Genomic DNA, 285,056 nt, shown 5'->3' on the forward strand with positions numbered 1-285,056 from the left:
ACGTTTCAGCGAACTTAGTCTTATTTCAGCTCTACTAAGATATTTGCACTAGAAACTAGATTAAAAAAACAAAACAAACTTTCTTACATTTGCTTTGTGTTTTTGCAGTCTTCTCCTGGGCTGACTTTTCCCGTTTTCCCAGAGTTCATGTAAACAACAGGGAGGAGAAGCTGCTGATTGTTCAACGTACATCTTCTGAGTGGGGGTTGCCATAGTGATGTTTAGTGCAACGCTTTAAAATGACTCCCAACAACTTTGTGTTACAACTGCTGCTATTTACAAAAGAATATGTACAGCTAAGGCCACAATTATTCATCCCCCTGGTACACTTGGATTTAAAGGAGGCTTTTAATTTGAGCAAGATGTTTCTGCTGAACGTCAACGTTTTCGAGCAGCCAGATCCGAACAGACTGAGAGTCTCAAGGATAAACCATCAAAATAACAGAACTAAAAGAGTTTTCAGTTTTAACATGACATTTTAATATGTGAATAAAAACAATTCCGTTTTGTTTCAACATCTCAAAATAAATGTTCCCTTTGCTCTGTCCTGGTTTCAGAGCTGCCCCGTCTCATTCCCTGAAACAAGCATCTTTGTTGAGTGAGAGCAGTTTTAAATCTAAATCTGCCGGGGGTGTGAATAATTTAAGATTTAACGGTACATTTCGAAACAAACATCAGACGTTCTGACTAACACTTGAGATAGATTTGTTATGAAGTAAAAGAAAAAAAAAAGCCACATATGGATGAGAAGAAAACCAAACAGTTCCTGGTTTTGGGGGAAAATTGGACTTGTTTATCTGCACATCTTATGTAAATACTGTAAGTTTATTAGTTTAGAGAATAATCCTCATAGTGTAAAAACTGAACCTGTAGAGGTATACTGTGGCAGGTGAAGTCTGCAAAAATGTGGCCCATTCACTTTTATGCTGTTTTTTTCTGAAAAATAATTTATTTCAGAACCAGAAAAATAAAAGCAACATAAGCCGAACTGCAGACAGCAACAGAGTCAGAGGACAAAACCAAGCAAACGAACCTTTTTCATCTTTTCTGAACATAAAGTGGAGGCGTGTAGTAGCTGCACCGAAGACCAACAGAAGAGTAGAAGAAATAAAATGTGCTGACAACATATATATATATATATATATACATACATACATGCATATATATATATATATATATATATATATAGATATATATATATATATATATATATATATACATACATACATGCATATATATATATCTATCTATATATATATATATATATATATATATATATATATATATATATACATACATACATACATACATACATACATACATACATACATATATATATATATATATATATAGCAGCTTCACCTTGGCTCTTTGAACACAGCGAGATGAAGACCTTGACATTTTCCTACAGGAGTTGGGGGTTTGCACCGTTGTCCCCCTGTGTTGTTCTGAAACTCTGACATTCATAGAGAAGCGCCAGTCGGCTCCTATCAGCTGGGTTTGAAGGGAGGCACTGCAGTTTTCAGCTGTCCATCACTCCCTGACAGTCTTTTCTGAGGAGGTTCCGCTCAGTCCTGGGTCTGTTGGGCCGGTCTGTCCCCGTCTGAAGCCTCAATGCCCAGCAGGGCCTGCACCGCCTCCAGGGGAACCCCCTCTGGGGTCTGGATGTGCATGGTGGTTCCGTCCGGTCCGTTGACGATAACGATCCCGTCCGACCCCGGCTCGGCCAGCTGCACCGTCAGCCCCTCCGTCTGGATGTAGATCTCCTGGCCCGCCTGCAGCTCTTTGGGCTGGGAGGAGGAGTCACAGGGCTGGGGCTGAGCGGAGGCCTCTGGGTGGGCAGGGCTGGGGGCGGGGCCAGGGTTGGGGCTAGGCTCCGCCCTCTTTCTGTCTGTGGTGGTGGTGGCACTAGGACTGAGAGCAGAGTCTGGTTGGGTCATATGGACCGTGGCGTCGGCCCTGTTTACGTCCTGGACCGTGAAGTCGGCCCCGTTTACGTCTTGGACCGTGGCGTCGGCCCCGTTTACTTCCTGGACCGCGGCGTCAGCCCCGTTTACTTCCTGGACCGTGGCGTCGGCCATGTTTGCGTCCTGGACAGCGGCGTTGGCCATGTTTGCGTCCTGGACAGCGGCGTCGGCCACGTTTGGGTCCTGAACCGTGGCGTCAGCCATGTGTACGTCCTGTTCCTGGTCCGGTGGCCCCTGCTCCTGTGTGGGGCCAGCAGGAGGTGCAGCCAGGCTGGGTGTTGGGTCAGGAGAGGCGATGGTGGAGGAGCTGCAGGTCACAACAAACACATTCAGACCATCTGCTCCAGAAATCAGGATCAGCTGACAAACACCAATGAATGTTATTACTCTGCTGCGCTACCATGGCAACTAGGTTTATTTTATTGTTAAGAAACATATAAAAGCACCACCATCTGACTACGCTGTTCTCCATCACACAGTAAGGGACTCATCTCTGTTCTGGAGCTGAGAATCAGTGTTACACGTAGGTAGGCCTGTTGCAATAATCAGTGAATCAATGAATTGCATTATCATGCGCATTGGATCAATGAGCGCAATGATTTCCCTTTTCATTATTTATCATTTGTCTCTTTTCTCTCTTTCTACCTCCTTGTTTAGGCTGCTACCCCCACAACCCAACCCCAAATAAGCGGAAGAAGATGGATGGATAGATAAATAAATGCACACACATACATACACTCACATGCTTGGTACACATAGCATAATAGAATACAAACAGTAATGTTAGCTGGCTTGATTAGCTAGCTAGTTTCAAGAAACGTGCTCTTTCACACCCCCTCCCCATGCCCACAGACAAACACTCACACACACATAATTGATGTTGACATTGTCCATTATTGACATTTCATCATTGCTGTTGTAAAATTGCTGTTGCTGTCATTTTGTTTTAAAAATGTTCTACAAATTGTTCTAAAAACCATTTTGAAAAATGAAAATATTTCAAACATGAAATAATTCTTGTGTGAAATAAAACACAGTAGAAAGTGTCATACAAAACATTATTTTGAATCAAAATGACAAAAGTAGCATAAAAACACATTGATTGTAACACGGGTCCAAAAAGACCCAATCACAGAAGGTCAGTCACTCTACGCATCAGAGGGTTAAGCGTTAATGTTATGACTGCGGTCTGAACAGCCCACACACCCAGCGAGGTGGGCTCAGCTCACCTGGAGGTAGGTTCAGCAGAGGCGCTCAGCACTTTGGCTCCACCTGAAATCTCCAATGGAGACACAGACACGGAGCACGACTTGACAAGAGAGGCTGCCTGGGTGGCCGAGGCCACTGGAGCAGCAGCTGGGAAACAAAGTGACAGACATGACAGTCAACATGACCTCACATACTGACCCAAACAGCTACAATACTTAAATGCTGAATAGTCTATGTCTTATGGCAGTTTATCAAATTCAGATACAGCGCTTCTTGTGGGACAGAGCGGCTGAAACGCTGCTGAGGAACTTTTAATAGGATTTGTAGAAGCTGAGGTATCAACAAGTTGTATCAAAACAGGGAAGGAAACATGCTAACATCATGCTAGATGTTTTTATGCTAAAAAAAAAAAAAACAGCATAGAAACACTGTCAACAACTGGTAACACATGGTAAAGTTGTCCACTCTGTACTCACACTGATATTCATCCCTAATATGCTACTCAGGGTTTCCCTCAGTGTATCATAAGCCTGGCGGGCCTCCAGGTTTTACTTGCACCCCACCAGGCTAAACATTGTTTCTTAATTTATTCTAGGTTTTTTTTATACACCATTAACAGAGAGAGCAAAAATAGCTTAAAGATTCTCTTTGGTGAAATGGTTGGAAGCACAATGGCCACACAGCATGGTTACAGCATGGTCACAGCATGGTCACAGCATGGTCACAGCATGGTCACAGCATGGTCACAGTATGGTCACAGCATGGTCACAGCATGGTCACAGCATGGTCACAGCATGGTCACAGCATGGTCACAGCATGGTCACAGTATGGTCACAGCATGGTCACAGCATGGTCACAGCATGGTCACAGTATGGTCACAGTATGGTCACAGTATGGTCACAGCATGGTCACAGCATGGTCACAGTATGGTCACAGTATGGTCACAGCATGGTCACAGTATGGTCACAGTATGGTCACGGCATGGTTACGGTATGGTCACGGTATGGTCACAGTATGGTCACAGCATGGTCACAGCATGGTCACAGCATGGTCACAGTATGGTCACAGCATGGTCACAGCATGGTCACAGCATGGTCACAGTATGGTCACAGTATGGTCACAGCATGGTCACAGCATGGTCACAGTATGGTCACAGTATGGTCACAGCATGGTCACAGTATGGTCACAGTATGGTCACAGCATGGTTACGGTATGGTCACGGTATGGTCACAGTATGGTCACAGTATGGTCACAGCATGGTCACAGAGAGACTGAGGCTAGGTGTATTTTTTTTATACACCAAACCTCCATAACCACTTCCTGTCTCTACCGGTACGCATGCTAACAACTTTAGCAAATAATGTAAAAAGTTAATAATGTCCTCCATTAACACATAATTACCAAGTGATATTTTCAAATTTCCTGTCAACTTTTAAAAAAATGTAACTAAACAACATGGTGGGCTGTTAGATGACTGTCCTTTCACCCTTGCTACTGGGCTTAGAGAGTTTTCTAGGGGAAACCCTGACATACATGTTATAATATTCTCAGCAACAGCATAAATGGCTAATTCAAGCTGTTCATACAACTACCTGTTTTTGGCGCTTCTGTGCCGTTCTGGTGATCTGCAATACTGTTTTCCATCTTAAATCTTTTAGATGGTGGCAACATCTTGGAGTTCTGAAAAAAAGAATTGATTAATTTAAACTAAAACTACTGTTATTTTTCTGACACGGAGCAGAGTTAGCTGTAGTATTTTAAAGCAGGCTTGAAAAAACCTGTAAGTTTGACCTTTATTTTCTTCAGCACACACACACACACCCACACACACACACAGTTTTACTCAGATAATTTCTGGATGCATGCTTACCCCCATGTACCGGACGTTCTTATTGTTCCCACTAGAGACAGGCGATGCGCCAGGAAGCACTTTCATCTTGTTCACCTCGTCCAGGATCCCTAGAGACCTAGCCACCTGAAACAGGAGTCCAGGACGGGACAGAGAACCTGTCGCATCACCTGCTGCTCAATGGTTCCAGTCTTCAGGTGCATAGAGAGGCAACATATGGTCTCACCTCAATGTTCCTGACCTCCACAGGCATGGCTCCACCCTGAGGACTTACGATGTAGTCCTGTGCAGTCTGCCTGACTTGAGCATGCAGAGATTCAAACTCATGGTAAATGTCTGGGAAGCAGCTACAAGCCGACCCCTTGGAGTCCAGCTGAAAGAGACAGAGGGCGAACGTTAGAAATCATTTTTAAAGAACCTTCGAGGTGACCTGGCCTGCAAACCCTCTACTATCTTCAAATATTAATGCAGTCAACTACAAGTCACAAAGAGGAGCAGTGGTCCTTGCTAGGTTTGTGAGATAACAGAAATATGTAAGAAATGTATTATAGTCCTTTCACATCCCCAGTAGCTCCTTCTGAGTTTGGTTTTCTTTGAGGTTTCTTCTCATTAAATAAATGTTCCTTTTCAATGTATGTTGCAAAGCATACAGTCATAAAAAAATAGCAAAAGATATATGTATTAAATACAGTATGTGTCTGGAAAAAAGTAAACTCAGAGAGACACCAAGAATGAACATTGTTTTACTCATTAAACAAATAATATTGACGTAAATGTGAGATTCAGGACAGACGAGAACCACTGAAGCACAGAGCACAACTTCCTTCTTCACCAAATGGGAATGAGATGGAGTGGAGTCAGATTGCAGTGATTTCAGGATTTCTCTTTTGTCTTTGTCAAAAGACCATGAGCTATTTCTCCTGCTAGCAATAGAACCTCATGTTTGTTTTGGTTCTTTTACCCAGAATGCCCTTCGCTGTTGTACGTGTGAATGATTTTAGCCATCATTAAGCTAAAATATTCCTCAAAACAAATAGCAGTTTATTAAATTCAGGAAGGAATATTACATTCTTTTCTTTAGTGTGTGTCTTGTCCCTTTATATAACTTTAATGTCTGAGCGACTTGATGATGAATATTCACATGTCAGAATTGTATCAGTGAACAATTTTACAATGAACTTTGGGTGAAGTTTTCCAGACAAAAACAATGTCTCAGTATTAAAAAAAAAAGACTATAAATAATTACTTATATTGCACTCATTCCTTGATAAAAAGTTAATTAAAAACTAAAATAGACATAAAAATAGACACGGTCAAATTGACCACTTAGCAGCAGTCAGCATAGTGATGGCTGATGGGTTAAAACTAATACTAACAACATGCAAACAAAAACAAACAGGCCATTATTTCTAACAGAAATGTGTGTACATGTGTTTTTTTCACCTTCGCCAGCAGCAGCTCCCACAGACTTAACATTTTGGTCAAACGAGGAAGAACAGCATCCATCAGCTCTTCATCTTCACACTGCTCCACCAGCTGGAAGCAACACAGAGCGGTCACAGAAACAGGAGTTACACAGCGGGTACTTGTGGAGACAGGTCAGACCCGTCCTGGAATGGGGCAGCGCTCCGTCCTCTGACCTCCTGCAGCCGCTGCTGTCTCCTCTCTGCCTGCTGCCGCACCGTTACTGGAATGACCCCGAGCTTTGGGGGTCGCCCGCGACGACCAGGTCTGCCCACGAGACCAATGCTCACCTGAGAGAATCAACCAATCAGGTTAACGAAGAGCTACCAGGTTCTAAGAAGATGCACCGATCGGATGTCAATATTTGTATCGGTGCTGATATTGGAAAACATTCTAGACGGGGTATAGGTGACAATGTGTCCAATCTATAAAGGCAGATCTATTCAGTCTAGTTCTTTGCTTTGTGATCAGAATGACATCATGCTTTATTATTTATTTTACATTATATTTAGAATTCCTAATTGCTCTTTCTGAACCCTTTGAAAGGTGTTACAGCTCTTTTTTTTTTTACACGTTTGACCAAAATAGTCAACCTGTTGTTTTAGTCAGTTTCAATTTCATTATTTATTTTACATTGACTGTTCTACTCCTAACAGCACAAATAAAAGTTGTGTTCATATGTTTGACCAAGCTTGTGAAGCTAATGGTGTATTTCAGTGAGCTGTACTGGTGCAGAGTTAGCAGATTCATTTGTAATTCGGTATATTTATGTCTGTGTTTAGAAAATAAACTTTCTAAGTGAATTCAGCTGTTGTTCTGTATCGGATCGGTATCGGGCGATAGTAAACCTCAGATATCGGTATCTGAGGTTTAAAAAAAGTGAATCGGTGTCTCCTTAGTTTATAACAGAGATGTTTATGGAACAGGCTCCAGTTTCTGACCCAAACACATCAAAATACCAGTGCAGCTGCATGGACATAAGTCCTGTTCAGAATTTATGGAAGATTCTTTTAAGCAGAGTCTATGCCTGGAGACCAACTAACTGAAAGAAACTCCACCAGTTTTTAAAACAACTGGTGGAGTTGCTGCCTTCAGCAGGTGCCAGAAACCTGCTGAAGCCTGGACGTGTAATTAAAGAAAATTCACAATAAATTCAAACTTATGTACCTAGTTTTTATGTTTTTTGTTAATTCATTGAAGCTGCTATTGTGTCTTAATTCCACCCTGGGAAAAAACAGAAACTGAACTAATAAAAAGCCAAAAACATTCATGCTGATGATGAGTGCTGTCCTGACTAGTCATGTCACAAGAACACATTTTACTGAACGATAAAGTCTCCCAGAAGTTATTGCAATAAACAATAACGTTATTTTAAGATCATTTTCAAGTCATGGCTTAATAATGTGAGAAAACATTCTGAAAGATCAATAACCTTTAAATTATAATCAACATTTAACACTGGAACTGGATGACATTTCAAATATACAGCATAAAGAGAAAACTCTGCGGTAGAATGAACCTCGGCTTAAAGCAAACTGACCTTAGGAGGAGGTCCAAGTGATCGGCCTCGCCCCCTGCCTCTTCCTCTTCCTCTGCCCCTCCCTCGCCCTCTTCCTCTCCCTCGCCCTCTGGGGCGACCCGGGCCCCGGTAATGGAGGCCGGTGAGTCCTTCAGCTGCCAGGCCGTTGTCTCCCTGAAGACAAACAGAGTGAGGCTTTAGAGGCAGAGCACAGCAAAACTGATACATTCTGTAGATTCTTCATTTAACTAGTTAAGCTTATTTTATGCGATATTATAAAAGTCTAAAGAAATAAATAATCCAATTCCTATTTTAAATTTATTAAAAAAAGTAATTACATTTTACTGCCTAAAACGCAATAACGTCGGGTTACTTTTAGTTGTGCACCAACGGCAGTTTTCTGGCTGATCGCCGATTACCCATCTTTTGAAATTCTGACCTGCTGATTCCAATTTGGGATGATGCCAAATTTTTGATCTGAAATGTTGCTCAATATAACAAGAAAGTCGCTGCGTTGGAAACAGTGGTTGACTACTGTTGACTGTAAAGGTGCAGACATGACCTGGTGGGCCAGTCAGTTGGTTAAGCCTTTCTCCTGGGAGAGCAGAGGACAGTGGCTGATATTTAGACCTTTACTGAGGTAGATAAGATTGGCTTAACATTTAAAAATCAGCTAATTAACGATCTCCCAAAAATGAAGAAAATCGGCACTGATAAGTCAATGCACCCCTAGTTACTTCATTAGAGTAGCAAAGGATGCGTCTGATAGTAAAAAAAATACTTCTTACATCAACATGGGAAGAGCTCAGCTTTTTCTGCTGGACGTAAGATGAATCCAGCGCAGAGCTGATGGGTGATTATTGTTTGGGTTGACCAATTAACAGCAAAAGATGCTTAATAGGAGATTTTTTTCAGACAAAGTTTGTTTTTTTATCTTAAATGTAAAACGTATACATAATCTGTTGATTATTTTTTGTATTAATAATTTAGAACATATTTACTGACAAAGAATTTTTTTTAATCTTAAATGCAAAATGTTTATATTTTTTTGTATTTTTGGCTTAGCTTTTTTGTTCTAACTGTGTTGCTACTTCAGTAAATGGCCTTTGATGAGTCTGTATACTCAATAAATCGATCACTAAATTAGGTGATGATTATTTCTACAATTGATTAATCATTGGTATTTTGTATTTTGATGAATCGTTTCAACCCCTCCAATTATTTGCTGAGCGGTCTGAAGTCAAAACCTAAACTCAGAGCTGAAATCACGTAGATCTCAGCTCTGACAGGTAAAACGGTGTCTCACACTGTTTGTTGTCATGGCAGCAGGTTTCTCCTCCTCTTCCTCCTCTTGCTTTTCTTCCTCTTCTTCCTCCTCCTCGTCCTCCTCCTCCTCAGTGACGGCCTCCTCTACCTTCTGGTCTGCTCTGCTCTGGCCGGGTTCTGGTGCGCTGCTGGCTGTGACCCCGGTGAGGTCGGGCTCTCCGTGGGTGGGATTCAGCTTGTAGTGCCGGTTCAGGCCACCGGGGCCGATGTAGGCCTTATCGCAGGTCTGGCAGCGGTGGCAGCGCGACTTGAGGCTGTAGCTGAGAGACGAGGGGCTGCTGGAGCCTGGCCTGTCCCGCTTGGCGTTCTCCTCCTCCTCCACGCTCATGTCGGAGTAGTCGTCCGAGTCGGACTGGTGGCTCTCCGCCAGGTCCTCCGTCTTGATGAACTTGTAGTCTTTAGCTTTGTACTTGGGTGGCCTAGACACCCGACCCGATCGGGTTTGGACCTTCAGGGCTTTCCTCTCTCTTTTCTTTGCTTTCTTCTTCTCCTCTTTTTCTCTGTCCCTTTCCTTGACAACAGAGGCTGAGGTTGCCGTGGGAAGCCTGGAGGCGACGGCGGCGGGTTGCCGTGGAGCCGCGGGGATGACCGGGGTCGCTTTAACTGGGACTTTCCCAGCAGCAGCAGCGGCGGCGGTCGGTTCCGTCCCGTTGTGCTGAGTCTTAATCAGAGGAATGCTGATGGTTTTAGTGACGGGAACAGCAGGGGGCTTGCTGCTGGGAGGGGGATGGTCTTTAACCGGGGTGGCCGCTGCCACTCTGATGGTAGGCAGGGCAGCTTTCTGTCCCAGACTGGAGGAAGCAGTTGCTATGGTTGCCGGACCAGTCACCTTGTGGACCAAGGGGAGCAGAGAGCCCACCACAGGAGTGGCGTTCTGCAGCACCAACTGGATCTGGGGTTCTCCTGGGTTCTGCTGCAGCAGGATCTGCTGACCCTGCTGACCCACCACAGGCTGCAGGTGGATGATCTGCGCGTTGCCCAGGCCGGCGCTGGCAGACAGCTTCACCTGCGGGTGGCTGATAGCCACGGTCTTCTGCTGCAGACTCACACAAGAATTCAGGTCCTGTTTGGGAGGAACTTGGATCTGGATTCTCGTTGGTTCTGCCTGGAAAGACAAAAAAACAAGTTCTAATTCAGATCTTATTTCAAAAATTGTAAAACTCTCCAGATAATGGGGCAAAGGTGTGAGGATAAAAACCCAACTGAACAACTGCAGCATGTCTCCTTTAGTCATTTACTCACAGTGTGGACAGCCATCAAATCCCAAAATATAACATTATTATGGAGGAGTGTTGTCTCAACGGTCACTGAAAAATAAAAAGTTAATGTATAACAAAAACTCAAAATGGTCAGAGAGTTTAACTGATATATTTTCAATTGATCTTGTTCACAAAAATGTGAACAGGGTTAGATCACTGGGAAAAAAATGATTTAATCTCTGAACTTTATGAAGGCAAGAAAAAAAAGTCAGAATTTTGAGAAAAAAAATAATACTGTGATTACTGTCAAAATTTTATTTAAAAACAACTTTTGAGCACCAGCAAATTGGGCAAGAAAAAGTTAAGTAAACAAACCCTGAATTGTGAGAAAATCCAATTTTGGAGAAAAGTGAGAATTTAAAAGAAAATGTCAGCATTTCTAAGAAAAAATAATCTATTTTTTTCAGTGGCACTGAACCTGTTCTGTAAAAATGTTATATTTTGGCGCCCATCCACATTTTGCGTTAGTGGGCTACGATAAGGACAAACGGAGACGTGTTGTAGTGGCTTTTGATGCAAACCCCTCTGTGGAGAATGTTACAGTTTTTGTTCATATTCAGAGACAGACGGAGACAGATGCGTTTTCAGAAATTCACATTAGTACAAACATGTTATTAATAACACATTTCATCTTTCAGCATTTTATAAGAACACTAAAAAGTGTTTTGTCATCAAAATCAGAAACACTGTATGCTCTCTGCACAAGATCAGTGCATATCTATAGCATAGAGCGATCAGTTCTATTACAGATATTTGTAATACAGTAGATTTATAGAATGTTTGTTGTTGTTGTTTCTACATTCTGTATGTTCTGTACTTTGCTTTTGGGTTCCACTTCAGTCCCTGTTGTGTAGGAAAACATTCGATGATATTAGTGAATGGTGCAATAACAATATGATTTGCAATAAATGACCAACTCAGTAAACAGACCACAGACAACAGCAACATTGGATGGAAAAGTTGCTCTTTCTGCACTGAAACAACCTAATTGTAGTTTCTTGATAACTTTACTGCTCAGGCAACCCTCGCTGACGGAAAGGTGAAGAGAAAAGAAGACAAATGAACTGTCGGGTTAAACAATCCCGAGCCATTCAGTCAGCATTCAGGACAACTTACAGGACTTTGATGCATAACCTGGGATAATCTTGTGATACCTCTATTGTGTTGATAAACAAACTATTTCCTCTATCAAACAACCTGCAGTATATCTTTTTTCTTTTCTGTCATTGTCCTTGAAAAAAAATTCTACATTGTATAAAATCAGAATGAGCTTAGACTGAACAGAAATCAGTACCAGGCATGAAATCCAGATCAGTGCATCTCTACTGACTTCTATGCGATTCCTGGTTCAGATTACTGGTCAGGCTGCAGAATCTTAACCTAGATGAATGAACCCTCCATATCTAACTCACCTGGATTAAAGTGTTGGACTGCAGAGCGACCTGTTGAGCCACACTTTTCAGCTGAGTGGAAGCATTATTCTGAGGGCTGATCTTCAGGTTCTGTGGGGAAAGTTGGAGCTGCTTCTGCTGACCCTTCACATGCTGCAGATTCTCCTGAGGCACCTGGACCTGGTTCTGGGACTTGGTGACCTGATTAATGACCTGCTGCAGCTGACTCGGATCCAGAGCCGTCTTTTGGACCGGGGCAGGTTTGACCAACTGGCTGTGCTGGAGCAGCTGGATGGCCTCGGTGTCGGAGACCTGCACGATCTGCTGCTTGGTGAGCTGCTGCAGCACCGCTTGCTGCTCCTCCACCGTCAGCCCGGAGCCCTCCACCAGGCTGCCGTCCGGCTGCACGTAGATGATGGTGGTGTTGGCCAGGTCGGTAAACTCTGCGCCCACCACCATGCGCTGCTCCACCTGGCAGGTTTCCACTCCACTCGGGGGCTGACCGCCATCCGCACAGGACCCGTGCTCTGCACCCTCTGCAGGCTGATCGCACTGGGCGACGAGGAAAGTCGATCCTTTCTCCTCGGGCTGAAAGATCTGGACGGCAGGCGGGACTGATAAAGGCTCCACGGGCTGCGGGTCTGGCTGAACGGCGGGCTCAGACTCTGTCCCCGGTGGCTCCGCCACTGTTATTGTTCCAATAGCTCCACTGTCACCCTCGTTGTCCGCCATTTTAGCTTTGGGGGTTAACAGTTAGCTTTGACTAGGGGCCTTGATGCTGTTTACCGTATCTCCAGAAGATATCACTAAATAAAAAGTTATTTATAAAACCAGCGTGCGCTGGTAAATAAAACTCTCCGCGGGAATGAATGGCGACATTTAGGGCAGCGGTGAAATCGCTGGAAGGCAAGTATTAGCGGGAGGAGTTTTGAACTAGCCTAGCTTAACCCTCCGCGGCAGCGGTAGCGAATATAACCCGGACCGGAGCTGCTACCCACGGACCGGATTCACAAGGTTTTGTCTTAATTATGGCATGAAAAATAATTATTCATGCTATAATGATATGAATCATATAATTATGATTGTGACGATTATTACAATAAAAAATAACAATAGTAATAACAACAACAACAATTATTATTATTATTATTATTATTATTATTACTACATAAATCAGGACAAAAAATCCTTATTGGCAAGTTGAAATTCAGATATTGCTCCTGAAGTGTCTGCGCCTGACAGAACCCTGAGATTTTTACACTTGAAAATAAGTAAATATAAGTTATCTTTTCTAAATATTAAAATAAGAATGATTAAATGGTACAGAAACAAAGCCACATTAATTAAACAGTAAGAAGAAGAAAACCTGAATCTGGTGGTGGCTACCCATTTATTTCATTTGTTCTAACTCTGATTAAAAGCATGTTTGAACTATCAAACAGTTTGAGAGTTTTTCCATTTAAATTATTCCCAGTATTATTTTCCAGGGTCCAGTCGTGCTCCAGCTTTTAGTTTGCTTTATAGATGGTCTCATATTTTCCTTAACTTCCCTCTAACATGGTTGAGGGAAGTTATGGTTGCTTCCCTGGTGGTGAGCTAACCAGGTGTGACTGGAGTAAATCATCACCAAACCATGACACTTCCACCTCCATGCTTCACAGCTTATGTAAGTTTTTTTTTTTTTTACAGGATCCTGTAATTGGTTTATCCAACGTGTGTCTTCTGTTCTGGAGTCCAAATAATTCTGTGTTAGACGTCTAAAAAAAGCATTATTCCAGAAATCTGGGGTCTTTGTCTGAGTTCTCTCTGCCACATCTCAGTCTGACCTTCATGTTCCACTAAGAGAACATGAACGGTCTCCGTTTCCTCCTTGAACGCCTCCGATGGAAGTTAAACTTGCACAGTCTCTTTCTGATTGAAGTATTAGTAGCCATAATTGTCTGCCGTATGATCCATGGTGACAGTTTAGGGGTTTTGAAGTCTTCTTCTTGCATCTTGCAGCCTGCTTTCAGGATGAACATATTTTTGGATGGACAGAAATGCTGGCTGTTGTTTTGAATTTCCTCCACTTCTACACTATTTTCACATGCCTTGTTTTTCAGGAAATTACCCTAAATCTGATCAGTGCTGTCACTCTGATTCTGAACAGAAGTTTATTATTATTATTATTTATTGCTTAGGTAACATAGAGAAAAAAGTTACAAAGTCAAATTAAGATTAAAACACAGTACCAATAACTTTCACAAGAAAGTTTTTATATTCATTTATCTATTCATTCTGTTCTTAATTTTTTTTTGTAGTTGAAGAATGAAGAAGGCAGAATGAAGATAAATATGGCTGAGATGTTTGAGATGTTGGTGCAGGAGACAGTGGTGAGGAGCGACAGACAGGTTCAGTGTGGAACTGTGGGTAAAGAGTTTAAATGGAAGGATGAATCCAGTTTCCTGGTTTTCCGATTAGCCGTTCCGAACGACGTCATTCATTTTCTAAATTCTATGACAATGACGGAAAAAATAGCAATAAATAAATAAAAATACATAAGAAAGAGCAGACCCATTTCTTAGATAAGCTGTTTGACGATTTGAAAGATGGAATCTACAAAAATAAAACAGAGCGGAGGAGCGGATGTTTTCGCGTGTGGCCTGTAGGAGGCGTAGTTCGACTGTCTCGTTCAGATGGCTCCTGTAAATGCTGGGCGATGGCACCTGTCCGCACTTTGAAATAAAGTCGAAGCAGGATTACAAGGATCAACATCTGGGTCCATCCTTCGCCAGGCTGAGGTCCCAGTAGGTATCTTGCTCTTTCTCCTCCTGCTGTCATTATTCTGCTCTGTTTACTGGAGTTGCTGCTTCAAATGATGCTAGCTAGCCGTCGTTAGCAGCTTTATGAACAGCACCATGTTTGGTATTTTTTTTAATATTTGTTATTGCGTCACTTTCTTTTTTTTATTCACTGTGAATAGTCATATTGTCCTTCAGCGCTTAGAGCTCATATTACGCTGCCAGGGCGCCGCAAGGACAGTCCCACAGTTCACCCCATCACACATGTAAACACTTCAATATCTGGTCTGGAATACGTCTAATATACAACACACTGACGGGCTATTATCTCACAGGAAATGGGATTGTTTGGTTCGGGATGTGCCGGAGTGATCGTTGTTCATATTTAATTAAGCATGCACATTTCTGGGTTTTATTTTCGTCAGGCTGGTCGTTAACGCCCCCTGTGTTATGCTGCATTCCGTTTACCTCGGAAAACGGAACTCGGGTCTCTGTATACCTTGAGACGGGATGCCTTTGGTTCAGCTGAAAAGTCTGGAAAGTTTTGGGATTTATTCGTCACAACAAGCTGAAAGCTGTTTATTCCCAGGCTCACACCATTTCAGCCAACCGAGGCTGAGGAGTGACTGATTTAATGAGATTTAAAAATACAAACTACCAGAGTGCTGCAAATATTCTTACTGCTGTTATGGCTACCTTTAATGCGGCAGCCATGTTGGATCTTTTATGGTGAGGAACCCTCCACTTTCAGGGATTCTTCTTGTTGATTTTTCATACACAAATCTGGAAATGTCAACTCCAAGGTACAAATAACACCATTACAGTAACGAAATCTAGTGCTGAGAACAGAGATCCTAATTTCACATGAATTTTCACTGTCCATTCATATGAGATTGAAGTCTTCCAAAACAGACTTCAGGAAAATAGGTGCACTTTAAACCCAATTCCCTGATTTCTAGTACTTTTTTTTTTTTAGTACTGTAGAATTTTTAGTTTTCTGTCTGGAACGTAAAACATGTCATGTTCAGACATGACGTTGACCAGTACATTTATACATATTTAAAACGTTTCGGTTTGTCATAAGAGTCGAAATGATGACACGATAATCTGGGTCCAATTTTATTTTTGCTCAATTCTTTAACAGTATGGATACAATGCAAGTAAAAAAATAAGTAATCACCCCCTTAGATGTTTTATCCTTTTTATCGCTTTTACAAATTAATCATGATTTAGATTTTTTGGCAAACAATCAACCCCTCAACCCTTTAATCTCAAAGAAAAGGTTGATTTCTAAAAAAAACAACAACAATAATTAAATACAAATATGAAATGTAAAATGTGTGCATAGATATTTACCCCCGTTAAAGTGAGTATTTAGTAGTGATAAAAGAGATTTGGTACATCAATAAAAATTGATGCAATGAGCTGGATGCAGTAGGCATGAGGTGGTGGAGATGGAGAGAGGGCAATAGAGAGCGATGGCTGCCTTTAATGGACAGAAACCTCGAGGAGAGCTGGATCTGCCTTGGTGTGCTGGGAGTTAAGAGGTGTGGAGAGAGATGATGCAGACAAACACATTAAGTACTGGACCGCCACACTTCCTGTGGCAAAACCCCTGAATGACACAGAGGGTTGGTGCAGACAGATCCTCAAAATATCTTTTTAGTTTCATTGGTTAATTCCAGGGCCTTCAGATTTTATCTTAAAATTTGAATCAAGGAGTAAAATAATTTAGTGGATCATTCAGAAGTGTCATTGCATGGAACTCACCCAACAAACAGATCTGACCTGCATCAGTGTCGCTCTGAGAGACCCTTCAGGACACCCGGTGGCTGTCCTGGAGTGATCCAGGCAGAGACCCAACGTCTCTGATCAGTAGGCGGCTGGCCAATAACGTTCCCCAAACTGAGAGAGCTGACAGATTCTGCAGAGAGGCCTGCATGAAACGGCCCAAAGATGGCCGGGCATCGCAGTCAACAAGACTTGAGGCTGTAATTGCTGCCAAAGGTGGATCAATTGTTAAATAAAGGCTGTGATTTACACATCAGTTCTTTTTTTATTTTGTGATTATGCGGCATTGTGTTGTAGAGTTTTCTTAAAGGGGCAGTATTATGTGTTTTCCAGGCATATAGTGCCGTATTATAACACAATCAAATAACAATGTCACCCTCAGTTAAAGAAATCTATATCAAACTTAACTTAAAAGAAATTTGACTGCTGTCAGATGTCAGAATTTGGTTATTGGTTTGTATTTCACGCTTTGTAAAATCTCAACTGCTAACTTGGTCTCATGTTGCTCAGAGCCCCTCTGCTCCTTCTGAAGGGGCCAGTAAGAAATTTTACTGAAGAAAAACTTCTTAAGCAGACTTTATGTTTTGATGTGTAAGAACTGTGTACTGACTGACAGCATCAATAACCATCAGGTTTTTGTGATTAGGTCTGAAATGATTACCAGGTTCTGCTGAGTCATCCAGAGGGAGAACCATGACAACGCAGCCAGCTTCAGCTTCCATCCTGAGGGAGTTCTGTCCGCTGTACTACCTGCTGAATGCTATCCCTGCCAAGGTGCTGACCCAAAACTCACAGATGCTAAAGCAGAGCATCAGTATGATGGCTGACCGTCGGCTCCATTCCTCTACAATTTTACATGATGCCTTAAAATTTATTCACAACTCAACTCAAGTTTAAATTCAAATTGAAAAATACTTTATAATCTGGACTTTCCCAAATTTGATTGATTAAAAAAAAAGAGAAACATTTTAAAAAAGAAAAGTTTTTTTGTGTTAAAAATAATTTATTTAAAATTTGCAATAACAACTTTGGAGGGAGAGAAGAACACATAGGAAGATGGAGCAGCACACTTTACAGTAAACAGCAAACATTAGCAACACGTTTGAAATCATGAAACATTAAAAAAAAAATTACAGAGACAAGAGAAAAGGATAAAATAAATTTTTTTAGCAGGTTTCAGACAGCATCCTCTTTAAAATACCTTTAAAAGTTTCTGATGATACGAAGGTGCTCAGCTTTAATGCTTTTTGAAGTGCAAAGTTTTGAAGTCCAAATTCAAAGGTACTATTTTATTATTTTATTCAAAGGTAAAATTATTTTGTCTTAGTATGTAAACTGATAAAAGTTTGAAAGGTTCCTGAAAACATCACTCTCTCATTATTCTGTAAATCAACAAATTCAATTTCATCAGTTACAAAGGTGACTGATTGGGTGTAATCAGTGTGTTTTTGAAGAATGCTCCTGTGTGTGTGTGTGTGTGTGTGTAGGTGCAACGGGGCTTCAGGTCTGTGCTGGTCTACCTGACAGCTCTGGACAGCAGCTCTGACTTCCTGGCGGTGGGCAGCAGCATCGGCATGCTGTACCTGTACTGCCGTCGCGTTGCACATATGAACAAGTACAGCATGGAGGTGAGAGCGCCCTCTATGTTGTCTTCCATCAGTCCACGGTCATTCATCATCAAAAAGTCACAGACTGTGTTTGGAAACGTTTATGATCAAAAGCTCCCCCACGTTCCTCTGCAGGAGTATTCACAGCCACTGAAATTTTCCATGTTTTGCAACGTTACAACCACTAACCTCAAATTATTTCATTGGGATTTTATATAGCTCGAAAATATCATTTCAATTTTTTTCTTAAATAAAAGTGTATTTTAAAAATCTGCACCATGTAATCGTATTTAGTACCCTGGAGAAAATACTTATAGTTTTTTTTAACGTTTTTTTTAACTTCTAATATTCTGGGGAATTTCTCTATCTGCTTTTTAAATCTAGAGATTGACATTTTTGCTCGTTCTGTCTGCAAAATAGCTCGAGATCACTAAAAATGTCTGATGTCATGCCACAGATTTCAGTTCTGGACTTTGACTGGGCCATTCTAATACATGAATATGCAAAAGCCCAGAGCCCAGATTTTTGAGGGGTCCCCATAGATTTTTCTTTTTTGTTTTTTCTTTCTTTCATGAATGCATGTTTTGTAAACATTGTTCTTTATACACATTTTATTGGCCCAAATTATTTAAGTTTTATTAATGTCTAGGGACTTTTATGAATATAAACAATATTGCAGTTTTGGAAAGTTATGTAGTTATAATTGATTTCTCAGGGAACAACATGTTATTATTGTTTGGGGATGCATTAAACCTACCATGGATAAATTAAACTACCTACTAATTTACTATAATTTGCCTTAATAAAATAATTTCTCCTTACTGAATAGGGCAACAAATCAGGCTCCAGCCCAGGGGCCACATCCGTATAAATCCGGCCCTGGCTGCTGCAGGTCTACTGAGATTACTTCACAGCCAGCTGGACTCTGTTTACTGAAGGCAGCTGGTCATACTAGATTTTATTCAGGCAGAGCAGAATAAATGGAGCTCACCACACTTTTCAGATTTTTATTTGTAAAAGGATATTCATGCCAAGCATTGCTTTCCTCTCTCTTAAAGAGCAAGCTCCTCTTTATGTTGACCTATCGCATCAACTCCCAAATAAAAGCCGTTGTAGTCGGTTGTTGTAACTCGATAAAACCTGAAACGGGTCAACAGGTCTGAGTATTCTTGTGAGGCGCTGCAGCTCTCATGGTGTGTCTGCATCCAACAGGGAAAATGTGACGCGATCACCGCAGTGAAACTCCTCAGCTGTTTTGATGACCTGGTGGCTGCTGGAACAGCTTCCGGTCGGGTTGTGGTCTTCCAGCTGGTGTCCCCGCTTCCTGGGCGCAACAAACAGGTTGGCTCATGCACATCTGTCCTCTCTGCAGTCTGCCTGTCGTCATGCGACCGCAGCTCACTGGTCTGTTCTGGTCGCAGCTCAGGCGTTTCGATGTCGTCAGCCTCCATAAAGGCTCCGTCACCTCCTTGACCTGGAGCGCCAACGGGATGAAGCTGTTCTCCGGAGACGACAAAGGTCGGGTCGTGTTCTCCGCTCTGGACCTGGACCAGGTAGGACGCAGCGTGACGCGGAACTGTTTGCACCTCCTGTGAGACACGCTGTCTAACTGAGTGTGTGCAGGGGGTGTGTAAGCCGGTGCTGCTGCTAGAGGAGCCGTCAGGTGTGGTTCAGATGGAGTACAGACACCAGGTCCTGATGGTCTCGACGCAGCAGAGATCCGTGCTTTACTGTACGCAGAAGCAGGAAGTGTTGCAGCTGGGCACCAAACCCCGAAAGAGGTAAGCCACTCTCACTCGTTCTTTACAGTAACACAGAGCTCCCTCTAGAGGTGCACTGATTGCTGTTTTCTGGCCAATTACAGACTTTTAAAAGGGCAGTATTATGTATTTTCCAGCCACATGATGCCTCTTTATAGCATAAAAAAGTAACTGTTACATATCAAGCATAACTTAAAAGAATTTAACTTCACAACTTAAGACCTTGAAATTGATCCTCTGTCTGTCTTTTTAAGAAGCTCCTCCTCTTTCTGACACTCTACCATCAGCATGACATCGCAATAATTCTCCACCATTATGCCGTTTATAACCAACCAACTAGTTCCTAGTGATAAACTCAGCAGAGGCGCAGTTCCACCAGGTGTTTGCTAATAGCTGCTACCGCTAGTTTGGAGGAGCTGAGTGGGGAAGGCTGATCTGTGGGGCGGAGTCTCAGCTGCAGGCCGCAGCTCCAAGAAGGAGCTTTGGGTAAAGAGGTGGAGCTTTATTTTTTAAAATTTTTTTACACCTTATTTTTATTTGTTTTTAAACATACACGTACATACAATCAAACATGAGGGCTAGGGCAGGTAGCAGACAGTCAGACTGATGATCATTACAAACATTTCAGACATTTCCCTGTATGGAATAACAAAAAATAAATACAGAGGCAAACTCCCTGGTGTCTGTCTGAGTGACGTGGAACCACAGAAATGAACTGTTACACACCTTTGGCTATAAATGATCCCATTTTTCCCAAAGTCTCTAAGAGGTGGAGCTTTATGAGAGCAAGGATGAATGGTTGCCATGGGAGATTCAAGGATTCCTGGAACATTCATGGAAGAATCAAAGCAACACTCCAGGTGTATGTTTGATGAGTGAATAACGTTTATAAAGTCTGACCTGCCAACAGGGGTGCCGTATAGGGGGGGAAAGTTAGGACGATTCCAAGGGCCCCTGACTGACAGGGGGCCCTCCCACAACATTTTTTTTTTCCTTGTACAAATAGAAAAACAATTGGGGCCCTGTCAATTACAAAATTAACAATGCAGTGTTTTTAAAATTGTTTTAGCAGGAAAAATTAAATGTTACCACTCCCAGACCAACAAGCACAGATCCATATTTGCACTGAACACCTCGCACTTGACAATGATGGTGTTCAGCAGCAGTCAGTAGAAAACAAGAACGACTGTGGCAGTTACTATGCTGTTAAGAAAAATTATAAAGTCAGGTTTTCAAAAAGAGAGAGAGAGAGAGAGACAAGAGCGTCAATTTATTGCCCAGTTTTTTTCAAGAGAAGTGAGTAGACTGTGTGAGATTATCAACCATTTAGCACATTTAGCTTAGCTACAGACTACAAACAGTAAATTTAACTAGCATTTAATCAATGAAGGAAAGAATTTAACAACATATTCATATATTTAACTTGTACTTGTTCCTTTTACCGCACATAATAACACTAGTCAGGCAGCAGCAGCTATAGCCCCAACACTAGCATAGCCCCTCCTCCCTGTACCAGTGAAAAAGGTGAGCAACATTGTGTTCAGTCTATGTGGATTTTTCCTGTCTCTCTACTCTTTTTACAGCTACCCACCAAAACAATTTATTTATTACTCACAGAAATTCAAACAGTCTTAATAAAATCTTCCATTAGCACACTTAGCAGTGACTGAATGACGTTGTCCTCCTGGTTCTGATTGGTTGTTTTTGGCCCGAACGTTGCATTTCTTTAGACAGCAGTAGCAGCTCAGGGAGGAGGTGGAGGAGATTGATCTTTCACAGATTATCTGTTTCATAGCAAGCTGTCACAACATGGTGACAACTTTAACAAATGTGGAAAAAACATATATTTTTTATTAAAGTTATATTCTGCAGCTTGAACAAAATGCAACAATATAGCATTTTTTTAGAGGTCTGGTTTGCTTCATGTATATTTTGCACGCTGCCTGTGATTGTTGCTGGTGGGGAGAGACATTTTAATAAGCTAAAGCTAATAATAAAAAAAATTAAGCAACCTATTTGGGCTGCACAGTGGCGCAGTTGGTAGAACTGTTACCCTGCAGCAAGAAGGTCCTGGGGTCCAGAGTCTTTCTGCATGGAGTTTGCATGTTCTCCCTATGCATGGTGGGTTCTCTCTGGGTTCTCCGGCTTCCTCCCACAGCCCAAAAACATGACAGTCAGGTTAATTGGTCTCTCTAAATTCTCCCTAGGTGTGAGTGTGTGTGTGCATGGTTGTTTGTCCTGTCTGTCTCTGTGTTGCCCGGCGACAGACTGGCGACGTGTCCAGGGTGTACCCCGCCTCTCGCCCGAAACATTCGCTGGAGATAGACACCAGCAACTCCTGACCCCACTAGGGACAAGGGTGTTAGACAATGTATGCATGGATGGAAGCAACCTATTTGCATGCAGTATGTGGTCTGTTGCATGTAAAATTCACTAGCAGTGAATATTGTGCTAGTATCACAATATCTTTGGTATTGGACCAAAGAAAACAAGGAAGTTGCAGGCCTTTAAAATTGTGACGCTTTTGATGGATCAGATAGACTCAAGAAATTGTAACAGCAGCTGCGAAGGGGGGCCCAATTGAATTTTTTGTCATGGGACCCCAGATTCCTAGCGGCGCCCCTACCTGCCAATTCCGATTTTGGCTGAAACTAATTCTTTTTTTCTTTGTCTGACAAGTTGCTAAGTTTGAAACAGTGCACTGTTGGGGTGGCTATTGTTAGCCACACGACGTGATGGGCGTTTCTGTCGGTCAGTCTGTCTCACTGCAGGGCAAAAGAGGACAGTGGCAGATTTTCAGCTCTTTACAGAGGTAGATAACATCAGTTTCATCCAATTGCCGAACTCCCAAAATTAAGGAAATTGAGACATTTTTTTCTCTTTTCTTTTTTGGCTGGTCAATTTATTGGTGCACCCCTACCTATCATCCATTAAACAACCAGTTCAGGTAGCGGCACTGACGGTGTGTTTCTCTGCTGTCTCAGAACCGGCAGGTTTGGCGCTTGCTTTCTGCCGGCTCTTTGTAAGCAGAGCGACCTTCAGGTGTACGCCGCCCGACCCGGACTCAGGCTGTGGAGGTCTAACGTTAGAGGAGAGGTGGAGGAGACTCGACTACTCAAGTCCTTTTTTGACAAACAGGTACATACAGAACCTTCCTCTAAGGAAATACATTTGATACATTTGCAGGGACAGTTGGTTCAACAGAGTATTGACTCAGAGAGGCTGAATATTAATTCACACCACATATATTTGTCTGTAAAAATGTCTAAAACCATCATTGTGACCGATTTATGTTGGTCTGTCGCAAACAGTCTGAAATGCACTGCGGTTTGCGGTTGTAAATGTGACAAGTAGTCTACAGAATTCCTGTTCCTGTCTCCTCTCCTGTCCACCGCTCCGTTCCAGATCCCTCAGTTTGAGCTGTTTCCACGCCCCGGTCCAGTTGGAGCGTACCGTCCAGCAGACCGGCAGCTCGGCCTGCTCAGCTGTTTCTTCAGAGAGGGCTGGATTCTCAGCTGGAATGAATACAGCATCTACGTGTTTGACTGTCTCAATGAGGTAGTGTGTTCATCTACTGCATATTCTTTAGTTTCTATGTAATCCAAGTCCTGCCAATGATCAGAGCTCAGAATACGGCGACTCTGTAAGAACCCGGTAGATAGTAGAGATGCACTGGTCCATAACATCTGTATCAGTCTCAATATTGACAAACATTCTAAATCGTTTATCAGTGACAATGTGCCTGATCCATAAAGGCAGATCTAGTCAGTCTAATTCTATGCTTTGTGCTCTTAATTATTTTACATTATATTTCGAATTCCTAATTGCTCGTTCTGAAACATTTGAAATGTTTGTTTCTGTTTATTTTTACATCTTTTACCAAAATAGTCAACCTATTGTTTTTTTTTTGTCAGTTTCAGTTTCTTTATTATTTATTTTTCCATTGGCTGCTCTACTCCTAATTTCACTGCCTGAACAATTTAAAGCTGCTTTTTCATGTTTGACCAGCCTTGTGAGGCTTGGTCAAACAAGCTTGACCACAAGCTATCAGAGTTATCTGATAAATTTGTAATTCAGTACCTTTATGTCTGTGTTTAAAAACAAAAACATTTAAAATTAATTCAGATGATTTTCTATATCGGATTGGCATTACTCAATACTAACTCCGATATCTGTATCGATATCGGAAGTGAAAAAAACTGGATTGCCAGATCTGCGTTTTGTTAAAATATTTCTTTGCGTTCATGGTCAAAAAGATGATTGTTCATTTTATCAGTATTGAAAAATAATCAATTGAAACCTTTTCTGCTGGTCCCATAAGATCACAAACGAACAAAAATGTTGACTTTAATAACCATATTGCTTAAATCAGTGAAATCAGGGTGTCTGGATATCAGTTTATTCCAGATCTAGTACTTTAGTTAAAGTATTTGCTAATGCCAAGTAGTTAATAAGTTGGTAGTTATATTTCACACAATAAGTTTGAAAACACATTTACTTTATTCAGAACAGTGTGGCTCTTCTTTTTTGCAAGCCTACCGTCTCTGGACTGTATAAGCCAATCAAAAAGTACAGCATGACAAATGTTGTTGCATACATTTAAAATAAATAAAACATAATAAAATAAATAAATCTACCCCTTGAGTCAAAAACAAATACAACAGTGGTATCTGTTCAGAGTATCGAGTTGCTGTCGCAATAAGCAAGAAATCAGATGAGCACTTGACGCTACTTGTAAAATTGGGCGCATACTTGACGCTGGTATTGGCCCAAAGCCCGTATCAGGACACCACTAACAGAAACATAGATGAGCAGAAGAAGAAGTGTTACAGTGGTAATTTCACAGTTGCTGACAGTGGAAAAGTTGAAGATAGATCAATGAAGGATTGGAAATACTACAGAGAAGAAAGTAGCTCGATATAATTGACCGTCCAAAAGCTTTCTGTTCTAGTTACCATGGTGATGTTTTACCTTCATATTTTAAACAAACCCCCAGATAGATTGTCTGGAATTACTGCTGCATTTAGACTGTATTTGCAGTTTTGGAGCCTGAAGGCATCCCTCCTTACCCCAATGTGACATTTGACTTCCTGGTTTAAAATGTGAGCTCCAAACCTCTGGCTTTCTCCCAGAATTCTCCTCTCATTATCATGTCAGGTTGATATTTCTTGGGTTATTTTTCTTTTTTTGTCAAAACTCAGGGAAATATATTCTTGATGAGCGACTGTTAACGTCTTCATGTATTTCTGCAAACACCCCAAAGACACAATGCAACATGCTAATGTCCTCAGGATGAAAGCATGCTGCAGTTTTTCTGTTTCTTCCTTTGACAGGAATCCTTTAGTTCTGACAGCCAGTAGGCTCAGATAGAAAAAGCCCTCATGTGGTTCTTGATGTCAACGTATGAGTCAAGATGAGCTGGAGACGATTCTGGCCTATCACCTCATTTATGTTGTGGACAAACTCCCACAGTGACTGTAACTGAATAGGATCAAGTGATGACACAGATACATAAAGCTGTATGTCATCATCATAAGTATGGTAAGACACACTCGCAGCTAGGGAGAGCATAGTTACTAATTTAAAATGGGCCCAGATGGAAGCTAGGGAGAACATTGTATGGGACCCTGTTTGTATATATTCATAACTGTCGTATAAAACAAACTAGTACTGGTCTATCAGATAGGATTTCAACCAGTTCAGCAGAGCATCAACCCGTTGCAGAATAATTTCCTCTTTGTTCATCAGCATATCATAGCAGCATTGAGATGTACAAGAAGAAATGCGTCAAACTGGAATTAAAACAAAGTATTTTACCGTGACTATTATTGTATCCTAGAGAAGCGAAGTGACAATTCATCTTTGAAACGGAAAACGTCGTATTTAAACACAAGTTGTGCTTTTGTTTGGTGCTTAAAGGTTATAATCGGTTGTCTGGAAAGCAGCGGAGACATTGTGTCTGTGTCATCTTGTGAAAATGAAATCTTCGTGCTGAAAGGAGACAGAGAGATTATCCGCCTGTCCAGCAATCCAGAGGAAATCTCCTCAAACCGTGAGCTCTGCTAACTCTGCCACAGATTGCCTCTACCGTTGGCAGCCCAAACCAACAGCTACAAGTTCTCTGTTTCCCTATATTACCAGTGCTGTCGGGTTACCTGCCTTCACCACTGACCACACCCACGATTCTCCAACCTACCGGGTCAGTGGAAATAGTCCAGCCAATCAGAACAATGGCCATCATCACAGAAGATGGGGGCAAAGAAGAGGCAGGGGGGAGCGAGAGGCTCTCTGAGGAAGGACCAGATGAAGAGGAGGAAGAGGAAGGAGTGGAAGAAGTTGAAGAGGCGGTGGAGCAGGACAGCCCACTAAAGGTAACGTTATCATAGAGCAGATAGGAAAACAGAAAGGTATGCCTTTATATCTTACCATCTACAACATAGAGCCTTTAAAACCACAAAAAGAAAAAAAAAATAATAATCTGAATATTTTTCCATAAAAACCCTGGTGCTTTGAGCGTGAAGTTTAAGCAATGATACTTCCCAGATATTCATTATTTCTACCTACTTCTAGGCTCTCAGCCATCCAGAATATGGAAAAACCATAAAAGTTTAAAAATAAACCAACTTAGCAAGTTATAATTTAAATAACACATAACGTGTATTAAGAGTCACTTCAATAAATCAGTTCTTATGAGGAATCTTATCAAGTGGAGTTACTCATTAAAACTTGTTTTTATTTATTTTTGTAAAGATCACTGACACTGAACCAAACTTGTATCTGCACAACATTTGAATCTTAGTTTGGCTTCTGTGGGTCTCAACTGTTTGTTTACTGAAAAAGACAGAATTATCATGTTGTGCATTGTGTTATGTAATGTTATGTTTGATGTGAATCGCCACTTACTAGTCATTTTTGGTCTTTTTACATTACATTTCACTCCACCCCACAGAATAATGTGAAAATGAATCACAATATTAACTCTTTTGGATCTAGTCACTAGTTTCTGACTCAGGGTGGCTGAAACTATTGTTTTCCTTCTTCTTCACAAACGTCCACTGCTGCCGTGTGTTTTATGTGTCGCATAAAATCCCAATAAAATATATGTAGCAGGTACAAGAATATAGTTTTTGTTTATGAAGGCCATTATGTCTGCTCAGGTGATGGAGTCCAGCCAGCCCTCCACTTTGTTCAGCAGCTCTCGCTTCCGCAGCAGCTCTGTCACCATGTGGGACAGCCTGAGCTCAGCCACTCCGGTAAGCACTCCGCTTGAACTGAGCTCCAGGCGCTACAGCGCCCCTATTGACCAGGAGAGGATGCAGCAGGAGCTGGTGGTGAAACCCATCAGAGTGAAGAAGAAGAAAAGACATCAAGGTTAGTGAATTAGGTCAGATGTCAACGCTGCCCCCTGGTCAGTGATGGTTAGCTACAGTATAGACGGCCTGTGTTTTTTTTCCATATTTGGATATTAATAGGCAAGTTTAACATTACTGAGAAATGTAGGTGATTCAGTTACATTAATTTGTGACTCGAGTATGCAACTTTTATAAAAGATATTTTGTAACACATTTGTTAAAACTGTCACTGTGTCCTGGCAGTATAGTATGAGTCAGATAATATGTGAAGAAATTGAGCTTCTCCCAGTGCTAACTAGAAACAACCAATCAGAGTCAGGAGGAGGGTCTTAGAGCAGTCACTCACAATCTCGTGGCGCTGCTTACCCCTCCCTCCATTGCTCTATGCTATGCTGCAGCTCCTCCTGGATAGCAGATCCTTTTGTGAATGTTAGCAGCTCAGGGAGGAGGTGGAGCAGATCAATGTTCTCACAGATCATCTGTCTCATATTACACTGTGATAGCATGAAGATAGTTTGAACAAATATGGAAAAACATATTCTTGTAAAAGCTACATACTGCAGGTTTTCTATCACTTAATATAAGTGATATTACCTTAACAATAGCTGTAGCATGCTGTTTAGCATGTTAATGCAATATAGCTTTAACATGCTGACTGGCATGCTAACATTCTATTTAGCATAGAATGTTAGCACTGCTAAATAAAAGGCTAGTATTCTATTTAGCATGTCAGCATTCCATTTTGAAAAAATATGCTAACATTTAGCATGCTACTTAGAGATAGCATGCTAATTCAAGCAAGTTTATTCTGAAAGCAGTCTGCATAACGCTAACAGAAGTCTCCAGAAAGCCTAAGATGTCGTCACCTACAGCAGGTTCCTACCACTGTTCACTGCTTTTCCTGCTTTTCTTCTGCAGATTACCATTCTTACTAATGATCAAGATTGCCATGTTGTTGCTTGTTTAACTGAGTGAGCTAAAAGTATGCGCTGACAGGTAGGTATGACTCATTGTGATCTGTCTCCATCTGTCTTTAGACCTTTCCTTAGACCGTTGCTCTGGAAACCGTCTTGTAGAGAGCAGCTGCTCAGATTCAGTGTTTATAGTCCAGGACAGCAACTGTAGTGATGGAGAAAGTGGAACCCCGTCCAGTGACCAAGCCTTCTTCCTTGGTCTTGATGCTGAGAGCCAGGACACTCTACAGCAGAACCAAGACCAGGAGACACAACACACAGGTTCAGATAATGCTTTGGAAGTCAAGGAGGAAGTGGAGTCTTCCCTCAACCAGTCTGGGTTTGTATCTGGTGAATGGCAGCCTTCAGTAGATCCCATTACTGCTGATCCGACAGTCTTGTTCTTCTTTTCAGTTCCGTTCCCAGTGCAGGGTCGCTGCTCCTGTCGGGTCTGAACCCAGAAAAGGCTCAGAGCGACGGTTCCGAAGCAGACGGTATCCCTCCCACTCCAGATGTTGACCAGCTGCTGGAATCCACCTTCTCTTACATGAAGCCTGAGGATGATGGAGGGCTGGAGCCAGCATCCAGAGATGAGACGGTAGGTTTTCACTGTTTTTTTTAACATTTCTAATAGTTATGTAAATATCATCTCATACGAGCCTTCACTTTTACGTACACGTGTTAAGTATGATTGAACGATATATCAGAATGTATCGTATTGGCCAAAGTTAGTCCTTTTTTGACATATCGGTATCGATCCACTAAGTAAAACTGGGATGCTAATAACAACCGACGTTTATTTACATCCTGTTGCTGTTTGTGTTTTAGCAGAGGGAGGAAGGGGGTCATGTGGTAGTGGTAACTAGACCTGTCACCATCACACAATTTTCTGGACGATAAATTGTCCCAGAAGTTATTGCGATAAACGATAATGTTGTTGTTTTGAGGCCATTTTGTTTTTAGACCATTTTCAAGTAATATAATGAGACTGGCATAATAATTGCAAGAACACATCCTCAAAGAGCAATAAACCTTAAACTTTAATGAACATTTAACACTGGAACTGGAAGATATTTTAAATATACAAAATAAAAGAAAAAAACAACAAATAAAATCAATTATAAAGTCTCTGTAAAGGAAATTGTCCTTCAAAAAAGAGTCAATTGAGACCAAAGCACCAGACTGAAGACTTTTATCATCTAGATTTTGGCAGAAAGAGAGAAAAGAGAAAAACAATAAATCGTGCAAATGGAAATGATTGAGCTCGTATTAATTTATCATGGGAATAACTGATTTCTTGCTTATTGCAACAATAAATCGCTTGTTAATGAGCAGCATGCAGGTTGTTCAGACGGTTCTCTCTCTGTGTGAGCAGGAGGACCACCCGCTCCTCTCTCCTCAGCTGGCAGAGCAGGTGTTTCCCTGTGATGAGAGCGGTCAGGACAGGAAGCCCAGCATGTCCAGTGATGAGGAGGGAGACATCTACTGCCACTCTTCTCCTGCTGCTGCTGCTGGAGGAGGAGGAAACGATCACAGCGTTCCATCTGCAGAGACGGAGAGGACAGCAGAGAGAGACGCAGAGCAGGACAAGAACAGGCCTTACATGGTGAGAAATTAAAAGTATTCACTCCTTTAGTGGTTTAGCTGTTTTTTGTCACACTTAAGTGATCAAAGAAGTGATCAGATTGTAATATCAGACAAAGATAACCTGAGACGATAAAACAAAAGCAGTTTTCAAATGATTGAATTTCCAACTAACAATAAGAAAGAGACTTACTGTTAGCACAAGCTTCAGACAGAAGCTTGTGGACAGAAGCTCTGTCTGAAGCTCCGCCTTCAGGAAATCATCACAACATGGCTCCTCTGTTAACCTAGTGTTGTTCTGAGAAGTAGCTCCTACAATGAGCTCAGCAGATGCACAGTTCCAAAAGTTGCTTGCTAATTGCTTCTGGCTAGTCTGAGGAGCTGAGTGGGGCAGTGACAGGGGAGGACGGCTGCAGACAGCTGCTCTGTGAGGTGGAAACTTGTAAACTGCAGCTCTGAGGAGGAGCTGCGCTTCGAAGGCAGGCCTGGGTGTGGGGATGTGAAACTAATCCAAAGAATCGGGTTGATCACAGCTATTGTGGGTTAAATCTTGAAGGTTGACAATAAACCAAAATCAGAAGAAATCTGTAAGCTGGGTAATAATTTGTCACAACACTGTATGTGAGGTACTAACCCCCATGGTGCTGACTGTACACACTGCAAGTCAATGAATGTAATTCAATATATATATGTTTTTGCTTTGCAGTTGGCAGAAAGCTGGATGGGCTATTCTGGACCAGGATGTGGGATCCTGAGCCTGCAGGTGACAGACAGGTGAGTCCGATCAGCCTCCCTGCTGACCTGCTGCTGGCGCTCGCGTGGCTCACGGACAACCTGCGCTTCCAGGCATGTGTGGTGTTTGGATTTCAAAGGAGGGCTGTTCTGCAGCACGCTCCCTGAAACTGGACTCAGATGGCAGCGCTTCGAAGACAACGTCCACCAGGTGGCGCTATCCCCTTCAGGTGGGCTGATGTCTTACTTTGGATCAGCGCTGTGACTCATCCCAGAGAGTCATTCATAAATGGGTGTGTAGTATTATCCAGATGCTAAGCGCTGTTAACCCCTCAGGCAACCTGCTGTGGAAGGTGGAGCAGAAAACCATGACGGCGTTCGCTTGTGCCAAAGTGTCGGTTAAAGGAAAACGTCACTGGTATAAAGCTGCAGAGCAAGCGGCCTTCGTGGCGCTGAGTGACGACTCTGCTTGGATCATCAGGACCAATGGAGACCTCTACCTGCAAACAGGTGACCTCCCATCTGTCGCATTTAGTCAAGCTTACAAACTGTCACTAATATGCAAATCGTATCTTCAGGTTATCATGTTTAGGTTTTTTTTCTTTCTTTCAACTAAGAAGTTTGTTTCTGTAGGAATTATATGAAAATAATCTGTTTTTATTTATATTTTATTTAAAAGAAATGTAATATTAAAAATGATTTATTCTCTTCTGAATAGTCAGTGAGTAAAATCTTTTTTCATGTTTTGGTGATGAGCTCCTAGTCTTTGAGGTGGGGAGGCCCCCTCACCATCATCCTTTTCTTTAGCTCCCTCCACAGTCTCTGTCAGATTCATATCAGAACTCTTGGAAAATTAATATTACCTCTGGTCAGAACAAACATGTTGGTAAAATTAAAATTATTTTCAATCTAAATCTGCCAGGGGTGTAAGTAATTTTGCTTTTACTTGCACTTTACAGGGATTTACTGTGCTCTGTAAGAGATAAGAAAATGTTTTCTCTGGTTCATTATGTGTAGTGGTGTCTTACAGGAAGGTTGAACAGAAACCAGGGTGGAAGTTCTCCTTCCAGCAGGAAAACCACCTGGAATGTAAAATCAGAGCTTTAAGTGAGTGGACTTTGAATGGCCCAGTCAAAGTCCAGACTTAAGTCAGCCTGAGAATTTGTGACAGGCCTTTGCCTGAATTATGCTCAGAAACACTCCATGTAAATTGACAGAGCATGAGCTGTCTTTTTTTTTTCAAACTAGATTTTATTTTTCTCTCCACAAAAATTCTGAAAAGTGTGTCCTGTTTTTGTTTTCTCTCATCTTGTGCTACTCTGTGATGCTCTGTCTCACATCATAACGACGATACATGGACGTTTGTAAGTTTGTGCCAATCTTGTTACAGCTGTCCGGAGCAGGACCTGCTCGCCTTCTGTGATCCATTAGTACAGTCTGAAGTTGGGGAAAAATAAATTTTCTTAGACTGTTGACATGGAACAGTACAGCAGGATCTGAATCTATCTTTGATTCAAATGCGTTTAAGAAAAAGAGAGAATCCTTCTTATGAAACTTGCTCTTGTTTTTAGCTCATATATTATTAGCTTATTTATTTTAATGACATTTTTAAAATACTTTTGTTTTATCTAAACAGACCTCCCTTCTAAATGAAATATTGCATCTCAGTGAGACAATAAAAAATAGGAATAAAAAGTGAAAAAGATGAAGAGTTGTTTATTGTTCACACTTCATCATGGATTTAGAAGAAAAAGGTTGCTTTGAGTTTGGACTGGTGAATAAAAGTAACTTGAAGGACAAATGGTTACAAAACCAGACTTCAGGCTTTGTTAGTTATGTTTAAGTGACTTTTTATTCATGGAGACTTTCCAAAAAAACAAACTGTGAGACTGAAACGAAATGACTAAAGTTGCCGTTATATCAGCAATGTGATTATTTATCATAATTGGAACTTTTTGTTTTGGATATAAAATGGATTTCAGAGGCAGTCAGAAAAGTCCTCATTTATGCTGAGTCATGTTTATGGTTCAGTTATCCATCAAGTCCCTGATTCTACATTTAATCAGGACCATTTCCTCTGACACACCTGTTAGTGTGGCGTGTGACCAAAATATGTTTATGAGATGCTTTTAATCTGAAAGAACTGCTTTCCACACAGTCTTCACACATTTCGTTTCCAAAACTTAGACGAGATCCAAACTTTAACATGTGGACATAAACGTCTGCAGTGACTGCTGACTTTGATTCTGGACAGAAAGAAGGCAGAGCTGATGTCACAGGTGGAGCGTTGCTATGGGTTACTGCTGCTACATTTAAGGCTGTGTGTGTTTCAGGTCTGAGCGTGGAGCGTCCCTGCGCCCGCTCGGTCAAAGTGGAGTCTCCCTGTGTGTTCAGCCAGGTGTGTGTGAGAGGGGGCGTGGTCTGGGCTTTAAGTGAACACAAGGCTTTGTTCTACAGAGAAGGACTGAGCAGCTACTGCAGCGAGGGAGACGGCTGGAAGTACGACACTGTCAGGTACCGAGCCTCCTCTAACACATCTTCAACACGACCACAGTACAACAGCTCAGCTTGTTGTATTTAGGTCAAGTCCCAAATGAAACGTCAGTATAGTGACTATTTGATATGAAATGGAAAGGAAAGACTAAGAGATGAAAGAATTGACAGAGATTGATTATTTAAAGGGACAGTATAATGTAAAATCAACCTTTTTTGAGCTTTACACCATGTTATAAGGTTATTGCCTCATCAAAAACATACCTGTAGTGTTGCTTTGATTCTTCCATGCATGTTTGGAGAAATCTTTTAATCTCACTTGGCAAACAAAAACAGCTGATTGGACCTAGCTCCGCCTTTGAGGTCGCAGGTCCGCCTAAAAGAGCTGCAGTTTCCGAGCTTCCACCTCACAGAGCCGCCCTTCCACATTCGGCTCCTTCAGACTAGCCAGTAGCAATTAGCAAACACCTGGTAGAACTGCACATCTGCTGAGCTCATTTTAGGAGCTACTTCTCAGTGCAGTACTGGTAAAAATGTTGTTAAAGCTTAATAGAGGAGCCATGTTGTGATGATTTCCTGAAGGCAAAGTTTCAAAAAGAGCAGTTTTTAAAGAGACAGAGGCCCAATTTTAAGGCATTAAATTAGGAAGTAAAATTTCATTTTACTATTAGTATCTGGAAAATACATAATACCGGCCCTTTAACTCAGTGAAAAAGCGACTGCACCGCCTCTGCACTGCTTCTCTGCTGCAGTTAAACTCCCTGAAACCTTCACTGGATCACAATCACTGTCACATGACTAAACAAAGATCACATGACCAACCTGGTCCGCCTCCAGGTATTAATTCTGATATATTGTGCATCACTAAGCAAAAACCAGGGTTGCCATTTAGTTATTATTAGTACAAATGATTTTAAATAGGGATATATTAAGTTTAACTCTTTGTTTGCTGCAGTTTGGAAACCCTGACCAGTCAGAGCTGACTGTGTTGCATGCTGAGGATAATTTGTTCTGTTGCTTGACTTCTATATGCATGTAGATCAACTACTTGTTTATTTTGCCTGGTAACCAAGCAACTAGACACACAAGTAAAAGTGAACATGTCATTAGTTCTTATTTGTCTGTTTCTGCGTCAGTGAGGCTCAGGGCCTGGAGCTCATCTGCATAGCTCTAGGAGGAGGCGGAACCGCCTGGGCGCTTGATGCCAGCGGCAGCCTCTGGTTCCGAACCGGCGTCTGCCCGTCCAGACCCCAGGGCAACGATGACCACTGGTGGCAGGTACTCATGGTTAGAGGGGAGCGGATCCATTTTGGCTTCTGTTGGGTTCCGGGTTCTGCTCTTTCACCACTCCGCTTCTCCCCCAGATCAGCATTTCAGACTACGTGGTCTTCGATCAAGGCAGTTTTTTCCAGACCCTGCTGCAAGCTACGCAGAGCGTTGCCACAGTAACCAGGGGTCCAGTGGAGCGGGTGGTGGCCTTCCTGTCGCAGTACTCCCAGTGCCAGCCCAGCCTGGTCAGCGCTAACGCCACTGGAGTGTGGGTGGCGTCAGGACGGAACCAGCTGCACCTGGCGCGTGGAAACCTCGTGGGTCAGTGAGGTTCTGCACAGCAGCTCAGCAGCTTTCAGTTTTCTCCTGCTTATCACTTCCATTTGGGTTCTTTCAGGAACATTTTGGCAGAACGTGGTCCCAAGAGGAACTGTGTCAGCCACCAGGTGGACCTTCATCACTTCTTCATCTGTGCCTCATAAAGAAGGTAAGCCGTTTGGACGGAACACACATCTGGACCTCTAGCACTCGGCTGTGCAGATGTCAGCTGTCTGTGTTGACTGTGTATAGGAACGTTCCTGTGGTTGGCTCAGAGCAGGAAGGATCTGTTCTGTGTCTGGGACCGGGATGGAGAGCTTCGTCCTTCCTCCGTCCAGCTCCCACCAGAGGTAAGACCACCCAACTCGTCTCTACGTCTAAATCTGCCGCTTTTCAGGCACTTTGAATGGGCGCCGCCAGGGGTCCTCAACCTGCCGCTGTATCCTATTTACCTGATTTTTTTTAAAACAAATGTGGTGAAAATATGACGTTGAAAGATGAACCACACTTTTTTTCTCATGACGTGCAATAAATCATCACTGCTAATATTTGTGTTACTTTACAATCTGCTTCCTAAAGCTATATGTGTTGGTTGGACCATTTATTTAGCTAATCTCACCATCCCATAAAATATAATGTATTGACTCTTTTTTTTCTGCTAGATTTTTGTTTGATATTAAAAGTATTTTTAGCCAAAAAAATAAAATAAATACCACCTTGTTCTTGCCAAAAGATGATTTAGGTAAAGAAATCACTTTTGACAAAAAATGACTTACCATTATTTTAGGAAGGTGATGGTGTGATATCTTAAAATTTAAAAAGCTAAATAAATAAAACAGTGTTGTTTTTTTTAAATTACAAACTTTTGAAAGTAGACATTTCTCAAAAAGTGGAAGTTACCCTTTTCAAAAGGTCATGCAGCTAATAGTTGTGTCTGGTCTACACTCACTTCCCTCATGTTTTCCTCTCCTCTCTGTGCTCAGGTGGAGCTGACTCACTTATCCGCCTGTCGTGACGCTTTGTGGGGTTTGGACATTCATGGCCAAGTGAACATTCGAACCCTGTCTCCTTCTTGTCCCATCGGTTTGCATTGGACCCTCCTGGACCTCAGTCAACTTGGTGCGTTCCGTAGATACTCTGTTTTTAAAAAACTTATGCTGAGCTGCTCTTGTTTGGTTTATTCGTTTCTAGGTCAGATTATAACTTGATCACAATCATTTTAAGTCCCCCTCCCCCCCCCCAAACACACACACACACACACAATGATGCAGGGCTTTGTGTTGGACTGTCACATGAAATCCTGTTAAAATATAATGTTGTAATGAAAGAAAATGTGAAAAATCTGAAGATTTTGCAAGGCACAGCAGTATCAACGATTTCAATGGAGACCTGCACTTCCTGTGGTCCCAGCTGTGAGACTACCCCCTCCTGGTGGCTCAGAGGCATAACAGCTGAGGACCAGCTTTAATCTTCACCTCCATATTAGTTCTTAGATGGCACAAACTACGACATGAAACAACAAATCTAGATCATAGCTTCAAAAATGATTTCTTCTGTTCTGCCTAACATTTTAGCCAATTCAGACAAACACTTCTCACTGTTCTCCAGAATGTCCCCACCGCTCACGTAAACCCCGGATAGATGACACTGTGCACTCTGTCTTTATGCGCCGTGTTTTATTTTCTACAACCACGCTGTTCGGAGGACGTTTGGTGTAATTTGAGGCTCAATGTCTTTGGCACATGTCGGATAACGAAAATAAATCCCGGATCAGGGAATGATTTGGGAGACAGCCGCTGCACCGCCGATCACATCACGCATTGTTTCAGACATTGCAGAAACACATTGAAGCTGGAACATCCAGACTCAGCTGTGTGTGTTCGTCACATTGACAGTCTGAGGTTGTGTAACAAGTTTGTGTCAGAGCTCAGCAGGAATGTGTGTGTGTGTGTGATAGAGATAGAGTAACATGGCGGAAAGGTCAGATCTGTTTATAGTGCCTCTGCTCTTCTCATTATCAAAGATCACATGATTTCCTGACCTGTCTTCACCTGCTATATGTTGTGGACACCCAGCCTGAGACACAGACCTGATAGTCTGCTAGAATCAGTTCCATTTGTGACCAAAATTGCAACATTTGTTGCATTTTCAGCTGCTTCGGTTCTCTTTCACTCTCCCCTGTGTCAAATTAACCAAAACCTTTGAAGAACCTCTTTACCTCCTCGCCTGTGGGGGCGCTACACCAAGAACCACGGAGAGAAACGACACAGAAATAACAGAAAATCACTTCATTTTTCATAAAATGTAAATAAAAATACAGTGATATCAGATTTTATTGGTTGTAGGGTTTCTTTTTGGTCTTTGGTAAAAGACCACAACCCATTTCTCCTGCTATCACTTGACTAGTACGTTTGTTTTGGTTATATTTACCCATAATGACCTGCACTATATTGTGCTTCCGGAGCGGTCTCTGGTCCGCTCGGTATTCTCATGTGCATTCAAACTGAACCAGACTTTACATCAGCTGAACCAAAACCGAGGTTTGTAGTTTGACCAAAAAACAAACTGATCTGTCTACAAACCGCGCGGACTGGGCTTCCTGCCCCAAAAAGCAGGAAGCGGACTAATGCACAGGGCATTCTGGGTAAATATAACCAAAACAAATGCACTAGTTTTTGGGGCTAGCAGGAGAAATGGCTTGTGGTCTTCTACCAAAGACCACAAGCCGTAGAAATCCTCCTACTGCAGAAATTTACTCTACTCCATTTTTGTTTTCATTTTATGAAGATGGAAGTTGTATTCAGAAGTTTCCTTTTTGTTTCCTTCAATGGCTTTTGGTGCAGCGCCCCCACAGGCGAGGAGGTGAACAGGTTTTTCAAAGGTTTTGATTAGTTTAACGCAATGCAGTGTGAAAGAGAACCACAGCAGCTGAAAATGTAATAAATGTTGCAATTTTGGTCCCCAATGGAGTCTACTGGACTATCATGTCTGAGAACACCATAGTCTACATTTTTTTCTCTCTCCTGGTTCAGAATGATGGTTCATTAGCAGAACGTCTGCAGAACTTTGACATGCTGAACAGGTTGTTGGACCATATGAATGAGCAGAGACACGTCTAAAACTGGCAGGACATCGGCCCTGCCTGGAGGACTGGAACTGGACACCCAGGATCTACATCTTATGATTACAGTTTCATCATATTTATACACTGCTTGCTGTTTTCCACACATGTAGCACTTTTAGGCTATCATTCACTTCTGACAGCAGATACAGCAAGTTGCCCAATGACACTTTAGCTCATGAAAGACCTGCTGACCAACTTCTAATGTTCAGATTACACAACAGCCACTCTGTCACAGGAGCCACAGGCTGTTTGTTGACCCTGAGCTGCACAGAGCTGCAGGCAGTAATAAATATATCAGCCATGCTTAAACACTGTAAATAAATATAATAAAGTTTATTGTTAGGTTTTCTTTAAAATATGTTTATTTTCAATTAATAAAGTATATTATATGATACAGTGCTTTGCAAAAATATTTCTAAAGCTCGAACATTACAACCATTCATCTGTTATCTATTCCGCCTATCCTTACAGATTGCTGGGGGGCTGGAGCCTATCTCCAGCAGCCATTGGGTGAGGGGCAGGGCACACCCTGGACAGGTCACCAATCCATTGCAGGGCAAACAACTGCGCACAAACACACACACACACACACACACACACACACACACCAAAGGACAATTTGGAGAGACCGGTTAACAGGCATGTTCCATTCAGAAGGACCCCAGATGGAAATTCCAACCCAGTTGTCCCACATTACAACCACCAACCAAAATATGTCTTCATGGGATCTTATGATTTAGAGCAACACAAAGTTGCTTAATTGGCTTAATTTTTTCACAGCTCATTTGTTTCATGTGATACTGTCACAACATGGTGACAGTTTTAACAAATAAGTTAAAAAAAACAAAGAAAAACGTTTTTTTTTAAATATAAGTCATCTACAGCAGATTTAGGTTTTGCATACATCTGTTTGAAAGACTCCATAAGGAAGTGTTCCCTTTTTTCCTTCAGGAAGTGTTCGTCTGGTCAGTGTGAGCTGTGGCAGCCAGAATGTTTGGTCAGTGGACAGTCGAGGACTCGTCTACTTCAGAGTTGGAACTCAGCCTTTGAATGCCAGCATGATGATGCCGGCTTGGATCTACATCGAACCTCCCTCACAGGTAGCGGCTTCAATATGGTGTTTGTCCATCTGACAGTGGACCAAAATCAGCTTCATGTGAACAATATTGATGGTCCAGTGGAGCAGTTTTCTGTGTCTCCGGTGCTCTTCAATATTTTTCACTGGTTGATAAATACCCACAGGTATTTACACTGTAGGGGACGGGATAGACACCAGCTGCGTTTCTGTTCCAGATGTGTGCAAATCTTTGTATTTTGCTGATGTTGAAAAAAACAAACTTTCACTAGTGCTGTGTTTCCATTTGAATAGGAAATTAAATTAAAATTATGCGTGAATAAGCCTATTCACACAATAAGTCATTAAAAATCATGGCAGCCACAGTTACATGAGATATATTCATAAGTTACAGCTCATTATCTTTTAGCCAATCAGAGGAGACATCCTCGTCTTATTCAGGCGTCAGAGCAACAAGCCCCGCCTTAAAAACCAAACCATCCTCCTCCTACCACTGCCTGTCTTGTTCTTTGTGGTTCTCACCAGTCGTAACATCCAAATGTTCGTCATGTGACTCGTGTGATGCAAATAAAAGTGTTTCCATTGTAGTTTTGTGAACTAGATATATGTAGATATGGCTGAAAATCCATCTCATCCCAGCACAAAAACTGCTGTGTTTCCATTAAACACATTTATTTTCTTAACTTCAGTTTGGGCAATTTCATGGTTAATGGAAACGCAGCTCCATGGAGTCATTCTACAGACATCCATAATGCAACTATGACCTGTCACATCTTTACAGCCAATAGGAGTCCAGCTGGTCAGCATCCAGACGAGTCCTAACGATCGTCTCCTCTGGGCTCTGGACAACAGGGGGAGTGTGTTTGTCAGAACTGGACTAAGTGATGAGATGCCTGTTGGGACAGACTGGGAACTGGTACCAGGTACTTCTTTCTCTGACTGCTTCGTCGATGTACGTTACCTGTCCATTCTGTGTATTCCACTGGTTTACAGTTTGTGTGTGTGTGTGTGTGTGTGTGTGTGTGTGTGTGTGTGTGTGTGTGTGTGTGTGTGTGTGTGTGTGTGTGTGTGTGTGCGCGTGCGTGCGTGTGTGCGTGCAGGGCTGGCTGTCAGTCAGATGGTTGTCAGCTGTCAGACTGTTTGGGTTCGGTGTGTAAATGGAGAACTGGCTCGGCGTTATGGCATTTCTGATCGGAACCCTGCTGGAGATTACTGGAAGAAGATTCCTGGAAACACTAACTGGTTTACTGGTAAGACGGTTCACACCAGTTACAGTTGAATCTAATTCATCGTGACACACCTTGATAGGTTTGCATCTCGGCCTACAATAGGACATCGTCTTCGCTCCCATTCCTTTGAGTGGCCTAACCATTATCCCAAACAAAAGAAAAAATTAATTGTGTGTTTAATCTGATAATTATCAACTAGAGCTGCAGTCTTTAAAAACCGATAAACAAACAATGGGAAACTTTTAACTTCAGCAGATAAATACTCTGCTGTTCACGTTTTGCTAAAAACTCTACATTCACTTTCTTATTTTCTAGTGTAAAGTGACATTTTCTAAAGCTCCAATCTCTTATAAACTTTGGTTTGGCTAAGTCGCTTTTAAACAATCAAAGTGGCTCATTAAAACATGGACAAGTAGAAATAACACCAAACACAGGAACACCCTTCTAATACAGGCATATTTGACCTGTTATTATTCAGACAGGTTATATGTTATAAGGTAAGATTTTTTATATTTGATTTGAGACTAGATTGTCTCAGTAAATTGTAATGATAGCCCCTGTATTTTTTCGAGGTGCTAAAGCAGGTTTAAGCAAGTTCATCTCTGGTAAGGTGTTGGAAAAGTTTGGATTACAAGCAAAAAGCACAGATTCTATGAACAAAACGTTGTACAATCCAAGAAAAGACAGGCGCCGATTATGAAAAATTAGCTGTACAAATGATGTGGTGTGTTTAAAACATGGACAGGTAGAAATAACACCTGTTGGAATGCGAGTCGTAAAACAGACAGTCTTTGATCAGAAGCTGACATTGATCCTCGCTGGATGATAAAGAAAATCAAGCGCTGAAGCAGCCAATGTCTCCTCTTTGCTCAGTGACTCCAGAGGAAGAGCTGTGGGCGGTGACTCCCATTGGAGGACTGTGCCGACGGCTGACCAAGCTCCTCCCACACATGCCCAGCGCCCCCCCGCCTGCAGGCGCCGTGCTGGGAGGAGAGGATGTTGAGGACGAATGGGAGCTGATCTGACCGGCGACACCATCACTGCTGCTGGTCATCTGGATCCGGATTGGCTTGGAAGAACGTCGTGATGTCACCGACGTTGCTCTTCCCATCGTGTGACTTCACAGCTGGACCAAATCTGAGCAGGCCGATGACATCACATCCTGCAGCGTCTGCTGCACAGGTCACTCTGGGAAGACCAGGTGTGAAATGAAATGAAGGGAATTTATCTTATTTTTGTAACAGGAAGCACTTTAACCTTATTTAACTCTGCTAATATTTATTCCAGATCAGTTCAGCACTTCAAGCTGGTTTGAAATTAGCTTTACTATTCATCTTAAGTAAGTTTTAGACTAAAAGGAGACGTTAGACAGCTGAGTTTGGCTTAGTCCATTTGAAACGGTTTCTCTCCTTTCCTTGGCTGGACGCTCTCACATGGTGCTGCTTTCATGTCCCTGCCATTCACTTGACAGAAGGAAAACTTTTCTTTCTTTTTTTTTAAACAGAATATGCCATGCTCCTCGTCTGATGGCTTCCCATATAAATCAAAACAAAGTTCTGAGTTGCCTTTCTGTTTGTGAGGATTTGGGCGTCCAGCCTGTCGGTCACAGACTTTTACCTTTAGGGCTGTCGGTCTTCATGTGTTGCCACGCTGCTGAACGGGTTGAGGACTTCCTGTCAGTTTAACAGACTGAGACTGTTTGAGTTCAGAACTGGAATCCAGACCCTTCAGATGCTGTACAGAACAGCCTGATGGGGTTTCCTCTGTAATCCATGACCAACCCAGGACATTTAAGGAACATTTGAGTAAAATGTCATTCAGTTTGTTCCCTGCTCACTCTTACTGATTCCCTGTCATCACTTTTCTGCTGTGAATTAGTTCATTTTATTTTGTGAGTATTTTTGATTTCTTTTTATCCGTTATCTTTATGCACTGGTGGAATTTTAAGGGAGCACGTCAGTATGTCCCAGAAGATTTTTTTTCTTCTTCTTTTCTGAGTTTAATTCTCTAACTACTGTAACCAACCGCACAACCCTTACTACTTCAAAACATTTACTTTGTTCTTTCACACTAAATAATCAATGAGAACGACCTGGTAACACTAAGAAGAGCAAAAATAGTCAAGCATAAAGTGGATTCACTGTCACTGCTGTCCTGTGGACAGTTTTATCCCAGCAGCTGCAATCAGTTTTGTTGATAACTGAAGATTTGGGACCCCAAGAAAGTGAGCTGGAGGAATTGTTGAAACAAAGGTTTGTTGACTGTTTGTGGAAATGAAAACTTGTATGATCCCTGGTAAAACCCCATGTTCCCTGATTATCCCCGTTTCACTGATCTGGGTTTAAATCTAAAGGAATAAAGTTCTGCTCACTTTAATCTGTATTACACTCCCTTGCAAATGGTTCATTATCGTTGTTCAGTAGGTTTTTTTCACCGAAACGTGCAATATCCTGAGAGACGTTCTCTGCACAAACAGACACAAAGCTCTCCTGAGTAGCTCAACAACTAGAAAGTCAATATTGCTCTCTTGCAGTCCTCACTGATTGTTTCTGTTCTGTGTTGTTGCTCTGGAAGATCCCACAGTGTTGAGGTTTTCATTGACAGACTGTGATTGTCAGGTGAGCTAATCAATCACTCTGTAAAAGATGTTTTATTGCACAGACAGGCAAGACATTTCATCTTTTCCACTTTTTCCCTCCACATTTTCCCAAACTGTAAATAATAATATGCAACTTTGAAAAGAGGGTGTCAACGCTAACTTTGTGTGATTACTTCCACTGACGCACCTGAACACATCAGCTGTGATGTTCCTGGATTCAGTGGGTGTTTTGGGTGTTTCAACATCATACACCCTCTGCCAGGTGAATTTCCAGCTTTTTTTTTTTTCTCTCCACAGGTTTAGAGGCAGACTTCAACAGTGTTGACTGGTTCTTTCTAGGCTACTTTCTCTCCTCTACTCCTATCTCATTTCCTTTTGAACCCCTTCAACAATCTTTCTGCTTTTCTATTCTCGTTTCTTTTTTTTTTGTCTGTGTTCATTACATTTGAAATAAACCCAAAGAAGTTTCCACTAAAATTTCAGGAAATATTTCCAAAAGTGGTCGGCTAACACTGGGCTACCTTCGGTGGAAGAGATGGGTCCGGCCTGTCAGATGTTAGGCTGAGCTGTTATGTTTTAAGGCTTCGTTACTATTTTTTAATTGATTCTATATTATTGATCCCTGTTGATGTGAACACCTTACTGCATGCCTTTATGGCTATAAACCTAAGAATGACTGGCTGAGAATGATCACTGCCCGTTCTTTGTAGTGAGACTGAATCAATCAGCTGTAAACAAATTTATTGGACATTTCCATTAGCCAGACGGTTTAGAGCACAGCACTGGCTTTCACTGCTAATCAGCTGCTTCCTCCTTAATGTTGTTTCCAAGGATATTACACGGACAGTTTATGTTTGAAAGAACGGACGCAGCAATGTCTGTGTAAGGTTGATTTGTGGAGCATGTCTGAGCTAAAACAAGACTCCACACTTCAAACCGAGGGGTTCTGTCAGACCCTGGACGGTTCGTGTTTATTCACTCTCTTCTGTAATGTCCTGCCTACAACTTAACACAATATGCTGGCATTTTCCAACAAAGCAAACAAAAACCCAACTTTTGGGAGATGGTAATGAGAAATACTCTAATACTCCTACACTGCGAAAACAGTGAATCTTACCGTCTCTGGTCTAGTTTCTAGTGCAAACCTCTTAGTTCACTTTAAATAATCCTAAATTAACTTAGAAGTAACTTTTCAGCAAGATATAAGTGCTTGTTTTAAGTAAAGACTTATTTAATAGTAATAGAAAAAAGTCGTTTCACAGATTTAAAAAAAAAAGTTTTTTCAGTGTAGAACTCTTCACTTTCTGCAGGGTTTCAGGACTTTAACGATGACTTCTTATGCCTTTATGAAGGCATATTCATTTTCTTCTTGACACTCCTATGAGTGTTTGGAGAAGTGACAGTAGGGAACACATGCACAAACTATTGTCAAATATAGAAAAAGTCAACTAGAAATAATTTTTCCTTCATTGCGGTGCCCCCCCCCCCCCCACCCTCCCTCAATGCGTCACATTTAGTGGTGACCTTACAGCTGGACTCTGTTTACTATTAGGTGACTTCTGTAGGTTTATTTAAGAGAATCACAGTGAAGGGGGAGGGGCTGAATGCTTGGAATAGAATTTTCTTTTTTGTCATGTGAATTATCCAAAAGATCAAAATGTTTGTTTTTCAGCAAACATTTCGAGCAGTGCTGTCATCATTTGACTCCATGCTCAACCCAGAAACTTTGACAAGAAAAAGAAAAAAAAAATATCAGGCATTTATTCAGCACCATTCAACTGCCAGATTACAACTAAACCAGCACATAAATAAAGCTTATGATCCATTAATCCAGTATAGATTCCACGAGCCCGCTTATTTTCACTATAATATGTCTATTTAGGGAATATTTACATGTTATTTACAGTATATTCAAACTGTCCAGTCGCAGCAGTCCTTCGGGGTTGTCTTCCACAACAGATGTCGTCACTGTCAGCTGTGCGGCTGCAGGAAGTCCGGCAGCGAAGTGATGCGGTCTGATCCGGACTGGGCCAGACACCGGAGCGCCTGCAGCAGCAGGGGGGAGGGGGCCAGGCCGCAGAGCCAGCTGAACACCCTGTTCCCCAGCAGCCCCTGCCAGCGCTGCGGCTCGTCCCGCAGGCACGGCAGCGGCGGCGGCTTGGCCAGAAACAGCAGCAGGAAGTCGAGGCACCGCTGCGCCTGCTGCCGCTCCGGGACAACGCACGACACCAACCTCTGCAGCGCCACCTCGAGGCCGTCGGGCCGAGCGCCGTGGACCAGCAGCTGCAGCAGGCACTCGGGATGCGACAGCTCCACCGCCAGCTGCACCGCGGTCTTCCCCGCGTCCGCGGCGTGAAGGCAGCCGCCGCGGCCGTCCAGGTACTCCCTGCGCTGGGCCGGGCCGCCGCAGTCCTTCAGCGCCTCCATCACCATGCCGAGGACGGCCACGCGGTTGTAGCGCACCGCCACGCTCAGGTGCGGCGCGCCGCTGCCGGGGCAGCAGCAGAAGCTGCAGGCCGGGGCTCGGAGCGCGCCCACCGAGTACCTGTTGAGGAGGTAGCGCGCATAGTCCTGGTGGTCGTGCACTGTAGCGTACAGCAGGGCTTCAGACGGCAGGAAGGCTCTCGGGCTTCCGTTGTCCCAGCAGAACACCTCCATGCTGCGCATCTCCTCCAGCAGCCAGACCGGGAGCTGCTCCCGCACCGCGCAGTAGAAGGAGAACGCCGTCCGCTCACACTCCCGCTGACACGGCGAGCAGGAGAGGCACTGCTCGGAGGAGGAGGAGGGGGAGGAAGAGGAAGAGGACCGCAGCCACGGCATCACCGCGCACAGCAGAGTCTGCTTCCGGCGGAAGAAAACGGGTCGCGTCTCCCTGAGAAGACTGGAGGAACAGCTGGTGTGTTTCTAGAGTCCAAACTTCTCGCTCATTCCCGCACACTTTTATAGCCTGGAAACTATGCGGCGCTCCGCCCTCATGCAGCTCCATGTGCGCACTGCATGTTTGTAGTACAGTCTGGGACACAACAGGGGAGGAGGAGGTGGGGGGGGGGGGGGGATCAAGTGTCTCACATAGAGAACATAGTGGACTTGTAACTACTGCAGGTTCTAATGAGGGCGGCAGCTCAACATGTGTAAACATGTGTACTAGTGTTTTTATTGACAAGAAAGGATTTGGATTGTAAATATGTGATCCTGTCAGAGGTGTGTGTGAACTTATCTGGGACCAGTGACCTTGTTGGGTGCAGCAGTCCTTCCACACTGAGCAAACCTCACTATTATATAACACTTGGCTGATGGTTCACAATCAGATGTGAAGGACGGAGCTCTGAGGCCGACACAAACCTCCTGGTTAACCCAACGGCCTCCGTTGTTGTTGCATTCACAGATTATTGTCCATTTGTAATAACTCTTTGAAGAATTTTGAATCAATGTGAGTTGCATCAACATTTCCTTTGGGATCAAGAAAGTATTTATTGAATTCTGGCTGAGTCCAGATCTGGGCTCAGCACCTTTTTACATTTGAACTGATTCCACTGAATGTTTAAAGCTACAAAACCTTCTGGACATTTTGAAATAGAAAGTTTATTAGATTTTATACCTTAAATGGATACATGTGTTTTATGGGAGACGCAATGTTTGGTCATTTGGTGCCAGTAACATGTGAAATCAAATATTCACAATCATCAAGAACTTTAAGCATAAAGGTCAAGTTGCTGTGAGAAAACCAAACTCCCAGGCTATAGGAGACCTAACCAGTTCTTCAACAGGCTTGACCCCCAGGGCCCTGGCCCCACCCCCCCTGCTGTTAGCCACATCATCTTTAACGATTTTTCTTCTCTAAACGTCACACCTTTTCAGTTCTCAGCCGTCCTCCACCCACTTCGCTACAGAGGACTCCGTCAGCTCCTCCACCTCCATCTTGTCCCTCTCAACTCTTCAGGTGAGGAAGGGGCAGTGACAGACTGAGGTGTGAGACGGTGCAGGTCCAGATGGACGGCATCAGCTCCAGGCTTCAGAGGTTCAGTCCGAGCCTGATGAGGGGGGGAAGGTACCACAACGATGGAAGGCCTCCTGTTTGGTACCGGTACCAAAGATCAAACATCCGGAGGACGTGACGGCTGCAGGCCGGTCGCCATGACGTCACATCAGATGGAGACCTGGAGAGGCCAATCCTCAACCTGAGGGATCCGCTGCAGTTCTCCTACCAGCCTCCAGGTGGATGGCAGCGTTGTCTTCCTCCTGCGCTGACCTCTGACCCACCTTTAGACAGCTGAATTTTAAAGTTATGACATGTTTATTAATGGATGCCACAGAAACATCTGAAAAAAAGATTAAATAAAACTGAAGCAATAATATCTGTGACATAAAAAAAAAATACATCAGTCTTCAAACTGAACAAACCACTGCATGTTCAGTCCTCGATCGATTGTTTGTTTTTCTCTAAACCAGAACTGGGTTTTCATCAGAGTATGGAAATAAGAACTGCAGAAACAGAAGATGGAAAAAGCGGAACAGTAAACATGCAATAAAGTGAAGATATTAATCTATAATTCAGGCCAGTAGGAATGTTTTCTGACACAATGCAAATCTAATTTTACTGTTCAGTTCATTTACATAGAGCCTGTTTAATAAATGGACTCTTTACTGTGAAACTTCGGGTACAATTCATTCAAGTACAATTTCATATCCAGTCCTAAGCTAACTATGATACAACACAGTCTGATTTGATGATGGTGCATCCAGAAAGTTTTCACAGCGCTTCACTTTCCCCACAGTTTCTTTTTTTTTTATCTTAGTCTTATTCCAAATTGTATTAAATTAATCTCTTTTCTGGGATGTGCTGTGGTGGCGCAGGGGTTAAGCACAACCCACATAAGGAGGCCTTAGTCTTCGTTGCGGCTGTCGCAGGTTCGATTCCTGGCCTGGCGACCTTTGCCGCATGTCTTCCCCCTTCTCTCATTACCCACTTTCCTGTCAAGTAACTATCAAATAAAGGCCGCTAGAGCCAATAAAACCTTTAAAAAAAAATTAATCTCTTTTCTCAAAATTCTGCCTCTACCTGCTGCTGCAAAACGTCCTTACAGCTGAGCATATGCAGCTGTTTTTTTCCCCCTCAAACGTTTTCTATTTGATTTTATAAAAAGATCAACTATTTCTGAAGTTGAGCACATTCTTAATGGCTGTTACATGCAGCAGTTTGTTTCTATAGTCGTGTGTTTACTGTCCGTCTACATCCATTTATTAGTTTTCCCGTTTCTCATTACAAAGGATGGATTTCTAAAAAGCAACATGTCAGGATAAAACAGACATTTGTTTTTCAATAATATAACCAATGTCAGCGTTTTTTATTCATATTCAAGATTGCACGTAAACAAGGAAGTAAATGATATAGAACAAATGCTGCAAGAACAAATTTTTACCTCCGTCACTTCTATAGTCAATATGTTTATTGACAATTAACAACAACTTTGAAGATGAAAAGGTTTTTCATGACTGTGAACCTATTTCACCATGGCAACGTTACAATGTACAGCTGTAGATACAATGTGCCTTGTTTGGTTCTTCAGGAAAATAACCACAGCATTTCCCTCTCAAACAGAGAATATCAGAAAAGGAAAAAACCCTCTGCAGTGTTTGGCTTGATCTGTTCAGGTGTTTTGCATTTGTTCTTCTTTAACCAGCATAAAACCACAGTCTGACATCTGCAGCTGGATTAATACGTGTTCACATGACAGCTCAGTTATCTGTCTGCACGGCCAAGCGGTCAGAGGGAGCAGATCACAGAGCATCCCGTTTCCCAGAGAAACGCATTAACCAACACCTGAGTCCAGCGCCAAAGGAGAGGGCCGGAACCCAGGGGCCCGGGGTCTCTAGGACACGAGGTTCAGCTAAAAAGAATGCATGATAGGCAGAAATGAAGCAATTAATAATTCTAAGATAAGGCAACACAAAACAAAATGATTTACTGGACATCAAAGGAAAGACAGAAAGTCCCAGACATTTACTGGCCAAGACTCTGAGCACAAACAAGGAGCAGGCTGTGGTTTCAAGTCATCACTGCATGCAGACACAGTGTGAATATGTTCAACTATAGCAGAAATAAGATGAGGATGAAGGAGCCAAAATTTACATGTATTTGCAGCTAATTGTTCTTTTCTTTTCTATTAATAAGAAAGCGGAAAGGAAGGCAGGCTGGGACAGAGCGGCATGTTTCTGTTGTTCCCTGTGTTCACCAACAGCCTGGGGGAAGAAACTGTCTCTTTAGCAGCTGGTTTCTGTACTGCAGAGACGACCTGGAGGTAAAAGTCGAAACCGTTTGTGTCCAGGATGTGTGTGGTCTGCAGACATTGCTAGCTGCTCCTTTCCTGAACCAGGACCTGCGCTGGTCCTGGAAAGAGGGAAGGTCAGCCCCGTCTGTCCTCTTTTGCAGAACTGATTATTCATAAAAGCGTCGCATAACAGAAACAGATGTTAACGGAATAAAACAATCACATGTCTTTGCATGTCACCTTCCTAAAAATATTGGCCAAAGGCGATTTTGTCAACAACAAAAAAAAAAAAAATCATTTTTGGCAGAAGGTGATGTTAGCCTACTTCATGCTCTACATGTCAGACTGTAATCTGTGACCATCTACAATGACTCTATAATGACACTTTGACGTATTTGACTTAATAAGAGCTGCAACATTTAATTCCCCTTTGGGATTAAAGTACGTTTGAATTTGAAATAAATTTTTAAAAAGTTGAAATAAAATGAAAATGCGTCTGAATTTGTTGTAATTTAGGTTCTAAAAGTCAAACCCCAAACTGCTTGAGTAACATAATAGTGATATGATTTTTTTTTTAAAAAAGTATTTCATTAAAACTCAAATATTTCCAAGTTAAACCCCGGATAATTTCATGGCCTATCAGCTCCTCTGATTGAATGTTACGTTTATTTTTTTTTTCTTCTTGTTGCTTGGAGCTGTATTAATATGTGCATTTTGATTCTTTTCTGAACAAAGTGATGTAGTGTGAGAGCTGCAGGCTCTGTAGAGGCACTGTTGAGGACGACCTGTGATGGCAGCAGAGATCCCACTCAGATTCTCCTCTCAGATCGATCAGCCTCACATGCTCCGCTCTCCTGGATCACTTTCTGGAAGTGGCTCTCGGTAGTTGTTGCTGCTGGTGGTCTGGGCCGCTCTCCGCCTGTCCGCCTGCTTGTATGTGATCGTTCGTGGTCTCGGTTATCGGTTCCCGAACTTTTAGGACTCCCCCGACTTTCAGACAGCCCACTCGGCTGCTTTGGTTCAGGCAGGAAAGCTAACAGGCTAAGTGCTAGCCTGAGCCGGCTCAGTCCTCCTGATGCCGACGATGCTGGAGAGGAACTCGGAGGCTCCGGTGAAGAAGCGGGGCCGAGCCCCGGCCAGCAGCGGCAGCGGCTACCCCGGAGGAGCGGCGAACAACGGCAGGAAGAACTTGTCCGGTAATGAGACCAGCACCATCAGCTGCTGGGAAGAAGGAAGTTCAGGCTCCAGCAGCGACGAGGACCATGGTGGGTAGCCACGGTCACATTACAACTACTCTGTTCGGCTTCTCCTTCCAGCTGCCCAAGTTCTGATGAGTGTTTGTGCGCTCAGGTGGAGGAGGGATGCGCGTCGGACCGCAGTACCAGGCCGTGGTTCCGGACTTTGACCCGGGTAAGAATTAGAACGTAGCTTATAATAGACCAGAGGCGGCGTGGTAGCCTCGAACAATCGCTGAGCGAAACTGCATCCTCTGTTCCTGTCATACTGGTTCCAGATGAAGGTGCTCTGGTTCCGAACGAGTCGTTTCTGTCTGCAGCTGCTTAAAATGATTGTAGATGTTTTTGAAGACGGAGAACAGACGTCCAGGGGCGGTCCACGACTGTGTGAGGCCCTACACAGAATTTGATTTGGGAACTTTCCAGAGCTATTGTTGCTTACCGCAGCTTAGCTAACATCTAGTTTATGTTGTCTGTGGTTAAGTGTTTGTGTCGTATACATGTAATACTATAAAAAAAAGCATAAACAATCATTTTTTAAATAAAACTAGCAAATATAATCACTTAATTAACTGCACAATTGAATGTGTGTTGCTTAGAACCTCATACTGATACAAGGCTATTAGTAGAAGCCTTCTATTGATAGCTGTGATTCTATCTATTGATAGAATCACATTAACATGTTTCAGTGTTTAAAACTTAAGATACTTTTTGTTGTTTCTGAACAAACTCTCTCGTGACCTTTTATTGCTGTTATCATACAGAATGCACCTTTTTTGTAATAATTAGTATTTTTGCTATTCTTAAATTTGCACACGTAATGCGTAAGATCAGATCAGAACTTGGGGGGAAAAAAAACATTTCCTTGCTAAACTCCATCAAAGTGGAACACCCAACAGCAGGATCTGAAACTATCTACTGTCATTTCTTTGGGACAATTCAAATGTCTTTTGAGACAAAAAGCTAATATTGTGTTTCATCACCTATTTAACTAAGTCAAATTTGTTAATTACTGTGCTTTCATTTATCTATTTTTGGTTTCGTTTGATCAAAACAGGTCTCTCTGGTAAATGAGATCTCAGTGAGAGAACATGTACAAATATAGGTCAAATAAAAACAAGATGAAGTTCCAATTCATCCATCCATTTCTCAGTCGATCCCACTATCGCTTGGCAGCAAGATACTTGAACTCCTTTGCTTGAGGCGGAGACTGGACGAGGTCAAACCCAGTCCCAGTTCTCCCTGCTACATTGAAGAGGCGTCTCAACCACAACAGCTTCACACTCCTGGTCTTGAAAGCCTGGAGGTAATTCAGTTCGTCTCCCATTCAGTCACCTTCTGAGTTCTTAAACTGCTCCCACCACGGAGATATCGGTGACTGTATGAGAAGATCCTTGATCTGCTAATTCCAACGTCCAACCATTCAGTTCAGTTCGGGTCGGTTAATAAACCTGCAATACATACAGCACAGAGAAAGCCAAACAAGAATGCACAATATAAAGTTGTGTTAATCTACTTATTAGCTTAAGTAAAGGAGTAGATGGTTTAATCTGTTGAGGAAATAAAGTAAGTAGGGTGCAGAAGTTATTCAGACTGAAACAATCACACATCCCAGATGATTTTCACCTGATTCACCCTGCGGTTCCAACAAGCGACAAGATGGAGCTGGAAGACTTTAGACACAAAAGCTGAAAACGGGAGAAGGTACACTGCTTACTTAAATGATGGTCTGGAAACAAAAGCAGTACAATCATAATTATAATAATATGTCAGGTTTATGTCAGGCTCAGGCCTTTAATTAGAGGTAATTAGTCATGTTGGATCGGTATCGGCTCAGACCGGGTCAGGCTGGATTTTCATAAGCCTGATCTAAACTCTGCTACATATAGGTTTGAACCAGGGATGGTTGTCTTTGCAGTGTCGTCAAGAACTTTTCCACATCTTCCACGAGGCCAAGCAAAAATCCTTCTCCATAACTTCTCTGACTGACTTCTATTCCTGAGTTTTTTGTGTGTGCAACCGGAACAGCTGTAGATGTTCTGACCGTCTGGTACCTGTCTGCTGTCTTGGAGTGTCCAAGAACAACGAAGCCCCAAAGGCCTCCTTCCTCTCCTGGGTTTCAATCACTTCTGCGATCCCAAAGGAACGCTCTTGTTGTCACTCACCAGGAACAGCTCCTGGAAGGCTGTGGCGACACGGTCCTGTCAGAAACCCTGGGGGTCATATTAAGCAATTACAACATAACAGCACAGTGAGCGCTAGAACATTCCCCCTCCAGCCATCTATACTGTCTCTGTGTTTGGTGGGCATATTTGTCAGGTGGGGGCTGGAACTCTTGTAATGGTCAGATTTTCAACACTATATGTAGAGAGTGAACGTCTTTTTCAGGCAACAGATGGGTGGACCAGGCGTGTTTTACCTCCAACCATGCTGAGTCACGGACCCACAGATAAATGGAAATGCCCGCAATCAGAGCAATGCGCTCTCTCGATGAGCAAATGCACTGCTATGATTGTTTGGTACACTCCTCAAGGTTTTCGGCAGGAGTCTGTCACAGCAAACATGGCCCTTTCAGATGTAATGTCTACATCCCCATGTGGGACATGAGAGGAGTTCTCCTGGACAAGTGAGAAGATCTCACAAACACATTCCGGCACCAGACCCTACCAGTCCACCTTCACCTTGTTTGGTTTCCCCAGATTTGTCTGGCTGCTGCCTCCACTACCAAATCAAACTCACTACCAAACTTTCAACAGTAACAAAAACTTCCGATTGGGATCTGAGACGCTTTTCTTCCCAGTTACATCACCACTAGGATTCATCATTGCCCACAATGATTGAGGTCCAGAATACCATCCGGAGAGTCCAGGAAATGTTCTGTTTGGTACATAAGCACAGATAATAGTCAGAGTCTTCCCTCCATATAAAGAGCTCTTTCACTTACAGGGAGATCTCCGATACTGAGCCCATGAAAAAAAAGTGTGCAGATACATCAAGCGGTTGTGGCAGTGCCATTTTTGAATTGAGGATGCAGACTGCACAAGCTAATTCTGAGGCTCACAAATGAGTTTATAAATTACAAACACATTTTTCTTTCAACGGTTATTACAGTTATATATATATATATATATATATATATATATATATATATATATATAATGATTTCTCTGTGGTCCTGTATCTCTGTTCCCAGATGTCGCCAAAGCAGCTCACCTCAGAGACAACCTGGGGATGCTGGTTTGGATCCCCAGCAGCTGCCTGAACCAGACTCAGAGTAAGAGACGGACAATGGCTTCTTATCACGTTAGCTCAGCACATTTCAGCGCCTCACCAGGGGTTTCAGCGTCATGCTGTACAGACTAACGTTGTGTTGTGTTGCAGTGGACGAGTACATTGCCATCGCCAAAGAGAAACACGGTTACAACATGGAACAGGTGAATATTTATTGCAGTTTTCTCAGGCAGCATCGGCTTCTTGGTCCGACCAGGAGGAGTTCTAGAGGATTGTTGTTAAATGTCGCTCCGAAACAGATGCTGGGAATTTCTTCATTTTCTCCGAGTGGACTGTCATAGAGAGACCGTTCAATAATGGTCTTTTTGAAAAGTCTCATAGACTGTTCAGTGTCTTTCAGTGGGTTCCCATTGGTTGAAGGTTTTCACCAGTTTGGTAGAAGTTGGGTATGGTGCATTCACTGCTCTGTCACCTGCCAGGGCTGATCAAGTTAAAAATGTACTGATTCTATCCACCACTGATTCTTGAGTTCATCTGTAGTTTCCATGTAAACTTGGCTTTAGTTATGGCTGCAGACTAATTATGCCGATTAATGTCCTTCTCTCAGGAGAAGATGGCATCAGAGAAAAGTGAAGATGATGCTTAAAGTGTGTCTGACACATTAATGATGATTTTCATTCTGTTCTGTTGGTTACTGACCGGCATTCTTTGGGTGACCTTTCACCTCACAGACCAAAACAACTGTACAACATGCAATGATCTAAATCTACAGTATCTAAATATGCCTCAGAAGTCTTCTTTTTATTGACTTTGTTTAGAATCATATGTCAACATGCACTTTTAATTGGACCACCCGGTTAATTCACCACTTGGCCAATTTGTACCCAAATGTGCCATTTTGTTCCCTAATGTTCCCTTTTTACATACATATATTTTTCATTTTAGTTCAATATTTTTCATGAATTATGGAGATAAATTGTCATAAAATCACTAAATCTCAGAGGATATTAACTTAACTGATTATTATTTCCATAAATATAGGTCCTGTTCTCTATTTGAGCTAATTTGATGGATTATGACCAATAATTACACTCCAACAATTCGATCACTATAAATGACCACAATCTGGTGATTATTATTTATTAGTGTCGTATTACCTAATTTTCTTACAGTACTCTATCGGTAGGATATACACTGAACAACAATATAAACGCCCCATGTCAAATATAGGAGATTTATGAACATTTTGGTTACGCAATATATGGAGTAACTCAGTAATTACTGATATTCATATCAGCATTGATAACATTGTGGTATGGCCATTTGTAGCAAACCAACAGTCCTTTGAACATGATAGGGCTCAGGTTGATGTATCTGATTTTGACAAAGTTGGCTCCTCATAGGCGGTTACGAGTAGCGAACTTCTCGTAACCGTAGCCAACTTCTCAGACTGTCCGTAACACCTCAGACTGTTACAGACAGTATGAGGTGTGATGTTCTGTTGTGCAGACCAATAGTCTCATCAGCTGTGTGTGTCGCTGGGCTTAGCCGAACCCACAGATGGACGAGCCGGATGAGGCGGTCTTGTGCTGGAGTGGTCGCACGTGGCCAACGAGGATGAGGTCGATTTGCAGTAGTGCCAGTCTGTTGGAAACAAACTCTTAAATGGCCCATGGTTCGATAATGGACATTGAGCCGTGCAGCTACTGGTCTGGTTGACATCCCTGCTTCTAACATGCCAATGGCACGCTCCCGCATAACTTGCGACATCTGAGGCATTTATGACCTGTGACAAAATTTGACATTCTGGGGTGGCCCTTTATTGTCCCCAGTCCAAGGATTGTCCAACTGTTGCTTATTTTGTCTGATCACCCACTGGACATTGCCCCACCCATGCACTGAAGAAAAACACAACTCACTGAGTATTCCTCACTGACAGCAAGTTGGATTAAAAATTATTCACAAATCAAGAGAAATATTACTTTTGTACAATAAAATGTTGTTAACTCCACATGGCAACAATATTTGACATGGGGCGTTTATATTTTTGTTCAGTATAGAAAATTACATTGAACTGTTTGGTACGAAATGGGTATGAAACGTTTCTCTGGACGGTACATGTTGGTACAACATGTGCCCCTTGTGGGTACAGACTCACCTATTTCGGTACGGTAGGCTGAGTTGGTACAAAATGTCCCTTTGGTTGGGTGGAAACTGAGGCAGGGTGGAAAAATATGTATTGGGAGAGGGCTGCATGGTAATAAGCAATAAGTCATTTAATTGCATGATAAATTCAAACAAACTCAATAATTTCCATTTGCATGATTTATTTATTTACTTATTGTTGTCTTCTTTTTTTCTCTCTTTCTGCCAAAAACTGGATAACAAAAGCCTTCAGTCTGGGTCACTGGTCTCAACCAGCTGTTTCTGTGCAGGACAGTTTTGTTTACAGAGACTTTATGATTCATTTTATTTGTTGTTTCTGTTGTTTTATGTATTTTTGGGGGGATATTTAACATGTTGTCCAGTTCCAGGTTCAAATGTTCAATAGAAATTTAAATTTATTGATCTTGAGAATGTGTTCTTGTTATATTACTTGAAAAAGGTCTCAAAACAACAATATTGTCATTTATCACAATAACTTTTGAGATTATTTATTGTCCAGCAAAATCTGTTATTGTGACAGGGATACCATAAGTCCGATATGAAGGTACAAAATAACAAAGCCATTGAAATGACCAAAACCTCTTACAAAATCATTTCATACTTTATCTCATGCAGGTTAACAGACTGAAATATGTAAGATGTGTTTTGTTGTGCCTTCCGACTCGCCTGACCCGGTCTCCTCTCCCCTCGACCCGCTCCAGGCTCTTGGGATGCTCTTCTGGCACAAGCACAACATCGAAAAGTCTCTGGCCGACCTGCCGAACTTCACTCCGTTTCCTGATGAGTGGACGGTGGAGGACAAGGTCTTGTTCGAGCAGGCCTTCAGCTTCCATGGGAAGAGCTTTCACCGCATCCAGCAGATGGTACTAGTACAACATCTTTATATTTGATTCATTATTAGATATAAGTATAATATAACCCTCTTTATATTTGTTAGGATTTAATTTGTATGTCTTTTTAACAAAGGAATTGCCTTGTTCATATATAAATACAACCTCAGATAGACCCTTAAGTAGCAAGTAAATAGCAGTTTGCTCTTGCTGTTTCCATAGTAATAAGAGTATGACCTGGACTAAGTGATGATCAGAAAATGTGAACAAAAAAGTCAATCATAACTTTTGTGGAGATTTGATCCTCTTTTTTAAATAGGTATTCCAATTAAAAAAATTAGAATATTTTGATACTCATTAACTGTATTCATCCATTTTTGGGGGGAAAGTTCAATTCAATTTCTGTAGCCAGACCTCAGCCTGACCACTGTTTGACCTGTTTCAATCAAGAAAACACTTAAATAGGACCGGCCTGACAAAGGTAGACTTCACACTGCAGTGGAAGAAAATTTAGGAGCAAATAAGAGAAACAGAAATGAAGATCTGCGTGTCTGGAAAAGGAGAAAAAAAAATGTTACAGAGCTATTTCTAAAGTTGTGAAACCCCAGAGAACTACAGTGAGAATCATTATTCACCAACAGCAGTGACCTCTCCAAGAGGTCACCAAACGACCCATAACAAAGTCCAAAGAACTGCAGGCTTCACTTGTCTCAGTTAAGATCAAAGTTCATGACTCCACCTTAAGAAAGAGAAACTGGACGTAAATGACCCAGACAACCACTGCTGAGCTTGTCTCAGTTTTGTTAGAAGACATCTTGATGAGTATCAAGATGTTTTTGGATCTAGAGTAGAACAGTCACAGCATTGCAGAAAAGGAACCAACAGTAAGACATGGTGGTGGCAGAGTGATGGTCTGGGTCTGCTGTGCTGCCAGAGGACCTGGAGGACCATCTGTGGTACGGCTTTCCCTTCGCTTTCTGCTCTTTTTGTCTATCTATTGCTGAATAAAGGCCACTAATGCCCCATAGAAAAACCAAACCAGACGGTTTATTCTCAATAACTTTCCAGTGTGGCTGAAACACATGAATTCTGCAAATGTGAGTTGGTAGAAAGTTCCTCCACGGTGCTGTTAAACACTCACTGCCAGTAATTACAAGCATTAGATTGTAATTGTTGCTGCTAAGGGTGGAACAGAACAGTTCCTCATTTTCGTCCAGTAATCTGACATCAGCTTGTGGGAAAACTATGTCAGGCCTCCGTCTCCATAGAAATACCCTGTAGCTTCTCCTGGGGATTCCCAGGCTAAAAGGAATAAATATGGATATTTAATTTTCAACTAACTGAACAATTAAAGGATTATGTATAAACAAAAAGAAAAGACATTAAAATAATTTTGGAAATGGTAATTTAAGATGGTTTCTGCTTAGGAAATAAATATACATGTTGCAAATACATGTAGACATTGTTCTTTTGTCCTTGTATTATTCCTCTAAAGCACACGTGTCAAACTCAAGGCCCGGAGTCCCAATCCGGGCCGCCAGAGCTCTTCATGTTCACCACTGCAGAGGGACGCATAAATAGAAGTTTCAAGATACCAGCTGTGTGTTTAAATATTACTTTATGAGTCAAATCAAATCAGTTTCTATACTGCCGTATCGTATCAGTCAGTCGCTCCAGTTTTTTGTGATTCTGCAATCGCCGAAATTCACGCAAAACTAAACAAATCCAAAGACTCTTGCATGCTGCTAATACTAATAACTTTTTTATGAAGTGTTTTCAAACAAAGTTCTGAAGAAAAGAAAAGCAAAGCAGATTAATACAGTTTATTATGCATAATTTGACTGCAAAAAATGGTTAAAAACATTGGGGTTAGGTGATGCTGACCTCCACCTGCAGGTGGCAGTATAACTTACTTCTGCTGCCTCAGTCTTGATGTCCAGTTATCAGTGATCGATGTGGCAAGTAACAAAATGTTTAAAGTAGCACCACAAAGTCAGGGATTTTCACAGCTAAAATGTCAAAAGATTTTGGCAATAAAAATCTTAAGAAGCACTCATCAAATACAGAAAGTTATTTATTAAGATATTGACAGTTTGTTAATGGGCTTTGTCAATACATTAAGTGGCAACTGGCCCTTTCAGAACATTGATGATTTTGATGTGGCCCAAAATGAAAGTGGGTTTGACACCGCCGCTCTAAAGTTGATATTTTTGCTCTTTTTGTTTTTACGCTGCTTTAAAAGCAAAGTGAAATTCCTTGTTTGTGCTGTGATTCTGATTCTTCTGAGGCTGTTTTTGGATTTATCTAAAGAATCTGACATCAACTGTAAGGGAAATGGTCTGGAAATGGAGGGAAGTGAAGATAGGTACAAATTTTTAGAAAGCAGCCATTGTGAATAAAAGTTTAGCCAGATGATTAACTCGTTCATACCATAATTTGACTCTTCATCACCTGTTAGATCAGAAGATAACATTTTGTTGTATTAAAACTTAAAAGAATAGATTTTTTTAACAAGATCCAGTTCTGAAAATCTACTCTGAAAGCAGACTGCAAGATGCTAAAGGAAGTCTTCAGAAACCTTCAGATATCGGCAGCAGATCTCCAGCGGGCTCACAGTCTCAAATCATTTGGACACCAAAACTATTTTGTTGATGTATTTTGTTTAATGAGTAAAAAAATCCTTTTTTTTAGATATAAAACCTAAATTAGACCTCAGTCTGTGAACATTATTTTTGAAAGATCCAGATATTTAATAGGGTGTCCTAGTTTTTGAATTAGTAAGTTTCCCACATCTGCAGAAAAAACTAAAGGCTGACACAAGCTTGACTTTGGCTCTACTTGAATATTTACACCCTTTGACTTTCTCTGCCACAAACTTCAGTGTACTTTACTGTGTACACAGTACACAGTACTGCCAGTATAAAGTACTGCCACAGTAGACAGTACTTTATAACAGTAAAGTTATATCCACAGACTGGTGGATATAAAGTGTAAGGAAACTGGATTTTAAAAACGTGACAATCTAAAAAGTGTGTTGTGAATGAAAGAGCGTTTGTCTCCTTTATAGATTTTTTTAGTTTTTGCTCTTTTGTTTTACTTCAAACAACATAAAACACAGTTTTCAGTTGATGATTTTATTTACTAAGGGGAGCAAAGTGTTGCAAACCAAACTGGCCCTATGGGAAAAGTAATCAACCCATAAACTGAATTGTTGGTTGTTTCACCCATGACAGGAACAGCTGCCATCAATCGGTCTTAGTAACTGGCAACGAGTCTTTCACATCACTACGTAGTTTGGATCATGAATGGCCTATTTAAAGTCGATCTCAATCAGATTTAGTCACATTTATTGTCTTCCTCCCTTTCACAGCTTTGCACCACTTCTTGTTAGTTATTGTAGTCTGGTTGTAACCAAATGCAGAAAGTTCATACGATATGAAAACTTTACAATGTGCTATTTTTCTGTAACCCACCATGTTGGTTCAGAAAGCACAATTATAGGAATTCTTAATGCAAATAAATCATAAACCGTGGCGTTGCTCAGAGCACAAAGCATAGAATTAGACTCAATAGATCTGCCTTACCTCACATTGTCACTGATAATAAATCTAGAATTTGTTTTTAAATATTGGCACAGATACACTTGCTAATATTGAATCAGTGCGTCTCTAGCAGGGACATGCGGTCAGTGGAGGCAAGTGAGGCAGAGCCTCACCTGTCATAATGGAAAAATATAAGATAATTTATATTGCTATTTTCACCCTGTGGTTTGTACTGTAAAATATTTATTTTTTATTTAGCTTAACCAATTTTGATTATTTTTTTTCTTCAAAATCACTGAATTTTCACATTTTCCCATTCAAATGCTCGGAAGCAAAGCTGGTGAGGCAGCAGCGAGCTGAGCCTCACCTGGGATTGATCAACCTCTCGGCAACTTCACTGGCTGCCATTCTATGACAGCATGTTCCTCCTGTCTGTATGTCGCCAATGAAATGGCTATAAAACATTTAATTTATGAACTAATTTTCCGTAATTTAGCTTATATATATATAAAATGTACAATGTTTTTTGTCACTAACTGTGTGCGTAACGTGTTTCGTGTGCTGAGGAGCGATCAGAAACGGCAGAGAACAGATTCGAGGCGAGGCAGGCAGTTCTCCTGCCTCATGGCAGGGGGCGCTCATGATCCCAGACATTGTAACTCCACAACTGTAGAGTAAGAGACAGTAACAGCGAGCTAGCCATACGGTAAAGTCAAGTGCAGCGATATATTTATAGTTTTCTCCTCTTACCACAGCGGTCACTTATTAATAATCGCAAAAATAAACATTAAGCCTAAAACTACTACTGCAGCAGACTGAATGTTCTGCTCTTTGTGTGGGAAATATTTCAGTGTTTTTTTAGGGGCGTTTTTGTCAGTTGCTATGGCAACGAGTCTGCGTGTGTGAGAGTGAGAAAGACGTGGTTTTGAGTTGTACTTGAACGCTTTTTCTCTTTGCTGTGGAGCACAGCACGAAATTGATAATACCTAAATTTCCAAGTTTGACTGAGTTAACGGAGTTATTCTACCGCAGCAGCGTGGCTATAGATGACATGTAGAACAACCGTCTTTTCACAGTTGTCCGCATGCGCGAGATTTCCGTCACACGCAGGTAGTCTACATTTGCATATCTGATTTAAGTCAGTGCCTCACCAGCTTTGCGCCTCACCGCACGAGTGACTGTGTTTCTGTAGCTACCTGATAAGTCCATGGCCAGTCTGGTGCGTTTTTACTACTCCTGGAAGAAAAGTCGCAGTAAAACCAGCATGATGGACCGACAGACCCGGAAACAGAAGCGGGAGCAAGGCGACAGGTGAGGAGGAGTCCGCGCAGGCAACATGGCCGCCCCGCCATGCGCTGAACCTGGGCGATAACTAGCTCTGTTTGCGCAGTGATGAAGAGGTGGAGAATGGGAACGAAAATCCTTCCAGCGACTCAGAGATGGACCTGAATAAAGACAAGAAGGAGGTAAGACGCAGTTCATGATAACCGGCTGCTAGTTAACCGGCTTCTGGTTAACCCGTTGCTAACTGACTCCGTTTGTTGCAGCCGAGTTCTGGATCCGAGAAGCCCGAGGTGAAACCACCGCCTGGTCTAAAGGTAAGAACACTGCGCGACACTTGAGGCCCCCAAAAATCTGTTTTTGTCCTGTTTTTCTTTTTATATTTTTCATAATAATTTTGTTGTAGTTTCCTTATTTTGTATTTATTCTAAGACTGTATCTTTTTGTAGTTTTTGACAAAATATGTGTAGATAAGTTATTTCAAGCCTTTGTTATTAGCAAGATGAATTGAACTGTTCAGGGACAACAGATGAAAATTTCTCTTTATAAACTTATTTTCTGGTCTTCTGAAATAAATATTAATTATTTATTTCAGGTTTCAACTGAGAAAACAGTTGCTACGGCTGAGTATTTTTTTTCAGAGTGAGGACAAAATGTTTATGGAGTTGGCATTTTAAGCTCAGTTTAGATTCTTTATCATATTAGCTATGAGCATCGTTAGCATTACAGAGAAAGCTGATGGGAGTCAGATTAACTCCTTTGGCAAAATGACCATTGCAAAATTCATCAACATGAAAATTTTCTTGTCTAACAAGATTTTTAAAATTGTTTTTAAAAAAAATTATTTCTCCTTTAAAACCAAAAATATATTCCCTTTTAAATTAGAAAGGTCATAACAGCAACACCTCTTAGGATTTTTAACGTTGTCTGGAAGAAACGGGGTGAAAAGAATGAGTCATCATGACCCCATCGATTCCTTCTTAACAAGTCACAATCTGCCAGAGGAGTTTATTTTTACATCCTGATTTAACAAGAAACTTTCATTTAGTAAGTTTTTCATCACATCGTAACGTGTCGCTGCTCCTGAATTTAGTTCCAAGCCATGGCATTGAAGTGCATCAAAAGTATCTAACTTTGAGTCCTCTTCATGCAGTAACAACTTCCACACTGAAGAATGTTGATGAGCGACTGAGGACTTTTTAAAGCTGTCAGTCACTCAAAAATTGTTTGCCAGTTGATTTTTTTTAAATTATTATTGTTGTTTTTCGCTTGCTGTTTTAATTCTGGTTTCTGGTTTAGTTGCTCATAAACTCCAACTTTTCAGTAGTGTCTGTCGGGATCATATTAGCTGATTGTTGGCATATTAGCTCAGGTGTGTTGCTGCGGCTGCTTGCAGTCTGATGTTGACGGCGTCTCTGTGTGTGAGCAGACAGGAGGGAAGATGTCCCAGAGGATGAAGAAACGTCCTCCCAGAGGAATGTTCCTCAGCCAGCAGGACGTGGTGTCTCTGTCCTCTTCCACTGCTCAGGGACTCACCAGACAGCTGGACAGTCAGCTGGTGTCCATAAAGAGACAGGTCTGCTGTGTTCCAGCTCTGTTCAAATGGCTTCGCTCTGCTTGTCTCTGTACGTCGTCTCTTTTCTGTCCCGTAGATTCAGACCATCAAGCAGACAAACAGCGCTCTGAAGGAGAAACTCAGCTCAGGAGTGGACGAGTTCAGGCAACCTGAGGTAACCATAGCAACAGCAGTACAAATGGTTGAGTTTTGAATTGTTTCTTTAGCAAACATTTAGCGCTGCTGCTGGATACGTTGGTGAGCCGCTGCTTTTGTTTCAGGCAAATCAGAAGTTCAATAATCGCTGGACCACAGAGGAGCAGCTTCTGGCCGTCCAAGGTAACCAGCCAATCAGCTGGTAGCTTTCAGCCACTTAATTAATTACGCTAATTAACGTCTGAATCCCTCCGTCCAGCTATCAGGAAGTACGGCCGCGACTACCAGGCCATTTCAGACGTGATTGGCAACAAGTCCGTGGTGCAGGTGAAGAACTTTCTGGTGAACTACCGGCGAAGGTTTAACCTGGACGAGGTCCTGCAGGAGTGGGAGGCGGAGCATGAAATGGAGGGTGGAGACGTGAAAGCAGAGGAGGAGAAAATGATGGAGGACAACATGACGGCGTGCGCAGCTGAAGACGAAGAGGCTGCTGGCAAGCAGAAGAAGGAGGTGAGATCTTAAACCCGGTGCAGGTCCCAGATGTTCCCAGCTGCTCCTCGGGGCCCCGGGGCCTCTAAAAGTAGAGGACCAGGGGCCAGAGGGCCATGCCCCCCAAAAACGACATGAGATTCTCAACCTAACCCTAAAATGTTTCACCACGAAAAAAAACTTTTTCAATAAACGCTTGCAGTAGGGCTGGACAATAAATCAATAACAATATGTATCATGATAGACATATGATCAATATCAGTAGATAATACAGCTGCACAGCATTCTGGGAGATGTAGGCAGAGGAAAAGCTGTAGTTATTTAACCTCTCAGTGAGTGAGAGATTAAATAAAAAAGGTGAGTGGCATCAACTAACTCACTCACTCTTTGGTTACCTAGCAACAAGCTGTAGTTTGAAGTTTCATCACTGTGCCTCACATATGCTTGAGGACAAAAAGCAACGGAGAGAAAACTGTGGCTAAAACAGGAAATACTGCCACCAGTTTGGCAGTACTTCAAATATTTGAAGCAAAAGTCAAATCAATAATTATCAATATTGAAAATTATCTATGGACTGATATGACACGCTTATAAGATATGATAAGCCTTTGATATATAAGTTTTTCTGCCCCACCTGTGTTCAAAAAGCAACAGAAAATCATTGTTAAAGGATTCATAGAGGAGCCATATTACGAATTCCTGAAGGCGGAGTTTCAGAAAGAGCAGGAGCTTCTTAAAGAGACAGAGACCCAACTTCAAGGAGTTAAATTACAAAGTCAAATTTCTTTGAAGTCATATTTGATATACATAGAATTTTGTAACAATTGAACGTAACATAGTTACATGATTGTCTGGAAAACGCATATTACTGCCACTTTGAGGAGTTAAACATTACTGAGTCTCTGATCCTGTTTAGCAGCAAAAATCTCAGAGCCTGTTGTTGATAAGAGGCTTTTATTTTGCAGGACTCGTCTGTTCCGATGGACTCGGAGTGACCTCTAACCTCCAGAGAAACCAGCCTGACACCTGACCCCCAGCCTCCTGGAGGATTGCTTTCTTTAGTCGTCTCTTTATTATTTTGGCCCTCTTGTTTTTCAGTTTTGCTTCTGTTTGCGTATGTCACAAAGTCATCCCCAACCTCTATGGACCAATTCATACTTAAGCCATCAGTTACAGTAAGGACTGTTTTTTGTTTTGTCACATGACGTTTTGAATTGTTTGTGTTTTGGGATCTGAGGTGCAGGAAGAATTGGACGAAGGTTGGGTTGCGTGGGGCTTGTCATGTTCTGATTAGCTTATTGCATTTTTTAAAGATTTTTTAGAGGGGAAAAAAATCCAATAAAACCAAAGTTTATTAAGAAAATTGTGTGACTTCTATTTCACAGTTTATTTTTCCTTTTGGGATTAAAAGTTTGGTTTCCATAGTTACATATTTAATATGTCTTCATAAACTTTTTTTTAATTATTATTTCATTTTATCAATATTTTGTTCCGAGTGACTAGGAACTGAATTTATTTTTGTTGCACCATTCTCAGGAAAATAGGATTCTTAACGAATGTGTGTGATAATTTTTTTTTTCTTTCGTGTTTGTTTTTATGGATTTGCATCATACAAATTCACAAATAAACATTTTCTGATTTCAGCTATGTGTTTTGTGTATTTTTTTTAAACTGCTTTTTAATTGCATCTAATCCAAATATTGGTAGTCACACCGAGGTCCCTCACTGCAAACTCAGTCACCGGAAATGTGCAATGAATCGTTGGTTCATTGCACAATTTTTAGTGTTTTAAATTAAAATGATAAATTTTTTATAGTATACTGATAAAATCTTAGTTTTTCAAAACTTAGAAAATATGTTTGATTTTAGAATGATCAATGATTCTACTACTACTTCAAAGCTTCTCTAATTCTCTCAGATCTGGTGAATATGAACTATGGACCAAGTTCTGACCAATGGTAGCTCATTCTCATATTACAACTAATTTAGGAAAAAATTAAATCTAAATCCAATTTGGCACCGGTCCAGCTCAACTCAGTCCCCGTCATAATCCAGTAAATCAGATTCTTTTAATTTAATGACACCAGGCCAGTTCCATTCATACAGAATCCAGATCAGTGAGTTTCAGTTGACCACGAGGTGACTGTGATATGTTGCCATCACAACCCACAAATACATAAATCTCTGCAGTTCACCGGAAAATTCTTCATAAAACTTAATCCACAATTTATGACATAAAAAACCCCAGTCTGCTGATTCTCCCACAGCAGTCATATGACATTGTGTGGGTTTATGATGTAATGACTCTTAATTTCCACAATGGAGGCTCGCCTGGCCTGCTGCTGTACCAGAGGCAGATGATTGTTATAAGCTTAGTTTTTAAGTCTCTAAATTTAGATCTGGTATCTAAATATAGAAACATTTCCTAGAATACACCAACAGTTGAAAGCAGAAGTTTATATACACAGAATAAAAAGGCACATGTACATCGTCAAGTCTCACATTTTGGACCAAAACCTGCTCGTCTCTGCAAAACTGAACCGGTCTCCTTCCTGAGCGGGATGACACTGCAATGTCTACACTTGCATAAAATGGTTTGAACAGTTTCAGGTATGTTTTGACATTTCAGATTTATCTGTAGTTCACATGTTTTCTATAATTCCACAGTAACTGTGTTTGTATCTATGGTGTCTTCTTCAGAGAGGATGATTAAAGAAATATATCTGTCAGTTTTGTCTCAGTCTTTCTGTTTCCGACGTACCAGACAGGAGCTCTAAGGCCACTCAGAGAGGAAGAAGCCATTACTCCTAAAGCAATATCAAAAACCAAATTACACTTTGAAATAAACTACATTTTGGAGACACGTCTTGAGGTCTGTTGAAACCTCAGTTGAACTGCTTGGCCATATCCACCATTGTTACATTTGGAGAAAAACGGGGGATGTCTGCAAGCCTGAGAACATCTCAATGGAGAAATATTGGGGTGGCAGGATCATGTTGTTTTGGTCTATTGCAGCAAAAGGGCCTGGTGCACTTCACAAATAGGAGGAAAGCTTATAAGATGTTCTAAATAAACCATTACCTCAAGAACAACAATGCCAATGTTCTGGAGTGACCATAATAAAGTCCTGATCTCAGTTTCATAGAAAATTTGTGATCAGAGCTGAAAATGTGTGTGTGAGCAAGTCAACCTTTAAACCTGACCAGTTCCACGAGGAGGAATAAGACTGTGAAAGAAAACCTGAAACATTTCCTCACCTTATTCAGTTTTAAACACAATTACGTCTAAATACCAAAGAAATATGTGCATCTTTCAGAAACAAACCCTTCATTATTCTGGTATTTAGCAAAGAGAAATGTTTTTTCGCTAAGCCTTACTGATTTAGAACAGAAAATGATTTGTATCTGATTTCACAGCAGTTAGGAAAAATGTCTTTTTATGCAGTGCATGTATTAAAAGGCATCTTTTTGTTTTATACAGTATCGATCAATTTAATTTTTAAAAAAAGTCTGTTATTTTACTATAGCATTTTTAAAAGTGAGCAGAGCAGACCTTGGAGGAGTTTTGATCAGGTTTGAAAATGTACATGGAATTATTCAAGAGCAAAACCAGTTTAAAATAGTCAAGAATGTCATTTATGAGTTTAGTTTAAGACTGTGTTGGCATTTGATAATATAAAAAATAGATTACCTCATTTTATTTATTTTAATAGAATGTAAGCGTAATAAGATCTAAAGGTGAAGGCTATCAAAACTGGTAAAAAAAAAAAAAATCGGTAGAATTTGATTTGCCCCAGTATTACATTTGTTTATGTTTGTTTTCATAATTTCTTTAATTTGTTGCTTCAAGGTTCCTTTAAAATATATTACATATATGTGCTAGATCAATATTTACACACAGACGGCATTTAGACTATTGACTTGTGCTGCACGGTCTCTAACAAGAAGCGTTTCGTTTTGAAAATGAGAAACAGCGCCCCCTGTGGTACAGTCTTGTTTCTCTCCCTGGAGCCTCCGGGAAAGCTGCGCCCCCTGACGGTATGCTCCTCGTCGGGCAACTGGGGGATTTCCTGAGCGGAAGCAGCGGAGGGGGTTTCCAGTGTGATCAGCCCAGGCCTCCCTGCTGGCTCTCTGAGGTGGACCCAGTAACTTCTCTCTCCGGGACTGACAGTACAGACCGAACCCAGAGAGGTGCCGAGCGGAACTGGACCATGAGGAGTCCGCCTGAAGCCCGGAGGCTCCACGGCAGCGTCAGCGGAACGGCAACGGTTTGAATCCGCAGTGAATCCGCCGAGCTGTAGCCTGCCGAGGAGACTGATGTGAGTTCACACACACACACTCACCCCCACAGACACACATTCAGTACATCACTAAGAGTGGAGGGACATTTAGGCTCGCGGACCAGTAATAATCAGTCTAGTCAACGGCTCTGTGTGTGTGTCAGAGAGAGAGTGTTCTGATGGATTTGATAAATGGACCTTTTATTAACGAGAACAGCGGCGACGCTAAAGAAGCTAGGCACTCGCTAGCATTAGCAGTCCGTGTGTTTACATCCGCTGTCTGGTTCTAACTGACAAATACATCAGTAATGTGAGAGATGAGTGTCCGAAACACCGCGATACGGCGAGGGGCCAGCGAAGGATCGTCTCCTGCTGGCGATTTTCATTTATTCTTCCTGTTGGACTGTGTGTCTCTCTGTGTGTGTGGAGGCTTCTCGGATGAAGAGAGGATGACTCCTGGGTCAGATGTCAGCGTTGTAAGGTCATGTTATTGGGTGATGAACTCATGCTTGTTGAGCGGCTGTTCGTAGCGGTGAGATGTCAGAAGATGTCACCTGCTGCGAGTCACGGACTGGAAGTCAGAACTGTTCCCAGAAACATCAGGGATGTTCCACAGCTTCATTTCAGAGAACAGAGGGAGCCGATGACAGCAGGCTGAGGTGATCTGCTGCCCCTCAACGGGCGAAGGACGTGTCTTTTTAGAGACGGATCGGTTAATCGTCCATAAATCGGTCGATTAACCGATTTATGCTTTTTTTTTCAGAGAAATAGCAAAAGCCTTGGATTTTTTCTCTCTCGTTTTTCTTATTTGTTAAATTCACACAAAAAAAGAACTGCCACAATGTTCAGTCTATAACCATATCAACCAACAGCAGGACACATTTGTAATTCCTTCATTTTTTTTTTTTTTTTTTGCTTGATTTGACAGAAAGTTTTCATTCCTTATGTGAAGGCATTCACGATAAAAAATCGGAATCAGCAGATCAATGACAAATATCGGTTATGGGCCAGGAAAGGCCTGACCGCTGCATCTCTGAACTGAATAGTTTTAGGAGGTTTGGTTGAGAAACGACTCCGATCCGTCGGGAGGAACGGATCGGCTCTGCTGGACAGGTTTCTGGTGTTAACACAAGCAGGTCTGGGAGTGTTGAGATGGATGGAACAGAATACAGACTTACGAGATAAAATTCCAATCATTGGCAGGAAATGGAATAATGTTGTCCTAATCTATTGGAACAAGCGTTAGAACAATAGGTTGTTCTAACGCTCTCATTGTATTACAACCCATAAAACACCTGACTGGACAAATGAGTGAACGACAGATGGATGAAAGATAAATTATTACATTTTAGGAGAAATTCAGGCATCTGATTAATAAATGATCTATCAAACGGACTGTAGAAATGCTGGATGTTTTCTTAGCAGAAGATAATAAACAGTGGCCATAGTCTCCTGGTGGATTTTTGGAAATGTTCGAAGTACAGACAGTTTTCCCTTGATTCGGCTGAGATCTGATGCGATATGCTGAAAGATCTGCAATTCTGATTCTTTAAGCTCATCGAAACTAAGACCCCCCACTCCCCCTATTTTCAGTGTGCTAATGTCTAGGAACGTATGCTTTGCTGTAGGGGTGGGCGCTTGTTGAATCGTTTATTGTTTGTCGTGAAAAATTTCTCATCATGATAAGAATTTTGATTTATAGTTGTCTCCATAAATTTCAATTAATAAAAAAAACCCCAACTGACTGTATTATCGAAAATGATATTTTTACTATTTGCTCCACTGTTTGCTCCACGAAAGCATCAATAAATACCAGTGAATGTAAAAATATGATTGGACACAATCACTATGTGCGTTTTAAATGACACTTCTGTTAAGCGACATCCTGAAGAAGACCGTTCCAAATAGGAATGTTTTTCAAGAACACTATTAGTGTTTGTGGCGTTATGAATGTTATAACATGCAGCAGTAACAGCCACATGGCTAGCTTAAAAAAAATAAAAAATTGCTTCATTGCTATCACAATAGTACCGCAAAAAAAATAAAAAATCCTGATAAAATTCTAAGCTGATATCTCCTGCTTTTCTGTATAAGTGAGGATTACCTTCTCTCTCTCTTCGTCAGCACTAGAATGAAGAAGCTGCAGAAAATGTTTCTCTCTTTTATTTGTTATAGATTTGGGGAAGAAGAAAGTGATTTTGGGAGGAAACCTGACAAAAAAACACGTAACTGGGTATTGGCCATTTGAAATGTGATCGGTGCATAACGTGAAACACACGTTCCTTATGGTTGAGCTGTTTGTGCCTTTTGTCTCTATTGCTGCTGCTTTATGTTATTTGCCCTTACTGTGGGGGGAGGGGGGTGGATAACGCCCCAACTTGCTCATGTTTATCTGAACCAGTAAAGCAGATATAGCATTTCCAGATACTTGTTTCTTAAATCATCTCTGGACTCCAGGTATCATTAATAACTGCTCTGAGCTGTGAGTTGTTTTGGAGCTTTGTTTGGCTCAGCATCCAGACCTTTAAGGTTTCTAACTTTCTAACTTCTGAAAGGACGGGTGAGTCAAACTGGTCGACTTACGCGATTGGTTGATCTGCTTGTGTTGACAGCCTCATCAGGCCTGGTTCCCGCTCCGATGCTCTCATTAACAAATTCAGACACCTATGCTTTTCTTTTGTGACTCTTAACAGCTGATCTGAGTTCAGGAAAACCCCGTCCGAGGAACCGTTCCACTTTCTCTTTCTGCAAACAGAGTGTTTAGTCATGATGTTGTGTCTGATTAAACTAAACTCTGTTGCTCTCTGCAAAGTTTACAGAGTGTTCCTCAGCGTTCCCTTGAATTAATTTCTTAATACGAAACGCACATTTTTTTAGTGGCAACAATCATTGCATAACCTCTCTGTGAAAAATCCTCCCAGAAACACTCAGGAATATTCAAGGCTTTTCTTTGGTCATTTTGGAGTTTCATTCTGCCACTGTGTCACGCACACAGAGATAGAATGTGCTTGTGTTGCTAATGGAATCAATGGAAAAGCCCCTAACATCCCCACAGTTCAGCCCTGACAGGAAGTGTGCACTGTTTGTATACGCGCATGTGTGTGTGTGTGTGTGTGTGTCTGTTTTATAGAGTTCAATGGTACTTGCTTGCACACACCCTTACTTTTCTGTACTTTTCTTGAACATTTATCTGAACTGGGACATTTATGGTAAGAACAAATTAAGTTACTGATGGTTTGTAGATTTTTACACACACACACAAAAAAGAAAAAAAACCCCGCTTTGTTTGAAAGTTCAGATATTTAAAAAAACAACAACAACAAAAAAAGGAAAATAAAAAAAGCAACAGAAAGAGAAACGGTGTTGTCCTGTGGCACACTGGTCGTCACCTGCATGTCTGCCTTACAGTCTTTCATGTCTCTTCATGCACACTTGAAGTGATCTGTCACCATCTGGTCACAGTCTGCTGTGAGGAACGGTGGTTATGTGACTTTGGTTTTGATCAGGGGCCGTAATCTCTTATTTCATAAGAACAAAATGCCCCAAACGGGGAGCAAACCACAATGGAGCTAGCATGATTAACCCTGTCACAATAAGCAATTGATCAGTTAATCACATGATAAACTAAAACAAGCTTGATGATTTCAAGTTTGTTTTATTCATATGTTTCAAACATATTCACTTTCACAATTCAAATATGTATGTACATTTTGTATACGCGTGTCGTTAACTTGTTTATTTGAAAAGGAGTTGCCCTTCACTGTTATTTATTCTCCTATATATCTTAAAAATAAGAACTGTAAAAATAAGGAAAACATTCTGACGATATTTTTTGAAGGACAGTTTTGTCTACAGAGACTTGATGATCCATTTTATTTATGGTTTTGATTGTGTTGGATTTGACTTTCCTTTTTTATTTAGTGTTTATGGTTGTCATGTTTATTTTGCATATTTAAAATCTTTTCCACTTCCAGTGTGGAGTGTTCTGTACAAGATGAATGTTTATTAGTTTTTGAGAGGATAAACTTGTATCACTATGTTATTATGAATATGTTACTTGAAAAATGGTCTGAAAACAACAATATTATCGTTCACAGCAATAATTTCTGGGACAATTTATCATCCAGAAATGTTTTATTTTAATTTAATTAATTAATTTATTTTTTTATTGTAACCGGTCTAATCATGCAACATTACATCTTTCAAAAAAACACATAAAGGTCCACAGTTAGTTAAAATACTGCCTACATACAGTATGTCCATGTGTATTGCCATTCACGTTCACACCAGTCTCAGGTGCTACTATAAAAATAATAACTATTATTAACTATTCAGCGATAAATTAAAATTTGCATTATAAAGCACATTAAAGAAAGATTGGCAGTTTTATGGATCTTTCTTCTGAGTCACAGGTGTCAAACTCCAGTCCTGAAGTGTCGCTGTCCTGCAGTTTTTTGATGAGCCACAAGTACATAAACGCTGGAATGAAATGGCTTCATTACCGCCTCCTTGTGTAGATCAGTTCTCCCAGCCTTGCTAATGACCTAATTATTCTGTTCAGGTGTGGTGCAGCAGAGGCACATCTAAAAGTTGCAGGACTGCGGCCCTCGAGGACTGGAGTTTGAGACCCCTGTTCTGAGTAGACTTCCCCTACATCCTGTTGCTCTGCTGCTGTGCAGCTGTAGTACCGCACTGCGCTGCAGTTGAACACCTGTAGAAGGAGTTCAGTGTGTTAGACGCCAACCCCAATCCTTTTTTTTTTTTAACCTACTTAGAAAGTATAGCTGTTGATTAGCCTTCATCCACTTCCTGCCTCTCTGCGTACTCCTTCCTCCCATTAATACTGCTGTGTCATCTGCAGGCTTCACTGCCACCATGGTGGGTTTGGTGGTCATGTGTCAGCAGTGCATAGAGCAGTGAGGAAACCCAGTGATGAGGTTGATGGGTGAGGTTGGGGAGTTGTTAATCTTTGCAATCCATGGTCTGTCGGGTCAGGAAGTCTAATTTCCAGTTAGAGGCTGAAGGGTTTGGTTCACCAGTGTTTGTGGGAGGATTGTGTTAAAGGTGGAGCCGGAGCTCCAAAACGGCAACCTCACCCAGTTTTTCAGGTGAAAGAGCGACTGATGAGTCACAGTTCGGTAACAGCGGTTGTGGTTCTGGCTTTAGGCATCCTGGTGAGAGTCTATTGCAGTGCCAGTAGACATCACCAGCCTCTCAGAGCACTTCATTACTGCTGCAGTGAGTGGCCAGTAGTCATTTGGTCAGGGGACTGACTGGGGCTTCAGCACTGGGAAGGTAAAAAACTTTGAGATGTGGAACATTTCTGTGAACAGAGAGCTGATGGGCACAATTCTTTAGAACCTGACCAAACCCCCGTCAATGCTTGCAGCTTCATGGGGTTTATTTCCCATAGTGCCCTTCTTCCCTCAGACACCTTCACACAGAGAGGAGGTTGTAGGTGAAGGTGGGAGTCTGGAGGTAAACATGGTATTAGTCCCTTCAACGTCTCTGGGTGTCTCTGCACAAATTGGGTCACTTTGTTTCTTCACTATTTTCTCCACATCACACTCTGTCTGTGGTCTGTTTGCAGCCTCTTTATTCCCTTTCCATGATGTCTTTGTTCCCTTCTTGTTCCCTTCTTTTGGTCTTTTCATTCCCTGTTTGTGGCTTCCATGTACTCTTTCTGTGGTCTCTTTTCCTTGTTGGTGTTTTTTCATATTCAAAATGTGGTCATTTTGTACCTGGTTGTGGTCTCTTCATTCCTGTCTTCTGGTCTGTCTGTTCCCTTCTTGTGGTCATTTTGTACCTGGTTGTGGTGTCTTTACTCCCTCCTACCAGCCCAGTGTTCAAAGTAATCTGCACATAATCTACAGGAGCAAATATAGTGGACATAATCTTTGTTTAATACATAAAACTCATGGAATATATATATATATTTATTTGTAACTAGTGACACCAAAGACTGATTAACTATGTGATCAGTTTCCAGTCACATGTACAGGATAACACAGGATAGAAAACACATATTTTCAGTACATGCAAACATGTAATGTGTTGTCTTGGTGAATTGCTGAACCTCAGTCCAGCATGCTGATTAACCATATTTCTGTCGGTGTGTTTGCCTGTGAAGCCTCCTCAGGTCATGTCATCAGGGAGAAGTGCTAATGGGAGGGAAGTACAGATACCCCTCCAGCAGGTGGCGCCTTCACTTGTTGCTCCCCTCCCAATCACACCACCCTCCCACCGCTCAACCAATCCCTGGCCTCCATGCGATCTCACTCCTCAACCAAGTGAGTCTGTCAGAAGCCCTGTAGTGGTGTTGGTCTGGTGTTGGTCTGGTTTTAATCCTCCTCTCTCTCTCTCTGTGTGTGTTCAGGTGCTCCTGCAGGGTTCCAACCTCTTCATGGAGGATTTCGAGATGTGTTCGTTGAGAAGCCAGAGGCCAAATACTGCTGCGAGGCGTGCAGGCGGGTCCTGTGTGAGCCCCGCCAGACTGAGTGTGGACACCGCTTCTGTCAGAGCTGCATCAATGACATCCTCAAGTGAGCAGTGCAGATTGTTGTTCAGAAATTAAAGGGGCAGTGTTATGTAATATAAACCTGTTTGAACTTTCCATCATGTAATTGTGTTATCCTCTCATCAAAAACACACCTGGAGTGTTGCTTTGATTCTATCACACATTATTTGAGAAATCCTTTCATTTCCATGGCAACCGTTCAGCTGTTCAAAATGCCTGAGTGGACCTAGCTCCGCCTTCGAGGTCGAAGCTCCTCCTCAGAGCTGCGGCTTCCAAGCTTCAAAGCTTCCACTGCACAGAGCAACTCTCCCCTGGAACTCCTGCAGACTAGCCAGCAGCAATTTGCAGACACCTGGTGGAACTGAACAACTGCTGAGCTCATTAGAGGAGCTACTTCTCAGTGCAGTGCTGATAAAAACGTTGTTAAAGGGTTAATAGAGGAGCCATGTTGTGTTGACTTCCTGAAGGCGAAGTTTTTAAAGAGACAGACACCCAATTTCCAAGCTTTAAATTTTGAAGTCAAATTTCTTAAGTCATATGTGATGTATGCAGAATTTTTATAACAACTGACGGTAACATGGTTACTTGATTGTGTTATAAAATAGCACTATGTGCCTGAAAAACATAAACACTGCCCCTTCAAACCTACATCCTTCGGTCATTTAGTCGACATTGAACTCGACTGATTCATAGACAGACAGACAGCTGGGGGTCGGCACCTCCACCTCCAGCCTCCCTGCCAGTTCCAGTGGGATTTAACGTTGTCCTCTCCCTTCCTGCAGTCACTCAAACCCAGTGTGTCCGGCTGACAGGGAGCCCCTGTTCAAAGACAAGGTGAGCTGAAAAGCCAGGCTCAGCAGAGTCATGTCATCACGACCAGCTGATCAGAAGAGGGTTCCTTAACGCCTGTCTTTTTAAAAAAAAATTTTTTTATTGCTTTCAGATCTTTAGAGACGTATGTTGCCATCGAGAGATTATGGCGCTGAAGGTCTTCTGTCGGAGTAAAGCTAACGGCTGTCAGGAGCAAATGAGTCTGCAGCAGATACCTGTGAGCACACACTCCGTTACGGTTCCACCGTGCCGTTGGGCTGATGGTGCAGTATGTGTTATACACACGGCCTGTCCCGCCTCTCTGTCTCCAGGACCACCTGAATGTGTGTCCGTTCTTCGAGGTTCCCTGTCCGCTGGGGAAATGTAAAGAGAGGATGATGAGGAAGGAGATTCCCGAGCACCTAGCGTGGAAATGTAAACACAGAGAGAGCACTTGTGAATTTTGCATGACCAAGATGCCTTTAACTGACCTACAGGTAAGCAAGGCGTTTTAAACCGGTCAGAAGTGTGGCTGTCGTTACGCAGTAGTCGTTAGGCGATATGGTCTGAGGTGAGATCAGGAAGCGCCGCTCTGCTTCAGTGGTCATGAGATGCAGCGATCCGATATCAATATCTGTATCGGCCCGGATATTTAAAAAGACTGTAGACCGGGTATCGGTGACAATGTGCCTGATCCAAAAGGGCAGATCTAGTCAGTCTAATTCTAAACTTGAACATATTGCTTTAAATTCTGTAAGAACTTTTTCTGTAGTTAAACTGCTGGAAGTTAAATGAAATGTTAAACCAGAGTAGCGTCGTAGTGTGACCATAGATAGGAACTGAAGTTGGACAGGTTCTTAATAGCTTAATTGTGATGTTTAACGAAACATATTCATGTGTTTGTTTTTTGTCAACAAATAATCTGACGTCAGCTGTGGCCATGTAGGAATGAAAATTGTTGTCCATTAATTTTAGCAGAATCATCCCAGATGGACTAGATCTGTGAACAGTAACTTTCAAGTCTTGCAGATTCCTAGTAGTATATATACCTGGACTTTGACTAGGTCATTTTTAAGACATACAGTAAATATGCTTTGATCTAGTTGTGCTCTAGCTGTATGTTCAGCCCCTGTCGGGGGCTTTTCGGGTTCTGAACACAGACCTGGAGTTTCTTTTTTACTGCCGTGGGTGATTGGTGATGTTTAGTAGCCATGTGTTCCTTTCAGACTTTCACCTAATTGGCCGAAACAAATAACAAAAGCCTGTGACTACAGCCAATAAAGGCCAGCATGTTAATCAGCTGTGAGCTTCCTCCACACCCCGAAACATCTCAATCACTTTGCAAGCAAACTTACTCTTTTAAATCTTCTGAAGCTGCTGTTTAAGCACGGGGCGAGTTCTTCACGACTTCAGCTCGTGTATTTTGCAAAAAAAACGAAAATGAAAAAGAACAAAACTTATTATTTTCTCAAAAACTGGCAGATTTTCTTTGGTTTTTTTTCTGTTTTTGTTGTGGTGACTTGTTTCTACTTTTGTCATGGTGTGTCACATATATGGCTGTCAGAAAATAAAGGGAGCTGACTAGAAATGCAGGCCACACTTTTCAGATTTTATTTGTAAACATTCTTGAAGAATGTAAATAATAATAGAGCCCATCAGCTGCTGCTGTGCTGTAGGACCAGCTGCATTAAAATGTTTTATGAAACTGTTTTTCAGAAACACAAAGAGACTGTGTGTCCGTCGTTTCCTGTGTCCTGTCCCAACCACTGCTCCTTCTCTTCCCTGCCCCGGAGTGAGGTACTGAAGCCTCTCTGCTGCCCTCTTGCAGCAGCATACTGTGGCTGCGTTTTCATCAACCATAAAATTGCGCAAATTGAAATTACGAAAAACAAATTTGCTTAATGGAAACATTCAAACTTTGAAAAAACTCGTGTTTTTTGATAAAGTCTTTGCTTTGGTTTTTCAGCTGCATCAAGATAAATGAATTTTGCTAAACTGCAATCGAAACACTTTTTTCGCATCACACAAGCCACATGATCGATAAACAGATGTTACTACTGGTGGAAATAACAAAGATGACAACGGGAAGTGGTAGCAGGATGATGACGGTTTGTTTTTTGGTTTTATTTGAACGGGGTGCAGCTGACTCCACCAGAGCTCTCACAGCATCACACAGTTCATCAAAATTTGTGTGTCATTTAAACCTGTTGAATCCATAACTCTTCTGTAAAATTGGCGTCTACAATTTCTCCAAAACGCCCCCAAAAAAATTTTTATCATTTAAAATCACACATGAATGTGGTGCTGCGGTGGCGCAGGGGTTGGGTGCAGCCCACATGGGGAGGCCTTGGTACTCGTCGCGGCCATTGCAGGTTCGATTCCCGGCCTGGTGACCTTTGCCGCGTGTCGTCCCTCTCTCTCTTCACCTACTTTCTTGTCTTATCACTTACAAAGAAAGGTCACTAGAGCAAAAAAAAACCTCTTAAAAAATCACATATGGCTAAATTTGTTTATGCAACAAGTCATTTAAAAACACGGGACACCGTCATCCTCCAACTACTTCCTGTCATCATCTGTGTCTTTTCCACCAGCAGTGAAAATGCAGCCGAAAAACCGCCTCATTTAGCGCAAAAACCTTTTATCTTCATTTTCGAAATTGTGTTTTTGTTAAGCCAAATTTTTAAATTTTTTTTTTTGTAATTCCAATTTTGCACAATTTTATGGTCAAATTGTGCAAAATTGGAACCACAGCTAGTTTGAAGGGATCCATTGGTTGATTGAATGTTTGTGTTTCAGCTGACCAGCCACCAGCACGACTGTCCCAAAGCCCAGGTCAGCTGTCAGTTCCACCGCTATGGCTGCACCTTCAAGGTGACTCCTCCTCATGTTCTCTTCTTCTCTCGCCATTATTCTTCCAGCATTGATCTCTCGCGTGAGCTTTTTCTATCAGCTTGTTGCGTATGCTTCATGCGCCGTGTTTCCTGTGCCGTAGGGCTTAAATCAAGAAATGAGGCAGCATGACTCCACCTTCGTAGCCGAGCATCTAAGAATGATGGTCAAAGGGAACTGCTTGTTGGAGAACAAGGTAACCATAGCAACTAAATGGGGGCAATCAAGGCCAGATTGAGTGGATTGAGTAAGGTTTGACTGAAGAGCGTTTGTGGTTAAAGGTGGACAACGTAAAGGAAGAGCTAATGGAGCGGTGCAAGGTGCTTCCTGCTCTCAACAGCCGACTGTCGGAGCTGGAGAGCCAGAATGAAGAGCTGCGGGAAAAGAACCGGCAGATGGAGCAGAAGCTGGCCAACCTACAGGTAGGGGAGGACGGGGTAAGATGAGCCCTTTTTCATATTTAGGGTCACTACATCAAGGCAACCTTGGTAGCTACTAGAGATGTACCGATCCCACGTCAATATCTGTATCGGTCCTGATATTGGAGAAAAATTCTAGATTGGGTATGACTGACGATGTGCCCTATCCATAAGGGTAGATCTATTCAGTCTAATTCTATGCTTTGTAGTTTGAGTTATGTCAAGCTTTATTATTTATTTTTACATTATGTTTAGAATTTATAACTGAACCATTTGAAAGATGGTTTTGTTACAGTTTATTTTCTACATTTTGACCAAAGCAGTCAACCTGTTTTAGTCAGTTTATTATTTGTTACATTGGCTGCTCCATATTTGACCAGCTAGTGACGCTATTGGTGGATTTCAGTTTGGTACTGGTGCAGAGTTGGCAAATAAATGAGTAATTCAGAACATTTTTGTCTGCGTTTAAAAAAAAACAAAACATTTGAATTAAATCCAGCTGTTTTTTAGTACGTATATACCGATCCGATACTAAACCTCTGATATTGGTGTCAGAAGTGAAAAAAGTGGATCTGTGCGTCCCCAGTTGCTTCCTTCTACGTCTGCATACATTTCCAACACAACTCACCCTGTGCAACTTAAAGCCAACTAACAGAACCTGGGAAGCCTTGGTGGGACTTTAAAATGCCTTCTAAACTGGAAGCAGATCCTGGAGGAGTTTATTGCAGGGCTGAGGCAGTGCAGGCTCAGAGGAGGTGATGAGGGTGGACCGGATCCTTCGCCAGTTTGACAGCTGGTTTGCTCTCTCTCGAGAGGCATTTCCCAGAAATCCTAATCCCACTTTTCTCTAATCTTTTCTCTGAGCGTATTAACCCAAGGTTTTTTAGATCACCAACAATCATGTCACCATGAAGACTTCACAGACAATGAAACACATAATTACATCACATAAAATATTGCTGACAGCGAATCTCAAGCCAGTAGGGCTGAATGCAACAGTTGGGCGTGCCTGAGCATTTACTGGGATGGGATGGCCCAGGAGTCTTGTTGTTGAGGCTTTCTGTGTCCTGCAAACTGAAACATCGGAGCCTCTCTGTGTTTCCCTAGAAAATGATGAGCTCGCATTCAGAGACGCTGATGGCGTTGGAGATAGAGCTCGTTTCACTGCGTCGACTAAGAGAAGAAGTGGAAACCTTACGAGGAACGGTGGACAACGTTCGGACTCGGCTGGCCACCTTGGAGCAGGGTGGACGGAGCGGATCCGGATCCACTCACACCTTCGGTTAGTCGATGCGCCGGGTTTCAGTGGCTAGCTGTAGGTTTTTGACCAGGTAATCCGAACTTGATGGAGATATTTCCTCTCTCTTTGCAGCGTCCTTGGAAACTCAGCTCAATCGGCACGACGACATGCTGAGCGTCCATGAAATCCGGTTGGCTGACATGGACCTGAGGTTCCAGGTACTGGAGACGGCTAGCTACAATGGGACTCTAATCTGGAAAATCCGGGACTACAAGAGACGGAAACAGGAAGCCGTGGCAGGAAAGACGCTGTCGCTGTACTCACAGCCGTTTTATACCGGATATTTCGGGTACAAGATGTGCGCTCGGGTTTACCTAAATGGAGACGGCATGGGCAAGGGGACGCACCTGTCGCTGTTCTTTGTGGTGATGAAGGGCGAGTACGACGCCCTGCTGCCCTGGCCCTTCAAGCAGAAGGTACTGTCTGTATTCTCTATGTTGTTTTTAATATGCAGGTCTACTAGAGATGGAAGTCTTTCAGTGTGTAGCAGTTTGATTTGTTTCTGGGTCACGATTTGATTCAGAAGTGATTTTGGATTAAGAGACCAATTTTTCTATTCAAACGGTCTGGAGATTCTGTTTAAATGATGTGACTGAAGAATATTTATTTGAAACAATTCTATAAGGTTTCATTCCCAGGGCTAGCAATTGTGATTCTCTGTAGACTTTTTTTTTTGTCTACAGTTCTCAGTATCAACAGGTCTGGTTGGAACAGTTGCACCCATCAGAGATTTTGTTCTGGTTGCAAAATTTGTCAAAATCTGAAACCAGGTTTAGCTGATTCAAAACAAAAACACAGAAAAATCCCTTTTTTCTTCTTTGGGGAAAAATTGAAGATGTAACTGTCTTTATTGTAGTCAAAATTTTAAAACTTTGCGTGCCAGTTTGTGGTTCAGGTTATTCCTGCCTGGACATTAGGAACATTAGAGGAGATACTGCAGGTTCCAGTCAGACCCAGTCCCTCTAACGGTCTGTGTGCTTTGGACAAATAAGAAATTTGATTTAACCAGTGGTGGGAAAAGTAAAAATTATTTAGTGATTATATATTAGTTCCACTAGTACCAAAGCACTACACTAACACAGTACTTAGCAGGAGCTAATGCTAAAAACCGTGAATTCAAATTATATCTGGCCTTGAAAGACTACAACACTTGAGTGCCAAATATATTTTTGACATTATTGTATTTATGTTTATTTCTTGTTCTATACTGTATGTGTATTATTATTTTTCATGTGTTTTTTTAAAATAGTTATGAAGGAGGGAGAGGGAGAACAAAACTGCTGCACTCACTTCAAAATAAGAGCATGAATATAAATATAGTAACAGTTGATAAAAACTTCAACACAATATTTAGAACGAGACTTAGAACTTTATTCAATTGAAAGTAAAAAAAAAAATCATCCTAGTAAATTAGTGCTTTATTGGTATAATTTATACGGAACAATTCATTTAGGCGAAGCTAAGTGCGCTACACTATCTCAAAGCTAGCTGAAGTGCTAAATGAAAAATTAGCACATTACTGGAAGTGTGGACCACTGAATTTAACTATCACCAAGGATGAGAATAGAAAGATGTTTGTGTTCCCAACATTTATTCCTTAATCTAAAATGTATCTTCCTTGTTCTGGACTCCTTGCTGTTTTTTTCTTTGTTTCTTTGTGCCAGTCCTTTCTTACTTCCTTGCATCATTTCTACTTTTTCTCCTTGTTCTCTTCTTTTCTTACTTAACTTGTGTCCGTTATCCAGTCTTGCGCCTGTTCCCTGTATCATTTCCCCCTCCTGTCTTTAGTCCCTTCCTTGTTGGACAGGCGTACAAATTAAATCCAACTATAAAGAATAGCATTTCTCTTTTACTCCTTTACAAATATTTTCCACATCTCGAGATATTTTTTTTTTATGACAGCTTTTTAAAGTAAACACAATTTGTGTTCAATATATGTCCCCGCTGAGGAGGTTGCACTTTTCTACAGCTGTGGAATTTTCCAAAGATCGCTAACCGTCTGTTGATGTCCGGCAGTCGCAGTGAGCTTTCTGTAATGTGTGTGTTTACAGAGTAAGCTCACTCTTTAATGTGTGTTTGTGTGTGTGCTAGGTGACTCTGATGCTGATGGACCAGACTCCTTCCAGGAAGCACCTGGGCGACGCCTTCAAGCCCGATCCGCACAGCAGCAGCTTCAGGCGCCCCACGGCTGAGATGAACATCGCCTCCGGCTGCCCTCTGTTCGTGGCTCAGAGCGTCCTGGAGACGGGCAACTACATCAAAGATGACACCATCTTCATCAAGGTGGGCCGTCACTTCTGTTGAACCTGCAGCGTCTTCGCCAAGGCGACGGATGATTACTGGCCGCTGAACGTATTTGTGTCGATTCCGTTGATCCGCAGGTCACCGTGGATACGTCCGACCTGCCTGACCCATGATGTTAGGAACTTCTTCGTCTAACATCACCTCATCAGTGCAAGATCTGCACCGCCAAGACTAATGGGAAGGATCCGTGGAGCTGGAGGTCGGTCAGGCTGGAGGACAGGAAGCAGCCAATCAGAGCGTGCTTCGTCTTCTGGTTGCTATATGGACTGCAGAGCTGTGTGTGTGTCTTGGTTGTGTGTGAATTGATCTGTTACGACGTCACCACGGTGACCTTACCCAGAACCGACGTGCCCGTCACAGTGAGGGCATTGGGTCGCTCGTCCCCGACCCGCGCTGCGCCTGACTTCCTGTTTCATGCCTGCCTACTGGGTCATGCTGGGAAATGTGCCACAGTTACAGTTCAGACCAGCACCACTGGATCAGAACCGGTGCCATAAACTGAGTGGTGAAGTGACAGGAGGTCTTCATTCAGACTGGTTCTGTCAGGCCAACTAGCTGATGTCACAGTAGCACTAGTTTTTTTTTTTAACCTAATATTCTAACCTAAAAAAGTAGTTGTTTTTTTCCACTAACTATTTTCAGTCAGCCTAGTATGTTTCATCATGACCTCCTGATGTGTCGTCTGGCTCAGCGGCTCTGAGTCTGGGTGAAGCAGGTTGGCTGGAGGATTTTTTTTTTTTTTTATACAATCAAACTGACAGGGTAGTTGGGTTTGAGCTGCGGTCCAGAGCCAGCCTGTAGAACTTTGTGTAGGGGAAGAAAACATCCCGTCAGCAGAAAATACTGAACTTCAACAGTGAAGCATTTCTGTAGAGTGCGGAGGCTCACTGTCCAGGCTGACTGCCACTCCCTCTAAATGTCTACAAGGGTCCACAGCATCAGCACTGAGCTGAACCAGAACTAGAACCGTCCAAAGGAGTCCAGAGAATTTCAGGGACCAGAGACGGAGCCGAGTCCCTGCGGGAGCTTCCAGCTGGACCTCCTCTGTGGCTCCTGTGACTTTTCCAGTGTTGGCAAAAATTCATCCAACTGTCTCCATACATTTGCACAGTTTTAATGTTTGTTGAAGTGTGAAAATAAAATAATAAAAAAAACAGAAGAACAATCTTTGTCATGTGTGAACTTCAGTTAAACATGCATGTTAGTGAGGACTAAGGATGGACTTTAAAAACATTCATTTTCTGTCTTTCCTCTGAAAACACCCTGGTGTTTTTCTGTTTTGCAGTGAAACAGATTGAAATCTCTGATCGTCTTAACTTGTTCTGGCTCAGAGAGAGGATGGAGCATGTCATGGTGGCTGGTAGACCAGGTCCAGCACTAACTTTTTATCTGTTTACTGCTGAACAAAGAGTTGTTTTTCCCCCCATTTTCACACATCCCAAACATCTAGAACAAGATCCAAACCACTTAGTGGTGTCAGAAGAAGTACTTAGCATCATCAAATTAATTATTTTGGATAACAAAAGTTTATGTTGAATCGTCAAAATATTTGAAGACTCAAATACTTTTGAGTCTTCAAATATTTTCAAATACAAAAATACTTTATTCGTCCCTAAGGGAAATTAAATATCTATAGAAATAAATAATTTATTTAAAATACTCTATAACAAACATCTCCAGTAGCTCCCTTTAGTAATAAGAATAAATAACAGCAGAACTGAGTCACTATAACAGTATAGTGTGACATTCAGTCAGGTTTAGTTTCCAAAGAATTGTTTTATATTTCAGGTTTAAATCGGCAGATATTGTACATGTTGGTTTTTAATGCATTCTGAGGAAATTGGTGTAAATTAGGTCCAGAAGAACCATGGAGTTTGATTTAAGAAGTTTATTTGAAACTAAAAATTATGGACACAGACATTATCTTAATATACTTAAAATGGAACGCAAAACCAGAAAGAGAAAATGTTTTAATTGGATCAAAGTATCAAAATGAAACAGCTAATGTTAAACTGTGTTGATGATCAGAAAAGGTCTGTGTAAACTACGGTACTCTTTTTGTTATTTGACAACTTCTCGCTACAGAGCAAACATTCAGGTAATCCTTCTGCATTGGCAATGAATACAAATGATTCGGTCCAAGACTTGTAGAATCTCTCCTCAGCTATTTTTCTCTTGCTATCCATGGCCCACCACACACCCGTTGGTTTGTTTACAGCAGCCACCTGCCTCGCACCCCGCCCAGCTGAAAGAAACGGGTCACAGGCTATGATGCAAATATTTGTTGACAAAAATGTTGAAATTTAATATTTATTCTACACATTTTTATTGTATTGGAAGGAACTGTTGAATATAGTTCCAACCCGGATCCTCCAGGCACACCACCATCCTCCTGGTGGCCAGAGGAGGATGGTGGTGTGCTTGTTTTAGGTGTTTTCCTGCTTCAGCACACCTGACTTCAATTGATGGCTGATTAACAGGCGTTTGATGAACAGTAATCATCTTAATCTGGTGTATAGAAGCCGAGAAATAGCAAAAGCACTTGTCTCACACCCTAGTTTTCCTCAAGCCAATGTCCTGCAACTTTTAGATGTCTCTCTGCTTCCGCTTACATTAGCAGAGCTCTGTAGAAAATGCTTGAGACACAGTTTCACCATTTAACTCAAATGTACAGGACTGTCTCTAACTGGACAGTTTGAGACCATTGATCTGAAACATGCAGGTCAGTGTCCCTTGAGGACCTGCTGACTACCTGCTGACTGGTGTCAGAAGTGGGTCAGCTCTGTGCACCGTGGATGATTTCCTCGGGAACAATGGATAAATGGATATTTGTTCAGTGACACACACAAAAATCTATATTTTTAAACATTTTCCATCCATACAGAAAATGTTTGCAAAGAAAAATGCTGAGTTTATCTGGTGAAATATATGAACAGTTTGTTTTCTTTTCCTACCTTTCTTTTGGTTAATCTGATTAATGTTTTCCTGATATTTCAATTTGGAGTAAACTGATCAGCTTTCCCAAAGGGAATAAATAGGGTTTAAAATGTACTCACTATTTTGAACACAACTGTGTATCAATGGAAAGACCCAGTTTATCCAGGGATAAATCAGGGTAATAAAAAGTCTATCTCTGCTTACTGTAAGAAGTGAAGTATTTACCAGCATTTCTCTGGTCTTCTACACAACACAGAATATTTTAAATGTTGAGTCACTGGTAATAAGTGATCAATAATGCAGAAAGTGAGGGAATGGATGTTAGAAGGAACAACATCAATGCAAAACACTGGGTGTGGTGGGAAAGTGAAGTGGGCTCTGGTTTGGGAATTGTTCCAGCTTTTTCTTTAGACGTATTCTGGGCAGAACATTGTCCTGCTCAGTGTCCAACAACTATTATATACAAATGTTAAAGTAAGAGGGATCCATGACAACGTTCCGGGAATTCTGCCTTTGAGTTCTCATGAAATATGAAATGTCTTGGACAGAAGGATTTTTGTCTTTTTCTCGCCACTTTGAGTAAAACACAAAACACATTTCTCTGTTCCCAACCGTAACACCGTCCCAGTGGTGAAAGACGGAGGGGACGGCATGATTCTGGGGGAAGGTTTTCCTCAGTAAGGCAAAGCAAGTTTATACATGCAGCATCATTCGTACACGGTAATTCAAAAGTGCTTTACTGGAAAATAAAGAAACACAGAATTATAGTTAATGTTAACAATAGATAAAGTAGCTGGTAGAAACAGAGAATATGGTCAGAGTTGATGGGAGTCTTGGAAATCCTGGGTGTCCATCTCCAGTCCTCAATGGCCTGTGTCCTGACAGATAGTTTGACAAATCTGTCCTGACAGAGAGCACCTTGTTATATCCTACAATGTTATTTGGAGAATATAATAAAGCACCTGGCTGCACATGGAAGAAAAATTCAGATCAAAGGGATGATTATGCTGCCCTGCGACAGACTGGCGACCTGTCCAGGGTGAACCCCGCCTCTCGCCCGGAACGTAGCTGGAGATGGGCACCAGCAACCCTCCCGACCCCATTAGGGACAAGGGTGAACAGAAAATGGATGGATGGATGGATGGATGGGATGATTATGCAAAGGCCGTAGTCATCAATGCAGTTGTCCTGGATTCTGTTCCCAATCTTGGATCATTTCCCGCATATCTTCCCATTTTCTTAGTATGTAAGGTCACTCATTACCCAACATAAGTTGAGATAATTCCATCACACAGATGAACATTTTCTATGAGAAACAATTTTTTTATTTTACACTTAAAATTCTGGAATATGGGGCGCGGTGGTGACGCAAACACAAAGCTCGCGACCCCTGCACGGAGGCCTCAGTCCTTGAAGCAGCCGTCACAGGCTGACCTTTCCCCTCTCTCATAACCAACATTCCTGTCATTTCACTTTCCGACAAATGCCAGTAGAGCCACACAAAAAAGCATAGAATATAACAAATCACCTGGCTGCTCCCTAAAAAAAAGTCATTTTCTCTAATCATTTCTTGAAAATACCCCACGAGTGAAAATAAAGTCCACAATTTCAATCAAAAATGACCCACCGGTTAATTACTCGCTCATATTGTGCTTTTTAAGGCCAGTAGAGGGAGCTCGTCGTCCACTGTGGAACACTCGTTTTGCTTTTCTTCTTCTTTCTCTATGTGGCGGTGCTTGGTTGTTGGTATACCACGTTCCCAAACACCGCTGGCAGCAGACGGGGAGCAGAGGAAGGACCTCACTAAGCAGGTAAAAGCCTTCCAGCCGCAGCTGTTGTTGTTCCACCAGGCAGGCTCCTCTGTCTGTGAGCTGTAGACCCGAGTAGAGCAGAGTCCTGCGGCCATTGTGGCTCCAAAAGAGGCGCAGCTGACTCCGGTAACTTTCCTGACCCAGCAGTTGGTGTGTAAACTGGACAGAGAAGGTCGCATTTCGCTACAGCTGTTCCAGCTGTTCCAGCCTGCCTCCATCCCGAAACTGTCGCTTAAAGCACCGCGACTGAAACAAACGTCCAGGTGAATTTCAGTCTGTTAAACTACAACACGACTCCTGCTGGAAGATGCTCAGCCGGCTGCTTCAATCTGTGGCAGAAAACACAAAAGCGAGATTATTTAACACAGGCCTAATTCTGCGAACGAGTCTGCAGTTAACCCAGTTTTTAGACTCTCGTTTGGCTGATGCAGCTGCTGGTGTTCAGCAGTCACTCCGACCACAGAGCCGGTTGGAAGGAATGGAAGGAATTCCAGACGTTCATCCCGGACAGCAGCGTGTGGTGACTGCTCTCTGGGTCCACACACAACCAGAAATACTAACCAAATAAAACTGACAACAATTAATGCAAATAAGTAAAACAATATATATTTGTTCCGTCTCACTTTTATCATATCAGCAATTAAACTGTTATGTCAGCGCTAACTTGAGTAAATCTAAAGTTGTAATTATTACTGATAAAAGCTATCCAAACCAACTTGATCCTGTGTGGAATATTACTTAAAATCAATAATGAAAGGTGACTAATCACATTTGAACATAGTTCAATTTATCTGCCACACTAATTGCTGTGGCAGATAAATTGCTGCAGCAAATGGTGGCAATTAATTGCCACTAATTGTAGACCTGTAGAATAAAGAAATCTGCCTGACAAACACAAAGCAGGCTTAAAGAAATCACAATTCCATCCAACATTGTTTGAATTGATACATTTCTTATCTTGATCTGAGTTTGACTCACAGTTTAATGATGTTGGACGATGGGATGTGATCTCCTCCTTTGCTGATAATCATCAACAAACTTCATGCTACTGCTAGTCATATCGGGCCACCCCTCCTAAACATGGCCGACTAAAATATCGGTTCATAAAGGTAAAGGACTGAGCTGTTTGTCAATGCAGCTTTAACCAAAGAATATAACATCAAATCTTTTCTTTTTTTTTTTTTCAATTAATGTTATATTCATATGCAACTTTGACTAAGTCTTTTTGGCACTGTGTGTATTTGTTTGATTTAGATGAAAAAATAAAATACTGGGACAGCAATATAATATGGTAATAGAATCTGACAGGTGTCACCAGAAACTGAGTGTAGAGCATTTATCATACTTAATAAAATCCTTCATATTGGATTTTTCTCCAGTCCTCATAAATAAGTAGAACTGAAGGTTCTAGAATGTTCTTTAACCTGACAGAGCCTGGACCATGGCTAACTTCTCCTTGTATAAACCAAAGCAAGAGTTGTGCTGTATTCTCAACAGGAAGTCAAACTTGCTCCCGGTGTGTGATGGACTCCTCCGGGTGTGTGTGTGTGTCTCATCTCCTGGGGGTTCATGGACAGGATCTCAAGGCGCAGCTGTAGAGAGGAAAGTGTCTGGTGTGAAAACATCTGGGTGTCGCCTCTGTTTTCTGCACATGGTGTGTTTCTGTTGCCGTCTTCAGACCATGACCTTCGGTGTACACTGGAGCTGCTCTATGTTTGAGGCCATGGTCCTTGACTGGATAAAGGTGGACTGCTCCCTCTGGTGGAGGAGTTCAAGTATCTTGGTTTCTTGCTCTTGAGTGACGGTAGATTGAAAGGGGAGATGAACCGATGGTCTCTGTCTCAGTCTGCATTAGTCCAGGCTTTGTTCTGGTTTGTCTGTATGAGGAAATGGCTTTTGATTTAGCAGTCTATTTATTTTCCCACTCTCACCTACAGTGGACAAGATCCTGGTTGTTAGTGCCTGAAGGGAGCTTCATCTGTAGAGGTGCCAGACACTTTAGGACGCTAGAGCTCAGAGTCGAACTGCTGCTTCTTTGCATTGGCCCCAGGAATGAACTGGAGAGTGTTGTTGTTGACAGGGATTTTATCTTTTCCTCCTGGACCCAGCGTCCCTGATCCTGATCCTGGATATGTGGAAAAATATGACTGGAAGGGATTGCGGGTGATGGATTGACTGATATTCAAAACTATAGGATGTGTCACCACTTTGCCAAGATCTAGAAGACGCCAGTCACCTCAAATAAAACGGTACTGGTTAGGCTGTTCAGGAACTACCTGGGTACTGTGAAAGCCCAGTAGATCTACTGGGCTTTCACCTAGTAAAGCCAGGCAACAGATTAGAACTCTGGCCAAGACAAATGTCTTCCGGAAAAAAGATTAATGGCCCAATGAGAGAAAGATTGAGTTTCCCCTCAGTCCCCCCACAGTGCAAAGCTGTATGTTTAGAGGAATCATGGTGAACCCTACAGCAGCTGCCAAACATCCTGCTACGAGTGAAGATGCCCTCCACCTTCTTCAAATCAGACCAAACTGGTGTCGGATATTTGTGCTACATTTGTTCAACAAATAGTTGTTTGTGCTGCTATCATTTTAAAGATATTAATCAATGTTTTCCAAAGGTCATCAAAGGTCAACCAGCCTCCTCACACATTTACAAAATCAAACTCAATACAGTGTCAATCAATTGTGCTGCGTTTGTGCAGCAAAATGTTTTGTCTTGTTGTTTTTAAGGTTAAAAAGGTCACCAGAGACCAACCTGCCCTCCCCTCACAAATGAGGAAAATCAAACAAAACTGATATGAATAATAATAAAAAGAATTTTGTGTAGCGAAGATTTTGTAGCATATTTGATTGACATACAATCTTATTTTTGTTAATGTTGAGGGCTGGTTGACCTTTGACCTCAGGAAACATTTAATATCTTTAGAATTATAAAGGCTCAAATGAAAAATGTTTTGACACCAATTTTGTTTGATTTGAAGAAGGTGGAGGGTCAACTTCACTCAGGTCTACCTTCACATTTTTTCAACATCACCTCAAATAAATCCTGAGGCGTTTGAAACACGGCAGTCATCTGTTCCCCAACAGAACAATGACCCAAAATTCTCACCAGAAACTTTCTGCAAATGTATTGTTCTCCAGTCATTCAGGTCTCGCAGGAAGCTTGGTTCAGTGTGTAAAAAATTCAAGCGCATTGCCTCTTGCCTGGAATTAACCCCTTTAACATCTCTGTTCTCAGACAGGATGTCTGTGCACAGGACATTGTGTGGCCGTCCTGCTCTGCAGCTCTGCAGGATGTTTTCATCCACCTCTCTACCTACTCTCACTCTGTTCACAAAGGTAACACTGTCACAAAACCCGGCACGCCTCATTTCACCCCACAGAGCGAGTGTCTTTTTCCCCATTCTTAATAGAAAGCCACTTTCTATTAGAGATGCACCGTGACATTGGCTACCGACTGGGATCGGAAGATTTTTGATTTATTTTTTTTGTCCACTTTCGCTAAACCGATTGGTGAAAGTTTGGTTGGAAACTCAAAAATCTGATTATTCTTTTCCAATCAGAAAAGATGCCATACCTGGGCCAACCTGCCTGGTCGAGCTAATCTCACTACTCTTCTATGTGGAAGGTGATACTGAAGGAGGAAAGCCAAAAGTTTGACTCTGGTGTTTAAAAACCAAGGCAGAGGAAGAACAGGTCCATTAGAGCAATAACTGAAACAGACACTGGTCAATTTGCTCCTTTGCCATTTTGAAACTTTTGCGGTTTTGGTCGGTTCTTATCTGACCTCAGCACTACCTCAGCACAGCTCTTTGTACGCTTTCGTCGAATTGGAGGAGTGATTTGGTATCCATAGTAACCAGGGGAGGCTGAATATATTAGAGCAAAGGTACTCTGTTTCATTCTTGTGCTGGCAGCTTTTTGGAAATCTTTTAGCCAAGGTAAGGATCTACATCTTTTTTTTATGAATAGACACAGAGACTGATGTTTGCAGTTAGTAATGCCCCCCTCAGACAGTGTAAATGTGAAATCTAAATAATTTTGTATTTGTTTTACATAAGACCCTGTTTTACAGTCACCTCGGCTGCTTACATAAAATAAATAACATTTAGATTTTTGTTAATTATAGAAACCAGACCAGCTAAAATTGGTTAAATCTTTATAAAAAACTTAGGTTGAGAAAATCCCTGATCGGTGCATCTCTAATATTACTTGTTACTTCAGTGGTGTTAAATATGTACATCTTGTTAGTAGTTATGTATCGTGTTTATAGACGACCTATAAACAGGAATAAATTCAAACTGACTTTTCTCTCTGTGTAGGATCCGTGTCCACTGTGTGATGAAGCTAAAGAGCTGCTGCAGCCATTCAAACACAGGGTGAGGATTAAGCTCTTCTACCAACTTCTAGTTAATTTCTGATGTTTCTCAATGTACATTAGGGTTTCTCACAGTAGACATGGGAGTAGGGAAGCATCAATCCACTTTTACCACTTCTGATAGAGATATCTGAGGTTCAGCATTGGCTGATACCAATTTGATACAGAAGAACCAAGATGAATTGACATAAAACATTTGTTTTAAACACAGGTCTTAAATGTACTGAATTACGAATTTATTTGTCAACAATGTACCAGTACATCACACTTTAATACACAAAAAACTTCACAAGCTTGGTCAATCTTGTAAAAACAACTTTCATTGGTTCAGTCAGTGCAGTTAGGAGTAGAACAGCCAATGGAAAATAAATGATAAAGAAACTGAAACTCACTAAACCAACAGGTTGACTACCTTGGTCAGACATTTAAAAATAAACTTCAACAAACCTTCTTTGCTTCCTTCCGATAATGTAAAAAATAATAAAGCATGACGTTGTTCAGACTACAAAGCATAGAATTAGACTGAATAGATCTGCCCTTATGGATTGGACACATTGTCACCGATACCCCATCTAGAATTTTTTAAAAATTGGATTATAGATATTATTGGTGCATCTCTACATGGGTTGTATGATAACCTTGAGTAGATATACCACAGTTCACTTTATTTAAGCAAGAAGTTAAAGCAATATTCTATCACAGTTCAATGCAGAAAATTCGCAATTATTCCCATTTTAGACTATGATTCCTTGCGGGCCAAGGAAGGAATCATAGTGGTCAGCCATGTAAAATCCCAGAGTTGGAGGATGCTGAGGTCACCAGCTTCCTACAGAGTTCCTGACTGCAGACCTCCAGACTGTATAATTCAAACGGCAAAGGTCTGTGGATAAGTTTTAAGGTTTTCAAAGTTAAGCTCATCCCCATTATCACATGGTAGCCACATCTTTTGTTTGACCATCATAAAAGCCATGTAATAAGCTGTCACCTACTGTAATTATTTCCACCCTTGGTTTCTGTTGACGACCTGTCTGTCTCTCTGTGCTTCATGTAGTTCATCCTGCAGCAGGTGGACATCAGTCTCCCAGAAAACAGGCAGTGGTGGGACAAGTACAAGTGGGACATCCCAGTGTTCCACCTGAATGGTCAGTATTTGATGAAACACGGAGTGGACGTTGCACTGCTGGACAAACTGCTTCAAGATATTGAGAAGAAAAACATGTGATGAGAATCTTTTGTGTTTAAATTATCTGAGCTAATGTCTATTTTAATTCTCAATAAAAACAACCTCCCAATAATTCATTGGTTGTCAGCTTCTGTGTTTGCCTAATTTTGTTATTTGGACACATTTCCTCTTGTGGAGTTGCTCTTATCTTAGTTCATACAACAAACATCGAGTCATGAGGACAGGGTGGATCTTTAACCAAGTGAAATATTCTTGCCTCTAAGTTGAGAGATTTAAACCAATGGATATATTAGGCAGAATGTAACCATTGTTTGTTGAAGGAATGAGGGTTTTGGGTGAAATTGTGACCAAACCCTTGTAAAGAGGGGGATGTTCCCAGTCTGGTGGTATTTATCAAAACTGGTCCAAGGAAGGAAGAGAGGTGAACGTGGTAATCGGCCATCAAGATTCATTTAGTTAGCAAAGGCTGGCCTGTGTATTCTGATCCTCGAGACCATCTACTGTAGTTCAAAATGTTGAAAAGGTTTAGAAAACACTGGTCTACATAGCCAGACCAGCTAGGGTGCTCATGCAGAACACTCGCACCGCTGAAACAACCAACACATGGGCATCAGAAGTGGATAACTGATAAATCAGGTGTTCTCCAGGGAGTTAGTCACTTACCCAGAACAAAAGACAGTAGGATGCAGTATGGGAAAGACTAGAGGGCGTAACCAGTGATGGAATGGATTGCGACAGTTCATGTGTGCCCTTTCATAGAAACGGTATTTCCTAAACCCTACGGTCTCTCATAGCAGGACAACGCTGCCTGCAGCAAACTAAAAATGCTTCAGGAGTGTTTAAGGAAGCTCATCAAAGAGCTTGAGATTTTGATGTAAAATCCAAATTCCCCAGTTCCCAATCCAAACCAATATCTCTGGGATGTTCCGGACAAACAAGTCTGATCTGTGGAGAGTTCAACTCACACTTGCTGTTAATATCTTGGTGTCAGATCCCACAGTACAGAGCTCTTTGGGCAACAAATGGTTGACCAATACATCAATAGGGTCCCTTCATCAGAAGATGATGTGGAACAGTTGTAGAGGGAATGCCACAGCTTTCCAGTAAGCCTCGTGAAGAAGCTGTTTAGAAACCATGACATTGTCATGTTTTACTCAAACCAGTCTTTGTGTTTTGGGCAGAAAAAACTCCAGGCAAACCTTCACCAATTTGTCAAGCAAGATGAGAAATGTGTCTGAACACGACACCTGAGTCACATGGCTCTGATCCAATGAGCTCATTAATATTTAACCTGAAAGTGGAGGGGGATGGGCTCTCAGCCAATCCCAGCCCAGCTTCCTACTGTGTGACCTGGAAGTGGTATTTTGTGATGTTTTGTTTGTGTGTGTGTGGGGAGAGGGAAGGGGTTGCCATGGAGAAGTCTGTTTCATGTAATGGCGTCTAGCAGTTACAGCAGCAGATCTGTGGATGTTCAGGTTGCTTTGCAGAAAGCCAAGAAGAAGATCTGTGATCTGCAGCAGCAGCTGGAGTAAGAACAAAACCCTGTCTGGTGTGTTCTCTGCGGTTCATCTGTTGGCAGCAAACGCAGAATAATATACTGCTGGTGACCGAAAACTGAAGGATGACAGGAAGTCATCACTGATGATGTTTAGACATCAGTAATGTAATGGCCAAGAACTTCAGCATGTTGGTTGTTTTAATATGTAACAAAGCAATTATGCATTATGCCATGCTTAATGTGACTGTAGAAAAGTGTTATTGCTCCAGCATCTCAAACATCTTTAACTCAGAGTCTCGGTATGATGCAAGTTTGAAGCCTGACTTTTTCAAATCCTGGCAGGCTTAATCAGTCAGTTCCTGCTTTAACATCATCCACAAGGTCATCACACAAATTAAAGTGTGATCAAATTTGCTGCTACAACACATAAACCATTTACATACATGACTGAAGACTGAAGTGTTTTAGATTTGTTTAGTTCTGGAAAACCTGGCCTGGACTGAGGTCCATATGCTAACATAATACTAAGTTACTGAGATACACAGTCAACATCCAGGAAGTATCTGGATCCATGTGACTTAATGTCATGTGATCACGTGTATGGCATAGCTGGGGACCAGCGTAGTGAACTGATTCATCCGGCAGTGTGACCAGTCTTACTGGAACGTGAACTGGTACGACCTGTCTGTGTTTGTTCCACACTGGGCCCAGTCTCTATGCTGGGTTGCTTTAAGGAGACAGGAAGTCCAAATTTTTTCTCATATTGCTTTGCTGCCTTTCAGTCTGTGTGCCAAACATGAGAATATTGTGAGTAGTTTGATGTAGTTGGAGGAGGTGATAGAGGTCGGAGTGGACCATCAAGCAGTCAGGTGCTTTGAACTTCTGATTGGACCATTTCTGAAGTCATAGCTGTTGAATTATTTTTACCTACTGGTACGTTTGATGTCTCTATAGTTTTTTACAAACGAACATGTGACATGTTTTGTTCTGTTTTAAAATTTATGTCACGCGCAAGTGTTGGAATTGTGATTGACTGTGAATCTAATGTGTTTTTTGTTTGTTTTTCAGAGAAAAGAGTTTGGAGGATCCAAACGTCATCAGTTCTCCATCATGGACCTCCAAGAAGGAACTCAGGGACTCGCTGGTGGATATGTACAGAGGTAAATTCCCACGTTTTCTCACTGTAACTCATCACGTCTGTAATGCAGTAGTTTGTCCATGTAGGGGCGCTGTGCTCCTTCAAACAAGCTGACACCGTAGGTGATCTGCTGTGACTGGAACTGGGCTTTCCTCTTTTGAAATAGTTTAGTTTGAAATTTCACTCCGAACTGTTGATGTTTCACATTTTGTCAACCTGGAATCTGTTTTAATGGAACGTTCCATGATTTAGTGTACAGTAATATTTAAAATCTATTTAATTATAATAATCCAAAAATTCTTTTCAGCCTCTTTGTATCTGAAACCCCATAAATCAAATTGTTCAGAGTGGCCTAGGAGTCATTTCTGGCCCTTTCAATGGTTTTTGTTAATCCGAAATGCGACCGAATGATGCCGATGGAAATCTTTTAATGTTTTCGAGGAATTTATTTTTTTATTTCAGAAGGAAAATATTTGGAAAGATCAGCCATGAGTTTTCCTTTAATTTTCATTTCATTGTAAAAAGAACCACAAACATTCACCAGCTTTTACTCAAAATGCAGTTTGGTGCAGCATTTTATTATATGTGACTTTATACAGCAAGTATATTTGATTGGATCATATCCAGTTGAGCCATCAGCATTTATTGCTGACCAAACTAGAAAAGAGTCGACCCCTAAAAACCAACTTCTAGGAAACTATAAGCCTTTTTTAATAAGGCATAAAAGCAAGATCCCTTTTCCAGATAATGCAGTTACTTTGTTTCATTTAAATATTGCATGTTTTTTTTAGATGTTAAATTTATCTGAATTTATACTTATTAATTGACGATTTGGTCCACATGACAAAAATCTCGATACCACTGACTTTATAAAATCTATTGGTAGCCTTTAGAGGTCACCTAATCTGTAAACTATGTAAATAAAGTTGTTGTGTTTCTGGCCTCAAAGGTTTGTTAGAGAACATCAGGCAGTAAGCAGCGCCATGGAGACCAAGCAGGCCAACAACACACCACGGAGGAAGTGGAGAAGTTTAAAGTAAAGTTAGAATGTAGAGCAACAGGAACTGCCTGTGCTAACTCTGGATGAGCTGTAGAAAGGTGGTGAAAACTGGAAAAAAGTCTAGAAAAAAGTCCAGATTCATACTTTTTGGATTTTACAGCAGCGATGTGGAGAAAGGTCATTTTAGTGTGACGTAAAACTAACCCCACACAGCGACCCTGAACACACCACTCCTACAGTGACACCTAGTGATGGCAGAAACATTCTTGGTGGAGGACAGGAGCTTATGGAAGTTGAGGGAAAAAGAAATTCAGTTAATTTCTTTTTCTCTTGCAAACACAACTTCCATTTGCTCAGATAATTTGAAATCATAATATAGGTAATTATTTCCAGTCTGGTCAGAAGCAGGGCTACATGATATCAGGAAAAATAAAGCCAAAATAAAGTCAACTTTCCAATCAAAAATGGGCCAGAATTCTAGTTTCTAGATGTGCAAAAGCTCTAATCAGCCTGTAGCTGGACCTGCAGCGAAGGTTTTGACTCACAGCAGATGAGTGGAAATGCACATCACACTTTTCAAATTATTATTATTTTTTTTTTTACATTGGTTTGTTAAGTTTCTCTCAGGTTTCTGTGGACGTTGCTTCTCAGTAAATGATCTCGGTTATCAAGCATGCTGCTGAGGTTGAGTTCCTGCTACTGGAACTCCTGCTGCTCCTGCTGGCAACACAGTAGAACTGCAACTGCTTCTCAGGACTTGTCATAGCTGGAGTAAACCGACTGTGGGATGAATTCTGTGAGGTTGAACACGGCTGATTTTTGCATGGCATTAGGTAGTTATTATCAGTATGAAATTTGTAATTGCAACTTTATAACCCGGTCCAGGAACATGACGTCTGTAGGTTAGATGGAGCATTAGTAAAGTAATGGTGCCTTGTTTATGTGAGGCAGGCAGAGCCAAGGTCGTTTACATTTGTGGAAAAATGGAAGCACTTATTCTGAGTTTGACTATTAATACAATAATTAGCAAGCATTTCTGGGTGTTCAGAAATGCCTTTATGTATTATAAGGTTTAAGCTGAAACATAGCTTTAAACCTTTAAAATACATAACAAACATGGATTAAGTTCATTGTCTGTTTGCTCCTTTTAATGAATGTGCTGGTTCAGCTTTAGTCTCGATTAAAATGTCATTTTCTTTAGATGCTTCAGCACCAGCTATGTAAACAATATTCAACATGTTTCTGTCTAGAAAAATCACCAAAATTGGACGTTTGCATAAGCCTGATTATGAAAATAAGCGGAACCTAAATGGAACCCAGGTTTAGTATGTAACTTGGTTTTAATGTCACTACAATCAAGAGAAGCAATTTATGTTTAACTTTTATTCAATAGTGAAGAAAGAATTTTTCACATTTTCAAATAATAGTTACAGTTTATTATGTTTTAGAGCTTTGAAAAGATGCTTGAAAAGAACTGACTGGAGATTTTCAGTTAATTAATAAAAATCAGCAGATATTGTATACAAGTTATGCAATAACACAAACCACGTGAAGAGGGTCAAGGTTGTCATTTAGGAATTTTTCAAGAAGTTTGCATTGCTAGTTGAGAATTAAAAAAAAGTTGTTGTCACTTTGAAGTTGTTTGATTTGTAGACGGTCTGGTGTACAAGTTGTCCCTGAATGCACCTTAAAGGCTGAGCTGTTGGGCTATCCCGTCTCCTCAGAGGGAATCCTGCAGACATGTCTGCTGCTGTGCTGTCGGGTTTTAAAGCTGCACAGCAGACCACAGATCCCCACTCAGTTCTGCACATAAACATTCTGCAGATGTTCAGGTATAAAACAAGGCTTTATCTGTTTGGCACACACGTGTGCTGATCCAACCGGGCTCTACCCTATATTTTAATTAACACCAATCTATTAAAAACCTTTTTGTTCTTTTTCTCTTGCAAGCACAACTTCCATTTGCTCAGATAATTTGAAATCATAATATAGGTAATTATTTCCAGTCTGGTCAGAATATCAGAAAAATGTAAAGAGCTGAACTGTGTTTTTATCTTTCTGCTTTGAATTTGTCCTTCTGCAACCTAGTTTAGCTTTTCTTTTTTTTGTACAGTAGATATTTTAACATCCAATAGTTCAATAACTTTTTCATTATTGACAAAATTCCAAGTCAACTTTGTTTGTACAGCAGATTTTAGCAGCAAACCAGTTCATAGTGCTGTACATGATGAAAATATAACATAATGAACAATCAAAAAAAACATTTCATCATATTTGAAAAGAAGAGGCAATGGAAGGTTGGAATCCAGGCTGAAATATATTTTTTCAGTTCTTCTTGATCAAAGAAACTCTAAACAAATGGATTTTTAGTCTAGATTTAAAGGTACTTAGTGTTCCAGCTGTTTTGCAGTTTTCTGAAAGTTTGTTCCAGATTTGTGGTGCATAGAAGCTGAATGCTGCTTCTCCATGTTTGGTTTTGGACACAGAGCAGAACCAGAAGACCTGAGAGGTTCTGGAAGGTTGATAAAACAACAGCAAACTAACAACAATATTTGAAAGTCTATTCGCTCAGTGGTCTCGGTCTTCCTGGTTTTAGTCAGAACACCAGCAGCAGCGTTCTGATTGATTTATTTTTGTTTAGGCAGACCTGTAAAGACACTGTTGCAGTCAGTAATCAATGTGACTAAAGATAAACACATGGATGAGTTTATCTAGATCACGCTGTGACATTAGTCCTTTAATCCTACAAATGTTCTTCAGTGGTTTGAATGCCGACTTTGTGACTGTCTTTATGTGTCTCTGAAGGTTCAGGATGTAGTCAATCAATACACCCAGACTTCAGCATGATCTCTAGTTTCTAGCTGTAATAACTGAAGCTGTCCGTTGACTCTAGATTATTCCTCTTTAGGTCCAAAGATAACTTAATTTTTGTTTCTGTTCAGCTGAAAAATTCAGTTTGGATTGATTTGTAATGTAGAGCTGTGTGTCATATGCGTAGTTATGGTAACTAATCTTATTTCCTGTTATAATCTCAGACGGTAGGAGCTTATAGATATTAAATAGGAGGAGTCTTAGATTTGAACCTTGGGTACCCCATTTGTGACTTCTGTCTGCTGTGATGAAAAGTTATCTATTGAAACAAAGAAATATCTGTCCTTTAGGTTAGACTTGAGTTGGTCCGTTACTGTACCAAAGAGACCAGCCCAGCTCTCCAATCACAAATAAAATCAAAGTGCAGTGAGTCGAAATAGGACATTCTGCATGGAGGACAATGAAGTCTTGGTTATTGGATGGATCTATTGCCTCAGTCTGATATTGATCCAAGAAGACCAAATGTTACCAGATCCAATGCCCATACTGGATCAGGTTGATCCCAACTCTAATTAAAAGGACATGTTCAAGTCAAAGATAATGACAAAAGTTTTAAAAAGGCATATTAGTATGATCCAGAGGCTCGACAAATAGTTCCTACAGTGTTCAGAAACCAAAAATAAAGTCTAATAATCCGAAACAAACCAGGTGCCAGCTTTAAAAGTGTGGGACGTTTGAGCTGGGCTCTATCAAAGGTTCTTTTTCCAGAAGGCACACAAACATGTGAACACGCACACACATGTGAACACGCACACACACACACCCGCACACATGCACAGTGTGTTTAAGAGCTTTAATTTATTGACCAAAGCAGACTGAAGAGTGAATAAGAGGAGAGAGAGAGGAGACGATTGTATGAACAGTCTTTAATCTGCTAAGTGGGTGGTCTACAAATACAAACACACACACACACACGCATGCCCACACACGCACACCCCCACACAAGTTCGTATTTCTACCCATATTAGGACTTTGTATTGGCTTCCATTTATTTTACTAACTGCATTGATGTCTAACCCAAACACCTCCCCTGACCCTCCCCATTAGTTTGTTTGTAATCTTAACCAAAACTTTAATCCACAGCACACCTGTAAACCTAACCGCTAACTCTAAAGTGTCCACATGCACACGCACACAATCCCTAATGCCAAAACAGCATTTCCCTTCATGGGGACCAAGAAAATGTCGCCACAAGGAGCAGTGGCCCCACAACCCCACATTGTAGACAGAAATAGATCCCCACAAGGACATAAGAACCTGGTATGCACGCACCCCCCCCCCCCCCCCCCCCCTCCCCCCCCCCACACACACACACACACACATCCATACGCGCACATGCACGCATACAAGCAATCTCTGCCATGCTTTTTCAGAACAGTGCATTGACTTCAATTCATTGAGAAGTACTGAAAGTTGAACCCTTCACCCATTCTACCCAGCACTGCCCTTCACACCTTCACCCTTCTATCTAACCAGAACCTCTGCCTCATCAGAACCAGACTTCTGTGTCCTTGAGGATGACTGGTGACGACAAAAGTCTTTTCAGACCAGAAGGTTCGAAGGAATCTCTTTGTCATAAGAACAAAGAAGCCGCGTTTTCTACAGTTATATCTAATGTTATAGCAGCTGGACAAAGAGTAGACTATAGAGGAGATGGAGGGTAACTCCACCATCTGCATGCATTTTTGTTTTTGGTGAAAACCGTATGAGGAAACATAACAAACTGAACTACGTGATCTCTGCTTGTATTGCATTATTTTCACTGCTTTAACGCTGTTCAGCAGGTAGCTGATTATATAACGGTTACTAACCTGACAGTTATATCTAATTCAAGTATTTGTTTCAAACATTTCATGTTGTGTAAAACTGATTTGGAAATGTTTCCTTTGGCAAAATTAATTTATCAGCGATGGGATTTATTTTTGCTAATTTTCTTATTTCATTTTTTAAGGAACCAGAACCTGTTGTCTGTATGATTTTCGCCTTCCAAAAAGAACCCGTGATAGGCGAAATCTGTGAAGTAGTTGCCTTTATTTTTTTACAATTATTATACAGCCTAATTAAATACTCTACATTGAAACCAAAGAACAAAACGTGTTTTCAGGCCCAAGCATTTTTTGAAACAAATAGAACACTTTCTTACAATTAACTACAGTAAAATAATAATTGTAATCATCAATACGAAGTACAGTGGGACAAACTGTGACTCGATTATTTCACTGTTCTTCTGACTGTGACGCTGTGGCCTGACTCCGCTCTCTAGTGTCTTTTTCTTCTGAAGCCTGCGGTGCAGCTGTGTGTTTTTTCAAGAGAAGAACATAGTTATCGGTAGTTGTTGTTGTCGTTCTTTTTTTCTTCTGGGCAAAAATATTTGCCAAAATTTGCCAAGCTGTATATTTAAATACTGTAACGTTATTGGCACACAGATAGAGAAGAAGCGCGGAGTCTGTTTAGCCAATCAGGACGCAGAACACAATGCACTGTGTAGAAAAACTGCACAAAAAACTCTACAAAGCAGCGAGGCTGTGAAAGGAGAACAACGTTATAGCGAGGGTTCACTGTACATCATTTTCACCAATATTCCTCATGATGCCGTCGATTTTGCAGAGAGTATTTAACCTCTCTTGCAGTTAAACATCCCCCGCACCATGATGCTGCCGCCCCCATACTTCACAGTAGGGACTGTGTGACTTCTGAAATGTTTTAGGTAACCCTGAGCTGAAACAGGAAGTGCTGGTTCTGCTATGATGTCAGACTGTGAGAACGAGGATTCTGCAAATCTGATCATCAGTGATAAATCATCAAAACATCAGAAGAAGGGTTTTGATTCCTGTAATACCCATGAAGATGTATACATAAAATTTTTTTTTAGAAGGGGATAAATTGAACAAAACGTCAATTAAAAACAGCCATGATTTTAGTTCTTTGTAAATCGATACCCCGTTTATGTTTTATGATCTTTTGACAGATCCACGTCTGATTTCCTGTCAGAAACCAACTTTTTTGGTTGCATAACAGTATAGTAATAGTATAATTTTAATACTTCAACAAGTATGAATATTTCAGCCTGTAACAATATGTTGAGGTTGAGCTATTTAGTTTAATTTGAAGTGATTCTTTGATTGTTTAACCTTTTATTAAAGGTCATTTGTGGATGAGAATCCATCTTCTTCTATGAAACATTGTTGAATCTGAAGCGCAAACAAACATTCTCACTGAAGAATTTCCTTCGTTTCTGACCTTCTCGAAATGCATCACAGTTTTAGCTTTTTCCACTCACAGGCGGATGGTGCATTTGTGGAGTCTTATTGTTTTTAATATGCATTGACATTGGAAAAATAAACTGTCAATTTCAGCGTTTTCTGTAAAAATCTTTATCAGGGGGCTGAAGTTGTTTAAACGTGAAGTGAACAGAAGAGGTTCCACAAAGTCATTTATTGTAAATATGACTTATTTTTATAATGTCATAAAGATTCATCTTTAAGTAAAAAGAGCAAAAAGCTCAGACCGAGGAAGAAATGGTAGCATATACATTTCATGATGCAGGATCATAACCAGAGTGCAAGCACAGCTTTGTGTGCGTGGGGGTGTGTGTATGTGGGTGTGTGTTTTAATATGCATTAGAGGCTTTGGCTTACTGACTATTTTATATTTATTTATCATGTTTCTCTTTTTAAACAGTAGTGAACTTTTTCTGTTGTATGTGAGCTGATACAACATAAGTTCTTTCTGCATAATCTTTGAAGTTGTGCTGAATGAAAAAGTAATTCTTGAATCAGAGAAGAAACAAGAGACAAAACTAGATTAGCTCAATTAATGAACACTGCTTAAAACTCAGAGATGATCAGATGTTTGTAACTATTGACCAAAGAATTGATCAAGTCAAGTTATTTGAGTAGCTCATTTTAGCAACCATTCAGTTCAAAGTGCTTTACACCATAAACATGATACAGCAACCACTTAGGAAACAGCAGTAAACATTGCATTTAGTCAAATACCATCATCAATAACTATTAATAACTATCAATGTTCTAGTTATTAAGAATCAAAAGCAGCTCTAAACAGGTGGCCCTGATTAAAGGAACTCAGTGTTTTTGCTGTTTTGAGGAAGTTTGTTATAGATCTGTGGTGCATAGAAGCTGAATGCTGCTTCTTCATGTTTGGTTCTGGTTCTGGATGCAGAGCAGAACCAGAAGACCTGAGAGGTTCTTGAAGGTTGATACAACAACAGCAGATCTTTAATGTTTTCTGGTGCTAAACCGTTCAGCGATTTATAAACTAACATCAGTATTTTAAAGTCTGTTCTCTCAGCGGAAGGACTTTAGAACTGGGTGATGTTCTCCATCTTCCTGGTTTCAATCAGAACGTTCTCGATCAGCTGCAGCTGTCTAATTTTTTTATTTAATTTAATTTTAGTCAGACTTGTGACTACACCGTTGCAGTAATAAGTGCGACTAAAGAAAAAACACATGATCAGCTGCTTGTATTCCTTATTTTGGGATATTAAAGTTCAACGTAGAACCTACTTAAAGGGCTGGACCTAGCCCTGCCTTCAAGGCGCAGCTCCTCCTCACAGTTGCAGTTCTCAGGTTTCCAAGGTTCTGCCACAGAGCAGCCCCCCCCGACCCTCTCACTCCGCTCCTTCAGGCTAGCCAAGTAACATAGTTACTTCATTGTGCTATAAAATGACACTCTGTGCCTGGAAAATACATAATACTGCCTCTTTAAAGTGTGAATAAGTGTAAGTGCTAAAATGTGGATCAGGAATGTATATTTGAAGCTGGAATCCAACCATGACTGAAGTTCCAAGAATTATGCAGCTGCTAACAAACCAGCAGGAGATTGATTGGTTTGTAGAACCTCATGCATTCAGTGGAGAAACATTTAAACGGTTGTATGTAACTGAAAATATATAACTGCTTGGTCTCAGAAACCTATCTATGGAAAGTGAAGCCTACTGGCTGCGTTGTTTGGTTGTCAGAATAGCAGGACCAACCTCGGGTCTGAAGCTGTGGTATTCATGACGGGATCCATGTTGTGAATCATACTTACTGTATGTTCTCTCTTCAGCATACGTGTATGTGGTGCAAGGGGAGTGGAGGGGGTGGCAGTGGAGGGAGGGGTGAGGATCCTGTGTGTGTCGTCTCTATCCTTGGCTTAATGTCCATATCTAAATTCATGTGCGGCGTGGTGGCAGTGTGGTGACGGCGGGCCGGATCACAGGCGGATTGTGTTGGATTTGACTTGAAGCCTCTTTAATCATCGTAACACCATCATTAATATTCATGCAGTCAGCTGGAACACCCGGCACTCACAGCTCCAAACTTTCAGAACAAAATGTATTAAATACAGCTTAAAAAATTAATGGACTTTAGTTGATATTCCATAAAAATAAAGGGCGGAGGCAGGGGAACGCACAGCCCCCCTTGTCTTCCCCCTTCTCCTCTGATTGGTTTATGCAGATTGCCTCTCTGATTGGCCTTTGTGTTTTCCCTTTTTTTCTGCAGATTTTTTGAACTTGGACGAGACTTCAAAGCGATTGCGAGGCATGAACGGTCATTTAGAAGGATTTAAGCACATTATCACATCTGTAATTGTACATGAATAATAAGGAGAACTGCAGCGATCAATTAGCTCTGAGTCCACAAAAAGATCAGAAGCATGGGGAGGCAGAGGATGGCAGGAAATTAGAAAAGTTTCAAAGTGAAGAAGAAAAGGCGTCTTTTTAACTGCAATTCGGCTGCTGCTCAGCCGGAGCCGCAGCTTTTGGGATTGTTGTGGTAAACCTGAGTGATTCACACAGAACAGTTGTCAGTCATATTCTCACGGTGTGCCCACTTCTTTAAAAACAAACAATGTGTATGAGGTATACTCTGAAAATTTCATACATTTTCTGACATGTTTTTCACCTGAAAATTTAGGAATAAAAAGTCAAATATAATCTGCGAGCGGTACTGTTTAATATCAGCCAGTTATTATTGTTTCTAGAAAGATAATTATCAGAATTTTGTGACCGATTGACGATTTCTGGCTTTAGAAACGCTGTGATGGTGTTGTCAGGACTGACTCGGAGCCTGATATAATGAATAAGAAGAGAAGTGGAAATATTATTTTTCTAGTCTTCCAGTCGATCGCGCTGCTGAGTTTGTGAAAAGAGTCCCTGTAAAAGCAGAGTTCTTCTGTTATTTTGAGCACAGTGATGAAGATGATCCAGTTTAGCATCTGTGTTCCAAGTGTGGATAGATTATAAAAACAGCGTCTGGATCTGTAGCTCATTACTTTAACTCTGAGATTATCATAAGACGATTCCAAACCAGGCATTAGAGACTCGATTCGATTCTGATTTTTAGGGCCACCATTTAATTTAGAAACGATTTTCAGCTCAGAAACTATTTCCTCTATTATTCAAAAGGACATCTAGACATTCTCTTTAAATGAAGTTACTGACAAGAGAAAAGACGATGTAAGAAGAATATTTATTTAAAGCATTTCTCTATGTTTTGAGCAGTCAGTATCTTACCTGCTCTAGATAATTGTCTTAGTTGAACTTCATGTTAGTTTTCCAACCAACAGTGTTAAAACCAGCTCTAAAACAGTCTGGCTAACAGTGGCTACCTGATATGAAACCTGTACTGCAGGACATAATGCCCCTCAAATCTGTTGTTTTAATGAAAAAACACAGACCTGAAAAGTTAGTAAAACAGTGTTTTCTTGAACTGATATGTTCATGAACTGAAGCCTGGTACAGCTTAGCTGTTAGCTTTAGCCTCCAGGAAAATTGGCTCAAATACATAAAGAGAAATATTAGACTTTTTTTATTTTTTTTATTTTACTTCAGGTAAAAAAAAAAAAATCATCATAACATCTAATCTGAAGTGATATTTTAAACTGCAGATTTTAGTAGATGGGCAGTTTGTCAGTTTTTCTTTAACCTGTGAGTTTTTTCTTGTTTTTTTTGTTTTGTTTGTTTTTTTTAGTTAATCCCAAAGTAAACGAGGAGCTGCGGCAACATCTGCCTTTACCTTCCAGACATCACCTTAGCAACACAAACAGGTGGTGCACCACACTCACAATATGCAGTCATGGCCAAAAGTTTTTTAAAAAATGAAACACATTTTGTTCGTCACACACGTTCCTGTTTAAGTATTGTCTTATCGGTTTGTTCATACAAAACTTTAGCAATAAACTTCAGAGATTTTTAGTTGAGAAATTCATCAACTTCATTGAAAGTGTCTGTATTGACAGCATTGACTTCACAGGATATCAGTTTCTGGGTCAAAGTCTCTCTGATGGTGTACAAGTCTTGCTTTGAGACACTTCTGAGTGACTCTGCACACATTTTTCCTCATCCTGGATTTTGGGGGTCAAATGTCGAAGCTGGAGAATTTTAACCCAGCTCTTTATTTACGGCAGTTCTTTCAGGCAAAGTATTGAATGATCCCCATACCTGAATAATCTCTGGTAGCTTCACTGTCAACATCATATTGCAATGGTAAAGGGAACGCGACTAGATCGCACTTATCTCCTTGGAGGTACACATTCATTGATGTTTATTGTATTTCTAAGCAAATATTCTCATCTGATTCCATGTCAGATTTATTCTGTATAAACTGCCAGCATAAGAACTGAAGCAGTAAAGTTTGTAGGTAACAGATTTCTGTCAGTCTCAGAACCTTTGGGCGCCGCTGTAGGTGCTGCAAGATTTTTGCAGATAAATCTCTGACTTACTGAAGACTATAAGAATTCTAGTCTGATTGATTTTTGGTCTTGGTTGACAGTAAACATCTGATGCGTTTCCTCACTGAGAAGACATGCTGCATCTGTAGGTGTTTAAGAATCATGAGTCCCTGTTCTCCATGGTTTACAGGTCAGGAAGCAGCCTGAGCCTGGACCGCAGCTCACCTCAGGGTAAGTCTGTGTGAAGTGTTTTTTTTCTTTTTCTTTTTCTGTTTTACCGACTTGTTCTTGTGTCTGCCTTTCAGCCCCTTCCTGCCTTCCAGAGTTACCAGTCTGCTGCTGCTCTCCTGGCCCTGACCGGTCCCCTGCCTGGAGGACTGCCTCTCCTGTGTCGCCTCCGTCCATCAGGAGCGCCTCAGCTGCACTGTCTTCAAGCTTACCAGGAGGCAGAGGAGAGATGGAGATGGAGGTGGACATCCTGCAGAGCGGTGATCCTTTTCCTTGGGCAGAGAACTCAGAGAACTGTTTAGATGAAGAAGCAGCATTAAGAGGTCCAAAGAGTCCAGTCTTGGAAAGAAACCTGGAGCCTCCTGGAAACAGGTGAGAGGCTAGTTAGTGTCTGCTACTACTAGTGCTGTAATACTACAGCACTACCATCACTTTTTGTACTGGAGTGATGGTTACACTAAAACAAAAGTTAAGCTAGAAAATGTATCATAACTTCCATTTTGGTTTTTGTTGTGTGCATTATGTTGACCCTTCTGGGCCACCATAAATCTCTGTTGATTGTAGAATTATCCAGATCAGGACTGATCAGCGTAAGTATTTTTCATTATTATTTAGCATTATAATATTTATTTATATTTTAAATTAGAAATGCACTTAATAAGTAAGGTTGTGATTCTGTGTTTGGTGAACTAGCCCTTTAGCTCTTTGTGGATATGAAGGCCAAATCACTCCACTAACATTTTATTTGTATATTTTCTACCACTCTATCAGCATTTGTTTTTTCTGCCATTAGCATGAAATGCTGCTGAACAAACAGCTTAACAAAAGTCGGCCTCTTTTTACATTGTTTGTGCTCCATCTTCTGCTTTGCTTTTGTATTGCCAGGCGTCCTGATGAGCAGCTGGGATTAGTCGACTCTGTCAACCAATAAAGACTAATCCAGGAAAATCAAGAGTCAGACATCGATACACACGGTTTAAAGTGCATGCCTTCATATCCGGGGCTATTAATAACAGCTTACATGTTTAACCAGACAAAGTGACATGACAAAAGGCAGCCAGGTAGTTTTTTGCAAGACAAACATCTCTTGAGGAGAAATGTTGCATTTCGAGATTACAAGATCTTTGAGCTGCAAAAAGCACTTTTCACAACAGTAGCTATGCTAATATATCATTTACATAAGAATGAAAATAAATCTTGTGGTTATTGAGGATTTAAAAGCAGAATGTACAGCGAGAACTGGACAGGGCCTAAAACAAACTCTTGAGGAACTCCTCAAGTAATTAGTGGGACGTCTGGACAATGTGTATTCACTCTTCAGACAAAGTTAATTCTGTCAAGATGACCTGAACACTGTAAAGTAGACGCTTTAATGTCTGCACACCGTTTGTTCTGTTAAGAAAGTGGTAATTTGCTGTAGATAAAAGCTTATAAAAGATTTCTTCATGCTAGAAAATGATAGATTCAAAGTGTCTGTGCTATATACGTAGTTCATAGGCTGCCTTTTGTTTTTATTTTTCCATTTTATTCCTGTATGAGTCACTTTTCGGTGGCTGTGATATTCCATTCATCTCAGATTCATCACTCATCAAAAAGAAATTTGAAAAATGAAATGTTTGTGGAAAATAAATTGTGCCTGTTGAGTTTAGATGTCAGTTGAAGTTTTACGCATCAAGTTAAATGAAGAAGGTTGAAACCTTCATCAAAAGCAAGAAATCTGTACAGGGATAAAAACGTTTTTACAGCACTGCAGCTTTATTATTAATGACATTCAATCTCAATGTAGCCAGAAAGAACTTGTTGGAAACGTAAAGTATTTTTGTAAATTAGAAAACAAAATCTTACAGAAATAAAATGAAATGGCAGAAATAGGTTATTTTTTACTGCAGCTTTTATCAGAGCAAAAATGAAAAAAATGAAGAGTCCACTGCACTGAGCCCCACTGAAAACCTCCTGGTTATTCCACCAAATATTGATTTCTGAACTCTTCCTGTTGTTGTTTCTAAATGAATATGAATTTGTTTTCTTTGCATTATTTGAACACTACATCTTTTTTGTTATTTTGACCACTTCTCCTTTTCTACAAATAAAAACTACTACATTTTTGCTTGGAATTTTGGAGACATGTTGTCAGTAGTTAGAATAAAAGAACAATGTTAATTTTGCTCAAACATATACCTGTCAAAAGTAAAATCAGCTTCTATGGATATGGAGAAAAAAAATATCTGAGAAAACATAAAATTAACATTTGAAATTGCAGTAAAAAAAAAAATCAAGTTAGAGTAGTAGGAGAAGAAATTGAGAAAAAGTGATCAGTTTTTCCTCCGGTAGCCTGAGTGTATAGCAGCATAACAGAGATGGCTCAGAATAACCAAAGCCAGTCTGTCTATAGGCCTCGTCAAAAAGGAAAGCTTTAAGCCTCGTCCAGGACCTGATTGAGTCATAGTGCAGTACAACACTGTCAACAATATGGGATTATTGTTAGGTCAGACTGGGTAGTTATCATGCAACACCAGTTCTTACTTATATTCCAAGTGCAACATCCCACATGTTGGTAGTGAAACTTGGAGGAGGTCTGGCTGACCTTCCAGCTTTTACAATAAATAAGAGAGATCGTCGATGTCATCTACCTGAGCTACGTTAGTTAAATAATAATAATATTGGAAATCCTATAATATGTGTACTTATTTTTAAGGATTAATTTTGTGTCTGCCGAGCTGTGCAGACACAGCTTAAAAAGTTTATTGCTTTTCATTGAAACCCCATCTTTTTTTTTGTAGATGCGGTGATTCATGTTAATGCGTCTCTTCTTTCCGATTCTTTTTCAAATAAACGCGTGGAGCAGTTGGAGGTGCTGCGCTGTATGAAGTGCTAGCTGATAAATTTAGCCTTTGATTTGATTAGCTGAAGTGCTTGAGGGCCGTATAGAAATAGGAAGCTAGTAAAAGCAGCTGCAGCAGGAGGGGGAGCAGTTGATTAGAATGAGCTGATATAATAAAGTCAGAAACAGTCAATTACAAAATACAGTGTCACTCATATTTCAGTGCCTTATTTACCTGCTTTATTACACTAAGAAGCAATCTGACCTTTAAGGTAATAAGGGAGAATTACAGGCGAACATCAGTCGGTGCTTATTAAATCTGCTGCCTGCACTTCTGTGCTTCAGATCTGATAATGTGAGGGCGCAACCTCACTTTAAAACACCTAACAACACACAGGAGGAAACTAATGAAACACACGGAGGTGACGTCTCAGGAGACCTGACCAAGCACAGCTAAACTGACCAGGAGTCGCCTCGCTGCCTGCTACTGTAGAAACTTCAGCTTTGTCTGTTCAGACGGAAACATTCAGAAACTACCAGTCAGTCAGTTCTAAAAATAAAAATAAAAAGTTACCAACACGCTCCATGGGGATTTTTCTTTTTGCCGTTTTTGCTCAAGTCTGCTCCTGGAGCATGCATACCTTGGGTGAGATCATGTAAATATTTGGTCATCTGTTCATCTGTCCTGAGTTTTTCAGTTTGTATTTTCCTGTTTTTTTTAATTGCTTTATTTCTATGCCTTCTGTTGAATTTGTTCTTCCATGTTTTTTTTTTCTTTTTATTTCATCAAGAGTTTGCATCAATTTTCACAGAACTTTGTGTGACCTTTTGTGTTGCATTTGTTGCTGCCACTTGGCCAAGATCCCTTTGAGGAAGAGGTTTTTAATCTCAAGTTAAATAAAAAAAAAAATTATATTTAATTTTTAAAAATATGTATATGTACATAGGAAAGATATTATATGCACTATAAAATATCTTTCACTAAGTGAATGATGTTGCATAAATAAATGACCTTTTCAATAGCAGTCTAATTTATTGAATATGACTGTATAAACATTTGACGCCACAAATATAATTTCTACTGAAAGGAAGTCACTGTTTATATTTATGCTGTTTCTCAATAATTAAGACACTGTTCCCTTATGGATCCTACTGAGACGCTGATGGATTAAATGAGCTGTTTGGTTTTGTTCAGCTCTCCTCAGATCTCTGCCTCCAGTCCACATCAGACTGTGGATCCAACCCGAAACATCTCGTTCTTACTGAAGGAGCTGGACGCCATGAGGGAACTCAACAACAAGGTCAGAAGACGCCCTGCTTTCATTCTAGCAGTTCTCCTGCAGACTGTGTCCATTCGATGGGACACGTCTAGCGTCCCCTTTTGTCCCCCTGTCAAAGGTTAGAACTTGTTAGGAAGATTGTGTACTTGGGCACATAACTGAACTGACTTTAGGCCTCGATTGACTGCTAACCTGATAGCCAGAGTGAATTTCTTGGGAGCGCTCTAACTCAGAAACTGCTTATCAGCTTCAAGGGCAGGTGGTTCAGAAGGAGAAGGAGCTGCTGCAGAGAGAGGTGGACGAAGAGCTGAAGGAGCAGCAGCGAGAGGCCCGACACTGGGAGAGACCCATGGGTAAGGAGGCGGAGGTCGGCTCATTGGCAGAACATTGGCTCCCCTGAGCTGAAGGGAGGGACCAGAGAGCCTGTCTGAAATTAGAAAATCTAAAAATTATATTCAGTTAGATTTGTTTTCTGAAACAAGAGCTGCAGTCTGAGACGGGTCCTGGTAGAAGCCCACACAGAACCCTTCAATAACCAGCAGAGTCTCCTGGCTCTCAGTCTCAAATGAGCTGTGGTCATTTCTGTGTTATTACTGCTGAAACACACACACACACCCACACACACACACACACCATGTAGCAGTAAGCATGTCTGCACTGATTGGCGGACACCTTGAGGAATACCCCGTTCCATTAGTTTCTACACAATTCACCCAAACCGATCTCTTCGTCTCTTCGGTTTCTTTACGTTTTCAGTAAAATGATTTTGAAAGGAAATGTTTTGCAGTTTTGTTTTTGCTAAAACCAGGATTTCTGACCGGTTCTTGTCTGCCCCATCTCATTGTTTTTTCAGAGGTACTAGAGGAGATGTTGGCGGCTCAAAAGGACAGAGACCAGGCTCTGATGTCACGACTGCTGCTGGCCAATGAGGAGAGAGATGAAGCTTTACTCCGCGCCCGCCGGCTGCAGGAGGCTGCTGGGTATGATTCCAACAGTTCATGAAATGCTGATAACTATAATGCACAGTATGTTTTCATGTAAGTGGTCATGAAGTCGTAATGAATGTTCTATTTATTTTCCCACAGACTGTCAATGTGCAATATGTGTAAATAATATTTGTGTTTTTCTTTTACATAAATGTAGGTCAACTGTAGAAGTGGTTTATTTGCTGAAATATTAAGACAAACTAAAGCATAATTTTAGCACCCATCAATATCATATTTAGACCATGGTGGTCTTGTTAAGATTAATTAAAATCTAAATCTACCTGTGGTATGAATAATTCTGGTCTTACATGTCTACATGCTGCCACTGGTATTTGGTTTAATTGGAAAACGTACTTTTTATCATGTGTGTTTAATTCTATTGCACCATCCAGACACAAAGCACTTTAAGGAGAGAAAAAGAAAACAACAAAGCATAAACATGAAAACATAACAGGAACAGATGGTAAAATACATATTTGTATCCATAACTGACTGGATGTTTGAACATCCTTCTTATTTAAATTATTTACTAATTTAAATAAGAAGGATAATCACTCTCATCATGATTAGAGTTGGTTGAAGTCCAGTTTTTAAACAGTCGAAAAGATAAAAACGTTATGAAAATGGAAATTTGGTTTACATAATTGTCAAATGCCTCCTTGTAAAATGACACACATGACATTACATCATAAACATTCAACATTCGACAAATAAAAGTAGAATTAGTGTTTTGGATCAGTGTTCTGTCAGAACAACCAGGGGGTGCAGTTGGCTGCCCGTTACCTTGCAGCAAGCAGGTTCACGGTACGAATCCCATTCACGTAGTGCCTGGTTTTCATTAGTGATTCTAATAAGTGAAATTGGTGGGATGTTTCTGTAAGAATGATCAAACACAGCATTGCTATCTTGTTTTTTTTTTTTTTTTTTTGCTTAGCCAGAAAATATGAACTAGAACATCCTGAAATTCCTTGTAGTTTAAAGGAATGCTAATTGTGACCAAAGTAAATGAAATGATCATTTAACATTGGTCCTTTGCAAATATGAATTGTGCTTATATATAAACTTACAGTTTTAGGAAACCCCTATTGAGGTTTTACACTTGGGTCCTTCCTCACCATGGATATGTTTGTGATATTTTTAGAGGGACTGAAAGAGAGCAGATCTTACAGTGAACAAACTCTCCTTAACGCATTTGGGTCATTGAGACGCATCTCATTCGCTGTCAATTTGGTAGCAAAACTTATTTTATCAGGCTGTGATAAACAGTTGTAATACGTTGGCAACATGCTAGCGAGTGTTAAAAAGGGAAGACAATGATGGGCAACCATGGCAGCCGGTGACAGCTTTCTGCAATCAGGTTGCGTACTCAAAAATAATCCCTCTACTGACTTGATGGTTGGTAGACTTCTGTTTGGGTTGCAGAATTGATGAACCAAATGAAGCAGCTTTGACAAATTGACACTGTAGAGTAAGAGTGAGTCATTCTGAGGAGAGCTTCTCTCCTAGTTCATCACACTCTGTTCATTTTTGGTATCGGAAAGCTACCACGGTGTGTTTTCTAAGACCTCCATGTTTGTTTGATGTTGTTCCAGTGACCCGTCTGTAGACCAGCAGTTTCTCTGAGGAAGATCTGACGTTTTCATTTATTTACATGGGAAACATGTTTAGCGTCTGCTGAAGAAGGATCACAAGCTGCCACCGCTCTCCTCTTCCTCCCCCCTTCATTATGCACCTCCTCACTCTGGTTTGAGGGCTGTGAAATGAGCTCTTGTCTTCTTCAAGCAGCAGCCAAATAGACCAGAAAATCTAATTAGAATTAAACCCCCTCTTCCTAGTTCTTCTTCCTTTGCCTCAAACACACCCACCCTCACACCCCCAGAGTGAGAGGGTAATTGATATTGGAGGCCACAGTCCTTTTTTATGAGGACAGAATATGGAGGAGCATGTTCCATCTGTCAGGACTCAGAGTGTGTGTCAGTTTTTGTTGGTGTGCGTGTGTGTTTTCCAGTGGCAGGAGGAAGCCTTGAATACCTCAGTGAGTGTGCTGCAGTGTGCCGCTTCATGTTGTTGTGTGTTAGTGTGTGGGCATTAGCATGTGTGTTTTGCTGATTGAGGAGGTGACCTCAGGGAATGTGTGTTTCATGTCCGTGTGAATAAAGCGAGGCTGTGCTTCTTTTTCTCCTGAAGTTCCTGGCTGACAGTTTGCTGGACAGTCTCTCAGCCGCTGTAATTATTTTAGGATTCTTGTGGACCAAAAAGCTCAGACAACCAGAGATGTTTGTAGACTGGTACACTATTGAGTGTCTGCCTAGTTGTTTCATTCACTAACAAGTTTTAAAAGACAGGAGCTCAGCCTAGAAGAGGTAGACCACATGGAATCACAGGACTGGGTCAGAGGTCGCTGGGGTGCACCGATGCCCCCATCTGTCTGCCAACCTCCAAACTTCATGTGATCTTCAGATTAGAGTGCCATCAGCTGGCAAGGTGGGTGAAATGCCTTGCCCAAGGACACAATGGCAAAAGAACTGGGAAGAGACTCAAACCGGCGAATTACCGATTGCAGGAAGAACTCCTACCTCTGTTCCCACCATACCCCCCATTAACCAGAGATGCCCCCGTTCCAGTGGCACCTGCCATCATGGAACGGCTCATGAATAGAGTCTGGATTGTCTTGGGTGTGATGTTGGCACTGCAAGCTGGCAATCCCATGATGACCGGAGTGACAGAGCAGAGTCATAACATCTTTGCAAGGCCATTGAAGTAGACTTAAATTGCATGTGGGCAACGACTGGTAATGGCATGACATCAGACCTGGGTAGCACTTTTCAGGATGCTTTTCATAAAGTCAGTTTTTTCCATTCACCCGCACATTCACTTTCTGATAATGGCACAGCTACCCTGGGGCAGTCTGACAGAAGCCAGGCTGTCATACCACCATCCACCCTTCTGACCAAGACCAGCAAGTGATGGTAGCCATTGGAGCTCAATGATCAGAGGGATGACATGTCCTCTGGTAGGCTGGTTGAAGAACGAGGCAGATGCGCCCTGGTGAGGAAAGAAAGAAATCAGACTGTAAGAAGCCCGACTGTCTGCACAGCTGATGCACACAGCCTGCTCCACTCCTACCTGTCACACATCCCAGAAGATTTGCACTTGACTCACACTGTGGTTACAACAAGCGACAACATGGAGCTGGAATATGTTACACAAAAGCTAAAAACAACAAAACTTTTGTTATACACATTTTCACGTGTATAAAGTGTGAGTGACACATTGTTTTACTACTAAGCCAGCAGAGTAGTCAGAGATCTGGAAATACTTTAAACTGATAGCAGTTACTTCGGGTTTGGGCTTTCTGTTAGTTAGTCAGATCGGATCGGATCGGATCGGACTTTGACACGATGTCTATGGGGCTGGGTTGGAATTTTTATGCCCGCTCTAAGATGGACCAACAAAAGTTCCAGATTTAAATCTCATGAAGGTACCGTATGTCTATCAGCTTTAATCAGCAAGTGACTGAAATGGTTTTCTTTGAATGGTTATTTTTTTAGGCCATTTTAACATGTGGAATATGCTTTGGTCTAAACTTCTCTGTTACAGTATTCCATCTCCACAGCATGATGCTGCCACCATCATATGTTACTGTGGGGAAAGTGAGTCCATAGGAATGTGCAGTGTTGGGTTTTCACCCCACACACATCACTTTGCAGAAAGGCCAAAACGTTCTCCCACGTAACTTTAACCACCGCTTCGGAGGCTCTGCATTTGTTTGCATACATGTCTAACATTCTGCTGCAGGTTTGTTCACACCGTGACATCCTTGAAACCTCTATGCCTAAAATCATTTTCATGTTGCAATTCATGCCTTGAAAAAGAGGCTTTTAATCTCAATTGTTTTTTTTTGTTTTTGTTTATCCTGGTAAAATAAAGGTTAAAAATACAAAAAGTGTTCTTAGACCAGAGAACGGATCGGACAAAAATCACTCTCAGTAAAAACAAAGTTCTGTCAAATAAAGCGCCCCATATGGACTTACAGAGTAGCAACATGGGGTTACCCTCCAACCATCTTTCAAGTTACGGAACAAGACAAGAACTTCTTTCAGATTCCCGGGAAGAGCAAACTCCTTCAGATGAAATGAAGGATTTCCAAGAAAAGCAGCTACATCACATTAGATTCTGTCTCTACAAAGGGCACAACTTGTAAAACTTTGTCAAAAGAACAAATGCAGACTGATGGTATTCTCTCTTGGATCTGCTCCCACTAATGGCTGCTCGCGGCGTGCCTGAGTGAAGGTGTGTGGGAGTGGTAATGAAGGCGGCCGAGCGAACGAGCCAAGCCGAGCCGGGCTGAGCCAGGCTGGATGGGGGGCTGTAAGCAGGGTGTTAGTGGAGCTTTATTGGAGTTGGCCGGTCTTTCATTATCTGCTGTTCCCTGCAGAGCGGAGCCGCCTCGACCACCTTATTACAGTTTATTACAGCAAAACAGCAGCAGACTAAATGAAAAGAACTTCCCAGGAGGAGAGACAGAAGATCAGGTAGTTACTACTAGCTGCACGTCCTCCGTCAAGACTCCTGTCAAGAGGAGGAAGAATCCGAGAACAGCAGAGAGCGGTCCGTTCCAGGGAAGCCTCCACTGCTTCAAAATGAATTCAAAATGACAGATTTTAACACGGACTTTAGGGATCGCAGAACAAAATTATTGCACAGCTGCTGCGTGGCGCTCAGGTAATCTAACAGGCGGTCGCCGTGGTCAGACCAGGAACACAGAGACCAGGAACCTTTGTAGGACCTCAGTAATTGACTACAGGGCACTAAGTTACACCTTTTATTTGTCATTCACAATATACATATTAGCATGGCTTGCATTGCTTTGGCTGGAACTTTTGAAATAAGCTGAATAGTCTGAAGAGCAAACACTGGAGGACAGTTCATGCAGAGTAACAGGAAGAGCAAACGTGTTCTGTAAGTTAAATATATAGACAAGTCAAACACCAGGGTGACGGCGTCTTCTAAAAGTATTTGTATCTCTTCAGCATTTCCACATCTTGTTACATTCCTGCCACTAATTGTTATGGATTTTATGGATTAAAATAGTGGTTAATAGCTAACTGCTGAGTGAAAGGGTTACTCATCCTAATACTTTAATATAAAACTTTCTTTTTTGCTGAAATCTCATCTCAGTTAAAATGTCAAGTTTTGTTGTTTACAAGTGGATTTATTTCTGGAGTTTGACTGGGCCATTCCAACAAACAAGTTTGCTTCTCTCTCAAGCCTCCCACCCCCTAATGTTAGCTCTAGCTGCTTAAGGTCTGACAAGCTTCTCTGTTCTTGCTGCAAAGAAGCTCCACAGCATGATGCTGCCACCTCCGTACTTTACGGAGGTGGCAGTAGTCCCTCTAAATGGTATAATGTTCATTATGGCCAGGCACTTCAGTTTTAGTTTCATCAGAGCACAGGACTGAAGTCTCCAGGACTGAAGTCTCCAGGACTGAAGCTCTTTGCAAACTTCATTCTGACTTTTAATGTTGCCTCGCTGAGTGGCACAGGATTAGTTTCACTGGATAGTAACTCTCTGCCACGCTTCAACAGCATCTTCTTCATGTCTCTGAGTTTCCAACACAGTGAGCAGTCTTCACCATGACTACCACACTCAATTCCTTCAGACTAGCCAGCAGCAAGTAGCGAACACCTGCTGGAAAAGCAACATCTGCCGAGCTCATCACAAGCTACTTCTCAGTGCAAACGTTAAAGGGTTAATAGAGGAGCTGTGTTGTGACGACTTCCTGAAGGCGAAGTTTCAGAAAGAGCAGGAGCTTCTTAAAGAGACAGAGGGCCAGTTTTAAGGCATTAAGTTATAAAGTCATATTTGATATACAGTATATATAGCATTTTTATTACAACTGAAGGTAACTGATTATAGTATAAAATGCCACTATGTGCCCGTAAAATAAAATTCCTGTTTACAGGGGTGTTTTTCCTCTTTACCGTTGCTACATGCCTGCTCATTATGAGGGATTGCTGTTAAGTAATCAACACAAAGCAAGCGTCTGTTTTAAGTCGCTTCTCGTTCGTCCAGAAGGAGTGAATTCTGCAGGTTACTCGATGCTCTGCTGAGTTTCCTGAGATTTTAAATTCCCTTGAATGATAAACTGAGGCTAACCTGCTGCTTGATAGCATCAGTTGGAATGAATGTATGATTGAACTGAAACAATTTTTTGTGAAATGGCATCACATAAACAAACTTCAATCCTTCAAGTCCCCTGCTTTTTGTATCTTGGAAGTCTTTGCTTAAGCTAAAACTCCATACATCCATTTTCTAACACCCTTGTCCCTAGTGGGGTCAGGTGTTAGCTATCTCCAGCTAACGTTCCGGGCGACAGGCGGTGTACACTCTGGACAGGTCGCCAGTCTGTCGCAAGGCAACACAGACAAACCACCATGCACGCACACACGTAGGAAGAATTTAGAGAGACCAATTAACCTAACAATCATGTTTTTGGGCTGTGGGAGGAAGCCGGAGAACCCGGAGAGAACCCACACATGCATATGCAGAAAGACCCTGGGCCGGGAATCGAACCCAGGACCTTCTTGCTGCAAGGCATCAGTGCTACCAACTGTGCCACTGTGCAGCCTAAACTAAAACTATTTTACACAAATGTTTTAGACATGGTAGATGGCGACAGACCAGCTTTAGAGGCTCCACAAACAGATTATCTACTCTTCTGTTGTCAGGTCGGATGATATCAGCCTGCAGGACGTTGACATGGTGAGCTGACTCAGCACATTTTTGGTTTATGCTGGAACTGATGACTAAACCAGGTCCAATCTGATTGTTTCTGATTCTCAGGACATCAAAGATCTCCTTCAGCATGTCTGCAAAGCCGACTCGGTCCAGGAGGTGAGGCAGTTCGGCTCAGCTCTAGTTCAGAGCGTACGGCTAGCACAGCGGCGAAGGAGTGACATCACTGCTCAGGAGATGAAGGCCGTGATGGAGGAGAGAGACAAATCTGTAGACAAGGTGAGTTTACACATAAGCAGATCAAACATCCGTTTGATTTTTTTTTTTTTTTTATCCTGACAAATTTCCAGCTGAATTTTTGCCAAATGCAAATTTTGCCAAACCTTCAAACTGCCTTTGCAGCAAAAACAGTTCTGGTGATTCACAACCTGATGAAAGAAAAACATTTTAAGATAGCATGCCATTTGTTGGGTTTTCTGCTTTCACTGCTACTTTTGTTAAATTTGTTAAATGTTACATTTAGAGTGATGGTGATTTTTAGTTGAACCGTAGATGGTTAAGCAGGCTCTAGAGAGGCTGTGAAAAAGGTCCAGGATGGGTAGCTAGGATGTCAGTCAGTAATTAGGTAAATATGTTCACAGTGTGGAATGGTGTACATCAGGGATCAGTTCTGAGCTCCTTGTTGTAGTTAACGGTGCTGATAAACAGGCTAACAGAAGAGGTCAGACAGAAGGGCCAGTGATGTTCACAACAGCAACAGGTGAGAGAGGAAGAAGAGAGAGCAGGCAGGATGAAGAAATCGGCGACGAGTGCCAGGAGAAATGCATTAAAGGAACAGATGCAAGGCAGAAAAGAGATGTTAGCATGTTAGCAGGAAGGGAGTGAAACCTGCTGAAGTGGATGTTTGGAGATGATGGAGCTAATAAGAAGAAAGTACTGAAGTTGGCTGCTAATGTTTTTGTTTTCTTTTTTTAAGGAACTAAATGTTATAGCATTAGGAATAATGTCCTGATCTGTTCCTCAGGATGTTCTGAGATTAATCAAAGGAAAAGGTTTCATAGGGATGTGATGTAGAGAAGCATGCCAGCGATGGAGGCTGATAATCTGCTGTGGCGCCCCCTAAAGGAGGACCCCAGAGAGGCAGATAGTTCTAAATTTGATTAGTTCAAGCAGTCAAATCTCTGAAAATATTCAACAATCTTCACTAAAATGATAAATTTCTACCACTTAAAGTTTTAATTGAGCTAAGAAAAAATTATAAAGCTCAATAAGGAGGGTTTAATCCACTATCACATCATATTCAGTCCATGTTTTCACAGCAAGATAGTGACAGAATGGATTTTTTTTTTGGCTTAAAATTTTGAGGCAACCCTCTCACACTTTTGTCCAGACTGAAACAGTAGCCTGACCTTTGGAGTGCAGAGAAGAGCTCACATAAAGTAATGGCAAAAAAGCAGGTTCTAGAGAGGCTAACAGGGTTCAGTTAGCAAAGCAAAGACCTGGAGGTTATTCACATCCATAAATATTTTTAATAAAAATTTGTTGCTGCAGCAGGTTGATCTGCTGACCCCATTGTCCTCCATGTGTCTCTGCTTCAACACATTAGTCACATGAGTGAATACCAATAGGGATGCATCAATAAGCTATTTTTCTCCTCTTTCTTTGCCAATTTCCAATTTGTGGAACTCTAACTTAAAATGATTTTAACTACAGGTTTTCCCACAAATTTATTTTTTTACGGCAGTCTGTTTAATACACTATTGACGTCAAAATTTGCTTAATTTTAGAAACATTTGAAAATGTCCTTACCGCTAATAAAGTGAGGAGAGCAAATCCATCCTGTATTGCATGACTTGTGTCTCCTCTGGATATTAGCCAGACACACTTATCAATGCTTTGTGAGTTTGTAGCACAGTTAGCTCAAACAGAATGAAGCAGAAAGCTTCTTCCATCAGCGACAGAACACCCGGATGTAGGAGGCGTGACGTCATGTAGAACTATCTCTTCTGATCTTTTCTCTCCTCATAATCTGTGCCTCCACCGCTCTGTGACCTTTAGCATTAGACCTTTACCATTGGCTAGTAAGGGAGTAGAGTGTCATAATGGAAACCTTCTGTGTCTTACGAGCAAAACCATTTTTACAAGCAATTATATCACTTATTTTTCCAGAGGTTATACTTTGATATGCGAGCTTCTATTAATAAAACACAAAATATCTAATCAGGTTGCTTTTTGTGCACACACTCATGCATTAATGGAATATAACAAATAATATCTCCTGATGGTTTGTCCTATAAACACACAACGCAGAAGTCCACCGGTCACACTTCAAAAGTCAATCGCTTAAAGATGGATCTAATAATCAATCTAAATGCTACACTTTATTATCGATCCTTTATTTGCCAGCAGAAATATGTCCCACATTTTCTTGTATGTGGTTTCTTATTTATTTCTAAGTTTCTAGCTACAATTTTCATTCTTACTTTAAAGTAGAAAATCCACATTTTCTCCCCCCATAAGCCCCCATCTCTCCTCTGGAGGCTGATTATGATCAAAGTTGAATTCACAGAGTTTATTACCAAAACCTGCAGAGTGTTGGATTTATTACCCACAATTTATATACTGCTCTCTGTGGGGGTGGGGTTGAAATCAGTAGAAATGAAAAGAGATGAGTCTGGCTGTTGGTGGGATATGAGCGAAATAGAGTTGGCCAGTTGAACGTGGAGATTGGTTGTGCTCCCAGCATGCTCTTCGGCAGGTGGTGGGCTCAGAAGCCCCGCCTCTGATATTTTTCCAGATGAAAAAAAAAAAAAATCAGATCAGGAGCCTTCATCTGTTTCCTTGCTGTGACTGACAGAGTGCGGTAACCATGGTTACCTAAACTGCTCCAGCATCGCCAAACAGCGGTGGTAACCAAAGCAACTGGCTTCAAAAGAGAATGGGAGGGACCGAAAAGAGAAATGAGAAAGTTCTTCCTGGAAAACATAAAAGCTGAAACTCCTTTCCATAGAGGAGCACCACTGTACCTGTAGCTACACATCAGTGGAGTTCAGATATGTCTAAAATGAATAATGACCCTTTAACATTCATGGCATTTACCAAGCAGGCATAACATTATGACTACAGTTGAAGTCATTAACAATGGTTGTCTGTTCATCACATCACCTGTTAGTGTCATGATGAACACTAACAGTGTTAGTGGTTGATTTACATTGCCAAAAATAAAAGACCTCAGACTCGATTTAGACTTTTGCCCTAATGATGTGAGTTTTGACTTGAACTCTTGGTCTGAAGTCTTAAAGGGGCGGTAGTGTGTATTTTCTAAACACATAGTGGCATTTTATAACATAATCAAGAAGCTTTGTTACCATCAGTTGTTATAAAAATGCTTCAGATATCAAATATGACTTAAAAGAAACTTCACTTCCTAATTTTACACCTTGAAATTGGGTCTCTGTCTCTTTAAGAAGCTACTGCTCTTTCTGAAACTCAACTTTGAGGAAGTCATCACATCATCACTCCTCTATTAACCCTTTTACAATGTTTTTTTTATGGAAAGGATCATCACCCGTAATTCAGAAACTGCTCCTGGTGAAGGTTTTTTCATAGAAAATAATTGGGTTGTACTGTATGTTTTATATTCACCTAACTCCTCTAATGCTCATGGTCCATTAAAATACACAGTGCATTCCAATTTATGGTTCTGTATAGCAACAAACCACCCAGGTGTGTTTGCTGGGCATGTGAGCTTCAGAAGGACCATGGCTCTACAGAAGAAGATGCTGCTGAAGGGAATTGCTTACCTGGCACCAGGATGGAGCTTGAGAAAAAGGCAAACAGGTTGAGATGTAATTGTGCAATGATCTGCCAGGAAACTTTGGGTTGATGCAAGGCATGTACACCATGTAGAAACTGGTACAAACCAGTCCGGCCCTTGAGTTATGGCACTGTGGGGACTGTAAACTCACCATTTAACAAGTAGAGCACCGATACAGAACCAATGACTATACCAGGAGTGTAGTCTCTGTTTGAATGACAGCCTACCTGACTCCTGTGCTAATGTACCCAGCTTCTGTACTGTATGAGCTGATAGGGATACAAGGACGAGTAGAAAACACAAAGGTGAGAGACTTTACTTTACTCATGAGCAATAGATGGTCTCATCATGGAGATGTTGCAGCAAATGCTGAGATTTTTTTGTCTTTTAGTAGGTGGTCTCAGATTGTACTATTTGCCAGAGAGTTGTTGTACATCGTCTTCATTGGCCTCTGAAGTCATTCATAAGACTGTCGCAAGATTTCCGACCCAGTATTTGAACACATTTGTCATTTAATAAGCCTCATTTGGGATGGTTCAATATGTGGACCGGCCTGCTTAGGAAAACAGGACATTGGTTCTGTTTTGTGCAAATGCCAAGGACACTTGTATGTCCTTTGTTTTATCATACCTTTCCTTCTCAGACCAGATCACGGTCTGGTTTTCTTCTAACCCATATAAAACCCCAGAGGATTAAAATTGTTCAACAACCTGTTCCTTCAGAAAATGGATAACAGAGAGGGTTTTTACAAGTCTGTTGTAATTTAAGTGCACTACTGGACCCACTGGAGAACAACACGGATGATGACATTGAGAGGAGAGTGGACATCATTACAATACACACCACTTTTGCAGGGATGTTGTGATTCAAGCTAGGACTGCATGCTGATTTCCAAATGATAAGACCTGCATCACCCTCAAGGAGCTCCTCAATCTGAAAAAGCAGGCATTTAAGGAGGGGGACCAGGAGAAGTTGAGGTGTGTCTAACATGACCTAAAGAAGAGACTGAAGCAGGTGGTGCTGTAAAAGAACAGTGGAGAGTAATTTGCAGCAAATACCAGAAAGCAATGAGGAACAGCACTGGTCAGATAAGCAAGATTGACAAGATTGAGGGGGATGTAGACTTCCTATTCCACTCAGAAGTAACCCTCATACAACTTATTTACTACAATTTGTCTTGTTCAATGCACTGTAGTCAATGCTGAAGGCCACTGACTTCAATCTCTTCCATAATTGGTCTGATGGAACGGCCACAGCCCTGTTTGTCAGAACCTGTCATTACTCACACCACTCCTACTGGCTGAGGCGTTTATTCCAGTTTACTGCTGGCCAACTACCACACTGATACAGCAGCTGACCCACCCACCACATCTTATCATCCTACTGTTATGTTTTTCCAAGGAGGCATTACCCCTTGTGGTGATGGTGGTGACGGCAGTAATGGTGATGACAGCAGTAGGAGTTTGCCCTCCAATCGGTGGGTTGCCATTTCAATTCCTGCTCTGTTTGCCTAATTCATTGCATCCTTGGGCAAGACGCTTCACCCGCCTTACCTGCTGGTGTTCTGTCAATTTTAGATATAGTAATACGAGAATGTGTGGAGCATTGGTAGGATCTGGTAGTATCCGTACCAGATCCTACACCTTGCAGCACCTTTATGTGGAAATACTTCATTTGCATGTAAAAGATGGTAGTCTTCTAACTGAAGCAGTATGGCGGTGTTAGACGGACTGTAAAACCTTTGACTTGTCCCTCATCAGCACCTGTCGCCTTACATTTTAACCTCTTTCTGATGCCTGCCTCCTTCAAGCTGTACCTCAGTGTATCAACTTCCATCACTACCAGTGACCCCCGCCAATAACACTGCTTCACCGTCTTTTAACAACTATCCCTATTACGTTAACACCACCCCTCAATGGTAACACCTTAATCCCGCCTTCATTCCAGCGCTGCGCCGCAGTGAAATATGTTTCAAATGCTGCCATAATCCTCAGAGAAGAAGAAGAAAGAGCACTCCACGTTGGAGGATCCCACCCCTCCCCATCCCACTCCACCCCTTGTTGCTCGCCGATTCCTCATTCCCTCTTTTCATCTCTCAGGGATTATCTCCCTCAGCAGCTGGGGGTTCTGGGAAGTATTAGAAAGAGGGGGAGGGTTCTTCCTGAGCACTCCAACCCTCACGCCAGCTGGAGCTTCCTGCTCCTTATTGAATTGATATCAGGTAATTACAGGTTATCAGAACTCATCAAACATCACCTGGAGCTGCTGACCACCTCACTCAATGACAAGACCCCCAAAAGGAAACCTGCCGGTTTGATGCCCACGCAACTACCCTGAGTGACCCAAAGGGCAGAAACAACTGGAGTTGCTTGTTGACAGGTGCATGAGTCACTGGAGCACTTCATTCCAGTTTTTAATTAACTTTTATTAGCCGAAATGCAGCAAAAGAGAATAAATCCATAAATTACCTTTTTAAAAACTTCAATAGCTTGCATAACTTCAATAACTCTGAAGATGATTAAGAACACCCCGATGAAGACTGAGCTGCGGCTCTTTGTCAACCTGTCTGCGATACTTAGAAGGAACCCAGGGCTGTTCTTGTTCACCCCGATTAATAATGAATCTCTTCTAATGTCACACTCTAAGCTGAAAAACTTTTCCTTTTTGTCTCTAAATGAGGGAAGTGACAGTGGATTTACCTAAGTCTAATAGCCTCTTTTTTTTCTTACACCAGAAACACTAATGTCATACTAATGCATGCTGGGAAATCTTGTGCTCAGTGTCGATATGACCTGATGGTGATCCCTTAGTACGTGGAATGTGAAACAGAAGTCCAACAATTTAGCAATTCAAGTTTGATTCTGGTAACTTTTGCCAAAGGTGGTCTAATTGTTCACACAATCATTTTTTTTTTCTCCAAAATTGCTCAGCAGACCTGACCCCACATGTACACACACACATTTCTATCATTATTAGGACATTTTATTGACACTAATTCATCTACCAAACTTTACTATTACCAGTGTAAGCCTGCTCATTACTATTGTTTATAGGGCTACTGTGGCTCTTTGGTAGAGTAGTCATCTTGCGACTGGAAGGTTGTAGGTTCGATTCCAGCTTCCTCCTGCCACATGTCGATGTGCCTCTGGGCAAGGCACTTAACTTAACCCCAGGTTGCCTACCGATCTGTGTATCGGTGTATAAATGTGTGTGTGTTTGTGAGTGCGACTGGGTGATTGTGATTCTAGTGTAAAGCGCTTTGAGTGGTCAAAATGACTGGAAAAGCGCTTTATAAGTTCAGTCCATTTACCCTGGTAAAAACCAACCCTTGTTCAAAGCTGTGCTTTTGACAGAAAGTCTGATCCCTCAGCTGTTCAGAAATGATTACTTGCTGGAGGTGTGGACTCTGTAGAAGTTTTAAATGATTGGATCTGACTTTACCCAATCGCTAATGTTTGGTCGTGGTGTATGTAAAGTTCCAGTAACGCTATGAAGCTTACCAGAAATTCCCTGCACTGCAAACAACCACCCCCACCATGAAGACAGAAGTGCTCAGCCGAATGTCGTCTTTGCCAGCAGTAAACTGTCTTCTACATTCGTCTTGTCTGACTTCATTGCTCAGTATTTGGAAATGTGGCCAACACAAACTGAACTGCTTTGTTCACTTCCTCCGCTGCCAATGCAAAAACTACAAATCTAAAACAGCGCAGAAAATCAACATCGTTCCCAGCTTACTCGTCTGATTACTGACTGGCCCGGTTGAAATTCTACAGAAGAAATCGAGGTCAAGAGAAGAACTCCCAGATGGAGCATCGAAGGAAATGAGAATCAAGCAGAATTGCATAAAGCAACTGCCAGTCTGTGCTGGTTAATGGCTGTATCTGCCTATGTATACTGTATATCTGACACAGTTGCATACACTTTTTTATCTCCAGGTAGGCCGGGCTGCTTCTGAGTTTTTGGGCATGTCAAAAAATTCTGTGCACAGACCATGTCAGTTCTGATACGCCATAAGTCTTTTAACACAGCGACCTGCAGCTCAGCAAGTTCAGCCGATGGGGTGACGCACAGTCATCGCTCTCATACTGTCAGAAATCTCCCTGTGCCACACCAACATGGAAAGTTATCAAAAGGGCTCTTCACAATTATGTGACTTTATTTTGTGCTGTGAAATTATTATTGTAAATATGGCATTTTTAAAATATTTTAAACATTTTTTTTAATCTTTTGTGGAATCCTACATATCTTGATGCTGCTGTTATATCTGAATTTCCCAACTGAAGCAAGGAGTAGGACCGGGAAACAGTGCTCCCACTTTTCTTACCTCCTAAAAGCGCTTTGTTTGTATAATTCAAATTTTAAATCTAAACCACAGAGATTAATAAAGAAAAGCCTCAAAAGGAAACTACTTAAAAAAGATGCTCAGGGGAGAACACAGCGAGATCTCCTGCTGAACCTGAAGTGGGCGGCCATGAATCAGTTAAAGGAAATACAGCTACAGCAGAGCCATCATGTCCACAGATATCACCATCTATAATGACTCCTTTGAAGGGTATATTAATTTTCCTTTGAGATTAATAAACTGTTTTTTCAATAATAAAAAGTTTGTGTATGATTGATTTTCTATAAGAAATGTTAGGAGTTGTAAATTTAGCTGGCTTTATAAATCTGGTTAGTGAAGTAGTAAGAAACTATCTTTAACAAAAACTTTGAAAACTCAAGAAAGTTGTGGGAAAAACTCAAGTCAAAACAGTGAAATAAATATAAATCAAACATGATTTGGCTGGAAGGAAGAGGTTTATTCCATCTACATGACGTAGTGCAGGAAGCTTTTATCTACAGTCTCCACCCAGTACATGTGGAAATCACCTTATCACTTGGAAGTAATAAAGTTTAATGAACAAAGAACCAATGATGTCATATTTCCATTGTTTCCCCTCGTAATGTGTAAAGTGAGCATTTTCATGGTCGATTTTTGTTCATTTTTAACTTTTTAGTATTGGTCCGACGAGTAAAACTGGGCCGATATGAATAACAGATGTTTATTTCTATGTTGCTTGTTGTGTGTTTCTGGGTCGACCATGGGGTGTTTGTTTGGTCATGTGACGGCAATAGTGATGCAGCGAAAGATTGTGACGTGTTGAAAGAGTATAGAAAAAAACGATCGATCAATCGGTCTGTGGTCGGCCCGAACATCAATGTTGATATTGGTTATTAATATTTTCCCAGATTTTCATGCCCATGCATCCCTTCATCTGGCTTCCATTATTATTCCAGTGACATGAGTTAATAGCTAATGAAGCGCTGACTCCTCTTTCTGTGTGTCTGCAGTGTAAATGGCTGAAGGAAGACCTGCTTCAGAGGGACGAGTCATTCAGCCAGGTAAACAACTACTGATGATAACTTCAATGTCTGTGCACCTGTTCATCATCCATCCATCCATTATTATTATTATTATTATTATTATTATTATTATTATCCACCCATGACTCCATTCTTGTATTCTTCCATCCATTCATACATTTGCTCCAACACCACTGTGGAAATACAGTATGTCCATATTAGGGGAGGGACTTGATCACATTTTTTTTATTGAATTAATTAATGTAATTAAACACATTTTGTTTAGATAAACTATATATTGACAAAATAGGCAATATTTTAAATTTAAACCTCCTTTTGCTGCTGAATGATAGTTTATAAATGGACATTTGAGCAATAAAGATGAATTATTTAGGTTCTTCAACCATCAGATTGGTGGTCTAGTCATTTAATTTTTCAGTGTTTCAGGAACTCCTGATCAGTCATGGAGCTTCTTCAGAAACTGTAGACGCTGACATTAGCGTCTACACATGTTTAGCATGTGTTGCTGCTACATGTTTAGCATTGAGATGCTAGTTTAGGCTTGATTAGCTCCACTGAAAGGCTAACTCCTTTTAGCACAACTTAAACACAACATTAGTCTTTTCCAGGGTCCCATCAGATCGTTTGTTGAAATGAAGGTTGATTCCCAGTGGGCCAAGAGAAGCGGCTTCGTCGTCCACCGCTGCTGTTGGCGGACGTTGCTTATGCGTCAGATTTATGGGCGTACCATAAATGCACAAGTACAAAGGCTCTGGCCAGGTTCATGTGTAAAAACATGTGAATGTGAATAATGGCGTTAACATTTTTATTGAGTTAAAATGTTTGTAGTTAATTAAGGGACACATTAAGTCCTGGCCCCAGTCCGTAGTAAACCTCTGTGTTATGACGGAAAAATTGATGAAAAATGGATTGTGAACTCCGGATAGTATGGATTTAACTTTTTTAGGAAAAAAGTGAAGGAATCGTAAGTTTTACTTTTTAATTCTCAAAGCCACACTCTGCCCTTGGTGACCTTCTGCACACATGCCAAATACGGTCCAATCAGCGAGATTAGAGGAAATTCTGTAGGAACATTTTTCACAAAAATGTGTATTGGGCCATCTGAGAGAAAACTGGGATAAGAGTATAAATAGCATGTTAAATCCTCCCTTATCTGCATTTTATATGCAGATAAAATGAAAAAGTATCTAAAAATCCTTCAGTTGAAACTGTTCACTCTGTGAAAACTTTGAATCAGCTCCAGTTTGTCGATCACTTTTTGTGTTTCCTGAGGAGAGAACTCCTTCCTCCCTCATCCTGGCTAACATGCATAGGTTCCTGCTTAAACCCTGCACCTGTCTGTGCTTAAGGCTTAAAGCTTACACTTAAATCAAGACTAAAACACTGTAAAGAAAACAAAAAAATCTCATACAAGAGGAGAAGAATGAAATTTTCTTGCTAACAAATATGCTCCTTTATCTCTGCCTGCATCTCTTTTTTCCCTGAAATAAATTAAATTTTGTTATTAATGTATCGCTGCTCTGTGTATCCTCCTCAAGCCTGTTAATTAGGCTGGGCTCTGGGGGGATTAGAACCGGGAGAGCATTTTAATTTCACACAGAAACATCAGCAGCTGCCATCAAATTAACGCCAGACACTCAGTGAGCTGCTGAAATCCTGCAGCCCAAACCACAAACCACAATTCCTGGCTGAACTTTTAAATCAGGCCTTTGAACCGACTTGAACCTAAAGTTTCAAATCAAACTAAAGGATGCAGCACAATTTACCGTGACCTTCTAACGGTATGTGTCGATTCCAGACCTGGACCACATACCTGAAATGTTACAGAGTACAGCTTGTGACCATTATTCAGGGTTACTTGAGCAGAGACGCCTTTAAAAGTTGCGGGACGTGATGGAGGTTGATGTAACCTGAATGCCACTGTGGCTTCAACTGAAACTCTGTTCTGGTGAGAGAAATTAATGAGGAATTTGTTCCTCTTGCTCCCGATTAGGAATAGTCAGCCGAGTTTATTTATTCAGTCGCTTTCATACACCAGGCAGTCCAGAGCATCATCACTCTGAGGACATGAGAGGAAAGACGGGCTTCAGTTAACACAAATATTTAAGTTTAACTCAAATAGAACCTACATTTTAAATTACACATGGAGAATCAGCATTCAGCTTCTATCATCCACAAATCTGGAACAAACAGAAAACAGCTGAAACACCGAGTTCCTTTAAATGGAGGCTAAAACCCACCAGTTCAGAGCTGCTTCTGAACCATTATTGGTTGAAACTGGTTGGTTGACCGAGGTGCTCTTGCTGCAGTGTGGATGGTTCATACTTGGATTTCAGCCTGAGAGAAAACAGAGTCAGCGCAGTGATTGGAGAACTGGTTCTTATGGGATCCATTTTACTGGTGGTGCTCAGGAATCTGAAGGCACCGTTTTGGATGAGCTGCCACCTGCCTACCTGATTTAAAGAAAAAATTACAAAATTTAAAGACATCTACACATGACAGACCTGGTTACTACAATCTAATTACTAAAAATAAAAGCATGCAGTAGTTTCTCTGTGCCCTGTTTTGACAGGAAACCCTTTATTCACACAGTGTTTTAAGAAGACTGTAAGCTGATTTAGTATGTCTTTGTGTTGGTTAAGCACTGCGGTTTCAAACATGCTCTGTGGTCATTAGTCTGGTTGAGCGCTGATCTCTGTTCTTCTATGTTTTGGACCAAAACCAAAAACTTCTGTCTTACATGTTAGTGGATACTCTGACTCATTCACGAATTTAAATTACAGACAAATCCCTGGTGACTTTAGTTAGACTAGAGTCAGGAGGTGACAGAGATATCAAGCTGTGGCTCTTCTGCATAAATACAGCAGAAGATGTTGCGATATTTTGTAAAGTGAGCTATGGGAAGTTGATAGATGTGAAATAAGAACTGCTCCTTTAGGAACCTCACAATTCACTGTTCTTGTCCTGTGATGCTGTAGGCCTGTTTCTTTTTCGATGGTCCATAAGGATCTTGGTAGAGTGCATGACATTATGTATCCTGTGAAATATCTGGACATTTTAAACAAAATTCTGGTTAACCTTTACCAGTAAACAGAAAATGGACATCAAGTTTGGCTACGTCTGTATATAAATCCCTTTAATGTTCCATTCAAAGATGGCGCCTTCATAAGAAAATGTTACTCAGCGTTTGTTTTAAGCTTCTCATTTTGGCCAAATGTTAAACACTAATGAAGCAAATTAAGCAACCAGTCAGATTGGTAAAAAATCTAATTAAGCTGTGAAAGATCATATGACTGTGCACATGACCTGTCTAAGAAAAAATATTTTTAACTTGATTAAAAATCCTCGAAAAGGTTTAACCTGCAGAAAAAAAGAAAAGTGGATTCAGAATTATAAAAAGAAGCTCATAAAGCGAACCAGAGTTTGATGAAATGAAGTTTCTTCCTTCTACATGCAAAACCGATGAGTTTTCAAAGTGATAAAAAATTCCACCCAGTCAGTCTGGTAACAACCTCATTTCTTAGAAAGCTCTCAGAACAAAGAACCATATTTTTCCACTATTTTAATACAAATAGGTTAAAGATCTTCTCCATGCATGGGGCTTAAATATGCAGTGTAACATGTGAAAAACTGTTATGTCGCAAAAAAGATTCCATATGAGCAACTGCAGGGCAATATGAACTGAAAATGATATTCCCCCAAATGTTTTGGCTTTACTTCTCACTTTTATGCATATCCCAATATTTAAAGTATGTTCCTAATCACTGTATTAATGTTCATCCCTACAGTATAATGCAGTGGCGAAACATGTCTCTGACAGAATATATATCTATTTTATTTATAGAATAAAAACAACAAATCTTTTATTTCACCAGTTTATGTTCCTTTAAACTGGTAAAAAGCTAAAGGTAAGCAGCAGCTTGTAAATGGACTGAACTTTTATAGCGCTCTTCCAGTCATTTTGACCACTCAAAGTGCTTTACACTAGAGTCACTAGAGGCACTCACAAACACATGGCAGGAGGAAGCTGGAATCGAACCTACAACCTTCCAATCGCAAGACAACTACTCTACCAAAGAGCCATCCATCATCCTCCTACTACTTCCTGTCTTAGTGTTTTCTGCCAGTTGTCATCAGGTTGTTGATCATGTGACTTTTATGATGCAAAAAAAAAAAGTGTTTCCATTGCAGTTTTGTGAGATACATTAATTTCAATACAGCCAAAGAAAACCACCTCATCTTGGTGCCAAAACTTTTTATCGTAAAACGTGGGTTTTTTCAAAAACACAAGCAAATTTATTTTCATAGCTCCAATTTGAGCAACTTTAAGGTCGATGGGAACGCAGCTATCAAATAGTGAGTACGCTGACAGTTAACTGTATCACCTCGGTGTTATGCAGGCAGTACATGGACAGGTTTTATGTTTTTGTGTGACGGCATCAGGATTCTGGTTTGGGACAAACCGTAGCGCTGGTGGTCTACCCTAAAAACGACAACCAGAGGTGACCTGTAGTGGGTCCCTGTGGCTCCCCTCACCAGGAAGCCACAGAAACCAAACAGCTGACAGGGTTGTGTCTGCGTTTTGCTGCAGTTTTGGCGTTATGCTGTTCATCTGAAGCTGCATTCTGCGGGTTCCAGGTCAGCCTCTGTCTCTCTTTGTGACGGCTGCACCTCTCGGGTCCTGGCTCCCACTCTGTCTGACTCTGAGCAGAAAGTCTGCAGCTGATTATGTGGTTTTCATGTGTAAAAAAGGCTTATGATATTAAGCTCATTCTCACCTCATTTCTGCTGCCTGAATGAGCTCTTTCCTCTCCTTAATGTCCTCTCCTGTTCACCTCAACTCTTTTTGTTAAAGGTCAAAGAACGTTCCCTCGTTCTGTCCTTCCTTCCTCCTAACCCCTCCGGCTCCATCAGCTCCAACTTCACCTCCCATCCTCTTCCTCTCCCTCAGACATGGCCAATAAAGAAGCCGTCATTTTATTCTCCTCCCCCGTCTCTCCCCTGCCTCTCTAATCTGCCCTCATCATGTCAAAGGTCCCAGCACAGTAGTTTTATTACCTCCTCCCACCACTCTTCCTTTCTTTCGTTGACCTTAACTCCTCATGTTAAAGGTCAGCTCTGTGTCGCTCCTGCTTACTGATCACCTCATTTGGAAATGATTCTGATTAATAAGGCGGGCAGCCCTTTTGAAGCGTCTCCTCCGGCCCGGCTGGAAAAGACACATATTGACTCTCTGGGTTTGGTTCCTCTTTTGATGTCTCACTTTAAACTCTCAGACCTCGGAGGCTGTAATTAGAATAGAGCGGGAGGAAGAGGAGGGGGACAGGGTCGGGCCTGTAATCCCAGCTGGAGTCGGCCTCGACACACTTTTACCTAAGATACAGTGGGACTCTGTGTCCTGGAAGAGTCAGCTGATGGGTTTAACACCCACAGCAGAGTTGATTGATGAGTGGAGTGAGGGTGTAGCAGGTGTGGGAGACCTGCTGGATTTTGGTAATGTTTCACTTTCTGTATTATTTGTGCTCATGTTGTCTTAAAGTTTGGAAGTTTACCGTAGTTGAGTATTTAAAGCCATGACGTGTTCATATTAAAGGGGCGGTATTCTGAAACAGCTTTATTTGTAGCTTTATCTTTTCCTGCCTGGACTTCGTCCTCATCCCTGAGCACCACCCGCCTTGAATCTGCTAATAAATATCTGGAGAGAAACCAGCTGACTCAGCACCTTCCTTAATAAAATAACATGTACAAAATTAAACTTAACAACTGCAAACCAGCGTAATAAATAAAACGGAGTGGTTGGACCAATGCCCAGACTTTAGTCCAGCAGGAAACCTGTGAGCTGAGGCTGAACCAGGAAGTGCAGAGGAAGTGTTGTATGTTGTCATCCTGGACGCTGGGTCGGCACCACGCAACACTGATGTGAAATGTTGACATTGTATTGCCTGATCTTTATGAATTTATCATTGGAAGCATGTATTTAACCTTATGGCAAATTCAATGAGACGCTGCTCGTCTGACATCAGTCTGCCTGATATTAGCTGGTTAACAGACTTCTGTTTATGCAAGCTTTACTTTTAAAAGAACATTATCTTAGGAGGAATGTCCAGCATCTGATCATTTCCAGCCCATAATATTCCAAGGCGCCGGCTGTCTTTCTTGTAAACAAGAGAAATGAAAGTGACCAGGTGGAGAGGAGCGAATAGGAAACGGCTCTGCTCCAAACTCCACTCACAGCATTTCATTAGAAGAACTTAAATCCATAAGAGAAGTGAGACAGAAAATGTGAACCCAGTTTTGTAAAACCCTGACATACCAGGAGGCCAGTAAGTTACAGCTGAAACCAGATATTTACATATACTAAAGAAAAAGACACAAACTCATTTTTTTTTCCCCTACTGTGTGAAGTTACATCAAACCAAACATTTCTTGTTTTATGTCAGTTAGAATTACCTAAATTATTTCTATTTGCTCAATGCCAGAAAACCTGGTGAGAACATAAATGTTAATTTTTTAAATTTTGGGGGTAATTTCCCTCAAATTCAACAGTTTTCTCTTTTGACCCAGTACCAGAGCCATCAGGTCACGGTCGGACTGATCTCACCATGGGGCTCATTCACTGAAACTTTCCATCATTCAATGTTAATGTAGGTCAATAAAGGTCAGCTGCAGTACCATAAATAAACCACATCATTCTGAATCTGTTTTCAGCTGCTGCTCCATACTTTCTATCAGACTTTAGTAAATCCAGACCCACTCCTCAGTTCACAAACCTCTACAATCCTACTCCCCACTGTGTCTTTAAATGCACCATCAGAAGTGGTGCAGGAGGCGGCAGTAATGTTGTGGTGTGGGATCAGGAGCTGATGTAAATGCAATCCTCATTATCAGGTGTGTTGACATTTATGTTAATGAATTAGTCAGTTAGCTAGTTAATTAAGCCTTTATTTAAACAGTCAGTCCTGTAGTTATACAGAAGTTGATCTCCTTGCTGCTCAGTGGGAACGCACATTTAAAGCACAAACACACACTCTGTGGAGTGTTGTTCTACGCCCCTAGACCCACGCATGCATTTTTCTGTTATTCACTCAGAATATGAGTGATGGAGCAGAAAAGCTGTCATTTAATTAAAGCGTTATCACTTTAAGCTACTGTGCTGAGGACTGTTATGTCTGACTGCCATGTGTTTCATCTGGGCAGGAGGAGCTGCTGAGGCTGCAGAAGGAGAGAGACGCAGCTCTGGACGACAAACAGAGGCTCCAGGCTCAGATTCAGGCATTACAAGCCGATCACAGGTTAGTGACAAGCAACAAGCACAATTGTTGCCGTTGCTGTCTGGGACCTGGTTGTGAGCCTCAAAGACCATCGGGCAAAACTAGAAACTGTTTTTTTTTTTTTTTTTTTTCAGAAAGTACATCCTCTCCTTTATTTTGATCTAAAACACGTTTCAGATTCTATAAAGCAGCCGATGTCTGAAACGTTCTTCCCTGGACAAATCAGACCAGACAGGACAGCTAGTGGCTGTTTTGGCTCTCCATATTTTTCTAATCAGTTCATTAGTTAATGATTATTTTATACCATATTTAAAAGAAAACAGAAGAACTTGACTTTAGTTTCAGAGCATCTCTCATGTTATTCTGTCATGACACAGTGACAGTTCTAGCAAATAGGTACAAGAAAAATGTTTGTAAAAGTTGCATACTGCAGCTTTAATAACGGTAAAAGTTCCCTGCTGTGCAAAGACTCTTCCCTGATTTCAGATTTTTCTTTGTGTTGCTATCAGAATCACATTTCTGATATCAATGTGATTTTCTGTAGCATTTAAAGAGTCGCCAGTGTAGAAGAAATTTGGATCTTGGTCCGGTCTGACCCAGTTTAAATGTGTTTCACATTCCTTGCACACACCTTAAATATACATTTTCTGGACGTGTTTTTCACAACCAGAAAATGACTCATGACTTTTCTTTAGCTAAAGCAATTTTAAAACTACAGTTGGCAAAGTGCAAACAACATGTATGTTAAGCAGCTGACAGCAGGCTCTGCCTGAGCAGATAGCTTGACTGATTAGCCTGCTGATATCGATTTGTTGTACTTGTGTTATTCTATGAACAGCAGAATTTCAAAAATATTTGCAATTCTCCACAATCAGTATTCCACGTAGAAAAGCCAGATTTTGCTGGGAATCATCACGTTCAGGTTGCTGGGATTTGGCTGGATGTTGTTAGCACTGGATATCTACTATAGGAATAAGGCTTTTTGTTTTAAATAACTGCAGTTATTATGTTATACATTTTGTTTTAGATTGTTGTTCAATGGAAGGCAGAGTTTCAGAAAGAGAAGGAGATTTTAAAGGGACAGAGGCCCAATTTGTGTTGAGTTGCAAAGTAAAATTTCTTTTACGTCATGTTTTATATAAACAACATTTTTATAACAATTGAAGGTCACATTGTTAATTAATTGTACGATAAAATGGCACTATGTGCCTGGAAAATACATCATACTGCCCCTTTAAATAAACTGATTTAACCAAAATAGGTTTTAGTGGTTTTCTTCTTGCTGTTAATCAGAATATTTAATCAATATAAATGTTGAACTATTTATCAACTCTGCAGCCAAGTTACTCATCAAGAGACGTTTCAAGTGTTTTCACAGCTTAAAAAAGAGAATATGTTTTTATTTTTGATCCAAGATGATGTCCAGAGGATTTGCAAACTTTGGGAAATCACTGATAATAACAGTACCAAGTGGAGAATTAGCTCCACCTGCTGTTTACCTCTCCAGTCCACATTAATGACCTTCAGCTACTGTGCTTGAAGACATTTTATCAGGATTCAGAAGAAAGACTTGAATTTTTACTTGGAGTCAGGGAGTGTGTACATGTTCAAACAGAAACCTGTCTGACAGCAACAAACACAAAACAAACACGCAGCTTCAGTGTGTGTTCAGTTAGTTCTGTCTGTTCTCTAAAGCTCTGTTTTGTAAAGAATGACAGATAACTCTTATTTCATCCACTTTGTGCCATAGAAGGAAGTCGGGCAGTCTGATGTTAAAAACATTTTAACATCAAAAATAGAGTAAAATGAGTAAAAAGCCATTTTTGGTCATTTTGATAAAAGCTACTGAAACCAAGCTGGATCTATGGGAAACAAACAACTCATCCTGTTAAATCATAAAATAACTGACTGACTTTGTTTTGGTTTGGTTTCATGAGCCACACCCAGGACTGATCACTACCAGAGCCATAGAGTCAAAACATTCCCTAAACACAACCTGTCTGACAGCTTGAGGTAGGTAAGACGACACACAGGTCATAAACCACACAAGAATCAAACTCATTTCCATCCATCAGTCTGGAGAGAAGAGTTACAAAATCAGAGAACGGCAGCGAGAACAAATGGAGAGACTATGGAACAATGGAGAACATTCCCAGGAGTCGGCAGTCTGCCAGAATGACTTCAAGAACTCAACAATTCATCCAGGAGGTCACAGAATGACCCAGAACACCATCTACAGCTTCACTTTCCTCGGTTCAGGTCAGAGTTCAGGATTCACTAGTAAGAGAGAATCCTGAGGATTCTTCATGATCCTCAAACACGATGTTGGTAGCATAATGCTTCACTTGAAGCATGAATTCTGCTCTGTAACAGAAAATCCCAAAGGAGATTGACCTTGAACTTAAGGTCATCTCTGCACTAGGACAGGTGTCCAACACACACCAACAGAGCCATTTCTGAATAGCTGAACAAAACCTGATTTCGGAGTGACCTAGTCAAAGTTCAGACTTAAATCCAATTGAGATTTTCTTTTGTGACTGTGAACAAGCCAGATATGCTCAAAACGCCTTCAGTGTGGCTGAATTAACTGTTAAATGAAATTCCTACACAGTGATGGAAAACATGTAGCATTGACTCAGGTTGTCTGATATTAAAATGAGTTAAAGGGGCAGTGTCATGTAAAATCGACCTTTTTGAGCTTTACATCATGTTATAATGTTATTCCCTCATCAAAAACATAGCTGCAGTGTTGCCTTCATTCTTTCATGCATGTTTCAGAAATACTTTGATCTCCATGGCAACCATTCAACTGTGCAAAACGCCTGGGTGGACCTAGCTCCGCCTTTGAGATGCAGCTCCTCCTCTGCAGTTTCAAGCATCCCTCCTCCATGACTCCCCCCACTCAGCTCCTTCAGACTAGCCAGCAGCAATTAGCAAACACCTGTTAACTCACAGGAGCTGCTTCTCAGTACAACATTGGTAAAAATGCTGTTAAAGTGTTAATAGAGGAGCCATGTTGTGGTGACTCCCTGGAGGCACGGGAGTTTTTAAAGGTCCAGTTACAAGGTGTTTGATTATGAAATCAAATTTTATTTCTTTTAAGTCATATCTGATATATATAGCCTTTTATAACAAGTGAAAGTAACGTAGTTACTTGATTACATTATAACATGGCATCATCATGTGCCATGGTAAAAAATACTGAGGAAAACCAGAGGAAATCTGTACGGAGGCCGATAGTTTTTCTCAGCTCTGTAAATAATATTCAGTCAAAGTGTCAGAAAGAGACACTTTGACTGGATAGGGGAATGATAAGAAGCACAAAAGTGGTGGTTTTGATTCATCTCGGTCCAAATGCAGCCAGTCGACTGGTGACCGGAGGAATCTGGATAACCTGTAGAATAATAACAGGAGTAAACAGCCGGCAATGAGGACGACAAACAAACAGTAATTAGATAAGACGTTGTGAGGCAGATTTGAACCACAGAGAGGTGTGTTTTGGGCTTTAAGACCAGTTGGAGGATTTCCTGGAGGGGTCCGAGTCCAGTTCTGAGCAAAGCAGCTGCGACAAAGTGAAGCAGAATAAAGATGAGGAGTGAGTCCGTCTATGCTGATGAAAATGTGAGCCTCCATAAATTACTAGGATTGATGCTGGACGCCTGCAGAGACACCTGACGAGGCTGCAGAAAGCAGGCGGAGCAGGAAGACATTTTGTTTTCGCTTTCAGTCTAGATGAAGAAAATAAAAACTCTGCTTTAAAGCAATTTATTTCTCCAGCATGTTAAATTCACCGTTTGGTGTGTAGAGCTAGACTGAATGTAAATCTGACAAAGTTAGATTCAGTTGTTGAACTGTACAGTGTGTATCAAGGTGTGTTTTTTTTCTTTAGTTTTTATTTTATGCATGCCACAATTTCCAGAAATGATTCTGTACAATTGTTGAATACAGCATTTTATTTTCTGTCCACTTGGCAGTTCTGCAACACTTTGTTTTGGTCTGTTACATAAAATCAGACGAAATGTGAAACAGTTCAAGAGAGCACTAAAAGTCAATAAACAGCAAAACCCTGGAATCATTTTAGCCGGATTTTGACTCGAGCAGGCAGTTAATTCAGGCTGTTGTTGAAGATTTAATGAGATGAACATTATTCTAACCAACCGTGACCCGATTCCTCCTCTCCGTCCTCTTTCTCCTCCGTCAGCTCTCAGGATCACGCCCCTCCATCCCAGACGTCACTTCCTGCTGAGTCTTCTGCAGACCAGAAGGACTTGTCCTCCCAGGTCCAGTCTCTGGTCGTGCAGCTTCAGCGGCTGTCCAGGGAGAAGGAGGACACTGCTGCTGAGCTCCAGCGCAGCCGGGTGGCTGAGCAGGAAGCCAGCGAGAGAGTTTGCAGGTCAGTCTTGGATCTGTTCACTGCCTGCTGCTTCCTCGTCCCATCAGGCTGAGACGAAAACGGCCTGACCGCTCTGACCACATCTGCTCTGTTTTCACCTGTTCTGTAGTTTGATTAGTTTCTCTGCAGCTCCAGAAATGGACTCTTTAGTTTCAGGAGTGCATTTCATTAAATGACAGCCTTCTGTTTATTTTGTAATATTCCGGCTGATGTCAGCTAGTTAATATTTTTATAACTCAATTCAGTTCAGTTTTGCTTTTTTCAATCTACAACCCAAAAATTTCGATCATCTCCATTCTGCTCTGTCTTCTCATTAGTGGCAGGTGGCTGCTGGTACTGAGCCAGGTTCTGGTTCTGCAGGAGTTTTTCTCTCCACTGTCGCCACATGCATGCTCAGTATGAGGGATTGCTGCAAAACCAACCAAAGCAGTCGTCTGCTGTCACCACGTCGTCATCCAGGAGGAGTGAAAGCTGTGAAACAAAGACTCAGTGCAATCTGCTGGTTTCCTTGGAAACGTTTTAAACGACCTTGAAAACTAATTGAGCTTTCTGCATTGTTTGATAATAGAGCAGTTATGCTGTTATCAAACTGCAAACAGTGCAGTGCAAACCACACATCAGTTGATATGTATGATTGACTTGAAATGTTTTTTTAAGTGCCTCGAGACGACAAAAATATGAATAAATTCAGCTGAAATTAATTCGAATTATTCATAACACACATCGGCTAAAGGCACTTTACAGACGAGTCGGTTCCATCCGGTCATGCAGACAGATTCCAAGTCAAGTACAAAATTCTAAATCGGTTTTATTTTTCAGACAATGCAGTCAAGTTCAGATTATTATTCAAACTGTCTATAAAGTTTTCTAAGGAAACTCGGCAGATTGCGTGGAGTCAGTGACATAAAGTGATCCATCATACATGCTGCATGTACCAACAGAGAAAAGAGAAAACTGTCCTTTAACCGGAGCAGACCTCCATCAGAACCAGAACCCGGTCCACTGTTGGGCCTCGTCTGCCAGTGGAGCTGGTTCCACACGTATGTTAGAGAACAAACAGCCTCAGACCTTTTGCAGCAAAAGCAAATGATTTGGATCAGCAGTGCTGCCAACGCTGATGGTGTCATCCAGAACATTTTACCAAGAAAAACTGCTGCCTGGAAACGAAGCTGTTAGCATGTCAGGACAACCAGCAGTCTGCAGTCTGGGAGCTCCCTCTGGCCCACAGCATGACAGGAGTTACAGCAACATTTGATTTCCCTTCAGGATGAATCGAATGTGTGTTAAATAAAATCATCCTGAATACATCACACCCTCTGAAACATGGCGGTAGCAGCATCATGCTATGGGGATGCTCGTCTTTGTAGAGACAGATGGGAAGAAGGTTGGAAAGTGATTCTTTTTTTTCTTGATTAAATCTGTAAATATTCTTTATGGTGCAGCATCACCGTCTGACCCGCATGTGACCCAAAGTCCAGCTGAGTGTTTCCACCAGCAGCTGTTAATGGACCGACCTTCTGCTGTCTGTTCCAGGACTCAGAGGGGAGATGTTCACCCATCAGTCGACAGTAATGGGAATGCACCGATTGCACTTGTCTGGCTTGTCACTGATCTTTAAAAAAAAAAAATTAATACTGATACTAAAAAGAAAGTTGCTGAGTTGAATATTGTTAACTGCAAACATGCAGACATTGACCCGGTGGGCAGGTCTGCCAGGGCAGAGTGATGAAGGTCAGTGGCTGATTCTCAGACGTCTGTCGAGCCAGACAAGATCGGCTTCACTTGTATCGGCTGACAGCCCATCAGGAAACTGAGGCCGATTTCTGGGTGCCCGGTGCAGCCCTAGATAATAATGACCTCACAGAACGCCGTTTTCATGTTAACGCTCCTGATCATGGAGGGAGTGTCTGGTGGGAACCAGCTGCTTCCCGTTGATGGAGCAACAGGTTCCCTCAGAGACTCTGGAGGTGTTCAAAGACTGATTAAGTATGTGGGACTAAGGAGATTTGGCTCTGATGGCTCATATCCAGCAGTCTACGGCGCGAATGTCCCTGCAGCCGAGAAAATCAGGAGAGAACTAAGCCTTGCAGGTTTGGATTCAGGAAAAGGGAAAACGCTCCGGTTGAACGTGACTTCTTCTTCTTCTGCTTCTGCTGCTGCTGCTGCTGCTGCTGCTGCTGCTGCTTCTCAGCTCATCAACCTGAAGATGAAAGGATGAGATCGGTGATGAAAACAGCTTAAATCCTCTGTCTGCGTCCCGCGCTGTCCTCCTAGACTCAAACCTGGGGCTTTCTGCAGTAATTTGGCTGCCAGCGGGGGGAGCGGAGTACGGGGGCGGGGGGGAGTGCCTTCCAAGTTTCTGGGCTGTGAAGAGGAATGTTTGCTCTCTGATGGGAAGGACTGAGTCAAATCTGCTGCTTATTACAAATGGGGAGTTTAATTTGAATAGGAAAGGGAGAGAGCCTCGCTGATTGTTAGAAGGTCATCCAAACCTCTCTCTCTCTCTCTCACACACACACACACACACACACACACACACACACACACACACACACACACCGTCACATCAACATCTCTCTGCAGTTAATATTCTCATTGACGGTTGTAAAGTGGACTTTGCCGTCGGCGGTGCATGCTTTGCTGCAGCACTGCATTAACCAGCTGAGACCTTCTCCTGTCCGCTCTCACTCAGGTCTGCAGGGTTCATTGTCCCCTCGGTAACCCTCCTCTTCCTCCTCCTCAGGTTGGAGCGTTTGGTGGAAGTGTTGAGGAAGAAAGTTGGAGCAGGAAGTCTGCGTGCTGTCGTCTGATTCATCAGATCCTTTTAATGTGACCAAACTGATGGTTTGTTTGCTTTTTTTTTCTTTTGTACTGTTGAAGCTTTTCTACTTCTTGTGATTAAAACTTGGTCACATGTGGAAGCAGCAGAAGAAATTAAGCAACATGTTTGTCTTTGTTTTCTTCACTTGTTTTGCATGTGAAAGTGTTCTCAGCTGGAAAACTGAGCACCTTTACTTTTTATCCCGCGTGTTTTTCTCTCCTTGACTGGAGGCAGAAAATGAAATAAATGTGATTATGTCATCAGAACTTGTTTGATGCTCAGAGATGTGAGTTTTTTTACTGCCAGGCCTGTTTGGGTGATTCTAAATAAATTGTATTATACAAAAAAGTATTCATTTATTTCCATAAATAGTTTTAAATGTGAAACTTGTACACACAGGTTGACACATTTCAGCTGTTTGTTGATTCTGTAAAGAGTGAAAAATTAAAGTAAAATCAACTTGTTTTGAGCTTTACATGATACTATGATGTTATTCTCTCATCAGAAACATACCTGGAGTTTTGCTTTGATTATTTCATGCATGCTTGAGAAATCCTTTAGTATCCATAGCAACCATTCAGCTGTGCAAAACACCTGGTTGGACCTAGCTACGCCTTCTAGGACACAGCTCCTCCTCAGCCCTTCCCCTCCTGCAGCATCCCCACTCAGCTCCTTCAGACTAGCCAGCAGCAATTAGCAAACGCCTGGTGGAACTGCAGAGCTCCTGATAGGAGCTACTTCTCAAAGCAATGTTGGTAAAAACATTGTTAAAGGAATAATAGAGGAACCATGTTGCGACAACTTCCTGAAGGCAGAGTTTCAGAAAAAGGAGACATATTTGAAAGATTTTAAGCCGAATGTGCAGCCAGAGTGACACCGATCCACTCTAGCTCAAAGGGGGTGAATATTTATGACATCTCCTATTCTATGTTTCAGATTTTTTATTTGTAATTATTTTTGCAGAAAACACTAATTTCTCCTCATTCTTTTGTCAAAAAAGATACAATTTGCGATCATGATTAATTTGTAAAAGCAATAAAAAAACTGTGACTCATCCAAGGGATTGAATACTTTTCACTTCAACATCAGTGATAATGTTCAGTGTTCTGGTAATGAGGGCACCATGTTTGTTTCTCAGTAGGTTTTGAAGAAAGCGAAAGGTATAAATTAAATAATGCAGCAACATCAACGCTGCTGAAAATAAAATAAAAAAAATAACAGCAGAGACAAAACTGAACTGGATCCAACTAAATGTTCCGATTTAGTCGTTGGAAACGAGAATACAGTCAAAGTGTTTCGATTATCAATAGATATTTAATATGAACCAGAAATACTGAAATCTAATCTAAGTTCTATTGATCTTTTTAAGTCTATTTAGTGCATTCGGTTCCATTTTATCAATACCACAGATGACCTTTAAAACATTCTCGCAGTCGATTGTTTCATCAGTTGCATTATTGAAGCTCTGTAAACTGCAGATGACAGAGGAGAATGAGGAGTTTAATAAGGATCAGAACGCTTCCAGGTTGGCAACACAAGTTAGAAATGAAAACCGAGGAGATAAAGTTGGCTTCAGCTGAGGAACTCCTTTAATGAAGATATCAGGGAGACGGGATTTTCATCAGTTGTGATGTGTGGCTCATAAAAAGGGGGGCGGGCTGCCTCCCGCTACGGGCTGGTTACCATGGCAATAGCAGACCACTTGTTGTCGACTTGGGTGTCCTGCTCTTAATCCTGTGGCCGTTAATCTGCTTGTTCTCAAGAAAGACTCAGTTTGTTGGAGCTCCAGCTTCTGATGCCACCTGGGAGTGTGTGTGTGGGGGTGTGTGTACGTGCGTAAGACATTGATCTGTGTGGTGTGTGTTAACTCTGCAATAACATTCAGACGGCTCTCATGTCAAAACAAAGACCATGAGAACAGATCTCCAGCGTCTCCGTCACCATCAGCCGGTCTCCAGGCAGACATGCTGCGCCGATAAATGGAGTTTATTTCTGTTTATGTGAAGTGAACGTAGAGAAGCCGGTTCCAGAGTATCCACAGATGTGGCAGGTTTCTTTTACCTGAACTCTGCAACACGACGCTAACGTTGCTTCCAGTGAGGACGAGCAGAACCCTCTGGAGATGAAGACGTTACCTCAGAGGTCAGAGGTCAGAGGGAAACTAAAGAGTTCAAGTCTGAACAGCGTCTCCAGTTCTAGCAATGTTAATGGTGGAAGAGATGACAGCATGAAGTCACGATAAACCTCCAACATCACCAACAAGAGTAATTATGGTTGTTAATGTCTCTGTTCGATCTAAAAATACAAAATTTAATAACATATAATGAAGGAACACAATGCACTGCAGCATGAAATAGTTAAGTGACTTTCAAAGTAACTGAATGACTGAGACCTTGCAAATGATTAAAAAACAAGTACTTAGTTTTTATTCAATCACATTGCTGACGATTAATTTAAAGGGACGTATTGTGTGTTTTCCAGGCACATGGTGACATTTTATATCACAATCAAGGAACTACGTAACCTTCTATTGGTATAAAAAATGTTGCATGCATCACACATGACTTAAAAGAATTTGACTTTGCAAATTAGCGCCTTGAAATTAGGCCTCTGTCTCTTTAAGAATGTCCTGCTCTCTCAAACACTAGCCCTTCATAACAATGCTCCTCCATTAAGCCGTTTAGATCCGTTCTAACAGTGTTGGGCTGAGAATCAGATCGCTTGCCGAACAGTCTCTCTTCTCCAGTCCAGCTGATCCTGTGATTCAGTTTGGGCAGTGATGGTCACACTGAACCCGGTTCTGGTTCTGCTGAAGGGCTTTTCCTGTTAAAGGGGAGTTTTCCCTCCCCACTGTCGCTCCATGCCTGCTCAGTGTGAGGGACTGCTGTAAAGTCAACGGCCACGCAAGCAGCTGTCAGCTGTCGCTCCATGTTGGTCCTGAATGATGAACTGAACTCGCTACGTTTGATAACTGAAATCAACTGGAACGTGTGTGTGACTTTCTCTAAAGTGCCTTCAGACAACATCTGCTGTGAATTGGTTCTGTAGAAATGAATTGAACTGTAGACGGTCAGATTATGATTTTACTAAAAGCTTTATTTTTCCTGAATCCTGTTAGTGTTCCACTGCATCACGTCTCTGTCCAGATCTCCTGTTAAATGTCCCTGAGAGAAAAACCAGCAAGAGAGAAATCAGACACGGTTTGATCTTTTCTCCCACTGTAGGTCAGATAAGAACTAGGATTTGATTTTGTGAAATATTTCCTAAATTAATCCATAAAACATGCTGGAAACTAAAGTCTTTAGGTTGTTTTGTTATTAGTTTTTTTTTTTATCTGACATGTTTTAACAGCTTATGTCTTCAGAAAAAGACTTTAGATAAAAAAAACTGTCCATTAACAAAACAATTTAAGGACTATATTGTATATAGAAACAATGAGCTTCATTGGAATATGCTTGACACATCAAATCAAAATCAAAAATCATTCTTCACTTATCACTTTACATGACAAACAGATCCAGATTACACCCAGAGGTCTAGAATCATAACAGAAACACGTCTTTTCCCAGAAATACCTTCCAGTTGAAGTTAATTTAGCACAATGAACTTAAAGACAATATTGCAACATTTTACACTTAAAAAATTAGGTTCCAATACTTTTAGCTTCCTTCACTCTGAAGCCACTTAGAGGGGCAGTATTATGTGTTTTCTAACCACATCATCCCATTTTGTAACACAATAAATGAACTATGTCACCTTCAGTTGTAAAAATGTATATCAAACATGACTTAAAACAATTTGATGTCTTAGCATAACACTTTGAAATTGAGCCTCTGCCTCTTTAAGAAGCTTGTGCTCTGTCTGAAGCTCCGCCTTCAGGAAGTCATCACAACATGGCTCCTCTATTAACTTAGCGTCATTCTGAGAAGTAGCTCCTACAATGAGCTCAGCAGATGTGCAGTTCCAAAGGGTGTTTGCTAATTGCTGCTGGCTAGTCTGAAGGAGCTGAGTGAGGGAGTGACGGGGGGTGAAGGGTGGGGTGAAGGGTGGGGTGAAGGGTGGGGTGGCTGATCTGTGAGGTGGAAACTTGTAAACTGCAGCTCTGAGGAGGAGCTGCGCCTCAAAGGCAGAGAGCTAGAGCCACTCAGCCGTCTTGTACAACTGAGTGGTTGCCATTCAGATGCCACAAAGGATTCATCAAACATTCATGGAAGAATTAAAGCAACACTACAGGCATGATTTTAATGAGGTAATAACATAACATGATGTAAAGCTAAAGAACGTAGCCCTTTTAATGAAATCCGTTGCAACCAAATGTTCTCAGAGGTTACAAAATCAGGTACTTCTGATTCCGTCTTAGTGAAGTATCTCCTCTGTGTGTGGTCCAGTCAAAGCTCAGATCCTCCAGGTTGATCAGGTTGTTGGTGTGTCTCTGTGAGGACGGAGCCTCACAGAGCTGCATCCACACAGCGTCAGCTGACATCTTCAGATTTTTATAGGTGATCAGTGTTGGTGGAACCAAAAGCCAGAGCAGCTCATCAGTGTGAACAGAATCTGCTCATTAGTGCTGAAGGTTTGAAGACAGGTGAGTTTTTATTTGGCCGTTTTAACAGTTTAAATAGATTTAGTTCAACCCCTTCAGTGACTTCTCCTCCATCTGAGCCAGAATGACCAGTGAGTCTCTGCCAATTACACATCCACCCCCTCCGCCTGCGCCACACCCCCACCCAGGACCACCAACCTCCCGGCTGATCCATATTAGCACCTCACAAAGCTCTAATAAACTTCCTCTGAATTATTTTAATGGAAAAGCAGGGGCTCTCTCTCTCCCTCTCTCTTCTCATCTCTCTGATTCTGGAGGGGATTTCTTTGCTCTTTTCGTTGACCGAGCACAATTGTGTTATTGGAGATAATTAATTCCAATCCCCATCAAAAGGCCTTAGTGGCCCTGGGGCCCCTGTTCTTGGCTTTCTAGTGGGGCAATGAAAGGCACGGGGAAGAAAGAGGCTGAAGGCCGCCGTATTGTGGCCGACATTTTCCTCCATAAGGAGCGAGCCGAGAGAAAAGAGGCTGAGGGCTTTGGTGAAGCGACGGTGGGGGCCCGGGGGGCCCGCCGCCGCTGACACTGCCCTCACCGCCGGCGCTGTGTCCAGAGCGGCCCTGGCTTTGGCCCACAGAGAACATATGGCTCGTATTACAACAGCAGGCTGGGTGGCAGAGGATCAGCAGCACAACCTGTTCTCAGATCGGAACCTCAGAAACGGACCCAACCGACCAAGTGTCAGCCTCAGTGCAGCTTTGATCCAGATATCAGGTCCACTTATACAAATGTTGGGATTAAAAACAGCCACAGCTCTGCAGGCCTGTCTCCAGTAACCCAGATAGAAATAAACAAATGAAATTAAAGAACCTGTTTTGGCCCGTATGAGTAATTCCAGATTCTGGGTAAGCAGCATCTGGAGAGGTTCTGGTTCGGTTTGTTGTTCCATCTCAGAGATGGGAATGTTTTCCTGTCGTGGCGGTGTGAAGTGTTGTGACTTTCAGACAGCTCTTCAGGCTTATTGTTCTCTCTGTTCTGCTTCCTCTCACCTGATCCGCTCAGGGACGAACGCAGAAACCAAAACACACACACACACACACGTTGTGTACTCAGGCGGAGGCGCCGTATGCAAACACGATTCGTGCTTTTATTTTAGTGGGAAAGTCGGTATTTACAGAAACCCGTTTAGACAACCTCAAAGCACCCTGAAGATTTCCTGTAAAACATTTCTTAATGTTTGAGAGACGTGACCAACTTAGATTAAGTTTGATAGAATTGTTACAAAAAAAGGAGTTCTTTTTATTTATGCAGTTTTACAATCAAGTTTATAAGTGGATAATAAATCACCATCACAATAAAAACTGAATGCTCGTCAAACTAATAATATACATATTATTAATTTAATATATATTATTATTAACTAAATTCAAAGAAAATGACTAAATCATAAGATTTGGATTTAATGAGTTATAATCTCTTGTCATAGATGAAAAGTAATAGATCTGTAGCTGTAATAAACTGTGATTAAATGAATAGAGTCTGTCTGCTGGACATGAGCTCTCTACCAGAACTAAATTATATTCATATTTTACAAGTGTTGCAACTCAATGTCATCCATAATAATTTACTGTCTCACTATGAATCTGATGTTTACTTTTAGAAATCACGTTTGTGATGCTTCCACGGAAAAAGCGTTAAGAAAATTTTAGGTGGTTCCCTGATTCTTCTTCTTCTTATTATTATGATTATTATTATCTTTAATTTCTTTTTAGATTTTGTGCCAGTAATTCATGCGCCAATTCATATATGAGTCTAAAATTAAAATCAAGTCATTCTAATACAACTCAATCATTCTGACTCCCACTTAAAATAATACACCCAGTTATTATTATTATTATTATTATTATTATTATTATTATTATTATTATTATTATTAATAATAATAATAATAATAATAAGATTTGGATTTAATGAGTTATTATCTCAATAATAATAATAATAATAATAATCCTCTCTGATGACCTCAACATTAGGCCCGCCGTCGTTCGCGCGCTCCCGACGTGTCCGCGTGCGCTTCGAGTTACTTTTGTGTGCGGATAATTAGCGGATAATTCCTGGATCATTAGAGCCCTTTCTGCGGCTCGGCGGTGAAAGTGTGTGAGACAGCCTCGGATCAAAGTGAAATCTGTCGGGATGTGTTCAGGTTCACGGAGCTGCGGCGGAGGTTAAGGCCGACAGCGAGCCGTGAAATCCGGCGAGGCCGCGCGGAGCGAGCCCCTTCCCCGGCTGCTTTCACACGCAGCTGGGACCCTCCGGTCCTGGGAGTCGAGGTGATGCACTGACCTACAGACATTATTAAAAATATATAGGTATAAATAATTAAGTAGATAAATAAGTAAACACAAAGGCAAGTACCTCTCTACAAATTAATAGCTTTTAAAAAATGTTTTTTTCACAATTAACACTTAATTGTTTTGGAGAACGTATCGACATAAATAAATAAATTTAAAACTTATGCATAAAAACTTCAGAACAAACGAATAAACAATGAAAATAATCCCTCTGGAGTCGCGTCCCATCAGGAGCAAAATGTTCACCGTTAGCCTTGTTAGCATAGAGCTGCTCGGACTTTGAACGGCGTCATTTTGGTGATTCATCGGCTCCTCGTTCAGGCTGAGCGGCTCCGCTTGATCCCAAAACTCCACCATCCTCTGCCGGAGGCGGCTGGCCGCTGCTCGGCCCTCCGCTGCTCGGCCCTCCGCTGCTCCTGGAGCTTTATTCACCCTGAAAAATCTGATATTTCGGGACGTGGACAGGCCATTATAAACTACAGCATAAAAAGGAACATTTAGATGGATTTAAGAATTATCCAATATGTGTTCAAATTTTAATCTGCTGTATTAACTTGTGAAAGCCTTTAACATTTTAACATTTTACCACCATTAAATTATTTTGGTGAGAAAAACTGTTTAGATGCTGGTAACGTAGTTCATATCCTCATCTGCTGTGCGGTTTGCGCTAATAGGGCTGGTATGGTTTTTATTTTCTTATATTATTATGAACTCCTGTAAATTAAAGAAATGTGAAAGTTTCTTTGTTAAAGCAAAACTTTATGATTTGATCTAGTTTCTAGTTTTCTAACATGGCTCTCATAACCCCGTTGCTCGCTAAACTTTTCTATTGCTTATTATCATGTGAAGTCAGTGGAGGTGACCGGATGTGTTATGCAGAAAAAAACAAAACAAAAATAAAGTGGGTTTTTTTAGGAGGGGGTTCAGGACAACCTAATCCTGGATCATTTTATCTAAACTGATTAAAACAAAAATTAGTATAAAAATTAGTATTTTGAATTTTTCTCAAAAATGTCAATATATGTCAATATATATATATATTCTCGTGTCTATCATCCAGAGAAGGCGGGGCTCGTCGTCCGGGTAGCGACAACATGGAGGTTGAACCCAAACTTGCTTACAAGCAGAGGCATCTGCTGCACATCTTTCTTTTTCTTTTTTTTCCTTGTTGTCAAGGAAACGGTTTTTACACGCCATCGTTAAAATAGATTTAAATGTTTTTTAAAATCAAAATTCAGCTCCTTTTTTCCTTTTGTTTCTTCTTAACATGAAGAACAAAACATGGGAGCAGAAATGATCCCATCATAAGTTGGACTTTCTCTCATTTGGCTCAGTAAGTTCGTTTTAAACGCTTGAACTCATTTTTTGAAGCATCTATTAGCTGTTAAAACATTTAAATTCAAATTTGTTACAGACCCTGAAACTTCTGATCATTGCACAGAATAATTTACAACAAGGTAAAAATATCAAATCAAGTGTTTAAAATACAAATCACTATCTATTTCTACAGTCCTTATTGGCTTGAAAAAACAAATATATATATATATATATATATATATATATATATATTTTTTTTTTTTTTTTTTTTTGCTGAAACCTCTATGTTAACCCAAAGTCAAATGAGTCAACCTGAAGTTTCATGGAATTAGATTCTATATTTCAATTCAATTTTTGCACAGTCAAATAACAACAGATATTATTTGAAGGAACTTTTCATATGGAGTTTCCCAGAATTCCATTTGGTCCAAATTCGGTGAACACCGTTTTCATTTTGTTGTCCGTATGACGGCGGGCTGAGGCCGAATGTCTTATTATAACGTCCTCTGTGTTCAAATGAAATGATGTTTAACATCTTTTTACAATGATGTAATTTGGCACTGTCCAAATAAAAACCAATTTATTTTGACTTATAAAATAATATTTAAGCACAGAATTATTGTCGGCCCTCTAGGGGGTCATGGAGGGCCGGATTTGGCCCACAAGCCTTGAGTTTGACACGTGGCTCAGATGAATTCTAGCCAAGCGAAAACAACCATGTCACACATTTAGTTCATCATGCGAGGATAGACAGAAACTAGATATGAACAGAAGCTATTTTAATGGGAAGAAATTTGGCCCTCAGAACTGAACTCAACTGAATTAAAATAGATTTATCAACCGATCAGTTTGGACATAAAACCAGAGGAAAGCTCTTCTATGAAGTTCTAATTAAAGTAACTCAAAGTTTCTAGGTATTAAACCAGCCTTCCAACTGATCAGCCTTACCTGACCAAACAAAATGATTTGCACATTCAAACTGACCGTTAGCAATCATCAGCCAAAAAGCAAATATTTCTTGTATTCGTCGGTTTTATTTGAAAATGACAGAATAAGTTAAGAACATGCATGCAGAATCAAAACCAACAAAGACCAAAAACACAACAAGGAGGCGCAGCAAGAAGGGAGGGCAGGGTGATAAAACAGGGCTTCTCTTCCAGAAAGAAAAAAAAAATCCAAACGAAGAAGAGGACAGAACTCGCTCCGTTCATACGGATGGGAATGATGAGGTGGCCTGGAACAGGAAGTGATTGCGTCGAGTCGTCAAACATCGATTCAGGATCAGAGTGATCATAACGTGGCTCCCTAACCAGCCTGCAGACGAGCAGACCGTGCAGTGCTGCGTGGTGAGCCTCCAGGGTCAGAGGTCACACCAGAACACCTGAACGTGCAACACCATGTAGCAAACGCCGGTTTGTGTGGGCGAGTGTGTGTGTGTGTGTGTGTGTGTGTGTGTGTGTGTGTTAAGCAGTGTGTTGTTCTGACATTGCAGCTGGGAGGATTTTTTTTCTGCTGGTGAGACAGTTGGAGCGCTGCCACGGTTCTGCTGGCTCTGCTGCGGCGTGCGCTGATACAGGGCTGTGGGATTAGTCTCTGTTTTGGGTCAGAGACAGAAAAAAAAAAACGAAACTTTTTTCAAATGAAAGCAAAGTCTTTGCTTCTGTATGGATGCCATGGGAATGAACGCATGAGGTCCACTTGAACTATGAGTACTGCTGTCGTTTACTCGCTTAAATAATACTAATTTACAAAAAAATATGCAATATCATTTCATCTATTTTACACGTGTCTCTGGTCTAACTAAATGATGACTTTCATTCTCTAAGGGAAGACATTTACGAAGTATGTGAATACTCTGCATAAACTCTTCAGACCCACTTTTTCCACTGATGGAGCTTCATGAGTGATTTGATGAACAGAAATCTAATTGTTTTTTGATTCTTTCTGATAATCAAGTTGGAGTTCTGGTCAGGCGGAACACAAATGAGACATTTTTCATGTTGTGTGACTGAACTGCTTTGGTTCATCTTAACGAGATCAGTTCATGTTCAACTACAGAGAGAGAGAGAGAGAGAGAAAGAGCTTATTATTGATCGGCCATCCTCATCATTTATATAGATCCCTCCCCCGAGCCCCCTCCGTCTTTTATTTTACACAAATCGACCCCTTAAATAAAACACCATTCATGTGTCCAGACTGAGGGCCGCGACCTCTCAAGAGGTCACCAGAGATCCAAAGGAGGTCGTGGGAGAAATAAATCCTCATCATGCTCTACAGAGAAATATGGTTTCTGATCTTGGTTCTCGATCCGTTCTGTAAACATCGGCATAACAGGCACATTATCATATCCAGGTGACCTCTGACCTCAGACTGGTTGAACACAACCGGGACAGAATGTGGATAATTTGGCGCGTTCTGGACCGGCAGAACTGAAGGCTTGGAGGTTTTAGTTTAACTTGCTTTTCAGCCTCTCTCATCGGCTTCCGCCTTAGCAACGCACTAATTCTTAAAAAATGAGTTCTTTAGGTTTGGATGGTTACGCAGCGGATGCCACTGAGCACAACCAACATCTGTGTGTGAAGCTGCAGTGATGCAGTGAAAATGAACATAATATTTCTGGGATTTTGTCAACATTTTGTGACAACAGGTGTAACTCTGTCTGACCAGTCTGCATTGGTTATATGGTACTATCAACAATAAACCAAAATAAAGAGATGCCACTCTGTATCATCATGTTGTCCAGGAAGAAATTCATGATACCTGTCAGTCTTACACCAACACTTGAATTAAGGAGCAAGGAAGACATCTGATAATCTATTTCAGAAGTTCTGCTAAATTTGACTGTTTAACAAAAGAAAAAAAAATCTTTTTAATTTATCAAAAGATGGTTTACCTATTTGAATGATTCTACAGTGAGGGGAATGATGGTGCCTCAACCAGATCGAACATTCCAATGCTGATTTCGTCTTGTGCCCCTTAAATGTCACTCCAGAAACAAATACATGCAAGTCTATGGATCCCTGAGGACACCGGTGTCCTCATGGCAGGTAAGGGCTTAACCAATCCAGAGGTTATGTTTTGAAAAAACAACATGCCCCAAACCAGACTAAAGCATTTCAAGCAACAACAACTTCACTACAGATCAAAATGTTTGGAATTATGTGACTGAAACGATCCATCAGTGCTATAGTCCAAATTCCGCAACAGCAACATTCCTCCAGATCCTGAGCTCACAGATCTTGGACTGTTTTGGAGGCATAAATGTGACCAATGAGATCCTGCATTGATGTTTTTAGACCTGAAGGTATCTTAAAAGCATGAAAGAAGACCACAGACCCGGGGTCAGTTTTAATTTGCTGAGGATTCAAATGTCAATGTCAAGGTTTGGTCACAGTGCGGGGAGTTCTCTTGAGCTTACAGGTCAGTATCAACACTATCAGACAGGAAGTCCAGGACAGCTGCATGCAGAAGGTCCAAGTCCAGACAGGAAGTGTGCGCCATGCAGCAGCTATGATGAGCTGTTCAGGAGCGGTCTGGGGTACATGCCCTGGTAGTAGGAGGCCTCAAGAGGCTCCATGGTCCTCCCCCCAAGACCGGACGCCCCCCCACCATTGTAAGAAGAGTACTGCAGAGCCTCATAGGCCTTCAGGTCCAGTTTGTGCTGCTGCTCCGAAGACGACATTAAGTTGTTGATGGAAAACGGGTGGTTGAAAGAGTAGTGGGGGTCTCCTTTTATATGCAGAGGAGTTTCATGGGCCATGGAGTGGGGAGGAAGTGACAGGGAAGACAATAACTGAGAGCTGGATACCTTCAGGTCGGACACCCCGCCAACACCTCCCCTCAGATCCAGGCCGGCGGGGGAACCCGTCTGGCTAGAGGAGGCCACAGATGAGTCCAGAAGTCCGACGGGTTTGGCAGAATCTCCGGCAGGAGAGGTACAACGGCCGCCCCCTGCTCCCATATGCTCCTTCCTCCCGTCTGGTTTCCCCGGAGTCTTCTTCTCGCACTTAAATCTCTTTTGACGTCGCAAGTAACAGCCGTTCTCAAACATGTTGCCTGAGTCTGGGTGCAGGGTCCAGTACGAACCTTTCCCCGGTTTGTCGGGCGAACGGGAAACCTTGACGAAGCAGTCATTGAAGGACAGCGAGTGGCGGATGGAGTTCTGCCAGCGTTGCTGGTTTTGCCGATAGTAGGGGAACAGGTCCATGATCCACTGGTAGATCTCACTGAGAGTCAGCATTTTACTTGGCGCCTGCTGGATCGCCATAGTGATGAGTGAGATGTAGGAGTAGGGGGGTTTTGCGTGAGGGTAGCTCCGTCTGAACGTTTTGTTGTCACGGCTTCGGTTCAGTCCACCACTGCCGTACGCCATGCCGGAGCCCATGTTGGGACTCATGCTTCCATACGGGTTCAGACCCAAGGAGGCCTGCTGGGCCGACACCGAGTTCATACTGGACGGGCTCAGAGGCCCACCCATGGAAGCCACACCCCCACCTAAGCTTGACATAGGCGCTGGAGCAGAGCCCCCCATCCCTCCTACGGGGGACGGACTGAGACCGGTACCGCTGTACGACATGTTGAAGGAGCCCGACGTGGTGCCACCGCTCGACATGTAGCCAGACATGGACGCCATTCCGAGACCAGAACCCATCCCAGTGCCTGCCATCGGAGAGTACACCTGCAGGGAGGACAGAGGACGAGTCAACTTTCATTTGAAGATGGAGTGAACATTAGTGGTAGACTCAAGAATCAGTCAGGATGATTTACAGTCAGGTTCAACTAAAATAAGCATCAATGCTGAAATGCCATCACTTGTTTTAAAAACTGTATCATAACCTGCTCTCTGGTCGGAGCCATTGGAAGCAAAACATTCTGGGCCAGCATGAGTTTGGTCAAAAGAACTAGGGTCATTAAACCAGGACCATGTGGACCAGATCAAATCTTTCCATTTCAACATTTCCTACGACCCACCACTTACTCCCCACACACCGAGGGTCCACAGACATCCTATTATGACTATTTCAGGTTGGCCAGACCTTGTCTTTATGTAGCCTAAAAATATATAGGACCCTTTCTGGGCCCAAAGGTCCCGTCCACATTCAGCCTGGACAAAGATGAAGACACAGGCTTGGTTAGCCCAAAACTTTAACCCCAATGTAACATCAGAAAACATCTTTATGTGAATGTCTTTTCACCTCAAACCTTTCAACCACATTTCCCCTTTGTTAACGCAGAAGGCAGTGTTTATCTCTCTTTTTGTCTAAACTCAATAAAAAAAAAAATTCATTTAAGGAATCAACACCACCTGATTGCTCCCTTAGCGCAATCAAAGTGATGAGAACTCATCAACATCTCACACACACATCGCTGAAGTTATAATCCAAACACATGCATGTTCAGTTAAGTGGACAGTCTAGTTTGTCCTTGTATAATGTCCAGTGTGTCTCTGTGTGCCCCATCTCTGGCCTGGTGTGTGTATCTGCCCCCCTCCCCCCCCCACCCCAAACCCTCTGGATAAAGGTGTAAAAAGAAAAGTGAATGACACAGGAAGTGTATAAGACTGCTGATATCTAATCTCTGAAAAGAAACTCATGTGGATAATAGCAGAAATATTCACGTTTAGGAGCATTTTCATTTTCCTTAAGATTTTAACCTGATGAAGTATGACTCTGTTATATTTTTCATTATTTTCTTGTTTCTTGTTTGTTTACATAATACATTATTTGTTCATTTAAGTGAGGAAATATTAAATCGTGTACATGTACAAAAACCTTGCATGATAAAACACATTTCTCTGATACTGAGCTTTTGAAATATCGTTGCTTAAATATTTTTAATGCTGTTAAATAAAATCTGTAATTGATAAACAGTTATTCGTGGTTTGAGGTCGGTGTGTGCGTGTGTGTGTGTGTGTGTGTGTGTGTGTGTGTGTGTGTGTGTGTGTGTGTGTGAGCAGCGTGTGTCTGAGGGTTTGAAGTCATTTTCTGACCTGAGTGAATTAATGAATTTGAAGCAAAAATTCCGTTTTGATCATTAGAAATAATGATCAAATCCACGTGCAATGATTAATAATTAATCAATAGCAAATCCCGGATTAGTTTTTTTTTTTCTTCCATATTTAGGATTTCAGTTATTATACGTGTAGATTAGAAAATAATTTATGACAATAAGCTTTTAAATTGTCTTCTAACTTACACTCAGAATAAATAAAAGACATGTAATTATTACACAATTTACTCAAAGAATAATAATGAAAAAGAAAGCCCCAATCATCAATATTATTTTACTTTCACGTAGTTGATTATTTTTATTTGAATGTTTTGGAATAAATAAAACCAGGCCCGTTTTGCACGCGGTTCTTGCTTTGTTTCTTTTTATATTCTTCAAATATTCCGGGTTTTTTTTTTCTCTGCTTTATCCAAATCTGAACCCCGCTTTTATTAACTTCAATGATTTGTAATTACTTTATGAATCTTAAAAAACAGATTCAATCTGCTTCAGGATTATTTTTTTTTTTTAACAGAAAAACAAAATGAAATAAAAGCTGCGGGTATTTTTTTTTTTTTTTTTTTGGCTCCTCTGGATTAATCCCGGGAGGATGCGGAGCGGCTGACCCGGCTCCAGCGCCGTTAAAGCGGGCTGAGAGTGACCGACCTCCTCGCTGTAGTATCCGCTCCAGTCCGGAGCTTCGTGGCCTTCCATCTTCACCGTGCCCAGCATGACGGCAGCCCGCAGCCGGAACACGGACCCTGCTGCTCCCGCTCCGGGTGAACCTGTCCCGCTCCCTGAGTGTGAGCCTCCCGGTCCGGATAGAAGCGCCGAGTCGAGTCAAGCGGAGCGGAGCGGAGAGAGGAGTAAAGAAGAGCAGGAGGAGGAAGAGGGAGGAGGTGATGGTGACCTGCGGACTGCTGTGATCCTCCTTCTCCTATAGGTTCAGCCTTCATCACCTCCCTCCTCTCACAACTTCTCATTTCTTCATTCGTTGAATTCACACAGAGAGAGAAAAACTGAGCTGCTGCTCCGTTTCTGCAGCAGAGAATCACTTTTCCAGCCACAAAGACCCGAGACTCATCAGGAGATGACAGAGAGAAAAAGATCTTGTTTTAAAATAAACCTGGTGATATTCTTTAGAATATTTCAAATTCAGAAGGTTTACATCACTTCAAACGAAGAGAAAATTCTGACTGATACATTTAGAGTCCAATTTAGAAAGAGCCCAGAATTATTATTATTATTATTATTATTATTATTATTATTATTACTATTATTATTATTATTATTATTATTATTACTATTACTATTATTATTATTATTATTATTATTATTATTGCTAAATAAAACTGTTGTTTGATATATTTCAAATTTTCAAAATGTTCCAAGGTCAATCATGATCAGAGGTCATTTTTGTTGGATTTGCTAAAATTCTTAATGCTCTCCTGTTTGCAGGTTGTCTGGGGCCCTAAGCTGAGTTTCATTTGGGGCCCATTCTCTGTGAGTCCCTGACATTTTGTTTGTGGTTCATCCTCTCTTTTTCTTTCTTTCTACTTTTGTTTTTATTTTGCTTTCAAAAGCAGTTGTAGATCTGGTTTGATAATCACTGGCCAATCTATTCACAGAGCTCTACACATCTCTACCATCTCTGACAGAAGCAGCAGTGTAACTGAAATCAGCTTTAGATTGTGACTTTATGATCATTTCCATGTGGCTCTGTGGTAGAAGTTGTATGTCTGTCCTGTATGCATGTGGCCCTTAGCAGTAGCATGGTGTGCTTAAGCCTTGGGCCGGCTCGCTGCGTCATCACTTTTGACTGATACCTGACCTGAAAATATCCAGTCCAATAAATATCAAGATTTCATGTGATTTAAAAAAAAAATCTCAGATTCACAGTCAGTTTAAAAAAGTCACTAAGTTCAAAAATTAAGAGAAAAAAAAAGTTGATTTAAAAGTTTAATTCTTGATAAAACAGAAATCACTGTAAATAATAATGTTTACATTTATTCATGAGTTTAAAATGAAACAGCAACTTCACTTCAAACAGTTTGAAGGAACCAATAAGCTGCTGCTCAGGGGCCCATGCAGCGGGCCCCCAACGGGACTTGGGCTCTAGCGCTCAGCACAGATCTTAAAAGTTCCCATTCGAAGTAAAACTCACCAAAAATTGTTCCAATATTTCCTGAATTCTCAATAATTTATAGCTAAAATGTTCAGTTGAAATTTTATTGACGACGGAACCCAACTGGCAAATTTACATGTGGCATCATTTTAACAGCTACCATGTTATTAATAATTGTCGTGGGGTCACATTTCACCTTCAGTGTCTCCAAAGCTGATCTAATAAAACATTTGTCAGTTTTTCATGATTGAAGGGGAAAAACAACAAATCAACAAAGACGTTCTTCGTGACATCATGTCGATTTCATAGAGAAACAAAATCAACGTTCATCCAAAGAAACCAAACTGAAGTGACTGATTATCTCTCCTCAGCAAAATTGAAGAAATTTACTGTTAACATGTAAATATGTGCAACAAAATCAAATATTGTTGATCAGAATGAGACGTCAGGTACGGCCTTCGCCGCCGGTCAACCGGAGAAACTCGGTTGAAACTCGGTTGAAACTCGGTTGAAACTTGGTTGAAACTCGGTTGAAACTCGGTTGAAACTCTCTCCTCTCTCCTCGTCCTTCACACTGATGATCTCAGGTTCCTCAGCTGCCTGAGAGAGACTGAAGGAAAGCAGCTGGAAAACCAAAAATCTCTACAAAGTAGGTTTTTTAGTTAGAAGTAAGAAAAAAGTAGAGCTGGAACGTTGATGATGAAGATTATTTTTTACTGTTATTATTGCTGACAGACTTTTTATTTTATTACTCCCCACCCCTGGTGTCTGTTGGTGCTCTGGGGTTTTTTTCCAATGCGGTGGTTTAAAAAGCTCCTGATGGTGAAGTAACAGAGTAGAACAGCCACTCACTGTTCACCATTATCTCACTGGATTAACTGGATGAGCTGGAGGCTTAAAGGACACTCTCACCAAAACACCGAGGGGAGGAAGAAGAGGAGGAAGAGAGGAGAACAAAGGCTGCATGAGAGAAGTTTATTTCTGGCTGTTTGTCCATCAGACCCTCGGCCCACCGGGCCTTCAGGACAGAGCAGAGGAGACCCTGATCGTCCTGGAGGTTGCCATGGGTTACCCAATGGAAGATTTGTCCTTTTTTGATCAATCAAGTTTATTTGCGGAGCACATTTTAGAAACACGGCAGTTCAAAGTGCTTTACATCATGAAAACATGAAAACAAAAACCCATCATGATCTCATCATAGTGAGAATCTGTTACATTTGATCAAAATCATCAACACACATCAAATATTTAGTCTGGGTTCAAAGGAACTCAGTGTTTCGGCTGTTTTGCAGTTTTCTAGAAGTTTTTTCCAGATTTGTGGTGCATAGAAGCTGAATGCTGCAGAACCATGTCTGGTTCTGGTTCTGGATGCAGAGCTTGAACGACATTGAATGATTTGTGTCAGATTAAATCTCATTCTGTCCTTCAAACACTAATGAAGGTGTTACTAAAACCTTGGCACCAGGCTGACCCGGAAGCAGTGACGACATGGCGGAGGAGGAGGAGGAGGAGGAAGATCCTGCTGGTCATTGAGGATTCAGTGGAACTCGTTGGGGGGTTTCGGTGTGACTCACAGGAGTGTAAATTCTGCGTCCTGTCAGATGAAAAGCTCCTCACTGGTAATTATGTTGTAACTGTAGAGACTGACTCACCTGGCCGTCTCTCCCAGACTGACAGGCTCCACAGCCTGGCAGCGCCCCGCGCTCTGGGAGCACAGCACAGCCTCCAGTGAGGGAAACAGTTTTTTTAAATTTAAGTTTGGTCCCTCAGTGGTGAACAAAAGTCACCATAAAGTGTGTTCTTGATTTACTCATAAATGATAAAACATAACCAGTCTTAATTGCATCGATGGGACCCTTTTTTATGCTCCATGTGCTGATTGGATGTTGGCAATAACTGTCAGAACATAGCTCTGCAGTGTGTGGGCAGGGGTGTGTGTGTGTGTGTGTGTGTGTGTGTGTGTGTGTGTGTGTGTGTGTGTGTGTGTGTGTGTGTGTGTGTGTGTGTGTGTGCGTGTGTGTGTGTGTGTGTGTGTGTGGGTGTGGGCGTGTGTGTGTGTGTAAGTGTTCTGGTTAGGTCAAAGGTTGTGCTGTGTGTGTGGCAGCTGCTCACCTCCAGGTGACCTGTACCTGTTTCAGAATCAACAAAGTTGAGTGTGTGTCACAGCCTGTTATTACAGTCATGTTGAAGGCTTTGTTTCTCTGCTGAACTCTTCACCTCTGCCTTATCCATACCAGTCACACACACACACACACACACGCACACACACAAATGAAACTGTACAGTGTTATTCTATTTTTTAAAATTATTTTTAGAATAGCACAGATTGTCAGTGAGTTTTCTGTCCAAGTCAACCCAAAGCTTCGCTCTAACCACAATCCTGCACGTCACGTTCTGAGACAATAAAACCAAGACTCAGTCTTTAAAGGGGCAGTACGCGTTTTCAAGGCACACAGTGCCTTTTTTATAGAATAATCAAAGAACTGCATTACCTTCAGTTGTTAGGAAAATGCTGTCTATATCAAATATGAAACAAATTGTGATGTCATAATTAACGGCTTGAAAAACCCTTTAAAAAGCCCTGCCCTTTCTGAAACTCCTCTATTAACTCTTTATCAATGGTTTTACCAGCGTTGCTCTGAGAAGTAGCTCCTATAGTGAGCTCAGCTGATGCGTTTGCTAATTGATGCTGGCTAGTCTGAAGGAGCTGAGTGGGAAAGTCAGCTGTGAGGCGGAAGCTCAGAAACGTGGAAACTGCTGTGTCCTCGAAGGCGGAGCTAGGTCCACCCAGCCGTTTTGCATGAATCGTTGCCATGGAGATTAAAGGATTTCTCAAACATGCATGAAAGAATCAGGTATGGTTTTGATGAGGGAATAACATGATGTTAGTTCCAAAGAGTCGATTTTACATTATGCTACTGCCCCTTTAAAATTAAGAATCCAGTTTCATTGTATTTCTAAGACGAAAAGTTCTCCTGTTGAAATGATGTGTTGTTGCTTTTTCAATAAAGTTTTGGAAATCAAACCTTGTTTAAAATGCGCCTGTTTAAAACATATACAAACATTAGTTTTCAGCAGAATGTCGCCATGTTTTTCTTCAACACCATGCTGCTGCTGAACATCCTCCATGCATGGATAGTGACCAATAAAACGCTGCAGAGCCCTCAAAAACACAAACATTCCATCACAAAAAAATGTAATCGCTTCTTTTAGTTACATTTTTTTGTTGTTGTTGTTGTTGGTTTTTTTTACACTCTTTTTCTTTTCTTTTTTCCCCAGTCGTTATCAACGACAGCCTACAGAGGTAATCCCTGTTCCACTGATTTCATTTAGCAGTGCCTCCTCCTGCTCTGCTGCTCCATATGATCACATTGTGCAGCTCAGCAGGAGGAGCAGAGCTTACAGCCTGGTGAGACGCTGGCACCTCCTCTCAATTCTGTCCTCAGGATTACAAGACACAGAGAGGCGTAATATTTCCACCCTTTACATGTTTTATTAGTTTTGCGATTCGCCTGTTAAAGTGTCATATAAGTTCAGTGCATTCATTACAGTGGAGCAGTACTACTGCTGCTACTAACTCAGAAGGTCAGGAGGTCAGGGGAGTCATTGATTATTCATAAAATCAAGAAAATTACGAGCCACCCTGACCATCCTCTTCGTGAGACCGTCTTGGGAAAACAGAGCATCTTCAGTCAGAGGCTTCTTCAGATTCACTGCAACACAGACTGCTACAAGAGATCTTTCCTGCCATAAGCCACCAGTATCTACAATAACTCTTTGAAGAATTAGAGTTAATATGAGTTACAACAACATTTCATTGTCTTTGGGAGCCATAAAGGATTTCTGAATGTGAGCCTGAACTCACCATCCTGATGACTGGCAGCCTGAGGGATTCTGGGAGCTTTTTCCAACAGGAACATGGGGTAGAAAACATAGGAAGATGATGGAACTATTTACTCAAGGCTTCCTGGGAAAAATATTTTCACTCTGATCAGGTGTCACATTCACATTTAATTCATTTTGTTGATTTACATATCCAGCTGCTTATTTTAAGCAAAGTGCTTCCTTCTCCAGCACTTTTTTATGTCTCTGGCACTGAAGAGATTTTTCTGTCATCCTAACACTGTTATCCATAGTTAGTTAGTTAGTTGGTTAGTTGGATGGTTAGTTAGTTTAGGATCTTTCATTACATTACTAAAACAAGTTTTAGAAATCAAAACAAATGACATGGTCTGTGATGAAGTGCGGTGGTGAAAGCGGTGAGGGAGACGCAGCAGACCCAGATGAGATGAATGATGGAAGTTTAATGATGACAATATACTTAAATAAGTCCAAAAGTCCACAAAACCTGGCAGCACAGTAGAGCAGAAGGCTAGGGCTCAACACTGGTAGCAACAGGCTACACGCATGGACCAGACACATTGACAAGGACCCGACCACACACAGAGACACAGGTGAGACTAAATACACAGGAGGCAATCAGGGAACGAGAAACACCTGGGAGCAATCAAGGGGAAGACAGGACAACACGGAGACTCAGAGACACAGGAAACTCAAAATAAACACACAGAAAAACACGGAACATGACAATGTCAAAAGCACAAACTTACGGGAGACTCCCTTGTTCTGCTGGGGGACTTCAAATCTCGCGTGGGCAATGACAGTGAGACCTGGAGGGCCGTGGTTGGGAGGAACGGCCCCCCCGATCTGAACTCGAGTGGTGTTCTGTTGCTGGACTTCTGTGTTTGTCACGGATTGTCCATGGGAGGAGTTTGGAGAGGCCATGGAGAAAGACTTCCGTACGGCTTCGAGGCGGTTCTGGTCCACCATCCGGAGTCTCAGGAGGGGGAAGCAGTACAGCACCAACACTGTTTATAGTGGGGATGGTGTGCTGCTGACCTCAACTCAGGACGTTGTGGGCTGGTGGGCAGAATACTTTGAAAACCTCCTCAATCCGACCAACATGCCTTCCATTGAGGAAGCTGAGCCTGGGGAGTCTGGGTTGGGCTCTCCAATCTCTGGGGACGAGGTCGCCGAGGTGGTTGAGAAGCTCCTCGGTGGCAAGGCCCCGGGGGTGGATGAGATCCGCCCGGAGTTCCTTAAGGCTCTGGATGTTGTAGGGTTGTGTTGGCTGACGTGACTCTGCAATATCGCATGGACATCGGGGGCAGTTCCCCTAGATTAGCAGACTGGGGTGGTGGTCCCCCTGTTCAAAAAGGGGGACCGGAGGGTGTGCTCCAATTATAGGGGGGTCACACTCTTAAGCCTCCCTGGCAAGGTCTATCCAGGGTTCCTGGAGAGGAGGGTCCATCAGATAGTTGAACCTCGGATTCAGGAAGAGCAGTGTGGTTTTGTCCTGGTTGTGGAACACTGGACCAGCTCTACACCCTCGGCAGAGTCCTGGAGGGTGCATTGGAGTTTGCCCAACCAGTCTACATGTGTTTTGTGGACTTGGAGAAAGTGTTCGACCGTGTCCCTCGAGGAGCCCTGTGGGGGGTCCTCTGGGAGTATGGGGTACCGGGCCCTTTGATACGGGCTGTCAGGTCCCTGTATGACCGGTGTCAGAGTCTGGTCCGCATTGCCGGAAGTAAGTTGCTCATTTCCTTTGAGAGTTGGACTCCGCTAGGGCTGCCCTTTGTCACCGATTCTGTTCATTACTTTTATGGATAGAATTTCTAGGCGCAGCCAAGGTGTTGAGGGGATCTGTTTTGGTGGCCTTAGGATCTCATCTCTGCTTTTTGCGGACGATGTGGTCCTTTTGGCTTCATCAGGTCATGATCTGCAGCTCTCGCTGGATCGGTTCGCAGCCGAGCGTGAAACGGCTGGGATGAGGATCAGTGCCTCCAAATCCGAGGCCATGGTCTGGAGCCGGAAAAGGGTAGAGTGCCTTCTCCAGGCCGGGGGGGTGTCCTGCCCCAAGTGGAGGAGTTTAAGTATCTCGGGATCTTGTTCACGAATGGGGGAAGAAGGAAGCGGGAGATCGACAGGCGGATTGGAGCAGTGTCTGCAGTGAAGTGGGTGATGTACTGGTCCGTCGTGGTGAAGCTGAACCAAAAAGTGAAGCTCTCGATTTACAGGTCGATCTACGTTCCCACCCTCATCTATGGTCATGAACTTTGGGTCATAACCGAAAGAACGAGATCGCAGATACAAGCCGAAATGGGTTTTCTCTCCGTAGGGTGGCTGGGCTCTCCCTTAGAGATAGGGTGAGAAGCTCAGTCATCCGGGAGGGTCTCAGAGTAGAGTCGCTGCTCCTTCACATCGAGAGGAGCCAGTTGAGGTGGCTCGGGCATCTGGTCAGGATGCCTCCTGGACGCCTCCCTGGTGAGGTGATCTGGGCATGTCCCACCGGGAGGAGGCCCCGTGGAAGATCCAGGACACGCTGGAGGGACTATGTTTCTGGGAACACCTTGGGATTCCCAATGAGGAGCTGGAACAAGTGGCTGGGGAGAGGGAAGTCTGGGCCTCCCTTATGAAGCTGCTAGCCCCGCGCCCCAACCCTGGATAAAGCAGAAGAAAATGGACGGTTGGATGGAAATATATACTCAGTTGCATACTATAGAACAACACTTTTCTTTTCTGTACATTAGTTATAACATTTGGTAAAAAAAAAAAAAAAAAAAAAAAGAAGAAAAAAAACATCTCTTTTTAATAGCATGTCTAGTAAAATGAAAATGTGTATTTTAACTAAACAATATATATTGAAACACAATCCCAGGAGTTCTAGTATAAACAATATTTCTAAAAAAAAAAAACCCCACAAAGTTAGTAGTTTAATCTATCTTTAACTGGCATTTTTTAACACTTGTAGAATAATGACAACAAAATAACCTATAAAGCGAGCTGCTCCACTAAACTTCAAATTATCCAATTTGAAGATTATTCATGTATTCTGTAAATCCGTTAGAACAAACCATAGGACGGTAAATGAAATAAATCCACTGGAAGAGATGCAACAGTCAACTACTGCCACCAGATGGCGTCAGAGCTAACAGATTACACATTACCACAGGAACAAATAAATTTAATTATAATTTCATTTAATCTGTGCAACAAAATTTCACCATAAAAGTAAAGGAATTTATGGAGAAGGTAAATAAGTCCAGTTTAAATCTATAAAATAAATTTGATTATAATTCAAATATATCAAGATCATTAGTTCTGGATACTAAAGGATTAAAGTGGATACCAGTCGATTTGGGGATGCAATAGTCTGATCTGGATGGAGTAAATACCTGAAACACTTTCAGTCAGATGGATCTATGCAGCAGCAGGCTGCATATAAAGTACACAGTTCTGAATTGAGGCAGGGAGTCAACCTCCTGAGTGACTGCAGCTGAATGACAGCGTGTGGATAAACATGTCGTCAGGGAGGAGAACAGAGAAAATTAAAGTCGAGAATTATTGTAGCACATCAGAACAACATTAACCTCAGTGGCCTTCTATTGGGGAAAACAGATGCCATTACTGCCAACGTCGTCAAATGTTCCTTAAAAAAAAAAAGGATTAGCCATTTAATTGAGCACTGAATAGGAATGTCCAGCTCAGATGCTAACGTCTCATTAGCCTCAAGTGATGTACTGTATGGCTATATTCAGTAAACAATAGAAAATGTGCTTTTTGTGTTACACCCTAAAGATAGTGTCCAGGGTGGCCAGCCACATGGCCCGTCATAAAGTGCTACTGTCCATTGGTCCAGACAGGCTTGAGATGAAACTGTGGCAGACTTAGAGAAAGTCTATTGAAAGATTTTAATACTTTTGCGTTGCTCCACATTTCAGTTTGTTTGAATGACAGGAGGGTTCAGATATTATTACAATGGCGCATAAGCCAGATAACCTTCAATAGTCACATGACATCCCATTTGACAAAGTCTATGTTGGGGTGGAGAGCAGCATTTTTTCTGAATTTACAGCCTTTATTCCACAGTAATCAGAAAGGAAGGGGAAAGGAACTCGGGATGGCCGAGTCAAGGTTCATAATAGCGCCCGCTCTAAACAATGTGCCATGCCACGTCGAAGACTTTTTCTTTTTATTTATTGGCACTAATTGCCCTTATTGAATAGTAACTTGACAGGAAGTAGGGTGGAAAAGACATGCAGCAAATGACCAAATGACCCAGGAGAACCGCGTTGAGGACTAGCCTCTGAACATGGTGCACGTGTTCTACCAACCGGGCCGCCCCTGTGATAAAGACAGTCTGAGGGGAAACATTTCCTGTCTTCTGTAGTGCTGGGCTCCAGCAAACAGGAAGCCACTTTCTAAACACATAGGAGACAAACACTTGTGAAAATTGGATTATTTCGTTCCAGATTTTTGGCCTTGTTTTATTTTCACCATTAAACTCACAACAATGTTTGAGCACCCTGATGTTGAACACCATGAATGTTAGGGATTCTGTCTTTCCCTCTATCTCTTTTAACCTCTGTTATCTGCTTACACGCACACACTGCAGCTTACATAACCATGTTTATGTGTGACTGCCATCAGTCATATGTTACAGATTGCAGAGAAGAATAAAAAGCTAAACTCGCTACAATCTTTGCCTCACTTGGTTTCATCCATAAGGTGAACTAACTAACTCTGTATCTGTTCCATTAGTATGACATGTATGGCTTGTAACACTTGATCATTTTTCGGCATTACAGCCTGTTTTTTTTATATAACTAAATCTCATTATTTCTCAAGGTAATTTACACTGGGAGGTTCTGGTCGGGTCCTGAAACTGGTTAACGGACCTGGAGGAGCACAGAGACAAAAATAAATGAAGTCCAACAGATGTTATGAGGAAAACTGTCCTTTCTTTTTGACTGTTGGAGAAACTGAGCGGAAAGAATCTGAGATGCAATAGAAGGCTTTAAAAGCAAATCTTTATTTAACAAATAAATCACAATTACAGATAAATTTACCTGAGTGCTGCTTTTCTTATTTTATTTTTTTTTACAACCGTTCAAAACAATTCAGTTTCAATCTAGTTTATTTTTAATTCCCCCATTTCATATTCAGTTACAGAGAAATATACAATAAAATCATTCCAGTTCATACCAACAAGGGAGAAGTTATTAGGTAAGATGATTTTAAAGTTATAATTTCTAATTCCTTAAGGTTTGAAGAGGCATTATTCAGGCACAAAGTGCCATCTTACAGCACAATCAAGTAACTGTTACTGTCAGAAAGCTGCATATATCAAATATGACTTGAAAAGAAATTTAGCTTTGCAATTTGATACCTCTGTCTCTTTAAGAAGCTCCTGCTCTTTCCAATACTAAACCTACAAGAAGTCATCATAAAAATGCTCCTCCACTGTGCCGTTTACAACTGTTCTTTGTAGCGCTGCACTTAGTTCGTATGATGAGTTCAGCAGACTCCCAGTTCCACCAGGTGTTTGCTAATTGCTGCTGCCACTAGTCTGGAGGAGTTGAGTAGGGGAAGGGTACTCTGTAGAGCAGAAGCTTGGTTGGGGGTTGTAGCTTCAATGAGGAACTTAGGTAGCACTTTGTGAGAGCAAGTGTTTATACAACCCCAATGGTTGCCATGGGAGATTCAAGGATTTCTCAAAGATGCGTGAAAGAATCAAAGCAACACTCCAGGTATGTTTTTGATGAGGGAATCACATCACAAGCTCAAAAAAGGTTGATTTTACATAATACCACAAATCAAACAGCTCTTTAACACATCCTCAGTGGCATACACAGGACTCCTTGTTGTTTATGGTTTGGTCTTCATCTTCTTGCGCCTCTTTAAACAGCATTTCACCACGCCAACGATTACCAGTATCACCAGCAGCACAGCAACCACAGCCAGTACGGGGATCAGGATATGTGACAGTGACTTCTTGTCAGATGTAGCTGGTGCTACCTCCTCACATGAGGAGTCCTGTTCATCAGCACAGACACACCTGTAGGAACCCTCGGTGTTCTGGCAGGTGTGCTGGCAGGGTTTCCCGGTGCTGCACTCATCCACGTCAACGCAGAACCCTGAGCTGTCTTTCTGGAAGCCTTTTTCACACTTCTGACAGATGATGCTGAAATTAGCAGGGGAGCCATCCAGCACTCGCCAAACAGCAGGAACTCCTGAGCAGAACAGGTCTAACTTTATGGCAGACCAACACTCAACCAGGACTTTGTTGCCGTCGCTGGAATCAGGCACCAGGAAGCGAATGCTGGGATGCTTGGGGTCTTTGGAATGCTCACAGGATTCTGGCTCTGATGTCATTGGGACGTTGGGACGGAACGTTGTCGAGTCGGGTTTTGATGTTGTCGGGCTCGTTTTCAGCTGTAGCTCCATATGCGCATCGCTCCCTTTGCAGATGAAATGGTAGGGGGTTTTACAGCTGGTGGGAATTAAACCCCAAGTAACTTCTGACTGGACCTGCTGCTGCCTCAGAGCCCCACATAATAGCCCTGTGCAGGTGAGCTTCGGCTCCTCCAGCCAGTTGATGGCGCTGGCCTGGTTACCGTTCTCTACCCACTTGAATCCTCTCAGAGGTTGTCCATCAGTACTACATTCGTGTTTAGACTTCCTCAGCCCGACCCAGACGGTGATATTTTCCTGAAATAGCTTTGACTTGCTGAGAAGCTGAAATATTTCCTGGCGCTCTTGCTGGGTGGCCACAGAGGGCAGAACACCAGGACGGCAGTTCATCATGGCCTGGTCAAAGGAAGCTTTGCTGTTGCTCAGACTGTATTGGGGGTGTGAGGACAAGTCGCTGGAGACATTTCTCAGCAGGAAGACAACCATCCAAAGGGAACTCCACCAGCAGCAGAGCCAAAATTCCATTTCCTCAAGCTCCGCCCCCTTTGGTGATGATGTCACTGTCAAAATAAGCAATATTATTAATTAAAGCCATGATGGTCAGGAATAGGATAATTGGCCAATTTGTTCCCGCAGTTTTATTCACAACAATTTCATTTTAATCCAGATTTTTTTTATATGGCACAATTTAACTTGAGGCATTTTACAAAAAAAGTTATTTCAGTTCAAACAAACATACACATTCTGATTGATTCTAGTCATCAAACAGAGCATCAAGTTCAATTCATTATTTAAATTAGCTAAAAAAAAAGAAAAAGTTTCTATCTAAGGAAACCCAACAGATTGTACAGAGACCTCCTTCACGAGAACAAAGCAACAGAATCCAGACAGCAATCCCTCGTACTGAGCATGCAGGTAGGGCCAGGGTGGGAAGACGTTCCCTTTAACAGGAAGAAACCTCCAGCAGAAGCAGAACCTGGCTCAGTCTGGACGGTCGTCTGCCACAAGCAGTTTAACTGAGAGCAAACAAACCAGTTTGACAAACAGCCTTTTTCTTGGAAGTCAGTTATTTCCATGAGGATGTATAATCATGGAATTTATCATGAAATGATCAATTGAATTTAACTGTGTTTAACTGAAATTTATTTCAGTAACTATTCACTAAATGAATAACACACAGACCTTTATTCTTAATTAGACTGAAATGTTTGCCTATTCTTCTTTGTAAACTTTAGAATTTGAGCTCTTTTTACTTTTTTCTATAAAGGATCTTGTCTGTAGAGTTTCCTGCCGTGGATCTCCAGTCAGATTGGCTGAATTTGAGCTTAAGATGTTTGGACTGGGTGATCAGTTTCTAAAAGCAACAAATATTTCAACTTTCACACTCACTTTACATCATTTCTTCATGCTATTTGTGTCAATGTAAACGTTTTTCTAAGCTGAAATTTTACTAAGAAGATGTCACAAAAAAAAAAAAACAACCACCCAGAAATAAATGAATCTGTTTTCCGTCTGGTTAATTGGTCTCTCTTACCGTTAGTTACTCGTCCAGGTTTTGATTCGGTCGTTTCTTTTCCTCCTCCTCTCCCTCTTTCTGCTCTGTTTGTTCTCAGGTTATTGTCTTCTCTGGACAGCTGCTGTTGTCTCCTCCACTCTTTACAGTTTTGTCCTCCTGACTCTGGAAAAAAAAAATCTTTTTTCTTTCCACATCTTCCACTTTACCTCTTATTTCTTTCCTCCGGTTCCTCCTTCACAGTAGCTGTGCTGGCAAATTGCTGGCTTCACTCCCTCCCACCCAGCACCCCCTGTAGCCTCCCTCTGTCTCCTCCTGGACAGGAAGTGTGTTGGGTCTTGATATGGTCAGCTGTTTTCCTGCACGCCATCAACTAATCAGATTGAAAAACTCTGAGACATTCAGACCAAAACCTCAGCTTGCGATTTAGTATTTTCTGAGCTGACGTAATCCTGGGAAGTGGACATGTGACAGCAGCAGGTGGGATTTTCTCAATTCCAGTGGCCACTTTATTAGGTACACCTGTTCCATTGCTTTTTAACACATGGGTTTAACAAAGGACGTGTCCACTAATAGGTGGTGTTAATGAGATGCCGCGTGTAGAAGTGCAAACAAATCGGTTTTACAGCAACTTTCCCGTTCTGAGTCTCGGGACACTATAGAGGACACGTCTTATCAGCGTTTTTATTCTCTTCAAACTTGCTCACAGCTCGGATTTGAACAAACAGTGGAAAGGCGCAGGGAAGCCGATAGGGTAAGTGGTGACTTAGGCATTTCCAGGCGGCGCTGTGCAAAGAATGACAGGAAGTACGGCCGTGGAGGGGAAAGCCGTTTCTGACAAAGGTTTTCTCATGGTTAGAAATGTAATGGGCGTGTTGACACTTGGCGCTCTGAAAGCTACAGGCCTCTGACATCATAGCAAAACTGGTAAACAGCATCAGCACACAGGAGCACAGTTGGAGCGACTGAAGACGGCCCAAACTTTTACAAAATCACGTATGATTTTGTAAAAACAAACTTCAGTGTGTTTTGTTGAAAGACCAGAAAAAAGGTTAAGGGTGTTTCTGGAGGGAAACTGAATGAGGTTTATATTTGGACTTTAACTAGCCCGCAGCCTTTATTTGTTTATTTTTTAGCTATTCGTAAAGTGACTGTTCATCAGGTGTTTCTGGTAGAGAGAAAACGCAAAGTTCCATCAAGCATGGATGGAACTTGATGGTCAAGTATGGAAGGTTATCAGGAATAAGTTAAGCAGCTCCAGATGTTTTAAAGTTGCCTTTGATACACAACAAGTTAACTGGAACATCGGACTGTGGTCTGTTTTTCAGTCCATCATCATTTTTCCATTACTTTACCACTGTGATGTCATGATTTTCCATTTTGCTCGTTTGTTGTTTTATTTTTCATTGTAATCATATGAAGCACTTTGAGCAGCCTGGTTGCTGAAACTAAAGTCAAATAAAATTGCCTTGCCAAAAAAAAAAAAAATACAAAAATTGATAACCACTAGAACAGTTCACAACATATATAGCAACAAATGATGTTACTTATGTTTATGTTCCAGAATTAGGTGACAAAGTTAAAGAGGGATTCATTATTGGAAATGGGATTCAGGTGTTGTCTTTAGATTCCAGAAGGGGGCAGTGCAGCTTTACCTTTCATCTCATGACCATTTTCATTTCCTGGGCTAATTCTGAAGGAAAACACAGACATCAGTGGGCTCTCCACAGCACAGCTTTACTGCAAACATGAAACAGACAGAATGACAGGGATACATGCATTCACTTGCCTGGGCAAAACTCTTAGTTTTTGAATTGGAAACGATTTCTTTAAAGAAACCAGTCGAGGAGAAGAAGATAAACTGGCTCACATAAATAGAAACAAACACTGTAGAACCAAAACAAGGGGACGGGGGGATTGCGGCTGAATGTTTACTATGAAGCAGCTGCTTGAATGTTTGTGAAATTAGTCAAATATGGAAATATAAACCATCAATACATTCATTGCAAAGACTCCAAGCTGGTTTCGAAGCTGCTCACAGGTTACGGTTGGAGTTTTGGTTGGATGTCACGCTGGCAGACTCTTTAAAAGTCTTACTTCAAATGTTTGTAACATTCAGGTGAAGCAAAGTTGACACGCAGAAAGACACCAGAGCTGCTTACTGCTCTGCAGGCGCGGTCCTGACCTGCTCAGGTTTAGATTAGATGAGAACTTTTACTGACCGCCGCAGGAGCGGCCGTGTGACTTTGCGGCAAAATGAAAACAAACTAACGAGTGGAAATATCCTGGACCTGCTGCTGAAAGTAACACTGACGGAAACGGGGTGCTTGTTGCTCGGTTCAGGCAGCGAACGCATGCACAAGACGGGGTCAGACGGGGTCAGACGGGGTCAGGCGGCGCTGGAGACGGCCAGCTTCTTCAGGTGGTCCATGAACACCTGCAGGCTGACGTCGTCGGTAAGGATGGGAGCCCCGGACTCCTGCGCAAAAAAACAAACCCTGTCAGCATTTTGTCTGATCAGCTGAGGTCAAAGGTCGCCGACGGGGTCCTTACCTGTCCCCAGGCGTACATGTTGTTGTGAGTTTGAGAAGGGTTGACCTTGGAGAGCAGGAAACGAGCCTAAAAACATACAGAAGGTTCTGCTCAGGGTGTTTCCATCACACAGATCCCACCGGGTCAGAACAGTTCTGGGTTCTTCGTTATAGACTGGTTTTATTTTGTTGAGACTTTTTCTTTGTCTAGCTCAGTTAGTTTTAATTAGTTTTTAAAGTGTGTTTGCTGTTTTTTATTATTTATTGTTAGTTAAATATTGTTTAGTTTTAGCTTGGTCTTTGCTAAACTAGTTTTAGTTTTTTTAAAATATTTTAGTTAATATTTAGGTGCAGAATTTAAAAAGGTCAAAGTGTTGCACTGTGATTATGTATCCATAATTTGGGTAGCGAAGACTCAACAGAAGAAACCATTTTCAAAATTCAATTTTAATAATTCATTTTCAATTATTAAACAATTGACTGGTGTTTTCTCCCAACATTTCCTGTTGCTATTTTGCGGACTTGTGTTGGCGGCCAAAAGGAATATGGAGTGCAGTAATATATTTCACATCAGTTTGAAAAATAAATAGATTCATAAACACAAAAACAAAGAATATTAGAGCTATAATTCCAGTATTCTCTTTAGGTAGTTTCATAAACGACAATATAATTCCAGTTAGTTGTAGGTTTTCCACATTAATTGCCATTTTTACTTATTTCAGTTAACAAATATGTTTTCTCAATTTCAGCTTTTGTTAGTTTTAGCTAACGATAACAACCTTAATCCCATAAGAGAACAGGTCGCTTATGGAACACAATCAATGGGAATCTGGTCTTTGACAAATTTTTCAGACTCATATTTCTGCATTTTTTTCAGTTGTTTTTACGACATTCTGGACATTTGTGAACAAACCAACATTGCCAGGGTTTTATTTTACTTTTATTTCACATTCTGAAGCAACTGAATACGTTCCAGAAAATCTGGTTTCATTCAGAATCAAAATCTGGCTTCATTCAGCAGCAGAATTCAGTTTTTATGCTCCTCTAATCTAGAACAAAGTTTCAGAAAACTGCAAAACAGCTGAAATACTGAGTTATTTTAAATCAAAGCTTAAAAACCCACCTGTTTAGAGTGTCTTTTGATTAATAGTAACTGAAACGATGATTCATATATTTGATCATTATTTTTCTTCCATCCATCCATCCATCCATCCATTTTCTGTTCACCCTTGTCCCTAATGGGGTCGGGAGGGTTGCTGGTGCCTATCTCCAGCTACGTTCCGGGCGAGAGGCGGGGTACACCCTGGACAGGTCGCCAGTCTGTCGCAGCATTATTTTTCTTGATGAGGGCATTTAACAAAATGTAATGTTTGTAGCTTGTTTCATAATTGTTTACTGTGTCATATTTTCATCATGTGAAGCTCTTTGAACTACCTTGTTGCTGAAATGTTCTATAAAAAATAAACTTGACTGGATTCAGCAGGGTCGTGAGAAACAGTTTCTTTACTTTTTATTATTTTTATTTTATTTATTATTAATCAATGGAAGAAAAGCTTTATTTTTCAGAAATTCTGATTTTATCTTTGTTCATTTATAATCATTTCAAAAGGTTTTCTTTTGGTTCCTTCATGACCTTGAACCCCTGTTTGCTGTGTGTGAGTGAGTGAAAAGCAGGCGTGCGACAGCGCCCCCACCTGGCTGCCGCCGTGCTCCGTGTCGATGTATCTCGGCATGGGGAAGCGAGTGTGCAGCAGCTCTTGAGCGTCGTCCACTGGAGCCTGGAGGAGGTGCTTAAAGTTTTCGTACTCAGGCATGTCCTGGTAGCCAGCCTTCCTCCACTGAGACACAGTCTGAAAGAGACAGACGCTTACACACACACATTTATTCTAGAGCTAACACACACACCTCCTCCAATTAGCTCGTACCTCTCCGTGGTAGATGACGATCTGGAAGAAGGTGTCCATCAGCAGAATTCGGTCCGGCAGGATGCTGCTGCTGTCCAAGAGCACCGGCTGAAACACACACACACACACACACGCACACACACACACACACACACACACACACACACACACCCTCTTATCAGTCAGCAGGTCGTGAACATGAAAGCTCCCTGTTCACAGCTCTCCCTGCAGGGGGTGAGGTGGAATGAAAGCCGTCCACAAGGAGACAGTCTGTGCAACCGGACTGTTAAAATCAAGACCGATTTTTTTTCCAGTTGAAAAATGTCCTGTTAGAATCAGGAGAGGGAGGAGGAGCTCCGCCTCAAAGGCGGTGCTAGATCCATTCAGGCGTCTTGCACAGCTGAACGGTTGCCATGGAGATGAAAAGATTTCTCAAACATGCATGAAAGAGTCAAAAAACCACTTCACGTATGTCTTTGATGATTACATAACATTATAACATGATTTACAGCCCAAAAAAGACTCAAGAATAATAACTATCATCTGGAAGTTTATCATATTGAAAGATATGTGGGAAACAGTACAGAGGCCTTTGAGGGACATAATGAAAACTTGGTTTTAACGGTAAACTGTGAGGCTCGTTACCTCAGGTGGGCCGTTAAAGGAGTAGGCGTACAGCACAGGCTGGATCATGATGAGGGCCTGGGTCAGGTCCTGCCTGTTGAAATGGTGTCGGTAATAGGAACTCTCATCAGGACTGTTGTTGAACACCTGCAGGAACGGGGAGCGCCGCAGATGGAACATGAACTGGAAAGAAGATGGGAAAAAAACAACATTTAGGGAAAGCAGGACAGAACAGCTGGGCGGCGACGGTTAGGGCGACATGCAGGTCACCTGAGGATAGAGGGAGAACGTCTCAGAAAATCTAAAGGAGTTGGGGTCGTCCTTGTGATAGTCACCAAACTTCTGACACTGCACACAAACATTGAGCCACAAGAGGTTAAATCTTGTTGATTTTTTCATAGTCCATTCAAAAGTGTTTCAAATGTGTTATTATGTAGTCACTGTTTCCTACCAGTCTGATCAGCTGTCTATCCAACCATCGAAGCACATCAGGTCCCTCCTCCGTTTCTGCCCGGTAAACCGCCAACCTGGCCATCAAGATGGCTGCCGCCTCCTGGTCGAACGATGCCGCTATGCTCTGGATCTGAGTCTGAGCATCAGCCCAGCTGAAAGAAACATAACGCTGTAAGTAGACATGTACACAACGCACAACACTTGGAAATCTGTATGTGGGCGACTAAAGGATGCAAGAAAATAATATTTTCATGACAGCTTCTTAATTTCTGTCGCATCTGAATGAGACTGAAGCTCTTCAGTTTTTAAAACATATTTTCTTGTCTATAAACATACAAATATAGACATGAAGTCATGTAACATTGGTATGTTATCAGATTTCCAATGTTTCAGTTACCATGCTTCACTCATGTCAGGACAGAACTAGGGGCGCACCGATCCACTTCCTACGCCGATATCTGAGGTCTAGTATCGGCCAATAAGGATTCCATACAGAAAAATAATGCGGAACTGACTTAAAACATTTCTTTTTTTGCTAAACAGACATAAATGTGCTGAATTAAAATGTTATTTGCTAACTTTGCAGCAGTATAGCACAATGAACTACAACAGCAGCTTCACCAGCTGGTCAAACATGGAAAAACAATTTGCATTTGTCCAGTCAGTGTTAGAAGTAGAACAGCCAATAGAAAATGAATAACAAAGAAACTGAAACTGCGAAAAACAATGGTTGACTGCCTTGGTCAAACATGCAAAAAATAAAACTAACAAATTAGGAATTCAAAGTATAATGTAAAATAAATAATATGCACAAAGCACAGACTTAGACAGAACAGATCTGTCCTTATGGATAGGGCACATCGTCACCGATCCCCGATCTAAAATTGTTTCGATATCGGACAGTGATATGGGATCTGCGCATCTCTAGACGGAACTATACATTTTGATATGATATGAGATGGAGACAAGAGCACAGAGTGCAGTTGCGTTGTCATACTTTCTTGCAGTTGTGGTGACTCGGATGCGCCTTTGCCCTGAGGAGTGCTGGTACTGCGTGACGAACTGGATGGCTCCCCGGCCACCTTGAGGGATTGGAGCATTGTGCTGTAAGAACCAGAAGCAGGAAGATCAGTAATCTGCTGGGAGGGATCGTCCGGTGGCAGCACTCAGGTGGGTCAAGAGGACGATTAGTACGTGACTCAGACCATGTGGTTTTTGCACCATGGATAATCAAGACAATTTTCCGTGTGTTTCAAAAACTTGCAGTTTGTATTTAGGTGAACTCTGACCAACGTTGTTTGCTTCTTGGACAATGCTTACTCATCACAGTACATCAAAAGGCTTTTGCTTTTTTTTTTTTATATTAACATTTTTATTGAGAAGGCACATTACAATACAATTATATAATTGCGCCGATTACATTCACATTGTTACATGCTTTCTCTATTTTCTAAGTTTAGATAAGAGAGAGAGAAAGAAAAAAGGAAAAAAAAAAAAAAAAAACTTAAATGGGAGCGGCGGGGCGACCCGAGTCAAAAGGCTTTTGCATAGAAAAAAGGAACAACAAAAAATGTATTTATAGTAAATTTTACAAAAACAAAGCAGAAGAAATTGGAAGTTTGCTTCATGTATGCTTATGTTGTAAAATGAAGTATAAAAAAATCCAACTAAATCAAAAGGGCTGCATAATTCTCCTTTTCTCAACAACCCATGTTTACCCAGATGAAGCTTATCAACGGTATTAGCCAAAAACTAAAACTCTCAATGTTTAGATTTCTAGTCAGTGAATGTCTTTAATAAAACCATAAACTAACTCCCATCTGTAACGTCACAACATTTTGAACTAGAATTTGCAGTGCTGTGCTGCCATCTGCTGGTTATTTTAGGACATGATAACGAGATTCACAAATGTATTCTTTTCTAGAGTAGGCTAGCAACAAAACTCTGTTCTTACAGTTTCATATCTGAGCCAAGAATATACTGAACGGTTCCAGACTGTTTACCAAACAAAAGAAAATGCAGAAGAATCAAATAAAACTCAAGTTTTTATGCTCATTTTTACAGCTGCATAATATGAGCAAACAAGACAATTGTGACATCAAACATTGTAATAACGTTGTGAGAAATCTAAAAGATTTATTTCTCTTTGATCATTTATGAAGTCTCCACACTATGACACAACTGGAGTATCTCAGTCAATAACTTCTACATCAGGTTTCTTCATCAAGATCAATAAAAGTCCATCTAATAATAATGAATTAGTCAATAAGAAACTAGAACTAGAAACTAGCCAGAACCTCACTAGTCAGACAGACACAATCACTCCAATAAAACCTTATGGTTGAGGTCGAAATGATTATGTTTGTTTGTCTTTAATAGCTGGTTAGACTACTCATTATCTTTGGCCTGTGTTGGCTGTGAACCTAACTCAGAAAGACAGGAAGCCTTTTTAATTTCAAGTTTATTTATCCCAAGCCATATCATGATTGTGATATCCACTAATATCTTTGCATATCACATGTTTTTGTAATATCATGTAGCCCTAGTTTAGGTTTAGTGTAGCAGTTAAAACTGTCCTCAGTGTTCTCCGGGTTCTGGATGGAGGCTAGGTGTACATACCTGGTTCACGACCTCGAAGTAAAGAGCCAGCGTTGTGCTGGCATCCAGACCGCAGATCTTCCACTGGCAGGTTCCTCCCGTCCCGATCTCCTGAAATAAGAAGGTTCACAGCGTTGACAACATTACATGGCTTTCAGATCGTTTACACGGCACTGAGAAGATTTATCCGTCAAACAGATTATTTACTGAGCAGGGGTAAAACATAGGAATGGGCAGTAACTGAATTCTTGTTTTTTCTTTTGGGGGGAGGGGTTTTCCCACCAATTCAAGCAGCATCTGTAAGAGGCAGCGCTAGGACCCTCCTTCACCTGAGTGAAGTTGGCCCCTCCCCCTTCTTCAATTCAAATCAGACAAAATTGGTGTCAAATGTTTGTGCTACATTTGTGCATCGAAAAATTTTTTTTTGTGCTGCTATCATGTTAAAGATATGAAGAAATGTTTCCAGAGGTCACGAAAGGTCAACCAGACCCCCGACCCCACCTGCTTCAAATCAGACAAAATTGGTGTGAATCAGCTTGACTACATTTGTGCTGGTTTGTACAGAAAAATGTTTTGTTTGTGCTGCTTCAGCTTTGAAGATATTAATGAAAGTTTAAAGTTCAAAGGGTCAACCAGCCCCCACCCCACTTTTACTAAAATTAAAACAATTCCAGCTGTTTAAAGCCAAAGCAACACAAACAAAAATTGTTGCTGCACAAACCAGCACAAACATCCAGTTAGATGAGGATTATAAAGATTACTGGACACAAATAGAGTCTCCAAACGCTGCCAGTCATAATTAATCTGTAATGTAAACTGATAGAAAACAAATATATGCACATGAGGACGGATCTCAGCTTAATGTTCTCCTGACTTAACTTAAAATAAAATCCTAGACCTGCTGTGGGATGTGTTCATACCTGACAGAATCTAAGCTGAAAATGTGTGCACGTTTGATAATGAGAGCATTTCACTCTGTTGTTCCTGTGTGCGCCTGTAGGGGGCAGTGTGATAAAGTGGTGGCAGTGACTCTTACGTTTTCAGACACAGAGGGTCCTTTTGCGCTCAGAGACACACAGGGGCCGATCGCTCCACACACTTTGACCTCTCTGGATGTCTGCAGCAGGACAGAGCAACATTCATTAGTGCGTGGAACAGACGAGCCGGGGAAGAGCTCTGCTGCCCCCTGTTGGCTTTCTGGTTCATACCTTGACCTCAAGTGTGGCAGAAAACGCCATTTTGAAAGATCCCTGGACATCTTTGGTGAAAACCCTCTGGAAGGTTTGTTTGAACAGAGACGTGTTGAAGGAGTCGGCCATCACCATGTATCCTCTGACCAAACAGAAAAAACATTTAAAAAAAAAAAAATTCTTATAACCATTTGTACAAGCAACCAACTATATTCAAAATGTCTTCCAGAATGCTACAAAGATAGTGGGCAGTGTACTAAATTGTTACAGAAGTTACGATAATTATTACAAAAACAAAGAAGCAATTAAAAAATGCTACAAATGCTAATTTAGGAAATGTATATTTTTTGTTCTCCTATACACAGTCAGTTTATGATGCCCTGTAAAAGTACTCAAACTGCTTCAACTTTTTCCCCTTTTGACACATTATGACCACAAACATGTGGAGAACCTTCAATCAGCATGAAAGCAATTTGATTAGAGATGCACCTACCCAATATTAATAACAGAAAACAATTTTGGATCGGGTAACAGACAATGTGTCCAATCCATAAGAGCAGATCTATTCAGTCTAACGCTTTGCTTTGTGCTATGAATGGCATCATGCTTTATTATTTATTTTACATTATATTTAGAATTCCTAATTGTTCTTTCTGGACCATTTCAAAGAAGGTTTGTGACATTTTGTTTTGGCCAAGTAGTTAACCAGCTGTTTTAGTCAGTTTCAATTTCTTGATTATTTATTTTCCATTACTCTACTCCTGAACAAATGAAAGTTGTTTTTCTATGTTTGACTAAGCTAGTGAAGCTATTGGTGTATTTCAATGTTCTGTACTGGTGGAGCTGATGTCATACTTCAGGGGCATTGTGACACGGAGGGTCCCTACAACAGACATCCAGGCGTGTGTGTTTACCCTGTGTAGTTGGGGCAGCATTTCATCTCCAGCAAACCCGTCTGATCAAGAGCGCAGGCGTATATGTCGATGATGTGGCCATTAGTGGAAGCTCTGTTAGCAAGCGCCTCGAAATGCTGCGACACACAGATCAACACACACAGTTTAGATTCAGAGGTTTAACCCGAGGATGCTGGAATGCAACTTCACACCTCCAGTAAAACAGATTTAGTGTTTGGTCGATTATTTCTGTACTATGACAATGCCTTTTGGCAGTTAATATTATACAGTGAGAGAGCCGGTTCATTTCATTTTAAACAGTGAGGAAAACATGTCTATTGGTTGAGCAGCAGAGCTGAGCAGGCGGGTTGAACCAATGAAATACCAAATCCTGTCCACACTGCAACGACACAAAATCTTGATACCCTTGAAATAAGAGTAAACTAACTCACAAACAACTTTTCAACTAAATACAAGAGATTGTTTTAAATAAATAATTCTTGAATATTGATATAAAAAGTACTAGTTAGATAGGCAGATTTATTAACTTACAAGACATTTTTCCCATGTTATAGGTGAAAAAATCCTTGAGTGGGACTAGTAGATTTTTATTACTGATAAGAAACTGACTTAAAACAACCTCTTATGTCTTGTTAAAAAGTTCTTTGTAAACTCCTTGTGAGTTTAAAGTGAACTAATCTATTTGTTAAGACTGTTCTTGCAGTCTGCCAGTTGGTATGTTGTTCCTTGGTTCAATGGCTGCCTTGTAAAGCTTTGATTCTGGCTGCAGAATGTCATGTTTTCCAGACAAGGAGATGCTGTCCCACACCAAGACACCTCCAGTTTTCTTTACAATTTGAATTAATATGAGTTACGACCAGATTTCGTTTTGTTTTTGTGATCAATGAAGTATTTTTGAATTTGAATTGTACTTGAATAAAGCATTTTCCATCATCAGAGGGACCAAAGTACTGTACAGAATTCATAAAAACAATTAAATACAAAAGCAATAAAATGTTATAAATGGTGTAATAATAGACACAAAAGACATAGAATTCAAAAATTCTAAATACTTTTAAAATGAGCCTAATAATTAGTTGTCTTATTATCATCTCTTCAGACTTTGTGCTGTGATTATTGAAGGTTATTTCTTCAAACTACTGTAAAAGCACAGTGATTACAGGAAACTGCATCAGTAATGACATTTGGCTCAATAAACAGACATTTTTGACTTTATGAACACATAGCAGTGACTCACCTTGGTGGCTTTCTTCATGAACTTGGCATTGTCCTTCTCGATGTCATGCCAGGACCTGATGGGGGTCTTCAGCTCGTCCCCGACCACCATCCCTGGTCCCTGTGTGCCCGGGCCCCCGATGAACGTCATGATCCGGGCGCCGGTGTTAGGGAAAGTGCACTGAATGGAGGAAGAGTCGGTCAGATTTTGCACGCCGTCGTCATGACAATGAGACCTAAACGCTGACCCCTCACCTCCAGAAGCCCCACAGCAATAGACATGGCGACACCCAGCGAGCGCAGCGGCCTTTTCCCCTGAGTGACGGGCCAGGGGTCGCGCTGCAGCTCCCCCAACAGGTCAGTCAGGTTCATGTCAATCTTCTGCACTGGTTGCAGGAACCTGAAGTCACAATGAGAAACAAGAGCCCGGCACACAGCCACAACGCTTTTAATCAAGCGACAAAAATATTAAAAGTACTGGTGACAAACAACTTAAAACTGCAGAATCTAACTTTTATGAAAAATATATATATATTTTTTTTACATATCTGTTAAAACTATCATTATGTCCTGAAAGAATGAGACAAATATTTGACAAAAAAAATAAATAAAAAATCAAGCTTCTCTTCCTTCTCCCAGTGGTTCTACTGCGATCTGCAGAAATACAACGCTTGGTCAGAAACAACCAATCACAGTCAGGGGCTGGGTCTTAGCGCTCTCCATTACACCCAGCCCCGTGTAGTCAATACAGACTCAAGATTACTGGTTTTCTGCCAATGTGTTAGTGATGGAAAATCAACCGAACTTTACAAGAAAACTGTTAATTCACCGTCACTGGTGGCTATGCTAACTAGCCTTGGCATTCATGGCAGGCTCTGTTGTGGGGGAGGAGCTGTAGCGCAGCAAAGAGCAAGGGTGAGCAGTGCATACAGGAGGGTGACTGACAGTGGTAAGACCCGCCTCCTGGCTCTGATTGGTTGTTTCTGCAATAGGACCACAGGGAAGAGGCAGAGGAGCTTTATTTTTCTCAGCTTGTCTGCCTCATATTATATTATGTTATAGGGCATAGTGACAGTTTTAATAAATATGTAAAAAAAGCGTATTTTATAAAAGTTACATACGGCCTCTAAAATTGGTGCTGGTGGGTCAGACTGGATATCGACTGATCAGTATTTCTAACGATCTTACCTGTTGGACAGAGGCTGCTGGGAGGTCTGAGGCCCTCGACCCTGAGCCGCAGAGGGCTTTGTTAGCCCGAGCATGTCCTGCAACAAAATTCATATCATATCATTTGTTTACCATAGAACCATGTCTTTGTTTATCTTTTTTTTTGCTGTGAAGGATTAAAGAGTGCTGACCAAAATCTGGACAGGTAAAAATTGAGATCTAAGGACATAACACTAAAAATAACAAAAAGAACTATTTAGTATTACTTTATTAGGTAACTGTATGACTGTTAAAGCATGACACAGCATTTGTGATACGCTACTTTGGGACACCGGTCACATAAAATGCATCAGTAAAGCATATTCTGATTCTGAATCCTGACAATACGGACAGCTCTGGGTGGTTTTAAACATTACTAATTGGAATTTATTGTGAAAACGACAAATCAAAATTCTTATTGCGATAAGCAATTTATCACGATAAATGATAAACAATAAACGATACCATAAATGACCAGGATCCTGTTTACCTGCAGCTGCTTAGCGTTCAGGTCCTTTGTGCCCCTGAAGACGTAACTCTTGGAGATCCCCTCACAGCCCAGCTCGTGGATCTGAACCATGCGTCCAAAGGTGATTAGTCCCACCAGAGCGGTGGGGGGCAGCAGAGACAGGGACATCTGCAGGGACTCTTTCAGAGCCTGCAAGTCCTCGTCCTCCATGCAGGTGTCCACCACGTACAGGAAGACAAGCGGAATCTGAGGGCCCCGCTGGTGCCGGAGAACAGAGTTGGTCAAGCGTCTGGCAGCGAGGTGAGCCGCTCGTCGGTCTCACGCCGCAGCTTTCTCACCTGCACAACATACTCGATGGTGGAGAAGTGAGGCAGCAGCTCAGCGGGCTGGTTCACCTCCGAGATGCCGGCGTAGGATGGAGGAAACTGAGAAGAGGAGGGTCGGGTGTCAGTCTCTCTGGATCGCTGTTCCCCCGTCCCCACAGCAGGACCCCACTCACCTGGTTCCTCTGGTAGCAGAAGTTACACGCCCACAGCTTGGCTCTGTAGTCCACTTGGCTGAAACAGGTGGAGAGGAAGACAGAGGGACAGTAGAGGAGCAGAAAAAACAAAACAAAACGGATATATTTTGAATAAGCTAACCTACTGGCAATTTAAGTTACAAAATGTTACAAACACACCTACTTTTTAAAAAAATATATAAACAGATGGAATTTGATGCCGTATGTCACCTTAGAATAGAATAGTTTTACATAAATGTTGCATTTGTTTTCTCTGTCTTTTTGTTAGGTAAATTGTATATATTATTATCAAATATTTGTTGTTTCATGTGCCTTTATAATGTTCTTGTCTTATATGCCTTTATTTGTTTTGTTTCATCTTAGCATAAAGAATGTTTCTGTGTTGTTGAATTACTTTGATTCCTTTCTCAGAATTCCTCTCAGAGGAAGAGCAGAGAACCGTTTTCACAAGGTTATCGCTCAGCAGAAACTTCTGCATCCTTGACCTGCTAGATGGCTATAAAACCGTCGCCATGAAGACGTACAACTTTGCTCTGTTCTACTCTGTGTCTGGAACAGAATAATCTAGTGCAAGATACAATGTGTCTTAGTTAGTGACTGTCATTAGCACTGCAACTAAGTGATGAAGTGTTTTGCCGCCACCCCTTAGAGTTGCAGTGTTCTCTGTGATAGGGACTCCGAAAGTAATAAAAAGAGAGGAGCGGACAAATGTGTTTTCAGAGCGGTCAGAGATTTGTGACTGGAAACACATCTCTGTCCGTTCTCCTCGCGAGATAAAAGAATCTAACTCTCTTGTCTTTTCTGTGTTTGTTTAATTTGTCTTTAACAGGTGTCAAACCCGACACTTTTCCTCTTGTCAGTCACATAATTCACTGAATAAATATAATTAGGAAAGAGTACAAATTATGACATGAGTAAAAATTAGATGTATAAATATGTAGAGTATGGGACATATTTGGATGAGACAGTTGGGGGTTTGTTTTCTTCTTACTCCTCTTCAAACTGCAGGTGGAAGTTTTGGTTTTTTATGTTTGATTACTATTATGACATTTTATTGTTTTCTTAATTATGTGACACTTTCCTTCTTCAAAATAAATCAAAATTTTATTTCATTACTTGAAACAGAATGTTTCAAGTAATCTACTGAATTAAACAGTGACCCTAAAAAAAAGAAGAAGTAAAAATAAAAAAATTGCTGGACACTGAAAGATTTGCATCTCTAAGGGACAAAGTTCTACACAGATTGGTGAGTTACACACAGGTGGAAGGGCGTACCAGAGTGGGTTGAGGACCGCACGGCAGGTGGCACGGCTGCACAGGACGGGTTCGTACTGGATTGGGGGCAGGTCGCTTCTCTCCCGCAGTGGCGTGAACAGAGCGGCCACCGGCACCACCATGCGGGTCGCCTCCAGGCGGCTGGAGGGCCAGACGTTCCAACTGAAGCGGACGCCGTCGCGCTCCTCGTTCTGAGCGATGTACTCGGCGAAGGTGGCCATGTCGAAGCAGGGGTCACAAGGTCACAGGAAAGCTGTGGGGGGTTGGCAGATTTAGAGTACAGTAAACAACAAGTACAATGCTCAGTGGAACGTCAGGGTTCAAAGGTTAAATATATCAATCAAGACACGCTAAAGAGTCAAACTTTGACTGGTTTCTCTTCTGCAACTGATCACAACGCAATTTCCATGTAGTGGGAAGAATTGCTGCTTTTCTGTTTTAAATCAATGCAGTTGATTGTTGTCACGTTTTTATTTGCAATTGCTGTGTTTTGATTAAAAATAGCTAAGTGCTTTTTTTAATGCAAAGATCCACTTTTTTTCACTTCTGTTACAGATACCAATATCTGAGGCCCAGTATCGGCCGATGCAATCCAATACACGAAAACAGCTGAAATTACATAAAACTTTTTTTTTTTTAAACATATGTAAATGTACTGAATTACAAATTAACAGCTTTTATTTGTTCAGTCAGTGTAATTAGGAGTAGAACAGCGAATGGAAAATAAATAATAAAGAAACTGAAACTAATAAAAAGAAAAGGCTGACTATTTACAATTTAAAATTCTAAATATTATGTAAAATGAATAACAAAGCACAATGTCACTCAAAGCACAAAGCATAAAATTAGACTTATGGATCAGGTATTCTATCATCGATACCAAATCTAGAATTTTTTCCCAATATTGGGATCAATACAGATATTAATATCAGATTGGTGCAGCTCTAACTTTTTTTTTTTTATTTTTAAACTTCTTGTGTATCGAGAAACTGGATTTTGTCCCCATTCCTTTTTCTGCCAGTGTGCTATGGAGTCTGTACTAATCTATTCAAAGCATTTACATATATGGGACCAACTCACAGCTGTCATCTCAAAGCACTTTGCCAAACCAACAAGTCCAATACAAATCAAGAAGTTTACATTTAATTCAATGCAATCTAGTCAGACTGGTCCAAAGTCAGTCATGTACATTCCAGTTCGACCCGACTTATATATATGGCAAAGAGTTATCCATCTGAGGAATCCCAGCTTACTGAGAGGAATTACTGGCTTGACATCAACCACTTCGGAGGCATATGGCGACAGAGGAAAGGAACCAACTGGGAAGAAACCTTTAGAGTATGTAATCTTGGTGAATATTGACTTGATAAAACAATAAGGTATATTATAAGGCTGATCCCCCACAGGTTTGTTATTAAGTAATAATTTCCTCAAATTTCCGTATTGGGTTTCTTAAAGGCTCACAGAATAAATACATAATCCATTCCACAGCTTTCAGCTTTGTGTTTGCAAAAAGTTTAGAAATCCAGGTGTCATTTTCATGGCCACTTTACAATTATGCATAAAATAAACTGAACTTTAAGGTGGAAACATGATAAAATGTGGAGACGTTTAAGGGCCTATAGAAAACTTCCAGCCTCCCACACCCCCCAGAAATAGAGTAGCCTTCTGGATTTCGTTACCCACATAAAGAGTAGCTACATCATCTGGAGACTAGTTAGCTTGCTGTTGATTTCAGAGAACAAATACAGAATGTTGCAGCAGCAGCAGGCTTATTGATCAGACTTTAAATGTCTGGGAGGAAAGTTGTTTCTCCTGAGTAGTCAATCCTTCAGCTACTAGATCATTCTTTATCCAACTCTCAATATGTTTATTGTAATTTTATAAATATGTAAAACCCTCACCCACCCACCCAGCCACCCACAGAACGACCAACACCCGCGGGCAGTTTTCACTGACTTGGTTATACTTTGGCTCACATTAACTTTAAGCATATCTATATATAAAAACAAAAGGTGTATAGAACAGCACAAGTCTTTAGCCTGACTGACATCACAAGGTTCACTGTCTGTTTCGTGTTTACAGCTGATAAATGTGGACTCCCAAAGATGCTAAACAATCCGTTTAAACCTCAGGTCATCTCCTGCTACCAGTGGGTGGATGGCAGCTTCGCTTCGGCTGCCCAGAAGCAGCTGCAGCCCGTACGGGAGTAGAAAATGTTCCAGGCGAAGCCAGAGATCTCTCGGGTGCAGCCGAGAAACTGTTTCAAAAGAAAGTCAGAACTTACCGCCGCTGCGAATCCGCCGCTTCTCTCCTCGCGCTGACAACGAAGCAAAACAATATGGCGGCAGCCGTTGCCACGTCAAGACACAGAGGGTATGCGAAGGAAGAGGTCTCACTCTGAGTGGAACAGAGGAGCCACATTCCGCGTCGCTCCAAAGACATCACACACACATACACACATATATGTGCCTATGTGCGTATATATGTATGTACATATATACATACACATATATACACGCACACACATATATAAATATATATGTATATACATATTAAACCAAATGCAGAACCAGATTTGTGGAATTCCACAATTCTCTCACTGAGATCTGGTTTATTTGTATTTTTTTATAACGGAAAAAAATCATTTTCTTTTAATTCAAATCTAAATCATCACTCAGACTTACAAAGCTACATAATCATCATCATCATTGAGGCTTTCCCAAACTTTGTAAAAACCAATCTTGTATTTTTGTGAACTTCTGAATTTGAAAATAAAGTACTTTAATAAAAACCTTAGAACAGCTAAACTTGGTGAAATTTTATCAGAATAAAAAGTCAATGAAATAAATACACACCAGGTTTAAAATGATGCAATAAAATTTTTTTTATTATGACAAAAACACTGTCACTACTCAATTTCATCCTGTGCCATTTACTCCTGTAATGGTTCAAACTATGTTTTAATTTTACATGGAAACATTTTTACCAACCAAAGGTAATGAGGCCCGTTAATCATCAGCTCATCTTCCACAAGACCGAGGAGCATTCCAGAGGTTTCTCTGACAAACAAAAACATTTGCTGAAAAGTTCAACTACTCCTTTATACTCACAATTTACCTTCAATGTTTTTCTTGAAGGACAAACTGTATTTTATTTGTTGGTGCAAAGCAGCAAAAGACAGGGTTTGCCCCACCTCCTCCACCTGCAAGGAGGAGAAGAGTTTCCTCTTCTGTATTAAGGCATCAGCTGGGTGGGAGGTCACATGTTGTTAAATCCCATCATGCCTTTCATGTTGCCGGCAGCTCCTTGCTGGAACTGACGCATCATGGACTGAAGGCCAGCCATGCCCCCTAAAACACACAAGCATAACAGAATGATACAAAGTTTAACTGTTTGACTGATGACATGTTTAAATATGTGCAGAAAAAAAATAACAAAGCAAAACTCATCCAGCTGGTGGAGTCTATTTTAACTCCAACTGCTTTTAAAACCAAATCTGGATTGTTGAAAGAAACAAGTTTTTAAAAAGTCCATATGATCTTGTTTTTTGAGCACTTGGTGTTAATGTCTAGGGCAGGGGTCTCAAACTCAATTTACCCTAACCTTAATTACGTTACACTGATCAGCGACTTCCGGGTCTAGACTGGATGCTGAAGCATGTGAAGCGGGAGCGGCCGCGGAAATTGCGCATGTACCGCATGCAAATAATGACAAATAGAAAATGTAAATAGGCCCGGCCGATGTCCCGCCCCCGAGAGCAATATACTCCACCGTGATTGGTAAGTTCGTTCAGCTCCGCACACAACACTGAAAAGTGCCAATTATATCAAACCCGCGGGCCGCACTAACATTAAACTTTCATATTAAGGCGGGGGCCACAAACTATCGTCCCGAGGGCCGCAGTTGGCCCGCGGGCCGCGAGTTTGAGACCCCTGGTCTAGGGCATAATAATACATTTTATTCTGTTTTTTTAGTAATTTTTCCAGCTTTGTGCATGAAAGTCTGTTTTATGTTTATTTTTTACAACTCATTTACAAGCGAGTTAGATTCATTTACAAAGTACTTTTATATTTTCTGGAATTAAAGAGAAAATGAATAAAAGTTGTCATGAATTAAACTTAAATCTGTTCAGACAGTGCAAGCTGACGATGCTGCCAACAGACTTTAGGCAGGACATGTTGGAACAGTTCACTCATTTATTATTCTGATCTGTAAAATTCCTCAACAGCTGATCCTCTTGACCTCGGCCCCTCTTACTGACTTAAGGAGTTTTTGTAACTTAAAGCATAACATACAACACACAACACATATGACATACAACTAAATCTTATTAAAAGCAAAGTTAATACATCAGATCTAATATTCCTGGCTGAATAGTGTCAAGCAGTTTCTTTGTAAAAGCTAATTACTATAACTCTGTGAAAGCTTCTTTAACTTGTGGGGTTTCCTAAAGATTAATACTTGGTCCATTATTATTTCTATTTGAAATACTTTCTCTAGCAGGCATGCAGAATAAAAACAATAAACAACCTCTTTTCATTTTATGTCAACAAACTGTAGTAAAATTAGTTTATACAATACCAGGCTGTGATGTTAACATTCCTCATCAACTGTCTGAGACTGATTCACTGGATTTACTAAGGCATTTATTTCTCTACATCTTTCAACTCCTTCACATCTGTTTTTGAGTCTTATGTCCTGTGATTTTTATGAGCTCTTTATAATTAAAGAAATCTTTCATTAAGCGATGGTGCAAAGTGAGCTGTGGATGAATGTTCACTGTGGGAAGTTTGCTGGAGAGCAGGTCTTACCCATATGATGCAGGACCCGAGGGTCCATCATTTTGGCCATCTGCTGGTTCAGTTTGGCCATCTGAGATGGGTTCACGTTTTTGGACATGTCTCCTCCTGGAACACCAAACATCACAAACATATCAGCACGGAGATCTGACGTAAAATCCAAGGATGCTCATATTTTCTAAAAACCTTGCAGTTGTTTATGTTCTTGCTCTACTTTCAGGTCATGATTTTGGAAATGTTGCATACTCAAATAACACTTCATCTTTCAGCAGATTTTACAAAGTGATTCATAGTTTTCCACATTCACACAGTCCTCCTTTAAAAGTGGCTATTAAATATCCAGACATGTTATCTCCCTCCGGTCAGAAACTGATAAGCGAGGGAAGACGTGTTGTTCTGTGGTTTGCTTAAACACAGTTAGCACAGCTAGCATAAAACATTACTCTTCTGATTAAGAAACATTGTATCACTACATCAGAACCAGATCAAAGTCTCCTCTAGGCATGAATTGTGGCTCACTGGTACCTTTGAATAGTCCTTTGATGCCTCCCATCTTCTTCACCATCTGAGCAAACTTAGTGTACTGAGTGAGTAACTCCTGAACGTCTCTGGTGGCAACTCCAGATCCACGGGCCACTCTCTGAATCCGGTTGGGCTGCTTACTGAACAGCTTCGCCCCATCTTTACTGTCCAGTTCTGTAAAGGAAACTTGGTCAGATCAGTCAGAGACTTCACCCTCTCCGTAAATCTTTCATTCAGGTTGAGTTAAGTCAGAAATCCCGTTCAAACTAACGTCTACATTCAGATCTGCTTGACAAAAAATGCAGAGAACAGTGGAGAGAGTAAGTGTCACAGTGTGTGTTACCCTGGTCATTCATGCTGTCCATGATGGTCATGAGTTTCTTCAATCTGGCCATTGATTCCTGTTCGTTTCCTTTACTCATGAAATCTGTACCAAAACCGGGAATCATACCCTGAACGCAACACACAGATCCAGAGTCAGGACAGACAGAGACACAAGTCCTCTTCAAGGTTCTCGGATCAATCATCAATAAGGTCATTATGTATTAGATTATAGAATATCAGCCCGTTTGAACATTGTATAGTCAGGGTTGCATACAACTTATGGAATTAACAGCATCTACTCATACATACGCTGAATCAACAATTTTGCTATTTACACGTCAACAGAAATCTAGCAGCTGCAATGAAAAAAATGCAAACAGCAAGAAGAGAACAGGCAGCCAAAGACCTTAAAGGCGACCTATTAAGCAAAATTCATACTTTGAACGTTTATATACTTCCAGTTGGGTCTTTATTGCTTTTAACTACAGACCAAGTACTTTCAGAAAAAAACAGCAATTCTTTTGGCAGTAAGTTTATGCTTTTTGGTGTCTGGAAACATGAGCTGTTTCAAAGACCTTCAGATTGTTAAGTTACAATGAGCCTTAACACATTAATCCAAGCTGAGCTAAAGCACTCTTGGTCAGTTGGTTTAACCGCTGAAGCAGTTTATTGAATTTAAAGTGACAGAGGCCCTAAAACGGCTCATTCTGAACGGAGCAGACTGAAATCTCATCATCTCAGAATGATCTGTGCGCCAAATGTGATGAACTTGTTTTGTCATCCACAGACCTGTCCCGACCTGTTCAAGGAAGCATAATAGGTCACCTTTAAGATAATTTGAGAGGAAGTCTTCAGTTACCATAATTTGTCCGAAGGGCCCCATCTTCATGATGTTCTGGAACTGCTCGTACATGTCCCTGAGCGTGAACTGACCTGCAGGTCAGAGATCAGGAGTGAGTTGCCGTGTCTGCAGCAGGTTCTGCAGCGGAGGCGTCTGGATTCTCACCATGTTTCAGTTTGTCTATCAGCTCCTCGTTGTCATCCAGCTTTAGCTCGTTCACTCTGTCGATCAGTCCTTCAATATCACCCATTCCTGCAACACAAACCGTCTTTTGACTTGATGCAGAACTCTGGCTGCGTGTCTGCATGTGTTCAACAGCAGATTTAAATGTAGAGGTGGGAAATAACAACAATAAAGGACTAAAGGACTTTATTCTGTGGGACTTTGGGACTTGTAGTCTGTGGGATGTTAACAGACTACATGAGAAATAAAAATATAACGTTCAGTTGCATCCCGCCCACCTGACTTCAACATGAAGCTTGTGTGGTTGAGGTCTCACTCAGTTTTCCTGAGTTATGTTCGTAGTTCTGCTGCTAAAGGCCAACGCTGCTAGAGGAGATATCTGCCATTTTTCTAAAGTTTTTAAAAAAATGATTTTTATTACAAAATATCTTTGAACTTGAATTGAATTAAATCATTGTTCCTACAGTATTCAAGACAAGACTCAAAGAGATTTTCAAATCCTATTGATCAACTTAAAGCAGTTATTTTGACAGAGGTCAGGTCCGAAATACAGAAGGACAGGTGGATGGATGGAAAAAGACTATCCATCCATAGTCTTTGAAAACAAGCCTCATGTTTCATCACCGCTGCCATCCTGTAGTTCGGAGACAATGTGTGTCGAGCCAGCACTAATTAGATAAGATGGAGGCTAATAACGCTTTTGTTTCTGGATATAGATTTGGGATATCGACTATATTCCATGTGGGATATAGACTCACATAGTCTATATCCCACATTTTTCAGGATATAAAATGTGCAAACAAAACAAATTTTCCAAACTCTTTTCCGTGTCCACAGTTATCCAGAGCTTATCCAGTCTGTGCTGGAACCCTGACGATTCTTACTATTTGGGTAGATCTTTGTTTTTTTTATGAAGCGCTACGAGATGGAATTACATATGATCCAAATTATGATCCAAATTTAACTCTAACTCCACTGAGCTACCGTGAAAAGAATCCCTGCAACCTGGTTAGAAAGAAAGGTAATTTTCCCCAGAGGCAGCGATCAGATGTTAGTAAGACTAACACTAACCCTCATCTAGTTAACAGTGTTACATTCTTGGTAGAACCAGCAGGTGCAGTCAGAGCAGAAACACAGGAAGTTTTTACCCAGCAGTTTGCTGATGAAAGGCTGAGTCTTAAACGGCTCGAAGTCGTCGATGTGTTCCCCTGTTCCGATGAAGATGATGGGACTCCTTGTGGCCGCCACACTAACAACAGAACGTCACAGAGTGAGGGTAAACCATCGGCTCGCGGACCAACCAGCCGCGCAGCGCCGTGCAACAGAGGTTCTTACGCGCTCAAAGCTCCGCCTCCTTTGGCGTGTCCATCTAGCTTTGTGACGATGACCGACGCTACGTCCACTTTGTCTTTGAAAGCTTTAGCCTGGGCTTCGCAGGCCTGACCGATGGAAGCATCCATCACGTACACAATGTTATCAGGTTGCTATGGGAACAGAGAAAGGAGGAGCTTAAATATGTCATAACAGTAGAGGAAAAAAAGTCCTTACACACCAATAACTCTTAAGACACTAGAGATGCAACAAACCGTTATAAATATCTGTATTGAAAAAATTATAGATTAGGTATCGGTGACAATGTTCCCGTTCCATGAGGGCAGATCTATTCAGTCTAATGCTATGCTTTGTGCTCGGAATAACATCATGCTTTATTTATTTTACATTATATTTAGAATTTCTAATTGCTCTTTCTGAACCATTAAAAGGTTTGTCACAGTTTATTTTTACACGTTTGACCAAGGTAGTCATCCTGTCCTTTTATCAGTTTGTTTCTTTATTATTCATTTCACATTGGCTGTTTTACTCCTAACTGCACTGACTGAACAAATGAAAGTTGTTTTTTTTCCCATCTTTGACCAAGCTAGTGAAGCTATTAGTCTATTTCGTTGTGCTGTTCTGGTGCAGACATATCAGATAAATTAGTAATTCAGTACATTTATGTCTGTGTTTAAAAAAAAAATGCTTTAAGTCAATTCAGCTGTTTTTCTGTATCATACTGGCCGGTACTAAACCTCAGAAAAAAAGTGGATTGGTGCATCCTTACTTCCGTCCAGCCGATCCCCTGTGGTGATGAGTTCAGGTACTCACCACTGCGTTGGAGACTTGCAGCATCTCCTCAAACAGTGAATCCTCCTGTTTGTGTCTGCCACTTGTGTCCACAATGATGATCTCAAAGTTTTCGCCTTTGAATTTCTCGACGCCTTCTGCAGCGATCACCACAGGATCCATCTCAGTGTAACTGAACCCAACACAAATAGGGAACCATCAGGACAATGAGGGAGAGAGGGGGAAATTACAAACAGGGGAAGCAGCACAGGAACACTCACCTGCCATAAAAAGGTATTCTGGCTTTGGTGGCGTTTTGTTTGAGCTGATCAAAGGCACCTTGGAGATAAGAGAGGGGTTTTCACACCAAAGAGAAGATGTTTGTTTATTTATAGATCATCTGGGTAAAAAGTGACACACCATGCTAGCTAATGCTACAGGCAGTGTGTGTGCCGACCTGCTCTGAAGGTGTCGGCGCAGATCAGGCAGGTCTTCCAGCCTTTTCTCTGGTAATAATAAGCGAGCTGCCGGGAGAAGAACAACACTGCTGTTAGTGGAACACAGACATGAAGGCCTAGCAGCTGTGACACAGTGGTCAACATTTAGCTGATCCTTCAGCTTTTTGCAAATCTGAAATCGCAGAAATTTACGCAAAATCAGCAGATCTCTGACCTTTTTTTTTTACATCAACACATAAATGTGAGTTTATTGCAAATTTTCCGCAAAAAACGTTGGGCTTAAGTGTCTGCTACCTCCCACCTGCAGGTGCCAGTGTTTTTTACTTCTACTACTCTGCCGCCTCAGTTATCAAACATAATCAGTATGGTGAGAAGCAAAAATAATAATAAATTGGGCTAATTAAGTTCTTTAAGGAATAAAAATATTTGTTTGATCTATCTGTCTGCTTGTTATTTTTTCCTCTCCTTTCAAACTCTACACATAGAATAAAAAGAAATGTAATGAGGAAAAATATCACAAAATTTCTTGCAAATATTTCTAAACTGATACAACAAAATAAATAATAAAAATGGATAATAATAATTAAAAAAAAGCTCAATTCTGGAGAAACATTTTAGGATGATCTGGGTTCAATCTGGAGGTGAGAAATACATTTCATCACAGCCTTTTTTAAACACAAAGAAGAAAGCAAGGAGGTACTTAAAGGCATTATTATGCATTTTCCTTGCATTTAGTGGCATTTTGTAGCACAAATAAAATCAATCCAAACTAGCATGTAACCTTTAACATGCTAGCAATTTTATTTAATTAGGAAATTAATTAAGGACAACACACTAAATGTTCAAGCATTTTCACAGGCAATTCCACCAAATACAGAGGAAATGGATGCAACCTTCTGATTTTGTAGACATTAAATAAAAATTCAAATAATGCTTCGTCCAGGGATTTAGCAAATAAATATTTTGTTATTTCTAAGTGTGTTAAAACAAGAAAGAATTTGATTTTCCATATATTTCATGTAAATATCTGGTTTCAACTAAATTACTTGCACAATTTACTAAAAGCCGCTAAAAGGGAGAATATTTTTTAATAAAAAAGCTTAATTAAAATTAATTTCAACAGTCAGTCTTGTCTGGATTCCATCAGAATGCCACATCTAAACCAAGTGACTCCAAATTGAAACTCATCTCAGGTTGTGGGAACATTACGTATCCACATTATGTATCTGGGGGCTCAACAGATGTTCATTCAGATTTAGTTGGAACTAAGACAAACATCTGTTTCCTCTGTTAATTCCATTATTTTTGCTGATTTCGACATATGCTTTTTCTCAATGTGCATAAAAAAGTTTTTATAACTTTTAGTTTTTTTGTGCCGAGCATACTTTAGGAAATTACAGTAAACGAGTTCGGTTTTACTTTTCTCTGATCATAACATTCGCTCAGAGTTTCTGGGGACTGTTTCACATCCTGATTGTTTCAAATGTTCTTTTCTCTACATCATTGAAGGTTTTGGTGCTACTATTCAAGGGTTTGACCACAATACTGAACAATGATGATAACAGAAGCTTCAAATAAGGATGAGGAAAATGTTCCATAAGGTCTGATCAGCTTTAAGTCTGTAAAAAATAAGTAATGAGAGAAAACAGCCCTTGCTAGTTGTTTAGAAGAACTGTAAAATGTATGTTTTCTTTTAGGAGAGTGTGTCAGGTGTGTCCAGTCACCTTGGAGCAGGTTGTAGTTTTGCCACTGCCTTGCAGACCAACAAACATGATGACGTTGTTCTTGCCTTTAGTCGGAGTCCAGGCCTTCACGCCGGGATCGACCAGCTGAAACAGAGCACACACACGTCACACACACATATAGCATCTGGACCGTTCTCATGACTCATGGACCTACCTTCACCAGCTCCTTGAACACAGCGTGTTGGATCATCCTCCTCTTGTTCAGGCCTGAGGCCATCTCCTCCAGGTCTATGGCGGACCTGCAGGTGGAAGACAGACGGTCAGCTAACAGCCCGGTTCCGCCCAGGAGAAGGGGACCAGAACCCGGCTGCACCACGCTTACTTGACGTTTTCCCTCAGTTGTTTGACCAGTTTGATGTTAACGTCTGCCTCCAGGAGAGCAGCACACACCTCCTTCAACATGGCGTTCAACACCTGGGGAAAAAAAAAATAAACCTCCTGAAAATAGCATCTGAAGAACCACACTCCCATTTCTCCTTTAGGAACCAAATCCAACCGTTTCCCTCCTTCTTTGTGGACAAACTGAAAATGTAATTTATCACAAAAGGTTTAAATTCAATTAAAACTAGGATCCTGAATGTGTTACCTTTAAAGAAAACCTAGATAAACACAATCTAAACATCTCATTTAGTCCACCATTTCTTTTTTGCCCCCCTCTAAATGTAAAAGTGCACCATAGCACAAGATGCTGCATTTTTCTAAAAGATTTATTAAAAGACAAACAGAAGCTTTGTCCAATATAATATTTGAAGGGAAAAGCTGATTTAATGTCTCCTTTTATACATTACCCTGAAGGACCATTTCTGGAAATTATTCATGAAATTCTTTCACCTTGTTTTTAAGAGAGAGCAGTTGGTATTACACAGATCTGGATTTCACTAATATTTCAGCACAAATACAATACATTAATAAAGTCAACATTAGATTTAGATGCACTAAAAATTTCATTTTCTTCAAGAAAAAGAATCATGGTTATTGAACTTGAAGCTGCAGCTGGACTCACCAGTTACAGTCTGATACCAGGTTGTGTGCAACACCTGGATTCACAGCAGATGTTTCAAAATGTTTTAAAGCCACAATGAGCTGTTTGAGTTTTTATGAGGGTTTGAAACCTTGAAGCAGGAATCAGAACAACTTCACATGATTCATAAAGCTTCACCAGCACACCACTGGTTAAATTCCTTTAGCATCTTATATTAGCAGCTTGCACCACTAGTGTGAGCTTAGGGCTGGACGATAAATCGATTTTATCCGTCTTGGTTCAGAGTGATGTCAGCCTGCCAGTCCAGGTCCTACCATCTTGTCTTATAAGTAAGTATATATTTTAACTTTGAATTCAGATGAACTCTCAGAAGTGATGATGGAAGCAAAATTTTTTTTTTAAAATACTTTCTGTAATTTGTAATTTCTTTTTTTTTTTAAAATAAGCAAGGGAAAAATATCAACTAAAATCAAAAATCTATGATGGCATATTAGAGCCATTGTGGAGATTAATCTCAGACTTTGTGAGTTTTGTTTGTTTTCTTGCAAATTTTCAATTTTTGGAGCTCAGAAAATTTCTGAGATCTCAAAAACTTCTGACATTTTGGCAGAAACGTACTCCTATTTTTTCCTATCTACAACAGTTCTAATACACAGTCATAAAAAAAACCCAGATGTGCTTTGAAGGAAATCTGAGATTTTATTTTTAAGCCAGCTCAACATGAGCCTCAGTAGAGAACACAGCTCAATTTCTAGAACAAGTCAAACTGAATCAAACTTGTAAGGTTTCTTCCCTCTGTAGCAGTTTCCAGAACAAAGAGTAGTGTTTAGTGCCACGCTGTGCGTCCTACCTCTTCATTGATGATGGTGGCGTTGCTGAGTGACCTCAGCGCCGAGGTGATCTTCCTTCCCAGGTCGGCCAGCACCATGATGGCACTCTGAAGTAAACCTGGAAGAGCCCACAGGAACACACAGACATGTACAACATCAGCAACAAAACTAAGATCCTGTTGGCTGCTACACTCACTGCTTACCCTACCAGCCTGTTGCCACGTCAACCCACACTGATCACAGAACAGACTTCACTCTATGCTATGATTTTTTATCATGTTGTCATTGTATCAAACAGAAATTGTGCAGCTGATGCAACCTAAGTGTGTGTGAGGTCAAAATGTGCATTTACTGTCGGGATGAGTGTGTGTTGTGGAGGGGGGACCCCCAGGTAAGAACCCTCAGTGAGTCAGGAGACTGCTGCTTCCCACAGCCACAGCTTCTACACAGAAAAGAGAAAAACTATGTGAATTAATCTCCTCTGTGACAGAGCGTGAAAACATACAAGCTGAAACAATGATGTAATCAGATGAATGTAAATACACACAGACCAAATACGCTTTTATTTATTATTTTTGTTTGTTTTGCGAGGGCTGCACAGTGGCGCAGTTGGTAGCACTGTTGCCTTGCAGCAAGAAGGTCCTGGGTTCGATTCCCGGCCGGGGTCTTTCTGCATGGAGTTTGCATGTTCTCCCTGTGCATGCGTGGGTTCTCTCCGGGTACTCCGGCTTCCTCCCATAGTCCAAAAACATGACTGTCAGGTCAATTGGTTTCTCTAAATTCTCCCTAGGTGTGAGTGTGTGTGTGCATGGTTGTTTGTCCTGTATGTCTCTGTGTTGCCCTGCGACAGACTGGCGACGTGTCCAGGGTGAACCCCGCCTCTCGCCCGGAACGTAGCTGGAGATGGGCACCAGCAACCCTCTCGACCCCATTAGGGACAAGGGTGAACAGAAAATGGATGGATGGATGTTTGTTTTGCTCAACTTTTGATAATTAAAACGTCTCCCAGGTCTTTACAAAATTAAAGTTTATTGGTCTTTAATAGAGCAACCTTGACTTATTATACCATTATCTATATATAGGCCTGTCACGATAGTAAATTTTGCTCAACGATTAATTGTCTCAAAAAATTATTGCGATAATCGATAATATTGTTTGAAGACCTTTTTACACTGATGTAATGGAAATGACGTAATAATGCATGCGATTTCCTGCCAAAGATAGATACACTTTATTTTCAAAAGAATATTTAACACTGGAACTGATAAACAAAATAAACAAAACAACCAAAAACAAAATGGATTCTCAGTCTCCATTAACAAAAAATGTACTTGATAAAAACTAAACAACATAAAGCCAAAGTGGAAATAAATACTGCATTCAACCAAAAGATTATGAAGTCTGTGTATTATGTTGCCCTTCAGTAATAATTAGATTTAAAAAGAGAAAATGGGCACATCGACTACCTGATGCAATAGTTCACACTACATGATTTTTTGCTCCTATTTTTCCCCTTAAGACAATCTTAGAACGTTGGTCTTTCTAAGATTGTGTGGTGTGTTACGGTAGATCGTTGTTGCCGCTCCGATCCAAATCAGGGGTTTTTCCCGACTGGGAGCTTAACGCAGCCTGTTGAATGTGACAGGCAGCCAATCAGAAAGCAAGAATTCTCCTCCTCGCTTTCTGAGGGGAAATTACGTCGGGAATCCCAAACAGCTGACACGGCATAACCAAAGTCCAGCGGACATCGGAGATGATATGTGGAAACAACATTAATGTTTATTCAACATGCAAAGAATATAGAAATGACAAGAGGAGGAGTTGGAGCTAAATTGCTACCGCAGTTGATAAACCCGGTAACTTTTCAGCTGTTCTTCGTTACGTGACGTAAACAGGTTATAATGATTTTCATTCAGTCAGGACTTTACTCTGACACTAGCCACATGCATTGCAGGTAGATTGTAGTAAAGCATTGATTAATGCCTGCTTTTAAAATTAGTTCACTGGACATGTAGCCATTATTTTGTGCCCATTGTTGGACACCACAAGGCAGGAACAAACCCGATCGAACCGTTATACCTAGGATTTCTGTCAGCTAGTTTGTGGTCTGTCAGGGTTTGAAAATGGGCCGACAATCGGCCGACAGCTCTAAGATCGTGTAGTCTGCGCTGGGCTTTACACTAAGGAAATGAGAAAGGAGGGTCAGTGGAGAGCACCGGAGTTCAGCCTTTTTTCATTCGGTGTCATCAACAGAAAGAGAAAAAGGCCTGAAGAGACGATAATGCCGATAATTGAAATGACGTCGATAGTTTTAATTTATCGTACGATTAATTGATTTATCGTTTATCGCGACAGGCCTACCAGCACGGCTCCATGGCGTAACAAATCACAATAATGAAATCAATAAGGTGAATAAATAAGGTATGAATAAACATGCTGATGCTGTGTGGTGATTAATTCAGTATTGCACAGTTACATCATCATGAAATTCTTAATCCAGTCTAGGTTGCGTGATTGGTTTAACAGATTACTGGGGCCGTATTTGTTTTTTTATGACTCATTTTGTTTCGGGTAGGACCCAATCATAGTCCATAGAAAGCAGCAACACTCCTAGCATCGGGGTCAACCACACTTCCTCACTAGCACACCTATCTGAAATAAAGCAACAAGTCGTCCAGATTCAAGTTTACCATAGAAAACGTGCAACAAGGTGAAGCGGGGAGAATTAAATGTTTGGCCTGCATGCAAAACTCTATGAAACCAACACCTCGCATCACTCTACACACACCATCATAATGGTGATAAACGGTGAAGGCAGCGTTATGCTGTGGCCAGTATTAACGCTTGAATATTGACAAAGTATATATCCAGGAGAATCCTGGAGGAAAACCTGTTGGAACCTGCATTAGACTAGGGTGGAAGTTTAACCTTCCATCAGGAGGACCACTCTGAACATGGAGCCAGAGCTACAGTGAGCAGCATGTTCATTTGCTAGAATGGCCCAGTCAAAGTCCAGAGCTAAACCCAACTGGGGAAAAGAACTGCAGCAAGACATAAAGAATAATGTTGACAGAAGCTCTCTGTCTGATCTTAAAGAGCTTTACACAAGAAAATGTTGACAACTATTTCAGAGTTTTTCTTCTATTTTGTCATTTTTCTTTAGCTAGTTTATAACATGAGGTCCCAGTGAGATACATGTAATGCATCTCATCATGTGTGTTTAAAGCAAACACAGGGCTCTATGATGACTGGTCAATAAATGAAGAAATCTGTGCTTTTTGTAAGGTCGAAAAACATCACCTGTCATTTAGTTTGACTCCAATTCTTATATATTTAAGCTCTTAACATAGTAAACTTATTTTAATTTCCTCTGGAGAGGAAATTAATCAAAAAGTGTTCTTAATCCTGAGCTGTGCTGGGTGAACAGCAGTCCGTTGGACTCCGCTAAAGCCTTCCAGTTTAATCTACATCGTCGCAGAAACTGAGTGACCGACGAGCAAACAAAGCTAAATAAAACCCCAAAATAAAACTAACCAAACTGAGCACGAAGTCAGTCTCTGGTGGACGCCAACAACGGCCCTCAGATTGATGGTGTGTGTGTTTTTTCCTCAGCTTATCAACCTGAGGATCTTCTTCTTCTTTTTATTTTTATGGCGGTTGGCAAACAACTTATAGGTGCATTACCGCCACTTTCCAGATTGGACTATGGATCAGACGTTAACCTACTATAATCTCCCCATAATGCCCGTTCTTCTTAGAAAACAAAAAAATACTGCTAAAAACTACATCCCGGGATGATCTCTGAAACAATTCCCTAATATCTAATTTATTTTTATTCCTACTTAAATCTCTAAGTAATATCTCTCTTTCCTGAACATGTTCATTACATTCTAAAAAAAATATGTTGGACTGTTTCTAATTTTCCACAGTAGTTACAACAACCTGTAGTATGCTTATTAATTATTTTAAGAGTACTATTTAATCCTGTATGTCCAAACCTTATTCTAGATATAACATCTTCTTCTTTTTTAATTCTATTACATTTAGCCTGCGGCTCTCAACAACATCACAGCTGTTTACAGCAGTGCTAACGACCTAGCAGCTAGCTAGCTGGAGTGCCGACAGTTCGCTGTCTTCATCTGGAAACTGTTTCCGGGTCCACTTAGCTCATTATTATCTAAAATGGCGGAAACTGGACCACAAACTAAATGAGGAGAAATGTGTCAGTAGTTGTTCAGGCTTACCGAGCGCTCGACGCTACAATGTAAACGTAGCCGTTCCCAAACTCCACCAGAGAAGCGTCATATAAACTGTACTTAACCGGAAGTCCTGCGTCATCATGGGTTGTTTATATTCAGTTTGTGGGTGTAGTAGCGCCGCTTACTGGACTGGCGCATGGAAGTGCTTGTTGAAACGGCCACCTGAACTGTATTTTAAGGTATTTTGGTTGAAAAACGCTCCCCGAGTGTCGTGAAACCATCCACACACTACCCTTTTTAAAACAAAACAAACAAAAAAAAAAAACAAAGCTTTGAACAATTGTACATAATCACGTGGCATGTATGTACAAGAAGATGTGAAGTCTTAGAACTTACAGGTTTAAAGCACATAAAATTATAAGATGACAGCAAAAAAAAAATATATATATATATGTATATATATAAAAATAAAATTTGTTAGACATCAGAGGGAAAAGAAAAATGACAAAAGCAAAAAGAAAAAAAAGGGTAATAGTTCTCATACAATAAATTCAGGTCATTACAGGTGTTAAAGAGCTGTATTCCGTGCCGTGCTCGCTTTTCATCAGTTTTAAGGCTCTGAAGTGATTGTCTATTGGCTTTTGAAAGGTCAGGTTTTCTATTTCCTCGTTCACAGGAGTGGATGAAGAATTTGGTCAAGGATCAGCAGGTTGTTAAGTCTGAGGTCGGTTCTTCTGTCTCTGAGGGCAATTCCAAAAATTACAAGTTTTGCTGAGATCCAGTACTGAATGTTTTCCCAAAATGTTGCAGTGTGCAGATAATAGAAAAAGAGATGGTCTGTTGTTTCAATGTCATTGTCACAAAAGGTACAGCTGTTAGTGTCAAAGTTGGATCTTAGTCGTAATAATTGCTGAAATAAATAAACAAAGCAACATAATATTTATCTAAGCAACATAAGACAAGGTAATAAAAGATTTTTTTTTAAATATACTTCTCATCAATAGGGCACAACAATGTATTTTTTAACCAAAACGTTTTTTACATTTTTTAAATACAAATTTAGAAAATTAATAGCAAACTTTAGATCCAATACTTTTAACTGTCAAGTTCACACATGATCTTCTTACCACAAAATCCACCAGAGGGGGCGCTGCGGTCAATCAGCCAGTTTGTCTTGACCGAGAAAAAGAGTGATAGTACTTTTGCAGTTAACAAATGGTGGAAACTTGAATTGTAAAGAAAAAAAAAGACTAACTTAAAAAATAAAGATTTTCTTATGTATAATTCAAGTGTGCTTTATTCAAATCTGAAGAGTCTGAGTTACAATATTATGAGAAAGATGACACTGAGGTCCAGTTTTCATCAGAGCGGGCTCCACTGAGTCCTCAGGAAGCAGACAGCTCAGAACCAGTCTGTGCCTCAGACGCTCCTGGGCGGCTGCAGCTGATCGACCTCCACTGCTGAATCCTGTGAAACAACATCTCCGATTCTGAAGCCATAGTCAGCAGGAGGGCGAGCGAATTATCCTGGAGAGGAGAGACAGGGAGAGACTAACTTCAGAATGATCATGTCCCTGCAGCCTGTGGTCAGAACATGTTTTATGCTAAATGTGCTCCAAATGTTCCCATGTCTCTGTTACTGAGCCAAACCCAAGAGTTACTGCTCATCTGACTGGGATAACTGCTATTGGAACAACGGATAAGAATGGATGGACAAATGGACTGAAAAGTATAAAACACTATTTACTTTCCTACACTCTTTTCATTTATCCAGACTGATCGTCTTTAAAGGGGCAGTATTATGTGTTTTCCAGGCACCTAGTGCCATTTTATGGCATAACTAAGTAACTGTTACCTTCAGTTGTTAAGGAAATGCTGCGTATAACAAATATGACTTAAAAAAAATTTGACTTTCTAATTTAATGCCATGAAACTGGGTCTCTGTCTCTTTAAAAGTCCTGCTCTGAGACTCCTCCTTCAGGAAGTCATCACAACATGGCTCCTCTACTAACCCTTTAGCAACGTTTTTACCAGTGTTGCTCTGAGAAGTGACTCCTATGATGAGCTCTGCAGATGCACAGTTCCACCAGGTGTTTGCCAGTTGCTGTTGGCTAGTCTGAAGGAGCTGAATGGGGACGTCACGGGGGAGAGCTGTAGCTGAGGAGGAGCTGCGTCTCAAAGGCGGAGCTAAGTCCAACCAGGCGTTTTGCACGGCTGAATTTTGCCGTGGAGATTAAAGTATTTCTCAAACATGCATGAAAAAATTAAAGCAACACTCCTGGTATGCTACTGATGAGGGAACAACGTTATAACATGATGTAAAGCTCTAAAAAAGTCGATTTTAAATGTTACTGCCCCTTTAAGAAGTTCAGCACTGACATCCAGCAAATGAATACCGGGTTACGGTTTGTGGTTCCAAGTCTGTGACGGAACTGACCAGCAGGGCGAGAGAGTCGGTTCTGGTGGTTCGGTTGTGGGTAGATCTCAGCTTCTCCTCCAGACACCCTATGAAGTCCATCATCAGCCTGATGGAGTCCACCACAGAGCTGGAGCAAAGAGTTAGACATGAGCTGGAGCTGACCAGTGCAGGGAAAGAAATGTGTTTGATTTATCTGAAGAAAAAAAAAACACTTTTCTCCAGGTCAGTATAGACACCAGATGACCGACTCTTGTTATAAACAGTCAGGTCTTACGCATGCAGGTGAGCCAGGACTGGTAGGTTGGTGCGAGCCAGCGGTCGCATCAGCCTCTGTCTTAGAACCTTGTGCTCCCTCAGCACTCCCTGGAGGTGGTTACCAAGCAACTGCAGCTTCTCATTCTTCTGACCTGATGGAGAGAGGAGGAGTCGGGGGGGTTCATCAGCAGAAATCTGATTACAAGCATGCGACTGCTCTGGTTTCCGTCATGTCACAAACGGAGCTGGATTTCTCATGAAGCACTTTTAAAAAGTAGAGATGACTGATCCAACATTCATATCTGTATTGGTCACAACATTGAAAAAAAATATATAGATTGGGTAACGGTGACTATGTGCCTGATCCATAACGACATGTCTAGTCAGTCTAATTCTGATTTCAGATTCAAATAAAAAGTTTGTGACAGAGCTGGATGAGAGTGAGACTCACCGAGGTGGAATCCGTGGGCGACGTCAGCACTTTGTTCATCCACCTTCAACAGCTCCAACTGCAGCTGCACCTGGATCAGTGGGACCGGACAGCACACATGTACAGAACATCAGCCAGTCGTTATAGCCTGAAGAACCAAAGGGACAGAAATTGTTGGGTTTTTTTCGCTTAATGAGACGTCATTTTTCTCTGTAAACCAGGACTTTTCCTTCCTGAAAGTCGGATCGGCTCATCAACAAGCTACTTGAGGAGTTCAGGAAAGAATATATTTACAAACAAAACACTTTTTGTATCTTAAATGCAAAATGTACAGCTTTTTTTGTACAGCTTTGACTTAATTACTGCTCTGAACTTGTTCTGAGGGGTTTTTTTTGTCCAGTTAATGATTTATCAATTACTAAATTAGCAGACAATAAGTTAAATAATAGATTCATCACAATTAATCGTTTCAGCCCCAACAACAAACCTTGTTGTTACATAGAAATTAGATCCTGTGCACAAAGTGGTCACTCTGTGCTGATTAGAACAACTAGATTGTAACTGAAATCAGTGCGGCCAGGACTTTAGGATGTAGTGCAACAAGCAGTGAGTGGGATCACAGCGAGGCGTACCTCATCCAGCCGCTTCTGCTTTCTCATGAGCTCTTCTGCCTCATGCAGGCGGGCCGAGAAAACGGGACTCGGCTCAGAAAAGGCCGAGTCGATTTCATCCTAAGGGGAGATAGAGACAAGATGTCACTCCAGAGCGCTGACCTATTGAATATAACTCACACATCTGGATTCATGAGAAAAATGTAGAAAGTGACTAAAATGTCTGGTTTTCCTGCTTACACATTTAAAAACAATCTTGAAAGGTTCTATTTACATATTTGCACAGGTTCGTGTGTGACATGTTGCTCCATCACGAAACATTTCACACAGTGAATCGGTAAACTGTGCTCATATGTTGCAAATTAACTCATCTGATATCTATGTTTGTTTTTTAATGAGGGGATAAGTAGGAAATAAGATCAGGAGAAAATAATTCATATAACGGCAGGAGGACATGGCGTCCTGACCTGGGACGCGGCTCCCACAGAGACACATCTGGACAGCAAACTCGCCGCCGGAGTCACAGAGAACGGAGACAAATCCCACTGATGCATCTGGAAGTGAAACATGGACATTCAACTACATTATTAATACAGCAGATCTCCAGAGCAGCTAATGGAAGCGAACCCATCAGTCTGAATGCTGCTGGATTTTCTGCCCATTTAACCTCCAACAGGGATCATTCTGGCCTCCAGAGGGAGGGTTTGGTGGTCAACTAAGACAAAAAAAAAACAAACAACCTTTATGTTGATATAATCAGGATTTAAAAAAAAAAGAAACACGTACACGTTTACAACGCAGGAGAAAACTATAACAGCAGCTCCGAGGAAACGATTTTCAAGCAGATAAATAAAAAGGGCCACACCCATTTCCAGCTAAGAGAAGAATTGAATTTTGCACTTTGCATGTTTATCTTTTCCCTTTTGTTTGTATTTGTGTTTCTTGGCCTTCATGAAGCTGTTTTGGTCTCGACTGATCTCTAATGACCCTAAGAGGCCAGAAACAAAACAACTGGATTTATACAGATTACATGACGCACAGCTTTGCTCTGTTTACTAATCAGGTAACTTTTGAAATTAGTTGCACCTGATTTCATTTAGAGGTTTCACAAACACAATTATGTATTATTGTGGTGGGTTTATCATGTAAAATCATAACAACGTAAACTGAAGCAAAATAATCAGTGTAATGAGAACAACAAACGATCATTCTAGCTGTGAAAGTCCACGGATGGGAATGAAACTTTCTGAAGGATAACATGGATGTTGTCTGATCCTGATCTGAACAGGCTTGGTCGGTTTCTAAAGAGGACAGGCTGAAAGACCAAAGTGCGAAGCAGTAAAAACCAAAAGGGATGAATATCTCTGTCATTGTCTGCTGCCTTTCAGAGGTTTTGATCTTCCAAATATGCATCACAGCTATTGGTTCAACAGATCTCAAAGACAGACTGTCTCTGACCTGGGAAACTCCGGGGTGGATGAACCGGAGGTCAGCTGAAGGTTAAGCTCTCACCTTCCCGTCGTTACTCAGGCTACCGACCACATCACTGACCCGCTCTGTCTGACCGGAGGACGGCTGTGGCTTTTCGACTCAAATCTGAACGCTTTGCCGCCAAGTTTCTTCTTTTCTGGTAAACATCTTAGAAGAACAACACCGCCCCCTACTGGTCTGATTGTTGGACTCAAACAAAAGTTAGTTTTTGTGGATTCGATGGTTTTTTCAAAATTATTATGAACATTATTTTATTATAATTTCACATTTGCACAGAGCCCTGTGGAGTGCTAGTGTTTAGTGTAGGGGCCGATTTTAACCATTTATATCCATTTTATAGGGATTTCTTATTCAGGAGCTGATGAATACAAGTTATTTTTCACCAAGATATTTAGGATGATGGTGCTGAACCGGGAGGAGGAAGGGAGAGGAAATATGTCAAGAATTAAAGTAAGAATAAGAAGCGAGTAAAATTAAATTCAAGTGGATGGAAGAGTAGAACTTTATTTTAATCTTTTTTTCTCAAAAGCCTCCTTGCAGTACTGATGGAGTCACAGTTAGAGCGCTACCACTCCAGCCCAATAGGTGGCAGAAATACACCAAAAACTAAACGTAACTCCGCAAACGGAAGACGAAGAAGCCGGAAAGGGAAGAGGAGGAGATTCATTTGGAAGCAGCGACGCCCTCAGCTGATCCTCCTCACTGAACTTGTTTTCATCGGTTCGATCAGAGTTCAGTTTACTGACCCGGACCAGAACTGTCCTCCGAATCCACGGCGAGGTGAGTTAACAACACCGAACTCCCGGAAGTTAGCTGCAGGGTCACGTCACGGTAATCTGTGAGCAGAGAGACTTTAACACGGAACACCAAGCTGAGCGGGTTCATGGAGCTCAGGCGGCTGTGGTTCAGTGGAGTGGCCTGAGCTGCTGGCAGGAAACTAATGTGTGTTTCGGTGGCATTCTAATGTGTTCTGGTAACTATGGCAGTTCAACAAAAGAAAGTTCAACAAAAGAAAGCAGCAATGTGTAGCACAATTTAACTGGTGCTAGTTAAAATCCTAAAGCAACAATAAAAGTCAGCATTACATTGATTATTATATTTATGATAATGAAACGGTGACAATTCTTGCTTAATATTAATAGTGAATGTATAGGCATAATAAAGAGGACCAATAGTTCATGTGTCAGTATGTAGAGAAGTTATAAACCTCACAAAATCTTACATGATTAACTGGACCTATTAACTAGTTTAACATCTATTTATTCATAAAAGAAAATGTTCCTCAGTCTCATTAGGTTACATATATTTGCTCTCAATTTTATGAAAATTTGAGAGGGGAGATTCTTTTTGATAGGAAGCCTAAAAATGACACTTTATTCAAAGCAGTAGATATGAAAATATTCATTGGAATCCTCATATTTATACTTTATTTGTAAATTCAATAACTATTCTGGATCGAGTCATGAAAAGAATCAATGTAATTATGATCATATGTTTTAGTTGTGAAAGACAAAACCAACGTGAGTGGAATTAAGAATGAATGTTCTGGAAGAAGACTAAAGCCACTAAAAAACTGTTTGTTTTTTCCTTCTTCTTTGAATTCTGATTTCTACAGCCACATAAAAATAAAAATAAAATCACTTAAATCGTCATGTTCCTCCAGGTAGTTTCTTCTCCTGCACATCTCACATCTGTCTGTGAAGCTGGTTTCTCCTGGTGCTCCTCTGCTTTGACGTCAGAATTGTATTTATTTTTCTCCAGTGGTCCTAATCATCCTTTGTAGAAGATTATCTTTATCCAATTTAACATTTGACTTGTGCAACTCATCTCTCTGTAAAGTTATGCTTTTTCACACATATTTTTGGTTTTCTAAATATCAGTTTTTGATAGAGATCCTGCTGTTTGGCTCAGCCTGTATGCACTGCTCCTCTTTCTGAAATCCAGAACCAAATTATTGGCCAATTTAAAAACTATCTTGATGGAAGACTAAAGTTTGCAGTCGTGACTGACCGTCAGATTTTAAGTTGATCAAAGGTTGGTTGACCCAACTAGGTCTGTCACAATAAACAATAAATCAATTAATCACATAATAAATGAAAAGGAACAAAATAATTTTCATTTGCTTGATTTACCGTTTTTATCTTTTTTCTCTCTTCTTACTAAACACTGAATGATAAAAGTCTTCAGCCTGGTGTTTTGGTCTCAACTATCCCTTTTTTGATAGATAATTTTGTTTACAGAGACTTCATTATTAATTTTATTTGTTGTTTATCTGTTCCGGTGTTTAATGTTCATTAGAATTTAAAGTTTATTGATCATTGAGAATGTGTTCTTGCATTTTTATGCCATTATTTACTATTACATCACTTGAAAATTGTCTCAAAACAACAATATTATCGTTTATTGCAATAAGTTCTGGAACAATTTATCGTCCGGCAAAATTTGTTATCGTGACAGGGCCAGACCCAACATCTTGGTTCTGTCAGCTGGTTGGTCTGGCTCTTTCTACCGTCTCTTTGCTCTGACTCAACACTCACCCGTCCACAGAAATTGGAGATGCATTCTCTAATTAGGTAGAAAAAATTAATTGGACTATTTTAATCCCCTTTTCTTTACCTTCCAGTAGTCCTGTTGCAATAAATCAGTTAATTGTATGAAAATTTAAACAAGCATCATTTCTATTTGCTAGATTTCTCTTTTTTCTCTTTTCTCTCTTTCTACTAAAAACTGTAAGACACTTGACACTTTCAACCAGACCCTTTTTTATGGGACAGTTTTGTTTACAGAGGCTTCAGTTTCCATTTTATTTGTTGTTTTGTTTATTTAATTAGGATATTTATAATGTCTTCCAGTTCCAATGTTAAATGTTCGTTGGAATTAAAAGTTTATTGAACTTTGAGAATGTGTTCTCGCACTATTCTGCCATTACCATTATATCACTTGAAAATGGTCTCAAAACAGCAATATTATCATATATCGCAACAACTGATGGAACAATTTATTCCGCAGCAAAATGTGTTATCGCAACAGGGCTACCTTTCAGAGTTCAGAACAAAGCTGGGTCTGTCCCGAAGCAGTGAGCTCATGATCTACTACATGCACTGAAGTATTCAAAGACAACGACTCATTCATGTTCACAAGCTCGGTTTTAACCCAGCAGAAATGGGTCATAACACCATGTTTTTACTGTGCAAACATCCAAATAAAACAGTTGCATTGTCATAAACACTGCAGCCTGTGGCGTTTATGGTTGTTTAGTTCACTTGTAGGCCATTAGCACAGAGTTGATCAGTGATATGTTTACATCTGTGCATTATGAGCATCTTCATTCAGTTTTTTTCTGTCATCTGTGTTATTTTACACCTGGAAACGATCCAACATGGACCCGATTTTCTGTGTTGCTGCACAGAAGCACATCAGGGAAGAAGGAAAAGATCCCAATACTGTGTTTCATTCCCACAGTCAGGATTAGGTGTCAGCGGCTGTTTATGAGGAGGGTGTCAGTGTGGACTGCGTGTCCTGCAGGGATTTCATCCTCTGATCTCATTAACAGCTTCTAACCAGGAGGAGGGGGAGGAGCTCTGTGGAAACGTCCCCACCTCTGGACGTGAGCTGGATGTGAGCTGGACATCCAGAGCCAGAGGGGAACATGGGCAACAGTGCGCTGAAGTCTCACCTGGAGACCTCCCAGAAAACGGGAGTGTTTCAGCTGACGGCCAAAGGCCTGCAGGAGGTAGGAGGAGCAGCTGGGAGGAAGTGGAAACAAGTCACTTCTTGTCTGAGTAGTGCAGCCCCTTCCAACAGAACCAGGCAAAAAATAAAAGCAGTGGGTATCAATGAATTAGTCATGTGATTTACGGATCGTTGATAGGCCTTCTAGCGTCATGCTACAGCTGTAAAACAGTAATGAGTGTGCATTTTAAAGGGATGCTGACGTGGATGTAAACTAGATGGCGCTGTTCTGAACTTGTCCTGGTGTCTGCCTGGTTTCAGTTTCCAGAGGAGCTCCAGAGGCTCACTGCCAACCTTAGGACGGTGGATCTGTCCGGGAATAAGATCGAGGTTCTCCCAGCCTCAGTCGGAAACTTCCTGCAGCTGAAAAGCCTGACGCTGAACTCCAACAAGCTGAGTGAGTGAGTGAGCGGTAGATAGTGTCTGCTCCGGGACATTCCAACCACGCTTCCTCTAAGATTTCTGTTTTCCCTCTTTAAGCTGGCCTTCCTGCAGAGATCGGCAAGCTGAAGAAGCTTGAGACCCTGAGCTTGAATGGGAATCAGATCCAGCAGCTGCCCCCCACCTTGGGTCAGCTCAAGGCCCTGAGGACCCTGAACCTGTCTGGGAACCAGTTCACCGAGTTCCCAGCAGGCCTGGGAGCGCTGAGGCAGCTGGACCTGCTGGATTTGTCCAGAAACAGGATTCAGAGCGTCCCAGCAGCCGTCTTAGAGCTGCAGGCCATCGAGATCAACCTCAACCAAAACCAGGTTTCTCTATCAATAAGAGAGCAGCATATTACTGTAGAGATCCTTCAAGTGTGGACACAAGCAGAAACATTAGTATGCTAACCCCTCAGGTTGTATGTTTTTCATATTTCCCAGTAGCCCCTTCAGTTTCAGGAGGACATTTTTAAGTCTTTTAAACCAATTAATGTTTTAAAATGTTACCCATATTTATGACTTAGATTAACTTTGTTTCATTATTTTTTTGACTTTGGTCCTCGAATTCATATTCATGCAACTTTGAAGTTGCATGAATATGAGAAAAAGTAATGTTTTTAGCAGTTTCAATTTCTTATGTATTTAGAGGTTTAGCTTCAGCTTCTGCTGCCTTTTTGTTAGCTCCCACTAATTTTTCTAAGGGTTTAGCGATAGCCTCTGCTAATTTTTTTTACCTGTTTAGCTGTTCAGTGTTTGGTCCCCGCTCATTTTCTTATGTGTTTAGAGGTTTACTGTTTGCTTCCCCTACTTTTTATGTGTTTAGTGAGCAAATTAGTGATTAGTGAACATAACGTTTTGGTCAGCTGTGCCCACCACTGGTGAGTTTAGTGCAAACACATATTCTACATTACAACTATGGTGGCCATTTTGAAAAACGTCCACCAGAAAAAAGGAGACACGAGATCAAGAAAATGTGTATCCTTCTATGGTTCAAAATATGTAGGCTGTGATTTGACACCAAAAGTATTAATCTGTGATAAATATTGGCAAAATTAGCACAATAAAATAAAATTTCCTGCACCATGCTAACAGTTTTTTTTTTTTTTTCAAAAATCAAACTCCTGGGAACATCTGTACCAAGTTAGGTTCTTGTATCCACATGTGAAAGAGATTTTGTTGAAAGTATTCAATTATTTTCTGCACCATAAGGCCCTGTGATAAATATGTTAAAGATGGGATACATAACAGCTGCTTCCTGCAGAACCTATGAGGCAGTCCTTAGAGGGTTTTGGAGTGTAAGCAGGTTTTCTCCTCCCCGTCAGATCTCAGTGCTGTCAGCAGAAGTGTCCCGCTGTCCCCGTCTCAAAGTTCTGCGTCTGGAGGAGAACTGTCTGGAACTGTCCTCCATTCCTGAGTCCATCCTGTCCGAGTCCCAGGTGTCCCTGTTCTCCGTGGAGGGAAACCTGTTCGAGGTGAAGAAGCTCAGAGAGCTGGAGGGATATGAAAAGGTCAGCTCAGTATTATTATTACTATTAACAATCCATGTATTTTTTTCACTCTTTCTAAGCAAGTTAAGAATTGAACTGTCTCAACAAAGATCCATTTATGGTTAAACAAACTCTAAGGAATATGTGTAAATGCTGTAGAAGTTATAAAGCTGTCTTTCTCTGTCTCAATTAACAAACCACCAGGTTATGAAGCAGAAATATTTGTACAAATCAAAGTTGCATTTTATAGGACATACTTTAACTTGGTTTTAATTATATATATATATATATATATATATATATATCTTTGAAGTGTGTATATCCCTACATTTCTGATATTGAGTAAAAGCAACTACTCCCAACTGCATTGCTTCTCCGCTTCTCCTGTGCTGCGTCACTAACACAGTCACAAGACCAAACAAATAACACATGATCACATAAACAAACGGCAATCAGATTGAAATAAATATCGATTGTTACAGCCTAGTTTCACTTATCCGATCCATACTGATGTTAAAGAACTTCATCCTGTACCGATTTTGACGCTGAAATGTTTTGCTTCCCCACTTTCTGTTATAAGCAGAGTGAGAGAGAACTTATTCAGCTATGATGTAGTTAATCAGGATTTAGATTTTTCTTCTTAAAAAGTCTCCATGATTAGATCCTGACTTTAACAAGGAGATTTCCAAAAGATGTTCATGACAGATGGAACCAGAGTCCTTACGCTGATAGAACACAGCGTCTTTGCTTCTGTTATGAGTTCAAGTTTAACACCCTGTTTAAAAGCAGCAGCCTGAGGGTCAGGGGTCAACCTCTGTACCTCCAGACGATGCCAGGTTACCACAGTCTCTTCTGGTCTGTACATGTCTCTCTTCCTCTCTCATCAGTACATGGAACGTTTCACTGCCACCAAGAAGAAGTTCACCTGAATCCCCGCTACCATGACGACTCTAGACTTGGCGTCGGTCTGTAACCCACCATACCTCCCACCCCCATCCTGCACCAGCCGGGCCTTCTTATTGGTCTGCAGCGAGGTGCTTCCTACAGCACTCCACACAGACACCGGACCTGCTGACACACGGAGACGGACGATGACGACGAGGCAGGCTCAATACGACCCCCTTGAGATCCAGAGCGGCTTTTTAACCAGGATTTGCTTCCAGGCTTTAGTGTTCACTAAGCGGTGAGCGACATGCACGTGATGTCACGCACTTTCACAAGTCCTGATCTTGATGCAGAAGAGGAGAAAACCAGAAACCCAGCAGGTTTTTTTAATCAGAGTTTTTCTCTGCATGTTGAGACTCTGGCCCTGTGGCAGAGCTCAGGAGGCTCCGGACATGTTGGACGCTTCACGGCTGTTTTTGTCTTGCATGAGGTCTGGTGGCTTTATAGTGCAGCTGCTCAGTGTGGCATCACGTCGTACTCACCTTTAGCAAAAACATTAAACCGCTCCACCCCCCTCCCCCCTCTCATGCCTTGCAGTTTTATTTAATCACCACCATCTTTAGCGTGTCCCACCATGTGACCCCGTGAAGCTCCACCCAGCAGTGTGTGGACTCTAAATCCTTTCTTCTTTTAGGGAGCGTTTGTGTTGCTTCTTATTATCCGGCAGACATAAACATGTAATGTAATGTGCAAACAGTCGAGCTGGGTTTGAGTCTCTGAACCAGACTTCTTCTGTGTCAGCTGAGTTCCTCCCACCATCCATAAATTAATAATTCCATGGATTTTTTCATATTTTCTCATCGGCTATGTATTTATATTTGATAATCCAGTCATACAAAGACACTTCATCATGTATTACAATGATTTAAATCACTTTAGTTTTGGAGAATCCCACATCACAGGTTCCCCAATGCTGTTGCTTATTAAACAAAGATGATGAAATAATGTGAAAAGCAATGAGGGGAAAACTGCATTGAGCACAAAAATCCCGGATTCGTCCAGATCAGTGCAAAAGTTTTCATACTCCCTGGACTTTTCCACTTTACAGCCTCAACCCTCAGTGTATTTCAGAAGAAGTGTGATCGACCAATCAGCTCACAGCATGAGGAGAATGCTACAGGTCTCCCAGCAGACGGAGACATTATCTCTGTTTCAGTCAAATCAAACAGCACTCCACAAATTCTGTTTGATTTTGACCTTTGACTAGGCCATTCTAGCATATGCATGCAGTTTGATCTAAATTGGCTCTGATTGCATGTGAAGGTGAACCTCCACCTCACTCTGCAGTCTGTGAACAGGTTTTAGTCCACCCGACCTTCTTCCACATGTCTGTTGGACACAGACTGGACTTCCTGTTTCCGTCTCTCAACAGAACAAAACAAGGTTTTCCTTCTTGCTATTCACGTTCGAAGCTTGGGATGTCGTTCTAGATCCTAACTCTGCTTTTTAACTTCTCCAGAACTTCCTCCCTGAGCTGCTGCTGGGTTGCTGCGTCTCCACGATGCTGCTCGTTCTCTAATGCTCTCTAACAAACCCAGCAGCTGCATCCAGACTCAGATTTTATTGCACAAATCTGGACTCTTGTGTACAATTAGGCGACTTCTGAATGAAACTGGTTGTGCTGGAATTTATTTAGGGACTGAAGAGTTCTGCATGTCTTTTTAGAGTTGTGGTTGCGAAGGACTTTGTGAACCGTGCCACCGTTTTCCTCCGACTCCACAGGTTTGCACTGCTCTCTGTTGGTTCATTCACAATAAAACGTATTAATGGAACGGAACTAAAAGTGGAAAAGTTGTACGTGAAACGGCCTGTGGAAGCTTTTTCAAAGTGTGTACTTCCGTTTTACCATGACTGTAAGTAACTAAGACACTAAGCAGGTGTTTTCACTTACCTTTATTACTTTAAAATAATCAACTGAAGTGATATTCTGTTAAAGCCAGTATGTGTCGGTGTTTGCTCTGTGATTGTGTTTAAACAGATGCATTCTGTACTCTGCTGCTGAAACAAACAGGTGGAGTGAAGGAGTGGCTCTCCAGCATGTCCAGGGAAATTTGTCTATAATCTTTTTTTTTTTCTTGTATTTAATTAAAGCAGATGCTCAACAAGTCAGTCAATGTATGCTTCGTTTTTTCTCTCTTAAAACCTCACAGATATTTTCAGTCCAGCTTTAACAACCTGTGTCGTTCCAGTCAGTCGTCTGTCAGCTGAACATGTTCGACAGGTTTGTGTTGATAATTAGCTCCATGTGAAACGCCACAGGCCTATGGCAGCAGGTTGACGTTAAGGCTCATAAAAAGATAATTAGCAAAATACAAAACCTGGATAACTTCTTTAGCGAGATGGTAAAAGGAAGCATCTTTTTTATTAAAAAGAAAAAGAAAAAAAAAGTGACAGCTCTTGTGGACATTTTGTGTTTGGCCAAACACAAACACGGCACTTTGACTGTCAAGAATGGTGGGGAAGGAGTGATGATATGGGCTTGTTTTGGAAACCGTGGGTCCAAACTGGGCGAACCTACAACTGCTGATCTACAAAAGCATGGCTGTAATGGCCCAGTTAAAGTAAACTACAGCAAATCCAGATTCTTTTCCATCCAGCTTAATTTGATTCTGCTCACCAGAAAAACAAGAGATTAAAACTTGAGCTGATGGGAATGTGAATCAAACAAAAGGCTGGGAAAAGATCAATAACATGAAGTTATGTTAATTTAAACTTTAAATTAAGTCCATAAATTCAAAGATGAGTGATTACTATTCTTACACATTACATATTTTAATTCTAATACTTCACTGCCCACTATTAATAAATATCTTTTTGATTTATTTTTATCAGCTTAAACATCAAACAGTTTTTTTTAATTGCTACCTAAAACATTGAAAATATTTCTGACATAAACTTTCACTGATCAAAACAAAATCATATCAGAATGCAAATAAATTCTCAATAACCTCCACAGGAGAACTTCATTAGACCTTCTGTAAATGTCTGGATGAACCTGTCCATCTCTCTGTGTTCTCCAACACTAAATGTTCTGGTTAAACCGTGTTCTACGTCAGCCGACACTCGATCAACCTGGACATTGTGTGGCTGTAAACAGGATGTTCTCAACAGGAAGCTGCAGCAGAGACACACAGGATGGCAGTGGACATATTCTGGTCACATGTGAATATCTTTCAGCTGCAGGGACGTTTAAAACAGATTAGAGGCATCCATCCATCCACCCATCCATCCATCCATCCATCCACCCACATGTATACACACATCTTTGCAGAGTATTTTTCATACAGGCTGATATAAAGTTAAGTGGTCTACAAAGGTCAAAAACAAAAAGACATTTACTAGAGATACTATATATATATATATATATATATATATATATATATATATATATATATATATATATACATTTATATGCTATTCAATAAGTCAATTTGAGTTTTTAAATTTGAAATGTCATGTTTTCATTAGTGTAAAGTCATCATGGATAATTTATCCATATAATGTGCTCCACTTAGTGATAAAGTTCCTACATTTTCAATAATATTCTAGCTTATTGAATTGAGTGCAGTAAGTTTTCAGGACTTGTTCAGGAGGAGGAGCTCTACCACCAGCTTGTTTTCCCCCGGGTCTCCTCTGTGCTCCGCGGCTCCGCCAGTGTTTTCCTCCCCTCCCCCGGTCATTCCGTCGGTGTTCCTCCGTTCACACGCTGGAGAGTCAGGCTTTATTAACCATGAGGACGAGCGGAGCGGAAGGAGCCTGTTGAGACCATGAGAAGATGAAGCCGCTGCTGTGGGTCGTTGTTGTTGCTCTGCGGACTCTTACTGGGAGCTGTGGGAGCGGTGAGTGTTAATGAGTCAGTTAGCCGGGAGAGCTAATGGTTCCCTCACTTTCTCAGCCTCGGTGTCCCCCTATGGGAACAGTCAGGTGAATATGCTGAGGACGAACTTTCAGTCTCACCTGTTGGACCGTGGAGAGACAATAAGTGAACTTTCCTCTCCTTAAATGAAGTAGAAACACCAGGAGTGAGGCTGTAAAACTGCTGGACCACAATAAACTTTACCTCTGGTCCAACAGGAACATCCACCGAGATGTGGAAGAGGATTAGGGCCACTGGGAAAAGAAAAGAAGGATTCTGACGTTAAAATCGGAATTCTGACTTTTTTTTTGTCAATTCTGAGAAAATGTCAAACTTCTGAGATTAAGTTCTGAAGTCAGAGATTAAAGTCAGAATGTAGTTTTTCAGGAGTCTAATCTTCTTGTGTACACCAGCGGACAGCTGTCTATGAAAGATCTGAACTTTGTACAGATTCATGTCACTGAATCATTTCATGAGCAGTTTGAATATTATCAAACTTATCAAATTTATTTCATTAATTCAATTTCTTTAAAAAAATTGATGAATGTTATACAGATTCATTACGCAGAGAAGGATGCATGAGTGTTTTTATTATAGTTCACTGAGATTACTACATCTTCTGAAAACCCCAAAGTTTCTCCGAAAATTAGAAAAGTCATCAAAATGACTTTTTGAGTAGCGTTACTGAGATAAATTAAGTTTTAAAGAATGTAAGTTATTGTTCAACAAAATTAGTTCAACATTTGCATCTGTCAGATTGGACTTTAGATCTAATATTAATAAAAACTGGTACTACTTTATGGAGACCATTGTTTTTTCAGGTTTTCTCTGTGAGATGTGTGTTATGGTTTGAACCTAAAGCGGAATTTCTCCATTACACACGGCCTAAATTTGTACATTCATGGAAATCTTTGAATGAGTGGCACAAATGCTTTTCTATATTCATTGACTTTGGAAGATTAGGAGTAAATGCAGGTGTTTTTCTTCGCCAGCATGACAAAACATTGGGTCGACCAAAACTTAGAAGAACAGGAGCGTGTAGGGAACTCTGTGAAGGTGAGAGAAACATATTGGTAGATTTACACAAACAAAGGAAGTCTTTTGAAGATCATCAGTCCCAGCAACTGCCCATGAAGACCAGTTCTACAGATGTATTCTCATTTTCCAGAGATCTGGAAGAAGACCTAAACTTCCCCTCCTCAGATGACAGGAAGTGGGTTAAATTCTTTTAGGAACAAACCAGGAAGTAGCAAGGCTCAAGCTTGACCTGACCCGGAAGCCTCTGGACATTAGATCTTAGTGTCCAGAGGCACAGACTGTGGACGGTCTGTGGATGATCATCAGACTGTCCACAGTAAACTTTACATTCACATGGACTGATGAGCTGCTCTTATGAACAAACTACGTGGCTTCAGGAGACAAATGAGACAAAGACGGAGCTTTATGGACTCTGTGACAAGAAGTATGTTAGGAGGCCTTTCAAACTCAAGAAGACCGAAGCAACAATCGATGACGGTGTTAGCATCATCGGTGCGTTGTGCAAAGTGGATGAAGGACGACATATTTCAAATGAGCTGCTAGATGGTTTAACTGCGACAGAGTTGGGGGTTCCCAATGGAGGACAGTGACTGTATGGAGTGGATTCAGCAGACTCAGTAGCTTTATTAAAGGTAGACTATCGCAGCAACCTGATTTAGCTCAACTTTAGCTGCTGAAGGAGACTGGTCAACGAATCTGAACAATGCCTCCGGTTTGTTGATGGTTCTCAAAAAGGTTATCTGTAGCTGCACTTCTATTGCAAACGTGAGCAAATCTTAAACTAAATTATACACTGCTCAAAAAAATAAAGGGAACACTTAAACAGGTGTTTAACACTTAAAGTGTTCCCTTTATTTTTTTGAGCAGTATACAACGACGTATTGGGGCCTTTGTAGAAAGGGGATAAAAAGAGAAGTAAATTTAAGTCTAAAAACTTAGAAAAATTTAGATTAATCTCTGAAATTTTCTAGAAAAACTTGGGACGAAACATTTTTGGGACAGTCAGTCCTCCACAGAGTGGGGCTTATCAGGGACCAGCTGTAGAACGGAGGAGTGGAAAGGATGGAATGCCCTGCATGGAGTCCTGACCTCAACCTCAGTCATCTCTTGTGGCTTGAGCACGGGCTCCATGGGGGTTAGGGAGCTAAACGGCCTGCAATGAACTCAAACCTTCAAATACTTGGGACCTGTTCTAAAAACACTGAAAAATGTTTAATTTAAATAGGTTAAACACCAAATATATCTTAATATTTATTAATATGAACAGTGGAAACCATCTTGGCACTACCACAGGAGCTAACCTCTACATGCTTCCCTATCTCTGCTCTTGGGAATACAGCCAATCAGAAACAAAGAAAATTGGCTGCCTAGCAAATGCCAGCCAATTATGTGTCATGTAGCTATTGTTTTGCAATTTTTCAAATATGCTCTACAAAAGAAATCTGGGAATAGGCAAATTTTTCACAATTTGTTACATTCTACAAGAAATCACCAAATATGATCCACTGCATGTTGGCTGATTTGCCTCAAATGCTCATTAAAGCTGCAGTATGTAACTTCTATAATTTGTTTATTTATTTTTACACATTTGTTGAGACTGTCACTATATTGTGACATCGAGACAGATTATCTGTGTAAATAAAATCAATTTCCTCTGCCTTCTCCCAGTGCTATCTAACCAACCAATCAGGGTCAGGAGGTGGGTCTTGGTGCTGTCAATCACACTCTTGTGTGGTGCTGCTCATCTCCTTCCCCTCTGCTCTATGCCACCACTACAGCTTTTCCCTGTTGGCAGATCCTATTGTGAATGCTAAGTCTAGTTAGTATGACCACCAACAGACGGTTTTCTTGTAAAGATAAGTTGTTTTTCTGCTGTTAGCACATTTAGCAGCGAGTACGTGAGGTTGACTGACAGCACTAAGACCTGCCTCCTGGCTCTGATTGGTTGTTTTTGGTCGGGAGCCGTGCATTTCTTCAGACGGCATTAGCAGCTCTGAGAGAAAGTGGAGGAGATCAATCTTTTCAGATGATCTGTCTCATATTATACTGTCACTACGTGGTGACAGTTTTAACAAACTCTGGGACTTGAAATGTGTAAATCTCCTGCATTTATCCATCATGTTGCAAAAGAAATCAGTAAAATTAAGAAATAGAAACAAATGGAAGTCCTCTGAGCTTGTAGGAGCAGATGTACTTCCAGATCATTCTTATTAACAAAGCAAAAATGAATAATTTTTCATCTGTGGAAAAAAACCAAATTATATCTATATATATAGTAGTGTTGGAGTGGTTTAGAAAGTGTCCCCCTCTTCTGCAGGCGTGCTCTTCACGAAGCACCCGTCCAATCAGACGGTGTCTCAGGGGAACGAGGTGAGGCTGGGCTGCGCTGTGGAAGGCCTGACCGAGCCGGACATCATCTGGATGAAGGATGGGGAGAAGCTGTACAGCACGGATCAGGTCTTCCTCATCCTGGGAGAGCAGCACTGGGAGACGTCCCACAGGTCCAGCAGCACCACACTGGAAATGACTGAGATCCGCCAACATGGCTGAGTTCACAGTGCCTTGCAAATTTAGGGGTGCACCGATTGTTGCTTTCTTGGCGATCGCTGATTACCAAGAAACCTGATCTACCCATTCCGATTGTGGCCAATACCAATTGTTTTTTTTGGTCTGAATATTGCTAAATATAGAAAGTAGCTCACCGAGTTGGCAATAGTGAGGTGACTTTTGCACCAATAAGTCAGCTGGCTGGTAAATCAGTGCACCCCTATTGCAAATGTGTCTGTATTGCATTTAATTACAAAACATGGTCATCCTTTAAACTTTTTCTAATTTTGTCACATTACAGCCATACATATTGTTTTTATGTGATAAGCGAATCAATTCCTAGTTTTTCCACATGAATATCTTTTTATTTAAAGGAATCAGAGTGGAAAAAATACACGTGTGCCTTTCAGTGTTTTACGTGTAAAAAAAATGTTGAAAATCCTTTATCCTCTTACTTCCTCTTCACAATTATGCACTAGTTTGCTTTCATCTTTCACAGAAAAATTCAGTCATATATATTAAAATTTGTGGGATTATTATGATAAAATGTGAAAATGAAAACGGCACTGTGTCAACAGGTTCAAGCTTCGGGTTTGAAAAACAGGGAAGATGTCTGAATGTGTCACAGGGATTTTGATGTTTTTTTTCTCCCCGTGGCTGTAAGCTCTGGTTCTGAGTGAGTCTGTGAATGCTGCTGGTGTTTTTTCTGCTCTGTTGAAGGCTAAACAGCAGATCAGCCATAAATAGAGGCTGGGCCACTTTTTGTTTTTAACACTAATCATTCTACTTCTCCCACGCCTCCCTGTACACTTTGTCCTCCTGGCTCTTCCCAACGGCAGATTAAAATTTAACCTCTAATGCCCTGATAACACAAAATGGTGTTGCTGGTTTTTTTTGCCAACTAGGTGACACGTTTCTAGATTACAGTCAAGTCTTAGCATGGTTAAAACAGTCTTCATCACAGTCAGGACATCTATCTTTCCAGTGCTCAGTGTTTTGGCCAAACCGGTACACCACACAGAGCCGGTCTGTGACTTTTCTTTTTTAATTCAAGAGGAGTCAGTAGCTGCGTTTCCGTCACAAACTTTGTCAATGTTCCACTTATATTGAAAAAACAGAATTTCACAATTGCTGTGTTTCCGCTAAATATGAAATGCAATTTAAATCATACTCTAATTAGTTTGTTAATTGGATAAGTCATCCTCCTACTACTTCCTGCCATTGTCTTCTTCGTAGTTTGTGCCAGTGGTGACGTCGTGTTGTGAAGCAAAAAAAGTTTTGATTGAAATACGTCGATTTTGACATGGCCAAAAGCACCACCTCATCCTAACACCAAAACATTTTATCTAAAATGGATTGCACTTGTTTGCTCTTAGTGCATGTGCAAAAAATCACATCCAGGGATTACAATTCAAAAAGAAAAGTGAATAAAAGGCGGATACTTTGTGTTATTCTTAACAGTTTCTACTTTGAGAAGATTTCATTTTGCCTGAATTTGTTGCATCAATTTGTCAGCAGTAGCAGAGAAGTGCAGGACACAAGGAGGCAGAGTTCTGACTCCTGCTGCAGGATTTCTGTATAAATCTGTCACTGATAGGTTTATTTTTGTCCTAACCTAGGAGGATAATTTTTCTAACAGTCACTTTTTCAGTTCTAAATCAGGATCTGCTTGACTAAAAGCTGTGATTTATTCTATGCCAGTGAAATGAAAGACAGATTAAAAAAATTATGTTATTGGGTATTAGGAAGAGTAGAAAAGTCTTGGACAAATAAGAAATAAATACACTCATGTTTAATTTTAAGTGGTCGTTATTTCTCATTCAGTGTGCCGAGGTCCTGTCACAGAGCTCTGTCTCCCACTGAAAGCAGATTTCAATCAGGACAGCATGCTTGGCAGCACACTGTGGCCCACTGGGCCACTCGGCTCAGACCTTTGTGGTCCCGCTCTGTCAGCAGCCATTACAAACAGAAGAATGGTTCGGGAAGCAGTACACTGTTCCAATGCTTCCCCAGAGCAAAGGGCCTGATGTAACGATCCCAACGTTTAGAAAGAAGCAGTTACATGAGCCACTCAGAAAATCCAACCTTCTTTAGTTTTTATTTGAAGTGAGGAAATTCAGTCACTTTCTACTGATTACTTTCTACTTGCAAGCAAGAAAATGTTCATGGTCTTTCCACAATATAACCCCTTTAGTAAACATAAAGTATTCTTTTGATCTGAAAACAGATCTTTCCCTAAAGATTAGACAGTCAAAAGAAAGAGAATGTTTTGGGGGTTATATTTTGGGGAACACTAAAAACAATATGATTGTAGTGTTTCCATTATTTGCATCTAAAGTGAAATGTACATGAACATCCAAAACATTATCCACACTGTCATTAAAAGTATATAGTTAAATGTACTTGACCACCTGACCATCAATAAGGAGAACACCTACATACACAACATAAGGCCAAGGTGGAAAACATCAATGTTGACATTATGGTAGTACTCCCATAAATCAATAAAGTAGCTATAAAACCATTTCCAAGCAATCTGAAGTCCATCATTCTACAGAGAGACATTATTTACGAATAGTAAACATTATTGGCAATATTCCAAGGAGAGGACATCCCAGCCTAGCCTGGCCAAAATCAGCTGCTTGTACTAGGCCTTGGTTCAGAGGGTCTGGAGAAGCGATTGCTTCCTGGAGGCGTGGCCTCTGTTGGCCATGACGTACGTACAGCGCACTGAAGGGAGACGAGAATCAAGCAGAATTGTGTAGGAAAGTGTGCAATTCTCAAAGAAATCACAAGAAAACCCAAGTACTCCATCTCAGGTAGCACATGATCCACTTATTATGTTAAAGACTAAAAATAATGGCAGAACACGTAGGACAAGCCTGACTTGTTGGAGAGGTGCATGCAACAGTAGCATCTGATCAACCAGGCTTGTGGAACAGATGAGACCACAGTAGAGACACTTGTCTGTAATACACAGCGCTATTTTTGGAGATTTCCAACTGCCTCACATGCGCATATAAACCTTGATTTGTAGCCATAGAGGCTGGGCACCTAGCATGGTCACTGGGTTGACCATAAACTCCTGTATGGTGTTTAAGATTTCAGAAGATTTTCTGTCAGAGAGATGAAACAATGATGGATCAAATGACTATTTCATCCAGCCTGTTATAGGCACAATGATGATGACGGTTGAAGGAGTTTGTCCTGCAATCGGTAGGTTGCTGGTTCGATCCCTTCTTTGTCCAGTAGCTCCCCAACAACAGTGTGGGTGAATGACTGAATGTAGTGCGAATTGCTTTGGGGACCTCTGGACGTAACAAAGCGCTGTACAAGTGCAAGTCATTTACCATATTTCAGTATGTACAACATTCATTTTTAGCTTTCTATTTGCAAGGGCTGGGACAAATAGCAGGTTTAACAGGTTCCAGCCAGAACCTTTGTGTTCATATGTTTCTAGTACGCCCTTAAATCGGATGCACACGCAACATTCTCAAACAACAACAAAACAAGTTCTCTTGGTTGACTGGGGGTTAAGTTTTTGATTAAAACATTGATCTGATGAGACGCTGGGAAAGATTATTAATGTGATAAGTGAGTTAACCTACCAGTGAAGGTATTCCAGCCTAAACTAGCATCCCAATGCTGAACATGTAGCAGCAACACAGAAGTCTCCAACGCTAATGTCAGCGTCCACAGTCCATATTTCTAAAGAATTTAAATGAATGATCAATGAACCACTGGACAGATGAATGGCTAGAATCTGATGATTAGTACTAATTATTATCAGTAATAATTACTACTAATAATTATTAATTATAAGAATTGTGCTTAATTCTTATAATTAATGATGATAAATATTATAAATAATAATGATAAGTTATTAAAAATATTTTTAATAAATGATTAAAAACAATAAAGATCTCAGTTGTTTAATTCATATGTCTGTTTATTTGTCAATAATTTAGCGGCAAAAGCGTTTTGTTTTTTTTATTGAAAATGCTATTTACATTATCAGTATATACAGTAGTTTTCAATTAAAATGTAGTTAATTGCAGACCCTCCAATTAATTCAGTAAAAAATGTTAATTGAGTCTCACCACTACTATTTATTTGAAAATCCATATTGGTGTAGATGCCACCAGAAGACAGTTTTCCTCCGCCACGGAGCTTTGGTCCAGCAGGTTGTTGTTGGTTGTCCGTTTGTAGAGGTGATGTCAGCCGATTGTCGTTTCTGTTGGACCTGCAGAGGCAGCAATGCTGAAGCCTGTCTGTGGTTGTGACGTTCTACTTTGTGGTTGCAGTGTGAAGTCTGTCCAGCAGCAGGATGCTGGTCAGTATTGGTGTGTAGTGGAGTCCCACGGTCAGATGTTCGCCTCTGAACGAGCCTGGATAACAGTTGAAGGTAAGGCTGTAAACACACTGCGGTAGTAAATCTGTCTCTGCGTTTGCTCCTGCTCAGTCCCCTGGTGGTCATCCTCCTCTGCGCCTCCTCCACAGGCGTCCCTCACTTCATCCAGGAACCTCAGGATGTGGCGACGTTCCCCAGCATCCCCTTTAGCCTCTCTTGTGCCGCTGTCGGCCCCCCTGAGCCTGTGGAAGTGCTGTGGTGGCTGGGAGGAGTCCAAGAGGGAGGACCCCAACAATCCCCCTCTGTCCTCCATGTCCCAGGTCAGAATCTCTGCTTGAGTGAAAACCCTTCCTGTGTTTGTTCCTGAAAAGGCGCCATCTTGGTCTGATCTGACCAAAGCTCCAGTAGGGTTTTACATGTTAGTGTCTGGGATGGTAGGACAGAAAGGGCTTTAATCTGGTAAAATTAGAAAACAACCAGTCAGCATGAAGACGGAGTCTTTGGACCCTGAGAGCTTCTGATGGAAATGAATTGACTGATCGCAATAATAGTCCAGGTTCCCTCTGGGTGCATGTTCAACATGCGCCTGCTGAAGCCACAACTTTGCTTCAATCTGGTTAAAAGTGTAGCAGTGAACAGTGCAACACGTAGGCATGTCCAGGCATAACCTGGCTTCTAGTGGAAATGTCTGCAGGTTTGTACCAGACGTTTGGCTAAACCAGTTGCTTTAATGATACAGTTCACTGCATACCAACACAAACCGCTTTACTGCTGCATCTGCTATCATGGCAGAAGTAGCCAACAGAATCGGTCTGGTAATAGTAGGATTAAGTTGGATACTTATATGTAAAGGTTGGTTTAGGTAGGAGAATCTGGAAAATGGCTTCACACTTGTAAAGTGCTTTATCAAGTCAGAGGACTCAAAAGCGCTTCACACTACAATTAATCAATCATTCACACATTCGTACTCTGATGGTAGCCATGGCTACTATGGGTCCTCTGACTACCACCAGCAGGCGAGATGGCTGAAGTTTCTTGCCCAAGGAGAAAACGACTAAGACAGATGGAGTGGGGGTTCAAACAGGAAGTCTTCCTCTTGAGAAAACTGCTTTTTGCTCTAAATAGTTTAAACTAAACTCTGCAACGAATTTATCTGCTTCTAATCATTCTGCGTGGTAATTAAACAACAATGAACCTTCAGAACAACGAACCTAACTATGCAGTGGCTGCATATTTAGCTCCTAGAACTGGACTCAAAAAAGCTGATGCTGTGAGTCAGGTGGACTGGATTTAATCTGATGGTCATACTACAATACAGAGCTCCGCATCAGAACTTCAAAATAAAAGACTGGAAAGTGTTTCAGTTTAAAGTTGAGGCAGAATCTCAAAATTTTAGTTGCTCTGTCTTTGTTGAACATTTCTAATTTGATGTGTCACATGCTCCATACTCCAAGCAGCTTGGAAAAAACAGGCCTTAATACACTTCTCTGTTCTGTACCTGTCAATGATTTACACACAAGGTGACACACACACACACACACACCTGCACATTCACACCCAGAGTGTTTCCTGTCAGTAAGGCATGTTGGGACATTGACATCTGAACTGATCCTGCCTGTTGATGTAGATTGTAATGACAGGGCCTTACATCACTCACTAAATACATTTACAACCACAAACTTCAGTGTATTTATTGGCCTTTTATGTAGCAAACCAACACTAAGTTTTAGTAAAATCCTTCACAAATAAATACCTGAAAAGTCTGACTCGCACTTCTACTCACCTTTATTTATTCAGTAAAATCCAGTATTACCAGTTGCCTTCAGAACCTAATTGTAGTCAGACTCCTGCTTTGTGTTATTTAATCTGAGTCTTTACTCTTCTGCTTCTGGCCTAAGAGATTCTTTAGACAACATTAGAGAGCGAACAACATCATGCAGACCGAGGGACCCATCAGGGATGACGCTGTGGATCCCTGCAGCTCAGATTGGCTTCAGATAGAAATCCTGTCTGAAGCTTTTAATAATCCATTTATGGGACACATCGTGTGTGGTGGCAAGATAAATGCATACATAAGAACAGTCTGGCCTACTGCTAGTGGAACAAGTGGCTCTTTGGACATGACATAACACCTGTTATGAACATGGAGGAGTCTTTGTGAATTTGATAAATGATGACACTTTTAATGCAAAGTTGCTCTAAAAGTTGCATTGAAAGTCCAGTAAGAGTGCCAACTTTGCATTAAAGTGTTATTATTTACAAAATAATATAAAGTTAGCACTTCTAAAGTGTCATTATTTACCGAATGACACTTCATGACAACAGTCATAGACATTCATAAAGACTCCCTCATGTTCATGACAGGTGTTATGTCATGTTTATGACAGAGTCATGTCAGTCCTATGCACACCCTGTCAAATAAAGTGCTACCGTCTTTTTTTGAACAGATCAGGTGACATTTGCAGCTCTAAGCAATTTTATTTAATTAAATGTTGTTGTAACTCATATTAATTCAAAATCCTTCATATAGTATATGCAGCCAGAGCTCTAATATAAGGGGTTATATCAAAGCATATTCTCATGGGAAAAAAACACGAAATGCATGAGCTGAAAAGGCCTAGTCAAAGTCCAAACCTAAACTGAGCTGAGAATCTGGGGAAAACCATGGTGAAGATCTGCAGCAAAGAGTTCTTCTATAAAATATTCAGGAGAGGTGGGCTGAATACAGATTCACACCGCACTTTTCAGATTTTAATTTTTTTATAAAAACAAAATGTGAAAAGCTCATCTCGTTTTCCTTCAGCTGCTGTTAAAACTCCAGCTTTTCCTGTCCCGTGTGTGTGTGTGTGTGTGTGTGTGTGGGTGCAGGTGTAAACAGCAGCATCAAGTTTTACTGCGAGGCAAAGAACGCCAGAGGGATCTCTGTGTCCAGAACCGGAACCGTCCACATTAAAGGTGTGTCCTAATTGTAGTTAGGACACACTAACTACAATTAGTAGTTAGTGTGTCCTAACACACTAACGCTAGTATGTCACACACTAACACACTAACTACAGATTTGGCTGTAGTCCCTCACTACAGCCAAATCTGGCTGTAGGGAGGGACTCTGTCCTGAAAAAAGTTTGCCTTCTGTCACCAGAAGAACATATCCAGGATTAAAAGATTAATGTCTCAGCAAGATCTAAAGAAACTCATTCATGTGTTTAAATTTAGTCGCATTGATTACTGCAACAGTGTCTTCATAGGTCTGCCTAAAAAAATCAGTCAGAACGCTGCTGCTGGCAAGTAGATAGAGCACCCAGTTCTGAAGTCCTTCACTGACAGAATAGACTGTAATATACTGATGGTAGTTTATAAATCACTGAAGGGTTTAGCAGCACAATACATTAAAGATCTGCTGTTGTATCAACTTTCCAGAACCTCTCAGGTTTTCTGGTTCTGGTTCTGCTCTGCATCCAGAACCAGAACCAAACAGATTCAGTTTTTATGCTCCACTTATCTGGAACAAACTTCCAGAAAACTGCAGAACAGCCGAAACACTGAGTCCCTTAAATCAAGACTTAAAACTCACCTGTTTAGAGTTCTTTGATAAGCAGGAACTGGAACATCAATCAGCTTATTGATTGTGTATTTGCTTGATGATTTTGATTATATTTGACTAAATGTATTGTTTATTGCTTGTTTCATAACTGATGACTGATATATATATTTTAATTCTTTATTTTTGAAGCATTGAGAAGATTACAAAAGCTTGATTCCACCTCAGGTTCATTGTTTCAGTCTGTGATCAATTACAAAATTGATCACAGTAAACTCTTTACCGTTTACATTTACAACAAAACAAAAACACAACACAAAGAGGGAGCAAGGGGTACTACTTTGAAAAGACAATCTCTTTGAACTGCCTTGTTGCTGAAATGTTCTATATAAATAAATGACGCACCAATCAGCCTCTCTGTCTGTCTGCTGAAGTGTTGCCAGCAGCTCCAGTGGACCTGCAGCTTCTCAGGATTACAGACAACAACGTTACATTGTCATGGAAACCAGGATTCATGGGTTACTCCCAACTGTCCACCTGTGTGATTCAGGTAAAACACACACATACAGTACACCCCTACACGCACACACAGAAAGGTAGAGGTACATTGTCAGTGGTTGTGCAGCTGCCCCTGCTCCTCCCTTGCAGGTGGTGCGGGTGTCAGGGCGCCGGTGGAACCTCCCCCAGCAGGAGGTGCAGGTTCCTCCTCACATCCACACGCTAACGGGCCTGAGGAGTCACTCCAACTACAGCCTGAGGGTCTCCTGTGTGAACGAGGTGGGAGCCTCCCCGTTTTCCCCGTGGCTGACCTTCATCACCCCGGAGTCAGGTGAAGAAGCTGATGGTGGATGTGTGTTTGAGCTGGTTGCTGCTCACAGCCAGGTGTTGAGCTCAGGGCCTGTTGCAGAGTTTCATCAGTAAACACTGGAGCTGCTGGTCCCCTGCTTAGAGCTGAACCCTCTGGGTCGGTGGGTGTTTGTTTGTGTGTGTATTTGTGTGTGTGCGTGTGCACTGGTCCAGCTGGACCTACTCCAGTGGATTCCAGTCCTCTCTGTACAATGAGCTTTTGTTTGTGGCCTCAATCCATTTATAAGGGCCAGCTAAAGTGATTTTAGCGCCACCTGCAGGAATATGGACCAACATGTTATTTATTATTAGTATTTGATAGAGACAGACACACAATAACATAGACAGACTGAACAAAGCAGCACTCCCATGCCTGTGTCATGGTGCTTATGGTGGTTGTTTCTATGCAGGCTTTTCTAAACTACTGTTTAGATCTAAAAACTATTAGGAAGTAAAATAATAAAACGTGATATTGACAACATATCATCATCTTCCTAAAAAAAAAAAAGACCACCTCTATTTTTGCCAAAAGATTATTTAGGAAAAAACAAATCACTTTCGGCAAAAAACGATGGTGACGACATGCAGGCCTGTTGCAATAAGCAATATGGTCTCATAACCATATTATCATTTATCGCAATAACTTGAGGGAGAATTTATCATCCAGCAAAATTTGATCTTTATGTGTATGATCAAAATCGTACACATAAAGTAAAGAAATAGAAAACATGACAATAAAAAAGAAACATTAGCTTCTGGATGACATGCCCAGAGTTTAGTTTGTTTTTTGCACATATTGAAGCTGTTTATAGACTTTAAACTGACAGAAAGTGAGTCACATTCTTTGGATCCTCCAGAGAGAGTACTTTGAGCAAAACTGCTTCTACAGTTGCCGTTTGAAGTTGTTCTGTTAGCGCTGCTGTTGCCCTGCAATCTCCGTGTATAGATGCTTAATGGTTGAAGTCCATTTTGTCTAAACATTTAAAAAGTCAGATTTTATAAAATTGGAAAAATCCAGAATACCGTGTCCAGCCAGAATCGAGCTGAAGTGACCCACTTTCAGCTTTGGATTGTTCCGCCAACATGGCAGCTGAGATTGTAACGATGTTAAAGAAGAAATAGAGCTGGTGCTGACTGAACTGTGTGGCCCTGTCTGCAGTGCCCTCTGTGGCCCCCAGGAACCTGAGCTTTGAGCTGTCAGGGCAGAAGCTGTCTCTGCAGTGGGCCAGGCTGAAGGAGGATGAGCTGCAGGGGAAACTGCTGGCCTACAAGCTGCAGTGGACTCATGGAGGAGAACCTCAGGTGAACGCTCCGTCATAGCACAGCACACCGTCCATGACTCCACCACCAAAATAAACCACCTCATGGTTTGTTTTCAACATTTCTTCAACATTTAGAGCTGCACTATGTAAATGTTATAAGGAATATGTTGTGTCGCCATGTCATGACAATTTAATATAAGACTGATAATACACGGGCATGATTGACAGCGCTAAGACCCACCTCCTGGCTCTCATTGGTTGTTTCTTGTTAGCACTGGGAAAAACCAGAAGAGCTTTTTTTGATTATTTGTTTCATTACATTCAAAACAGTTATATAAAGGTTACATACTGCAGCTTTAATATGTAGTAAAATCATTGATGTTCTGTCTACAATGGAGAACAAAGGCCTCATTTATACATTTTTGTTTTTTCTTTTTACTCTTTCCTTTGATTTATTTTGTTAGTATTTCCTTCTAATTTATGTAAAGCACTTTGAACTGCCTTGTTGCTGAAAATGTGCTATATAAATAAAATTACCTTACAATGGAAGAATAGGATGGACACAAACCTGTCAGGGTTTTTCACCCTTTTCTGTTTTTTTGTTTTACTAATCTAAAAGATAAATCTGATTTGATGAAATTTTTGAGTGATATATGTGTGTGTGTGTGTGTTTGTAATGAGCATTCTTGATCCCAGTGTTTTCCATGAGGCTGGAGGGAATGTTGCTCCAACTGATGAAGATATTCTCGTCACTCCCTGATTTATTAGATGTACCCACTGATTCTTTGCTTCATTAAGTGTAACCTGTTTTTACTTTCTCTGTTAATCACTGCAGTAAGTCCTGCTGGGGAGTTCTTACAGTAACTCTTTATTTGAAGGAATGTGCATAATACTGGCATTTATGTCATGAGTCATAAATGTTATGACTCATGACATAACATTTAATGCAAATATACATTGAAAGTTGGATTAAAAGTGCTTTAAGAGGGTCAATAAAGCATTATTTGGTAAATAACTAGAATTTTATGCAAAGTTGCATTAAAACTTTCATTAAAAGTCAACTAAGAGTCATCTTTGCCTTAAAAGATTTATTATTTACCAAATGACACTTCATGACAACAGTCATACACATTCATAAAGACTCCTTCATGTTCATGACAGATGTTGCGTCATGTTTATGACAGTGTCATGTCAGTCTTATGTACACCCCCTCAGATAAAGTGTTAGCGTTTTTACTTCTTAATCTGATTTCACTAAATCTGTTTCTGTTTGCTGCTGTTTAGTTAATCCGTAATAAGCCAGGTGTGATTGTGTAAGTATTTTGTGTCTTAGAGTCAGAGGGAACTGGAGGTGTTTTTTTTGTTGTTTTTTTTAATTACAGATCAGAGAGGATATTATCTAGAGCAATCAGGACAGACTCAAGCAGCGTCTCCCTGTTGCTGCCATCAACCTGCATGGCCTGGAGGGCATTCAGGGTCTGATGGAGGGTCCAGTTCTGTCCTAGCGGTTCCAGAACCAGCTACAGTTCTTCATATCTCCAACTGTGTGTCTCCAGGAACCTCTGCTGTTTAAGGAGAACTCTACTCCGATGTTGGACGCAGCCCGTTTCTTCAACGCCTCCATCCAGGTGGCAGCCTGCACCGCGGTTGGCTGTGGACCCTGGAGCCCCCCGGTGCTGGTGATGCCTGCCTCAGGTAACCTGTCAGGGAGGTGGGCCGGTTTAACCAAGGCGGTATTCATCTGATGAATGCTTCCTCTCAGGCAGCAGAATGACTTCCTGTTAAACAGATGTTTGCTTCCTATCAGGATTGCTATAGTTTTGTTTTTCTCAGTACAGTTCAGTTGGTCTGATTCAGTTAGTTTTTAAAGTATGTTTGCTACTTTTTATTAGTTAAATATTGCTGCAGTTTTTGTTGGTATTATCTATAGTACCAGATGTAAACTGCTTGTGTGGGGGAGGGGGAATTATTATTTCACATCAGTTTGAAATGCGAATAAGTAGATTCATAAATACAAAAACAAAGGATTTCACATTTATATTTTCTTTCTTTTGTTTTGTTTTATAAACACACAATATAGTTCCAGTCAGTTATAGTTCCCTCCCCCCCATTAATTATCGGTTTTGTAATTTCATTAGTTAACTATAATAACCTTCCTTACTATATATGATTTCCTGTTGGATTCTCGTCTATTTAAGAGAGTAGATTTTAATTATTATTGTGAAGGATTATTCTGTTCCATTCTGTTTTAAACTGGACTGATGTCTGCCCGCCTGCTGCTCCGTCAGCTCCTGTCCAGGTGCAGCGGAGCCGCATGTGGGTGGGGCTGCTGCTCGGCCTGCTGGTGGCCACCATCGTTGGGCTGCTGCTCACCATCGCAGCTCAGCGCAGAGAGAAGGAAACAAAGTTTGGGTATGGTGCCTGATGTGTGTGTGGGTGTGTGTGCGGGCGTGTGTGAGTGAGTGAGATGTCTTGTTTGAATCTGAACACACAGAGGAAGTGAGTTGATCTCGTTTTTGCGTTGTGTCTGTTTGCAGTTCGGCCTTTAAGGCTCCTGGTCCAGAGAGTTCGGTGTTCTTCACCGCAGCTCGGTCGTTCAGCAGAAACGTGGCTGATCTGCACGAGTCCACCTGTGAGTGAACGGTTTCCTACAATACCTTCTGCTCGGAGCTGGTACAGACATTTAATGTCTCTTTACTAATGACACTGCTGTGGAAAAGTATTTGCCACAGCAGGTGCTTTCCCACCTTAAACATTTGTCCCCTTAAACAGCAAATGTTTAAGGAGGCATTTGCTGTCGGGACATTTGCTAGCTAGCTGCGACGATAATAGACTTCTTTTTTCTGTTTCAGATCAAAATCAGAATTTACTGACATATGAACATTGTTGGTCAAGTTCCTTCTTTCAAACATGAAATGATTTGATGAATTTTTTGTTGTGTATGTGGAAAATAACCATCTTTCTAGATAGATCCTGATCATACATGATCTAATCATACATTTTGGTAAATAACGGCATCACCGTTATTCTTCAGATCAGCAGCCGCTCTTCAGAGCCCAGCTTCGTAACCATGGCAATCAGGTGTTGTAGCTAGCCGTTACCGCCCGATGCGTTGATGGCGACGTCCTGTAGGCTTCTAACGCCTCAGGCAGGTTTGGGTCTCACATCACACTTGGGGATCTTGCTGCATGGCACTTCAGTTTGCTTTTGGCTCGGCTTCAGTTTTTCCTGAACTGTAGCTGTAGGTATCTCTGAGGTCATCTGCATTATTCAGAAGTGGACTTGGACTTCTTGGCCTGTTGCAGAAAGTTACTCTCTTGCAGTTATTTTGGTGAACAGTTTGCCACTGCTCCATGTTCTCTCCATCAGTGGACAGTGGTTCTCTCTAGTCCCAAAGCCTAACATGCATCTCTATAAACCTTTCCGGACTGATTGATGTCAGGGAGTTAATTTCTGATTTGTATTTGAATTTCTTCAGATGGAACATGATGTGTAGTTTATTATTTTTAGATTCTATTTAGGTGATTTTGTGATTCTGCGGTTTTAGCAGCAATGAGATGAAAAGACAAATTGGTTAATTACACATTATTCATGATTAAACAAGTAAGGTGAAGACTTTTTGATATAAAGCCAGGTAGGCTTCTTTCATCTTTCGGAAACCTCTTTTTGTATTTACTAAGGTTATCTTTATCTGATATTCAAATTTTCTTGACCTTTACATGTGGCAAAAAACCCCCTAAAAACAGATTAATTCTGTAAGTAGCCAATATTTTCTTCCAGCAATTTACATCTGTCATCAGGCTAAATCTTGATATCTTAGTTCTCCTTTCTCTCCTCTGCTCACCAGGAGAGAAGTTGAAATGTTACACTTTATAAACTGAGTGGATAATTACAGGTTGGGATTACCTTTGACTGTGTCTTCCTTTCTTCAGTGGACAGTCTCTGCATCAGCAGTGAGCTGAAGAACAAGCTGCAGGATGTGTTGTTTTCAGAGAGACGTCTTACTATGGGCCACATGCTGGGAAAAGGTAACGCCACCACATAAACCAGTCAGTAGGAATCCGAGCCAATATTTGGTTTGGTAAAGCAACACAAAAATGAGCTGAAAATTAAGGGGAACAAAAACAGCAGAATCGTTTCATATTTATTCTGCTAATATTATCACCTTAATATTTGTAAGTAAAAAATAAAATATCTTAGTCTTCTTGCCCTGATACTTCGTTATATTTGCATTTCTAGCCTCTGCCGCCATTTTTAAAAAATAAAAACATTTTACTGACACAAACTTCTGCAGCTCTTCTCTGGCAGCTGTGTACTCTCTGTGTAGGCTACTTCTTCTACTGGGTTCAACAGGTAGACTGTTGATTAATTTGAGCACTGCTGCCATCTAGTGATAGCAAGTTAATATAGCAGTCAAAACATGAAAAAACTATTGAATCCAAAAAAGTCTAAAAAGAATTTGTGTACTAAAAATATCAGATTCAACAAATATGTTTAAATATATTAGTTCTAAGACTAGTAAAAGAAACAATTAACAATAAATCCTTTAACAAAATAGAAATTCTGTTGAGTACATTGAGTACATTCCTCAGTTCAGGAAAATTCATGAACTGAGTGAAGAAATGGAATGATGTGATATAGAAGCTGGATGTTGTTGTGTGTATGTAAACCTCTACAGGTGAGTTTGGCTCAGTGCGTGAAGCCATTCTGAAGACTGATGACTCATCGATGCAGAAGGTGGCTGTCAAAGTGTTGAAATGTGAGTCATCATGGGATTTCTGTTTCCTATTTTCCCAAGTAGAAAAAAAGAACATAAAAAAGAGAGTATTGATTAATCCAAGTGGAAATGCTTGTTTGAATAGCAGCGTTTTCAGCTGGTATTTAAAGACAGACAAACAGAGAGTTGCTGTGAGTGGGGAATGTGGAAGTGTTTTCCAAATGGAGGATGTGTTGAACTAACTTGGCCAAAGTGCCTCCAAATTTATTATGCGAAGACTCACGAAATTTGCTACTTACATTCGAGTGAGGCTTTCCCATCCTTTCATTATCTACTTTCTTCCAGACTTCAACAATCATGCTGGCCAGAGTGTTTGTGACATGTCAAAGAAGTCGGGGTCAAAACATTGCAGCATGTAAATGTGTGTGTTTTCTTGTGCAGCTGACATCACCTCTTCAGGTGACATTGAACAGTGTCTAAAGGAGGCTGCATATATGAAGGACTTCCACCATCCCAATGTCATCAAGCTCATTGGTAACACACCAGCAAAACACACAGAATGCTTCAACAAGCTGTCAGGAAGCCCAATTCACAGTCTGTTGTGTGCAACAGGAGTGAGTCTGCACCGGCGTCCTGGCCAGCGGCTGCCAATCCCAATGGTGGTCCTGCCGTTTATGAAGCACGGGGATCTGCACACCTTCCTGCTGTTGTCCCGTTTGGGGGATGACCCATTTGTAAGCAACTGGTTATGAATAATTTCATGCTTGCACCTGATGCCTGATAAACTCCTGACAACATACTGTCTCTGCTTTAGGACCTCTCTCTCCAGACTCTGGTGCAGTTCATGCTGGACATCGCTCGGGGGATGGAGTATCTGAGCAGCAAGAGCATCATCCACAGAGACCTGGCCGCCCGAAACTGCATGTCAGTCAGAACACTTATCTGAGGTTTAGCTGACATTTACCAACTCCAGTAGAAAACACTGGTCTCAGTTGGACCTAAAAGATGTTTTGATAATTTTATGATCTTTATCGCCTTAAAAATGGATTAAAGTTAAAAAGCAGTGCAGCACTCCCATCTTTCGTCTGTGGAAAGGTAGAGAAGTAAAAGAAAAGCAGGACTACTTTTTTTTCTTTCTTTCTTGGATTAAATTTGGTGTTGATGCTGTCGTCACTTAAGCAATTGCAATATTAATTAGGTCATTAATTTGGCACAATTAGTGACCTCACTTGAAATGGAGTCCATTTGAAATGCAGTCCCTCTGACGTAACTTTAGTTTTAATCAACTTCTCATTTATTGAGTTAAAAAAAAATGTGGCGATGGTTAGGGTTGGGGTTAGGCCGTAGAAAATAAATGGGAGTCGATGTAAAGTCCACACAAGTCATGAAAATATGACTGCGTGTGTGTGTGTGTGTGTGTGTGTGTGTGTGTGTGTGTGTGTGTGTGTGTTACAGGTTGAACGAGAACATGTCCGTGTGTGTGGCAGACTTTGGGCTCTCTAAGAAGATCTATAGTGGAGATTATTACCGTCAGGGCTCTGTTTCCAAACTGCCTGTCAAGTGGATCGCTCTAGAGAGCTTGGCAGACAACGTGTACACCACTCAGAGCGATGTGGTACTCACACACACACACACACACACACACACACACACACACACACACTGCTATCAACACAACGCAAAAGGCTAACTTATTAACTTATGGATTAACTATGGTTTTATGCAGATGTATTTATTTAACTGTATTTGTTTCAGTGGGCGTTTGGTGTAACAATGTGGGAGATCATGACCCGGGGTCAGACTCCATATCCTGGAGTGGAAAACTCTGAGATCTATGAGTTTCTGATCAAAGGAGAGCGTCTGAAGAAACCTCCAGACTGCAGAGAGGACATGTGAGTCTTTACACAACAACAGACGTTGAGAATATTTAAGTTTATGATGTGTCATATACAGTGTTAGAGGTGAACTTTTGTGTCACGTTTCACCCCCCTTTTTCACATGTTTGTTGGTATGAGACGGATGATCTGCGAATAAATGCAGCTCTTCTGCCAGTACAAACTACAAACAACCAATCAGAGTTAGGAGAAGGATCTGAGCACTGTCAATCACCCTCCGTGTGGCGCTGCTGATTCCTTCCCTCTCCCTTTCTCTCTGCTACCTTTCATCTAGCATAGCCTGTTGTGAATGCTAATGCTAGCAAGCATGGCCACCAATGATGGTGTGTAAATAGTTTTCCTGTAACGGTAAGTTGTTTCTCTGCCAATAGCACGATGAGCAGGGAGAGCATGAGGTCGGCTCTGATTGGTTGTTTCTGACCGGGAGTGGATAATTTGTTCAGATAACAATAGTGGATCCTCATAGAGGAGGTTGAGATCGATCTGTTCACATATTATCTGTCTCATACCATGTCACAATATGGTGACAGTTTTAACAAATATGTGAAAAACATATACAGTATTTCATAAAAGCTACTTACTGTGGCTTTAACATTTCAAAATGCTTTTACAGTGACCTTTCTAATGCATTTTCTGAATTTCAGCAGTTTTTTATTTTTTTCGTCTTCTGTCTGTTAGTTATGAGATCATGCACAGCTGCTGGAGCCCAGTCCCCAAATGCCGTCCCAGTTTCCCGCAGCTGGTCGCTCAACTGGAGGCGCTGCACCTGGCCCTGTCCCCGGTCACCCCTCTGAAGGAGTCTTTGCTCTACGTCAATCTGGAAGAGGATAACAGCGAGACGGACAGAGAGGAAGGAGCCGTGGGGGTCCTGGGGATACTGGGACCGGAGACCGCAGTGGAGGGCTCCAGCTGGAGCGTCCCCTGGCAGCGCCGGGCAGAGGACGAGGAGAAGGACTGGCTCATGGTGGGCTCTGGGGCTGCGCTGGCCATCAGAGGGGACTACAGGTACATCGTAGGGCCCTGTGGAGCTATCGCTGAAGAAGCCGAGGAGGTGGGCTCGGTGGAAAGAAGAGGGGATTTAGCAAACGGACCAGTTGATGAGCTACGGGACGAAGACGACGATGTTGTAATTAACGTTTGATCGATGGACCTGGCACGGCCCAGATTTGTTCCTCTCTCCTGATCGGCTGTTCGCTTTATGTCTCAGAGCGGCTGCAGTCGGTAGAGACCAGGTAAGGTACTAAAGAACCAACTCTCCCAGGCAAAGTGACCTTCATCTGTTGCCAGCGCACATTCCTGGCGTGTTGTTGAGTGAGTCAGTGGTTGAGGAGCTCAGAATCTCTGAGTCATTTCAGAGATTTATTTGTAAAAGGAGGAAATATTTTTTTGGTTCCAGCTTCTGAGGCAGAAAAAATTAACTTAAATACCTTAGTGTTTCGCTAGTTTATCATGAGGTCAATAATAGGAATAAACAGTTTGAAAACATTTCTCACCTCTGAGAGCCGCTAACCACCCGCTTTACGTTTGGTGAAATAATTACTAGAGAAATCAGCTGGTGATTCTCAGAGTCGGATGATTTTCATCTGACCAGAGGCTGGCTAAAAAACTGCATCTTTTTAGGTTCAGTAAATGCACCATGATGTGGAGGCCGTTACTTGTGGCAAGAACTCAAAATGAGCTGATTTCAGTCACTGTGAAGAGTGAAGAAGCACAGAGGTGGAAGAAGCTACTTAGAAGGAAACAGTGTTTTTTACAATTCATCAATGTCTGCATAGAGGGAGAGATGTTCAGCAGACCGCTTGAACAGAGAACAAGCAAATGGTTTCCATTGATCTTTTTGAGTTTTCCGTGTCTGTTGTAAATAGTAAAGCCATAGAGTTTTCTCTACAATATTCCGTTCATGACTACGATAACTGGTGCTAATTCCTAATCCAAGTTTAAGATTTTTTAGCAAAAAATGGTAAAAAAAATGTTAGCTTGATGACATGCAGAACTCAGCTAATTTAAATAATGACTCGTGATGACAGGGATGGTAGCAAAAGTGCTACAACAGCAATTTAGAAATGACTGAAATCAGGATAAGCGTGTAAAAACTCCAGAGAAGAAATCGGCCACAGAACTGTGATCTGTGGATCTGTGGAGGGTAACTGTCACTGGTAAACCGTGATACTGACGGTAAACATTTGGACTTTTCCCTCTGGTTTTGCTCCACGTTACACAATAATTTAAAACAATTTAAGCCTCTTTATTGGTGACATTGTGAAACTTGCTCTTTTTTCTTAAGAACTGTGAAGCTGGGTTGTGCCAGGATTCTGCATTTGGGTGAGACGTAGACGTAGGCGGGTATTGAAAACGGTTTGGAGTCTATCTACAAAAGTGAAGTCAGTATTATCTGATGGGAGTTGATATTATCTCCGCTGATGATTTACCGACTCCTTGGAATGATCAAAGCAAATCCTCTGTAGAAGACACGGGGATTGTCCTGCTGTAAAAACATGACTTGTTCAGTGTAGAAAACTTTCTACATGAACTGGTTTGTTTCCGTTGGGAGAATAATGTTATTGGAGGAGAGGCTTGGGACATGCGGACATACAGGGAAGCTGCACAGCTCTGCACTTGAGCTTCCTCATTATCAACAAGAAAACAAGCTGAGGAAATGGTGTGTCATGTTTTTTATATTCTTCCTTGTAAACCAGTGTACCAGCTAATCAGGCTGGAGTACGAGGCAACAGCTGCTGCCACGGTGACACACTGCAGGATCTAGGCAATGAGAGAGATGGTATTAAGTGCATCGTCAGTGATAACTCAGCAGTCAGACGGGACGGCCCAGTTTGACATGCAGAACTTTAACAGGCAGGCGTAAAACGTGCCTCAGTGTTAGCAACAGGTGAAGAGCAATAATGTTGTACATAGAAACAGCTTTTAATGGTTTTATTGGTAACATTTCTGACAGTAACACTGTTTTTCAATGAGTTGTCAATAAAGCTATTTAATTATGGCAGCACTAAGAACTCTGGGTAAGCTTTTATTGTGTAGCAGAAGGCAGTGAAGGTCTGACATGTCGCATGAAATCCTGGAAAATAAATGACATGCGCAAGGATTACAATAAATATCAGCCTTTAAAGAAGGGATATTATGTAAAATCAACTGTTTTGAGCTGTACTTCATGTTACAATGTTATTCCCTCATCAAAAACATACCTGGAGCATTGCTTTGATTCTTGAAGGCATGTTTGAGAAATCCTTTAATCTCCCATGGCAACCATTCGGGGATCCTCCGCCTATTTCCACTAAGCTCCTCCTCTGAGCTGCAGTCTCCAGTTGAGCTTCTTCCTCATAGAGCACCACTCCCCCCCTCAGCTCCTTCAGACTAGTGGCAGCAATTAGCAAACACCTGATGGAACCGCACATCCGCTGAGCTCATCATAGAAGCTACTTCTCAGTGAAACACTCCTAAGAACGGTTGTAAAGAGCATAATAGAGGAGCCATGTTGTGATGACTTTCTGAGGGCGGAGTGTTGGAAAGAGTAGGACCTTCTTAAAGAGACAGAGGCCTAATTTCAAGGCATTAAACTTCAAAGTCAAATTTGTTTTATGTTTGCTATATATAGCATTTTTCAACTGAAGCTAACAGTTACTTGTGTGTATGTGTATGGAAAATACATAATATCCCCTCTTTAAAACTAAGAGTTTTTGTTTTGCAAACAGGTTATTTCACAATAATCAAAACTCTCTTGCTAGCTGTTAGCATCTTGTAAATCAGGTTATTTGCATTCCTAAAGCTCCCAAATCAGACCTTTTGTCCTGGGGACTAAACTGTTTTGGTCTGGTAGTCAAGGCTACAGCAGGTGAGTAGAAGATGAACCAGCAGCTGTTGCCTTGGTGAAAATGTGCTGCTCCATTTAACATGCTAATGTTAATACGTTGGTGTTGACTTTATTAGCCCCTCTGGGACATGATGTGGCACATGTGAAATGGTTTTAGACATGTTTTTAACCTGAAGCGTGTGCAGTCTGCTGATCATGGTGAACTGAACTCTTAAAATTTAAACCATGAGTTTACATAACTGAATAAAAGGACAAATTCTTCATTTTCTCACTGTCTGAAGTTAAATCAGATCAAACATCTCTTGTTTTAGCCTAATCAGAATCACCACAATTCTACTTGATAATTGCCAGTAAACAAAGTGAGGAAAATGTTTTTAGAGATTATTTTGTAATTTTCTTCGTATTCAGAAGTTTACATTTCCGTTATCAGGGATAATTGTATTTTGAAGTGTATGACTTGAGTTAAACCTCTTGGGTTTCCTCTCAGAGGTTTCTCACAGTAGTTTACTGGAGTTCTGATGGTCACACCAAAACATTGACTTTGTCGTCCTTAAGCCACTTTGGCCGGATGTTTTGGGTTATTGTCCATTTGGAGCTTTAGCTTCCTGGCTGACATCTTTAATGTTCTTTATTCATAATGCCATTACTTTATGAAGCGCACCAGTTCCTCCTTCATCAAAACGGCCCCACCACATGACGCTGCCTCCCCCATACTTCAGTTAGAACGGTGTAGAGGCTTCCAAGTGTCGGCCTTGGTTTCCTCCAAATAAGGTTTCCAAAGCCATGACATCATCACCATCATCACCATCAGGGCTTTCCCTTCTTGTTTGAAGAGCTAGTAATCATTCTGTATGTAAACATCTGAGTTCAAAGATATTAATAAATAAATCTCTGTTTCATTCTCCTGTTTTTGCAGCATTTAGTAAATAGAAATAATTTTGGTAATTCTAACTGACCTAAAGCAAGAAAAGGTTAGTCTGATTTGACTTCACACAGTGAGGGAAGAAAATGTGTGTTTTTATTTAGTGTATGTAAACTTCTGGCTTCAACTGTAGCTGCTTTAGGTTTTCCTAATAATGTGCTGCATTGTGAGGTTTTAACTGCCTTTTCTTAACCTTTCTGTAAATCACTGGCTTCAGATCTGTGGGCAATACTGAGGTGGGCTGAACTTGTAAAAAATAAAGTGTTACTGGTGGCACTGGTGTCTGAGGATTTCTGTTGGCAGCAGCAGACTAACGATGTACGACCCTTAACATCAGTACTGAACTGTAGGTGTGAGATAATAAGTGTGCCATGACACTAAAACATCAATAGATAAAATAACTATAAATCATGTTATCAAAGTATTCACACACTTCGTCTTTTATTTGAAATGTACAACCACATATTGACTGCAGCAAAGTCATCTCTACATTTATTACACTTAGAATATTGTTTTAACTTTCATACATACACATTAAATTCAGGTGAAGGTTTTAAAGTAGAAAGGTTTTGGTAACACTTTATTTGAAGGGGTGTGCAGCAGACTGGCATAGTGCTGTCATAAACATAACACCTGTTATGAACATGAAGGAGTCTTTATGAATGTTTATGACTTGTCATGAAGTGTCATTCGGTAAATAATGACACTTAATGCAACGTTGTACTAAATGTTGCATTAAAAGTGTAAACTTTGGACTAACAGTGTCATTATTTACCAAATGACACTTCATAACAACAGCCATAAATAAACGTTCATGAAGACTCCATGTTCATAACAGGTGCTATGTCGTGTTTATGACATTATGCCAGTCTATGCACACCCCTTCAAATAGAATTATTATCAACACATTTTGCAAAATGTGTTATTCCTTTTTGCCGTTCACATGCACATATTGTAAGTCTTGTTAAAAGCCAAATTTGTCTTATTTTTAAGACCATTCATTCAGCCAGCTGACCTGCAGTGTGCGGTGGAAGAGAGCGGGAGCACAGGGTTACTTTATGCTTCAAAAATCTGAAGTCCTTTCTGCTCGCTCCGCCATTGTATTTAGTGTATTTTGGCGTTGTATGTGGCCAGATGGCAGCGATGAGCAGACGCCTGCTGTGTCCTGGTGAATCCGGGGAGGAACTGTTGGTAGTGAGTATGACTTCATGTACCAGGTAAACCATATGACAACCCAGTTTCTTTGGGAGACATAAATCTGTAAAGGTGTTGTGGCAAAGTTTTAGCTAGGGATGTACCGATGGGAAAATTTGGGCTGATATTGATATCCAGTATTGATATTGCTGTTACAGCTGATATTTATTTTTCCCTGCCCTTCTGACATCAAGAATAAACAACCACACCACTGATATGGTTTTTCTGCTTCAGTTAAGCAACCTCCAAACCATGTGACGCCATGCCAAAAAGTACTTTTTACACTAGGATGGAAATTAATATTGGTAATTAACATCTGCACATTCCTACTTATCACGCTCATGTCGATATGCTACATCGGCCGATACGATGTTAATGTAGATATATCGTGCATCCCTCGTTTTAGCAGTTTTGAAACTTTAATTGTAATATATTTAAATACCTATTTACACAAATGTATAAACAGACAGAAGACACCAGTCTTCCTTTAGGGTGAAAGATATATTTGTCAACAGTTGTTCGACCCTTGGCCAATGATTTTATTTAATTTAAAAATGACAATGACAGAAAATTTAAAAATGCCTCAAAGCTGAATATGGAAAACTCTATAAAAATGTGTGTACCACACTGAACTTGGGCCACAGGAAGCCAAGGAGATGATGGTCATTAGGAGATTGTCCTTTGGACAGATGAGACAAAACTGGACCTTTTTGTCAAGGCGTGTCAGTTCTTTATTCACTGATGCAGCACTGAAGCACACCAAGAAATGAACTCTTGGTTCATTTCTTGAAAAATGAAATGTGTTATATTCTGGGGCTGCTGTGCTACATCTGGTGCAGGGCGTCTCGATGCAGGGTATGATGAAATCTTAAGACTCTCTGGGTATTCTGGACAGAAATGTGCTGCCTTGTCAGAAAGCCTGATCTCAGTCACAGGTCATAGGATCTTTCAACAGGATAAAGACTCAAATGACCCAAGAATCACCAAGAGCAAAACGTTGAACTATTCTGAAGTGCCCTTCACTGCTACAGGAATTGTTCGATTACGTGGATTGCCTGCAAAGGTTGTGGAACAAAACATCAAGTACAGGCACCATTGTTTTTGTTCAGGCCTGTTCCATTAGTTTATTTTTTGTGTTTAACCATACAAAAGTGATTTTCACTGGTTTATTTTCAGTAAACTTTTATTCATTAGTACTTTTGTCAGTTTCAAGTTATTTTAGAGACCACTGTGAGTTTTTCAATCAACAGAGAGGCACCATCTGCCTCCTCACCACAAGGTGTGCTCTTTCACTTTTTATTGCTGTGCTGCCGTCTGTAAACGTGTTCATCTTGATCTGAGTTGAACATTGCTAATCTCTACTTCTGTTTGGTACTTTTATATTAATAACACTAGGCTACAAAAAAAATTTTTTTTTTGAAGTTTTGCACCGCTGAATCCAAAAACGACATTGATTTTTCTCAATCAGGTCAGGTTTTTATTCTAAATTCATGTAAAGAAATCTGATCTTCTGACTAAATTACATTTTTGTGACATTATCAGTTCATTTCTGTTCATATTTCTCATCCAACAAATGTTTCAAGGAAAAAAGGTCCAACACAGTGTATTAATTAAATGCTACAAACTTGGATTTCTATAAATTGAATAATAAACACTAAGGGTAAGTACATGTAAATTGAACATTATGTCTTCGTTGTGTAAAATTCTCCGTCTCTTTTCTGTCCTGATGGAATCTCTCCTCCTGCTCATCACTCAGGGATCCGGATGTCAGAACAAGTCCTGCATTTTGATGCTCATGTTGCTCCATATTCAGAAAGTTGATCTGATTGAGCAAAACCAATGAGATTTTTGGATTCAGCTCATCAACATGACCCTAACACAGTTGAAAACCCCCTGACAATTTTTTTGGCTGCTGACCAGAGTTATTTATGCTGCAATATTTTAATTCCCTTTGGGAGATTTTTTAGGATGCATTTTAATAGCTGTTGTGCTCATTGGAAAAACCACAATAAACTTGGAAATGAAAGAGGGTTTACATCATTAATATCAACTTGAAATTTATTCTCATACTAGGGTGTTGAGGTAGAGCAGCTGCCCGTTTATGGCATCTCTAAGTCCTTGATGCATTCAGTTCCTGAGTCTGGGCCTTACTTGCTCTTTACCTATTTTCTGTCTTATTTGCTGCAAATAAAGGCCACTAGAGCCAGAAAAACCTTCAATTTCTTTTTCACTAAAGCTTGATTAAAAGTGATGTCAACAAAACTGGACAATACAGTTTTCAAACACAAAAGCTAAGGATCTATTCTGAAACAGCCTTTATATAAAATGTGAAACATTGTCCTTTATTGGCAGGACTTTGCAGGGACATTGGAAGCTGTATTTCAATATGTCATTTTAATAGAACACCCTTATAACTGTGAACATTACTGGTGAAGTTTATTTGAAACATGAAACTATGTCAGTTTTACCCATTTTCACTTTAATATGTTTAGTGCTGTAAGAACAATTTGCCTCTTTACAGATTTCTGTTTTGACCTTTTTGTCATGTTTCAGACCATTATGAGACCATCCATTCCATCCCATCCATTTTCTATACACCCTTGTCTCTAGTGGGGTCAGGAGGGGTGCTGCTGCCCATCTCCAGTGAGACATTTGGGGTGAGTGGTGGGGTACACCCTGGACAGGTCACCAGTCCATCGCAGGGCCATTGTCAGACCAGTAAAATCTAAATATGTACAAAATTATTTAATTTATTAAGGGAGACATCCAAACCAAGCTGCCCTTATGGGAAAAGTTGATCTACTTTATTCAATCACAAATTAATCATATTTTTGCAGTTAGTTTTCACGGGCCACACTCAGGTCTGATTACTGATTTGACTTGTAGAATCAAGAAATATCACTGAACAAGAACCTGACTGACAACATGAGGTCGGCTCAAAGATTTGGAAAGCCAACACTTTTGACTGACTCAAACTAAAGAAATTCAAGGCAAATAGTAAACAGTTCTACTGCCATCAGTTTTCAAAAGGTAAGAAAACCGTTTCTAAGACTTTGGAGCTTCTTCCCAGAATTAGCAGGCCTCCAAAAAGTATTACAAGAGTAATTTATGTGGTTGGTGCAAAACACACAGCTAGCCAGTTCAAAGGATGGCTTCAATCTGATTGGTTTGCACATCAGAATCAGCTTTATTGGCCAAAGTTCTGTAGAAACAAGGAAGAAGAAATCTGACTTTAATTTTACATGCTCTTTGTGTACAGACTTCACATATAGACAAATCATTTTGGGATAGATGAAATTTAAAAGGAAACTAAATCAATAACCCAGAAGAACTTCTAAAGTTCTGCAGGTTTCACCTGTCTAAGTTAAGTTCTGAGTTAATGATTCACCAACAAGAGACACTGGGCAAAATGGCCTCCAAGGCAGGGTCCAAAGCCAGAATCACAGCTGGTAAAGAAAAAACAAAGACATGCCTCTTGTTTTCCAAAAAAATCTAAATCTAAATATTGTTTGGACTGATGAGACAAAAGTGGAACATTCTGGAAGACGTATTGGTCAGGCTATATGATTGCATCTGGTGTTGGACGAGCTTAGTGTTTTATTACATTTACAATTAAGAATCCTGACCATTAATGCTCCCATTTTAATACATTTTGATCTGAAAACCGAGAAAGAGGACGGCTCAAAGAACATGAGTATTACTCCTTGGCACCATCGTCTCACAAGCACAAGATCCCAGGTTTAAATCCTGCCTGGAGCCTTTCAATGCTGAACTTGGACACTGTTGTCCAGAGGAAAACTGCAGCTCTAAATGTCTGACAAGAAATGTTGAAAACCAGAAACCAACTGCTTAACTGTATTCCATGTGCAGGTATGTTGTTTTTTTTAACACATAGTTGTTCCGATAACTGTGTTAAAAAGGATAGCAGTTGAGCTCAGGAACTATACCATTTTAACTGGACTTGAATGAAAATGAGATCTTGAAAATCAATTCCTTGTTAAAATAGAATGAAATAAAACAGTGAAACTAAAAAAAATACAAACATTCAGCTGTTTGTATTTTCTGGATCAAATATTGATCCAGAAACCAGCCTGGGTTATGGTTTAAAATCCAATTAAAGAATGCAAGCAGATTTGTATTTCTGAACACCTTTAGTATCTTAAAATTTTTTTTTAAAAAAGGTAAATGGAAATAAGCAGGGGAAACACAAAATAATTCAGATCGATACAGAGTGGATCTGGATCAATTAGTTCCTTCATACCTCAACATTTACTTTTCCTCTTGCACAAACCATCTCATATTTAAACATGGTCATTTTTGCTGGTATTTAAATATTTCAGCAAATTATGAGAGGTTATAAAAATGTTCAAATCAAATTTGTTTTAATCAAATTTTGAAAATTGTAATTATTTCACAGGATGTATGATATAATATTAGCGTCAGCTGATGTTTGTGGGTTCTATTAACAAAAAAACAAAAAAAAATATTTATATATATATATATCGGTCCAATAAGTAAAATTGTGCCGACATTAACTGATTTCCATCTTGGTCGTGTGACATTAATAGTGATGCAGCGCAGGATTCAATTGTGTTTAACTGAAGAAAGAAGCAATAACAGCAGTAGTTGTGTTTACATTGACCATTTACTTGCGCAGTTTGACATTTCAAAAATGAATTTGACAAAACTCGTTTTTCGATACGTTTTTATCACTACGATGATTGGCTGAATAAAAATTGGTTTATTTCACAAAACTGCAATGAAAAACTTTTAATAAACACCTTTTTTTTCGCATCACGAGTCACAGGCTCAACAACCGGATGTTGCCACTCGCGCAAACCACAAAGAGGAGGAACAGGAAGTAGTTGAAGGACTGTGGCACCGCAGGTTTTATGATGACATGGCACGTGAACAAACTTTTTCACGTGTGATTTTGTGTTTCTTATTCAATGGAAACATTGCCAAATTGTTTTTTTTTTTTTTTCCAGAATTAACGGAATATTGACAAAGTTTCGCACACAGTTTTATTGAAACACAGCTAATGTGGTTGTTTTCTCATCGTGTATTTTTGGTTGGATATCGGCCCAGATTTTCACATTTGTGCATCCCAAATACTGAAATTTGACTTATGCATTGATAGAATATGATGCTTGTTCAGATCAAAAAACATGGTAAAAAAAATACCTTAAGTCATCATTTGTTGAAGCTGGTTAAGCTTAGCCAAGTTTATGGACAATGTAAAACATTTTTATGACAAGCAGCTTCATTCCATTCTTGACTTTTTAGATCAAGAAAGATTAAACGACAAAAACAGGGCAAAGGACCTCCAACTTGTAAATTAACATACAGTCAATTAAATTGTCAACTTTTGTGGAGGGGAAGATGGTGAGTCATATCTTTTATTTTAGCAATATCTGTTAATTACATCACCAGTTACCCAATGTAAAGACACGAACCAAGTACAGCTCCATGTCAACGAGCTCTCCCGGTGTTTAACGTGGCACAACATCTCGCGTGCAGTTCATGTTAGTACGACACAAAAGAATACATCAGAATATAACTTACCAGCGTCATTTGGCAACAGCGTCATACCAGCAATGCTATCCTTTACAACAGCGCCCCCCGTGGCTAGGTGTCTCCCCCTCCCAACTACAATCAAACGGAAGTCGAAGGGTTCTGGCCAACAGACCACGCCCATACTGCAAGCTTCCACATCCCGTCCCGAATATCTTCAATATGCACACAAACACACTTGTTATCAAAATATATGATTCTTTAACATGCAGTGTGATTTGCAAGCAGCTATGCGGTCTTCTTGGTTCCATCCTTCACGGTCCATTTGTCCGGTTCGGGTCTGTAAGGGAGATAACAGAGTCGAGACAAATAACTCCCCCCGCCCCGTGTGTGTTACCCTACTCCTAATCTCCATCTGCGGCCGCCATGACGGGATGACGGTGTTTAAACCCGGCGCAAACAACAAGACTCAAGACAATATATTAAATACAGAACATCGATGTCCACATCTCGAAGACGAAGACTATTAAATTAAATGTGTTCACACAACCTAATGTTAAAAGAACTGTCAAACGTCAAAGCACGGAAACAATAAAGAAAGCACTATAATAAGAACAAATAACCCGTTACAATCCAGATGAGTTTTGCTTCCGTCGCAATTTCTTTAAGCTGTACTTCTATTCACAGAAGAAAACATGGATCCAGATGCCTGCTCGTGTTGATCTGAGAGAGCTCACCCTCGAGCCTCGAGTAGCTAGTGACATGTGAACCCCGAGAGGAAGGCGTCAGACGGAGAGCAGAACCGCCCTGGGTCTCTTCCTGTGGGTATCCAGCGTCAAATCCTGTACTTCTCCGTTGTTTGCGTAGCACGAACACGTTTCACCCAGGTGGCTTTTGTAAGATGGCGTCTGAGTCTGCGCAGTTCCGGAAGAAGAGGACTGTGATGGTGACGTAACAAGAAAAAAAAAGCGTGTTATGTTTTTTTTTTTTTAACAGTGAATGGTCCTCATGTGCACGCCAGACCGATGGAGTTATCGACGACAAGGACGGATTTGATGTGGCATCAGGACACACTCCGTGTGCTCCTATAGGCAGAAGGTAATGTGCGTGCAGATAGAAGAGCACGTGCTGGGATATGTTTGATGTTTGGTGGGCAGCCATTACTGGGCTGTGACTATGGCCTGCAGCTAGCTAGGTATTTCTGGCTTAACAGCACAGTGATATATGTACTATCGGATCTACTGAGAGCACAGAACAAAGACAATCTTACTAACATACCCGGCATTTCATTTGACTCTTTTTATCAACTGCATCCTTCACCATCTTGCTGCCATTAGTCGCTGGCTAATGGCAGCTTTTACATCTGAAACATAATCAACAGGATAGTTAATAACATTATATGTGTGTCTTAGCAGAGTGGGTTTTAGACTGAGCATACATTTGGCCAAGTCTCCAAGGTTATTCATTTGACTGTGAAGGACTAATCTTTAAACCATTGTCCTTAGTCAAACAAAAGAGCAGCTAGTAGCTGTTAGCATTGATTCCAATATGGAAGAACCACAAAATCTGTTGAAGGTTACCGTCTTGATTTTTCTTAAACGTTGATATGTTTTTTTCTCTTTAATAACAAACCTTCCCAAAAGAAATCAAGTTCATAATCTTAAATCAACGTCTAAGGTAGAAGACCGAGAAGCTAACCATGGCTAACCGCTATTTTGTTTGAACTTCTCCAGAATTTGACATAGTACCTGAATCATACCAATATTTAAGCTTCCTGTTGTGTTTCAATCCAGTTTTGTCCATCATCTACCCCCGATTGTTCCTTGTGGGTTGGTGCATACCTCCAGCAATCAATGGGCAAATGGTGGGTACAGATCACCAGTCCATCACAGGACAAACAACCAAGCTTAGTGGCTTATTCTTAATGTCAAGAAAATTAAATAAGAAGCAAGTTAACCTACTATGCAGCTTTTTTGACTCTGGGTGGAAGCTCTAGTACCTGGAGAGAACCCACAAATATTTATGGAGAAAATGCAAATTCAGTACATAAAGATTCTGATTTGGGTTTGAACCGAGGACCTTTGTACTGCACAGCAACAGTGATAACTGCAGTAAAATGCAGCCCCAACCAGTATTGTTTGACTTATTAACTTTGTGCCCAAAAGTTGCTGCTTTCAACAGAAGACTATTGAGAAAGGTTTCCTTCTACTTTAACAGCCAGTGGCCTGAAATAACTTTCTGTGATCTTGACTGATTCTTGGTGTTGAGATATTCCAATGTTGTGAAAAGCCAGGTATACCATCCAGTTTAAGGTTCTATTAATAGAACACCTGGATTGGCCAGTTTTCTGAATATGTTTAGGTCATAGTGTAATGCAGCTTTGCCCTCACCCCCACTGTTGCTGTGCACTGCTGATCAGCTAGCTAGGAACCAGCTAAAGTTGCTTTCAGTCAAATTTGGCTGTTGGGTATTGCTCCTTCAGTTGGAACTCCATTTGGCAAACTTCAAGTTTTAGGAAAGTTTGATGGCAACTGTAAGCACATAGCTTGTCTTATTAACCAACTTATAGCAGCTGGTTATAGTTGTTACTATTTAAAGAACAGAATGATGAGAAGAGATAATAAATATCTCCACAATGTCTCAAACCATCATATTTAGTGGTTTGTTTACAATTTTGCTTAAGTAAATATAGTTGGAATAATGATTGTTTTTCGGACAATTTACTGACATCTATAACTATGATGAGGAGATGTGTTCTGTATTTCTACTGATATTGTGACGCTCTTGTTAATTTGTCCTGACATTTATTTCTGGCTATCCCACATTTTCTTCAATCTTTCCTTCTTTTCCATCTCCACTCTCCCTGAATATTAGCATCTTGGTCACTAAGATTCATATCAGTTGAGGGAATAAAATGAAGTCTTTCAAACTACATATCGTATTAGCAAGCAGAGTTTCTGTTAGGAGGCAGAAATATTGTGCTAGTTATGACTCCACATATTGTACAACTTTAAACTCCACTAAATAATATCTGTCAGCAGAATGTCGGGTCTAGTTGTTTTATTTAAATAAGGCAGTCGTCATAGATAATGATGTAGATGTAGAACTTGAGGTTTTTCACTCGGTTTTTTTCCACACAACATGACAGAGTGTTGACTGAAAGTTGAATTCAGCAACTGTTTCAGCAGTGGAGACAAAACTGAACTTTGCATATACAGACCTATTCATTATTGAAAAGTTTTTTTTCAGTAACTAAATGTACCAAGTCAAATATATTAAATGCAATAACTCAGCTTTCTTTGTTAATTGTGACGATTTTCTGCTTCCAGCTAATGAAAACATGACGTTTAAGAATAACGTATTACATCAAAGCAATACAAATCATTTTTAATAAATAAATGTGGTGGTAAGAATTAGTTTTATGTCTGCTTAATTTTCAAAATAAATGAGAGTGTAATTTATTGAAAATGACTGTAGAACCAGGACATGAAGTGCAGCTGGAATGCCTTCTTACCAACACAGTCATGTTGAAATTACAAGTTTGACTAATTGGGGGACATTTGCTTTGTAATATGGAATAGGAAGAGTGCTATTAATATTTTAGGATTTTAAACCTTCAAACACTTGCTATCATACAATCAATCAATCAAATTTTATTTGTATAGCACCTTCCAGCAACAAGGCATTTCAAAGTGCTTTACATCATAAAAACTAAAATACAAAGTCATAGAACACAGTCAACAATAACACAGTACTATGTGTTACTAAGATCCAATAGGAAATGCTTACAAATGTATCCATACAACTATAATTAGATGTGCAATGGTGGGTTTTACAAGCAGTGGCCAGTTTACCAGTAGTTGTTCTGGACAATATGTTTGGGGTTTTCCCCCACATAAAAACTACAACACATGCAATATTGTTTGTTTAAGCTTTATTTCAGTTCTACAATAACATAACAATAAAATATTAAATTAACAACCAAACCTGTCCCTCCGGTTTCTGGATGGAGACAGAAGTTTGGAATCTGTGTGTGCATCAAAACCTGTGTGTAATGTTCACTTAGCTGACTGTGGTGTGTGTCTGTTGTTGTCATGGTTTTAAATGCGCAGATTACAGTTTTACATAACAAAATGTCTGACTTTATAAACTGCAGGGGCAGTTTACACACTCACACTACTTTTGTACCTAGAAAAATTTGATAGGCTGTGTAAAATTGGCTTAGTGTCCCCCAGTTAGTGTCAGTTGTTTTTAGGCTGAAGTCACATTACAACTATTTTAAGAGAGAAACCCATTTCCTACTGCCCATAAACGCATCCTGATGAGCCACATTCCAGGATGGAAAATAAGAAACCTGTTCTTTTTCAGGATGTATAAAAGTAGGGCTGGATAATATAGCTTAAAAATAACATTTCTAGTTGTTTTTTTTCATACCAAATCCAATTTCTGATTTAAAATTTTTTTTTAATCTAATTTTCTTAAAAAGAAATTCCAACTGACAGAAAATATTTTTCAAAAACTGGATTCAGTCTCTTCTGGGATTTGACCCGAATTCAAAGTCCAAATAGATATAAGCCATAAAGCAAGGTGGTAGAACCAGGCTGAGCTGATATCACTGAACAATGGAAGCCCAAGGAATGTAATGGAGAGGGAAAGAAAATCAAAAAATAGATTTTTCTCCAAAAATCAAATCATCATAAACAGAAAGTTTGATTAATTGATAAAATTGGTTTATTGCCCAGCTCTGTTTAAAAGGAAACTGCATTCTCTGTGACATATGTAGTTGGTTTAGGCTGCCAGAGAGTGAGAGAGAGCAAGACCTTCTACAGATAATGGCTTTCATTGTCTTTCATAAAATATGTAACTTATTGTTACATGCCAGTAAAATATAATATAGAATATTATATTGGGATATAATATTCTAAAGTATATTTAGAATTTAATTGATAAAAAAAACCAATGGTGATATTCTGATTTACAATGGCAGCTCCCATAGTAGCGTAATGGTTCTGTGCTCCCAATATGATAAATTAACAACAGATAATGAAAAACAATATTTGAATTTTGTTCTATCTTCATCTTATATTACAGTTTTCAAGAGAAATCCAAATCGGCTAACGTTGTTAGGATGGAAATGAGCTACAAAGTTCTGATCGGTTCATCTCAATTGTGCAGTGTTGAGTGGTTTGTCTCAGAGTTTTTAGGGGGACTTTTTAGGATCAGGAAAATGTACGATCCAACTATATTTAGATAAAGACTTGAGGCACAATTCATCTTTTACACTGTTGCTCTAAGCTGTACATTTAAGATTGGAAATATCGGTTTGCTGTATCCAAAATCTCAGATGAAATGTCCAGCTGTACTGACACAGTATGGATCTTGTTTTTCAGGATGCCATCTTGAAATATTATGCCGAGAAGTGGGATCCTTCTGGGGTCGGTTCATGGCCTCTTTGAAGACTCGTCAAGGTATGGTGATCCTGAAGGAAGGGGTGACTGCCCCTGCAGCAGCTCCAACGGCTGATCATTCACCTGCATGCCTTGTGGCTGTAAGACCAGGAAAGGTGCAACACAGTGGGACTGTCCAGGGCATCTGTGTGTCCACCAGTGAAGCAAATATTAGTGGAAAACAGAAGATGCACCCAGCCAAGGAGGCCATCATGAAGATGGGTGAACTCAGGCATCCCACCTGTATAAACTCTCCTTCTGATGTCCTGTCACCTGACTGCGACTGTAAAGATGTCAAAGTGACACTAGACAACAACGGCATGTGGAATGAGTTCTATAAATGTAGAACAGAAATGATTCTGACCAAGCAAGGGAGCAGAATGTTCCCTTACTGCCGCTTCCGCGTCACTGGCTTGCAGTCATCAAGGAAGTACTCTCTGGTCATGGACGTTGAGCCTTTAGACGGCAGTCAGTATAGGTGGACGGGTGAGAGCTGGCAAGTTTGCCGAAAAGCAGAGCTTCACGTGAGGAGTAAGCCTTTCGTTCATCCAGACTCCCCAGCAACAGGTCAGCACTGGATGCAGAGTCCAGTGTCCTTTTACAGACTGAAACTCACAAACAACACCTCAGACCAGGAGGGGAACATTATCCTGCATCCGATGCACCGCTATTTACCGCAACTGCATGTGGTCCAGGCAGACAAAGCCATAGAAGACTTTAGACTGAACGGTCCCAATGTTCTCACTTTCACTTTCCCCCAGACTGAGTTTATAACAGTCACCACATACCAAAACCCCCAGTTTACCCAGCTGAAGGTGAACTACAACCCGTTCGTTAAAAAACTGAAGGAGGACCGGGTCAATACATGTGGCTTAAGACTCAAAGGAAACGCAGACAAAGATTCGAACAGTTACGAAGGCAAGACGAACACTGAGCAGCATCCCGTGAAGAAGAGCTTAAAGATTTTGCTAGCAAACCACAAACCCAGAAATTCAAAAGCATTGGACATGAAACTATCACCGCCAAAAGAGCCTCAGGAAAAATCCACAACGAGCAACACCCAGCCAGCCGCTGCCACCACTCCAGTGGAAAGTCCCAGGTAAGTCCTGACAGTTCAATGTGAAAAATATTTTATTACTTTTTTGCCACAGCAAGAAGTCTTTAGGTCCAAGTCAAGATGTCATTAAGGCAGCGTTCTTCAAGAAGTCTCTGTTTCCACGGTCTCTCAAAGCCCTGAAAGACTAGGCTGGTATTTTGTATAGAATGAATGGCAAATTTGATCTCAAAAACGACTCTTCCAGATCGGTCTGGCTTTCTAAAATGTTTTCTCTTTGATATCTGGTGGTTCTCAGTGTTTAGTAAACTCCCTCTGATAGCATACCAAAATGGATTCTGTTTCTTGAGAAGACCTTTTGTCCTGTAGAATGGAACTATCACTTTGGATTACCTTATTGTGGCAGAGGTTTATTTTATGAATTAAGTACTGACATTTGTCCCGTTGTTTCCTTGGTTTTTAGCAAAAAACATTCTCTAAACCTTTGTGAAACCAACCCAGCATTGCTTTAAATCACCTACCTGCATTTTTTAAATATAACTGTACATTCCTCCTATTTAAAAGTAAATCCTAGTTTTAAAATTTAAATGAACGATTCTCAAATAAAACATTCCTGCTTATAAAACATAATTTAATATCCATGCAACAATAATTGTAATGAGTTAAAATAAGTGTGGGTTTTTTTTTATTTAAAATTTTTTCAGTTTGTTTGTTTAATGCATCAATTTGTACTGACACTGCGGGTAACTTTACATTCATTTATCAGCCATTCTAGCACAAGAGCTTTAACTTCTCATATCAATGTGTGTCGGACGTGTTAAGGGTATCATGAGTAGGTTTTAGAAATGAAAATGTGTATTTTGAACTGATGCATAATACATTTGTTTTCCTTATCTTCATTTCACCTTTTTTTGGTGCTATTGTTTACCAGGTCGCTATTAATAGATATTTCAATAACTTTATTTACAGTCATAAATAATAAAATAAATGAGAATATTATTTGAATGTTCATTTATTTTTGTAACTCCATTCTGTTGGTGGTTGATGCAGTCTTGTGTTTTATTTGTTGTTGTTTTTTTTCTCTCTGTTAAAAATAATCAAACTCTGCCATTGCTTCTTTCCTGTTGGCCATATTTGTTTACTCTGAACAAACATGGCCATCATCAAACTCGCGTTTGATCTCGAGAATGAAATTTGCAAGTCATCACATCCGGACACCACACACCGTAGGGCCAAACCTTCTACACCTCAGATTTGGTCGTGTCTGTGGGGTCCCTCGCATTTTGAAAATGGGCAGATAATTTAAAAATCCTGCTGTCTGAACCTTAGCCAATAGCAGTATAGTTACAGAGATAGGTCAGGATAACATAAAAAAGTCTGACATTAGGTTTTATCAAAACGGAAAGTATTAAGGATAGTCTCCAAAGTAGACTGGGTGTCTGCCGCGTGGTCTAAAACCGGGAGCTGGGCTGAGAACTAAAAGATTCCCCTCTACTTTTGGAACCTCTTGGGACTGCTTTTACGGCACATTAATGACATTTATTGGCAATACAGTCACCATGCCAGAAATATTAAAATAGAGTTAATTCAATGTATTTATTTTGCACCAATTTACAATAAATGTAAATTTAAAGCAATTTAGAAAAACAAATTCATATTCTTTTGTGTAGAAATATTGTAATAAATTTGAGCCATTTCATGCCCACTATGCTTCAGTTTAATCACACTTATACTACAGCACACTCATTATCAGCTAATGATTTGTATTGACAGATAGTAAACAGTTAATTATTTATCTCTACTTTATAACAGTCCCCCCTTCAGTACTAATTTCTGTGACCTGTCTATTCCAAATTTGATTGATTTTGATTTTTCCCCAACACACTTGCTTTTTAAACAGTTGAATGTAACCAGCATTGATCATAAATGCTGCAGGTTTTTGATGCTAACAGTGGAGGGTCCAGTTTTTCCACGTGTTGATTGCCAATCAAAGCCAGCTATTCATCTTTTTATTGAATTCTTTGTAGGTGGACTAAAAAGAAACATTGATGTCAAATATCAAACAGATGTAACATTTTTGTAGCATAGAGTGCTACAGTGCTAGGGGTAGTGAGACTGTCTTCCTCTTTTTGCTCAGCGTCCCTCCACCAGAAATGAGCAGATTTAGGTCCAGTCACTGTTGAAGATAGATACGAATTCTGGATCTTTTTGAACTATGCCATTACAGAAACAAAACAACTAAAATGCTAGGGATTCTATTACGGGTGCAAATGGCTCCAAGCAAACAATTAAAGTTATGCTTTTTTTCTACTGTATGCTTTTAAATGTTTCTTTACCTCACTTTTTGTCGTCAGTTGTGTAACAAATTGAGCAAATTGACACAAGTAGTATCAGTAAATATTAACAACAAAGTGTGCCGGTGTCACTAATGTGTCATTTCTCTCTGGTTTCCTTCAGCAGCAGTTCACGTCCAGTCCCGAAGTTAATTTCTGAGCTAATTTGCGAGGCTCATGTCTCATTGCAGAGATGTCACAAAGAGCAACGTGGCAGCAACCACAGCAACTCCTCTGGAGCAGCACAAGCCAACACTACGTCCACAACTTTGACAGACAGACTGACTAAACAGAATATTGTTCACAAGAACAATGGATCTCTCACTACATTCACCAGGAAAAGTTCAACTGTTGAAACAACCAGAAATGTCAAAGACAACGAACATCTGTCTAACTCTAACTCTATTGCCGATGCCAGAACAGTCTGCTCCTCTGCTGCTCCTATAGAAGAGGAGGTTTCCTTGAACAAATCACATCAACAATGTAACGTAGGTGCCGAGTCGGATGGTGTGAAGCAACAGAAACGACCAGCTCGACTTCCCCTACCAGCACTTGCACTTTTTTTAAAGCAACATTCAACAAAATCTAAGAAGGCAAAGAACACACCGGAGTCTGCTCCTCAAGCACCTCTGCCCGAGTCCTGTGGTCCTCTGAGTCCTGCCGCAGCGCCTCAACAGGAAACCAGCGTCAAGCCCATCATGGAGGACTGTGGAGGAAACAATCTTCTGCCAGATGAAAAGCTTTTAAATGTTACTGAACAGGCAGCTGAAACGAATCCCTCCAGCCCATCCGGTCCAGACCTTTTCACTGCTTCAGATGCAGCAGTTCCAGATCCAAAAGCTAAAGATCCCTTCATCACAATTTCTGAATGTTTATGCTCAGAGTCAACAGCCCCTGACCATAAAGCATTGATATCCAACTCTGAGAATACATTCGACTCGCTTGAGATGTCTGCACTCACCCTTTCTGCATCGTCTACCTCTGGATCACCTGATTTGTCCTTGCATCTCAGTTCGGCATTGTCTCTCCCGGACTCCCCCAAAGCAGCATCAGAGTCCTCTACACCACCTTCAGGCTCCCGCTCCTTGAAGATCGACTCTCTGCTTCCGGACCCTCAGTGTTCCTCGTTCGATTTTGACCCTTTGTCGCCAGCGAGCTCCCCAGAACCTTTACCTCCTCTTCCAGCCTCATTAGCTTTAGAACTTGACTCTGCAACATCTGCTGCAGCTAGTACTCCGGAACCCCAACACTGCAGAAACTCATCAGTCTTTAAATGGCATACGGTGTTACCTCTGTCTGGGACATATGCAAACTCGTCTTTCACAACGTTACAGCCCCAGCAGCAGTCGTCTCCTGTAATGTCGGTCACTTCGCCTTTGTTGTCCTGCCTTCCTGAACCACAGAGTGTTATATCTTCGACGCAGACCACTCCAAAAGACTCTATTCCATCATTTCAAGACAGCGAACAGTCTCTGCCTTTCCCTGCAGAGCTGTCCCCCCTCACTCTCCAGCTCCCACTGTCTCCAACCTTCTCTTCACTGGACGAAGACGGCTTGTCGCCCACAACTTCCCTCTCAGAGCTTGTGCACTTTTTCTCCACCGACGACGACATCGGGGTGGAGTTTTCCAACACGGACGTGGCGGCCGTGACCAGCCAACCTTTGCCAGTTTTGGAACCGGCACGGCCCTCTGTGCCGGTCCTGCCAGTCTCAAGCAGCAAGCCCTGCAAGAGAAAGAAATCAACGAAGCTGGCCAGGTTGGAGGTGGGTCAGACTGGGAATGAGTACAGGAGTAAGCAGCCCAAAGTTGAAGAGGTTGAGGAGCAGCTTTTTGTCTCTTTCACATCAAAGGTAAAGTGAAGTTAAATGTCTGGTGGAAAAATGTTTAAAAAGGATAGTTCCAGATTCTTATGTTTGTGCTACATGGGCCCTTTGGCTTTAGCTTTAGTAGTGCTATGGATTCCTGGTGTTTTGATCTGGGAGGTCTTAACCATCCACTGAAGAGAATTCCCTCTTTTTCCTGTTCCAGTTAAATACATGGGATACTGTCAGGAAGCATGAACCAAATCCTAAACTTCCTCTAAACATTCTTTGCTTTTACTGTGACTTACTGGTGATATAGACTTCCTACACAAAGTGATTGATTTATTTTCCAGAGGTGGAAAAACATCCATCCATTCATTGATTTCATCAATCCATCTTCCTCTCCTAACTCAATCAATCAATCAATCAATCAAATCTCACCATGAACAGTGCAGCACCCCTTGACTCCGCAGATGGTTGGTTCCATAACTACCAGAATGTTTTGCAGTATTACAGTGAAAACATCTGAATTTATTATAAAAATGTCAAATATAATAGAGGTCTTAGTTATGTACAAATCTGCATGTGATTTAAAGCAATGCCTCAAGCAGCCATGTTTCCAAACATCTGTCACTGCAGAAACATTTATTTACATCTCTGTTTACATCAGTAGTATTGATTCTGATTCATATCATCAACCAATCATTTGTGTGCATGTTTGCCGTTACTGTATTTTATAGACTTAACAATCACTGTCTGTTGTCATTATTAACTTGTGGACTAATAATTTTGCTGTATTTTAAACATTTTCCCATTGATGTATTTTGAGAATAAGAATAAAAAAATTCCTATCGTTTCAGGAGGCCCTAAAACTCCACACTGCTGAGTCATCTGAAGAGCTGCACCCTGACCCTCAGCTGACCCCTGACCCCAAACCTGAGGAAGAGGCGGACGACGACAGCAGCAGCAGCAGGGGTATTGCAACAAGCATCATTCTTTATCAAACCATCCGAGTTTGATGAACAATGTTTTCATCTAGTGAAGTTGAGGTTGTGTTGGTTATAGATTCTGGTTATCAGATGTTGGTCAGCTTTGGGGGCTGGGGGTGTTTAGGGGGAGATGATGATGAATTCAGGTCTGACATGAACCTTCACAATTTCAACAGAGAGTCTGGAGGAGACAATCGCAGTTCATGAGGCGACTCTTCTTCAAGACTTGAAGCTTATGAAACACAGGCAGGTCATCCACCCTGTGCTGCAGGAAGGTATGCATTACTGCCTTCTAGGGGTGCACCGATAAATATGCCGGTCCATAAATCTGTCCATGATTTCCCTCATTTTAGGTGATCGAGGTTTCAGGCGATACTTACATGTGAAACTGATCTTATCCACTGATCTTATTTATCTGCTCAAAGATCTGAAGATCAGCCACTTTTGCTGATTCTTTTTTGCTCTGCTATGAGACTGACCATTAGGTCACATCTATGGTTAACAACAGTCATCACAATGTTGCTAACTCGTTAACTTTGTCACTATATTTGGCAACTTTTCAGACAAAAAAACCAACAAAAAACGGTATTGACGAAAATTGGAATCGGCAGGTCAAAAAAAATAAACAAATCATTAAAAATCATTGATTGGCCAGAAAAAAAACTACAATCGCTGCACCCCTACTGGATTCCAGTGAGTTGACGTAAAGCTATCATTGGCTCTAAGATAATGTTTCCCTCCTCGTGTTTGGTGATGTTTGTGGCCTCAGTTGGTCTTAAGATGACCCTCCTGGATCCAGCGCTGTCCATTGACCTGCAGTACCTGGGAGTCTCTCTTCCCATCCCCCTTCCTGGAGTCGTTACGGAGCCACTGACCCAGACGACCCCAACCTCTCAGGGTAGGCATCCTCACAGACTTGGTGCTTTTATTCTGAAAGAGTTTCTGTGTTTTGAGATAAACAGAACTAACCATAAAATGTTTTGAAATAAATCTTAACATGGTAAAGTGCCAATGATCCAAAATCTAATTAGCTTTTTTTTTTTTAACTATTATTCTTTTGTCTTTAGGGGGTTTTGCTTCATTTCAGTCCAGAACTGGAAAAACTACAGATTTGACCCAGATTAAAGGCTGGAAAGAGAAGTTTACCCCGTCAGAGGCCGAATCAACGTCTGCTCCAAGACCTGAAGGTGCTTCACATCATGTCCTCAGCTTTAGTTAATTCAGCACAATGCAGAAGGGTCCTTAACTCTGGAACCTCTCCATGTTTAAACTACAAACAGATGCATTTTCTGAGGAGTTTATGTGTGTCAGACACACCGACTAATTCATAAGTTGTCAAATAGAGAAACAACATATGTTATTTTTTTAGTTTGTTTACAAACATGCAGTCCATTTGGAAATTATTCAAAGTGGTTAGCTTTTTTCAGATTCTATGATATGTTACAGCATCATTCCAAACTGTATCGATGTCTTAGCTCTCATGAGGACACTTGTCTCCTCATGGACCCGTCGTCTAACATGTGAACGTTTTGGGGCGGACAGTCAAAGTTTTACACACCTGAAACTGCTGCTCAAGTTATTCAACAGGTTGTTGCTATGTAACCAAAAAGTGAGTGAGTTAAGTTGATGTCACCCACCTTGCCTAGTTGACCCTGAGAGACTGAGTGGCTAAAGCCTTTCCTCTGCCTTCTTCTCCCAGAAGGCTGTGCGGTTCTGGATTAGAGTTCAGTGAAATTATTGAATATTCTATTATATGTATTATCTGTTAGTATTGATCACATCTCTGTCGCTATATATAGCTATAGCTATTATAGCGCATTATAGTTAATATAATTCGCTGACGTTTATAGTTTGTGCAAAAAAAAGAACACTTATTTTAAAATTTTACACATCTCTTCATTGATAGTAAATAAACATGCCGACTCATTTATATACACATAAATATGTTCTCAGACAAGAAACGCACACAAGGGAGGGAAAAATAAAAAATAAACAGCAGCGCACCAACAATACCAATCACCAAATGCCTTCCCACATGTTGAATCGGATATCATTTTGAACTAGAAAATGAACACTTTTGCTTTAAATCCTCCTTATATGTCTCCTCCTTATATGTATCCTGCAGCTGGTCCCAGTGCCGACCTGCCAAAGAAGAACCTGTCTGCGTTCTGCAGTGACATGCTGGACGAATATCTGGAGTCTGAGGGGAAACTGATCGACGAGCGCGCCTCCAGTTTCTCCCAGCCACCAGCGGAGGCGCCGTCCTACCGGCTCCCGGTGAGCAGCACCAGCTACGTCCGGACTCTGGACCACATCCTGAAGAAGCCCTCAGCCGGCTCGCCTGCCTCAGACATCATATCTGGGTTCATCCCGCCATCAAAGAGATCGCGACTCAAAGAGAGCGCAGCCTGCCGGAGGGCGGAGAGGAAACCCAGAGGTCCCAAACCGAACAGAATCAAAACTGCTTGTGCTGCTTCGGACTTTCCAGAAGCTGTGCAGTTGCAGTACTCCGTTCCTGGTTCTTTGACCACAGAACCTCTGAATGGGCCCGCTTTTACAAAGAGGAGGAGGCTGAAACCCAGAGCGTCCTCTCAGACCCTCTGTGTGTCCACGCTGCTCAACGTGTCTGAGGAAATGGCTCCGCTGGAGTCCGACTCTGAGCTCAAACCAGACTCAGTGAGGAAGCAGCCATCCAATCACTCTGTGGATGGCCAGAGAAAGGAGAGCAGAGTCACAGTGACCCGGGCCTACGCCAGGCTCAAGGAGCTGGAGGACAACGTGGTTCTGGAGGGCCGCTTCCAAACCGGCATCACCACAGAGAGGGCCACCGTTGCTCTGATGTCCCTCTTCACTCAAACTGTGAGTTCCAGTTTGTTTACCAGAATAGGTCTGTGTCTCTGTCGTCTCCTGCAGCATTCAATATGTCAGAGAAACTATTGAAGGCTCTCTCTTTTATGAAAATAAAAGAGAGTTGTTGTTGTTTTTTTTACCCGTTTGTTAAAACTGTCACTATGTCATGACAGTTTGGTATGAGACAGATAATCTGTAAAAACAGATTATCTGAGACAAATTATCTGAGACAGATGATCTGAGACAGCAGTAGTTCAGCAAGAACTACTGCTGCCCTCTTTGGGAACACACCGCTCCCAGTCAGAAACAACCAATCAGAGGCAGGAGGAGGTCCTTAACTCTGTCACTCATCCTCATGTACTAGCTGCTAAATGTACTGATGGCAGAGAAACAACTTACTTTTACCAGAAAACTATTTCAGTCATCATCGGTGGCCATGGTAACTAGCATTAGCATCCACAACAGGCTCTGCTGACGGGAAGAAGCTGTAGCATAGCAGAGAGTAAGGGGGTGTGATCGGTGCATACATGCGTGTGATTGACAGCGCTATGACCCTCTTCCTGCTTGTGATTGGTTGTTTCTGATTGAGCGGTGTATTTCTCTAGTTGGGAAGGCAGACGAGCTTGTAATTGTTTTCTTCACAGATTACTATACTGTCACGACATAGTGACATTTATAACAAATATGTAAAAAGCTATTTTTCTTAATTAAAATTATATACTGCAGTTTTAACAGATCTCAGCTCTGGTCAAAAAAGAACGTTGTGTAAATGAATAATCAGTCAGGCAAATGACAAGAAGAGATTCTGATAAGCTGAAGTAAAAACACAATGGTGTTTTCAGACTGACTCTGAACCACAAACATCAAATGCAAACTGGCAGATTGAATGTGTCTGCTTCGTAATTTTGAGAAATTAAATCTTTGCAGACTAATGCCACAAATTCACCCTGAAAGCACATTTGATCTAAATGCAGATGAGAATTTGGATAAAAGAAATTAGCTTCTCCTCTCAGCTTCAGTTTCTGAGCTTCCACCTCACAGAGCAGCCCTGTCCTGCGACTCCCCCGCTCAGCTCCTTCAGACTAGCCAGTAGCAGTTAGCAAACATCTGATGGAACAGCGTATCTGCTGAGCTCATTATAGGAGCTACTGTACCTCTCAGAGCAACGCTGGTAAAAATGTTGATAAATATACATGATGATGCAATGTGGGTAGAAAACACATAATACTGCCCCTTTTAAATGAACAATCTCTACTTCTTTTAATGTGCTTGTATGAAATCTTTCTGATCTGTTCTGTAAATTGTGTGGCAATCATAAAAAAGCATGCTTCTAGCTGCAGTGTAAGGTACCGTCCTGTTGGCCCTGCTGACTGTTTTCCACTCCCCACTCAGGGTTTTGTGAGAGAGAATCCGACGGCGCCGATCAAGCTAAGGCAGAGACAAGCTCTGAACTGTCTGAATGGGTTCTGCAGGCTGGGGTGCGTCTGCTCCAGTTTGTCTCACTGTTCCAGGATCAGCCACTGCGGCCGGCCGCTCTGCATGTTCGGCTGCGGCTGCCTTAAGCAGAAGGTGGTTCTGCTCAAGAACCTGGACAGCTCCGACGCCAGCCCCTCCTCCCTGCAATGCAAACTCAAGAAGAAGAGGAGAAGGATGATGAAGATGGCCTATGGTACATTTTTAAATTCTGCCTTCATTGTTTAACCAGAACAAAATATTTTAAGTAGAAGCAGCTTGTAGTTGACGAGATGTAAGCGTGCTCCAATCCAACCTGTTGAACTTGCAGTCCTGAAAGAGGCGGAGACCGTGGCCCACCCTGCGGAGCGGGTCCGGACCCTGTGGAGGAAGAACGCTGACGCCTCTGATCCAGAGCCAGTCCATGCGCCGAATGTGGCTCCCTTTCTTCAGCCACCTGTAGTTATTCTTTACACCATTGATACCTGCACAATACGAGTAAAGGGGGAAGATATGGGCTGAAGTGAATGCTGTGATTTTTTTTTTTAAGTCTGTCCAGGTGAGAAGGAAATATCGCAGCAGCTGTGCCAGAGTTCGAAGTTTCATCAGGAAGACACAGAAACAGAAGGTAATGATGCTCAGATCAGTGGTGGGGACCACCAGCCCTAAAGCTCTGACCCTAAAGGACTGGCTCTACAGCACTAATCATAAACATTAGTTCTTCTAATGCTAAAGAGCTATACCAGCATTGGATTTGGAGGAGGCAAATGCTAAATTCAGTCATGTTGATACCCAACATGTGTTGCAACACATTACATCACCCTCATCAGAATCAGATTTGTTATTGCACACCTACCTGGACGGTTTGTGTTTCAGAAAGTGATTCTATAGAACAGACCTTTCACTCGTGGTTTTTATTGAGTTTTGCTATTTCTGGTCCTGATTTGGCCTCATTAGGACTTTGGTCAGAAAAGACTCAGGACATCAGTAGATTTTACCCTATTTAGTGTCATTCTACAGCAATGCATTGTGAGTAGAGACTAAACCTAATTTTCTGCACCACATCAGGAGTGAAGAACATGACAAGTATCTGTTTTGGAATTGTTTTTATACAACAGCATTCTGTAAGGACATGACTAACCATTTGCACCAAAAAGGCAGATCCATATCTGAATTGCTCTTGACCCATTCCTGGACCATATGACTTGTAGTCCAATATTTACCCAACAGGAGGAAGAATCCAAAAATCTGATGTCATCCAGGAATAAAGATGCAGGACTGAAAGTCCACAAACATGGAGAACAAACCCCTACACAGACTAATGTTACCACACCCAGACCTCCTTCTGGTAAGCTCATGACCAACCCATCATGGTGGATGTTTTCCCATCAGCTTTTAGTGCTAGTTGTATTTTCAGATTCATGTCCTGAGCGTAATGGAGAGCTTTTCTCGTTCTTCAGCAGCAGATGCAGGCGAATCACCCAGCGCTAGCCCTCCGAGTTCTTCAGAAACACTCCGTTCTAAACCATCGAAACGCCTCATGATCCTGGCCGACTGCAAGTGGGTGAACGACAGCGACCGCAGCTACGTGTTGAAGAAGCTGTGTGAGGCGATGGCTCAGGATCAACTGGACAGACCTTTCTGGATCAAAAACTACCTCATCACTCCGATCGACGAGACAGTGGATGAAACTAGCGGAAACAGGTGCATCGAGTATAAGGTCCAGATCTCCACACCCATTCTGGACAGGAAAAAGGTACCAGCCAAAAAACCAGTGACTCCTGGAAGGAAACGAGGCATCAAACCAGCAGCTCAACACAGACAGGTGAAGAACGAGTTAAATGTTGGTCCACATCTGGAGTGCTATTTGAAAGCAACAGAATCTTATATGTCAACTTGAACAAGATCGTAGAAATAGCAATCCTGATAATACAGCAAATTTTTTGCACTTTTCAAAAACCATTAAACTTGATGTGGGCTTGTTTGGCATCACAAAACCATGGCACCTTACAGTCATTAAATCGACCATAAACTTCTCTGTAAACCAAGGTATTTTAGAGTCAAACATGAAGCCATCTGTTCAGCAGTCCTTGTCCAAACCGAGTCAACGACTGGTCAGTGATCCCAAACTGGCAATACAATGACCCAGTTTAAGTCCAAACCTGAGCCTTATTGAAAAGCTTTGCTCAGGCCTGATTGAGTGGCTTGTGTTGGGAGATCCCACTGAATCGTTTGGTAGACTCTGTTTTTCCCATGCGGGTATAATACAAAAATTAATTTCCAAATATTAAAATACGTTGTAATCATTAACATCATCGTCGATATTCCCAGCCATCTTAGGCACTTCCAGGACTCTTCAACATCCATGCAGAGATGGAAAAGGGTTGTATTGTCATATTAAGAGAAACTCTGAATTTTCCCGTTTGTAGCTTCAAACTGTTTGCCGCTCAGAAGTGACTGTTCTTCCATTTTGTAGTGATTGCTGGTGACATGTGATGCGCCCTTTTTTTCCATTGTAGTTTTAGTTAAACAGGGAATCATTTGATTTCCTTGTTATATTGTGTCCTGGACCTTACCCAACATGTTTTGTCTTTTAGGACAACCGCTCTGATTTGATTTCAAAAAATAAGAAGCCTCCTAAAAGCTCGAAGAATGTGATGAATCAGTCTTCCACAGACTCTGTGTCCATAGAGTCTGTAGAAGACTGGCAGAAGGAGGTGATGGAGGAGGAGCCCATGGCAAAATGGCAGAAGGAAGTGATGAAGGAGGAGGAGGAAGAGCTCATGGAGGACTGCCAGATGGAGGTGATGGTGAAGGACAAGCCCACGGTAGACTGGCAGAAGAAGTTAAAGGTGGAAATGGATCCTTTGGAGCAATGCCAGAAAGAGGTGATGGAGAAGAAGGAGCTTATTAAGAACTGGCAGAACAAGTTAAAGGTGGAAGTGGAGGCTACGGAAGACTTTCAGAAGGAGTTGACTCCTACGAAGAACCCTCTAAACGAGGTGGAGTCAATAAAGGGGTTCCAAAAAGAGGTGGGGTCTACAAAGGACTTCCAAAAGAAGGCGGAGTCTATAGATGACTGCCAGAAAGAAGAAAGGGAAGATTATATGGAGAAGGATGGAGAAGGCTTCAGACGTTATAAGGCTAGACATGAGCTGAAAAGAAGCACAGAAGGGTTAAATTCAGATAAGAAGAGGAGGACTGGCATGTCTCTGCCTTTCCCTTTACTGGTGGGAGTATCACCTTCTGGCTTTCTCTCAGCCAATAAGAAAAAGCCAGGAGGATCAGCAGATGTGATACAGGTAAAAGGTCATCACTTTGTTTCTCCTGCCTTTATACTCAGTGACATCCCTGGTTCTGGTTACCCTACAACATAGTTTTCTAATAAGTCTTGTAATGACTTCACTTCATAGCTTCATCTTTTCTAGCTAACTCACACTATATTAACAAAAACAGTCGCAATGTGTCCAAGGTTGATCTGAAGAATGATGTCTGTCGGAAACCTTTGGTTGTTCTATCATGCAATGGAATCTTGTCACATTGCTGTTTATATCAGTCTGTGGTCCATCTTAGCACAGACGACACTGAATGATTTCTCTCTTTCTGCTGGTGTAGAAGCAGATTTCTAGTGCAGCCTTTGTATTCTCTTGTTTTCTGTGCTCCTGCAGGTCAATGGGAAGCAATACCCTTTAGCAAAGATCAAGTTGGGCAGGATGGGGGCGCTTCATCCAGCCAATCGTCTGGCAGCTTATCTAACAGGCAGAGTGGGGTCTACGAAGCCGCGACAGTCTTCTTCATCGTCCGAGCCGTCTTGCAATCTTCAGAGTTTGCCCCACGTCACCTCTTCAGCTTATTGTGTCCCACCTGCTCCTGCAGCCCCCACTGTTGCCCCAGCTGTGGTCCAGTCACAGCCACCAGCCACTCAGCCCACTCTTCCCACTCCTCTTCCCACCCCTTCTGCAGGTAAGCACATATATCTATGTCAGCCACCAGCCACTGCACTGCAAATAAGCATAATTGGATGATGAAATTATGAATAGTGCTATTACTACTACTTACAGTATATTACTAATAATAGTTACAATATTAATGTATTAAATAATATTCCAACTGTGAAAAAGTTACCAACAGAAATTACATCAAGAAGTGTTAATACTGTTGCATCTTCACTCCGAACTCTTTCCCATTCAGTTTTGGTCTTAAGCACAATAAAACGGTCAGGTTATTAAAAAGTTTTCACTAACAAAATCCATTTATAAACATTTCTTAAACATGGATTTCTAAGAACTGCGGTGTGTTTTCTAAACCTTTGAATCAACCGTCTGTTATATCATGTACGTCTAGACTCTGAGCCACAGAACTTGGTTGTTGGACCTCCAGACCCACCTCAGAACTCGACCCCTCCTCAGCCACTGCCGATTCAGGTTCCAAATCCTCCTAATGTGGCTGCTCCTTTGCTCCTGCCCCGGATCACTCAGTTCCCAGGCCAAAGGATGGTCCTGAAGCCAGTGCGGTCACCACCGGGTGTCCAGTATTACCGAAAACCCGACGGAGCTTTGGTCCAGCTGATTCCCACCAGCCAGCTGAGGCCTGGTAATCCATCAGCAACTGTTCATGGAGGAAGTGAGTGTTGAAACATGACGAGGATTTGTTGAATTCTGTTAAAATATCATTATAGGGTATTATATTAGTGCAGCTCAGCTCAGTAGGGTCAACATCACTCGGTGTAGAATAAGATGCTGGTGTTGGATTATTTTTACAACAACTATTAACTTTAAATCAATGTGCTCTACTCTTTCAATAGGTTGTTTGTGTATGCAATGAGTTGCAGCGTTATGTTTAACTTTACCTTTACTTTAGTTTTAATCAGTGTTTTGACTAAAATGCAAGTTTTAGTGGTATTTAAGACATCTGTAGTCATTTTAGCTTTATTCAAATACAATAAGTCATAAAGAGATGCTTAAAAATACCCCTCACATCTTTAAGGAAATAAATTTTTTTAGTCTTAATTTCTTACATAGAAAAAAATTGGGTTATTGTGTTTTGAAATGCACATATTATCATTTATAAATTGAAATAAATGGTTTAGCTTTTCCAATCTGAAATAAGACGTGCATTTTCTGTTGAATACATTCAAAACTGCTTATTAAATAAATATGTGAAGGAAGTGTGACAGTTTTAAAAACATTCTCACTTTATATATTTCTAATGGAGACAATAAACATTATTGAATTAAAGCGTTATGTAAAAAGACAAGGAGCAAATCTAATGGTACAAGTTTTAAAAACCAAATAAGTCAATATTTGTTAGGATCTTAAGAAAACGCTTCCTTGAATGTCTTCAGCTTCAACAATGTGAAATCAGAGGAAACCTGTTCCATAGAGGAGGTCCAGCAGTGAGGACAGAGCAGAGGTCAGACCACCTAAACCCAGTTAGACCATGGACTTTTAACAATTCAGTAAAATGGAGAGGAGCTTTTTCATGTAGGGCCCTAAAAGTTACAGATGCTAAAATGAACAAGTAACAAATATAAGAATATTAAACTTTAAAAAAATAAAAGTTTTTTTTTTTTTTTAAACTTATTTTTAAAAGTTTTAAAAATACAGAAATCTCTCTGGGGAGCAGGAGGGTCTCCAGTCGACACATAGCCCACATACTGAGAAAATAACCTTGTTGTCTTTTCCAAATCTTTAATCAGCCGTCTGTTGTTTCATGTACATCTAGACTCTGAGGCACAAAACTTGGTTGTTGGACCATCAAACCCACCTCAGAACTCGACGACACCTACGGACCCCCAGCCGCTGCTGATTCAGCTTCCAAATCCAAATCCCCCTAAGGTGGTTAATTTGCTCCAGCCCCGGATCACTCAGTTCCCAGGCCAAAGGATGGTCCTGAAGCCGGTCCGGTCATCAGCGGGTGTCCAGTATTACCGAAAACCTGACGGAGCCTTGGTCCAGCTGATTACCTCTAACCTGCCGAGGCCTGGCAATCCATCAGCAACTGTTCATGGAGGAGGTAAGTGTTGAAACCCTGACGGGGGCTGAATACTGTCAAAATATGGTTTACAATATTGTTATGGGATATCATATTAATAAAGATCTGATCAGACCCAGTTAAGTCCATTTATTATTTGGCTCAGTAAATAAGAAGTTGTTTTCATCCTGAACCCAAACCGTACCAGATTCAGCCTGGACACTTTGCTGTTAATGAAAGGAAATGTGAACAAGATAGTTGATCTTCATGGCAACTGAGATGGTTCTGGAATGGATTTCAGTGTGAAGTAATAATTTTTTAGCCCAATAAAGTTTTTCCCATCTTCTTCCTGCTCCTCCTCTTCCTCAGGCCGTTCTGCTTCCTGCGCCCAGCTGCCTCCTGTAGCCACGGTGAAGAGGCCAGCTCTGACCAACCTCTCCTCTTCATCCTCTGTGGTTTTACCTTCACCATCCCCGGGAGCTTCGTCTTCCTCCTCCAACCCTCCCCTGCCGCCATCCGTTCTTCTGTCCCCGCAGAACACCTGCACGTTTAGAATCGTCCCCACCCACCCGGTCAAGGACCCCATCTTTATCCAACTCCCTTTCCTGCCCCGCACCCAAATGGTGGGATCAGAACGGGGCCTCATACGGCTCCAGGGCCCCAGCCAACCTGTGAACTACACTCCCCCGAATCCCGTAGTGTGTGAAAAAAACGACAGTCCAGTCGAGCGCCACGGCGATTCACCGCAAACCCTGCTGACCGTCCAGACGGCCGCTCACAGGGGGCCTCCACCTCCGTCGCGGTCCCCCCTGCCTGAGCCCACCCCGGACTGTCACGGCCCTAAAGAGGAGTTTGCCTTTGACGCCATGGACCTGAACGTCGTGTTTGTGGACGAAGTGGTGGACTTGGTGTCCAGCAGCGAGACAGAGGACTCGTCCGACTTCAGGGAGTCTGACAGCGAGGACGAGAAGAATCAGGTGATTACAGACCAACGCAATGTTTTCATTTTGAAAGTTTATTTTTTCTCTCATTAAAACAACCTGAAGTTCTTATTAGTTCAGTGAATATGATTTAGATTTGCCCCCAGATGGATGAATCAGTCAGGATCCAGCTGGTCAGCTGGGGCAGTAAAAGTTACATCATTCTGTGATGAGCAGATTTAGATTCTGGTTTAAAAAAGGTTGTGATGCTCTGATCAAAGGTTTTGTTACTGTTTTCCTTTTTATGATGGTAATTTCACAATAATTTTTTTTAAGTGTTAAGAATAAGAACTTTCAAAAACTATATTTTCTACTTAATTCTTTCATCCAACCATAACATAAATGTGCCATATCACAAGATTACTTTTTTTTCCTCCAAAAAAATGAATTGACATAGTGCATGAGAATATATTTGACTGATGACATTTATTGGTCGATTTATTTATTGTAGGACCAGAGGCGAACATCTGTGACGGAGAGCAGTGGGTGTTACACAGCTCTGCAGTAATCACATTATTACAGTGATATTTCAAGCTTTCTTTTCACAGATTAGCTGACTCATCACAAACTGTCACAACATGGTGACAGTTCTAACAAACATGGGAAAAAACATTTCTGTCAAAGTTACATGCTGCAGCTTTAGGACCTGATGTTTGCAATTATTAGGATTAGCACAGCTAGCATTAATACAGAGTAACGTTTGTTTTCTGTAAACTAATTGGTGAATTAAAAAATAATAATAATAATACCAGTATTTAGATTTAGAGTGAAAAGACCCCCTGCAGATGTTGAAGCAGTTGTCAGGAAACGCGTCTCAAACCAACAAAGGAGTATTTATTTTCGTAATTTTCTTTCTTCTTTTTTATTTTCACAAACCAGCTGGCTGTGGATGGAATTTTATTTATTTATTTTTTGCTCTGGTGACGATCACAGCATGTATTTTTCTGCAGAATGCAAAGCGCTCTAAAGGAGACCTGGAGAAGAAGAAAAAACAGCTGAGGAGTCGGGATGGAAACCAGTCAGTTCTGCCTCCGTCAGCAGGTCTGAACACACATTTTATTATCCATAAATCAGAGTCTAAAAACAGCTTTACTACTCTACATTACATCATTTGAATCAAACTGAGCGATCTAATGGGACCTTTATGGCAGCGGTGTCTCTTTAATGTTTCTGTGCAGAAAAGGTTGCTGTGACAAATCACATTTTTTCTGGTTTTCTTTTAGCTTTAAGCCAAATAAGGCTGGCAGCAAAATTAGTTTTGTAAAAAATATCTCAGCTGAGAATTCCAAAGTGAACGGAGGCACAAATACTTAGTCAGTGTTTTGTTCTTCATTTGTCTCAAAGCTGATAAATTGGTTCAGTTGCTCAGTTTTTGGTGTTTTCATGCAACTTAAAAAGCCTTAAAACCCGTTTGGAACTCAGTGTTTCCGAATGTCAGTAATGAGAAGCATCATAAATCATTTCAGAACTTTTTCCACCTTTTAGTGTGTCCTCTGACCTCCAAAACCCAAAGACAAACGTCAGTCTCTTAGAGAATGAGTGATCAGATGCTGTGGCTGAACTCATCCCCAGGCATAAGAGGTTATGGGAGGTCAAGCAGAGTTGATCTCTTTCTTCCTCCTGAATGATTTCAGTTTGGTTTCCACTGAGTTCTGCAGGTTCTACGTTTCATATGAGGAAAAGATTCTGAAATGATTTTTGTTTTCGTCCATACAAACTGTGCAGACTTTTCATATCAACTCTTCGGTGAACGAATCGCCAAATATTTATGTCCAAATGTGAAGCAAGATTTATTTTTGATTTTTTTTAGTTTTAAGTGCTTTTGCATAAATGGAAACAAACATTTTTTTGCTTAAATAATCTAAACACAAGCCAGTTAGCAGGTCTGTCGGTAGCAGGTGTGTGTTTGTGTGCAGAGCAGCTGACCTGCTGCTCTGTGTGTTCTCTGGTTCTGTGACAGCGGGTCAGGCTGCAGCTGGCAGGACGGAGGTCCAGGGTCTGATCTACATCTCGTCTGAGGAGGAAAGCCCCAAGAGGAAAACCGTCACTAATGTAAGACACGTTTACACAAGACTAGTGTCAGGTTATCTGCAAACAGTCACACCTCCGCAACGCTTCTACTTTCTACCTTGAATTAGTTTTTTTTTTCCATTTTTTTCTCCAAAGAATTTTTGTGGCTCGTATTTTTTCTACAGTAGGCAGACAGGAAGGAGGGTGAGGAGAGGGGGGAAGACATGCGGTAAAGGTCGTCGGGACCGGGAGTCGAACCCGCAACGTCCGCGTCGAGGAATAAGGCCTCCAAACGTGGGGCGTGCTAACCCCCTGCGTCACCACAGCACGCCCCTACCTTGAATTAGTTTTATTTCATCTGTTAACTTGTTGACTCTAATGCTGTCAGTAAAGTTCCATAAAAATGTTTGATCCAGGGGCGTGCCGTGGTGGCGTCGGGGTTAGCGCAACCCGTATTTGGAGGCCTTGAGTAATGCTAAACTTGAAAATATATATTTTTTTAATTTTTACTTTCGGATGTCTTTTAAAATTATAAGTAAAATAAAATTTGGTCAAACCTAAAAATAGACATGAAGCAACTTGTTTTTTTTGTTTCTTTTTTTTTTTTTTTTTTTACCTTTCTGGGCCTCTGTACATTTTCCTAGTTCTAGACACATATTTTTCTCTCTGTGGTCTTTATATATTTCTTGTCATGATGGCTTTATCAGATAGTGTTTTCATTGAATCAGATACATTACATTATTCAGTTCATTTAGTAAAGCAACTCGTGCCTGAAGTTCCGTTCAAAATATTTGCACGGTCGCAGAATCCTCCTGTGACAAACAAATGTGTGTAGCCACATAAAAACATGCCAAGCTGCTCTGAATCTGCAAAATGGCCGTTGACTTGACTGGGCTTCACTTGTTTCTTGGTGTGGCAGGGCACTGCTGCTGCTGGTGAGCTGACAGGTGACGGCCAGCTGGGAACCGGTCAGCAGGAGGCTTGGAGCGGTAGTTTGGAAAGTCTGGAGGGGAACAGTGGATGTGGAGCGGCTCAGCAGCAGATAGAGATGACCATTAATTCAGAGTAAGAAGTGAAGCCACGTCACTGTGGGCTAACCAGACTGGTAACTAGTGGATTAGTTGGTGCTCGATAGCTTCATGTCTTCAGCAGGTTCTCAGTACTTGATATGTAACATTTCTGAGATCTAAACGCGTCCTCCTGTGTAATCTGGGATTTTCTGTTTTTCAGCTTGGAAATTGAAGTGGACTCCGGAAATTCTCAAAGGACCCAGATTAAAGTTCAGGTGTGTAATGCTGTAACCGTGGGAGACCAGCAGGTTCTGTGATGCATCTATTTTTAGAGCATCAGTTATCAGATGTAAACAATACTGGAATTTAGTTTATTTGTGCAAAATAAAGGAAGATGACCCTCTGCAGTTGCTGAAGATTGTGGTTAGGAAACATGATTCATGTATGTAACGTAATTTTTTTTTCTTTCTCTTTTTATGTTGGTGGAGGAAACAATGAATGCAATTAATCACGATGAATTGATAACTGAAATGATTGTAAACTAATTTAGTAATCAATTAATTGTTAAATGGAGTATATAGACTCTTGTAAAGAAAAAAGTCATCTTCTCAAAAAACAAAATTGAACAGAAAATCTATGTTTTGCAATTAAAATACAGAAAGCTTTTTTCTGTAAATATGTTCTACCCAGAACTAAAAGCAGGTTTATTTTTGTTAGTTTGTTTTCTTATTTAAGAAATGAATTGAATTGTTTATTTGTTTTTTAATATTGTCTATAATTACTATTTTTTAATCCAATTTAATTGCCAGAATAATCTATAAAATAATTGATTAGTAAAATAGTTGTTAATTGCAACCATAGAAATGATGGATAAAACCAGCTTTCCCCCCAAAAAAAGCAACAAAACAAGAAAAATTTGATCTGCGGCAACTTTGATACATTTCATGTTTCTTTTAAAGACTGTGAAGCTTATGGTTGTGTGTGTGTGTGTGTGTGTGTGTGTGTGTGTGTGTGTGTGTGTGTATTTATGTGCAGCACCACGAATCCAATGCAAGTTGCAGAAAGCATCGAGCCCAGATGAAGCAGCTCTTCCTCCAGTTGAAGAGGGAAGTGTTACCAGCCGATGACAGCATGTCCAGAACCTCCCTGCTGGAAAAGGTGTGCAAAAAGTTCTCTAACCTCCTCTGTGTGTGTGTGGGTGTGTGTGTTGGTCTGAAGATGATCACGGTGTTTTACTGCAGGCTGTGCTGCTGATCCAGGAGCTGAGGAGCTGTGAGGAAGACCTGAAGAGGAAGAAAAGCATCCTGGAGCAGAGACGGGACGAGTTCCTGTCCATTCTGGCTCCGACATCAGGTGGAAACACTTTTCATCGGAGTCTAAACACAACCTTGGGACTGATCTAGATTACATCATTTAAACGGAACTGTGGAATCTGACAGAGGTGCAGGACAAAAATTAATTCAGCAGAGAATCGCAATTTAAAGTCCTGGGAATACTTAAAGGATTCAAAAATCAATTTTAGCTTGCTTCATTATCTGTAAAATTATATTCTAATTTTTTTATTAATTTTTTATTTTTTATTATTTAAGAGAAAGTCAGCCAGCTCATACTGGTAATTTAAGTGCCAGAATTTTACACACAAACTTATATTTTGTTTAGATATAAACTGATGGAATTTGATACAGTATGGAACTTTATAGAATTGTTTTAACTAGATGTTTTATTTGTTTACAGTGTCTTTTCCTCTAACACTCACGTGATTTAAACAGAATCTCCAGACCGTTTGAATAGAAACGTTTCTTACTCAAACATTGTTTCTAATCTGAATGCTGTTTCTGAATCAAATTATGATTATAAAAATCAGAAGCGAATCTCTAGACAATGAAAGATTTGCGTCTCTACAATCCGACACGTCTCCTAGAATAAGCTGATTAGCATGTTCGTAAATGATGCCAGTTTGTCAGATTAAGTTGGAGGAGAATTGCGGAATGTCACTTTATTTGCACTTTTACCACAAACCTGCATCATATCAGTCCACATCATTTTAAAATAGAAAAAACAAGATAAATCTTTAAGGAGTAACTAAACTCCAAATCTACTTTTTTTTTTACGCCCCAGATAAACTGTCTAAGTTGGTCCAAAAGGGCGCCATCTTTGTTTCTGTGCAAATGTTGACGTTTTTGTGTAAATTTGTTTAATTCTGAAATATATTGCCATCAGATGATGGCCAGATGGGAACTGGTCAGCAGGAGGAGCTGGAGGCTTGGAACGGTAGTTTGGAAAACCTGGAGGGGAGCAGTGGATGTGGAGCGGCTCAGCAGCAGATAGACATGGCCATTAATTCAGAGTAAGAAGTGAAGCCTAGCCCACATCACTGGGCTACCAACTGACCCAATGAGTGGGTTAGTTGGTGCTCGATAGCTTCATGTCTTCAGCAGGTTCTCAGTACTTGATATGTAACATTTCTGAGATCTAAACATGTCCTCCTGTGTAATCTGGGATTTTCTGTTTTTCAGCTTGGAAGCTGAAGTGGACTCTCCAATCTCTCCAAGAACTGAGCAGCTTGGTCAGGTGTGTATTACCGTAACCGCGGGAAACCAGCAGGTCCAGTAGATCCTGAAGAATCATATGAACCATAAAAACTGCCTGGCCTCTTACAGATTTCTGATATATTTGCTTTTTTTCATACTTCCATGATTTACATCGTCTGAAAAAGTCTAGTGAACACAGGGGGCAGTTTTCAGGTGATCTCATCCAAACTAACCTGCGTCTATGTGACAAAGCTGTTACATTCTCTTAAAGGGGCAGTATTATGTAAAGTTGACTCTTTTTTTTTCTTTTTTTTTACGTCATGTTATGTTATGCCCTCATCAAACACATACCTGGAGCTTTGCTTTGATTCTTTCATGTATGTTTGAGAAATCCTTTAATCTCCATGGCAACCATTCAGTTGTGCAAAATGCCTGAGTGGACCTAGCCCCGCCTTTGAGACACAGCTCCTCCTCAAAGCTGCAGTTTTCAAGCTTCACAGAGCAGTCCTGCCCCACTCAGCTCCTTCAGACTAGCCAGCAGCAATTAGCAAACACCTGGTGGAACTGCACATCTGCCGAGTTCATTATAGGAGCTACTTCTCAGTGCAATGCTGGTAAAAATTTTGCTAAAGGGTTAGTAGAGGAACTTATCATGTTATGACTTCCTGAAGGCGAAGCTTCAAAAAGAGCAGCTTTTAAAGAGACATGTTTCAAGATGTGAAATCAAAAGTCTACTTTTTTAAATCATATTTGATATACAGTACAGACCAAAAGTTTGGACACACCCTTCTAATTCAATGGGTTTTCTTTATTTTCATAACTATTTATAAGGCAATAAATCCCACTTATTAACCTGACAGGGCAGGTTGACCTATGAAGTGAAAACCATTTCAGGTGACGACCTCTGGAAGCTCATCAAGAAAATGCAGAGTGTGTGCAAAGCAGGAATCACAGCAAAAGGTTGCTACTTTGAAGAAACTAGAATATAAGGGCTATTTTCAGTTGTTTTACACTTTTTTGTTTAGTGCATATTTCCACATGTGTTATTCATAGTTTTGATGCCTTGAGTGTGAATCTACAATGTCAATAGTCATGAAAATAAAGGAAACTCAGTGAATTAAAAGGTGTGTCCAAACGTTTGGTCTGTACTGTATATTGCATTTTTAATAATAACTCAACGTAGTAATTTCCATCCATCCATGCATTTTCTGGGCACCCTTGTCTCCCTAGTGGGGTCGGGAGGTGCTGGTGTCTATCTCCAGCTAACGTTCCGGGCGAGAGGCGGGGTCACCCTGGACAGGTCGCCAGTCTGTCGTAGGGCAACACAGAAACAGACAGGACACACGACCATGCACACACACACTCACATCTAGGGAGAATTTAGAGAATTTGTCATGTTTTTGGGCTGTGGGAGGAAGCCGTAGAACCCGGAGAGAACCCACGCATGCACAGGGAGAACATGCAAATTCCATGCAGAAAGATCCCAGCCTGGGAATCGAACCCAGGACCTTCTTGCTGCAAGGCAACAACTGCACCAACTGTGCAGCCCCACGTAGTAATTTGATTGTATTATAAAATTGTACTATGTGCCTGGAAAATACATAATACTGCCTCATTTTTTTGGAAATGCACTCATGAGACAGCTGCTTTGTGGACCTTGAAGTGGACCGAGTGAACTTGGAGTATTTGTGGGTTTTAGGCTCCTCAGGAGGTCCAGAAGCTTCTGACAGAGGCGGAGAGCCTGTGGTCCAATCAGAGCTTGAAGAAGGAAGATAATCAAGATGCACACACTAAGAACGTCTGCGGCACACCAGGTCTGACACTAACCTTTCGGTACTTTACTTGCGCCTTTTAGAATGAATTAGAATCAAGGAAATCACAAACAATGATTGAGTTTTATCTCTGCACAACTTCAGCATCATGCTGAATTCACTGTACCCCCAAAGTGGGAAATCAAACTACTTTTCTGCTCTCCAGTCAGTTAGACTCAGTGCCTGACCACCAAACATGCTTGATTGTACAGTTGCATTTTAATTAGGAATCCACTGATATACTTTTTTCACTTCCAGTACCGATACAGAGGAACAGCTGAATTGACTTAAAACATTTGTCTTTTTTAAACACAGACATAAATGTACTGAATTACTGATTAATGTGCTAACTCTGCAGCAGTACATCACACTGAAATACAACAACAGCTTCACTAGCTTGGTCAAATGTGGAAAAACAACTTTCATTTGTTATTTATGAGTACAATTAGGAGTAGAACAGCTAATGGAAAATAAATAGTAAAGAAACTGAAACTGACTAAAACAACAGGTTGATTACTTTGGTCAAACATGTAAAATAAACTTTCAAAAGGTTCAGAAAGTCCAATTAAGAATTCTAAATATGATGTAAAATAAATAATTAAGCATGACGTAGGCACAAAGCTCCTCCTCTGAGCTGCAGTCTCCAAGTTTTTGCCTCACAGAGCTGCCCTCCTCCAGACTAGCCAGCATTAATTAGCAAACACCTTTGGGAACTGTGCATCAGCTGAGCTCATAATGCGACCTACTTCTCAGAGCAAAGTTCCTAACAATGATTGTAAGCGACATAATGGAATCGCGTTATGATGTCATGCTGAAGGAGAAGTGTTGGAAAAAGGAGGAGCTTCTTAAAAAGACAGAGGACCAATTTCAAGACATCAAATTACAAAGTCAAATTTCTTAAGTTATGTTTGATATAAACAGCATTTATATCAATAATAAGGCACCACATGTAATTTATGTCCAATGAAAAGCTGTGAATGTTTAAGGAGTTTCTGCGAATCTGTGAGCGAGTGACATTTACAGAACCTGGGAGTTGGGCCAGTCAAGGGTTTCTTTTGTTTTTGTTTTTCTTCACCAAGATAGTTTCAGTGTTAAACTGTTTTACTTTCTGCTCATGATTGTTTGCAACAGTTCTTTCTTTTCCCATTGCTGCAACCTCTGGGCCGGGTCAACTGAATCCAACTCTGAACCGGGTCTTGGAGTAAGAGCCGCTCTCATCAGGAGCTGGTGACCACCAATCAAAATGTTTGAAGTTTCTGACTCGATTTTGGTTTTTGATCTGCTTAATCAAATTAGTAAAAACACACTAGAGCTTTGGTGTGCAGGGTCGCTGGAGTCCTTAATCAGATTTCTGTCATCAAACTGTCTCGGTTCACTGTGATCCTGTGAGACGGTTCTGGAAAACCAAACTGGTTCTTTTATAAAACCAGTAAAGAACAGAACCAGAAGCTGCCTTCCGGCCACAACTCATGGCTAGATACTTTTAAACTCTGGATGGGTAAACTGTGGAGGAGAAGAAGTGTAAATATTTATGGATCAGCCTGTCTGTCATGCCATCAGTGTGGTATTTGCTAATGTAAGCTCTCTCACTGGATAATGTGGTTCAGAGGACGTTTAGTCCTGCAAATTACAAAAAGAAGGCAGATTAGAAAAATCCTTTGTGGAGAAGCTGTTTTGACTGCATGTGTAAATGTGTTTCATTTCCACACATTTACTTTGTAAACCTTCTTAAAGGCAGAACATTTTAGATGTTGGGAGCAAAAACCTCCATAAATTGCTTGGAAATATGTTCTTTATTATGGAAGCATGTCAGATAAATGTGACATATCACATGTTTGGCGGTTTCCTTGAATCTCTTGTGTTTGTGGCTGCAGGGACAGAGACGCTGCAGCACCTGCTGACCAATCAAAAGCAGCCTGAGAAGGAGGGGAGGCAACACACAGCCAATGACGTCAAAGCGGAGGGCGTCCTCTGTGTAGCTGTCCCTACAGGAGACGTTGGCCCCCTGAAGGCCCCCCCCACTGCCGTCCAGCTGCAGCCTCTCCGTCAGCCCGTCCTTCACGTGTCTGCGGGCGCGCCGGCTCCTCCAGACACGAAACGGATAAAGACCGTTCCAAACATTCTGTCTCGCAGCAAGAACCGAGAGGTGCCTCAGAAAACGTCAGCTGAGAAGGGTAAGGCGGCACCGCCAACATAACGCGTAGATAAAACCACTTAACTGGGTCAGGAAGACGGATGAATGTAGCTCCATTTCCATTAATGGTAAAATAGCGAAATTTGAAATGAAGAAAATATATCTCCTTGATGGAAACACGCCAATGATATGAAAATCTAATTGGAAAAAATTCACCTATTTTGTACAAAAGCTTCAGCGTCTGGGGCGTGCTGTGGTGGCGCAGGGGGTTAGCACGCCCCACGTTTGGAGACCTTAGTCCTCGACACGGACGTTGCGGGTTCGACTCCCGGTCCCGACGACCTTTGCCGCATGTCTTCCCCCCTCTCCTCACCCTCCTTCCTGTCTGCCTACTGTACGAAAATACGAGCCACTAGCGCCGCAAAAAACTCTTCGGAGAAAAAAATGGAAAAAAAAAAAAAAGCTTCAGCGTCAGGATGAGGTGGTTTTTCTGCCGTATCGACATAGATGTATTTTGCAAAACTGCAATGGAAACATTTTTTTTCCATCACACGAGTCATGTGATCAACAGCCGGATGTTACTACTGGTGGAAATGACAAAGACAACAGGAAGTAGTTGTAGGATATTTGATATATCATCATTATTATTTGGTACAAGCTTCATTGAGACTTTAGAGGTTACACATGCCATATATTGTTGATGTAGAAGGAAAATGATGCATAGCTTATAGAAATGAGGTGGAATGTAGTGTGCATAACTCCAATGTAAAAAAGGGGGAGAGGTAAATGGGAATAACAACACACCAAAAATGTACAAAGGCTTTTAACATGAACAAAAAAAGAGCGCATTTCAGCTACTGTACACGCTGAGCAAGAAATGTGAAAAATGACAGGATGTCTAAGCCAATCAGAATGAAGCTGGGTAATTAGCCTTGAAACACATCAAACCAAATCTCCAGTCAGTTCTTGCCAATTTAGACCATTTCACTTAAATTTTTCTAAAAAAAATGTTGTTTTCACTGTAACTTTCCAAAATGGAACTAAACTGTTATTTTAGTCTACCGTAAAACCTCTAGTTTCCTGCTGCTGATTGCTGTGTTTCTCCACAGCACCATCCATGGACAAAGTGCTGTTTGCCGCTCCTCCAGGAAGTACACCGCACCGAACCCAGGAGCTTCAGCCGCTGCTGGCTGCAGCTCCGCCTGCGTTTCTGCTGCTGTCTGCTGAACCCAGCCAGATGGGAGTCCCCCTGCCGGGGCTGGCCCCGCCTCCTCAGGCTCTGGCCCTGCCCCCTAAGGGTGCAGCTCCGCCCCCTCATGCTCCGGTCCCAACCCCTGGTTTTGCTTACCTTCCCTTAGATGTCGGACAGTCTGATCCTTCTGGACAGACGGCCCGACAGGACTCAGACAACGAGAGCCTGTCTTCCCTCCTTAATGAAATAGTTTTTCTTAACCAGCAGACTGTTGCCACGGCTACAACAGCCGTGATTGATCCGCCGGTGGTGGGCAGATCCGAGGAACAGAAGCGTGCCTCTGAGCACCCAGGGCCAATTTTAGGGAACGCTAATGAAGGTGTGCTGGCCCCGCCCCCTCTGCTGCACATGAAGGTGGGAGGAGCCAAAGAGGCGGGACTAGGCAGTAATAACGGAGCAACAGTGGGAGGGGCTGAGGCCGGGGGCGTGACCTGGAGGCCCATGCCGAGGCTGGTTCCTCTGGGGCTGAGGGGAAACTCCCCCAGCTGACTTCACGTCACCCGGGCAACGACCAGGAATGACTAGGAACGGGTTTTCTTTCTGCTCCCGAAGTCGAATCAGACAGATTTATTCAACACGGCTCTGATTTTTCTGCTTGAGCTCTCACAACCGCCGAGTTCTGCGATAAAGCTGCAACTTTTCTGCTTTAGACTTTGTGGACTGAGATGACGTCAGCCGCCTGGAGAGAGAAGCCGATCCGCTGATCTCCACACATTTTGGTTTTCATCCTTTGATGGACACCGAAATCCACACGAACTATTCAACAAGCTTTCGTCTTGCAGATGCTGCCACCCAAGAAAGTCTCAGCATAACCAGGCGCAGCCTTCGTTAGCAGAATGAAAGGTGTTGATGGAAAAAGATGGATGCTTCAAAATCAGACAGCAGAAACCTGGACTGGTTCACAGTCATCAGACTACAGACTCTCATTTATAATAAAAAAAAAACCTCAAACCAAGTTATTACCAACATCCACTCCACAGTTATAATATCTGAGAGAATATAAGTTTATGTCCCTCGAAGAATATCTTCTTTTTTTTTTTTCTAAATTTGACTCTGTGAAGTTTGGTGTAAAATAATAAAAAATCCACTTTCTCTTAAATATTGTTTGCTGCTAAAGTTTCTACTCCTACTTTCAGTCAGAGGTTTGTTGACATGCAGTATTCACTTCCTTCACACTGACCCACTCTTCATGTTGAGCCTTCTCCTGAAACCGCATGGAATGATTCCGGCAAACATCTCCGGAGTAAAATGGTTCAGGTTCGGTTTCTTTGTTTGGAAGTTCAAATAAGTGCAAATTGTTGTTTAAGAGTTTTGCCTCCTGTCGCTTAAGTTTGGAATTTATTTTTATTTGTGTTAAAAACTTTTGAAGTAGGTGATGTTACTTCTTTAACACTTTAATATTAATAAAGTTTTTTTTAAGTAAACTTGTGTTTTTGGCTTTGATCTGCAGAATGAAAATGGGACAATGCTTGGATGGAGTAACATTTAGCAGGGTGTCTGCACATCCTTAAAACATCTTAAATTCGTGTATCTAACATAAAGGCCTTAAGATGTCTTAATTTCATTTTTTTAATGTAAATTGTTTTTTAATGTAATTTGGCTGGACAATTTAATCTTTTATATTAACCTTTTTTTTTGTTTGTTCTCATGTGTCAGGCAAAGGTTTGAGTCATGCACAGATATCTTCATATCGTGGTTACGATTACTGCTAAGTAGTTGCTAATATATCTAGCTTTTTCATGTCTATCATGGATAAGTGTAAATTTATCACCAGTTGACTAGATGAAGTTTCTTAGCCATTGACTCACTTCTGTTGCCAACCCATACAATTTATTTGTGATTTATAGGTTTTAGGTTCTATAGAAGTTCCATTTGGTTATAAAAAGGTCTTAAAAGATCTGAAATTGGAGTTTTATGAAACCTGCACAAACCCTGCTTAAGTTATCATGCTGAACGTTTTGCATCCATCTGTTCAGCTCCACTGAGAAATTCTGGTTTGAAGTCTTTGGGTATGTCTCT

General features: G+C 41.2%; 14 protein-coding genes across 25 annotated transcripts; 7 read left to right on the plus strand and 7 right to left on the minus strand.

The window, feature by feature from the left end:
- Nucleotides 1-1,283: 1,283 nt before the first annotated feature.
- znf839 (zinc finger protein 839) lies at nucleotides 1,284-13,001 on the minus strand. Its single transcript, XM_028036900.1, has 10 exons — nucleotides 12,006-13,001; nucleotides 9,315-10,439; nucleotides 8,030-8,182; nucleotides 6,666-6,779; nucleotides 6,469-6,561; nucleotides 5,252-5,398; nucleotides 5,047-5,151; nucleotides 4,769-4,856; nucleotides 3,197-3,323; nucleotides 1,284-2,274 (listed from the first exon to the last, which is right to left on the minus strand). The coding sequence occupies exons 1-10, from the start codon at nucleotides 12,714-12,716 to the stop codon at nucleotides 1,569-1,571; spliced, it is 3,369 nt and encodes a 1,122-aa protein (XP_027892701.1). The 5' UTR covers nucleotides 12,717-13,001; the 3' UTR covers nucleotides 1,284-1,568.
- Nucleotides 13,002-14,550: 1,549 nt separating this feature from the next.
- Nucleotides 14,551-42,436, plus strand: tecpr2 (tectonin beta-propeller repeat containing 2). Of its 2 annotated transcripts, none has more exons than XM_028036899.1 (27): nucleotides 14,551-14,774; nucleotides 17,202-17,329; nucleotides 18,043-18,183; nucleotides 19,375-19,503; nucleotides 19,584-19,715; nucleotides 19,786-19,943; nucleotides 22,907-23,060; nucleotides 23,328-23,480; nucleotides 25,842-25,974; nucleotides 26,064-26,293; nucleotides 27,080-27,293; nucleotides 28,312-28,567; nucleotides 28,642-28,825; nucleotides 29,603-29,833; nucleotides 30,518-30,585; nucleotides 30,658-30,773; nucleotides 30,880-31,053; nucleotides 32,877-33,057; nucleotides 34,173-34,314; nucleotides 34,401-34,626; nucleotides 34,703-34,792; nucleotides 34,876-34,973; nucleotides 35,607-35,742; nucleotides 38,699-38,847; nucleotides 39,604-39,745; nucleotides 39,923-40,072; nucleotides 40,925-41,076. In XM_028036899.1, exons 2-27 carry the CDS (start codon nucleotides 17,249-17,251, stop codon nucleotides 41,074-41,076), a joined length of 4,020 nt encoding a protein of 1,339 aa, XP_027892700.1. In that variant the 5' UTR covers nucleotides 14,551-14,774; nucleotides 17,202-17,248. The 2 variants fall into 2 exon arrangements, with proteins under 2 accessions (XP_027892700.1, XP_027892699.1); XM_028036898.1 differs by having other exon boundaries at nucleotides 14,584-14,770; nucleotides 40,925-42,436.
- A 1,956-nt stretch (nucleotides 42,437-44,392) lies between these two features.
- ankrd9 (ankyrin repeat domain 9) lies at nucleotides 44,393-49,839 on the minus strand. The gene is given in 3 exon segments (XM_028036902.1): nucleotides 44,393-45,486; nucleotides 45,488-46,920; nucleotides 49,705-49,839. Coding segments are annotated over 2 exon segments (1,167 nt in total). The 5' UTR covers nucleotides 45,790-46,920; nucleotides 49,705-49,839; the 3' UTR covers nucleotides 44,393-44,621.
- A 117-nt stretch (nucleotides 49,840-49,956) lies between these two features.
- rcor1 (REST corepressor 1) lies at nucleotides 49,957-64,730 on the plus strand. The gene is made up of 13 exons (XM_028036901.1): nucleotides 49,957-50,184; nucleotides 50,270-50,329; nucleotides 53,348-53,428; nucleotides 53,536-53,588; nucleotides 56,253-56,414; nucleotides 61,116-61,234; nucleotides 61,314-61,389; nucleotides 61,471-61,521; nucleotides 62,634-62,780; nucleotides 62,857-62,934; nucleotides 63,041-63,098; nucleotides 63,175-63,425; nucleotides 64,370-64,730. The coding sequence occupies exons 1-13, from the start codon at nucleotides 49,995-49,997 to the stop codon at nucleotides 64,397-64,399; spliced, it is 1,356 nt and encodes a 451-aa protein (XP_027892702.1). The 5' UTR covers nucleotides 49,957-49,994; the 3' UTR covers nucleotides 64,400-64,730.
- A 2,695-nt stretch (nucleotides 64,731-67,425) lies between these two features.
- Nucleotides 67,426-83,087, plus strand: traf3 (TNF receptor-associated factor 3). 2 transcript variants are annotated; one of them, XM_028036759.1, is made up of 14 exons: nucleotides 67,426-67,722; nucleotides 73,814-73,973; nucleotides 74,060-74,225; nucleotides 74,983-75,034; nucleotides 75,144-75,248; nucleotides 75,343-75,507; nucleotides 76,727-76,807; nucleotides 77,807-77,881; nucleotides 78,003-78,095; nucleotides 78,181-78,336; nucleotides 79,426-79,600; nucleotides 79,691-80,034; nucleotides 81,710-81,901; nucleotides 82,000-83,087. In XM_028036759.1, exons 2-14 carry the CDS (start codon nucleotides 73,826-73,828, stop codon nucleotides 82,033-82,035), a joined length of 1,788 nt encoding a protein of 595 aa, XP_027892560.1. In that variant the 5' UTR covers nucleotides 67,426-67,722; nucleotides 73,814-73,825; the 3' UTR covers nucleotides 82,036-83,087. The 2 variants fall into 2 exon arrangements, with proteins under 2 accessions (XP_027892560.1, XP_027892561.1); XM_028036760.1 differs by having other exon boundaries at nucleotides 67,427-67,722; nucleotides 78,181-78,321.
- Nucleotides 83,088-86,619: 3,532 nt separating this feature from the next.
- On the plus strand, nucleotides 86,620-142,485 carry mipol1 (mirror-image polydactyly 1). The gene is made up of 14 exons (XM_028036797.1): nucleotides 86,620-86,670; nucleotides 94,800-94,891; nucleotides 105,718-105,793; nucleotides 106,608-106,648; nucleotides 106,723-107,017; nucleotides 110,662-110,767; nucleotides 110,994-111,099; nucleotides 111,600-111,726; nucleotides 118,465-118,498; nucleotides 118,580-118,750; nucleotides 127,620-127,670; nucleotides 134,850-134,944; nucleotides 139,125-139,316; nucleotides 142,060-142,485. Exons 2-14 carry the CDS (start codon nucleotides 94,882-94,884, stop codon nucleotides 142,124-142,126), a joined length of 1,371 nt encoding a protein of 456 aa, XP_027892598.1. The 5' UTR covers nucleotides 86,620-86,670; nucleotides 94,800-94,881; the 3' UTR covers nucleotides 142,127-142,485.
- Nucleotides 142,486-151,359: 8,874 nt separating this feature from the next.
- Nucleotides 151,360-157,456, minus strand: foxa1 (forkhead box A1). Its single transcript, XM_028035203.1, has 2 exons — nucleotides 157,000-157,456; nucleotides 151,360-155,023 (listed from the first exon to the last, which is right to left on the minus strand). The coding sequence occupies exons 1-2, from the start codon at nucleotides 157,063-157,065 to the stop codon at nucleotides 153,854-153,856; spliced, it is 1,236 nt and encodes a 411-aa protein (XP_027891004.1). The 5' UTR covers nucleotides 157,066-157,456; the 3' UTR covers nucleotides 151,360-153,853.
- A 9,852-nt stretch (nucleotides 157,457-167,308) lies between these two features.
- clec14a (C-type lectin domain containing 14A) lies at nucleotides 167,309-171,024 on the minus strand. Its single transcript, XM_028036357.1, has 2 exons — nucleotides 170,247-171,024; nucleotides 167,309-169,272 (listed from the first exon to the last, which is right to left on the minus strand). The coding sequence occupies exon 2, from the start codon at nucleotides 169,235-169,237 to the stop codon at nucleotides 168,167-168,169; it is 1,071 nt and encodes a 356-aa protein (XP_027892158.1). The 5' UTR covers nucleotides 169,238-169,272; nucleotides 170,247-171,024; the 3' UTR covers nucleotides 167,309-168,166.
- A 917-nt stretch (nucleotides 171,025-171,941) lies between these two features.
- On the minus strand, nucleotides 171,942-187,551 carry sec23a (Sec23 homolog A, coat complex II component). Of its 2 annotated transcripts, none has more exons than XM_028036355.1 (20): nucleotides 187,412-187,551; nucleotides 185,125-185,377; nucleotides 183,829-183,886; nucleotides 183,668-183,754; nucleotides 183,351-183,587; nucleotides 182,843-182,919; nucleotides 181,910-182,054; nucleotides 181,677-181,835; nucleotides 180,440-180,555; nucleotides 179,544-179,667; nucleotides 179,372-179,452; nucleotides 178,357-178,446; nucleotides 176,735-176,841; nucleotides 175,736-175,889; nucleotides 175,555-175,632; nucleotides 175,306-175,467; nucleotides 174,682-174,768; nucleotides 174,451-174,606; nucleotides 172,779-172,844; nucleotides 171,942-172,704 (listed from the first exon to the last, which is right to left on the minus strand). In XM_028036355.1, exons 2-20 carry the CDS (start codon nucleotides 185,343-185,345, stop codon nucleotides 172,615-172,617), a joined length of 2,295 nt encoding a protein of 764 aa, XP_027892156.1. In that variant the 5' UTR covers nucleotides 185,346-185,377; nucleotides 187,412-187,551; the 3' UTR covers nucleotides 171,942-172,614. The 2 variants fall into 2 exon arrangements, with proteins under 2 accessions (XP_027892156.1, XP_027892157.1); XM_028036356.1 differs by lacking the exon at nucleotides 187,412-187,551 and adding an exon at nucleotides 187,255-187,384.
- Nucleotides 187,552-187,986: 435 nt separating this feature from the next.
- srp54 (signal recognition particle 54) lies at nucleotides 187,987-202,297 on the minus strand. Of its 4 annotated transcripts, none has more exons than XM_028036836.1 (17): nucleotides 202,159-202,297; nucleotides 198,267-198,356; nucleotides 197,935-198,032; nucleotides 196,425-196,516; nucleotides 196,257-196,341; nucleotides 196,082-196,186; nucleotides 194,357-194,423; nucleotides 194,181-194,238; nucleotides 193,942-194,092; nucleotides 193,132-193,280; nucleotides 192,945-193,045; nucleotides 191,779-191,865; nucleotides 191,632-191,705; nucleotides 190,792-190,900; nucleotides 190,452-190,622; nucleotides 189,939-190,034; nucleotides 187,987-188,477 (listed from the first exon to the last, which is right to left on the minus strand). In XM_028036836.1, exons 3-17 carry the CDS (start codon nucleotides 198,010-198,012, stop codon nucleotides 188,386-188,388), a joined length of 1,515 nt encoding a protein of 504 aa, XP_027892637.1. In that variant the 5' UTR covers nucleotides 198,013-198,032; nucleotides 198,267-198,356; nucleotides 202,159-202,297; the 3' UTR covers nucleotides 187,987-188,385. The 4 variants fall into 4 exon arrangements, with proteins under 4 accessions (XP_027892637.1, XP_027892639.1, XP_027892640.1 ...); XM_028036838.1 differs by having other exon boundaries at nucleotides 188,386-188,477; nucleotides 197,935-198,042; XM_028036839.1 differs by having other exon boundaries at nucleotides 188,386-188,477; nucleotides 198,267-198,353; nucleotides 202,159-202,252.
- Nucleotides 202,298-203,382: 1,085 nt separating this feature from the next.
- On the minus strand, nucleotides 203,383-207,486 carry haus2 (HAUS augmin like complex subunit 2). Of its 2 annotated transcripts, none has more exons than XM_028035250.1 (7): nucleotides 207,340-207,486; nucleotides 206,295-206,381; nucleotides 205,849-205,947; nucleotides 205,238-205,307; nucleotides 204,806-204,938; nucleotides 204,550-204,658; nucleotides 203,383-203,639 (listed from the first exon to the last, which is right to left on the minus strand). In XM_028035250.1, exons 2-7 carry the CDS (start codon nucleotides 206,379-206,381, stop codon nucleotides 203,499-203,501), a joined length of 639 nt encoding a protein of 212 aa, XP_027891051.1. In that variant the 5' UTR covers nucleotides 207,340-207,486; the 3' UTR covers nucleotides 203,383-203,498. The 2 variants fall into 2 exon arrangements, with proteins under 2 accessions (XP_027891051.1, XP_027891049.1); XM_028035248.1 differs by having other exon boundaries at nucleotides 207,286-207,453.
- Nucleotides 207,487-207,941: 455 nt separating this feature from the next.
- Nucleotides 207,942-216,013, plus strand: lrrc57 (leucine rich repeat containing 57). The gene is made up of 6 exons (XM_028036678.1): nucleotides 207,942-208,098; nucleotides 210,872-211,051; nucleotides 211,312-211,447; nucleotides 211,531-211,799; nucleotides 212,795-212,980; nucleotides 213,847-216,013. The coding sequence occupies exons 2-6, from the start codon at nucleotides 210,968-210,970 to the stop codon at nucleotides 213,886-213,888; spliced, it is 717 nt and encodes a 238-aa protein (XP_027892479.1). The 5' UTR covers nucleotides 207,942-208,098; nucleotides 210,872-210,967; the 3' UTR covers nucleotides 213,889-216,013.
- Nucleotides 216,014-217,497: 1,484 nt separating this feature from the next.
- Nucleotides 217,498-242,977, plus strand: tyro3 (TYRO3 protein tyrosine kinase). The gene is made up of 19 exons (XM_028036496.1): nucleotides 217,498-217,743; nucleotides 221,116-221,299; nucleotides 225,650-225,750; nucleotides 225,846-226,016; nucleotides 228,565-228,651; nucleotides 229,669-229,784; nucleotides 229,883-230,063; nucleotides 231,240-231,382; nucleotides 232,898-233,036; nucleotides 233,630-233,753; nucleotides 233,879-233,973; nucleotides 235,274-235,369; nucleotides 236,020-236,100; nucleotides 236,500-236,592; nucleotides 236,671-236,792; nucleotides 236,873-236,982; nucleotides 237,514-237,673; nucleotides 237,814-237,950; nucleotides 238,632-242,977. The coding sequence occupies exons 1-19, from the start codon at nucleotides 217,680-217,682 to the stop codon at nucleotides 239,092-239,094; spliced, it is 2,667 nt and encodes an 888-aa protein (XP_027892297.1). The 5' UTR covers nucleotides 217,498-217,679; the 3' UTR covers nucleotides 239,095-242,977.
- A 462-nt stretch (nucleotides 242,978-243,439) lies between these two features.
- On the plus strand, nucleotides 243,440-284,461 carry mgaa (MAX dimerization protein MGA a). 5 transcript variants are annotated; one of them, XM_028036491.1, is made up of 29 exons: nucleotides 243,444-250,507; nucleotides 254,800-255,955; nucleotides 258,368-260,093; nucleotides 260,906-261,020; nucleotides 261,211-261,309; nucleotides 261,804-261,932; nucleotides 262,102-262,221; nucleotides 263,160-263,893; nucleotides 265,277-265,553; nucleotides 265,668-265,795; nucleotides 265,887-265,964; nucleotides 266,567-266,684; nucleotides 266,797-267,161; nucleotides 267,934-268,638; nucleotides 269,005-269,299; nucleotides 269,681-269,959; nucleotides 271,061-271,351; nucleotides 271,679-272,286; nucleotides 273,240-273,330; nucleotides 274,250-274,341; nucleotides 275,219-275,364; nucleotides 275,530-275,584; nucleotides 276,345-276,467; nucleotides 276,551-276,662; nucleotides 277,530-277,656; nucleotides 277,826-277,880; nucleotides 279,540-279,654; nucleotides 281,526-281,825; nucleotides 282,895-284,461. In XM_028036491.1, the coding sequence occupies exons 2-29, from the start codon at nucleotides 254,853-254,855 to the stop codon at nucleotides 283,524-283,526; spliced, it is 9,018 nt and encodes a 3,005-aa protein (XP_027892292.1). In that variant the 5' UTR covers nucleotides 243,444-250,507; nucleotides 254,800-254,852; the 3' UTR covers nucleotides 283,527-284,461. The 5 variants fall into 5 exon arrangements, with proteins under 5 accessions (XP_027892296.1, XP_027892295.1, XP_027892292.1 ...); XM_028036493.1 differs by having other exon boundaries at nucleotides 266,800-267,161; XM_028036492.1 differs by having other exon boundaries at nucleotides 243,445-250,507; nucleotides 258,371-260,093.
- Nucleotides 284,462-285,056: the final 595 nt, after the last annotated feature.

Source organism: Xiphophorus couchianus, chromosome 13 (assembly GCF_001444195.1).
Source record: "Xiphophorus couchianus chromosome 13, X_couchianus-1.0, whole genome shotgun sequence".
NCBI classification, from domain to species: Eukaryota; Metazoa; Chordata; class Actinopteri; order Cyprinodontiformes; family Poeciliidae; genus Xiphophorus; species Xiphophorus couchianus.

Bases quoted from the DNA above. Each gene is read 5' to 3' on its own strand.
- znf839 (XM_028036900.1), bottom strand. From the start codon at position 12,716: ATGGCGGACAACGAGGGTGACAGTGGAGCTATTGGAACAATAACAGTG. The intron at 8,183-9,314 runs GTGAGACACCGT...GTTTGTCTTCAG, and splicing joins CTGCCATGACAACAAACAGT to GGAGACAACGGCCTGGCAGC. The intron at 6,780-8,029 runs GTCAGTTTGCTT...TGATTCTCTCAG, and splicing joins CACTTGGACCTCCTCCTAAG to GTGAGCATTGGTCTCGTGGG.
- tecpr2 (XM_028036899.1), top strand. From the start codon at position 17,249: ATGACAACGCAGCCAGCTTCAGCTTCCATCCTGAGGGAGTTCTGTCCG. The intron at 31,054-32,876 runs GTGACCTCCCAT...TGTGTGTTTCAG, and splicing joins AGACCTCTACCTGCAAACAG to GTCTGAGCGTGGAGCGTCCC. The intron at 34,315-34,400 runs GTACTCATGGTT...CTTCTCCCCCAG, and splicing joins ACGATGACCACTGGTGGCAG to ATCAGCATTTCAGACTACGT.
- rcor1 (XM_028036901.1), top strand. From the start codon at position 49,995: ATGCCGACGATGCTGGAGAGGAACTCGGAGGCTCCGGTGAAGAAGCGG. The intron at 50,330-53,347 runs GTAAGAATTAGA...CTCTGTTCCCAG, and splicing joins GGTTCCGGACTTTGACCCGG to ATGTCGCCAAAGCAGCTCAC. The intron at 62,781-62,856 runs GTCTGCTGTGTT...TCTGTCCCGTAG, and splicing joins TGGTGTCCATAAAGAGACAG to ATTCAGACCATCAAGCAGAC.
- traf3 (XM_028036759.1), top strand. From the start codon at position 73,826: ATGTCATCAGGGAGAAGTGCTAATGGGAGGGAAGTACAGATACCCCTC. The intron at 77,882-78,002 runs GTGACTCCTCCT...CCTGTGCCGTAG, and splicing joins GCTATGGCTGCACCTTCAAG to GGCTTAAATCAAGAAATGAG. The intron at 78,337-79,425 runs GTAAGATGAGCC...GTGTTTCCCTAG, and splicing joins TACAGGTAGGGGAGGACGGG to AAAATGATGAGCTCGCATTC.
- mipol1 (XM_028036797.1), top strand. The intron at 107,018-110,661 runs GTGAGAGGCTAG...GGTTTTGTTCAG, and splicing joins CTGGAGCCTCCTGGAAACAG to CTCTCCTCAGATCTCTGCCT. The intron at 118,751-127,619 runs GTGAGTTTACAC...GTGTGTCTGCAG, and splicing joins GAGACAAATCTGTAGACAAG to TGTAAATGGCTGAAGGAAGA.
- foxa1 (XM_028035203.1), bottom strand. From the start codon at position 157,065: ATGCTGGGCACGGTGAAGATGGAAGGCCACGAAGCTCCGGACTGGAGC. The intron at 155,024-156,999 runs GTCGGTCACTCT...TCCTCCCTGCAG, and splicing joins GCGGATACTACAGCGAGGAG to GTGTACTCTCCGATGGCAGG.
- clec14a (XM_028036357.1), bottom strand. From the start codon at position 169,237: ATGGAATTTTGGCTCTGCTGCTGGTGGAGTTCCCTTTGGATGGTTGTC.
- sec23a (XM_028036355.1), bottom strand. From the start codon at position 185,345: ATGGCCACCTTCGCCGAGTACATCGCTCAGAACGAGGAGCGCGACGGC. The intron at 183,588-183,667 runs GTGAGAAAGCTG...CTCCGGCACCAG, and splicing joins CCATCGAGTATGTTGTGCAG to CGGGGCCCTCAGATTCCGCT. The intron at 172,705-172,778 runs GTAAGGACCCCG...TTTTTTGCGCAG, and splicing joins ACATGTACGCCTGGGGACAG to GAGTCCGGGGCTCCCATCCT.
- srp54 (XM_028036836.1), bottom strand. From the start codon at position 198,012: ATGGTGCTGGCCGACCTGGGAAGGAAGATCACCTCGGCGCTGAGGTCA. The intron at 194,093-194,180 runs GTGAGTGTTCCT...TGTTGGGTTCAG, and splicing joins AGAATACCTTTTTATGGCAG to TTACACTGAGATGGATCCTG. The intron at 191,866-192,944 runs GTAAAAACTTCC...TTTGTGTTGCAG, and splicing joins TTTCATCAGCAAACTGCTGG to GAATGGGTGATATTGAAGGA.
- haus2 (XM_028035250.1), bottom strand. From the start codon at position 206,381: ATGCATCAGTGGGATTTGTCTCCGTTCTCTGTGACTCCGGCGGCGAGT. The intron at 205,308-205,848 runs GTACGCCTCGCT...CCACTGATCCAG, and splicing joins AGCAGAAGCGGCTGGATGAG to GTGCAGCTGCAGTTGGAGCT. The intron at 204,659-204,805 runs GTAAGACCTGAC...TCTTTGCTCCAG, and splicing joins GTCCTGGCTCACCTGCATGC to CTCTGTGGTGGACTCCATCA.
- lrrc57 (XM_028036678.1), top strand. From the start codon at position 210,968: ATGGGCAACAGTGCGCTGAAGTCTCACCTGGAGACCTCCCAGAAAACG. The intron at 211,052-211,311 runs GTAGGAGGAGCA...GCCTGGTTTCAG, and splicing joins CGGCCAAAGGCCTGCAGGAG to TTTCCAGAGGAGCTCCAGAG. The intron at 212,981-213,846 runs GTCAGCTCAGTA...CTCTCTCATCAG, and splicing joins AGCTGGAGGGATATGAAAAG to TACATGGAACGTTTCACTGC.
- tyro3 (XM_028036496.1), top strand. From the start codon at position 217,680: ATGAAGCCGCTGCTGTGGGTCGTTGTTGTTGCTCTGCGGACTCTTACT. The intron at 235,370-236,019 runs GTAACGCCACCA...AAACCTCTACAG, and splicing joins GGGCCACATGCTGGGAAAAG to GTGAGTTTGGCTCAGTGCGT. The intron at 237,674-237,813 runs GTACTCACACAC...TATTTGTTTCAG, and splicing joins ACACCACTCAGAGCGATGTG to TGGGCGTTTGGTGTAACAAT.
- mgaa (XM_028036491.1), top strand. From the start codon at position 254,853: ATGGCCTCTTTGAAGACTCGTCAAGGTATGGTGATCCTGAAGGAAGGG. The intron at 260,094-260,905 runs GTAAAGTGAAGT...CTATCGTTTCAG, and splicing joins TTGTCTCTTTCACATCAAAG to GAGGCCCTAAAACTCCACAC. The intron at 281,826-282,894 runs GTAAGGCGGCAC...GTTTCTCCACAG, and splicing joins GAAAACGTCAGCTGAGAAGG to CACCATCCATGGACAAAGTG.